Source organism: Sarcophilus harrisii, chromosome 4 (assembly GCF_902635505.1).
Source record: "Sarcophilus harrisii chromosome 4, mSarHar1.11, whole genome shotgun sequence".
NCBI lineage: Eukaryota > Metazoa > Chordata > Mammalia > Dasyuromorphia > Dasyuridae > Sarcophilus > Sarcophilus harrisii.
The window spans coordinates 271,671,100-271,959,457 of NC_045429.1; the positions used below are offsets into that span (position 1 = coordinate 271,671,100).

Consider the following 288,358-nt stretch of genomic DNA (forward strand, 5'->3'; position numbering starts at 1 on the left):
ATTAAGGCCTCTGGGAAAGTCATTGAATCAGGGCTTACTTTCTCCCAACCACTGTAGTAGTTCCTAGAGTATTTTCTGGAGTTAAATCATCTATCCCTTGCTCAAAAAGTTCTAGTGGTTTCCCACTGCCTCCATATACTTTAGTCTACCTTTCCAGACTCATTATATATTACTCTTCTTCAGGTGCTCTGCTGTGTGACCAACTTGAATAGTTTTTCGTGCCTCCTCCACAACATTTTATCTCCTGTCTGTATGCCTTTTACAGGTTCTTCCTCTTGCCTAGAATGCTCTCCATCTTTGAGTTTGCCTCTTAGAATCCTCAGTTTCATTTAAAATTAAACACAAGTAACATCTCCCACAAGAGCCATATTCCATATTCCAATTCTCTCAAGTTGCTACTGCCCCCCCAATTATTTTGTTGTATGTATTCTTGTATTTTGTATTACATATGTATACATATTATTTCACTTTATTAAGTGAATATAAATTCCTTGAGAATAAGGATTTTTTTTTTGTTTAATCTTTATAAGTTCCTAGCGAAATATATTGTTCACAGTAGAAGCTTAATAAATGTTTAATGACTGAATAATTGAAACTTGGACATTTTTACTTAGACTAACATTGATTAGCCTGTAGCTGGACCAGTAGCATAAGCTTTTCTCTTCCCTTCTCTTCTTCTCCTCTCCCAGTGATATAGATCTCATTACTATTCCTCATCATTCTCCCCCCATATACCCTTTTTTGGCCATCTCAAAGCCTTTTATATGATTTCAGTTCAGCCTTGTGAAGGGAGCCTCTCTTTGACCCTGCTTCTCCCTACAATCTTTCCTTTATTTTTTCTCCCAATTAGGTAGGAAAAGGGAATGGAGGACAGGAGCAAGACATAGCCATTTAAGCTGTGCAATAATTGGTCATGGATTGGAAATCTTCCTCCTTGGAGATGAGAAACTTTTCCAACTGTGGAAGAGCATACCCACCCCTTTCACCCATTTTAAGGGGTAAGAGGAATGGGAAAGAGAAAAAATTGAGAAGAAAAAATGTGCCATGATTGGAGAGGGCCATTTTTGTTTTGATACCAGTGTAATCATCTTCCCAGCAATAGACTAGAAACTTTAAAAATTATTACTGTCTTGGGCATCTTTTTCATCTCTTATATCCAAGAAATCCAATTTTATTAAAGCTTCCTTTGAAATTCCCTATAGATCCATCCTTTCTTCTCTGTGACCTTTCTAGTTCATTTGGCATGTTGATTGATGCCAGATTGATCTTCCTTAAATACCCCAATGCCTCATTGATGTCTATTTTTCATACGACCATGTCTTTCCTCCTAGTCTTGTGTTTAAGAACTTTTATACTGGACTAGTAATTAGGAAATGGCCCAGTGATTTTCCCATGAGTCTTTAGAAACATATGAATGGAAACCCTTTTTCATATTTTCCCATGTCAAATTTTGTTTCTCCTATCATTCACAGAATAGACATAGGGACAAAAGAAAGGAGATCAAACAAACAAACAAACGAACAAAAAAGAACTTTAGTTTCAAATTTTCTAGCTTTTTTTCCCCTACCCACCCTGGGTGTGATAGTGGGGTTTGGGGTAATGCTTCTTTTCCATACCTCCATCCATACTCCTATCATCAGGTTACTAGGTGATGAGGTAGAATGCTGAATTTGGAAACAGGAAGACAGGAATACAAATCCTGCTTCATACACTTACCAGTTGTGTTACTCAGGATAAGCCACTTAACCTCTTTCTGCCTTAGTTTCCTTGTCTATAAAATAAGAATAATAAAAGTACTACCTCCCAGGGTTGTTGTAAGGAAAAGATGAGGTAAACCTTAAAATGTTATGTAAATATTACCTATTATTATTATCATTCATTATTATCCTGAACTAAAAATAGAGTTTGAGTTTAATCAGAGTAAAAACAAAAATCTGAACTTGAGAAATATAAAGTTTAGGAGTTTGTGTGTGTGTGTGTGTGTGTGTGTGTGTGTGTGTGTGTATTGATGGTTAGGAGTAAAATTTTCTTTTTTCTTTGCAGAATCTAGGGCTTTACCATAGAATGTCAGAGCTGGGAAGAACTTCTGAGCTCTCTTAGCTCAACTCCCTTCTTTTAATTTCTTGTGTCTTTTATCTTTTTTTTTTTTTTTTTTTTAAATAATGGAAGCACTGTTATTCACTTTAAAACTCTCCTTTAACCAAATTTAGAAAATAGAATCAACTTCTGGAGAAGAAAAAAAAATCTATTTTTGGACATCCTTCAAGAATGAAACCAAGATGTCCCTCCTCTCTCCTTCCTCAACCCTGAACTGATGATAATTTCTGATAAAAACCTACACAGAAAAGTAACATGGATTACACTCTAAAGTTTCAGTGTATTCAGCAGATTTAACTGTGCTGTAACTCATTTTAAAGTTGACTTTCAAAAAATAACCCCCTAGCTCATCAAAATATACATTTCCCATTTGCTTTTTACATTTAAATCATGTATTTAAACTTTGAGGAATTCATAAGTAACAATTTGACTAATGTCTGGATCATTTATAGAATACCATATTTTAAAAGTTCAAGATGGCAATATGCAGACTATATTAACCTTCATAATTCAGCTCTTTTCTTTCAAACAGGGCAAGACACTAATAATTCCATGTCCTACAGAAAACACAGTTTCTCTTGAGAACTTTGCAGGACAATAAAAACAAATGCTCTCTGTTTTCTAAAATCATTATCTGGTTCCTTTTTCTGTCCAGGTGTTTTGTAGTATACTTTGATGACACTATCCCTTGCATTTCTGCCTCCTCTGATCTTTGATCTTCAGTTGTGTGTCCTTCAAATGTACTTAAGCATGTCATCTTAATTTATAATGTTATTCTGCTTCCCTTTTTAGTTATCCTATGCCTTTTGAATAGAGAATACCCTTTCAGAGCCATATCCTGTATAAGTGCCATCCCAACATGTCCATGATTCTGCCTTAGCCAATGAAAGAATGGGTGAATGAAAAGCACTTACTAAGTTCTTACTATGGGTAGAGCACAGAGCTAAACACTGATAATACAAATGAAAAAGTGGAATAGTCCCTGAGACCAAAAATATACATATAAAGGAGACTTCAATTACAAGTTAGATAGAAAGGCCTAGTAATCTATAAGGTATAGAGTCAAGGCATCTTCTTTAATGTTGTCTTATTAAATAGAACATCTGTTTATGATCTTGAACCATCTGACAATACTAAGGGTGATCAATAGTGGTAAGAATTTTCTTCAACATAGGTCTTCATATAGTTTTCCTATCCCAGAGATGGCAGGTGGTTGGCTCTTGATTTTGCTGGTGACATGCATGGTGGCTATTTCTCCAAGAGTATTGCTCCTTTCCACATGGAAACTGGGCTGGTAATTTTTGTTTTTGTAAATTTTTTTGGTGGTGGTGGGGTTTGCTGCTCTTGGCTCTTGGCTTTATTTGCCCTTCAGCATTGTTAATCAATAATTGGTATTGGTGGTGGTGGGACTGCATACAAACAATGATTGGCAGTCATTTCAGGGTTCTAGTTGTGACACAACACAACACTTTTATGCTTTCTCCTACTTTGTAAAGTAGATTGTAGATTTTTTTTCCAGTTTGAATTGCATCTCTGGAACTTATTTCATTACTCTGGGAACGTCTCTGAGCCTCAGTTTCTTCATCTGTAAAAGAGGGCTAGTAATAACACCTCCACAATGTGGTTGTAAGGATAAAAGAAGAAATGTTGTTTTGCAAACCCTAAGTCAATCAATAATTTTTATGTAAATGGCAACTATCTTTTTAAGTATTTGTTTCCTTTCATACCATTGTTCTAACTCCAACACTAATCCTTAGGGGTAAATTCTAAGTCAAAAATTTATTGCCATTTTTGGAAGTGTAGGTGGCTGAATAACTCTGATCTGCCCAAGTATGAAATGTCCCCTGTCATTCCCTGCTCTTCAAAAATAGAACATAACTCTCAATGAGTGGTTCTAAAGCAAAATGTTATGGATTTAAAATGAGAGAACCTGGTTTCAAATCTTGGCTCTGCTGCTTTCTTGTTACCTGTAGTCTCTTAGATAATTCTCGTCCCCACTCTGGATTTAAACTTCATCTGCCAAATAAGGGGTTTGAGCTAGATGATCTCTAAGATCTTTCACTGCTCTGAAATGCTATGATCTCCTATTCAGACGCTGTAGCCCTGCCTCTGGGCAATTCTTTCCTTAAGGCATCCTTAAATACTATCTCTTCTTTAAAATCTCTAGAAAGGGAGACACCAAAATCTTCCTTGGCAAAACATTCTCTCCACATTTTCCATGATGAAAATCTGATCAGAGGATCATAAAACTCATGCTGGAAGGGGCCTCAGCAGCTATATAATTCCAAGCCTTTTATTTTCTACATGAAGAAACGGCCTCAGAGATATTAAGCAGTTTGCCCTAGATAACACAATGGTAGAGTTAGATTAAAAACCCAGGTTTTTCTTCTCTAAACATAGCTTTCTTTTGATTGTATTGTTCTGCCTTCCTTTTCTTTTAGCATCTTCCAGTCAGGGTGTTATTTCTTATATGTAACTCAAATCCCTATTGCTTTAAATTTATCCCGTGCCTTCTATTCTGTTTCTAACAGGACTATTATAAGGATCAATATGGATGCTCTCCAGCTTATCGGTATCTTTCCTAAACTATGGCCCTGCAGAGTTATAAACAAAATTCTGGATGTAGTCTCAAAAGAGCAGAGTACAAAGGGAACATCACCTTATTCATGGAAGGATGGCCCTCAGTGCAGTTTAAAATTGCTTTAGCTTTTTTTAATGGCTGGTTCACATTTCTGGCACATGTTGAGTTTGCAGTCCACTAAAACCCCTTGATATTTTTTCAGTCAAACTTATCTGACTTCACCTCCCCATCCAATATATGTTGATTTTTTAAATTCAAGTGGAATATTTTATTATTGTTCCTTTTATAGTTTTTTCTTATTAGACTCAGTCTGATGTTTTAGATATCAAGATTTTTTTTTTTTTTTTTTTGGCATCCTTTATTTCAGTTTGCTAATTATTTCTCCCTATTTGGGGCCATCTGCAAATCTGATCATCATGGCATTTATACATTTATCTCAGTTATTGTTAAACTTTTAAAATTTTTTCCTCCAAATAATAAGCATTTATTTTCTTACTCTCCTATATGTTCCTCCCATTAAAAAAAAGAAAGAAAGAAAACCAGAATCCCTAAAACAAATATGCATTGTCAAGCAAAACAGATTCCCAGGTTAAACATACATTGATAAAAATGTTAACAGCATGAGGTCAGTCACTGATCCCTGGGGCACTTTTTTGGAGTTGACATTGAACCATTAACAATTACCCTTTGAATTGGACCATGCAATCACTTTGGAATCAGTTTGTGTATTATTCTGCCAGCAGCTCAGACTCATATCTAAACCTACAAAGATGTGAAACTTCAATTGTCTATACCCTTCCCTCTTCCTCACCTCTAACATCTCACCTTGTCCCATCACATACCCTATCAGTTCTTTTTCACAATATCTATATCTCTCTCCTCCTGTCCACTTGGATTTACCATCATCTTTCACCTGAACTGTTGCAATAGTTTAGTTTCCCACTAAACCTAGCTGACTTTTAATCTGTTATAGGCGCCAGCCAAACTGAACGACTCAGTGTTGCCCATCTTGCCCTGAGCTCCATTGCTTCTTTGCCTTTGGTCTCATTCTTGCTCCAAATTCCTAAACACCTGAAATCCCTATCCCTCAAGGCCTAGGGATCCAGCTAGGAATCCCTAGATCCTCCATGAAGCCCTTCCCACTTCCATCTTCCCCCATCCCTTAACTAGAAATAATCTTCCTCTTTCTCACTCGTTTATCATAGGACTTTACTTGGACCTCTTCTATGCACTGATTATATTCTGATTAGTGTAACAATCATTTATAGATGTATCTTATTCAAATTATTATTAAACTCTAAATTCTGTGAGGGGAGGGACTGTCACTCTGGTATCTCAGAGACCTATGTCAGATTTCTCTGTCACTTAAGACTATGTCTCACATGTAGTAGGTCCTAATAAATGGCTGAGATCTTTATATTCTTTCTCTATATTCTTTTCCTTATCTTATCTTTTTTTATACACTGCTATACAGATGACTTCCAAGCAGATCAATAGATAGATATATAGAGATATGGATATGAATATAGAAAAAAATAGACATAGATCTCTAGTTCTAATGTCTTTCCTGAATTCCAGTCTTATCTCTCAGGTTGCCTGCTGAATATCCATCCACATGTGGCTGGCCTATCAATACCTTATGTTTAGGAGGTCCCATTTGCTATCCAATTCTTAATTCAAATGGATTTGATTTAAGTTTGAATTCTTTCACAGACATTTACTAGTTATGTGAACTTGGGTATCCTTACTTAATCTCTACCAATTTCATGTTCTTCATTTGTAAAATAGGGATATTTCCCAGATTATCATGAGGATTTAAAAAAAAATGTGTAAGGGGCTTAAAATATTTGAAGCATTATACAGATGCAAAAGAGTAATTAGGTATTATATTAGTTATTCATTACTATTATGTGTACCTTATTTTTCTCAAAATCCTAACCAACCCAGTTAGAAATTTCTCTTTTTTAAATATATCTTTTATTTTAATATCAACTTTATTTCCAAATATCTTGATTTTTTCCTACCTAGAGAACCAACTCCTATTATATGTAATTAAAAGGAAAAAGAAAAAAATCAGTATACAACTGGGAATTCCTAAAGTCATCTAACCTAATTTTGTACCAGGCTAGCAGAACAGACAAGGAACACAGTTTTAAAATAAGACATTTAATATAAGCTGAAACAAGCAGTAACTTTAGCACTTCAATGGACCTGCAATTTCACTGATACAAATAATAGCTCCAGGAGTGTAGGTTACAGTTTCTCATGTTATATGAATCTTGTCTATCTATCATCTCCTTTAAATCCATCAAAGAGGTTTTCACTTACCATGATAGGAGTCTTCCTCTACATCTCACAACATTAAGCAGCTAGATATCAGTGGAACACATGGATTCCTCACTCTAGCTATATGACCAGTCCACCTCCTTTTCTGATCATGAAACCCTCTGATGTTATCTTTTTTATTGCTTTTACTGTATAGTTCTTTGTTAGTGATGTGCTATTCATACTGACCATGAACTTCTTTATTGCTCTTTGAGTAAACCACAATTATAATTCTTTAGAAATCATAATATTTTAAGACTCAGAACCATCCAGCTTTTAGCCATTACTAAAAGAATATTGATGTTTAAAAAATATAGTTTTTTTGTCTCAGTAAGAAGCTTATAATTATTAATAGCACTGTGCAATTTTTCAAATGCAGTTCAGTCTATTTTCCTCTTACTGTTCAATTTAAGGCCCAATTCATTGCCCATATGCAGTCTGCCCAGGATGTAAATACTGGTAGACCATGTCAGTGGGCTGGCTATGACCCTAGCTTTTTAAACCCCATATGACATATCGTAACTGAACGTGGGAGCTGCAAAATTATGATTTATTATCAATAAGTGTTTGATTTGTATACCTATTTTATATATCTATATATCTGGCTTTGAGTAAAAATTTCTCAGATGAGAAGAGGTCACAAGGGGAAAAAGTTCAAGAAGCCCTAGTCTAGACAGTAGACCTTCTTCATCCACTTGTTTTTTCCTGTGTGATTTGTTAGACTGGACACTTCTGAGTGATTATTGATCTCTTTTATAAAACTCTGCTTTGTTTCAGAGATTATCAGCATAATAACATTACAGAACAGGAAAAAAACAGCTAATAAAGGGAAAAACTAATAATGAATTATTTCTCATCTTGTGCTTTTTAGAAATTAGGTTTTATGACTGAGAGAATGAGAAAAACAACCCTTCTGAGAATTATGCTCTTTTATAGGGTAAATATGGAAAGTATCTCTTGCCTAAGTAACCAAAGTTTGTGAAATTCTGTTCATAGAGCATTTTGGCTTCTGCTCAGACTGTTGATCATTCTCCACCATCTTAGTCAAAGCAGAAATCTTCTCTCTCAGCTCTTCTCAGGTTGCTCAGGCAGCTAGCACTGAGGGACTTTGTGACAGCCCCCTCTGTCCAGCTAATTCTCCATCTCTCCAATCTCCCTCACCCTCTTGATGTAGCCAGTTTCCCAAAGTTACACATGATCACAGCAATCAAAGTCTAGCCATTTCAATAAGGCCCATCCCTAAAATCCAGAACCTTTGTGAGATACATCCCCTTCTCTCTCATGTTTCTGTTTTCCATCTCCATGTTCAACAACTAAATTCATCATCATTTCCCCTAAACCCTCTGTAAACTTCCATATTTCTGTGAAGGATGCTGTTTTATTCCCCAAATATGAAGTTTTAAGCTCTGGTCATCTCTATTTCCTCCCCTCCTTCACTCTCCATCTAACCTCTTGTCAAGTGCTGTCAGTTTTATCAGTCACATTTTGTGTATTTGTCTTTGCTTCTCACCACTCATTTACACTAATACCCTTTGCAGGAACTACTGTAATATCTTCCTTACTATTGTTGCTGCCTCCAGCTACTCTCTCCCCTCTCCAGTCATTCCTTCCACATTCAATCATTCAATCCATAACTACCAGAAAAATCTTCCTAAAGCACAATCTGATCATTTTACTACTTTGCCTAAAATCCTTTAGTAGCTTATTATTATCTCCAGGATAAAATATATAGTTCTTAATATTTTTGCTACTTAATATCAGCCTTAGAGTATCCTAACCTGACATTTAAGGTCCTTCCAAATCTATCTCCCATCTTATTTCACATTACTCTCCATACATTCAGAATGGCATAAGGCATAGAGAGCTAGCCTCAAATCCTAGAAGAACTAGGGTCAAATTCAGCCTCTGACATAGACTGACCTGAATAAGTCATTCAGTGCCCAGACAGCCCTATGGGTGCATACTTGCATTGGACCTGAAATAGGCTGGAGGAATAATAAACTAAGCCTCTATCAATGAATTACAGGTCACTTGCCTTCTTTCACTCCCTCTATGTTCCAGACAAATTCAAGTGACCAATTCAAATACCATCTCCTGTCCCCAGTATTCAGCCAAGTTGTCCCTCATGCTTAGAACAAGCTCCCACCTCATCTCTGCATTTCAAGATTCCTTTTAAGTCAAGATTTTTTAAAATCTTTTTTTGTGTTAAGGACTCCTTTGACAGTCTGAGGAAGCTCTTTGACCTCTTTTCAGAAAAATATTTTCAAATGCATAAAGTAAAATTACAAAGGAAACTCATTTTTATTGAAATATATTCATCAAGATGTTATTTAAAAAAAGTTCACAGACCCCACATTAAGAACTTGTGTTTATATTTAATTCAGATGGAACTTCTTCCATTAAAGCTCTCCAAACCCTTTCCAGTTCTGAATACTATCTCTTCTCCCATATTCTTAGAATACTTTGTCTAACCTTTTGACCTTGCCACGCCTTACAATTCATTATATTATCTGTCCAGATCATATACCTCCAATAGAATTTGTATTATAGAATAGAATCTCTGAGTCCAGGAAACATGATTTTAGTCTTTTTAAGTCTAACAGTTCAGTACCTTGCATTTAAAATGTACTTAATAATTTTGGATAGAAAATACCATCTGCATCCAGAAAGAGAACCATAAAGATTGAATATAAATCAGCACATGCTATGTTCACTTTTTCTCTTTTTTTGTTTTTTTTTGGTCTCATTTTTCCCTTTTGTTATGATTTTTCTTTCCAACATGATTCATAAAGAAATGTGTATTTTAAAAAATTAATATACATGTATAATTAGACAAAAAATTTTAAAAGAATTTTGCATATTTTTTTTTTATTAAAGCTTTTTATTTTCAAAACATATGCATGGATAATTTTTCAACATTGATGCTTGCAAAATCTTGTGTTCCAAATTTCACCTCCCCTTGTCCCTACTCTCTCCCCTAAGATGGCAAGTAATCCAATATATGTTAAACATATTAAAAATATATGTTACATCCAATATATGTATACATATTTATACGATTGTCATGCTGTAAAAGAAAAATCAGATCAAAAAGGAAAAACAATGAGAAAGAAAACAAAATATAAGCAAATAACAACAAAAGAGTGCACTCAGTTCCCATAGTCCTCTCTCTGGGTGCAGATGGCTCTAATACAAGCCCATTGGAAATGGCTTCCTCATCTCATAAGGCCTCAATCATCTCATAAACAATTTTTAAAATAAAATAAAATGTACTTAATATTTATTGCTTGAGTTAAATTGTACTGCAATGTCAGACTTTCCTTTGAGTAATAGTATTCTGATAAAGAATTAGCTTGAGATCCACTGCCACTACAGAATATTTCTTTTTTGCTGTGCTTCTTTAATATTTACTTTTTTTTCCCGTTTAACAAACAAGATGAACAGCAAGTTTGGAGCTAGTTATTTCCCATACTTAAGGAATGTCTTAGTGGTAGAGGCTGGCACTTATCTGTAAAATTAGGGTATTCGACAGGGTGGTCTCTGGGATCTCTTCCAGTTCTAGCAATATGATCCTATCATCTACAAGGCTAAACTAAGTCCTCTGACCTCACTATGGAAAAGTCTCTCTACCTAACTGGGGAATAAGGGAAGAATCTGATGATGGATTAAGAGGAGATTTTAACAGCCCCATAATAAGGGTGTGGCTATTTTCTCTTTCTGAAATAAAATTTTTTTGATATCTTTTTTACATCATTAAAATTTTTCCTAGAATCACTCTCCCAGCCCTTTCCTAGAGAACCACCCAATACTGCAAATAATATTTTTGAAGGAAAAAAAATGAGAAAAAAAAATTCATCAAAACTGATCAATAATCAAAAAAGTCTGAAAATGTGTGCAACATAGGGTGTGGATATTTTCTTCTTTTTTAAATGGACTATTTGCATAAGGAACTTCTGAGCTGCCCCTAAAATCAGCTAAAAATAACTACAGTGCTGGGGGCTTTCCAGCTCTTATGCCAACTCCTTCAACATCAACTCAGAAGGAAAAGCTGAGTAGGCTGAGCTATGCAGCCAAAATTAGGAGGTGCTCTTGGGGAAAATTTCAGTCATTTGCTCCTTAGGGAACCAAATATTGGAGAGAAATCAAATGTTTTGATACCCCTCTTCATTTCCCACTTAGGTATGGAAAAAATACAGTTCTCTAGAATTTTAGAATCCAAGTGGAAAGAAAATTTCAAGATCATAGGATTATAATCCTCAGAGGCCTTCTAACCCAACATCTTTATCTTAAAGGTGAAGAAATTGAGACCCAGAAGTTATTAAGTGATTTGCCTAGCTAGCAAATGTCAGAAAATGGGACTTGAAGCTAAAATTTCCCAAGTTTAGCTTGCTTTTTACTATATTATGCTGATATGAGGAATGAATAAAATGATATCAGTTCTCCTAAAATGCCAATATTTGCAATTACTATAAATGCTGATAGCAATTACTATTGTAACATTTATGCTCTCTCAAAGCCAGGCCAACTTTATCTCCCTTCAGGGTTCCAATGTATCCTGAAGGTTTGGAATGTCTTTTTTTTACTGTGTCCAGTTACATTCCCTCACTTTAAGAACCTGTGACTAGTATTTGAGCTCCATTTAACTTAACATCTATTTTTACAAACATCTTCTTATTATAATAATAGAGTAAGGACAAATGTATAAACATTACCTGGGGGCCGTATTCTTCCTTACATCATTTTAGTCCCAAGGGGCTCAAAACAGCTCAGTTCCTACATAGCTCTGGTGCAAACAAATTCATGTTTGGATGTAGTATCCCTGGCAGGTGAGATCTGATGGGCTTGAGGTCCTGGAGGCTACCTTCTAAGATCTGTCCTTGCTCCTTTGAGCACTGACATTATGCCGACCCACTGTGGGTTCTGAGTCCCAGATTCTCAGTTTCCAGACAAAGGTCAGAGATTCCATCCCCTTCTCCTAGAACAGAAAAGAATAAAGAAAGAGGCCAAGGACTGGGGCCCTTTTTCTGAGGGACATTTGGCTCTTTCCTTTACTACAATAATCTATCACCAGAAATCATGAATAAAAGAATTACAGAGTTCTACCGGACTCCAGAGATGAAAGTTCTTTCCAAGACTGTTACCCATCCACACTGTTCTTTGAGAAGCAATCTCCTTAGTGTCCTCCATGTGGAAAGGCTATGGAGACCTAAGCTAGTTGATGGGGTCCACACATGCTATTATTATCGCTGTTATTGTGATTCTTGTTGTTCAGTTGTTCAGATGAGTCCAATTCTTCATGACCCAGTGGATCACAGCAAAACAGTTCCTTCTCTCCTTCATTATTTCTCAGACTGTCCAAGTTCATGTTCATTGATTCCATGACATTATTTCTCCATCCCATTCTCTGCTGTCCCCTTTTCCTTTTGCCTTTATTGTTCCCAACATCAGGGTCTTTTCCAATGAGTCCTGGCTTTTCATTATTTAACCAAAATATTTAATTTCATTATTTGACCTTCTAGTGAATGATTTGAATGAATTTCTTCCTTTAATTTTAAAAATATTTTTATTTAATAGTGTTTTATTTTTCCAATTACTTGTAAAGATAGTTTTCAACATTCATTATTGTAAGATTTTGAGTCTCAAATTTTTTTTCTCTCTCCTCTTCCCTCCCCCCTCTCCAAGACAGCAAGCACACTGATACAGATTATACACATACAGTCATTTAAAATATTTTTTTCATATTAGTCAAGTTGTGAAAGAAAAATCAGAACAAAAGGGAAAAACCGCAAACAAAAGGTAAAACTACATGTTTCGATCTGCATTTAATCTCTTTCTAGTTTTTTATCCCAAGTTTATTGGAATTGTTTTGGATCACTGTATTGATGAGAAGGGGTAAATCCATCATAATTAATCATCAAACAATCTTGCTGTTACTGTGCATAATATTCTCCTGATTCTGCTCCATTTCCTCAGTATCAGTTCATGTAAATCTTTTCAGACTTTTCTGAAATTTCTTATAGAACAATTATACTTCATTACACTGAATTAACTCTTTTAAGTACTGACTGATTTGATATCTTTGCTGTTCAAGGGATACTCAAGTCTTCTCCAGCATCACATTGAAAATGTTGATTCTGTGGCACTCAGCTTTCCTGATAGTCTAACTCTCACAACCATACATTGCTACTAGGAAAACCATAGCTTTGACCATACAGACTTTTGTTGGTAAGGAAATATCTCTGCTTTTTAACATGCTGTCCCATTTTCCAGAGCTTTCATTCCAAGGAGCAAGCATCTTTTGATTTCATGGCTGTAGTTGCTTTCTGAAGTTTTATTTAAGCCCAAGAATATAAAATCAGACATATTTCCATTTCTATTTGCCAGGAAGTGATGGGACCAGTTATCAAGATCTTGGGTTTTTTTTTTTTTTTTTTTTAATATATATTAAGCTTCAAGCCAGCTTTTACTATCTCCTTTTTTATCTTCATCAAGAAGCTTCTTAATTTTTTTTTAACCATTGGAATCATATCCTCTACATCTGAGATTGTTGAGATTTCTCCCAGCAACCTTAATTCCAGCTTTAGGTTCATTCAGCCTAGCATTTCACTTGATATACTCTACATAAAAGTTAAATTTACTAAGGTAACAATATGCCTCCTTGCTGTATTCCTTTTCCAATCTTAAAACCAATCAAAACCAATCATCTCCCCTCATCCCCATTAACCTTCAGGGAATTGAAGGGAAGGAAAAACAGTCATATGCCAGACAGAAAATTATGTTTCCTTGTTGGGTGACTCCGGCTTCACCTCAGCTTTGCCTCTCTTACTTCTCCCCACTAAGATCTTCATTTATCCTGACTGTGCAAAGAGATTTGCACTGTCAAATGGAAGTGATTAGTTAATAGAGATGACCAAGAAGCAGTTTTATGCTAATGTGGGGTTTGTGGGAAATGTTAATGCTTCTTCTACAACCTTCTAGAAATGACCTGGTATAAAATTCATTGATTCTACCTTAAGGGATAATAGAGATAGAGACTGGACTCATGATTTCATTGTCACAGGAACCACGAGGCAACTCTACCAGTTCTCAGTATCATATTTTTTTATGGTCTGAGAGGGTCACAATTGTAATCCTGGCTCCTAGCTGGTGGATTGATTGGGATGGACACTTCTGAGCTTCAATAGAGATAAAACCTATAAAATGTCTAAACAGATAAGGCTCGCCAGGAGAGAAAGGACCATCAAACTTTGAACTGGCCTGTGCTGGAAAAAGCTTCTCTGATAATCAGTGTTGGAATTGGGCTGTGAATGGTGATGTACTTTCTGGGAGAGCAAAACAGGGATTCACAGTTATAAATAAATGAATGAATGAATAAATGAATAAATAAACAAGTAGATGAATGAATAGATAAATAAATAAAGTAATAAATGAGTAAATAGGCAAATGAATAGATAAATAAGGATACAAGCAAGAATGAATGAATGGATAAATAAATAAACAAATGAATGAATAAGTACTTTCCTGATTCTGAGGCATATCTATAATTCTTCAGGCTACACTGCCTTTGATCATGGAGATGGAAACTGCTAGATCCCCTTAGGGTTCCCACAGTAAGAACCTGGGCTAAATTGAATGAGACTTTGGGGCCAGGAACTGAGTGACACAAGAATGATAATGGTGAGAGGGAGGAGTTCTGGTTGGGACAGCCAAGAAATATCTTGACTCAGTTGAGATAAACTGCTGCCTGGGGCAGATTGTCAGGGCTCAGGTAAGGGCCAAAGCTTTTGCATTGGGTAGAGAGCTGCCCAGCAGTGATTACAAAGCGTCCCCAAGGAGATAGTGAGTCTATCTTCTCATATTGAACACCAGAGATCCCCACCCCAGATGCCTAGTTGCCCTGCCCCAGTGCCGACTTGCTATCCCTACCATCCAGAGATTGTCTCAGCCAGAATTCACTGCTCCACCCCTCTCACACCAAAGAAACTGCCCTATCTGACATCTCATCCTTTTTAAAACCAGACTCTATTACTTCCATTGTGCTAACTGGTTAATGCAATAAAATAATTGCAGCTAATAGGTCATTAGTGCTGGAGCTGATGCTGGGTTAGGAGAAAGAACAAAGGAACATGGGACTTGGATCTCAGCCCTGTCACTAAGTAATGCTGAAGACCTATGAACAAGTTGCTTCCCTCCCAAGGGATGCAGCCTAATACAGTGGGACACAAACCAGTTTCATAGTCAAAGTATTTGGTTTCAAATCCCTGGGCCTCAATTTTCTTATCTGTAAAATGAGGTAATTGCTGAGATTCTACCTCACACCTATCAGATTGGCAAAGATGAAAAAAGAAAATGACAGTTAGGAGGCAGACATTCTTCCTAAGCGACTGGGGAGATGTTAGTACAGCAATTTGGAATAATGCCCAAAAAGTCACTAACGTATACATATTTTTTGACCCACTACTAGGCCTATAACCCAAAGATATCAGAGAAAGGAAGAAAAGGACCCAAGTGTACAAGAATATTTACAATAATAATAGATAGCATTTATAGAATACTTTAAGATTTGAAAAGCCTTTTCATAAATATTATCTCATTTTATCCTCACAACTCTGAGAGAGAGATCTATTATTATCCAAATTTTACAGTTGAAGACACTATAACATGTAACAGTTAAATGACTTGCCCAAAGTGTCTGAAAGAAGTTTTGAATTCAGATCTCTCTGACTGACTCTAGGTCTAGCATTCTGTCCACTGAGCCACCTAGCTCTTTTTGTTGTAGCAAAAAAACTGAAAATAAAGTTGATGTCCATCAACTGGGGAAAGAATGAACAAATTATGACATGTAACTATAATGCATCATTATTCAACTGTATGAAATAACAAAAGAAATCGTTTCAGAGAAACTTTGGAATTAATGCAGAATAAAATGAATAGAATTAGAATAATTGCTACAATTATATAACCAAGATATTGATAAACTTTCACTGGCTCCTAAACTCTAGTCAGTACATTGATTAAGTGTGCTTATAGAGGACAGATGATCAAGCATGCTCTCCATGTTCCCTACCTCCCTAACAGAGGTAACATGAATTCAAGGGGCAAAACAAGACATACTTTTTTTTTTGACCCGACTTGTAAAATTATTTTTGCATGACTATGCTTTTTTGTTGTGTTGTGTTTTCCTTTTTATGTTGGGGCACAATTCAGAGGCCGGGGAGAATTAATTCCCCCTCCCCCCTAAAAAAAAAGAAGAAAAGAAAAAATTCTTTGAAATGCATTAAAATCTACAGAAGAGAACTAAAAAAAGTTCAGAAAGAAGCAAAGACAAATGTTGAATTTATATCATATACTTTTAAAGATTTTTAAATTTTTTATATTATATACAGCAAGTTGTATGCAATATATCTTTACATATGATCCTTATTTTGTGATCTGCTTTTTATATAGAAATATATCTGGGAAAGTGTTTATTAACTTCAGAATTTAAAAAAATGTTTTAATAAACTGAGGAAGTTGAATTCAGTAATCCTCTAAGGGTTCTTCCAGTTATCAGTCTATGATCCTATTCTATTCATTTCAATAAGTATATATTAAGTGCTTACTATACACCAAACACCTAGATTCAAAGACTAAATAGTCCTTGTCCTCAAGTTTACACTTAGAGAACTCAACAGGCACTTAAATTAAACAGACAAGAAACAGTTTTTTTGGGGGGGTGGAAGAGCAAAAATAATTGAGGAGATAGAAAAGGGCATCATATAGAAGCTGAATTCAAGGTAGCTGAGGATTCTAATGGAGATAAGGCTAGCATCTATTATTACATTTTACTTGTAGATCAATGACTAGTAAGCCCAGGAGCCAGGTTTTAAATCCATGTTTCCTGATTCTAGGTCAGCCCCTATCTCCATTACACCTTCTTGCCTTTTGTAGGATTGCAGAGTTGGAAGGGATCTCCATTAGCCATCTACTCTGAAAAAGAAACTCTTTTTACAACATGATCAACAGATGTAGTTTCCTTCTGACTATGAGAATAGTTAAGACTTGCACAAGAGAGCTAGGATATGAGCTATAAAGTTCTTTGTAAGGAAGCAAGATCATCATACTCATGTATGATGAGACTTAATTAATGTTGAGTTGAATCAAATTGAATTCAAACTCACCTTTTAAGAAGAAGACTGATCTGACAAACTGGGAACCAGGATGTGAAGGGCCATGTTATTTTAAGAAAGTAGGGATTTTGGAAAAGAGATGTCTCAAAGAGAGGATGGAATAAAAGCTATGCTTCAGGATTTGATGGACCATTGCATGAAAGAGGGATTTGGCTTGTTCTGTTTGGCAGAATGAGGAGCAAATGGGCAGAATCTGTTACCTCTTTAAGCAAAGGCCGGTATGTTGTAATTAGGATTCTTTTTTTTTTTTTTTTTTCCAGTTTTTAACATAGTAGATGTTAGTAAATATTTATTGATAGATCAAATTTTTAACTAATGAAAATCCAACCTCTCCTTTCCACTTATCCCTCCCATTGAAAAGGATGGAAAAACAAAATCCTTGTGACAAATATGTATAATCAAGCAAAATAAAAGACCACATTGGCCATGTCCAAAAAATGCATATACATATAGGATGTCCCAAAAGTCAAAGTGCAGTTTTAGGCCTTAATAAGATTATACTTCTAAGAAGTTTGAAATATCTACATGTATGTGTGAATATATATAAATATATATGTACATATATATATGTATGAATATATGAACATGTCTGTTCATATATTTACATATACATGTGTATTTGTCTAAATGAAGGTGTTTATATAAATATATTAACATTAACATATTATTTATATAATAAATATATTACTCTTTACTCAAAGTCAGTGAAGCAATTTATTAAGTGCCTATTTGTGCAGGTCTCATATTAAGGGCTGGGTGTACAAAAATAGACAAATAGTCTTTTCCTTCAAGAAGCTTACAGTCTAAAGGGTGATAAAACTTGCAAACATACACACAACAAAATAAACAGGATAAATAGGAAATCATTAACAGAGGAAAGACACTGGATTTAAGAGGGGGTAGAAAAAGCTTCTTCAAGAGATAGTTAACGTATTTCCTCAAGTGTCCTCTGGAATCCTAGTTGATCATTGCTTAGGAATTCTATCTCAGCTCTAAGTTGTTCTAGATCTTCCTGAAGTAGCTTGAAACCCTAAAATTCTCTGGTTCTGGAAACTGAATCAAATTGGATCTAATGTAATATTATTTAAAGTTAATAAGTGCTTGATAGCACTTTCTCTTAACACAAGTCAATGGATAGACATAAGTCAATATTTCACCCTGCTTTAGTAGATTATATGCTTCTGAAGCAGTAGATAGCACAAGTTATTGATGTTGAAAAAACAAAACCAAAAAACATATGCTGGTAGCCATTCTTCTGGTGAGGACTCTCTCTCTTACTGTCCAGTCTTAGCTAGGCTGGTTTTTGGGGGGTGGAAGAGCAAAAATAATTGAGGAGATAGAAAAGGGCATCATATAGAAGCTGTTTTCCAGCCTGTTTTTGAAGCCTTTCCAGCTTGGTCAAATATGATAAGTCTTTTATTCCAGCCTTTGTGATCCCAGGGTATCCTCCATGCAGTAATGATGGCAATAACTTTAATCATGGAAGTTTTTGACTTAGCGGGAGATGGGGAAGTAATCTAGAATGCCAACAAGAGGGAAATTTGAAAATAAGGGGCATCTCTAAAAATACATTAGGGGTAGATGTTAACCTATGCAGAGCTAGGGCTAACTATAGACAATATATACAGCCTTTCTCCTAGGTATTTGGGGAATTCTTATATGGGGGGAATATATAAAGAAAATAAATAGAATTCTAGAATGTTAAACCTGGAGGAGGACTGAGCTAAAAGATGAAAGGGTAGTAGTAGCGCATAGGAAGCATTTCATAAATGCTTTTTCTTTCATTCATTCATTCAGTAAGTAGAATGAGGAAGAACCTGACACTAGCTGACCATTAAACCACCTCTGGGATTCATATTCAAGGGCAGGGTCTTGGGTTTCTAGTATTCACCTTCTTGTTCTTAGGATTCTTTTATTGGAACTGAGAATGAACCATTTTGGAGAAAAGGGGAGTAGGAAAGAGCAGTCTCCTGGGGTTAGGATATTTAATCAATTCTCTTATTAACTAGATGGGTATAAGTGCCTTTTTCTCTTCTTTTTGGGTGCCTTGAATTAGTCTGGTTTAATTTAAAAGTGAAGAAAAACATGTTAGAGTTATAAGGGACCTTAGAAAACCATCTAACAATGAAGGGTTCCCAAAGGAAGCTAATGAGATAGTGAATAAACTCATGAAATATAAAGATAAGTTGAAGCAAACCAAATAGGCATGTTTAACCTTGGCAAAAGAAGGCTTAGAAAGAAGACATTTAATTGTGTTCAATTGTGTGTGTGAAGGGCTGTCATGTAGAGGAAGGATGTAGACTTTCTCTGTTTGCTCCAGAGGGGAAAATAAGGAACTATTGGGGAGTGGGGGGAAAGCAGAAAAGAGGCTATTTTAAGCTTGATGTCAGGAAAAGATTTTCCTAACAATTACAGCAGTATAAAATAGAATAAATGTTTTGCTTCAATTGGTGGGTGTCCTTCCCTGGAGATTTTCAAGCAGACATAAGAAAACTACTTGTTCATTATGGGAATATTCCTTTATTTATTATGTGTTAGACGTTGAGGTCCAACTCAAAGATTTTATGGTTTTGTGAAAAACAATAAAATACAAAATAAAATAAACAACAAAAAAGAAAATCATCTAATAGAACTTAAAAAAAACTCAAACACCTTTTTTCCCCTTTGGACAACTTTCAGTATAGTTTTTTTATAGATCAAATAAAAAACACCTGACTTTGAAGCTAACCCATATCTTTCCAGTTTTCTTAGACCTAACCTCTTTCTCTGCTTCCTCTCCCTTTTTCCTGGTCTCTCTCCTCTCCTTTTCTCCCCTATTCCCCCACTGTATTCTGGGATGAAATAACTGGTGTCCTTAGTGTTTCTTACATAAGACTCAGACTCTAAGCATTTTCACTGTCTGTCTTGGTGTTGGAAATGCTGTCCCTTCTCATCTCTGATGGCTTCCTTCAACTCCCAACAAAAATCTCTTCTTCTACAGGAAGACTTTCCCAATCCTCCTAAATCATAGTACTTTTTCTTTACTGGGGCAGATAGGGTGCTGGACCTGGAATCAGGAAGACCTGAGTTTAAATCCAGTCTCAGACATTTATTTACTAGCTGTCTGGCTCTGCACAAGTCACTTAACCCTGTTTGCCTCAGTTTCCTCATCTGTGAAATGATCTGAAAAAGGAAATGGCAAACCTCTCGAGTATCTTTGCCAAGAAAATCCCAAATGGGATCATGAAGAATCAAATATAACTTAATAAAAACAACAATTCCTCTATTGATCATTTATCCCATATATAGCTTGTTTGTGGATGATTGTTTTCATGTTGTCTCTTCCATTCAATGTGAACTTCTTGAGAACAGAGACTGTTTAGATTTGCTTTTCTTTGTATTCTCCAGCACTTAGTCTAGTGCCTGGCACATAGAAGGCACTTAATTTTGTGGACTAAGTGACTAATTGATCCTAAGCATTTTATTTTATTCATTTAAAAACATTCTGAGGAGTCTGGAGCTTCACCAGAATTCCTAACTGAGGAGAAATGACACCAAAAAAAATCTCATTTAGACACTTTAAAATATTTTTAGGTACCAGTGAAGCAAATTGAGTTGTCTACCCATTATCCTGTGAATAACCTTTTTGGATTATATATTTCCTAAGTGACGCTGCTTGTGCCATTTCTTGAACATGAAGTCTCATGGAATGTGGTTGCTATTATTATCATTATAAAGTACAATCCTCACTGGGGTGCTCCTCATACCCTGAATGAACAGTATTCACATATGCTTGAACTTCTGAGAACTATCATAGGGAAATACAAAAGGGAAGAAATAAGCATTTATATAGTGCCTGCTCTGTTTAAGAGCTTTACAATTTTTATCTCATTTGATTCTCACAACAACCTTGATCGGTAGGTGCTTATGTGATCTCCACTTTATAGATGAGGAAACTGAGGCAGAAAGAGATTGTGATTTGCCCAGGATTATACAGGATCAATGGCCAGATTAAACTCTTTGATCCAGACCCAGCACTCTACACACTGAACCACCTAGCTGCCCCTGCCATCTCCCAGAGCACCACGTGTATAAAAGGGGATTTAAGTTAGCTCTTTTTCCCAAGAGGGTTTTTTGGGAACCCTACTGGGACTGGGGAAGTGAGAACTGGGATCTTTGCTGTGGCTTAATGAATTAACATGAGGCAGAGGTGCCTAACAATAGCTAATATTTGTGAAGTACTTTTCATATTCTCTCATTGGAACTTCATAACAACCCTGTGGGGGAGGTGCTATTACATGCCCATTTTACAGATGAGGAAAAATTGAAGTTTAGAGTCTAAACAACGTGCCCAAAGTTACACAGCCAGTTAAGTGTCAGGGACAGGATTTGAATCCAGGTACTTTAGAGTCTAAATACTGAACTTTTTCCACTTTACCAAAGCTGTGATGGTGACTAATTACAGACCACTTGGCTAAGGCGCTTATTAAGTCAGAAAGGTTATTGCAATAATAACTCACATTTACATAGTACTTGACAGGTGGTTACAAAGCACTTTACATATACCTATAGAAAGGGTTTCTTAACCTGGAGTCCTGTAAACTTTAAAAAAATATTTTGATAACTATAATTATTGTAATAGCTATTTTTATATAATATTGTAAGGTTTTCAAAGCACTTTAAATATGTTAGCTTAGTTGATCCATACAAAAAATAAGTATTCTTATTATTTTGCAGCTTTTTCAAACTAAGGCACACTTGCCCAGGGTCACATAGCTTGATGTCCAAGGCAGGATTTTAACTCAAATTTATTAGTAGAAATCTAGTGTTCTATGCACTTTATAATTTTGTGTATTTTCTTTTACATGTTAAAAAAAATTGCTGAGACTTTGCCAGATTGCTAAAATAATCCTTGGCACATAAAAGGTTAAGAACCTCTGATCTAGAGTCTGTGATAATAGACTTCTCACTGGCCTTCCAGCTTCCATGCTCTCCCCTTTTCAATCCTTTCTTCACTGGCTACTCTAATCTCTTGATCCTGATATTCAAGGCCCCTCCACAATTTGGCTCCCACCCATTTTTCTAGGCTTATCTCACACTTTCCCCTTTCACATTCTCCACATTCCAGCAAAACTGGACTATTCACCATTCCCAGTTCTTGCCCTGCCCTTACTCATCTCTGCCTTCGTTTAAGCCATCCCCACCCCCAGTTTCTGCAATGGACTTCTGCCCAACCCATTTGAACCTGTTGAAATTTCTTATATGTCCTAACTCAAATGTCTCCTCCTCCTCCTAGAAGTCTTCTGGGCAGCAACTCCCTCAATCTGAAAGTCAACCCTTCCTAAAGCACTTCTTTCCCTTCCTCCTTTGCAGAGGGATAGGATGGGCAACACTGCATCTGTTGTCACACTTAGTTGATGGTTTTGGTCAATTTCACAGAGCTACTTTTAATTCTTTCTCTCCTTTAAAATTATTTTTGTTACAGGGAATAGATTTCTGGGGAGGTGACAGGGAAGGATACATTTGGAGATTTTTTTTTTTAAAGATAATTTTAAAAAAACAGGTCAAAAAAGAAAAAGCAATCTCTCCTCCCTCAAATTTCTCATAGCACTTTTGACCATACCTCTCCTTCTTACTTAATATCACTATTATTTTAATCCCCTCTTTCTCTGTCCCATCTTTATCTCCTGTACCTGGGGTAGATCCTTGTATATAATGAGCACTTAGTAGAGGCCTGTAGAATTGAACTGAATTAGCTCTTTTTTACATCTGAGACAAAGAGCATAAATATTATCACTCCCCATTTTACAGATGAAAGAACGTTTCAGATAGGTTTGCCTGATTTGCTCTAGGTTACACTGTTATTAAGTGTTAAAGCTGGGACTGATATACAAATTTAACCAGCTTTACCTGGTAACACCTAACAATAGGTCATGGGTATTTAAAACCATTTCTTTAGCTTTCCCATGGCCACTAACTGCATCTCCTAATCTCAGCCAGTCGTGCTCCCTAGGTCCTTTTAAGAATATAGCAGGGTTTGTAGTGTGAAGACTACGTCTGGATCAGCGCACATTCATCCTCACTGATTGGGAAAACAATTCAAAATATATCACCCACGGCTCATGGGGCCTGCTGAATACAGAACTGCTGTGTCTATGGCCCTGAGACCCACGGTAGTTTCAAAGGCTTCTATTGGAAGGGCCGCACTCTTATCAAACAAGGTCAAATGAGGGAAAGACTCTGAAAAGCATCAAGCTGCAGGCAGATGATTGTTATGGGGACGAGGGTGGGGGGGCTAGCCACCGACAGTTCTGGGGAGAGTGATGAGATCAGCTAGCCCCCTGAACCATTTTTTGAGAGTCAGGTCAGACCAAGGCCAGAAGAGAGGAAGAACAGAACTGATGTGATCAGTCAGAACAGGCAGGAACTGAGCTGTGTCGATATTTCAACCCCCAACTGCATTTGACGTCGGGCGGCTGTTTGGGGGGGGAGGAAGAGAGAAAGGTGGGGCTAAATGGAGCTGTTGTCAATTGGTAACACAGGGCATCCACGGCCCAGGGTGGCCTTGAGTCTGGGGCCCCTGACAGGGCGTCGGGAGAGTTTCCACGGGCCGAGCAAACAAGCCAGAGCACAGACGCGCTGGGAACCGAGAGCTCTCTGACTGTTGTTTTTCCACCTGATTGAAGTCCTACCCGGCAACCCCTGCACTGCCCCCCTCCTCTCCCCTGTGAGGAAGGGAAGGTGACTGGTGCCCAGGGAGCGGCCTCTTGTTCCATGACACCCCCTATCAACGAACCTCTCTGAATTAATGTGTGCTTGAGGGGGTTTCACAGCTGGAAATAGCTGCCGCGGGCTGGGAGTTTTCTTTCAAGCAGAATCTCGCGTTTTGGTAGCGCCTTTGAGCAGACTCATTTTTAGAAGCCTCTGGGGGAAGGTTGTCATCTGGGGCATATGGGTCACATTTCCACACCCATCTCCACACCTCCGTCACCCACTACCCCCATACCCACACGTATGCACACTGACTGATGTTCTACTCTGGGGAACTGGAAGCTTTGGCTCATCGCTGTGCAGGTGTATACCTTCTGGGAGGGGCAGCATCATTGTGGGGCAGAAAGCTCTTCTTATCTCGAAGTTTAGGAAGCTATGGCCTTCAGGAGGGGTACATGGAGTTGAAAGCAGGCAGCCCCAGGAAGATAAGCTTTGGTCCCCAAACCATCTCAGCTTGTCATTAACTCAGACCCCAATAAACTGAGAGCTGTCCTTGAAGAGGGACAGGTGGAGTTCCTATTATTGAGAAAACCAGGAAGATTGAAACTGTGATATTGAAAACATTCAAGGAGAGCATGATTGATGATCATCAAATTTGCTTTATATTGGATTTATTTTTTTCCATTTATTTATTTATTTTTATAGCTTTTTATTTTCAAAACATGCATGGATAATTTTTCAACAATGACCCTTGTAAAACCTTATGTTAACGATTTTTCCTTTCCCTTTATCCCCTCCCCTAGATGGCAAGTAATCCAATATATTTAACATATATTTTTAACATGTTTAATATATGTTGGATTATTGGAGAAGGTGAGGGAAAATTGGAACATGAGGTTTTATAAGGGTTAATGTTGAAACATTATCCATGAATATATTTTGAAAATAACAAGCTTTAATAAAAAATATATGTTAAGTCCAATATATGTATACATATTTATACAATTATCTTGCTGCACAAAAAAAAAAATCAGATCAAAAAGGAAAAAAAATGATAAAGAAAATAACAAAAAGTGAAAATGCTGTGTTATGATCCATATTTAGTTCCCACAGAACTCCTTGTAAATGGCTCTCTTCATTACAAGATCATTGGAACTGGCCTCAATCATCTCATTGTTGAAGAGATTCATGTAGGTTGGATTTATTCTCAACATTTTTTTAATTGATTTTTTTTTCTTACATTGTCTAAATTTCCTCTTTTCTCTCCCAGACAGCCATCCCATATAATAAAGAATATTTTTACAAATGAAGAAAAAGAAGAGAAAAAAACAGTCAGCAAAACTGCTCAATGCATTGAAAAAAATTATAGATGAGACTTATATTGTGTTAGACCAGATGGCTGCTAAGGTTAACTCTTGAGTTATTTGCTTTTTTCTAAAGATGAAGTAATGGAACTTGTCACTATTTCATCCTGGTGACTAGTTATGAGATCATAGTTCTAGAAGAAGGAACCTCTCTCAAAAGCCATTTATCTGGTCCAGTACAGTCATTTAATAGATGAGTAAACTGAGGCCCAGGGAGAATAAATGATTTAGTCATGTAGTATCAGAGATCGATTTGAACCAGATCTCTGACTCCAGAACCAGTGCTTGTTTTAGTTAGTAAATATTTATTTCTGGTGCCCTAGATCATGCTGCCTGCCTAAGTAAAATTCAGTTTAATTCAACAAGCATTTATTAAATATCTACCAAGCACTGTGCTAGGTACTAAAGATACCTTGTCATCAAACAGTCTTTGCCATCAAAAGGCTGATATTCTACTGAGAACAACTATATCAATATGGATGAATAATAACAAAAATATTTTTAAAATTTTAAAGTAATTTTCTAGCCATCTCTCCATATCAAGCCATTGACAATCAGACTATCATTTGCATCTCCATTCCAATGGAAATCATCTCTATACCATGCTGTTGTACACATTCCCTTCCCCTTCTTATTATTATTACTATTATGTTTTTTATTTTCTTTTTTATCCATTACATGTAAACAAAATTTTAAAAATTCATTTTTAAAAGGTTGAGTTCCTATTTTCTTCCTCCCTCCTTCCCCTCCCCTCTCCTTAAGAAGGCAAGCAATTTGATATAGATTATATATGTGCAATCATGTAAAACATTCCCATATTATCTATGTTGTGAAAGAAAACTCAAACCAAAAAAAAAAAATCACAAATTAATAAAAAAAGTTTTAAAACTGTACTTCAATCTGCATTCAGATTCTGTAAATTCTTTCTCTGGAGATAGATAGCATTTTTCATCTTGAGTCCTTTGTAATTTCTTGAATCATTGTATTACTGAGAATAGCTAAGTCATTTACAGCGGACCATCATAAAATATTGCTATTTTATGACCAATGTTCTCCTGGTTTTGCTTATTTCACTTTGTAAGTCTTCCCAGGTTTTTCTGAAAGCAAATTGTTTGTCATTTCCCTTCTCCTTCTTCTAACTCACTTGTGTGTTGTTTCTCCCACACTTGTTTTCCCACTGCTTAGCACAGTTCCTGGCACATGGTAAATTTAAAAAATGGTGTACTTATCTCTCTAAATTTGGGATGGTAGTAACTCACTACTGAGAAAATCAGAAAAGGCCTTGTGTAAGAGATGGCACTTGAATCAGGAAGTTCTAGACGTTCCAAGAGTATAAAATGAAGAGAAAGAGCATTCCAGGTATGGGGGACAAACAGCACACACATAGACAGATACAGAGGTGGGAGAAGGGATATCATGGGAACAGCAAGTAAGTCAATTTTAGTGGAACATTATGTGCTAGAAAGAGGATAATGTGTAATCATCCTGGAAGTAGATTGTGAAGGGTTTTAAAATGTTTAACAGAAGAAATTGAATTTTATTATAGAAATGCTATATAAATATGTATATGTGTGTGTGTGTATTTTATATATATATAAAGTTAAAATCATTTTAGTAGAAAGTGCCACACCAAATACTGTAATGTAATGTAATGTAATGAAAATCTTTTAAAATGTAAAGACCTAGCTAATGAAATAGAAAACATGTAGAAACAGGATGGGGAATAGATCATCCTCATTATCTAATCTGTTGCTAGAATTGTTCCCCATAATGTTTTCAGAAAATCTATCAAAGATAAGCTTTTATCCAAATATTTTTGTTCATTTACAAAAAACAGTTATCTTATATACATGTGTATTATTAGATCGATGAACTTTAAGTGTGAAAGAATAATAACTTCATAGTAACTGTAAAAAAGATGAAAACAAAAGAAGAATGATAAAAACAAGGGATGACTTTAGATAATGTTTTAAAGTTTATAAAATTCCTTACATATTTATCTCATTTGATGTTCACAATAACTTTGTGAGGTAGGCTATAATTCTTATCTCCATTTTACAGATGAGAAAAGCGAGGTCTCCAAATATTAAGGACCCTGATAAGAAATGTGTGAAGAATTGTAGAGGAGAGAGGCTATAGATGTGGAGAAGAGAATTAGAAGGCTATTGCAATAGTACAGTGAAGAGATAATGAGGTTTTGAACTAAGATGGTAGCAGTATGAATGGTGATAAGGCAACTAGAAATTAAGTGGCAATGTTTCCCAATATTTTTCAATCATTGATGTATCTGTGAAATTACCAAGGCTCATTAAAAATTCTTGAGGACTTCCTCCTTTCCCCAAGAACTTTTGTTTATATGTGTTTATGTTTTATCTATTTATCTATGCTGAATTAGTCATTAAAACATCTCAGTATTATTATGACAACAGTTTTGACTTTGCAGATTTCCTTAAAGGGCCTCTGTCCCTGACCACACTCTGAGAACCTCTATTGTACATATTTTTCTGTACCTTTGGAATTGCTTTGGGCACTCAGTCCCCAAGAGAGAGGGACAAAGTCAACTCTACCTGAACAAGTTTGCAAATACATGCTCAATAAATACTGATGATTTCATCTCTTATTAAGCACTTTGCCCCAAGTAACATTATCTATCCTTTGGCTCGAGTCTATAGGTTTTGCACCTAGAGGAGATTGGCAAACTGAGCCTGTCTTTCCTTACAAATTATGGCATCACAGGTCCTGGTCTAAAAGAAACATGTAGTCTAACCCTTCATTTTACAAATGAGAAATTTTAAGTTTCAGATTGTGAATTGATTTGGCCTAGTTCACATTATTAATTAGTGGCCAAACCAGAACTGGACCCTGGTTCTCCCAAGCAAGAGGGCTTTCCCTAAACTCAGAGCTGCCTGTTTACATTTGTGAAGAACTACATAGATTCTGGTCCCATCAATCATTTCAGCTTTGATTTTATACCAAGTTGTCAGTCTTCTTAACCTTCTTCTTGGCCAAGAGTACACCATCATCATCAGAATGGAACAATCTAATTTTGAGAGGCCTTTTAAGTGTAAACTGTTAGAATAATATTCTGATTTGTCTTGTCTCCAGTCACTTGCTTCCTGATTTCATCCATCCAAGATTCTGCCAGGTCACACTTTTTGAAACATATCTTTGTCCACATTATTCTGAAAAGACTTCATATTTGCTTCAAAACTTTTAATGGCTCTCCATTGCCTACAGGATCAAGTCCAAACTCTTTAGCCTGGCACTAGGATCTGTTCTCAGCCTACTTCCCCAACCTTTTCTTCCACTCTTCCTCCATGCAAATGTTCTCCTCAAGCCAAACTGGTCTAGTCAATCTTCCCTAAATACATTATGTGCATTATTTTGTTCTGCACTTTTACTCATGTGTGGAATGCTTTCCCCTACTCTGCTCTGCTTTGTCCAAATCCTACCCTTTGTTGAAAGTCAAGCTTAATATCAGCAGGGTATGGTAGAAAAAGTACCAAATCGTGAATATCAGGAGGGAGGAGATCAAGAAAGTACTGGCTCTGTCATTATACTTGATTTATGAACTAGAGTATTTCATATTTAGATTCAGTCTTCATTAGGTCTTTACCTACGTACCAGGATGGATGATTCTCCTCCAAACCTCCCTGACCTTTAACTCCCTATACCCGTGATTCATCCCATAGCATGTGCCATTTTATGTTTATATATATATATATATATATATATATATATATATATATATGTATATATATATATGTATATATATAATATTTAATTTAAAGCTTTTTAAATTAAAGCTTTTCATTTACAAATCATACACATGGGTAATTTATTCAACATTGATCCTTGCAAAACCTTTTGTTCCAAATTTTCCCCTCCTTCCCCCCTACCCCTTTTCCTAGCTAGCAGGTAGTCCAATACATGTTAAATCCAATATACGTATACAAATTTATACAGTTATTTTGCTGCACAAGTAAAATCAGATCAAGAAGGAAGAAAAAGAAAAACTGAGAAAAAAAACAAAATGCAAGCAAATAACAACAGAGAGAGTGAGAATGCTATGTTGTGTTCCACATGTTCCTATGGTTCTTTCTCTGGGTGTAGATGGCTCTCTTCATTACTGAAAAAGTGGAACTGGTTTGAATCCTCTCATTGTTGAAGAAAGCCACATCCATCAGAATTATCATCATGTAATCTTGTTGTTGTGTATAATGATCTCCTGGTTCTGTTCATTTCACTCAGCATCAGTTCATGTAAGTCTCTCCAGGCTTCTCTATCGATTTATGCCTACTTTCTGCCATACTAGTTTCCAATTTTCCTAGAAGTTTTTGGGAAATAGTAAATTCTTATCCCAAAACTGGGGCCTTTAGGTTTCTCAGATACTAGATTGCTTTAGTCATTGACTCTTTTGTTCTGTGAACCTAACCTATTCTACTGATCAACTTCTCTATTTCTTAGCCAGTACCAAATAGTTTTGACGACTGCTGCTTTATAATATAGTTTAAGATCTGTTACAGCTAGGCCACCTTCATTTGCTTTTCTCTTCATTAATTCCTTTTAAATTCTTGATGTTTTGTTCTTCCAGATGAATTTTGTTGCTATTTGTTCTTGGGAATTTTATTGGTATAGTGATAAATAAATAGATTAGTTTAGGTAGTATTGTCATCTTTATTATATTCACTCAACCTATCCAAGAGCACTTGATATTTTTCCAATTGCTTAGATCTGACTTTGTTTGTATAGAAAGTATTTTGTAGTTTTGCTCATATAGTTCCTCACCCTCCCTTGGCAGATAGATTCCCAAATATTTTATCCTTTCGACAGTTATTTTAAATGGAATTTCTCTTTGTATCGCTTGCTGTTGGATTTTGTTAGTGATGTATAAGAATACTGATGATTTATGTGGATTTATTTTGATCTTGCACCTTTGCTAAAGTTGGATTACTTCTAATAGTTTTTTAGTTCATTCTCTGGAGTTCTCTAAGTATACCATCATATCATCTGCAAAGAGTGATAATTTGATTTTCTCATTACCTACTCTTAATTCCTTTAATCTCTTTTTCTTCTCTTATTGTCAAGGCTAGCATTTCTTTCTTTCTTTCTTTCTTTCTTTTTTTTTTTTTTTACCTAAAAAGTATATATATTTTTTCTTTTCTTTTTTAATTATAAATTTTTATTGACAGAACATATGCCTGGGTAATTTTTTTACAACATTATTCCTTGCACTCACTTCTGTTTTGACTTTTCCCTTCCCTCCCTCCACCCCCTCCCCTAGATGGCAAGCAATCTTATACATGTTAAATATCTTATAGTATATCCTAGATACAATATATGTGTGCAAAACTGAACAGTTCTCTTGTTGCAAAGGGAGAATTGGATTCAGAAGGTAAAAATAACCTGGGAAGAAAAACAAAAATGCAAACAGTTTACACTCATTTCCCAGAGTTCCTTCTCTGGGTGTAGCTGCTTCTGTCCATCATTGATCAATTGGAACTGAGTTAGATCTTCTCTTTGTCAAAGAAATCCACTTCCATCAGAATACATCCTCATACAGTATTGTTGTTGAAGTATATGATGATCTCCTGGTTCTGCTCATTTCACTTAGCATCAGTTCATGTAAGTCTCTCCAAGCCTTGCTGTATTCATCCTCCTGGTCTTTTCTTACAGAACAATAATATCCCATAACATTCATATACCACAATTTACCCAACCATTTTCCAATTGATGGGCATCCATTTATTTTCCAATTTCCTGCTAGTACAAAAAGGGCTGCCACAAACATTTTGGCATATACAGGTCCCTTTTCCTTCTTTAGTATTTCTTTGGGCTATAAACCCAGTAGTAGCACTGCTGGATCAAAGGGTATGCACAGTTTGATAACTTTTTGGGCATAGTTCCAAATTGCTCTCTAGAATGATTGGATTCATTCACAACTCCACCAACAATGCATCAATGTCCCAGTTTTCCCACATCCCCTCCAATATTCATCATTATTTTTTCCTGTCATCTTAGCTAATCTGACAGGTGTGTAGTGGTATCTCAGAGTTGTCTTGATTTGCATTTCTCTGATCAATAGTGATTTGGAACACTCTTTCATGTGAGTGGAAATAGTTTTAATTTCGTCATCTGAGAAATGTCTGTTTGTATCCTTTGGCCATTTATCAAGTGGAGAATGGCTTGATTTCTTATAAATTAGAGTCAGTTCTCTATATATTTTGGAAATGAGGCCTTTATCAGAACCTTTGAGTGTAAAAATGTTTTCCCAGTTTGTTGTTTCCCTTCTAATCTTATTTGCATTAGTTTTGTTTGTACAAATTTGATGTAATCAAAATTTTCTATTTTGTGATCAATAATGATCTCTAGTTCTTATTTGGTAACAAATTCCTTCCTCCTCCACAAGTCTGAGAGGTAAACTATCTTATGTTCCTCCAATTTATTTATGATCTCGTTCTTTATGTCTAAATCATGGACCCATTTTAATCTTATCTTGGTATATGTGTTAAGTATGGGTCCATGCAAGGCTAGCATTTCTAATACAACATTGAATAGCAATGATGATAGTAGGCAACTTTGTTTCACCCCTGATCTTATTGGGAATGGTTCCAATTTATCCCCATTACATATGATGCTTGCTGATGGTTTTAAATAGATGCTACTAGTAGACTGTTTTAAGGAAAAGTCCATTTATTCCTATACTCTCTAGTGTTTTTAATAGGAATGGGTGTTAGATTTTATCAAATGCTTTTTTTGCATCTATTGAGATAATCATATGGTTTTTGTTAATTTGGTTATTGATATAGTCAATTATGCTAATGATTTTCCTAATATTGAACAAGCCCCTACATTCCTGATATAAATCCTACTTGGTTTCCCAATTAAATTGTAATCTTGAGATAATCTCCGGAGACTATATCTTTCCTCTCTTTATCCCCATCATGACTATGGTGTTCTACACATAAAAGGCACTCAACATGTATTTTTCATGACTAATTCATTTGTTCAACAAGCATTCATTAAGTAACTACTATATGCAGAATATTGTGTTATTCTGAGAAAGATGGATAAATTTAGGTAACACAGAGACCCTACTTTCATAGAATACACAATCTAATAATAATAAATAATAGCTGACATTTATGTAGCACTTTAGGGTTTATGAGGCTCTTTACATAAATGATCTTCACAACAGCTCTCTGATGAAAATACAATAAATGCTATTATCCCCAGTTTATAAGTGGAGAAACTGAGGTACAGGGGGATTAAAGGATTTGCCCATGGTCATACAGCTGTTATGTATTCTAGTCTAGAATTCTTCTGGCTCCAAATTTCGAGGGAAGGAAGGGAGGAAGGATGGAAGGAAAGAGGAAAGGGAAGAAAGGAGGGAAGGAGGAAAGAAGGAAAGGAATGAGGGAGGGAGGAAGAAAGGGAAGAAGGAAGGAAGGAAGGAAAGGAGGGAGGAGGAAGGGAGAAAGGGAAGGAAGGAAGGAAAGGAGGGAGGGAGAAAGGAAGAAAGAAGGAAGGAAGGAAAGGAGGGAGGGAGGGAGAAAGGGAAGAAAGAAAGAAGGAAAGAAGGGAGGGAGGGAGGAAAAAAAGGAGGGAGGGAAGGAAGAAAGAAAAGAAGGAGGAAGGGAGAAAGAAGGGTTTCCATAGAAGACTGTACTGTGTTTGGAGCATTTACACAAACAGTTGTAGTTGGAAGACCTGACTTCTTGGTGAGGTGAGGTGAGGTGAGGTGAGGCTGACACTTCAACATATATACCAAGTCACTTAGATTCTTATCCTTGGTTATTAATAATAACTGACATTTATTTGGTACTTTCCCCACATTTTCTCATCTGATCTCACAAGTAAGTCCATGAGGTAAAGATCACAGTAAAATCAATCCATTTAAATATAAGAAAAATGAGTGTCATAGATGTTAATTGATATGCTCCTAGTCATCCCAGCTAATATATATTTGAAGCTGGATTTGAGTTCAGGTCTTTCCTGATTCTGTCAAATGTATTCCTGTTGCCTCCCCCACACTTGCACTACCTGCCTCACAGGGTTGTGGTGAAGGACTGAATGAAATAATGTATGTGAATTGTCCATTTAAAATGCTATTTATTTTCTGATGATGCCTGAGGCAGGGTAGAGATAGTAAATAGACTTAGTTCCTCCTTCGTCATAGCTATTTGATGGGAAGCCCTGGGAATTCTCAGAACACCAAACCCCAGCTGCCATTCTAACATTTAAGTGCTGCAGCTAGCCTGCTTGCCAAAGCCAAGAAATAATGATTTTTGAACTATTTTGATTTTGATTTTGAACCACTTTTCTGGATTTTCTTTTCTTTTTTTTTTTTAAATAGTTTTTTGGATTTTCTAAGCTTTTGTTTCCTTCAGGAGCTAAGGCTGACTTTCCCTACAATTTTAAACCCCCACTCCTAACAGTCTCATTACCTGAGGCAGATAATAATAATAATCCCATAGCCCATAATAGTCCTCCTTTTCTCCCTGGATTGAAGCAAATGAGATCTTCAAACCCACTTTAGGTTTTCTTCTTCTTTTCTTCTTCCTTTTCATTCTGTCCTTATGTCGAAGCCATCAGCAACCATGGGCACTAGAAAGCCTGGGAGATAGATGAGGGGGGGAGGGGAAGAAAAGAGAAAGAGGGAGAATGTGTGGAAGAGGATGGCAAAAGGGAAAGAAGGTTAAGTTAAGGAGATTAGTGTAGTATTGGGCAATTGCCAGAGTATTTCTTAATAGCATCTGATTCAGTATTTATTGCTCATTGTACAGAAAGAAAGGAGTTCGTTTCACTTTCCCATGTGTCTGAATCATTGGAACAAGATCCTGCGGTCTGCTGAGAGTGGTTCATCCTGCTTGGAGGCAGGGGGAGCTTGGGATAACTTCTTTCTAGACCCCAAGGGAGTCAGAGTGAATCGACAAGCTCAGATGCCTTCTTAGGGACACTCTCTGTAATTATAGACTCTGTTATTCTTTTTCTCTGCAATCCCAGGGACTGACCCATGGTCTCTCTGTGCCTCAGGTTCTAAAGCAGGTAATGAAAAGTAAATGGAGGAGGAATCTTTTCTTCAGTCTGTGACCTGGTTGCTTTTGACTCTGGGTAGATTTGAGCCACAAAGAATGGGATGTTATAGCAGTTGGGATTATTTGGCCCTAAGAAGGAAGGGAGAAGGCTGGCGTATTAGTTTAAAAGGAGATACATTGTATATGGAGGGATATAGTATAGGAAGAACAACTACATGGTGAATTGGATAAAGGGCCGGGCCTGGCAGGAAGATTTGTCTTCATGAGTTCAAATCCTGCCTCACACATTTACTAGTTGGGTGACCCTGGGCATGTCACTACTTGCCTCAGTTTCCTCATGTGTAAGATAAGCTAAAAAAGGAAATCGCAAACCACTCTAGTATTTCTGTATACTGCCTAGACTACTACTCTATCCCCTGTGCTACCAAGCTGCCTCTCTCAGGGTCAGGGTTGGGGTGGGGTTAAGAATAAGGAAGAAGATATTGGGGCTGAAGGTGATATAAAAATAAAAGATATCAGTAAAAAGAAAAGGGAAAGACTGATTGAAATACAGAGTATCCTATCAATAAAAATTCTCCTCTTCTATCATACAAGCTGTTCCCCACTATCAGATTATAAAACTTCCTGAAGACAGGGTTGGTGTAATTTTTCATGTTTGTATCATCAGCACATAGTAGATCTTAATAAATATTGGTTATCATTATTAGCCCTCTTTGTGATAGGATTTGGACTGGAGGAATTTCATAGGAACTAACTAGCCTTGGAATACTATAATTCTTGGCATTCAGAAGAAACATTGAATGTGAAGGAGCTGTTAGGTGAATTGTGATTTGCGTCATCCTTTTCCAACCTTACTCAAAATTATTTTCCCCATGACTCAGCTAAGTAACTTTATGGGTCTGGACTCTGAGATGAGACCAAAAACAAACCCTCAAAAATGTTTTCTTTTCCTGGAGGAATTTTCTTTAAATGTCACTTATTTCTCTGCCAGGAAATCCAGGAAACCATCCGCCTATGTCTCCAGTGACCCACAGTCTGATTTCCCTGAAGCTTACCTACTTCCTCTCTTCATATACTTTATTATACATTCTAAGTGGATAAATCCAGGTACACTTCCTAGAGGAATATTGCCAGCTTCCATAGGTGCTCTCCTCTTAGGCTCATCTGTGCCAAGTTTGTACTACCTCCTTTGGCCACTATAAAGTTCTAAGATGAACTTTGGATTACTGTTTCTTCCAGGAAGCTTTCTCTGACTAACCCCAATGAGCTCCATCTTCTCTACTACCATCTCAGGACTTGTATGCTGTATAACTATAGTATTTCAGGCCTGGTATTTCCAAATATTTGTGGTAGGTGTTAGAATTGGAAGTGACCTTAGAGATCATCTGATCTAACTTCCTTTTTCTTTAGAAGAAACTGAGGACCCGAGAAAGGAAGACCACACAGAGAGCCAAGAATTATCTGTGGATCCTCTGATTCCAAACCCCACAACATTTGAGGATAATCCAAAACTCAGTTGAATTTGACTTTTGATTGGATTATGTCCTGGTTCTGTTTTTCTGAGAGTAGAATCGTTTTATTTCACTTTAGATCAGCTTCAGTTGAATTTAACAAATATGAATTCAATGTCTACTATGGTCAAATCATTGTGTTAGGTAGCGGGGAGAGGGTGCTGAACCTATATTACTGCTGAAAGCACTGGATGGAGGTAGCAGATGCGTTAGAGCCAGACCAGCTTACTTAGCCTTCTGTGGCTAGCTAAGAATTAAATCTGCTTCCTCTTGGATTCACCTCTTTCCTGTTTTTTGTGTTTTATACTTTTTCTAAACATTTGTTCACTATATCTCTCCCTTCAGATTGAAGGGCTAGGGAGAGAGAAGATGAAGATCAACAAACTCTTAGGACATATTTGTAAACTTTTTCTTCTTCATGACTTTCTTGTAAGCTCCTTGAAGTTAAAGGGGCATTTTCTGTTTTGTGTCCCCAATACCTAGTATAATGCCTGATATCTTGAAGTACTTAATTAATGCTTGTGGATATGACTAATTGATTGAAGCTGGAGACCATGTCTTTCAGAGTTGCAACTGGAAGCTTACTGAGGGAAGGGACTGTGTCCTCAGGGATTAGTTCTATCCTGTTTGCCCATCCAAAGACAAAAGTAGGAACAATTTCATTCCCAACATAGGTTGTCTCTCCTTTCTTGAATGTAATTCCTAATTGTGTACATGTGGTATCAATCTGTATTAGATAATAATCTCTCTGAGGACAGGAACAATAATTTTTCTTACATCTTTTTGTCCTCAGGAAGGACCTAGAAAAATACTCTGTGCAAAGTGGATAATTAATAAAAGTTTTTGATTTTAATTTAATTGAACAGTGGAATGAGCTGATTTAGTAAGGCAGTGAAAACAGTTAAATTTCAGATACTCAAGCACACAGCCTGGTTGACTTGTTGGGGATACCAACGGAGACATCACTCTAGGGTTAGAAGTTTGAGATGTTTTCAAATTGCATTATTTTCTAGGGATGTAGCAAACAAAGAAAAAAAAGACATAAAATTATGTACAAGATAGCATATACTGTCTTGTCTCTACAGCCAGATTTTGAGTTCATTGAAAAAAGGGATATTTCATTTCTATGTCTTTTATCCCAGTACACTACATGTGTTAGGTGTCCATTTGACAAATGAATGATTCAATCAACAAATATTTGCAAATTATCATTTATGTGCCAGATACTATGCTAGGTACTTGAAATACAAAAATCAAACTAAAACAAATCACTGCCCTCAAGAAGCTTATATTCCAGTGGGAGAAACAATATGCATGTATATAGGAATATACATTAGACAAAACAGATACAAGGTAAAATTGAAGAGGAAGATACTTTCAACTGGAAGAACTAGAAAGGGCTTCATGGAAAAGGTAATATTTGAGCTGAGTTTTGAAGGAACTCCAAGATGCTAAAAGGTGAAAGTTAGGACAAAATGGAGGACAGCAAATGCATCGGCATAGAGATATGCAATAGAGTGTTTTGTGCAGGCAATACAAAATAATTGAATATGGCTGAATAATAGTGTCTAGGAGGAGAAGTGTGTATGAAAGCTGGAAAATAAGATTGTGAAAAGCTTTAAATGTAAGATATTTGATCTTAGATATAATGGTGATCCACTAGTATTTATTTAGTGGGAAGCATGATGACATGGTTAGACTTACACTTTAGGAAAATCACTTGGCTATCATTTGAAGAATGGATTGTGGTGGGAAGGAACTAAAATCAGGGAGACCAACTGTGGGAGTGGGAGAAATCATTCCCCCTTTCCCAGATATTGTAAGTCCAGTAAAGAGGTATGAACTAGAACAGTGGCCATGTGAATAGAGAGAAGGGGATGTATAAGAGAGATGTTATAGGGATAAACATGATAGAGTTGTTTTTGCTTTTTGCTGAGGCAGTTGGGATTAAGTGACTTGTCTAGAGTCACACAGCTAGGAAATGTTAAGTATCTGAGATCAAATTTGAACTCAGGTCCTCAGGACTGGTGCTCTATCTACTGCACTACCTAGCTCCCCCGAAACATGATAGTTTCAAAGCTGAATGGAAGTGTGGGATGACTGCTACTAGGAAATAAAAGATGACTTTAAAGTTGCAAATCTAGAAAAATGGAAAGATGTTGGTGCCTTCAACAGTGAACTAGAAAAGAAATAGAATTGGAAAGAAAGATGATGAATTTTGAGTTTTGTTTTGCTTTGGCTTTTAATGTTGAGTTTGACATATCTATGAGATATCCAGTTTGAAATTACAGTAGTTATTGTATAGTTATAACACTAGAACTAAATATGTAGATCTAGGAGGCATCTGCATAGAGATAGTAGAAATGATAATTAAACCTATGTGAGCTGATAAAATTGTGAAGAAAGAGGGTAGAGAAAGAAGAGAAGAGGATCCAGGACAGTGGTTTGGTCTACACCTACAGGGATACCATATAGTTGATATCCAGTAAAGAAGACTAAAAGGAAACAGACAAATAAGAGGAAAACCAAGAGGGAGCAGTATCATGAAAACAGAGAGGAAAGAGTATCCAGAAGGAGAGGTCAACAGTGTCAAATGCTGCAAAGAAGTCAGGAATGATGAGGATTGAGAAAAGGCATTTAAGGTATTTAAAAACACTTGGTTAGTAAGAGGTCATTGGTAACTGGAGAGAACAGTTTCAATTGAGTGATGAAGTTAGAAGCCAGTCTGCAAAAGGTTGAGAAGTGATTGAGAGGAAAAGTGGAGATAATGAGAGTGTCAACATCTTTTTCAAAGAGTTTGGCTTTGGGAGAAGAGATATAGTACTATAGTTATCAGGGATAGTAGGCTTTAGTGAGGGTTTTTTTTTTTTTTAAAGTATAGGAGAAACTTGAATATGCTTGTAGGCTTAAGAAAAGGAAGAAAGAGAAAGATTGAAGAATAGAGACATAGAGAAGGAATGATAGTGATGGAGAAGACAAAAGAAGGTAGAATCAAGGGCATATGTGGAGAATATAATCTTAGCAAAGAGGACTATGTCTTTATTAGATATTAGAATAAAGGAAGAGATTAGAGAATGATATAAAGCAGCTATAGAGAAAGTAAAAAAGAGAGTTTATAGCAAATGGCCTCAATTTTCTTGATAAAGTATGAAGTAAGATCCTCAACTGAGAGGATAGTGGAGGGGGGAGAAGGAAGGGCAAGGTTGCTAGGGAAAACCTGAGGAGAAAAAAAGGATATGTAGAATTGCCAAAAGGAAGAATGGGATAGAGGATGAATTAGGGAAGAGTAAAGGATTGCCTTGCTATAGGGAGGACCCACTTGAGATTAAGCAACACACAAATGTAGAGGCTCCAGTCATTACAGTTCTGTGACCCCCTCCATCTCTGTCAGTAGATGTCTAGTAGAAGCAAAAGAATTGGATGTCTGAGTAATATATAATGAGGGTTTGATAGCTAATAAATGGCGATATGACAAAGAAGCAGAATATTCAATAGTAGAGGCTAGTGTACAGTTGGACTAATTCATTGAAGAGTCCAAGATTGGGAAAACAAAAGAAAGTCAAAGCTAAAGTGATGAATGAATGAATAAATGGTTAATACTGAGCAATGAAGGGAGTGGGGAGGAGAGAAGTTTTCTAAGTAAGAGAAATGACATGAACCATTCTTATTGTGTGCTACTCTGGGTCCAGCACTGTATTAGATACGAAGTCAAGTATCACCTTGTAATCTACATTTTCTTTTTTTTCTCCTCAGGTTTTCCATGGCAACCTTACCCTTTCTTCTCTCCCTCTCTCCCCTACACCATCCTCTCAGCTGAGGAGCTTACTTCATACTTCACTAAGAAAATTGAGGCCATTTGCTATGAACTGCCTCTTTCCATAGGAATCATGTTAAGAAAAAAAGAAACCAAAGGGAAAAACCATGAGGAAAAAAAAAATGAACAGTGTTGATTTACATTCGAGCTGCATAGTTGTCTCTCTGGATGTAGATAGCATTTTCCATCCAAAATATAGGGGTTGGACCAAATGATTTTTAGTTCAGAAGATCTCCAGGTCAATTTGGTCAGAGTATTCAAGGAAGTTGAGCTTTGAAGAACTGATAGAATTAGGATAAGCAACAAGGAATGAACAGAACATATATGGAGGAGTATAAAGAGATAAATTGACCAGATTGGTGGAGGAGTTTATTCAGAAACAAATTGAACAAAACAATATTATTACATGTTTAGTTAACTCCTATTTAATTCTAAGCAAGATGGGGGAGTGGCAAGAGCACTATACCCAACTTCTACAGCCAGTTCTGGCAACAAGTAGCTGTATAACCCTGTTGATAGAGATAGCATTTCTAGTGACATAATGGATATCCTTGCCTTACCCCTATCTTTTTTGGAAAGGCTTCTAGTTTATCTTCAGTAAATATAATGCTGGGTCTTAATTTAAGATAAGAGGTTCTTAATCTAGTGGCCATGAATTTATGTTTAATTTTTTTTGATAACTGTTTCAATATAAATAGTTTCCTTTGCCAGCCTATATATTTTTTATTATACCTTTTGAAAATTTATTCTAAGAAGTGGTTGACAGACTTCATTATATAGCCAGATGGGGTTTATGAGACACAAAAGGTCTCTTTATTTTAAAAGAACCCTTATTTTAGGTATTGATTCCTCATTATCTCTCACCATCACCCTCACCCCTCTCATATCCAAGCTGTTGCCAAGGCTTGGATTTTATCTTTGCAACATCTCTCCAGCGTGCCCCTTTCTGTCCTCTGACCACCCTGCTCTAGTGTGGGCCCTCATTGCCTCACACCTGGATTATTGCAATAGCCTATTGATGGATCTGTCTCCCTGAAGTCTCTCCCTAATCTTATTCATTCTCCAGTCAGTCACTAAAGTGATTTTTCCTAAAAGAAATGTCTGATCATGTCACATACTCTGTCTCCATCCCTCACCCCAACTCAATAAATTCCAGTGGCTATCACCTCCAGAAGCAAATACTCAATGATCTGTTTGTTGTTCAGAACTCTTGATAACCTGGATTCCTTTTTACCTTTCCAATGTTCTTATACCTTGTTCCTCAGCATTACTATTCCATCCAGAGACACTGATCTTCTGGTTTTTCTGTATACAAGCTATTCCATCTCTTGGCTCCAGGGATAGTTTCTGACTGTTCCATATTCCTGGAATCCTCTCCCTCCTCCACTCCAATCACTGACCTCTTTGGCTTTCTTAGAGTCTCAGCTAAAATCTCACCTTTAAGATGGGTTCCCCAGCCTGTATGAATTCTAGTATCTTCCCTCTTTTAATTGTTTCCCATTTATTCTGTAGATAATATACTTTGTGTTTTCACTTGCAAGTTGTCTCCTTCATTATATTGTAGGGCCCCTTCAGGGCAAGGACTGTCTTTTACCTTTTGTACTCCCAGTGCATATAGCACAGTATCTTGTACATGGTAGGTGCTTAATAAATGATCATTGATGACAGGAAAAAATAATGATGATTGTTGGAGGGGATGCGGGAAAACTGGGACATTGATGCATTGTTGGTGGAGTTGTGAACGAATCCAACCATTTTGGAGAGTAGTTTGGAACTATGCTCAAAAAGTTATCAAACTGTGCATACCCTTTGATCCAGCAGTGTTACTACTGGGATTATATCCCAAAGAGATTATAAAGAAGGGAAAGGGACCTGTATGTGCACGAATGTTTGTGGCAGCCCTCTTTGTAGTGGCTAAAAACTGGAAACTGAATGGATGTCCATCAGTTGGAGAATGGTTGAATAAATTGTGGTATATGAAAATTATGGAATATTACTGTTCTGTAAGAAATGACCAACAGGATAATTTCAGAAAGGCCTGGAGGGACTTACATGAACTGATGCTGAGTGAAATGAGCAGGACCAGGAGATCATTATATACTTCAACAACAATACTAGATGATGACCAGTTCTGATGGATCAGGCCATCCTCAGCAACGAGATCAAGCAAATCATTTCTAATGGAGCAGTAATGAACTGAACTAGCTATACCCAGAAAAAGAACTCTGGGAGATGACTAAAAACCATTACATTGAATTCCCAATCCCTATATTTATGCACACCTGCATTTTTGATTTCCTTCACAAGCTAATTGTACAATATTTCAGAGTCTGATTCTTTTTGTACAGCAAAATAACGTTTTGGTCATGTATACTTATTGTGTATCTAATTTATATTTTAATATATTTAACATCTACTGGTCATCCTGCCATCTAGGGGAGGGGGGGGGGGGGTAAGAGGTGAAAAATTGGAACAAGAGGTTTGGCAATTGTTAATGCTGTAAAATTACCCATGTATATATCATGTAAATAAAAGGCTATTAAATAAAAATAAAAAAAAATAAATAAAATTTTATTTATCTTCTTAAAAAAAATAAATGATCATTGATTAATTGATTTTCTCTCTTTGGACTTCACTTTCCTTGTCTATGAAATGTAGGGGTTGGACCAAATGATATTTAGCTCAGAAGCTCTCCAGGTAATTTTGCATTAGAGCATTCAGGAGAGTTAGGCTTTGAAGGATCGATAGAATTGAGATAAGCAACAAGGAATGAACAGGACATATGTGGAGGACTAGGAGAAGATAAATTGGTGAAGAAATTGTAAGAGAGATAGAATTGTATAGTCAGTTTGGAGCCTCTTGATGGAGGACCTTGAATACCAAGCTTTGAGGAGTTAGATCTGATCTTGAATAGGGAGATATTGTAGTTTCCGGGACAGAGAAGACTGGGGTGATTAAAAAAAAAAAAAGTTCCTAAGGAAGATGAACTAATCCAATATTTGCTAACCATATAGGGAGATATTTTGAATATTGAATAATCTTAGTAAGATTCTGTTGCAAGAATAATGTAGGGGTCATAGACTCATAGGTTTTAACATTAGAAGAGACATTAGAAGACATTGATTACAATCTCCTATAATAATAGCAGAATTAGTGAGCTGGCTGTAGAAATGGAGAAGGAGGTTTAGGTACAAGAGGCATTCCAGAGGAAGAATCTGCTGGACCATAGCAGATGAAGTATGCTGAAGCAAAAAGAACACTGAACTGTGAATCTCAGGATCTGAGTTCAAATTCTGACTGTTTCTTACTATCTATTTGACCTTAAGTGGTAAGTCACTTGGTTTATCTGGAGATTTCTGTTTCTTCATCAAAAAAATGAAGGGAATGACCTTTAGAATTCATCTCAACTCCTATCTATGATTCTATAGTAGGATTCTATGGTTACATAGAGGATGAAGAAGAAGGAAATGTTAAAGGTGACTCTGGGCTTCTGATACTGAGGGGCCTGGAGAAATTTCTGTATACAATGTCTTTTATTATGAGGCCATAAGAATACTATCCATTTTAGTTGAATTCCATTTTAGACCCTCAGAACAATAGATTCGGATGATCTCAGAGAATCATTGTTTGAGTTCATAGGATTATCTATAATCACCCTCCCTACCCCTGCCCTCCTCTTTACAGATGAAGAAAATTAGACTTATAGAGATGGAAGGATTTGCTCAGTGGTTTAACATTTAGAAAATCATAGGATCATGGCTTCTCCCCATTTCACTACCTTGTTTGTATCACAAGGACTTGCATAGCTCAATGAAACTATGAATTATTCCTTCCAAGGAATCCAAGGTTATCCAAGACAGAGAGGTCAAAGTGGAGAGTAGAAAAAAGGTGATCCACTGGAGAAGGATATAACAAATCATTTCTGTATCTTTGCCAAGAAAACCCCTTGGACAGTACTAAAATGATAAAAGAGATGGCATGCTATGGTCCACAGGGCCTGAAAGTTGGATATGACTGAAAAAATCTAAAATAAGGAACATAGTTTTAGAACTACAAGAGATCTTTGGGGCCATGTAGTCCGATATTCCCCTCACTTTTGAGGTGAGGAAATTGAAGCTCAGAGAGATTAACTTTACTGAAATCTCAGGTAAGTAAGACATACAGCAATCATCATCAAAGATTTGGAACTCAGCAGGGTCCTTAAGAGCTCATATAATCCACCCCTTTCATTTTCCATATAAGGAAACTGAACCCCAGAGGAATTAATTGATTTGTCCATGCTGCTTGCGCTCCATAAAGTGAGGAAAGAAGCATAGATGGGAGAGTTCACTCCTCCTCTTAGTTTTTTATCGGTCCTTAAAGACAAGACCTTTGTCCGGCCTGCCATTACTATCTCTCCAGACTGATTGCTGTTTGTACTTTGGTGATCCCACCTCCTCCTTTACAGAATGACTGGAAATGAGGTGACCAACTTTTGACTCTCACTCCCTCCTACTTACTACTCATATTTTCCATCAAACATATACACAAAAAATACCCTGAATGATATCTGGTAGTCTCTGTAAATTCTGTTTGATATCTAGACAGGTCAAGGTGGAACTGTGTCCCTAGTAAAGAGCCATGAGCTAGAAGCTGCTAAGAGGCTCAGTGGAAAGAGCACTGGGTCTAGAGTCAGGAAGATCTGAGTGCAAACATAGCCTCAGAACTTCAGAAAGCTGTGTGACCACTGGCTGGCCCCAGCTTCTATCTTCTCAGTTTTCTCTCCATAAAATGATAATAATAATTGCATCTAAATACTAGAATTGTTGTGAAGAACAAATGAATTCATAGCTGTAAAGCGCTTTGCACAATGCCTAGCATATAGTAGACACTTTGTAAATGTTTGTTTCTTTTCTTCCTATCTTTCCATGATGAAGCATTAAAAAATTTTAATAGTATTTTTCTCAAATATATGCAAAGATAGTTTTCAACATTCATCTTTGTTAAACCTTATGTTCCAAATTTTTCTTTCTCTCTCCTCCTTTTACCCCTCTCCAAGACAGCAAGCAATCCGATATACGTTAGACATGTGCAATTCTCTTAAATATATTTCCATATTCATCACGCTGTACAAAAAAAAAAAAAAAAAAAAAAAAGATCAAAAGGGGGAAGAAACACAAGAAAGAAAAAAAAAAAACAAGCAAACAAACAAAAACAATCCCCCCCCTAAAAAAAGATGAAAATACCATGCTTTAATCCACATTCAACTCCATTGTTTTCTCCCTGGATACAGATGATACTTTCCATCACAAATCTATTGAAATTATCTTGAATCACCTCTTTATTGAAAAGAGCCAATTCCACGTGAAAAACATTTAATAGACTTGCTTCATCAATGAATGTTGATCCACATTATTATATTCTAAGTAGACTAGAAGATCTTAAAAGGCACATCTCTATTACTTGCTCAGTACTTTACTTAGCACAGCCTTATACACAAACATGGTTTTTATTTTATCTGATAGTATTCTTATGGGCTCATAATATTCCTAATTTGTATTACATTCATCTGCAAATGTATTCATCTCTTATTTTAGATTTCAAGTTCCTTGAGGGCAGGAACCTGACTTAGTTGTTTTTGTAGCTCTTTTTCTTCATCCTAAACCCATACCCCTTGCCTAGCACAATTCTTTGTATATCATGAGTACTAAGCACTTGTTTGTTTAGTGAATAAATAACTTTTAGTGCCACTAATTTGTTGGGTGAGAGAAAATCTGTGCAATAGGAAGAAAATTGGCTTCATTGTTGAAATTACTTGGGTCTGTCTCTTCTGAGATATACTGGCTATGTAACCCTGCCCTTTAATACTATACATTTCAAAGCAGGTGCTTTCATTCAAAAAAATAAAGACTTCTATATTCAAAGCTATGGACTAAGTACCCAGGGTTCTAATAGAAAAGTAAGACAGTCCTTTATTCTCAAGTCACTCACATTCTAATGGGAGGCAGACATGGAAAGTTTCAGAAGCAAATCAGATGGAAATCTCCCATGTTCCTTAGGATGCAGTGACAAAACAGATAGTAATGCCAATTCTTTCTGTTGTTTTCATTGATAAAAATCCTATTAATTTCTGGTGTTGAAACATTCGATGGTTCCTTGGATTTTGATGGATCTTCACTCTGCTCATCCAAGATCCTCTCTGAAATCACGGGTCTGACTCAAAAAAAAAAAAAAAAAATTGCTTTGTAAGCAATTGTAAACAATTGTAAACGAGTCATTTCCTTTTTCTAAATCTTTATTTTCTTGTAATGTAACATGAAGAGGTTAGACTAGGTTCTAAGATTCCTTCCAACTCTGACATTCTAGGTTCTTTTACATCTTAACTTTCCCCATCTCTTCTGATGACTACATCAGCTACCGAGGATTCAACTGTCATTTCTATACAGATTGCCTGTATCACTCAATCAACCAACAAATACTTAAGAAGCACCTGCTATGTACCAGGTACTAGAGATACACGTATAAAGAATGAAACAATTTACATATTTCTTAGGTGAAATCTGCTTAGCCCTTTACATGGTTGCTTTCCAGCCTTGGTATCCACCTGATATACTTAACTCACCTGTGACTCCACAGTGGCTCCACATCCTGATAGACAGGCCAAACCAGGGTAACCGATTAGTCTCAAACCCTGTGGTGAATGAGGGGGCTATTTACCCCAAGCATGTGAAGGCTTCCCCTGGTAGACTGGGTGGATGAGGACAATTTGTTCCAACAGCCATGAAAGCAGCTGAAGTGAGCACAGTGGAAGACTTAGATCTTGATTAGACACCAAAGATACCAAGGTTATTCACTGAATCTTGAGTCACCACCAATCATCTTGATTCTGTCCTGCCACTGGACACCAATGACTCTGGAAGAAAGAGCGAGGTTGATCACTCTTCTTGCATCCAATATATGCATGATATCCAACAATCAAATGGATATCCAACAATCTTCTGAGTTCTAAAGCCCCCCATAAATTAGTTATTTCTAATTGGTATCCTGTGACTATCTCAAACACAAAAATCAGAACTCATATTTTTCCCACTATCACTTTTAACCCTTTTCTCTTCTTAACTTTCCTGTTTGTGTAAGAATACCACCTAGGTTCATAATTCTTTTTTAAAAACAATCGTTTAAACTTTTTAAATTTAAAATTATTTATTTTTTTAAACAAATGTTCTTTTTATTTTTTAATTGAAGTGTTTTATTTTCAAAACATATGCAAGAATAATTTTTCAACATTGACCCTTGAAAAACCTTGTGTTCCCATTTCCCTCCCTTCTACCCACTCCCTTCCCTAGATGGCATATAATTCAGTATATGTTAAACATGGCAAAAATATTTGTTAAATCCAATATAGACATACATATTTGTACAATTATTTTGCTGCACAAGAAAAATCAGATCAAAAAGTAAAATAAAAATGAGAAAAAAATAAAATTCAAGCAAACCACAACAAAGAGTGAAAATGCTATGTTATGATCCACTCTCAGTTCCCACAGTCCTCTGTATGTGTGTAGATGGCTCTCTCCATCACAAGTCCTTTGGAACTGGCTTAAATCATCTCATTGTTGAAAAGAGGCACATTGGAATTAGGTTCATAATTCTGATATCATCCTCATCACTTCACTTTCACTTACCCTACATATCCAACCAGTTGCCAGATTTTATAATTTTTATCTGTCTTATCATCACTTACATACATGAAGATTCAGGTCAAATCTCACATTATGTCTTTCCCTGTCTATCCCCATCTCCCCTCCCAAATGCTCCTACCTTCCTCTCTGAGGTTGTTGTTGTTTAGTTATGTCATGGACCAGAACACACTAATATCGTCCGTGGGGTTTTCGTGGCAAAGAGTGGTTTGCCATTTCCTTCTCCAGTGGATTAAGGCAAATGGAACTTAAATGACTTGACCAAGTAGGAAGTGTCTGAGGGAGTATTTGAACTCAATTCTTCCTGACACCAGGCCTAGTGCTGTGGCCATTTAGCCACTTAGCTGCCTCCTGAGATTATCTTCCATCTTTTCTATACATACTTTGTATGTACCTGGTTATTTCTATATTCTGTCCCCCATTAGAATCTCTGCTCCTTGAGCACAGAAGCTGTTTCTGCTTTTCTTTGTATCCCCAGAACTTTTTGCAGTGCCTGAAGAGTAAATAAACATTTAATAAATACTTATTGACTGACTATTTGACTGATATCACTTTGACATTCATATAGCCAACCACTACAGTTCAGACTCTTGGTACCTCTTTACTTGGGCTATTATAATAACCTTATGTCCATCCTCCACAAAGCTTCCTATTTGATATTACTAAAGCATTGGTGTAGAAATATCACTTCCCTTCTCAAGAAGCTCCAGTAGCTCCCTCTTGCCCTTAGGATAAAGCATTCCATTTGGAATTCCTGTTCTAAGGCAAAAGATGAAGTAAGATTATGCCCACACTTAATAAAGTGAAATTCTTCATCTCCAAATCATAATCTTAGATTAAGTAGTACCTTCTTTACTAGGTCTATCCTGGCCTCTTCCCTCCCTTTCTCTGAGCTTTTTTCCCCTCTCCCCTAGAACAATGTGCAGAAATTATTTTTCATTTACTTGTCTTTGTCCATATGTTTTCTCTCTGATAGGATGTAAGCTACCTGAGGGCAGGACCTATTTCATTTTTGTCTCTGTATACCCAGGGTTCAATCATGTCTTAATAAACATTGCAAGAAGCCAGCTAGCATCTCAAAAACTTATGTTTTCTTATTAGATTTTTTTTTTTTTTTTTTGCTGTAGCATTATCTTTAAATCCACATCTGAACCCAGGTTCTCACTTTACCCTGTGCCTTAGAATAGTAACCCCATATAGCAGACAATAGTAATAATGAAAGTAATAATGAAACAAATTTAAATGAATCCTCATATATTAATTGTCTGTTATGAATGTGGGGAGGTTTTAAATGCTAGGGATACAAAAATAATGAAAAAATATAGTCAGTGCTCTCAAGGAGTTTACAGTAAAAGAAGAAATATACATAACTATTATGGAAAGCAGAATATTGTGGGAGCAAAGGAAAGCCAGATAAAATGATATAAGAAATCTGAGGACAGAAAGAGTAGTTTCACTTAGTTCCATTTAACTAGAATCTGGATAACCAAAAAATTAAGAATGCTCAAAACATTAAAATAACAAAATACTCTTTGCTCTGTTTCTGTGATTAAAATCAGTCAACAAGCCTTAGAATTCATTTATTCAATCAGTAAAAATTGAGGCCCCTTTCTTATACCTTTCAATGTGACTTTATCTTTTTCCTCTCTCTGGGTCTTGGTTTCCTCATCTGTAAAGCAAGAGTGGCCTTTTTAGGGGTTCTTAATCTTTTTTTTGTATGTGTAAGGCAAGTGGGATTAAGTGACTTGCCCATGTCTGACTCCATATTTGAATTGTTTGAAGTGAGATTTGAATGGTTCTTAGTCTTTTTGTGTCATAGATCTCCTTTGACAGTCTTGTAAAATCTATAGATTCTTTCTCAGAATATGTTCTTAAATACATAAAATATACATAATAGTTAAAATCAACATAAATATTATTGTAAAATAAAATTAAAATAAAAACATACAAAATAATATGTAGTAAATGATCACAAAGGAAACTATATTGAAAGAGTTAACATTTTAAAACAAAAAACAAGTTACAGGATCCCAAGAATTAAAATGACTAGTACTAGCTAGTCTCTAGCTAGTCTCACTAGTTTTAATATTCAGGTTCTAACATTCTCTGTTCTAATGTTCATTCCAGTTTAACTTTCTAAGTTCTATGTTCTAACATTTTAGGTGCTTATGTCCAGCTATAGTATTCTGTGGTTCTATTAGCCAAAAGGGTAATTAAGATTCATAATGAGGACCTTATCAATCCCTTGTAAGATTCTGAAATACCTTCTGAATCATCAAACTGAGATTACAGTTATGTTCAGTAAAATTTTGCTTTGTGACTTTTATGGGAGTTTTTTTAATTCTTGGAAAATTTGACTATATTAGCATATTCATACATGTTCACATAGATATTCTACCCATTTGAATTTTATATATATGTGACATATAACCCAAAAGAAAATTTGATAACTATGCCTTATACATGCTATAATATTTAATAACTCTTAAATGAATATTCAACAAATTAGAACATTACATTCCTTTCCCTTCTCTGAATGGAGATTTTGATTGTAATAATTACTTTTTAACTTCCATAATACTTGAACTTTTAAAGTATTTTCACAGGTATTTTTATTACTAGGTACTCTGTTAGGCATCATCCTAGTTGTAGAAAATGATTTCTCTTTTCATTTTACAGATGGAAAGATGTAGGACCAGAAAGCTACAATGAGCTCAAAATGATGAAGCAAATTCATAATAGAATCAGAACTAGAATTCATATGCATAAAAATGGAAAACACGTACATTTTGTGAACCTCATATCAAAATGTTATATAATGTATGTTGTAAATTTTTAAAGGTATTTAGACAACAGGTTTCAGAATCAGATGAAATGGATTTGAATTCCACTTTCAGTTTGTTTATAGCAGCCTTCTGATCTGTATCTGGCCACTGGACCCAAATGGCACTGAAGGAGGCCAGTGACTTTGCACAGTCTACCTTCCTTTCTGCCCAGTTCACTTGCAAATCATGACTTCACCTCACTGATATTATGGTCCTCTTGGAGGATGAAGGACAAATAGCAGCAGCAGCAACATGTCACACCACTTTAATTGCCCCTGCACTAATGTGCTCCCACATGGCTTCATTGTGGGCTAAGAACTTTTTGAACTGAAAGGAACCTCAGACTGTTCCTAGTCCAGCTTCATTTTACTGAGGAGGTCTCTGAGGTACATAGGCACATAGGATTTGGTAAACTTTAACTCCTGTTTAAATAAGTTAATGTTGGAAACTGTGAAGTGTTGGTTTTAATATTGTTCTTTGTCGATCTGGTTCATATTGTAAACTTCTTTTTTCTTTTTTTTTCTTTTTATGCTGAGGCAATTGAGGTTAAGTGACTTGCCCAGGGTCACACAGCTAGGACATGTTAAGTGTCTGAGATCAGATTTGAACTCAGGTCCTCCTGACTTTAGGGCTAGTGCTGAGCCACCTAGCTGCCCCTATATTATAAACTTCTTGAGATCAGGGGACAGACTTTTTTTTTTTTTTTTTTTTTTTGCATCAAAGCAACTAGTCCCAAAAAGCTGGGCAATGAGTCAGTGATGGTGACAGAATAAAGTTTAGAATGCAAAATCTAGGAGGAGATTGAATCCTTCCCTAGTCTCTCCTCTATTGTTCAAAGTATAAAACTAAAATGATGACATTTTGCGAATGATAAAGAGTGTTCCTCAGAACCCCCAGGAGAAACAGATTGTCCCAATAGGTTCATTCTCATTTGAGAGATGAAGAGCTTTAGACTCATCAAAACTAAGTGATTAGCCTGAGGTCACCTAGCAAGGTCATTGGCAAAGCCAGGATCTAAGTCTTCTGATTCAGAGTAGTGATCTTTACAAGAGTGTCTTTCTCAAATAATAATGATGATGAGTCTTTCCTTAAAACTTGTCATCCAGGCCTTAACATTTTATTTCCTTTCTTTTTTCTCAGGAATTTTGCAAATAGTAGAGAAAATCTCAGCTATTTTGCCTCTTGTTTTTTTTGCTTTTTATCTTTTTCTGTTGGGAAATATGTGAAGAGAAATATTTTTATTGGATTTGGGGTAAATCATGGAAACCCCCCATTGACATAATCAGGAAATGCCTTTCTGCTTTCTTTGCTCTGGCTAACTTTCCAAAAGGTCAGTTGTTGGCTTCTTTCGTGGAGTTTTTGTCCACCAGGAAGAACCTCTGATTCCAGGAAAGTCAAAGCAAATTTGAAGTTTGACAGAACAAGTGTCTCCCTAAAAAAGTTGTACTCACTAGGACTTCTCCTTTTAGCCCTCATCCTTAGCATGGTTCCAGGAGATTCAGAGATAGTGATTCATACTCATAGAGCAGTGTTTGGCTAACAAAGTGTAACCTATTGGAAAAATGAGTGGAATAACTTATATCCCCATTTTGCAGGTAAAGAAATTGAGATTCAGAAGAGCAAAGTGACTTGTTAAGGATGACATGACTAGTAAATGGTGGAGCCAGGACTTGAATCCGGATCAGAACCACAGGCTTCTAGCACTGACCAATTCCATTATAAACCATCCTATTTCTGGGTGGGGGGAAGAGTGGAAGTTCCTTTCTCCTTTAAATTAAATTAAATTAACCCTGTGCTGGGGATAGGGATGGAAAGATGAAAAAAATTATATAGTTTATATATATTATATGTGTGATATATGATATATATTTATATAATATATTATATATATTTATTGTATATAATTTTAAATTATATATATATATATATTCTTGATCTCAGGAACTTTATGATTTCATAGGAGGATAAGATGTACAAAAATAATAGCCATACAAGTTTGTTAAATTGAATAGATTGTACTAAGTGCTTTGAGAATATTTAAAAAAAAAAAATAGATTTGGAAAGGGGTTTAGTTATCAAGGAAGCTTTCATGGAAGAAGCAGTACCAGATTTGACCTTTGATGGAAAAAAAAAAAAAAAAGGATTTCACTGAGGGGAATGTAAAGGGGGTCCATTCCAGGAATAGGGTGTGTGTGTGGGAGCTATTCAAATGAACAGAAGCAGGATGAGACAGAAGTAGATTGAGGAATGGAAAGTAATTCATTTTGGCTGGAATGTCAAATGTGGGATGAGGAGTACTATTACCTGGGGTACAGATCTATCAATGGGATCTCTGAGTCAAGGGGTATAAACAATTTAAAAATTTTATTAACATAATTTCAAATTGCTTTCCAGAATGGTTAGAAAGATTTATAGTTCCATTGACTGAGTATTAATATACCTGTCTCTCTATAAGCCTTCCAAACATTGATCATTATGCTTTCTTGTCATCTTTGGCAGTAAACTTCAGAGCTTTTTACATTTCCATTTATCATTTGTAGTTTGCATTCTTCTTTTGAAAACTAATCATATTCATTGAATATGCTTTGAGGAAGCAAGGGAGCCTATGTGGCAGAGGTAAGGAAGAAATAAGTGCATAGAATATAAGGTCTTGAAAGCAAGGACTATTTGTGTTTTTTCCTTGTATACCCAGGACTACTTGCATGTAATGAATATTTAATAAATGCTTGTTTATTAACTGAGTCCATATATAGGGGACCAGTTGTGCAATTGTACAGGATGAAGTGATAGCATGTTGGTTACACGTAATAACTAATAGGAAGGGAGAATTCATGAAGGGGATAATATGACCTTAGACTGTACAGGAAGCCTCTGTCTCAATTAGGTAGGACTTTAAATACCAGGCTGAATATGTTATAATTTATCTTAAAGGTATAAGGCATTAGGGAAACAATGAAGATTTATGAACTTGTGCTTTTAAAAAAAAATGTCAATATGGCAGTAATGTGGAAAAGTAATTCACAAGAAGAGAGATTGGAAATGGAAAGACCAATTAGAAATCCACTGAAATAGTCTGGATTAGAGGTGAAGGGAGTCTAAATTAGGGGAGAATCTAGATCAGTAACCAAAAGAGGATGAATTTTAGAGGCAGAATTTTTTGGACGTAGAAAAGACAATACTTTGCAACTGATTTGTTTGAGGATGTTGAGGATTGTTGGAGATGGCCCTAAGGTGTGAGTCTAGGTGACTGGAAAGATAGTAGTATCCTTAATAGGAAGAGGGAAATTTGGAAAAGGATGGGTTTGAGGATAGACATGAGTGCCACTTTTAGATATATTGAATTGGAGGTGCGTATGAAGCATGTAGTTAGGAATGCCCATCAGAGAAATTGGTAATGTAGGATTAGCATTCAGAAAAAAGAATTAGGGCTGGATATACAAATTTGGGAGTCTGCAGATGATAAGTGAACACATAGGAGTTGATGAAATCAATGAGATAGAAAATCTAGTTAGAGAAGAGGGAAAGAAGCTGGGTAATGTGCACTCTTTTTTTATTATAGCTTTTTATTGACAAAATATATTCATGGGTAATTTTTCAACATTGACCCTTGCAAAAACTTCTGTTCCAATTTTTCTCCTCCTTCCCTCCCCCTCTCCTCTAGATGGTAGGTAGTCCCATACATGTTAAATATGTTAAAGTATATGTTAATTGTCAATGCTGTAAAGTCACCCATGCATATAACTTGTAAATGAAAAGCTATTAAAAATTTTAAAAATAAAGTATATGTTAAATACTATATATAGATACACACACACACACACATATTTATAGTTATCTTGCTGCACAAGTAAAATCGGATTTAGAAAGGTAAAAATAACCCGGAAAGAAAAACAAAAATGCAAGTAAACAATAATAGAAAGAGTACAAATACTATGTTCTGGTCCACACTCATTTCCCAGTGTTCTTTTGCTGGGTATAGCTGGTTCTGTTCATTACTGATCAATTGGGACTGATTTGGATCCTTTCATTGTTGAAGAGGGCCTCTCCATCAGAATTGATCCTCATATAGTATTGTTGTTGCCATGTATAATGATCTCCTGGTTCTGCTCATTTCACTTAGCATCAGTTCACATAAGTCTCTCCAAGCCTCTCTGTATTCACCTTGTTTCTTACAAAGCAATAGCATTCCATAACATTCATATACCATAATTTATTCAGTCATTCCCCAATTGATGGGCATCCATTCAATTTCCAGTTTCTGGCCACTATGAAAAGGGCTGCCACAAACATTTTTGCATATGTGGGTCTCTTTCCCTTTAAGCTTTTTGGGATCGAAACACTGCTGGGTCAAAGGGTATGCAGTTTGGTAACTTTTTGGGCATAGTTCCAAATTGCTCTCCAGAATGATTGGATCTGTTCACAACTGCACCAACAATGTATCAGTGTCCCAGTTTTCCCACATCCCCTCCAATGTAATGTTCACTCTTAATGAGTGAGATGATGAAGCAGTCAAAGAAACTGAGAAGGAATAGTCAAGTAGGAGGAGGACCAAGAGAAAGAGTAGCATAATCATTGTTATAGAGATAAATAAAAATTATTTTAGATTGATTGAATTAAGCCTCTGGTGTGAGGGGACTGCTAAAAAGGCTAGGTGGTTTCATTTTGTTTTTAAGTGGGAGAGAGTGGGTATTTTTTGTAGGCAGCTAGGAAAGAGCTCATGGATTAGGGCAAACCATCATTCAGTGGGGTGGGGGTGGGGGGAGACAGTGGGATGGGAAAGAGAGAGACAGAGGAAAGACAGACACACAGAGAGAATGATGATATAAGCAAACTCAGATGAAGGAAGAGATTTCAGGAAGTCAGATGGAAGAGTTGGCTTTGGCCAGGAAAAGTGTTAACCTTTCTCAGAGATGAGGAGAGTAAAGGATGAAAAAGGATAGAGTAGAAAGGAAGGTTTGAGGACTCTGGAATTATTTAGACACCTTGGGTTTGAAGACCTAGGAAAGTTTTGGAATAGCTGTTGTGGAGCATGTGATAAAGGGTCAATCAGGGAATAAAAATAGAATTGTCTTGTAGCCAAGAGGGGTCTTCTTAGGGCTAGAGTACTAAATAATATAAATAATAGCATACTAAATTAAAAAGTGAAAGTCCCTTTGAAATTTCAAATACTTAGATATGCAAAGGCTTAATGATGCTCATTCCTGCAAAAGTCTCTTTTATTCAGAAAGGATGTGGAATGGAGAATTCTGATTTAAAATAAAGTCCTATTTGAATTTCTATTTTTCTCAGAATTAGAATACTTTCCAGTAAAAATCAAAAAGCCTTCAAAAAAACTCACAGTGTTGGAGAAGACAAAATATTTGGAGAAATTAAAGCAATGCCCGGGGTTGTACACACAATTAGCTGTAGAAAGGGAGAGATCCTGGTAGGCTCCGCTAAGGAGGTGAGGCTTCATTTGGGCCTTAAACTGTGGGTAGACCAAGAAGATAAGCAAAGAAGAGGGGGAAAGGCTGTTTCAGGTGGAAGGGAATAGCCTGAGGCCAGAAGTGTGATGTATTGGGGGAGAGGGCAATAAGAAAATCGACGAAATTCTTCTATGCTTAAATGTTTGCAGGAAAAATATTATATGTAGCCTTTCTCCCTTGACACTTTCTGTTGTCTGTTAGCATTCTTCCTTACGTACAACTTGGCTCCGGTCCATTCCTTTTTGGAAAAGAAGGGCAGCTGATTTGCTTCAATAAATCACCCTTCAGCGACTTCACACTACCTTACAAAGATTGGATACTTCTGCACAACTGGAGAAAAGATAGGAACCGAGTTAGAAACTATGGCATTTCTAGGAAATTCTAGAGACAAGTGCTTCTGGAATGCTGGAGCAAGCCCTTCCCCTCCCCCCTCTCCTTGGCTGTCTTCCCAACTGATGAAAAGATAAAAGTATCTTCTGCGGCGGTTCTTAACCTGGGGTCCCTGGACTCTTTTTTGCTTGATTGCTTTACTATTTAAACTTCATCTGTTTCCCGTATTGCACGCTACACATTCAAAAACATTTTCCTGAGAAGGGGTCACCGCAGACATTACCCGGGCCGGCTAGCGGTCCGGGACACCCAAAAAGTCAGAATCCCCACGGCTAGTTCGGCCTCCTTTGAAAGGCCATTGCGCTGACGGCCCTTTCCCGCCAACGACTCCGGGTTTGAGGACCGGGGGCAAAGTGGGCCCCCCCCCCCCCACTGGGAGCGATGCAATCTAGAAATCACTTCCCACAAACGTGGAGCCCCGAGCGGACCTCAGCTGAGCCCGCTAAGGGGCACTCCGGGGCCAAGCGACGCCCGCCTTGACAAGGCGGGGGAACAACGACAGGCCCTGAGAGGTGCGTTGCGGGCTCGTCGCTCCGGACTCGTGGCCCCACCGTGCGCCGCGTGTGAGCGGGTCCCTAACGCACACTTGCTGAATGCGCGATTTCCCCCGTGAGCGGCGGTCTGGGGAAGGTCCTTGGGAAGAAGCCGGGACTTCCCCAAGACCAGGGTGGGAACCGCGCGTGACGGAAGCGAGGCCCACTATTGGCATTCCCCCTCCAGCCTCTGTACGTGCTCCCCGGCTTGCTGCGCCCGCCGCGCCGCCGGCTCCGTGACAGCGCGGGCGGCCCGGTGTGCTCGCGTGCTCCCCCTTCCCACCCGGTTCCCGGGCGCCCCTTCTGTGGACTCCGCCCCCTTGGAACGTTGCAACGTCGGAGCGTTCCACCGGTTGCTACATCGTAGCGAGGGGCGGGGCGCCTGTCAGGGAAGCCGGGCGGGCGGGCTGGGGCTTCGGCTCTGCCGTGCCAGCGCCAGACCCGCCGCCCCGCGCTTCCCCAGCTCCGCGCCACACTCTCCTCGGCCCCCGCCTGCTCCCGGCCCCGGGCCCCGGCCCCCCGCCGTGCCCCTCCGGCACGCAGTAATGGAATTGCTGTGCTCTGAGGGGGCTCGGCGGACGCCCCGGGCCGGGCCGGACCCTCGGCTACTTGGGGACCATCGCGTCCTGCAGAGCTTGCTCCGCCTAGAGGAGCGCTACGTGCCCCGCGCCTCCTACTTTCAGTGCGTGCAGCGGGAGCTCAAGCCTCACATGCGGAAGATGCTGGCATACTGGATGCTGGAGGTACCGCCCGACCAGGACCCCTTTGATCCCCCTGCCCCCTTTGCCCTCTCCCCCGTCCCTGCTCCGGAGACCTGGGCGGGCCGAGTGCTTTGGACCACCGGGACTGCAGCCGACCAGAGTGCTCAGATAGCAAAGCCCCTCGACCCCCGTATCCTGGCCCTTTGACCCTGGCATCGTGCTTACCCAGTCATGTATTGCCCTCTTCCACCATCCCCAGCCCCCTTCAGCTTCCCAGTTATTTAGTTCCATGGCCCTGCTTATCCCCTGGGAACCCGGAGAGCTGCGCCCCAGGAGCGATTGGGGTGCAGGGAATATAGTCTTCCACTTCGCCCCGTGTCTCCCTTCCCCCGCCCCGAAACCATTCCCTTGGCTGTGCCGCCTCGGGCTCCTCTCCGCCCTCCCCCCAATCCCAGGGCCGGTTCCTGTCTCTGGTTGCGGGGTGGGGGTGGGGGGGGCGGTTCCGGCAGACAGGGAAATGAAAAGTGCGGGAGGAGGGGGTAGGAGTGTCTCCTCCCTTCCCCCGGTGGGTGTGTGGAGGGGGGGGGGCGGGTCCCCATTCTCCCGCCATCGCGGGTGCCTCTTCCGCCGCGCGCTCTCCTCTCCCCCCCTCTCCGTGAGGGGGCCCGGGACGGGGGGGGAAGGAAAAAGGCTCAATGCGGAGTCACACCGGAGTGCTCCTGCTGCTCTCCCAGGGGGCAAGGTCCAGATTCAGATAGACTAAAGGAGGGGCCCTCCAGACCTGCACCCACAGGGAAAAGAAAAAGTAGGCAACACCGAGGAAGTGAGGGACCCCTGGTGGAATGGAGAAGAAGGGGCCCCGATTTGGGAGAGGGTGCTGCCTCCTTCATCGGTTCTTTTGGTCACCCCCCCCCCTTTTTTTTTTTTTTTTGACTTTCTTTGGCTATTCCTTTCCGGTTCTCCAGCCCTTTTCCTTAGCTCCCGAGCCCCTAAACCCCCGCCCCTTTCCTTTCAGCCCCAACAGTCACTGTCCCCTCTCCCCAAGGTGTGTGAGGAGCAGCGATGTGAGGAGGAGGTCTTCCCCCTGGCGATGAACTACCTGGACCGCTACCTGTCTTGTGTCCCTACCCGCAAGTGCCACCTGCAGCTTTTGGGTGCAGTGTGCATGCTGTTGGCCTCCAAACTCCGGGAGACCACACCATTGACCATGGAGAAGCTATGTATCTACACTGACCACTCCATCACACCCCACCAGCTCCGGGTAACATGCCTAGGCACCTCCTCTCCCACCCCCACATCTAGATAGCCTATACTTATTTTGTTCATCTTTCTCCTGATTCCCTCCTCACACACGGGCAGTTCAGAGGGCAAAGTTGTAGAGCCTGTGACTGACCAAACTCTTTGCTGTTACTTGTTCTGGGAAGAAACATGGTTGTGATCATGTTCTTTTCAGGCCGGGAAGATCTGGGTTGAGGAAAACTTCAGGGTTAGTAGACAGCAGACAGGATAACTCCAGCAGCAGCTTCAGCCTGCCCAAGTGAATGCTTCTTTCTGTAGAATTATTCCAATAAGTTGTTGCTTCTTGAGTCTTTTTCAATGCCAGAAATATATTTCAGGTCTTGTCTTCCCTTGGCCAGTAATCATTCCTCTTCTGAATCTCTCCTTGTCTGTTTAGGTGGAGTTCTTTGCCAGAGTAGTAGCAGGGATTCAAATTAGGAGACCAGAGATCTAGTTTAACACTAGTTTAGCTATGAGTCTATGGGTAGATCAATCATTTAACCACTCTGAGCCTCCTTTTCCTCATTTATAAAATATAGAAATGGAGTATCTATGTTTAACAACCTCACAGGATAGTAGGAAGGCTGTTTGTTTTGTTTTTTTGGGGGTAAAACTTAAAGTCATAAAGAAATGTGGCTATTCTTATTCATGCTTCCTCCCTCTTTCAAACCCTCTTCTTCCTCCCTGTTCTTTAGTGAGACCAGTTCAATCCAGTAGGGATAGTGATGGTGACTTAAAGTTCCCAAGATAGGATTTAGTATTGTAATTTAGATTTGACCTTGTTAGAGAAAAGAAAATCTTCCGAGATTAAAGTAAGAATCTGGAAGTAGGTACAGCATTAATTAAGGCCTAGGAAGCTTCATTTCACCCTTTCTAAGCCAGGAAGGACAAGTCCAGCCCAGGTCTTCATTCCCCACTTCCTCTCCACACACCTTAGGGACTCTGTCCTCTGCAGAGCTGGTCTAGTGCTAGAGTAAAAAAACAAAAAACAAAAAAACCCGGGGAGGCCCATTGCCTAAGGTAAGAACAGGGTAGCCCGGGAGTATGGGAGTAGAGCTGCAGCTGCTTCCGATGTGATAGTGATGCTCCCATTCTGGCGGCCCCTCCCTTTCTGACCACTGATCTTTCATAATTTTGCGGGGAGAATTCTGCCATCTCTGTATTTTGGGATGAGGTACCCTGACCTCTTGCTGGAAACTCTGTGGGTCTGTTCTGATTCCCTCTTCTCTTGACTTGGGGGAGGGGAAGAACTGAAATATTGGGGGAAGAAAGGAGAATCTTATTTTTCTCTAAAGCCTCAGGAAAGATGAGAATGGTGTATGCTTAGCCTCTTTGGATCTAGATGGAGTCATTCAACTCTTGTGGTTGTGCAGAATAGGGCATATTGGGGGAGGGGAGGGTTAGTTCATGACCCCTCCAGAGTTGATCTGCCTTTTTTAAGGCCTTTTATCCTGACCCTGGCCCAAGTTCCCAGGGTCAGAGTTTGTATGGAGGAGTCCATTTAAATGCCTACTATTGCACTAATGCTTCAAATTGTTGAACTGACTTGCCAAGTCAGCTTGTGGTAATGGAAAGCAAATTCATTTGGCTCTAGTGAATGGTAGGGGAGAGCAGACTTTCTCTTCTTGGGTCAGGAGACCAAAATCAACAAAATAGAAAGAGGAAATTAGAGTGGAATCAAAGGAGAGAGAGAGCAAAATGGCCTTTTGGGGTGGGCGTGATGGCTCTTGGTGAGTCTTTACTTTTTAGGGAGCCAGTTCCATCCTGGAACAGATTGGTTTTAGAGATGTTGCAAGGGTAGAAGAGCTGCTTATTCTGTTGAGGTCTTTGGAGATTGTCAGCTTGCAGATAGAGATAACAAGCCACATTTATATAAAGCTTTAATGTTGACAAAGCAGGTAATGTGAATAGTTTCCTCATTTGATAGATGAATAGACTCAGCCAAAGGATGTGACCCAGGTTCACATAGCTAGTTTCAGAACTAAGGTTTGAACTAGTCTCCTCTGACTTCGTGATGTCCACTACTTTTTCTGCTTTACCGTTCTGAGTGGTAATTAGAATGATAACTAATATTTATATAGTTCCTGAAGGTTCACAAAGCACAAAATGTACACACGTATATACATGTGCATTAATATATATTTGTACACATATAATTTTATTTGGGTAGGGTAAGCAGGATACAGGAAATTGGGATGAGATCATAAATTTGTCAGAAGAGACAAAAATATTCCCGACTCATACCCCTTTTCCTGAGTAGGGGAGAGGAGTCATGCTAAAATTATCTCTGAAGGCCTAGCCTTTTAAACTCAGAGAATGTCAGAGCTGGAAAGGTTATGTGAATCAGTCTTTTTCCTTACTAGATGAGGATATTTGAGAGCTAGGGAGGTGAAGGACTTGCGGAAAGTTCACCAGGTAAGGGCACAAAGGTTGGCCAGAGCAGTGCTCTCCCCCTTATACAGTATTGCCTTAAGTGAAGTTCTTTTTAGGAGCTCAGCTGCTTTGGGAGTGATTAGGGATTCCAGTTGTAAGCCTTTCCTGAATCAAGAGCATTAGATAGCTGCCCTTTCCAGTCCTCCGAAATATTTCTAGTTCTCTAGACTTCCATGTGAGAGGAGAGTCTTCAGGCCAGCTCTTCTTTGTGGGGGCCAGAGAGCAACTTTTGGCTTGATTCATTATAAGCCAGGAAGGTCTTGGTTTGGTGTTATGGTGGGGTGGGGATAGAGTGAGGCAGCTTCTAGGCCGAGTTAGGGAATCGGTGAGCTGTGGCTGGCTGCCAGGAGGAAGAGGCCTGGAGAGGGGTGGGGGCTGAGGGTGGGGGTGTTGCCATTTCTGTTTCAGTAAGGGGTCAAACCCATAAGTTCTTCCTGAGATAAAAATGGTGAAGAAATCCTTGTGTGCAATTCGGAAATGGGGCCAGAGCTGGGAACACAAGACAAGAGGATTAGGGAGGGGAGGGCAGATGGGAGTGTCTTAACCAAGGGTGTCTTGGTCTGGTCAAAGGGGCCGTCTTTGAGAGGAATTTCCAATGTAAATTCCCCACAGTCCTCTCAAATACTCAAGGACTGTATCCCGGGCAGCAAGCTGGCACGCTTGGTACACAGGAAAGCCTTCTGTTTCCTCACCTGGTGTCATGCCTGTCTAGAGCTGCTCTGCCCTCTGGCTGTGATGGATGGGTGGTGCCCACCTTTTCTGAGCATGCTGTTGTTAGGTTTACTGTTTCTGAAAGCACTGGGGTCTGTTTCCCCTGGGCTCCCCACGGTTGCAATGGTGGTCTTTGTCATCCTTCTGCCCCTCCCTAACCCCTGCCCCTCAAACCCCACTATGGGGATGTGGGTTGGGTTGGGCAATTGCTCCTTTGAGGAACCTCAGGGGGCAGCTGGGTTGCTGTGTCATGGGAGGGGTGGCTTTGGGACTGTCTTGAGCTGACCTGAGCAATGTCTCATTTCTTCAGAATGCCTGTGGAGCTGGGGGAAGGGATTCAGTGTTCTGCTTCTTTCTGCCTTGCCCGGACCACCATCCTTAACCCCTTTCTCTCTTGGAGCTGTGAAATCTGGGCTCTGAGAAAGCATTGTTCTCCCATAAAGCCTGTCCTGGTACCTCATCCGAGACATATGCTCTGCTCTATTCCAAAAGTTGCTGCACTTAATAGTGGTGATGAGGCAGTATTTTCCATAAATTGGAGAAGTGCCTCAAAGCTCAGAAAAGCAGCAGGGCATACTTGAATCATTCCTACCCTGAGTGAGAACACCAGCATTCCATTATGCAAATGGAATCTGCCAGTCTGCCTGCCCACATTCCCTAGTTAGAATGCCTAGATCTCTCTTCCTATTCACAGATTAGAATCCCAGTCACTAATTCTTATATGCCCTCTTCCCTGACTGCTGCTAGGACTGGGAAGTGATTGTCCTGGGGAGGCTTAAGTGGGACCTTGCAGCTGTGATTGCTCACGACTTCCTGGCACTGATTCTGCACCGGCTTCCAGTGCCCCAGGACCGACGGGCATTGGTCAAGAAGCATGCCCAGACCTTTCTGGCCCTCTGTGCTACAGGTAAGGCCTCTTTCATTTCTCCTATACCAATGGCCTTCCCTATACCAGTTGGGATTGAAGTAGTTGTGGTTCAGAAGACACCATGGGTTCTTTCAGAATTTGTTTAGGACTAGATACTAAACACACTTTGTATCATCCTATCTAAACCCTTGTCATCAGAGAGGACTGTTTTTCTCTCACAAAAAAAGCACATTGTCTGATAAGTGCCTGTCTGAGTCTCTAGAGAAGGAGCCCACAGTTTTCCTCTTTTAAAGTGTTTTACATTGCCAAAAGTTCCCATCAGCCACTCTCAAGTTTCTTGTTTTAATTTCACCCATTCTCCTATTTCTATGAGGCAGGAGAGTGTTTGCTTGCTAGGAGTAGCTGGTGCCTTGGTTCCTGTGACCTCCTAGATCCTTCACTCCCCACAAAGAACCCTCACCCCCATTCTCTTCCTAGATTACACTTTTGCCATGTATCCACCCTCCATGATCGCAACTGGCAGCATTGGAGCTGCCGTGCAGGGCTTGGCTGCCTGCCCCTTATCTTCGGATGAGTTGACAGAGCTGCTGGCAGGCATCACAGGCACTGACGTGGTGAGTGCCAGGAAACAGAGGTGGGGGCTGTAGCTCAGCGATTCCCCCCATCAGACCATGCCAGAGGTGATGGTGAGTGGTGTTCTTAGAGCAGCCAGTAGGGGGAGATGCCCTTCAGACAGCCAGGGTCTCCTACTTTGCTATGTCCCAATAGATAACTTCATCTCCTTTCCCCAGAATTTGAGGCTTCAGATCTCCTGCCCTGTCTTGGGGAAAAACCCCAAGTGGCCCAGTTTTCAGGGTGAAAGGCCTTCGCTCTGTTATTGTCCCTCCTTGCCAGGAACTGTGAGGAAGGGAGGAGAGTACTACACTACTCTTGCTTGCCACATCCTCTTGTCAGTTTCTGAGAATTGGTGGCAGATTCCTGGGGATAGGCCGAGGCTTAAGTCGGCCCTGTTTCCCCTCCTCCCACCCACTGTTTTCAAATGTGGTAATAATAACAATAATAGCAAGAGGAATTTATATAGCATGCTTTATACACATTTTTCCTTTGAGTCTCAAAACAACTCTTCAGGGTAAATGTTTTTATTCCCATTTTGGAGATTAACTGAGGCTGAGAAGTTAGGTGACTTGGAAATGGTCACACAACTAATAAGAGTCTGAGCCGGATTACAAATCCAGGTCTGGACTTGCAGTCAGGATTACTGATTGAAATTTACTAGCTGTGACCAAAGACAAGTCAATTAGCCATTTTAAGCCTCAGTCTACTCATCTGTAAAATGGGGATATACCTCAGGACCAAACTTAAAAGAGTTGTTGTGTGGCTCACTTTTGCAAAACACTGAAAAATATTTTGCAAATGTTATAAAGTGCTACATGTCAGTTACTATTGCTCACTACACATAATTCTCATTTCACTCCCCCCATCGGACATAGCCAATGGGAATACATAGGAGAAAGCTTTCCCCTTGAGAACTCTATTGCACCCTTCCCAGTCAGCTTCTTATCTGTTCTCTGTCTTCATCCTAACCCCAGGACTGCCTGCGAGCATGCCAGGAGCAGATTGAAGCCGCTCTAAGGGAAAGCCTGCGGGAGGCTGCCCAGGACACAGCAGTCACAGTCCCCAAGGCTCCAGAATATTCTGGAAACCAGGAGCCTAATCAGACCAGCACCCCAACAGAAGTCACAGCCGTTCACTTGTAACTCCTCCCCTATTCTTCCCCATCCCTTCTCGTGGGCCACAAGAATGGAAGGAACAGCAAAGATGGTCAACCCAGCCCAATCCCAACCCCAGCCCAGCCTCTGCTCTGAGAATCAACTTTACCATCAGCTGGATGTCTGGGCCCAGGGTGCCATGGCTCTTGCTGAGCCAAAGAGTTTGAGAGGGGGCTGATTTTGCCCCATGTGTGGGCCTGCCCAGTTGTTGAGATAGGGAGTTAGCCAAGCTCTTCCCTCTCAATTTGTTTTTGCCAGTTCCTCTGCCAGTAGTTTGAGCAGAACAAGCCAAAATTGTTTAGTTGGCTCTTTCCTCCCCTGAAAGGTATTATCTTCCTACCTTCTACCCCTCCGGGGGTACTAGCATTTACACTTGAAGACTTAATTCCAACCCCCCCGCCCCTTGTCCTTGAAGAAAGAAACCGGGATGGGGGTGGAAATCTTCCCTAGATTTTTTTCGGTGCAGCATAAAGCTAGCCCTGAGGAAGAGAAAGGCTCAGGCCTCATTCTTGGAGAGATTCGAACCTGCAGCTACATTTTTCTTGAATTGCTTCCTGCTCAGCTTGCCAGATGTGCACGTCAGGTCAGGGATGGGGGTGGAGGGAAGGCTCCATGGATTAATTTATTATGACAAGGCGCAACAAAGTGCTCAGAGTACAACTTAGGAGGGAAGAGGGGAGCCTTCTTCTGTCCTCTAGAAAGTGACATTTTTGGTTGATGTGCCTCTTCCCACCTTCCTCCCATTCCATCCACCCCCCTAATTTGGCTGGAAAGACTAAGTGCCAAAGATGCTGCTACAGCCTTGGGGGGGGGGGGGGGGGGGGGGGATGGGAGGGAGAGGAGAGGGGCTGCAAATCCCAGGGCTAAAGGAAAAGATGGATGAATGCTACAAGTAACTAAGCCTCTTCCAGGAGAGGGAGGCAGACCCTGTTCTCTGCACAGGTGTCCTTGAGGCCACAACTTCGGTCTAGTAGGGGCACCCCAGGGTCTTCAGGTTACCTGAATAAAGATTCTGGAATAGATCAAGCATTATGTCTCTTTCATATATTAATTAGCTAGGGGGGAGGGGTTGGGTGTGTGTGAGGTCTACTTTGGATAGGGGTCCGAGGAGTGGTCAGAGAGAAAAGCAGTAAGTTTCATTATTCAGGAAGTGCCATGGATGCTGAAAGAATTTTCTTTCCATACTTGTCTGGCACTTGAATTGTTTATATGGTAGTATATAGTCCACAGGTCCAAAGATCAACTGACCCCCTTTTAACCCCAATCCACCAATCCCAATCCTCTTGGGAAAAGGCTCTATCTACAGAATATGTTCTTAAATGAACTCAGTGCACTTCTACTGAAATCTTCAGATTCTTCAGTTAGGACAGGACAGGCTATTGAAATGTAGGCCATACTTAATAACCTTAGGTCTCTTATCTTTCCAAAATCTTCTCCAAATTTCCAGTTGCCTACAACCTAAAAAAGGGAAGATTCAGAGAAACCTCTCCTAAGCAAACTTGTAAGAGTTGAGGAACAATCCAGCCTTGCCTTGATGGCAAGTTTATTGCTACCTCAATCAAGACAGTAGTTTGAAAAACATCTTGGGGTTTTAGTGGCCTTACAAATTAAATATGGATCAACTAGTATGATGTGATGACCAAGAAAGTTGATATGGTCTTGGCCTGCATGAAAAGCAAAGTTCTTAAGGCTAAGAATGCACCAGTGTCTCCATACTTGGGTTCTGATTAACTTCATCTGCAGTTATGTGTTTAGAGGTGGAAAGCATCTGGGGGGTCTCCAGGATTCTGAAGGGCCTTAGACTTCATGTGATACACAGCTGGTTGAAGCAACTGGGGATGTTTAAAGTGGAGAAAACTGAGACTTGGGAAGATATTCAAACATGCAATTCTCTGCAACTTCTACTAGTTCTTGGGGTTAAACAGAACAAGTCCAATACTGCCCTTTAAAATAATGTAAATTATAAGGAATGTTTATCCTGAAAAAGAAGGGAAGGGTATATTTAGAAGGAAGGTGGCAAGAGTTATCTTCAAAGTACTTAAAAGGGCTGTTATGTGGAAGGAAGATTAGACTTACTTCTTGGCTCCACAGTGCAAGCAGGAGAATTGGTTGGAAGCTACAAAGGTACAAATTTAAGGTATGTGTCTTGAGATGGAAGAGGCTGACCAGAAAGCTGGTTTGAAAAGTCAATGGCCACTTATCATTTACAGAAACCAGATGGCCATTGAGGTCCATTCCAATGCTAAAATTCTGTGACTAAGAGTGAAAAAGTGTTCTAGTCTTAGTATTATCCTCACTTCATGGACACCTTGTTGTTAGTTAAAGCTTGTTAAGGGGAGAAAAGTAGGAAGAATCTAGCACAAAGACAATGTGACAAATGAAATAAATACACAGCTTTTTTTGGTGTTCACATCTAGCACACACTTGCTTCAGCTAACTATTCTTCCATGACAAACCTAGTCAGGGTGTAACAGTACTTGCCAGGTTCTAGAACAGAATAGAACCTGAAGAAGTTCTGTCAGGCACTTAGGCCACCATAATTCAAGTCTAATCAGGAAGATCAACGCATTTCAGTTTTGTCCTGTAGATGCCCCCAAGTCGCACAGTCCTAGGAGCCATGAAAAAAGATCATAAAACAGTTCTTGTGTCATCATCTCTTTCTCTACCAAACCGGGGAAACAAATCCTCAAGAACCTCAATCCATATTCATAGAAGGTCCTTCTACATCACGGGCAGTAGCACTGAGCAGCTCTCTCCGGATTTCAGGGGACAGCTGTGGGTGGGGTTGTAGGCGAAGAAGCTCTAGCAGGGCCTCTTTCTGTTCTGTGGTCAGATCAGCTTTGTAGCGCTGAGCCAGGGTCAGCAGGCTCTGGTGCCAAAGAACAGGCAACTTTCGCTGCTCTGTCCGGAAGGCCAAGAAGTGGAAGACCAAGGCATCCAGTACTCTGAAGGGCAATGCGTACTTCTTGTCCAGCAGCAGCCGTAGGAAGATGCTATTGGCCCCACTGTATTCCATCTCTGCAATTTTCAGCATAGTTGCACTGAAGGGAGGAGAAGCGGGAACAACAGATGACTATCTGTGCCACTGATCCTTTAAAGGGTTTTCAGTTAGGAAACAGCCCAAGATAAAGTCATCAGACTAAGTGATGACAGACTTTGAAGCTTACAAGATGACCAAACTAGAGACAATACTTTGGTTGGGATGGAGAAGGGCATTATTGCCTGGAAATTCTTAGGGGGCAAGAAGCACAACTGCCTTGCAATGGGTAATTAAAGAAATAATACAAACAGATTGGTACAAGAGAATCAATTCCTGGGTAATACCACTGCTGTCACTTAAGTATCTGTGCGATTCTGGCCAAGTCTCTTGGGCCTCAATTTCTTTATCTGTAAAATGATGAGATTGGGCTAGATGGTCTCTAAGGGCCCTTCCAAATCTAAATCTATGATTTTATGATCCCGGGTCTTACAATCTAAATTCTAAATATTCTCAGATCCTAAAATCATGGGATATGACTGAAAGGGAATTTTAACACTAAGAGAACTAGAATTTAAGAATACTTTGAAGGCCCAAGCTGCATCAATTGAAGCAGTACATTTTTAAATAATTTGTTAAGATAAAGGAAATGAATGATAGGACATTTTAATTTCACAGTAAAATTACATTATTTTTTAACCAATTGACACACCTGGTCCTTCTAGTGTTAAAGACTATATAATCCAAACCTCCTATTTTAAAGATAAATTGAGGGTGGGGGCAGGTAGGTGATGCAGTGGATAGAGCACCAGCCCTTAAATCAGGAGGCCCCGAGTTCAAATCTTGCCTTAAACACTTAACACTCCCTAGTTGTGTGACCCTATGCAAGTCACTTTACCCCAATTGCCTCAGGAAAAAAAAAAAGATAAATTGACTCATAGAAGATAAGTGATTATCCCCAATAATAAGCTGAGATTTCAATTTGAGCCTTCTTTAAATCCAAAGCGCATTTCCACTGTAATAATACAGCACTTTGTAAATTACAATGCACTTACATATAGCATCTCATTTAATCCTTGTGTCCTTATCCTTCCTCCAGCCTTTTTCAAACCACCCAGAGGCCAGGGTAGAGCATAATCCCCAGACTCTGCAGCCACATCTTTACCAAGCCACCTTACACTAACTAGCTTACCATCTTTTCAAGAACTTTCTTCAAATCACCATCACCACCACCACTTCTGGAAAGAACTATTAATAGAATGTCCTATTTATCCCATCAAACCTCTATGAATACCAAGCCACAGCATGGTTCCTTGACCTCCACTCCCTTGATATGTGGCGTCTCCTCCATTAAAAATGAAAAAGTCCTCTAGGGTAGGGACTGTCTTAATTTTACATGGATCTTCAGCACTTAGCACAGTGCTCTAAGCACAGTAAAGATAGAAGGGGGAAAAGCATTTATTAAGCATCTCCTATATGCCAGGTATTGTGCTAACTACTTTTAAAAATATCTCATTTGGTCTTCATACCAAACTCATGCTATTATTATCTCCATTTTCCAGTTGAGGAATGAAGCCAAATGAAGTTAAGTGACTTGTCCAAGGTCATATAGTGTCTGAGGCTAGATTAGAACTCAGGTCCTCTTGGCTCTATCCCCTTATTTTGTAGATGAGGAAATGGAGGCAGAGCAGAACCAGACGGCCTATAACCCAGCTCTTTTACTTACTGCCTCTGTGATCTTAAATAAGTCATTTCACTTGTGGTCTCAGTTTTCTCATGGATAAATGAGAAAATTGGATTAGATGACTTTGGAGGTCCCTTCCTGATCTGTTCTTTGACATGCCCAATGTCAGCCATATATTCATTGAGTCAATAATCCTGGACTTAAATAGAAATTCTCTGATTCTTTCCACTGAATAGTGCTGCTAACTCTCAAAATAAAGCTCAGCCAGTGGACTAAAGAGTAGATCAAGAAAGAGTCTGGAAGTGGTGACATCTGACTCACATTCCAGCCCAGTATTGTATCAGTTTCCCTGTCTGAATCATGGGGGGAACCCTATCCCTGAACTATCCAGGATGTTGGGCATTCATTCTGATGGACACAAACAGAAAGGACAGTTCTAAGCAGAGTTGACAACAGCCCCAGTACCTTGAGTGCAGAACAGGGATGGAACACTTGGTGATGATGCTGCCCACAATGATAGCCTCACGAAGGGTACAGGTACCAGATTCACAGAGAGGTATGAGGATCCCTGGGGAGATCAGAGAAAGAATTGTCAGGGAGGACTGGGAGCTGAGGGGAAGGGAATACATCGGGAGAGAGGTGGGAACAATCAATCCAGTGTTTAAAGAGAACTCTGCCCTTAGCTCCAGGAACCAATGTACCCACCTGAGAAAGGCCCAATTTGAACTTACCTTTGAACCATGCCCCAGTCTTGAACAATGCTTTCTTGAGTGCCATGTAGAGGTGAAAGTTAAGGCGTTTGTATTCAGCAATGTCATCCCTCACACGAGGAAGAAGCACCAAGTTGTAGAAGCGCTGGGCCATCCTATCCTTCAGATTGGATGAGAATATCCTGGGTGTGGAAGTTTCTAGATTAGTCACAGATAAGTTTTTTTTTCCTTTATAGTTATCTTCTCAATTACATGTAAATAGTTTTTTTTTAAACATTCTGTTTTTTAAGTTTTGAATTCCAAGTTCTATTCCCCCCTTCCCTCTATCCTTTTGTATGTTTGTTTTTTTTGCAATTGGGGTTAAGTGACTTGCCCAGGGTCACACAGCTAGGAAGCGTTGTGTCTGAGGCCAGATTTGAACTCGGGTCCTCCTGACTTCAGGGCTGGTGCTCTATCCACTTTGCCACCTAGCTGCCCTCCTTCCTCCTATCCTTAAAAAGGCATATAATCTGATACAGATTATATGTGCAAAGTCAGAAAAGAAGTTAATAAGGAAATAGGGAAGGGATGGAGGGAAGAAGGAAATGGGGAAAGAGGGAAAGGGAAAAGGAAGAGAAAAATACTATGCTTTTTGATCTATTTTCTCATGCCATCAGTTCTTTCTCTGAAAGTGGATAGCAGTTTTCATCACTAACCTTGTTTTTGGATTGTCTTGGATTATTGTTTTGCTGAGAATAGCTAAACCATTCTCAGTTGATTATTGTACAATATTGCTGTTCAGGTGTACAATGTTCTCCTGCTTTTGCTAACTTCACTCTGTATCAGTTCACATAATCTTTGCCAGGTTTTTCTGAAATCATCCTGCTTGTTATTTCTAATAGCACAATAGTATTCCATCACAATCATGTATCAGAATGATTGTGTAACTTCACAACTCTACCAACATGCACTGGTGTCCCAGTTTTGCCATGTCTCCTCTAACAATTATCATTTTCCTTTTCCGTCATATAGGGAGGTATTTTGGAGTTGTTTTATTTTGTATGTCTCTAATCAATAGCAACTTAAGCATGTTTTTTCCTGTGATGATTGATAACTTTGATTTCTTTGTCTGAAAACTCACAGATAGGATTTTAAAGCAAGAACTCTATAAGCTGCTAAGCACTAGATGAATGGGGAATGCTAATATCATTATTGATGTTTTTGTTAAAAAGAGCCTGATCCTTTACAAACCACTCTGGATACTATGGACAAAACACTGGCTTAAAATTAAAGAGTTTATCTTTACTGCAGTTCTGTAGGAAAAATCCCAGGTACTCCACATCAGAGCTGCCATGAATACTGTAGAAAGAACTTGGGAGGTAGCATCAGGGGACCTTATTTGATCCTTACTCTGCCATTTGTTATGTAGCCTTAGGCAAATCACTTCACCTTACTGGACCTCCATTCCTCATCTGTCAAAAGAGGTCTGACCAGATGGCTTCTAAAGTCTTCTTCTAAATAAATCAATGACCCTCTGGACCCCCACCTACTTCTGCCTCCCAGAGAACTTTTCTTCCATAGTCAGTCCACCTAGATCATTGCCAAGGGAGCAGGGAAAATAGCTAGGAATGCACATAACCAGCTTGGAAGACCAGTAAGCCTAAGTGGACAGCAGCTTTCCAGTCGTGATCTTCTTCAATCCAGCTATCACCTACTGCCAAAGTAATTTCCTTTAGATATAGATATAACTATAAGATTTTTTTTAAGACTCCTTGTGGGCTGTAGAATAAAAATGCAAAATTCTTGGCTTTTTAGTCTTCTACAATTTGGTTTTCAATGACCTTTCTATCCTTATTTCAATCTGGTCTTCTCCATTCACTGTATAATTGAGGCAGAATATCCATGAGCTAGTCTCTGATCTTGTCCAACATTTAGCTCCTATCAATGCCTCTGGGCAAATTTGCCAGCTAATCCTTACATCACCCATCATTTCTGCTTTCCTCCTCCTGCTCCGATTCTCTTCAAGGTCCAGCTCATAGAACATTTTGTCTGAATCTCCCAAACAATCCTCAATTAAATGCTCTTTGAAGGCACAGGCTGTGTCTCATCTTGGGTATTAGACAGCTGGTAAGTGGTAAGAGTGCTGGTCCTCTTGAAGAGTTGTGAGAATCAAATAATATCTGTAAAGTCTGAGCCTAGTGCCTGGTACAAAGTAGGTGCTATATAAAAATGCTTATTCCTTTCCCCTTTCTGTCTTTGTTTCCTAAAAGCCCACCAATGAAAAACACATAATAGGTACTTAAATAATTCTGGTTGAATGGAAATGAAATGGAACAGAAGGGCCAAAAGGTGACAAACCATGTGATTAAGAGACTATATAGAATGAGAAGAGTTAGGACAAGTCAGGGTTAGCATGGCAACTGAAGGAAGGGCCTACTTTCTATATTGACCCTATCTCTTGTTTTGGGTCCCCTTTACCTGGTGGCTTGGTACATGGCAGCTGCAGTCCAGCTCTCTGGTTCTGTGATATAGAGGATCTGCTCCCAATTGGAGAGAGAGGGAATAATTTTAAATGCTTTTGGAAGTTTGCCACTCCGGTACTTGGATAACACCTGGGGGGAAGGGGAAGTCAGAGAGGGAAATCATGAATTATAAATGAGAATCGATATTTTTAAAACACACATCTGATCAAGTCATTCAAGAAGCTTCTGGGGACTAACTCTCTATTGCTTGCAAGGTAAAATACAAATTCTTTTGTCTGTCTTTTAAAACTCATCACATACTGGCTCCAGTCCCTCTTTCTAGTATTACCTGTCTTTCTCCTTTTCCCACTTAAAAGTACAATCACCCAGCACATTCTCATCTCACATCCATATACACCTAGAAAGCCCCCTCTTCTCACTTGCATGTCTGTTTCTTCTCAGCCCAAATGTTACCTCTTATATAAAGCTGAACTTAATCCACCAGTTTCTAACTCTACTCCTACATTACCGTGTTCTACTGCCTGTAGAGAATTTAAGATCCTTGAAGGCAAGGATTCAATTTTGAATTTTGAATTCCTAATAGTTAGTATTGTTCCTGGCACACAAAGAGGTATCTGGTAAAACCCTTCATAACCCATCCCCTCCTACCTTTCCAGTCTTCTTCCACTTCCCAACATATATTCTTTGTTCCAGTGGCAGAGGCCTCCCAGTTGTTTTGTGCTTGACACACTCCATTTTTCAATTTCTGCAATGCTCTCCTTCCTTTGCTCACAACCACTGACCTCCCTGGCAACTTTTAAATCCCAACTAAAATCCCACTTTCTTCTGGAAGTCTTCTCCAACTTTTTTTAATTCTAATGCCTTCCCTCTGCTAATTACTTCTTTCTCCTGTATTTTGTATACACAAAGTTGTATTTGGCTGCCAGTTTTCTTTCCCATTAGACTAAGTTTTTTTAGGGCAGGAATGGCATTTTGCTTCTTTTTGTATTCTCTGGTCTTAGCACTGCACTTGGCACACAGTAGGCACTTCATAACATTTTTTACTTATTAATCCTTGTTGAATAAGTGAAGGAAACTTCTGTTTTTGTTTTATGGGGGTTTTGTTTGTTTTTGTCTTTTAGCAACAAACATGATTTAAGCACCTATTATATGTTAGATCCGAAAATTAAAAGATTTTCATCATTGCCCCTCCACTTAATGTCAGAACTCTTACCTCTCTGACACCCTTGTACACTTCAAGAACCCGAGGGTCCAGCTGGGGCATAGGGCAGCCTGATACCTCAGACATAACAGTTTCCACTTCTGTTTGCTTCTCTGTCAATTTCTCCATGATGATGTCTGCCAGTGTTCGCCTAAGGGTGGAAGGAACAGGGCAATGGTGGTAATAGGTCAGATGGAATTAACCTTCACATAGATCACCGGATTCCACATTCTTCAACTTTTACTTGGATAATGAGATACTTGGGGTGGCAGATCAGAAGGTAACTGCCACATTCCTGATAAAAAGACCAGAGCTGAATAGAAAACTTAACTTTCAAACACAAAACTCAAGAGAAGCATAAAAAGGTATACATGAAAGAGAACTCGTAAGAGACTAAATAAAGTTAAACCACTTACATTCCTACATGGGAAGTTAATAAATATAATTCCTAAGAACTTTACCATTATTAGAGCGATTAGAAGCAGTATACATAGGCTAAGCATGAGTGTGAGTCAATTATGCTGGAATGATCTTCAGCTGAAGTAAAAAAAAAATACAGGATAGTAATCAGCAAAAGTAAAACTATATTTAATTAAAAGAGATAATCAGAGAAAGTGCATCTTGATGAAATGTCCTATAGACAATGAAATAATATCAATAAAAATTGTATAGCAAATTGCTCTGATAAAAGCCCCTTCCTCAAATATATATGGAATGGAATCAAATTTATAAAAATAAGAACCATTTCCCAACTGATAAATTGTCAAAGAATGTGAAAAGACAGTTTTCACTAGGAAAAATTCAAAGCCATCCAGTCATATGAAAAAAATGTTGTAAACTGTTATTGAATATGGAAATACTAATTAAAACTACTCTGAGATACCATCTCACACTTATCGGAAATGACAACTGCTGGAAGGGATGAGGGAAAATAGGTACAAAGTAGTACAAAAATTCTGGAGAACAATTTGGAACTGGCTTCCTAACTCACAGTTCTATCAAGTCCAAAAAATTGTGGGTTACAGGCCCAGCAGCAGATTAGAGATCTATCAATAGAGGGCTAGTCTTGAAGGATTAAGAGAGGCTGATCACTAGAAACTTAGTTATTAGGAGAGACCTTCCTTAGCTGTAACTCCTTTGAAAACTGCCTGTTCATAATTTTTAACTATTTATCTATAAGAACCTGGCTCTTAGCCTTATACATTTAAATCAGTTTCTAATATATCTTGGATATGTTTTTTATTGGAAAAATCTGTTGCAAAGATTTCTTTCCCAGGGAAACTATGAGTGCACTGGCTTTATTCACAGCAACTTACAAAGACTATCAGGAAGAATGGAAACAGTGACAAATTTAGAGTCACAAGAGTTTGGGTGGAATTCCAATCTGGGTACCTGCTCTCTTGTCTGACTTCAGTTCCCTCATTTGTAACAAAGGGGTTGGAATAAAGTCTCTGGGAGTCTCTTTTAGCTCTACATATGGGATCCTGAGATGGTGTAAAGAGACGTTATCTGGACTGATAGCTAGAGCATTCTCATAGATTCCTGAAGATCTGAAACAGTGAAAACCAACAATTTCAAGCATTTTACCTCGTTTATTCTTTACTGATTTTGGATGGAAATTTTTCTAAAATATGTAGCCTCTCCTTGATGATCAAGGCCATCATTATGGAAACCAACTATTGCACTGTGCAGTAATTCATTGAGGCCCACATTGGATTTTAAACCTCCTTGCATTTATACTAAACAAGTCCAGGTGGTCTTGATCTTTGCATCCTAATGACTGCTTTTGATAGTTTTTCTATCTTTTCACTTATCAAGAATCAGTCACTTAGAATCAAAGAATTTTCAAATAGGAAGAACTCTTAAGAGATATTCCAGGTCTAATCTTTTACTCAATATGTTAAACTTTTCTACAACATTCCTGAGGAGAAGCACTCCAGTCTCTGCTTGAATATTTCCTGGGGTGGGAAGTCTACTATTCTAAAAAGACAACATGTTCCATTCTTGGGACAAATCTTCTTCTTCTTCTTCTTTTTTTTTTTTTTTTTTTTTAAATAATAATAGCTTTTTTCCCCAAAATACATGCAAAATTAGTTTTGTGGTTTTTTTTTAAACATTTATCCTTGTAAAATCTTTTGTTCCAAAATTTTCTCCCTCCCTTCCCACTTCCTCCATATAGATGTAATTCTTCTAAACATATTTCCACATTTATCATGCTACACAAGAAAAATCAGATCAAAGAGGAAAAAGGAAAAAACAAGCAAACAAACAACGACAACAACAAAGGTGAAAATATTATATTGTGGTCTACATTCACTCCTCATAATCCTCTCTCTGGATACAGATGACTCTCTCCATCACAAAACTATTGGAACACTAATTAAGTTTAAAACAAACAAAAATTCCAATAAAGATTTAAGATACAACAGAGGGTGGAAAAGCTGTACTTTTAGAGCTGAAGTATCTTTTTTTGTTGTTTTGGGTTTTTTTTTTTAAAATTATAGCTTTTTATTTACAAGATATATGCATGGGCAATTTTTCAGCATTGAGCCTTGAAAAACCTTCTGTTCCAACCTTTTCCCTCCTTCCCCCCACCCCCTTTCTCAGATGGCAGATAGATCAATACATGTTAAATATGTTAAATACAATATATGTATAATTTCTATACGGTTATTTTGCTACACAAGAAGAACTGGACTTAGAAAATAAGGTAAAATTAACCTGAGAAGGAAATCAAAAATGCAAACAGACAAAAACAGAGGGATTGGAAATGCTATGTAGTGGTTCACACTCATTTCCCAGAGTTCTTTCACTGGGTGTAACTGGTTCTCTTCATTATTGAACAAATGGAACTGATTTGGTTCATGTCATTGTTGAAGAGAGCCATGTCAGACAGATCTAATGGTTAGAACACTGTTCCATATGTTGAGCCTGAACTTGCCTCTTTATAATGTCCCTCCATTGATCCTGGCTCTATTTTCTAAAACTATTTAGAATAACCCTAATTTCTTTAAACATGATAGTGCTTCAAAAGCAACCTTAACATCTACCTAGTCTAACCATACCCAAAAAAGGACTTCTACTAAAATATGCCCATCAAATGGTCACGCTCTGCAATGGCTCAAACAGTTAGGAAGTCTTCCTGACATCATCAGGCCTCAATTTGCCTCTTTCCAACTTGTGCCCATAGCTCTTGATTCTACCTCCGGGCTAAAGAGAACTTCTCTTATGTGACAACCCTTCAAGTAAATGGACATGGCAACTGTGTCCTTTGCTCCATGTGCCTACCTCAACCCAATCTTTTCCAGATTAAACATCACTAATGTCTTCCTTTCTCAGACTTAAAACATTCCCAACTCTTTCAACTATGTCTCAGATCATATGACCATGAATCACTCTCTTTTGGACTTGGGAGTAATTTATCAACATAGACCTTAACATGTAATTCCCAGCATCAGAAAACTACTGTACATTCTGGCTACCAGCGAGCTAGGAATTCAGACTAAAGCTTTTCTGATTTCTATCTCACACTGCTGACACATGTTCAGTTTAAAGTACATTAAAATCCATTTTACATGAACAAGTTATTCATGTTAATAGGGGAAGTTTTCTCTCATTTTATACTTTTGCACTGAAGTAGATTTTCCTGAGCCTTACTACTTACAAGCTTTTCATTTTATCTCTATTAAATTAATAACTGGCATTTATAGGTCATTTTAAAGTTTGCAAAATACTCTAAGAAATCTGTCTCTATCTTAGATAGACAAGTCTTAGAGACTATCACCTCATTTGGCACATAAAAATCTGCATGGGAATCTTTTCAGTACTATTATTCCTGTTTTACTGAAGAGTAAACTGTGATTTATAAGAGCAGTAGACTTGAGCAAGTCTCAGTATTTATTTTTTTCTGAATCCAAGACTAAGATCCTACCCAATATACCACAATGCCTCTTATTAAATAACAACTCAACTTTTTTCAGCATGTCAAAATTTTTATGGATCCTGATTTTTTCATTGATGATGTAAACTCTTTCATTATGCTTTGTATTAGTTAAAATTAGATATTTCCCTTTACCCGAGTAACAGATTAAAAAAGTTGAAAGGAAAGACATAGAGCCTTGTAGCATGCCAGTGGGGACAACCTACTCTAGACATCATGATACTTATGAATGAATCAATACTCTTTGAGCAGTTAACTGTATCATCCAGTTTACATCATGTCATAGTATTCATAAGATGAAAGACTTTTTTCCAGATGTCTTACTGAAATCTATTTCCTTTTTCTCTTTACATCTTGGGGATTTCTATCTCCCTGGACAAAAACTGGCAAAGAAAAGTAAGGAAACTCAGGATTGTCATAAAATATTGAGGGTATTTCTATAATGTTCCAAAGTATTCAGATTAAGTGATTGAGAATCAATACTCAAAGCCATCATACGGAACTCTCAAAGGGGCTGAAGAAATAGCTTAAAGATGCATATGATTGTAAAAGAAGGCAAGAATTGAAGGAAGAAAAGAAGGAAGGAAGAAGGAAATACTAAATGGCTATGGATTGAAAAGTTAGTCAATTCATAAATATTCATTAAGAATTTAGCATGTGTAAAGTTACCCATGCATATATCCTGTAAATAAAAGGCTATTAAATAAAAAAAATAAATAAATAAATAAATAAAGAATTTAGCATGCACCAGACACTATGTTGAGCACTGGTGATAAAAATAAAAGCAAAAGGCAATGTCTGCCCAAAGAAAACTCATGATCTCAAGGAAAAAAAGCAAAGGACTATGTATAAACAAGAGATATAAAAGATAAATTAGCATTAAGAGGAACTGGGAAAAGCTTCTTGTAAAAAATGGAATTTTAGCTAAGACTTGAAAGAAATCAGGAAAGCCAGGAAGTAGAGATGAGTATGTAATAGAGGAAGGGTTACCAGGGTGCAAGGAGTGAGTTTCAGGTATAAGACTGTAAAAGTTGGGGCAGAAGAGGCAGAGAATGACAGATGATTTTATAATTGATCCTGGAAGTGATAAGGAGCCACTGAAGTATATTGAAAAGAGACATGTATTTTAGGAAGACCAATTTGATAGGTAGGTGGCAGATTAACTCCAATGAGGAGAGACTTGAAGCAGGCAGACTCACCAGCAGAATACTACAATAATCCAGGAGGAAGGTGATTGAGGGCCTGTATCAGGATGGTGGTGGTGTCAGAGGAGAGATGCAAAAGACTGTTGACTCATAACAATAAAGTTTTCAGAAAGAAAGAGCTTGCTTAAGAGGAAGGTGTGGAGACAACACAAGAGTACAGAAATACTGAGCACACAACTGCTAAATTCTTTGGGGGCCAACTGGAAAAGTATATGAAGAAACCTCTGTCATGTTGTAAATAAAAGGAAAATTCTGAATCCAATTCTCCCTGAGCAACAAGAGAACTGTTCGGTTCTGCACACATATATTGTATCTAAGATATACTGTAACCTCTTTAACATGTATAGGACAGCCTGCCATCTGGGGGAGGGGCTGGAGGGAGGGAGGGGAAAAATCAGAATAGAAGTGAGTGCAAGGGATAATGTTGTAAAAAATTACCCTGGCATGGGTTCTGGCAATAAAAAGTTATTTAAAAAAATAATAATAATAATAAATAAAAGGAAAAAAGTTCTAGTATCCTACTGAGAGAAAAAGAACTAAGAACAAGATAAAGAGCACCTGGAACAAGAGGTTTGGCAATTGTTAATGCTGTAAAGTTACCCATGCATATAACCTGTAAATAAAAGGCTATTAAATTAAAAAAAAAAAAAAAAGATAAAGAGCACCTGGGAGAAGAGGACTGATGAAGCATTCAATTGCTTAAAAGGACATCACATGAAAGAGCCAAAAGGGTAAAACATACTATAGAAAAAAGGGAAGCAAGGCTCAGACACATTAAAAAAAAAAAATCCCTCAACTTGGAGCCAGATGACTTGAGTTCAAATCTTAGCTCTGGGGTTTATTTGCTATGTGATGTTGTGTAAGTCATGTAACTTCTATGGGACTAATTTTTCTCAGCCACAAAAGAAGAGGATTGGTTGGATTAGATGAGCTCTAAGGATCATACCTAAACTACCTTGGTATCTAAAGCCACTCACAATCTGGCCCCTTCATTTGTACTTTTTTCAATCTTTTTATACTTCATTCTCTTCCACTTATTCTACCTAAAACTCAAAGACACTGGCCCTCTTGCTCTTCTTCCCACTCTTGATTTCCCATTGCCTGTCTCTTCCCCCACACTGCCTTACTGAAATGCTCTCCATCCTCCATTTTATCTTCTGGCTTCCTTCACGACTCAGCTCAAATCTCATCTTCTGCAAAAGGCCCTTACAGCTAGTGCTTTCTCTCTGAGATTACTCTTAATTTACTCTGGACATACCTTACATATACTGTTATTTGATTGTTTTCTTCCCCATTAGAGTATAAGTTCCTTTAAAAGAAGGAACTATGTTTTCAGCCTACTTTATATCCCCAACATTTAGCACATAGTTTATCTAGTAAATACTTAAAATAAATGCTTGATGACCAATTAAAGTTCCTTTCAATACTCCTTTTTGCTATTTCCAGTTTCAACCTTATCTTGAAACATATAAAGAATATAAATTTAATCATTTCTAAAATCAGCAAACCAATTTGCTTTTTAATCTATCACCTAGAGATAGGGGAGAAGAGATGCAGAGAGAGTCAGATGATGAGAAAGGAATGAACAACATGACAAGTGGAAAAACAACAAAATTTAGGATTGAAATGCAAATACTAAGCCTGTGAATCTAGTATTCTTTTTATTAGGCAGTATATGCAGATTACAGATGGGGCTTTTGATAGAATAAGTAACTTGTTGCACTCTTTCTTACAGATAACACAGCATCTATTAATTCATCTGGTACAGCTTTCCTTGGGAACACTACAAAATCCCATAATTTTTAAAGTTCATATGGCCTTGGTCTAGGTGAATATAGGCAAGGAATCAAATCAAGTCTCAAATAATCCCTAGGTAGGATGGTCTGTATACTTATGTTAACTATAGTTATGCCAAAGTCTGCACCCAAATGTATGTAGAGGCTTTTCATAGTATCCTGAAGTCATTCTGGTCTTTAGTAGTCCATCTTAACCTATGTTCTTCCATCTGATATTGATCTGATTCCTTTCAAAAGATCTGAAGTGTCTTCATTAGGGAGGATGAAAAATATATCCTTGTAATCAACTAACAATCAGAATTTCCCATTGGGATGCAGTTATCCCACTGTTTCGATTTAAGCCTACCTGAGTGGAGGATTCTTGTTCATGAACATCTCAATGGCACGCTCATCTTCAGGATTGACAGCTACCTCCGAGTCAAAGCCTGATCCCACCATTTCTGCTGCCTTCTCCAAGGTTGGCCACTCTTCATCCTCATCCTCACCGTCTGATTCACCAACTTGGGCTCCTGGGCCTATGGGAGGAGAGCAGTGAATATAGTGAAGGGTCATGAGGGAAGACAACTTAAAATCAAGTTCCACAAGTATTTGCAAGTGGTTTCTCTTTGCTGTACTATACAACCTGATGTGGAGGAAACAGATGAAGTTTTAGTCAAACTGCCTTGTAGAGTTTATAAACAAGCTAAACACAAATGAAACAGTAACAATTATTAGGACACGATTAAGTGTGCATAATTGTGGCAGCTCTTTTTTAAAGTAGCAAAGAACTGGAAATTAAAGGGGAGTCCACAAATTGGGGAAATGACTAAACATGGATGGAACATGGATATAGTGGAATATCAGTGTGCCCTAGGAATTGAGGAAAGAGATGGTTTCAGGGAAACCTGAAAAGATGCAGGATGAAATGAGCAGACAGCAATGCTCACTACAATGTAAAGACAAATACTTTAAAAAAACTTAACTCCTCCAGTCAATGACATGACCAACCATGATTCCAGGATAGTGGTGAGAAGACATTACATATCTTGACACTAAGGTGAAAGGACTTAGGATACAGAATGAAATACAGAATTTTTTTTTTTTTTAGATATGGCCAATATAAGAATTTGTTCTGCTCAACTAAGTTTGTTAGAAGAACAAAATGGAAGAAGTAAAAAAGAACAATTTGCTGAGGCAGAATGTGTGCCAGGTAGTTGGGAAAGAAGTTTGTATATGATAGAAGTTGAGTAGGGAAGCAAGGCTCAGACACATTTAAAAAAAAAAAAAAAAAAAAAAAAAAAGAGTAGGCAGTATTAGATACATTCAAAACCTGGGTAAAGATTATAAATATTATAGGAATTCTAAGAAGTGAGGTAGCATTTCAACTAAATGCTAAGTATGGATGACAGTGAATGTTAGTGTACTAGAAAGAGCATCAGATTTTATACCAAAGAATCAGAGCTGGAAGAAGCCTTAGAGTATATCTATTTCAACCCTCTCATTTTACAGATATGGAAATATTGTGACCAATAAAGTCACAAAGGCTGGTGACACAGATATGGTTTGAACCTGAACCCTTTAATTTGAAGCCTGGACTCTTTCAGCTATATAGTATTATAATAATCACTTTGCCTCATCTATCAAATGGAAGGATTAGACTACAGGTTTTGGGAGAAAGAGGTGAATCTGACACTGAACTAACTTTGACATCACAAGAAATGACTCAACCTTATTTAACCTCATTTTTCTCCTCTCATAATATTGGTACCTATCTTATAGTTATTTGTGAGGTTCCACTAAAGTAACTAATTAGATACCATTTACCACCTACTATGGACCCACAGTACTAGGCACTGGAGAAACAAATACAAAAATCAAATGATCTCTGCCTCAAAGGTCTTACATACTATCAAAGGAGTCAACAAGTGTATATGTAAAATAAATACAATAATTGTTTTTTTCCCCCTAGAGAAGGACATTGGCAGTTAGGGAGAGACCAGAAAAGGCTTCATGGAGAAAGTAGTACTTGAGTTAAGTTTTGAAAGAAAGAAAGGTGAAATCGTGGAGGGAAGAATAGTGTGAAACTACAGACTGGAAGTAGAGTGGGAAAACAACAAGAATGGTATTTCCTGGAAGGACCACCAAGTAGATTAAAAACTTTATATACCAGAGGAGTTTACCAAGTACAAAAAGCTCATATTTTGTTACTATTATTTTTAAAGCTTTTTATTTACAAAACATATGTATGGGTCATTTTTCACATATGTATGGGTCATTTTTCAACACTGACCCTTGCAAAACTTTCTGTTCCAAATTTTTCCCTCCTTCCCTTCACTTCCTCCCCTAGATAGCAGGTAGTCCAATACATGTTAAATATATTAAAATATATGTCAAATCCAATATATGTATACATATTTATATAGTTATCTTGTTGCACAAGAAACATCAGATCTAGAAAGAAAAAAAAAAAAAAAACAAACAAACCTAAGAAGGAAAACAAAATGCAAGAAAACATCAACAGAAAATGTGAAAATGCTACATTGTGGTCCATATTCAGTTCCCACAGGCCTTTCTCTGAGTGAATATGGCTTCCTTCATCACTGAACAATTGGAACTAGTTTGAATCATCTCATTGTTGAAGAGAGCCACATCCATCAGAATTGATCATCATTATTGTCTTGTTGTTGCCATGTATAATGATCTCCTGGTTCTGCTCATTTCACTCAGCATCAGGCCTCTCTAAAATCATCCTGCTAGTCATTTCTTACAGAACAATAATATTCCATAACATTCATATACCACAATTTATTCAGCCATTCTCCAACTGATAGGCATCCACTCAGTTTCCAGTTTCTTGCCACTACAAAAAGGGCTGCCACAAACATTTTTGCACATACAAGTCCCTTTCACTCCTTTTAAGAGAAGAGCGGACATATAGAACTTTTCTACAAAGGTAGCAACCACAAGATTTGCCAATCGACAGGAAATAGTGGGATGATAAAGAATGAAGAGTGTCTGTCAATAAAAAGTTACTATTAAAAAAAAAGCTAGAAAAAGCTAGAAAAATAAAGTTTAAGAAATGGTTTGGGGGGAAAAAAAAGAATGAAGAGTGGAAGATGACCCTTGAGTTGTCCAGGTTCTTGACAATAATAGCAACATTAGAATTTTAGAGGAAAGGACGAATTCAGGTTTGGAGATAATGACTTTGAAGAATCTACGGGATATACCAATTGAGATGTCTGATAATCAGTTGGAGATGGGAGACTGGAGATTAAGGCTGGGGGAAAAAAAATCTAAGAATCACTTACCTAGAGACTCTCATTGAATCTATTAAAGCTAAAAATGAAAAACATAAAGAGGAATAAGGGAACACAGTTCAGAGTTTGGGGATAAAGGTCCAGCAAAGAAGACAGCAAAAAAGTTGTCAGACGGACAAAGAACTAAGATGTATTCAAGACAAAATAGTATCACGAAAATCTAGGGAACATAATAATATTAAGAAAAGGGGGAGGTAATCCCAGCGCCAAAAGCTGTAGTTAAGCGTTAAGTTCGTCTCCGATTCTCAGCGGAGATTGGGTTCGAGCCCCTCACTAACCCAGCTTCGTGGTGAATTTTCTCGGAGCTGTCCTGTCACCGGACCCATGTTCAGCCTCCAGCTCCTCTTGCTGCTCTCGCGCCTGCTGCAGGATCCGCCGGGTCAGCCGGGGCTCCACGTACTCCTCTTCCTCCGTCCCGCGGCCTCGGCTCCTCCGTTTCTCCCGGGCTCCGGGTTGGACGGAGTCCCCTGCCAAGATCTGGTCCGCCAACGGGGCATGCTTTGCCTGTCTTCCGGCCTTGCGAGACTCCTTGATCTTGGGCATGGTGTTCGCTACCCCTGTCCATTAAACACACGTGGGGAACTGGTAGCAATCAGGAGTGCGCCGTCGCCAAACACGGCGTAATGCCCCTCCCAGACTCACAAGACATGCGCCATTTTTATAAGGCAGCGCCTCCTAGCGGCCGGAGGCCGGAAACAGTTTCGGCGCTACCCTTGGCCCCGCCTTTTGAAGTTAGAAATCGCTTTTATCTAAATTGGTCTCCTGATTGTTCACTGAAGCTTGGATTTATTCTGTCTCGCCGAGATCAGCATTCAGATCGCGAGTCAATTCCTAAAAACCTTCTCCTGCCGTGCCCTAGGGGAGAGTGGGTGGAGCTCCGGCTGCTTCCACTCTCCGGGGGGGGGGAAACGGGACGCTTTGTTTTATACGTCACTTCCGGGCCCCGATTTAATGCATCACTTCCTGATTCCTTTCTTTCCTCCTTTACCCCACCCCCTTCTCTCTCCCCAACTCTTCCGTTCTTCCCCTCTAGGCCTGGAAGTGGGTCTTCCTGCGGGGAAAGCGGAGGGAGAGGCGAGGCGGCGGCGTCGGATTTCTCGAACACACCCTCCCGTGTGGCCCGACAGCATGGGGGTGACCTGGTAGGGACGCGAGTGGTCCACGTGGAGGGGGAGGGTTCTTTTGGGCCGGGAGAAGTCGCAAGTTCTTTTGGACCACCGAGGAGGACTGAGAAGGCGTAGCGTCCTCGCCTAGGCCCTTCCCATTTCCCCCAGGCCTTGGTGGGGTGGGTCGGGGTGAGATGCCCGGGTTTGGGAGAGTGGAGGGCACTTCCCTCCATCAGCTCTCAGCCCCTCCCCCCGGGGGGGGGTTGGGTTGGCACCTGGTGAGGGCTGCGTTTACGAGGGGGTTTTGTAGATTTTTTTTTTTAACGTTATAGATTTTAGAGCTTCTGGGAGACGTTAAATCTAATTCCTTTTTAATGGGAAGGTGGCTTTGGGCCTCGCTAAGCGGTCGGCTTTCCGCCGTTCTTCTTCCCTGCCCTGGCCTTCTGCCAGTTACACGGCGGTGGAGCTGCGTGTACTAGGACGGGCACTGAATTTAGCTCTCGATGACCGGCTTCCTCGGAGTGCAGGAAGGAGCATTATCTATCTCCGACACTGATAGGGACGGGAGGGAGGGTGCTTCTGAAGGAGGCCCTAGAAGACTCACCGTAGGAGGAGAAAAGGCGGACGGTGCCTGGCTTTCCACAGCTGGAGCTGAAGGGTCTTTGCCAACCCTACGTTTCCTTTTGTCTCCAGTGATTAGCGCAGTGACCCACACGTAACATTTAGTAAATTCTTCTTGACCGAGGAAAAGCGTCAGATAAGTTCTCCGCTATTTTGGCTCCGTACCTGAGAGCTTTCTAGAGTTACTGTTGGTACTTTTCAAGTCGGTACTTGCTATCTAGTAGACGCCACAGTTCAAGCAGCAATCTTCTAGGAGCTGGCATGGTGAGGGGAAGTGTATGAGAGCTAAGGGAACTAGGTGAAAAGCGGGAAACAAAAGATACCTGCTGCGGTGGGATAATTCGGGATTTGCCCCTGATCCTCTCAGTCTGACCCCTCAATCTCTTTATCTTCTTTTCTACCCGCTGAAGAGTTTTCATTTGGGCCCAAAGTCACACACCAACTGTTGATCTCCTGGTAGGGATGGGAGTCTGGCTGGGTTGGGACCTGGGACTTGCAGCTTCCTTTGTTGAATGAGAAGCTTGGGGACCCTGTTCACGTTTATGTGGACCCTGAAGGCTCATCACTACCCTTCTAGTGTGTCTCAGATGCCTGTGGCTGAGGGTAAGAGTGTCCAGCAGACCGTGGAGCTCCTGACCAGGAAGTTGGAACTGCTAGGGGCGGAGAAGCAGGGGACTTTCTGCGTGGACTGTGAGACCTATCACACAGCAGCCTCTACCATGGGCAGCCAAGGTCAGTGTGTGGTAAGTAAGACAGCTGGAACCTTGCTTAGATGTTCCTTAATAGATGAACCTTAATAGATGCTCCAGATCCTGGTGTTCTTAAGACATCTTTCTGGCTCAGATAATTTTCAGCTCAAGGCTATTCATTAGTATTTCTGAACTCCTGACACTCAGGTTGTTTTTTTCCCCCCCACTTGTGGTGTTCTTTTTCCAAAACACAGCCAGGTGAAAAAAGTTCAGATCTTTTATTAGATCTTTTATTGTGACCTTCAATATAGCCTGGTTAGCTCAGAGGCCTATCTCTCCGCTTGGTTCTAAGAGCTCCACCTGAATGTCTCCAAACCCAAAGGTTTGTCCTTCCAACTCCAGCCAGCACCAAGGTAGAAGATACAATGAATCTCTTGCCTCGAAGATAGGGCTTGTGGGCTTCCTCGCAGAGTGTTCCTCTCCGACCCCTGGGAATGTTCCCAAATAACTCTTTCCAGCTCTAAAAGCTTCTTGTGTATATATGATCTCCCAAAGGTTAACTACTCCTTCTGGAGAGAGAGGAATTCTGGGTTATCTCCCAGAGTGCTCTCTGGCCCTAAGAACTTCTAGGGAGGTGTGAATTCGGACATCTCATACTAAGCCCTGAAATCTCCCAAACGTGTGAACTCCATTGAGTACTTGGATACTTATGAGTTCTCTAAAGGTGTGAACACAAGCATCGATTCTATCAGTTGTACTTAGTACCTTGTTTCAAGTTATGGCCCAAAATATCTCTTTCTAAGATCAAATCAATCTGATATTGAACCATGCCAAATTAGATAATTATTATCTCTATCAACTCCAACGGCTTAACAGTTTGTAAAGATTCCAACACCTGCCTCGGCCCGCAAGGCAGAGTGTGTGGACCCTGGAAGAAAAGAGATAAGGGCAAGAGAGAGGGGACTCGCAAAATGGAGGCAAGTCAAATCATTCTGATCAAGCCTCCTTTTAATGGGTGCAATAGTACAGATATATATAGCAGTAGAAAAGAAGGCAGGGTTTGTTCAAACACAGTACAGGGTGGGGGTCCTAGACAAAGGGTTGGTATCCCACCCAAGGATGAGCTGCTCAGATGTTTCTGGTGGCAGGAAGCTCTATGATGCGATTAGGGGATGCCTAGATATCTGCCTATTCAAAGTTAGGATGTGATTAGGAGATTCCTATTCAGGAAGTCTTTGGTATGATGTGATTTGGAGATTTCAACCTATTCAAGGTTGGCCTTATGTGGCTGTAGATTAGTGCCAGCTCCCCACAAACACCCACTGAAGAGATTGAAAAGTAAGAAGAAATCTTTCATATGTGTGTGTGTATGTATGTATGTATGTATGTGTGTGTATTGTTTTCCTCAAAGAATGTCCTGTATTGGACCTCCCTATACTACCACTTTAACCACTTCTGAAGCCTAATACTTTGTTGTTTTTGTCTCCATACACGTGGGAGGGAAACTCTATACTAATGCTTTGGATTAAAATATAAAAGAAGTCGAAATGATAAAAAATAAATAAATAAATAAATCACAGACTGGTAGGGAGGAGTTGGAGGGCCTCAGATTGTAGTCCTTTCTCTATTAACTTGTTTTGTGAACTTTTGACAAATCTCTGTTTTGTCAGCTACTGTTTAAAGGGTTATTTTGGAGATCAAATGATATTATAGATGTGAAAGGTCTTTGAGGAAAAGTGTTATATTACATATGTAAAAGAGTATTTTTAAAAGATGTTTATAATCTAACTGGTGAGGCAAAAACCTAGACATTTAAAATATTTTTAAAGCTTATTTGTTTTTGTCTCATTTAATACTACTTTAATTTTTAATTATAACCTTACCAACTCTCCTAGCTTAGCAAGCCATTCCTTGTAAAAGAAAAATTTTTTTAAAGAAACAGTTCAGCAAAAGTAATCAGCATTCTCACCAATCATTTTATGTGAAATAGTGCATGCCCACAGTCTCCTAGTTATACAAAGAGGGGAGGAAGCTATGTTTAAGGGCCAAGCTTACTCAGTATAATTTATATAGTATTTAGTTTCACGGGGTTTTTTGTTTGTTTTTTTCTGAGGCAGTTGGGGTTAAGTGACTACCTAGGGTCATACTACTAGGAAGGATTAAGTGTCTGAGACCAAATTTGAACTTGTGTCCTCCTGACTTCAGGGCTGGTGCTCTATTGTGCCACCTAGCTGCCTCTAGTTTCATGTATTTTGTTTGTTTTTCTGTTTTCGTTGTTAATCTTGTTTATATTTTATAATATAACATATATTATAATATATATATATATATTATTTGGGGCTGAGCGAAAAGTGAAAATGAATTTCTAGTTGTCTTTATCAGTTCTGACAAGTTTTCCCATGCTTCTCTCAATTCTTGGTATTTTTCATTTCTTATTGTATAATATTCTGATATTATGTACCATAGTTTGTCTATTGGTATCTATTTTGTTTCTCATTCTTTGCTATTACAAAAAATACTGCTGTGACTATTTTAGAGTATGTGAAACTTTGTTTTTAAGCTCTTTTTAAAGCTTAGCTGCACATTTTTAGTGCCAACAACTTTTTTGCTTAACTTTAAATTATTTTCCAGAAATTGTTTGAGTAACTTACAATTCTACCAATATTGTTATTATGCAGGTCTTCTGAAGCTCCTGTACCATTTGATTCTTTTCTTTTTTTGTCATCTTGACCTGTTTGTTGGGTGTGAGGCTAAACTTCTTAAATGACTATTTAGATAGGCAGTCCCAATTATCTTGTGGAGTGTCACAGGGATCAGTGTTTGACCCCTTGCTAATTAATTTTTTTTTTTTTTTTATTAATGACTTGTGTAAAGGAATAAATGGTACGGTAATCAGATTTTTCAGGTAAAAGAAATCTGAGAGGGATAGCTAACTCAATGGATTACAGAGTAAAAGGATCTAAAAGAATCTTCATAGGTAGACCATTAGGAAGAAGTTAAATTCAAAAAGGTAAATGGCAAGTCTTAAAATTGAGTTTAAAATAAGTCAGTTCCAAAAATATAAGACAGGGAGGTTTTTTCTTGTCATTGGAATTGTTCCCCTTTGTGTCTTTACAATTTCATTCTTGAACCTGTACCATTCCTCTTGAGCTGACTTCCACTGGAGCATTTTTGTCCATGGGATCTTACATATTTTTGCTGAATCCTTTGAAATCTCCAGGTCCCTAGAGTGTATGCCAGACTGTGTGAAGACTTCCTCTCCATCTCTATCACAAACTCTGGGATGAGGGTATCACTTCCTCCCCAGGATACATCCTTTCTGTTTTAGCAATCAGTTCTTCTCTTTTGTTAAGAACCAAATCCATAATAGGATTTTCCTTTGTTGTTATGGGCCAGTACTCTGTACTTAAAACAAGGATTCTTACAAGGTTGTAACTCAGTGGAATTGATAAAGACAATAGTTATCTAGTTTAGCATGGTGAATTATAGTTCTATAGTTCAGAACATGTACTTAGTACTTAATAGTTCCACAAGATTGACACCTATTCTGCAAGATTCACACCTATGATAATGTAATTAGAATAGAGCATATAAGCTGGGACAAACTCAGCCAGGGTCAGAGCCAGAGAAGACAAGGAGGCCAGAGCTCAAGCTCTTTGAGCCAAGGAAACAGATTCATTCATTTCATCTCACACCACCATGGTGGCAGGCCTCCTGCACTTCCCCCACTGAGATCAAGGCTGGTCTGAGGGCTCTCAAGAAGCTACCTGAGCCCCAGGCAAAGAGACAATAAAGAATTTGGACTTTGGACTTTAACACCTGGCTATTCTGGTGATTACTGAAAGGAAGGTTGATCCCAAGACCTCCAGAAAACCAACTGAGAACATTACATTGTATCAGTCTTATTTTCTTTGTAGTAATGGGGGATAGAAGATTGTATTTATTACTAATCTCAGTTACTGTTGTTGGCTGTTATATACTCTATTATAATTACTTTATCATACTATATTAAGTATTAAGTACATGTACTGAACTAGAGAACTATTAATTACCATGCTAAACTAGATAACCATTGTGTCATCAATTCCACTGACTTAACACCTTGTAAGAGAGTACAGAGTTCTGGCCCATAACACTTTGTTATGTCCTTCACATTTTTGAAGGATAAAATTATGACTAAAAGCAAGTTAAGAAGTTATTAGCCACTTGGTATTTTCATTAAAGAGAAAGAATTCTAGCAGATATCTTGGATAATTTTAAGTCCATATAACTATTATATCATGCCTCTGTATCAAGCTTGTGATCTTTCCCAAGATCTTCATTTATTTCCTCTTTCTGTCCCAGTGGTTTTTGTTTACTCCAGTGTTAAAAAAATCACTATTATTTCTTCCTCTTTTGACCTTCACCCACACTCTTGGATGAATCTGTTCAGACTTTTCCTCTCTGAATTTGGACTTTATCATATGAGTATGCCTTCTTAATATAATATGCATTTCCTTTTCTTCATTTTCTTTTACCCTTTTGTTGTTTCTTTTGAATAAGTTTTACCCATCCCAACTTAGAGCCAAGAGTTTCATTTCAGCAAGTCTCACTGATACCTTTGAGGTCAAATTTGCCTCCATGCTTTACAATCACTAAACCTACTTCATCTCTAAACTTTGGGCCATTGTGTTTAAACAAAATTTTTTTTGTGTGTATGGGATGCTGTGAGCTTTACTATTTGCTGCTTTCTTGGATTTTGTCTCTTGTGAAATTGAATGTTTTAACTGCTAATTCTTTGTAGCTTTTTATGCTGATTTAATAGTCTTCTCCCTCTTCCTTCCTTTTTTAATTTTAAAGCCTCTTTGATTAGATTTGCAAGAAATTTGGCAAACATTCTTTCTTCTCTATGTAATAGTATTTTATTTTTTCCAATTACCTGTAATTTTTACATGTGATTTAAAATCACATTAACTTTTTTCTATAATTTTTATTTACTTAAATTTTTTAAAATTAAAGCTTTTCATTTTCAAATTATATACATGGATGATTTTCAACATTCACCCCTATAAAATCCTGTGTTCTAATCTCCTCCCCTTTCCCCTTCCCTCCCCCCCCCAACAGCAAGTGATCCAGTATAAGTTGAACATGTGCAGTTCCTCTATACATATTTCCACAAATACCATGATGCTCCAGAAAACTCAAATCAAAAAGGAAAAAAAAATGAGAAAGAAAACAAAATACAAGCAAACAACAACAAAAAGAGTGAAAATACTGTATTGTGGTCCACATTCAGTTCCCACTGTCGTCTCTCTGGGTACAGATGGGTTTCTTCTTCATTACAAGACCATTGGAACTAGTCTGAATCACTTCATTATTGACAAGAGCCATGTCCATCAGTATTGATCATTGTATAATCTTGCTGTTGCCGATTCACATTCATGTTTGTAAAATTTTGAGTTCCAAATTTTTCTCCCTCCCTTCCCTGTTCCCCAATACAGTAAGAATTCTGAATAGGTTACATGTACAATCGTGTTTAGTATATTTCTATATTAGTCATGTGAAAGAAAAATCAGAACATCAGGGGAAAACCATGAGGAAGAAAAAAACAAAGTGAAAATAGTATGCTTGAGTCTATATTCAGATTCCATAGTTCTTTCGCTGGAGATGGATAGCTTTTTCCATCATGAGTCTTTTGGAATTGTCTTGGATCATTGTATTACTGAGAATAGTTAAGCCTATCATAATTGGTCATCATACAATATTGCTGTTCCTGTGTACAGTGTTCTATTCCACTCTGCCTCAGTTCACATAAATCTTTTTAAGGTTTTTCTGAAATCTGCTTACTCCTCATAGCTTAAAGCACAATAGTATTCCATTACATTTATGTTCTGAAATTTGTTAAGCCTTTCTCCAATTGAGGGGCATCTCCTCAATTTTTAATTTTTTGTCACCACAAAAAGAACTGCCATAAATATTTTTGTACATGTGGATCCTTTTCCCTTTTTTATGATCTCTCTGAATATAGACATAGTAGTGGTGTTGCTTGATCAAAGGGTACCACATCAAAGCTGTCAAATTGGCTAAGATGACAGAAAGGAAAATGAAAAATGTTGGAGAAGATGTGCAAAAATTGGAACACTAATGTATTGTCGGTGGACATGTGAACTGATCCAACTATTCACAAGTGCTATATGGAACCCAAAGGACTATAAAACTGCAGACCCTTTGTCTGCTTGGTAGTGTTTTATATGATTATAGCTAGTTTTAATTTCTTCATCTGAAATCTGCCTATTTATATCCTTTGACCACTTATCAATTGAGGAATGACTTGTGTCCTTATAAATTTGACTGAGTTCCCTATATATTTCTGAAATGAAGTCTTTATCAAACTGACTGCAAAAACTGTTTCCCAATTTTCTGTTTACCTTCTAATCTTGGTTGCATTGGTTTTGGCACACATACTGTTAATTACCATTTGTTAGGTAAAATCCATCTCTGGCCAGGCATCTTTCATTACTCTTTGTGATTTGATCTTTTCTCTCTTTTTTCTCTTTTTACTCTCTACATATATAGATCATCACAGTGAAAGAATTAATTTCCTGGGGCCTCATTTGGGGTAGCAATGGGAGGCTTGAGCCTCTCTGCACCAAATCAACTAGTCTGTTCCTTGGACCCTATTTTGAACTTGTTGGAGCTTTGTCTCTGCTATTATTGACATATGCTGAAAATTAACTAAGACTTACATTATAATCTGCATTTAAGTTTTATGCACATCAAAGGAAGTAATAAGAGAGTAGAAAGAACATCAACTTTGGAGTCTTGACTTCACATCCCAATTTGATGCTTAAACCTGTGTGCTCTTGAACTTATAATCTCCCTAGCCTCAGTTTTCTTCTCTGTTAAATGAGAGAATTAAACTAAATGATCTCTGAGGTCCTTTCTAATTCTACAGCTATGATCATGGTTGTTTTTTTTTTTTTTTTTTTTTTTTTATCCTTTTGGTCCTAAGATTTTGGGAAGAGATATGACTTATATTTATACTGATATGGTACTGGTTTGAGGTCCAGTTATGGAGAGCCATTTGGGGTGGATTTCATTTAATTTTGCCATTCCTTTTATTATACCCCACTGTACCCTTCTGTGTAGATGAAGGGGGGTCAGACTGGTTAGGATGATGTGACTAAACTGGTTTGGGAACTCAGAAGTGTTGTCTTATATCTTAGCATCTAAACTTTTTGCTTCTCACTTGTGAAGACAACTTTCCATGAAAGATGATGACAGATCCCATTGGAACATATATGTTGGTCTAGGTTCTTTACAAAAAGCTGGCTTGGCATTTCTGGGCAGTATTTAGGGCTAAAATTGTTATTGCTTCTTTATCTTTCCATCCTTTCATCCCTTTCCTTGCAAATACTATAGGTTTGACGTGCTGCTGCTGGGTAAATGCCTAGACTATCCTTTTCCCAACAGCACTCAACTTTTCCCTTGGAAAGGACCCCAAGGTCTTTTCTAGTGCAACTTTCTCACCTTATGCCCCTGAATTCTACATTGTTTTGGATTTGGTAATGAATTGGGCCTTTACTCCTTTGTAGGCCAGGCTGGGAAGCTGATGTATGTGATGCACAACTCAGAATACCCTCTAAGCTGCTTTGCCCTCTTTGAGAATGGCCCCTGCCTCATTGCCGACGCAAACTTTGACGTTCTCATGGTGAAGCTCAAGGGCTTTTTCCAAAATGCCAAAGCCAACAAGATTGAGACCCGTGGCACTCGATACCAGTACTGTGACTTCCTGGTGAAAGTGGGCACTGTCACCATGGGACCCAGCGCTAGAGGCATCTCTGTGGAGGTGAGTCTTTGGGAAAATGGGGTTAGGGAAAACCTGGAGGGGATACCCCACAAAAAATTTGGAAAACTACTAAATCTTGCAAGTGAGAATAAATGGTAAGCTTAGAATGTTTGAGCTGCAAAGAATTTTAGACAATATTTAGTTCAAACTCCTCTTTTTATAGATGAGGAAAATCAAGCCCCTAAAAGGAAAATAACTGCTGAGATCATACATACAGTGTGTAAGTAGTAGAAGGAACATTGGAACTCTTTGTGTTCTTAATTACATCCACCTTTCTACTTGTGTGTGCCAGATTCCTGCCCCATTATTTTCCTAGCTACCTGTTTTTATTTGCTTAAGAGGCAGTAATTCTTAGGAATGCTGGATATCCTAGGGAAAGGAATTATGTGGAAGAGAGGGAGATAGAATATAGAACCATGCCTTGAAATCAAGAAAGACCTGATTCAAATCCTACCATCTGACAAATGTTAGTTACGAGACCTAGGGATTGCTCATCAGACAAATTATGTCTATATTATCCCCAGTTTTATATTTTCACATTCATAGTTTTCTCTCTCTCTATGAAACCATAGTTCGAGGACATGCCTTTTCCTCTCTATTACCCATAAATGTGGAAAATGAAGCTGTATTTCTCCAACTGTTAACCTTGTTCTCATTAGGTCTGAGAAAAATTAGTTAGCCAAGGAATGGAAGGAGATAGCAGATTTGGGAAGGTAATAAGGATTTGTATTAGCCAATGATGATGGTAATTAATGATTTATATAATACTACATATAATATTTAATTTGATCCTCATAGCTTTGTGAGGTAGGTGCTATTATTCTTTACATTTTGTACATGAAGAAAAATACTGCAAGGGTTTAGAATATGTTATTCCTCTGTACAAACTGGTAGTTAACAATTGTTGTGTAGAAAGTGTATTTATTAGTGCTGAGGGGTGCTGGTGGGAGTGGTAGAAACTTTTGTTAACTTTACCTTCCTGTTGGCATCCAAAAAATACTGGATTTTTTTTAAACAGTTGAGGAAAACTAACTGATAAAGCAATAACTTCTCAAGTAGAATATAGCATTCTTAACCTGTTCTTTCCTACCTTTCCTCTGAGAGGAAGAGAGAAATCTGTTTAGGCAAGATACCATGAAACAAAATTGATAATTGCATTTAATCTAGATTGTGATGTCTTTCAAATGTTTTAACAAATATTAAGAAGTATTTTGTGTAAGAAGCTAAGTCAGATACACATTTTAGATAAAAATTGCCACCATTCCCATGGAGCACACAATCCAGAAAGGGGAGAAGACAGCAATATAGACAGCTTTAGTAAATACATTATAAATATGTTAGGTGAAAAAATAGTGCTATTTTTGATTGACATAATCTGCATTTCTAGCCCCTTTTTCTTTTACCTTCACTTAACAACTTCACCTTTTCCTTTAAAACTTTCTAATCTCTTAAGATCCTTGTTGTTGCTATAGCCTGAACTCTATATCACTCTTGCTAAGTTCAAGACCTCATTTGTAGTCTTCCCCACCTTTTGTTCTTCAAATATGTTCTCTTTAAGGGTCTCAGACGCCTTAATTACCTCAACTTCTCTTCAGTCTATGTCATTTAAGCATAGTGATCAACTTTAGGCTGCTACTACTACTACTACTACTGAATATTTTCTACTTGAGAAAGAGTATATTAGGGTCCACACGTAGGTGGAATTTTGATGTAATTTGGGAGTGGTGTTATTGCCTGAGAAAAGGAGATTCACAACTACTACTTGTGCATGCTGTGGCTTTTATGTTAACTCCATAGCTTCTTATGCGTTTGTCATTGTTCTAAGTATCACAGGAATTTTCATTCTTTGCATTAGCAGTTAATCTACTTCTTAGATCATGCAGCAGGAAATTCAGCCTTGTCTTTTGGTCCTCAGGGTAAGTCTGGAGGACTGATTATCCAGAAAAAAGTCCTGTTGTAGAATTAGCAGAGAAGCAGGAAGGAGGTTTGTATGGTTTAGAAGATGCCTAAACTATAATTGTCAGTCTTTCCAAAAATATTTGCTGAATGCCTAATGTTTATTTAATATTGCGTTTGATGCTTTGGGAAGATGCCAGGAGACGTATGGGCTTTTCCTTGAGTAACCTTCCTATAATGAGCATAAATATCTCTTTTCAAAAACTTTGAATGATCACTCTTTGCTGCTCCATAAAATATCAGCTCCTAATTCTAGTATGTAGAACTGTCTAAAGTGTGGCTTCAGCCTACCTTTCAAAGTCTCAAGCTTTCTGTTGAGTTCTCCTTTCTCATAAATCTAATTTAGGTACTACTTCCTCCATGAAGTCTTTCCATTGATTCAGCTTATTCTCTTCCTTGTCTTATTTCTCATAGCACTTTGCCTGATTTTCTTTTTCTTTTTATTCATTCATCCAACCAGTCCTTAAACAAATATTTGTTAAGTACCTACATTGTACAAGGCAGTGCCTTACTTATTGGAATACAAATACAAAAAACGAAATAATTCCTGCTCTCAAGGAACATATACAATAAAAATTAACTTGAGGCACAGTGTATAGAATCCTGAATCCTGAACTTGTTAGTCAGGAAATCTCAAGAGTTCAGATTCTTCGTCAGGCACAAGTTGTATGATCCTGGGCAAGTCTCTTAACTTTTCTCAACTTCAGTTTCTTCATTTGTAAAATGAGGATAATAGCACCTACCCTCCCAGGTTATTATGAGCATAAAAAGAATAATTAATATTTGCATAGCACTTTACCAGTTTTCAAATACTATATAAATGCTAGCTTTGTTACAACAATTATTATTGACTACAAGATATATACAAAGTAATTTCTGGAGGGCTTTAGCAACAAAGGATCAAGCTAGGCTTCCTGCTGGAAGTGGAACTTAAACTGAACTTAGAAGAAAACTGGAAATTACTTAAAGTAGAGGAAGGAAGAAGCACATGTCAGGCATGGAACAGCCTTTGCAAACTGAGTATGGATAGAAGATGGAATGTTGTGTATAGGGAACAACAAATAGCTAGTTTAGTTGGGATGTAAAGTACTTGAAGGAAAATAATGTTTAGCACTCTTCAGAAAGTTAGGCCAGTGTTGGATGAATTTATATTTTGTCCTAGTGGCAAAGCAAGGCTACTGGAATATTCTTGAGCAGGACAAGGAGATGCTGAGATCTCTGCTTTAAAAGGGAGAACAGAAGGGAATTTATGTAGTACCTCCTGTGTACCAGGCACTGTGCCAAGTGCTTTAATGAATGGCCATTCTGATGGTATGGAGAGGGGAGAGACAAAGCTAGAATCCAAAGTAGGAATAGGAATAGAAACACAAAATAGGTAGGAATTGCCTTTAATAATTCAGACAATACGTGACAGCCTGAAGTGAGATGGTTGCTGTGAGTAGTGTAAGACTATCAGTATCATATCTTGCTTGTATCCCTAGCATAGAGAGGGAACTGATGAATGTAGTCAGTTCAGACATAGAACATGGATTCAGATCTCATCTCTATAATTGTGGGCAAGTCCATTCAACTCTGAGTGTGTCTTTCCTTCTCGTTACTTGGAGAGTTGGGTTAGATGATATTAAAGGTCCTTTTTAGCTCTAATCCCATGATCTTAGGGCTTGTGTGTATTAGGTACTTGATTGAATCAAATTATTCTCAATCACATGTCCTTTTGGCCCCTAGGTGGAGTATGGCCCTTGTGTGGTGGCTAGTGACTGCTGGAATCTGCTCTTGGAGTTCCTGCAGAGTTTCCTGGGCAGCCACAATCCAGGGGCACCAGCAGTGTTTGGGAATAGACACGACGGTGTATACGGTCCTGCTGACACCATGGCCCAATATATGGAACTCTTCAACAAGATTCGAAAACAGCAGCAGGTGCCTGTGGCTGGGATCCGTTAGTGTTTGGGGAGCTGCAGAGTGATTGGTGTTGCCAGGTTACTCCACAGGAGATGAAGGTGGTTCATCCCAGCTCCTGACCCCTGGAACTCAGAACAGAAAGGCCAGGCTTCTTGTCTTCCTCTGAACTTACAACTGTGGCTTCTATGGGGCTTTGCACTCCCTTCACCAGCACACACACGCTTGAGAGCATGTGTGCACGTGCGCAGACACACACACACATCCTCTTCCCCCACACCCATGTAAAAGTGGTCTTAAGATGAGCCTTGTTGCTCTTGACCTATTTTGGGGGTAAAAGATGGAGAAATTGGAGCTTTTCCCTCATCTTTCAGGAAGACAGGCCAAGGGGTAGTAACCTTGCTTTGCAGCTGCCATCAGCTTCCTGATTACTGTGGCCTTGGCCCATTTGGATGGGCTGTTTTTATGTTCTGATCATTCTATAATAAAAGCATGTTCCTTTAGTCTAAGGATATGGCTGGGTTTCTGTCATGGAGATGGGTATGGGAGTCTTAGTATCCTCACAGTATTCTTGTTTGTGTTCTTGTGAGTTTTGCTGAAGTGATTGATGAATTGGCTAGCCTGGGGTGTTTGCTGATTTGCCTTTACTCTCTTCCCCTTGGGGCTTGGAAGTTGTCCCCAGCAGTGTTTGTTCTTGGCAGCTGTTTTGCAGGTTTCCTTTGCAGACTTTGTGTGCCTATGAGATGATAGGCAGGGGCACCTGAGCTATTTCATAAATCACTTCCTTTATAGCTTCATTCTAATGACTGGGAAATGAATCTGGCCTCCTTTATGCTAACATCAAAACTAAGTATCTTCTTAATTTATCTTGGCTTAAAATTTATGTGGATAAATAAAGGGATTTTCCTCATCTTTCCCCCACCTTTTCACCTTCAGATGGTCTGAGTACAGCCTATATTTTTATTCCTTTCTCTTCTTTCATCTTCTCATCTGTAACTAGTCCATGGGAAACTTGCAAACTACCAGGGTCCCCACTAATTCCCAGGCCAGAGTTGGATACATTAGAGAGTACTGCAGACAGCTTAGCTTGGAGAAGACAAGATTTAGGGGGAATGTGATAATTGTCTTCAGGATTTGAAAGGCTAAAATGTAGAAGACACATGGATTATACTTGTTTTGCTTGATTTCAGAAAATAAAATTAGAAACGAGAGATAGAAGGAATGTCAAGAAGACCGATTTCAGTTTAAGGAAAAAAGTTTATGATAATTAGAGACTATCTAAAAATAAAAAAGACTGCAAGAGGAGGCTTGTTCTCTCTCTTGAGGAGGAAAGACTTAAGCAGAAATTCCAGGACCTTTTGTCAGGTATGCTGTGAAGGCTATTCTTGCTTATGTTTGGGCTGGACCAACACCTCCCCCCCCCCCCCCCCCCCCCCCCCCCCCCCCCCCCCCCCCCCCCCCCCCCCCCCCCCCCCAAGCTCATGAGATACTGTGATTCTTTGTAAAATACAGAAGAGACCTTAGAAATGATTCCGTTCAACTCCCATTTTTATAGAAGAGGAAAACAGCCCATGTTATCAAATGAGTGGGGGGAGTTTTCTGTCTAATGAGCTTTCTACTGTATTCTTTTTAGTTCCTTGTGGCAGTCCTTGCTTGACTAGTTTTTCCTTAGCTTTTATTTTTTGTTGTTGGTATAGACCTATCTAATGGCAAACCTGCAGAAATGGCAAGCTAAGCATCAGATGCTTATTTTAGATTTTTATTTCTTACCTGTTAGTCCACTACTTATAAATATCGCATCAACAATCCCACCATTATATAGTTTGTAGAAATTATGTGTCTTTTGGGTCCATCAGATCCCATGCAACCTTCCAGAATCACTGAATGTCAAAACAGGAGGGGAGCCTAGAAATCATCTAGTTCTGTCCACATTTTTTTGTTATATGGATAAGGACCAAGGACCCTGACACACTAGGATTAAAATCACACTGAGAACTAAATACTTACATGTGATGGATGATGGAATTTTCTGATGTTAAAAATATGGATAGGTGAACTTATTTTAAAAAAAAAATCAAGTGTTCCTCTGATTTCTGGGAGCTTCCTAGAGTCAGTTCTGGATTTGGAGTTGGGACCTAATTTTGAATCCTTATTATTGCCTCTCACTAATTTTGGAAAATTGCTTAATCCTTCTTTGATTTAGTTTCCCTATCTGTATGAGGAGGAGGGTCTCTAAGGAACCTTTCAACTCTGAATCCTGGGATTCATAGCCTTTCCTCTCTTGCCCTGTGAGTTTCTTAGACTTGAGGATATTTGTTTATTCCCATGTGGGAAATTTCTCCTGTGACTGGGGAGGTTGATAAAGGTCTAGCTCCCAAAGAAGATCCTTTCTCCATCATGTTCCTGTCTATCTACTTTTCCAATTACAAGATCATCACACACAAGAAGAAATCTGTTCATTTCCACCTTGAATATGAAACTTGAGGTTGCTTGAACATGCTAACTGGGGGAATAGTTTGTTTTGCTTTGAAGGTTAGAGTGTGAAAAGGAGAAGAGTCAATGAAAGAAAAAGCCGAAGTGGCAGATTTGTTGAATGAATGAAGAAGGAAGGAATGAAGCAAGCAGCACTGTGCTAAGCTTTTGGGATACAATTGTCTTATTTATCTAGGGCCTGCTATATGCAAGGAGATACAAAGTTTCTTTCCCCCCCTCCCCCCACCCAAAAAAAAAAAAAGGAAACGAAGTATTTAGATAGTAACTATCATGGGTTTTTAGAAATGTAAATTAATCCAACTGTCTTCAGAAATACAAATCTGATTTCAGAACATAGCCAAAACATAAGAGATAGATTAACTAAATTAACTAAATAAATTAGCTAAATGAAAATTCCTCTCGACCTTTGTGAGCTTCAGTTTCCTTATCTGTATAATGGAGTAATACTACTCAAGCTTATTGTGGGAAAAATACTTTGTAAAATTCATATGTTTTATACATGCCAGTTATTATTTAATGACAAGACAAGTATTGTCATAATATAAAAATCTCACTCTTAAATCTCCTACATTTGATAAACAAAACAAGTTACAAGTTATAGTAAAGTTACTAAATTATAATTATTACTAAATTATACTAAGTTATAGTAAAGTTACTAAATGAATAGAAGTGTTTGGAAGCGATTTGGAGAAGGATTACTAACTACTTTGGGAATGTATTATCCATTTTATTTCCCACCCCCATGGTGTTGACTTTTTTAAAAGATTAAAAGGAATTGAATCTTTTTTATCTTTTTAAAACAATTCCCTTGGAAATTGATTCATGAGAGTGTAAGTTTCTTGTCATTTGCCTCTAAAGAGAGATCCCTAGCGCTTAGCAAAGTGCATGACAACACAGTAGACACAATAAATGTTGACTGATTAGTTGTTAGAAGTACTTTTGATCATTGGAGACTGTTAAATATCATTTAAGATCATGACAGACAGCTGTGGTCCATCACAAAGCTAGGATTGGAAGAAAATATACCTAGGAGGAAATGGAGATTCAAACATTTATCAAGTGTCTGCCATGCACAAGACCAAGCTAGGCATTGGCAAAGTAAATGAAAAAACAGTTCTGCTTTTAAGAAGCATACATTCTTCTTAGATGTTATAGAATCATGAGATTCAAAACTGGAAGGGATTTTATAGATCTAGTTAAATCCCTTCATTTTACATGAAGATAATGAAAGATGATTTCCCCCAATATCACACATGTTATAAATAGTAGAGATGAGATTTAAATCCAGGTCCTACCTCAAGATCCTCTTTCTAGTATCTTAAGTCACCATTGTAGAGATATTTAAATGATAGAGTTACCTTTGTTACTAACTTGGTGGCTAGAAAATGCTTAAGAGAATAAAATCCATACAAATGAGTATGTTGGTTGCTGCAGCAAAGTTGTCTTGTGATTAGGAATCTGTTGGAAGATGATAGTTGTGGTTGTGTCTTGGTTGATATGATTTGGTTGTTGAGAAGTAGAAGAAAAGCCTCTGGAAGCAAAGGCTTGATCACAGGTATACTAAAAATCTACTTCCCATCCCTCCCCATCCACTTCAAACAAAATAATTATTCCTTTTGTTATGCTTTGTAAAAAAATCTAATGGCTGGGTGGGAGAAGTTTTTGTTGACTAATTCACTCTAATCTTATAGCACTCATTCTTGCCCTGGGTTTTCTGCTGGAAAATGTAGGTGGTGTTTCTACTTGATATGTCTTTATTTTGACCCTTGCTGTACTAGGAGATTTTACCTATCCTCTAAGAGATGTCAGTGACTATAACTTAATAATTGAGCTCATGACAAAAATATTGCTTCCCTGACATGTATCATAAAGTTCAGTATTTCTTCACTAGTCTAAGCCCCCAGATTCATCTTCCCTATCACTTACTGATTATCTTGGAACTTAAAACCTGTCAATTCTTCCATCAGATCCCCCCTTCAGCCTCTGTTTTCTTAGATTTTTTGGACCATTTAATTACCTTATGTTTGAATGATTTCAAGTAATCTCTTGGTTATTCTCCCTGCCTTTTCCCTTACCTTGTACTTAATCAGAATGTTTATTATATGCCACTTGCTTCTTAGAATCCTTTATTGACTTCTAGTCATTTCCCCCCCTTCTAGTCACTTCATAAATCAAATGAAAGCATCTGAATAAAGCTGGCAGCTGTGGTATGGTGGGAAAAAAAACTAGTTTTAGGAATCAGAAGAAACTGCTTTTGAGTCTCTGTTCTGGAACTTGGCTAGCTTTGTGACCCTAGGACAAATGACATCAACTTTTCCAAATTCCATTTTCTCATCCGTAAAATGGGGATAATAATGCTCAGAGTTAATTTAAGAAAAAAACTTTGTAAACATTTCATATTAAAATTTTAAAAAATTTATTTAATTAAATATTTCTCAATTATATTAAAAATGCTTAACTTTTTTTTTGAATCCCAAATTATTGCTGTTCCTCTCATTCCTTCCTTATCCCTTGAGAAGTCAAGTAATAATACTGATTATGTATGTGAAGTCAAGCAAAATATATTTCCATTTTAGCCATGTTGTAAAAGAGAAAAAAAAGTAAAGAAAAAAATGTATGCTTCACGCTGTACTTAGAAGTTCTTTCTCTAGAGATGGATAAGATTTTTCATCATGTGTCCTTTGGAATTGCCTTGGATCATTGTGTTGCTCAAGAGTAACTAAGTCTTTCACACTTGATCATCCTTATAATATTGCTATTATTGTGTGCAATATTCTTCTGTTTTTGCTCACTTTACATGAATTAACATAATACTTGCTAGGTTTTTCTTAAACCATCCTCCTTATCATTTCTTCCATAGTATTCCAACACCTTCATGTATTGCAACTTGTTCAGCTTTTCCTTAATTGATGGGCATCCCCTCAGTTTCCAATTCTTTGTTGCCACAAAAAAAGCTGCTATAAATATTTTTGTACATATAGGTCCTTTATCTTTGATTTCTCTGGTTTACAAACCTAGTTAGTATTATTGCTAGTCAGAGGTTATGAACAGTTTTATAAACCTTTGGCCATAGTTCCAAATTATTTTGTAGAATTGTTGAATCTGTTGGTAACTACATCAAAAGTGTATTAGTACCCCTATTTTTTCACATCTCTTCTAGCATTTATCATTTTCCTTTTCTGTCACAGTAGCTAGTCTGATAGGTGTGAAATGGTATCTGAGTTGTTTTAATTTGTATTGTTCTAATTAGTCGTGATTGAGATTATTTTTCCCATGTGACTATTGAGAGCCTTGATCTCTTCTGAAAATTGTTCTTTTAATATCCTTGACCATTTATCAATTGGGGAGTGGCCCACATTTTTATAAATTTGGCTCTGTTCTCTATATAATTTTCAGATAAGGCCTTTTTCAGACATGTTTGCTGTAAAGAATTCACTGTTCTATTATTATTGAGCATTACTATTCTCTCAATGATTCCAGCCTCTCGATTTTGGTGTCAATTTGACTCTTCTTATTCTCCCCATATATTAGTTTTCTTGGCAAATTTTGTCATTTTGACTTTTACAACATGTATCCTATACATTGCTTTCTATTCACTTAATTAGCCATTAATCTAGCAAAGGCCCTTAGAACCTTTTTCAAATCTGCAATATTGTCATAGTCAATCAGCCTCCATTGAGCTTCAGAAATTACTTTTTTACAGTGCAAGTCTGAACATATTACCTTTATACTCAGTAAACCTAGTGGCTCCTTATTAACCTTTAGGAGCAAATATAAAGTTCTCTAGTTCTTAAAGCTCTTTATAACCTGGACCTTTCCTACATTTACACTCTTATTATACTTGACTCTGCTCTGTACACTGATCTAGCAATACTGATCTCCTCCTCACTGTTCTCAGACATGCCTTTGCACTGACTAGAATTTTGTTCTTCCTCATACCTATCTCCAAGCTTGTCCAACTTGAATTCCACCTTCTTTAGGAGGTCTTACCCCCAGTTTCTACCTCTACTACCTTGCCTTTGAGATTACCTCACGTTTACTCTGTTTCTTGCATATGCATATAGTTTTTCCACGTTCTCTTCCTCATTATAATATTAGCTCATTGGAGCAAGAATTTTTCTTTGTATCTACAGTGCATTTGGCATGTAGTAAATTCTTAGCAAATGCTTGTTAACTGACTATAGAAATATTTTGTGGTGTGTGGGAAATGGTCAAAAGATACTGATTGTTATTTCTGCCTCATAACATCTATCCTATTCCTCTTTTCTTTAGTCACACAGTCACTCAGTGTCACTCTAATACACTCTAATACAGTTGATTCCTAACTGATCTCCCAGCTTCAAGTATCTCCCTAGTAGGTTTGAATTCCAACACTGTTATTCATTAGTTGTGTAACCTGGTCAAATGGGTTCAACTTTCTAGGGCTGTTTGTTTCCTTATCTCTAAAATGAAGGGATTAGACTAGAGACAATCTCAGATCTCTTCTAGCTGTTATGCAAGACCCTTCCCCAACTAACTGCCCTCTACTAAGTCATGTCTCTTCTCTAAAATTTTAAAAAGTTCACCTCCTTCAGGCAGCTTTCCCAGATTTCTTGCTCTGACTGGAAGACATCTACCTCTTTGCATGAATATGACATACATAAGGACAAGTGAAAGAATCAACACATGTGCACAACAAATTCTAATTATATAGAGTCAAAAATATATTAAAGTGGAAAGTTGAACATACAGGAGCCAATGTATATGCATTATGTTGTATTTCTCCCATTTGGTTGCAATTAAGAGGGAAAGGATCTTTTCAATCTTTTTGATGTTAATCCCCTGGGGTCTAGAGTCTTGTGAAACAGGGAGATGCTAAGAATTAATGCTTTGAATCTATTGGGTTGTACTCAGTATCTTCCATGTAGTCTTTTGGCACTTGCCATGGATGATTGTTTGGAACCAGGAACTTCCTATATGACTTTTCCAGAACCCACTTTTTGACCCTTTTAAAAACTTAACCTCTATTGCTTGAAGAGAAACAAAACAACTTGGAGCATGTCTGTGGCATAACCAGTAGTAATGGATCTTTTCCGCTTTTTAGCAGAGTGGTAGAGTAGCCTTGGTTTTTAGGACCTGAATGGCTTACATTAATTTTTAGCTTTTATATAGGGCCTTAAGATTTGCAAAATGTACTTGTTACTTGTATCACCTCACTTGATCTTCACAATTAGCCCATTTTATAGATGAAAAACCTGAGGTTCAGAGATGACAATTTAGCAAGATAATATAACTATTGTCTTTGGCAGGAGCCAAACCCAGCCCTCTTCCTGATCCCAATTCCAGAGCTCTGATTACTTTGCCACATGGCTTAATGGACAGAGCTTGTGATTTGACTCTGGACAAGTCACTTCACCCAGTGTTATAGGCAACTAATTATCTAAGACTGTAGGCTGAGGTTTTCTCACCGGGTTCCTTTTTACACTAAAGAAAGAAAAAGATAGTCTGGAGACTTTGGAGACCCTCTGGTTCAAGCACACATTTCTCATGTCCTTACCCTTGTGAAAGCTGACGTTCAGGGATTATGTGACTTGCTCAAGGTCACACAGTTCAGAGGTTGCAGCGTCCAGATTCAAACCCATGGCTTTTGACTCCTAATTTAAGGTTATTGACCTCAGATAGGGCAGGTGAGTCGAAGAGGAGGAAAATGAGTCTGTCTTTTGGAGACGGCAGAAAATTAAGGAGCTCCAGGTTTCATCTGTCTCCAGTTTTCAGAGGAAGAGTGTAGGGTGGGGAAAGAAAGAAGGGCGCTGGCCCTTTAAGGAGGCGGGACATGCAGTGGGACTCTGTACCTTTAAGAGTCTCTTTGTCTGGAAACCCTCATATTTACCCTCTTGTGACTCAACCAAACTTCTCCCCGCGATTCACAAAAGCCCCGCTACGTCGCCGTCCTTTACGACAGCCTCGAGTCTGCCGCCGAGCGTAGGCGGTTGACCCTCTGCGCTGCGCGGTTGGCGGCGCGAGATTCCGTAGAAGAATACACTTGGTGCTGGGCGGGGGCCGGGGATGGGGGTGTGGGGGCCGGGGTCTGAGCGCTGCGCTGTTGGCGCACTGCAGGACCGGGTGGGGCGGGGCTTGGACGGGCTGGGCCAATGGGCGGGGAGGGGGCGGGGCCCGGTCGTTCGGTTGTCTCGCGCTCCGGTGACAGCTCGCGCGTGCTGATGATGGCGGTAAATAGAGGGGGGTGGGAAAAGGGGGGGACGGGGAGGTGGAAGGAGCGGTAAATGAGGGCAGCACCAGGGGGCAGCGGTGGCAGGGGGGGGTGGACACACCGAGACGAAGATAGGGGAAGCCCAGGCTGGGATTCAGGGGGCGGGGACAGGAGTCCTTACCCCACCGGCGTCCCCCCCAAAACACACACACACACACAAAATGCACACACCGGGTGAGGGGGCGACAAAGGCGGCGCGCGCCTCAGAGCGAGGGAACAACGTGGGGTGGGGGAGGGGAGCGGCTGGGGGGGCGGGGCGGGTGGAGGAAAAAACGGGGGGTCTTAAAATGGGGGGATAGGTGGGGGAAAGATCTTGAATGGGGGAGGGCTGCAGCCGGGAAAAGGGGATGCAGATGGAGTTTGGAATAGAGGGGATGAAGAAGTGGAATGGTGTTGTCCAGGGAGGGGATGAAAGAGCCCACAAACGAGAGTGACTGTAGGAAACCAGGGTGATGGAGGAAGGAAGGTTTGGACAGATGTGAGGGGAAGGACAGAAATAAGGCAGAGGGGATAACGGAGACCAGTTTTCAGTGAAGGCTTGGTGGGGAGCTAGTAATGAGAGCAGAGATGGGATTGTGTAGACAGGGGATCCATGTGGGGAATGAAATGGAAGGGCCACAATGAATTGGGATTTAGAAGAAAACGGAATCGCAATGAGGGAGAGAGATGGGATTGGGAGGTGGGCTAAGGGCTCCTGGATGGTAGGTGAACGATGGGATTTAGAGGAGGCTGGGGAGCAAGATAAAGAGTAGAATCAAGGAAACCATCTTTTAGGTTGAAAGCTTGGAGGGGAGATCCCAATGAGGGAGGAATGAATTTAGAAGAGAAAGGGGGTCAAAGAAGGAAGTAGATAGGGTTTGGGAAGAGACAAGAGGATAAAAGTCCAGAGAGGAAGAGATGGATTTTAACGAATGAGGGAGGATGGTATCAACGATAGTTTTTCAAAGCTGTTTCTAATCAAGGGAGGGAAGTCAGGATTTTTAGTGAAGTGGAGATGACAGAGAAGTGAGTTTATGTGGAGCAATGGCTGACACTGAGGACAGAAAACTAAACTAAAGAGATGGGGTTATGGAAGCCCAGTAAGAACTAAGTATAAAGGATAGTGCAGGTAAATAGATTGGTTGAGATAGCTTTTTGCTGCCTTGGGTTTTAAGGCTATCATTGAGAAAAGCTAAGAACTGGATAGAGGTTTTTTGTAGGGACTATAGGAAACTTGAGAGATGAGAAGGATGAAGAACTAAATTAAAAGAACCATGTAGATGAGTAGATTAGTTAAGGATTAGAACTGAGTAAGTTTAATTCCTGAGGAGGAGGTAACAGTTATAGGGGTTTAGTAGAAAAAATAAGTAGATACGCTTAGGAGAGGAAAGGTGAATTGAGACAGCAGAACAAGGCGGGGAGGTGAGGTGAAAAATGAGGAAAATGGATTGAAGGAGGCAAATAGAACCTGGACAGGGACAGATCTGAGAGAAAAGGCACAGGGGTTGAGATCATGTCCTATGTGGAGGATGATCTAGAATCTCTGGAGGGATCAGAGTACAGAAACTTCATTGGTAATTGAGGGGAATTGCACTGGGATAGGAAGCTGCTGCTGGTGCAGAAGAGGAACCGTGGTAAGTGAAGAGGGGAAAAAAAGAATTTGGAAGTAAGGGTGAGAACTAAAGACAGGAGGTGGGGGCAGGGAATAGAATTACAGAATTCTTGGGTAAGAGGGAAGCAAGAGAGGAGGATGAAACTGTTGATTCCCTTTGTCCCCAGAAAGGCTATAATGCCTCCACACACCCCTTTTTTTTTCTCCCCCAAGGAATCTTTAATCCTCTCCCACCATTCAGCTCCTTTAATCCTTGTGGTTTTATGAGCACTATTGAAAACTTGCTGCCAACTTTGATTTAATTTCTTACACAGTATGATTGATACAGTGCCCCAAGAATATTGATGAAAAGCTATGCATTTAACTTCTTTGGTAGTAATGGGAAAACATAGTACTTAATAAATTATGTTTTTATCTATTATATGAATGTGACTTTTATGTGATAGTGTTAATGTCATATTTGCTGTATTGTCCATTTGGATTTGGGAGTACTTTGAGCAAAATTGTCACATTTTTGTCTTCAATTGGGGGTAGGGAATGATGAGAAATTGTTGCAGTTAATTGATGGAGTTGCTATTTGGATATTTAGGTAGCTGAAGAGTATTGAGAAATCAAATCAGTTAGAAAAAATTTGATCAGCCGAGGGAATTAACTCGTATAAAGAGATTTTGAGTAGACTCTCATATCCTGACTTATCTCAAAATGTTTTAAAAATGGAATAGAGAATAAGGAAAAAAAAATTAGACTTTGGTTTTATGTTAACTAAGGATGTCCTGAGAAATTCTATCACTTTTGAAAATCTCTGTAACATAATTGCAAGTTGTAGAAATTGGCTGGCCCTGAGCATTCCCATTGCTTTCCCCTTTTCACTTTCCTTTGTGAACAAATGAGAGGATATCTAGCTCAATTTATACAAGTCTTTGATTTCCCTTAAAAGATCCTTTTAGAAATTAAAGGAAAATTTAAGTTTCAAGGCACAAATTTGGAGTTTTTCTTTTATTGTTGACTTTCAAGCTTTCAGAGTTATTCCTCGAGAAATATAAAAAACAATTTATTTTTATGTTGGTCACTTATTTTTAATACAAAGGATAGCACATCTTTTACTTTGCAAAAACCAAAATTCCTCTCTGTAAAATTTGTTTTGGCTTGATGAAAGTGTTTTAGTTAGCATGTTTTCAAAGTAACTTAGAAACTTTTTCTTTTTAATTTTGCTCATTTCCAATGAATTACTCTTGCTATACAAAGTGTTAAGAGTTATAAAGATTAGCTTTTATTTTGTGGATTCCAGATATTTGGATTTAAGAAGTGTTTTGTCTTTTTATGAAAGTTCTGTATAATATTTTATTTTACATTAACTCCTTCAGAAATATATTTTAAACACACCAATATGGTGTAAACATTGTATTTAATTCAAATTTTGTTTCCTGGTTTTTATTAAGCACATGTTCAAAGTAACTAGATTTATTTACTACTTGAACAAAGGTTTGTTTCATGTTAACTTTTAAAAGGGCTCTCCTCAGCTCAACAAATGTTTATTGAGTGCCTACTGTGTACAAGACCAGTCAGTGTGCTAGGTGCTTTTAGATACTATTTTCAAAGAAAAATCTAACTAAAGCATCTGTTTGTTTGAGAGCTTTTAATTTAGTGCCTTTAGCTATAATGTTTATGTGTAGTAGTTGTTTTTGATGGAAATTGTAGCAAGTGTTAGTCTGTTGTAGTCTTTGTGTACTATTACCATTACGCATTCATTCTTATATTATTGACTTATGTGTTAAAGCTTTTTAAATGAATCTTGACTACAGAAAATGTGAATGTTTTGGAAAAAAAGTAAATATTTCCATTCATTGTGTTGTATTACAAATTACTGGTGTAGATAGTTATTTTTAAATCTGCATTTCTACAATGACATGTTTAAAAGTTGATTATTTTTAGTCCAAATAGTAATACTAAATGACTTGATAATATTTAAGCATTTTCTCTTTAGTTCATACTATAACCTTTTACCAAAATTATACTTTTGTCTATAGTGTCATTCATCTCATGTTTATGTGCAAAGAACCATTAAAATCAGTTTATAAAATTCAAATGACTAGATGTATATAATTATGGCTCCTTGATTAATCATAATATTTTAGGATTTTAAAGAGTCCATCTTTCCCACTTTAAGCAGGATCACAAAGACCATTCATGATCAGTGAAAATCTATTTGAATTTAAAAAAAAAAAAGCATCTAAAGAAAGAAGTTTTACAGTCTACACAGGTGGCTCATTTTAATGTATAATTATTTTCACTATTAAGAGATTCACCCTTAGCCCATAAGTAATGTTATTCATTTATTGTTACTTGGTCTATTCTCTTTGGAAACTGGAAATAACCATATTATTCATAATTGTACAAGAACTCTCCTTCATATGTTTTGGAAATCCTTATTAAATCAACCTATATACTTTGCTTCCTAGCTAATTTAACTTTTCATGAATACTTTTATTTTTAAAGTCTTACAAAATTTTTGTTTTTCTTCTTAGTCTTTCCAAGTTCTTCAGATAGCAGGCACTCTGATGTAGAACACAGGAACAGATATAGTAGGGGAGGGGTTGCCTAGAGCTGGATAAGGTGAAAAGATTATCTTGTGAAAATTTCTCATACTGTAACAGTTTTTTCAATTTTCCAAAAAAAAAATTTTTTTTTTAACTACAGTGTTACATTGCTGGTAAGCTTGCTGTATACTATGAAGGTTATATATGTATTTTTTTAAAACTATTTTTGGATGGACCTAAAACATTTACATTTGTTCAGTTTTACCAATTAAGTTTATTTTTTTCTATTAAAGTATATTATATTTTATTTGTTTCTGAGATTTCTGATTTAGGAAAGATCTTTGAATTCTGAGCCTATCTTCCAAGATTCTAATGATAACTTGTATTCATTACCAAGAAGTAACTTAGAGTAGCATTATTGGTGTCCAATAAATATTTTTAATAGCCACCTCTCTCCTGATTTCCTACTTCCAGACAGACTTAGAGTTAGGAGTCTATATTTTAAATCCCTGATTTAGAAGAATTAAATAGCCCTGGATTTTAACCTTAACCTTTTAAACTGAGAGGTTGATATTAAATCATTGGTAATAGTAGTGTAGCCTTGTAATAGCTAGTTTTTTTTTGTTTTTTTTTTTCATACTTAAAAGTTCCAAAATTTTTGTTTCATTTCTTCTGTATTTGCCCATAGTGAGATACTGGTACCTAGAGAAGGGCTCTAAAGATTGTAGTTCTTTCTTCTTTCTCAAGTCATGATATCAGGTAGGTGATGTGATGACTTGCATATGAATTGGATTTGAGGAAAGGAGAGTTGTCACCTGCTTCACTTTCCCCTTCAGAGCCATCTGGGTCCAGGGGCAGGATAGGATATAGATCACAATTAGAGATGGCCTGGTTGAAATGGGAGACCTCGGACCACCCCTTCCCTCTTTTTTTTTTTTTTTCCCTGAGGCAATTGAGTTCAGTGACTTGCCCAGGGTCACAAAGCCATGAAGTGTTAAGTGTCTAAGATCATATTTGAACTGGCGTCCTCCTGACTTCAGGGTTGGTGCTCTATCTGATGATAAGAGCTGCCCCTGACTTTGACCTTTTTAAACTAAGGTCTTCTACAGATCTTAGTTTGACTGAGCCCACACCTATTTAGTGATTAAGGCTAGGTAGCAATTGAGGCAAAGAATCTCCTCTTTCACTTAGTCAAAAAACAACAACAAAAACACAACTAAATAAATAAATTCTGAATCTGGGAGTGGAAGACCCTCAGGATTTCTGGCCAAAGCAGAAATGGTTGCTATTTCCATTCACTCTTAGTTAATCAGGACCCAAACAATGACCAAATGGAGCTTGGCCTAGAAACTGTTGGAGGCCAATGAGAATCAGATTGGTTTTGGTTTAAGGTATGGTTCTTGAGAAAGAAATCTAGCCAGTAAAACCCAAGATATTTTGGGATGAAATAGACATAGCTCACACTTGTCTGTCATAATCACTCACTGTCTTTCAAGGAAGTTCTAGAAATGTCTCATGAAACAATTTGGAATCCATTTATCCAGATCATATTGCTTATTGTATTTTTTACAGGACAGGATCAAAAACCTTGTTAACATAAATTTCACTTATTGCTTCATCTTGCTTTACCTGGCCTACCATGCAGTAGTATATGAAATTAGTCCAACAAGATTTGGCCTTTATCAAATCAGACTTGTTATTACAGAGTACCCACTTTTCTTCAAGGTATTTGTAATTTTTGTGGCTATTTTTCAGGCATATAAATTGTTTGCATGTATATGATTACTATTACTCTTCCATTTTTACCATAGGTACTTGTGATACTTTTTCTTTTCCTGTCTCAGGATACCTCCTTAAACCTCAGGTATGTTAGCTGGTGGTCTTGCCATTTTAGTATCCAGGAATTCTAACCATTATAATGATCTTTCAGATTATTTTTTCTAAATAATTCAGTAAGATAAGGCATGTGCACTGGATAGAGCTCTTGTAATCTTGGATTCAGAAGATCCAACCAAGTTCAGCTTCTCATGCCATATTTCTTAATAACTGTGTGGCTTCAGACAAAATAGTTAATTTCTCAGTGCCTTAAATTGTTTATCTATAAAATGGTGAAAATAATATTTGCCATACTTCATAGGATAATTGTTAGGAAAGTACTTTGTAAACCTTTAAAATCCTATATAAAAGTGAATTATCATCAGTTTTGCCTTCCTTGTTCCAAAATGCTCATTTTAAAGTTTCAGATTGAGCATCTAGATAGTCCTGATTGAATATTATGAAGTTTTTGGAATCCACAATGATAATAACTCTGAAATGAATTCATAAGCAATGAAATGTTTTAATCAAATACTATGTTTATTATTAATTTATTGGTGTCATTTTCTGATTCTGACTTAAAAAGATAAATAGGACTTCCGGAATTAAGTTAGCCCAAGATGTTGATATTTGAAACAAACTGGACAGTTTTATTGGTAGTATTGTTTATAAATTCCAATAAAGAGTGAGACTTAAAAGCAGTATTTTAATTTTTCCCCTTCAAGTTAGATAAAGGAAAGTCAATAATTAGATTCTGTGTTCTGGAGAAGTTGACTTTTTTAGAACAATTCCTGGGTATTAAAAAAGACCATGATTCCTTAGAATTTGATAAAAGGTTAAAAAAGAAAGGTCCATTTCATGGCAACAGTTTAATTTCTTTTACAATTTTCAATATTTTTCTGGAAAGACCAGGATTTATAAAGTCAGTCACCAGCTCATCATGGAATGCCACCAATTTGATTTCATCATTGAAACAAATGTTGTGCTTAAACTCTAAGCAGCTGATCAGTGCCACCCCATTACCAGCTGTTTTAAGAATGTTATCTTTGTACTTGAATGCAGTATTCACCAGTGTCTCATGGGCATCTCCAAAAGGTTGAAGGTTTGGAACCAGAATGCATTTGGGAGGGATTTAAAGAGGGAAAGAACCATTTATCAAGGGTCTCTTCTGCAAAAATAACTTTTGGCACTATGGATGAATTTGTCAATAATTCAAATACCAAACATTTATTATTCTAAAATGAATGTTAAAAATTAGTTCATAATACTATATCAAGCATATATGCACATTCAGTTCATCAAATTTATCTTTTGTTGCCTATTAATGTGAAATCTACTGTGCTAAGCACTAGATCTACAAATCAAAAGCAATCACTGTTGTCAAGGAGCTTACTTTTTGATGGTGAAGTCACCTTAGATTCAGATAATCTGATAAGATAATGTGAGGATGGAGAGAGGTTTAACAAGTGGGAGATTAGGAAACGTTTTGAGGAGAAGCTGGTATGCAAGCTAAGTCTCCAAAGAATGGGGAGAAGAGAGGCACTGGCAAGGGAGAACATTCATGTCTGGAATCCAAGCTGCAGAGACATTGAGGCTTCTAGGAGATCTGATACCAAGCTCTGGGGAGAACAGATAGTCCAGGTTAGCCAGAGCATAGAACATAGAAAGGAAAGTAAGGGGAAAATACTTTGGAGGAGAGGTTGGAACCTGACTGTATGGGACCTTCTCTGTCAGACTATAGAGTTGGTATTTTATCCTTTGAGGCCAGAGGGAGTTATCAGGGTAACAAACTAACTTAGAAACATAAAGTTTCGGTGGCCTGGGAGTAGACTCATTATTTCTCAGAGCTGAGAAGTGATGTTTCTCCAATGTTGTGGGATCATCAATCCTTAATATTTTTTAAAGGAAAGTAGTCTTATGTCTTTGTTTAGACTTGCTGATGATATGAAGCTAAAAGCAATAGCTAATATATTGAATAATGGAATCATGGTCCAAAAAATTTAAAATAACAAGCTCTGCTTGTCCCCACTGTTTCCATAAGTTTGGGCAAATCATTTAACCTCTTTGGTTTTCAGTTTACTACTCTAAAATGAGGGGCTTGGATTAGCTGCCCTCTAAGATGTCCTAAAGATACCTTTAAATGTGACCTAATATGGGGTAAAGCCATTAAAACTATAAATTCGTTGGTATAAATACAAAAGTCTTACACCTGAGTTAAACTGCACAAGTACAGGGTGGAGGACATGGAGGTTGACAACAGTTTATGTGACCAAGATCTGGGTTTTAGTGGAGTACTTAATTTAAGTCATCAATGGGATATAACAGCCCAAAAAAGGCAAATTTGATTTTAGGATGCATGAATGTGAAGCACAGTGTCTGAATGAGGGAGTTGATAGTCCTGTTGTACTCTGTCCTGGTTGGAATACACCTAGAATATTGTATTCAATCTAAGCCCCTATTATTTTCAGGATCAAATATAAAATGTTCTGATTGGCTATTTTTTTTTCCCTGGGGCAATTGGGGTTAAGTGACTTGCCCAGGATCATATAGCTAGGAAGTGGTAAGTGTCTGAGACCAGATTTGAATTTAGGTCCTCTTGACTTCAGGGTTGATGCTCTATCCACGGCGCCACCTAGCTGCCCCCTTAACTCTCCCCCAAGTTGACTTTTAAAGCCTTTTACCACCTGTCCCCCACCTTACCTTTTCAAACTACTTATACTTTACTCTGTTCCAAATACTCTGATTCAGGATACTTGCTAATCCTCATACAGGACACTCCATCTACGAACTTTTCAGTGGCTGCATTTCACATCCATATCTGAAATTCCTTCCCTCCTCACTTCCATCTCCTGGCTGCCCTAATTCCTTGAAGACTGAACTCAGATCTCTTCTTCTGTAAGATGCCTTTCTCAGTTCCCCTTCCCTCAGAGATTATCTCCCATTTACATATTATATATCTTTTAAGTACATGGTTGTTTCATGTTGTCTTTATCATTAGACTGTGAGCTTCTTCGTATTCTTAGCACAGTGCCCAGTAGAAGGAAAATATTTAATTAATGCTTGTTGACTGAACGACTGCATATCACATCTTAGAAAGTTATTGATAAATTATTGTTCATAACAATTGGTTAAAGGAATTGTAGATGTTTTTGTTTTAAGAAGAGAAAATGCAAAGGTGACATTGTGATCCTTAAATTTCTAAAGAGCCATCATGTAGAAAAAAAAGAGGATTTTTTCATTAAAGGTTCATTATTCTCTTCTTTAGAGGAGTGCCTCAGGCTTGGCTATTGTTTGGTTCTATGATATTGAACATTTTTATCAGATAAAAGGGAGAGAGATGTCACCCTCATCAAAGTTTTGGTTACACAGAACTGGGAATGGATGGATGGATGAAAATCAGGATCCATAAAGATTTCGACAGAATAGAGCAAAGGACATATAGTTGTGGGCCACATGTAACCTACAATACTCCTGAGTGTAACTTGAATCAGATTAAAATGTAATTGGGAAATTTTAGAACAACATACATTTTAAAAATACAATAGGTAATACTAGATTTTAAAATTGAATCATTCTGTGGCCCACAGGGATCTTTAGATCCCCCGTTTCTATTTGAGTTTAACACCATTGGATTTTAGAGCATGGGATTGTCTAGTAAGATGAAATTCAGTAAAAATACCTGGCATTTAACAAATCAAATATAAAACTGTAAAATGATGGAGACATGATTAGATTGTAGATGAAAAGGACTTTAGGATTTTCATGGACTGAAAGATCAATATGAACCTGGAGTATGATATGGCAGTCAAAAAAGTATTCAATACTGTCTTGGGCTACAGTGAAGAAGATACAGCTTAGGGAAATAAGGAATCCATGGTTGTATTGCATTCTGCCTCAAATCATACCTAGAGTATCAAGTGTAGTGCTGAGCTCTTGAGTTTAAGAAATATATGCTAGAGGAATATCCAATAAGCAGGATTAGAAAAGGCTTTGAGACCAGTTTGTATGAAGATCAGTTGAAGTAATTTGACATGTTTAACCAAGAAAAGGAAAGACTTCTATCTGTCTTCACAAATTTGATGGGCCATCATGCACAGTTTAGCCTCAGAGAGTAGAACCATGACCAATGGTTTAATTTAATGTCAAGAAAAACTTTAATAAAATTAGAGCTATCAAAAAATAAAATGGGCTGCCTGAGGAAGCAGCAGGTTTGTTCTCCCTCAAAGAGGTTTCGTAGCAGAGATTGAATGTCCACTTGAGGCCTATGTCATAATGGGGATTCCTTTAGAGACTATGATTTTGACTAAATGTCCTGCAAGATCTTCCATTTCTGATATTTTATGAGATTCTTGCTACAGCTGATAACTAAGTACAATGGATAGAAGCTATAGAGGCAGATTTTGTATTAATATAAACGAATGAGGTATCTCAGGAAATGTCTCACTGGACATTTTTAAGCAGGGACTGAATGAATGATCACTTGTCTGGGATTTTTGAGAAACAATTCCTGTTTAGGTCTAGAAATAAAATTATGTGAGCCTTGGAAGTTCCTTCTGAATTTGTGAGTGTTTGTATACTGGTACAGTCCTGCTTTTACATAGGAAAATTAACTAGATGGATTCTTAAAAGTCTTTTTTGTATTTTTTCTGATTTTGTATATCTAATTTCACCTCATTTAAAAAACTAAATTAAACAGTTTCAACACATGGATGTATAGTCAGAAGGGAAAAAATGTTTCAGAATGTTGCTTAAAAGGACTGTTGCTGATTGGATGGAAATAATCAGAATCTTATGGTTGGTCTAACTGACTTAAACAGCTGATCTAACTGATTTGAACAGTTGGTGCCACTTCTTTTCAGGTACAGATGTCACTAAGTCTAGGTTTTTGTTTAAAGAGGTTTTTCAAAAATACGAACATTTAATGTTTACTTGAGCATTTGGTGTCTTTGACTATCAACAGGGCTTGCTAATTCCATTGATGTTTTTGTGGAAATGTTAGGTATATATGATTTAAAAGAGTTTTTTTTTGTGATCTTAGTAAAAGCGAACCAAAAACAAAATTGTGGTAAATCAGTTGGAATAGGCAGAAATTCAATTTAGCTAACATTTATTAAGCATCTACTTAAGTGCAAGACACTAAGTTAGATTCTGGGATTACAAAGAGAAAAATGAAACTGGAATGGTAGATACAAGGTAATTCGAAGAAGGAAAAGCCTGGAGAACCATTAGTGGAAGGAATTGGGGGGACTTCACTGAAGAAGGGTTAGTTAAAACTGTGTTTTGATGAAAGATATGGAATCTGAAACAAAGAAGCAGTGTAAAACAAATTAAGGGGATTTGTGAAAATGCATGGAAGAGAAAGGCCATGTCAAATTCATAGACTAACTAGTAGGCTTGTTTGACTGGAACTATAGAGGTGGGAAAGATAATATGAAATAATTTTGGAAAGGTAAATTGGAGCATTGTAGAGGATGTTAATGGTCAATCTAAAGGTTTATGGTTTTTATCCTTGAGGAAGACAATGAAGGTTACCAAAACTGATGTGGTTAGGTCTGTTCCTCAGATTATTTTGGCAGAGAATAAATTGGAGATTTTGATTTATGCATTATATCATTTATCTTACTCAAAAATCTTAAATGACTCCCTGCTTCCTACCATGTCAAATTGAAATACCTGTGCCTTTCAGGTCTCTTCATAATCTGTCCCCAATTTACCTACCTAGTCATTATTTTCCCATACATACTCTTTTGCTCTAATTAGTCTGTTGGCCTTTACACACATTTCCTCTGCCTTACTTAGTTTTCAAAGCACAACCTAATCCAGGACTCCCTTTTTAACTACTCAGGTCCTTATTTTTTCTCTTCTCTGAACTCTTTTGTACAAAAATCCAGCACTTACATATTGTATTATAATTACTTTAGTGTTGTCTTGCTAGATAAGAAATCTCTGAGGACAGTGTTGATCATGTCATAGCACCTAACATCCTAAGTACATAGTAGATGCTCAATAATAATCAAAACTTAAAAGAATATTTGGTTCCTGATTTCTGTGGATATGCAACTCATTTTAGTAAATTACTATCATTTTATAAAGCTGCTATTCTGTCTTTGCACAAAAGTGAGCTGGTATTATCTGCCAATTATTCAAATATGGCCAGGTGTTAATTTTTGTGCATAGAAGATACAGGAATCATTAAGACAAATTTAAAAACAATGAAGTTAGGGTTGTTGTTTTTTTATTTTTTTAATCTGCTTAGAGCTTCTATGAGCTTTCTTAATAAGAAAGAGATTTTGATTAATAATGAAGGTGAAACATTGCTTTTTGAGTATGAGAAGAAGCATGAAAGGTTGGGATTTGGGTAGGTAATATTCTTTGCCTAGATGGTTCAGTCTCAGAGTATGAAAATGCTTTCCACATTTTAATAGGTTTTTCCTCTCCAACATCCTTTGCTAGCTAGGAATACTTATTAACATAGATAGTAATTGTACTGTCATTCTATTTTATTTGCAAAATAATTGAGAATGGACTTTTTTTTAATGTTATTTTATTTGTGACCTGTTATCATGTAAGTGGCTAATATAATATTGGCTAAATGAATTGATGAGTCCTTTTCACTGTTAGTACAAGACTGCAAATGACTATTTCTGTATTCTCCAGAGCCCAGTGTAACATCTTATCATAGTATAGAATTAATAACTCATTGTTGATAATCAAGATAATATAGGATATTAATGACAAGTCAAAACCACTAGGATTAATATTAAAGCATGATTAGTTTCATATACACACATACTTTATAAAGTTCCTTAGTTTTAGGTTTCTGAAAAGGACAAGTGTCCCTGAATTTTCTGTTGTAGGTGGCTGTTATTGCTCCTATGAATATTATTGGCACTTAACTGAAGTATTGAACTATTAAATAATGAATGTAACAATTAGGATTTCTTCATGGTAGGGGGGTTAAAACTGAAAAATGTATTAACTTTGTGTGTGTGTGTGTGTGTGTGTGTGTGTGTGTATTGATCTAGTTCATGGTTCTGTCCTCTTGAAGTGTGTGTACACATATGTGCATGTCTGTATACATACATTTATATGTTTGTGGGTAGAAATACCGAGATATATATATATTTGGCTTGAAGAAACACACAGATGGGTATTTCAAGAAACACTTGGGACCCAAAACTCTTAGTTGCCAACAGTCAACTCACCCCAGTTATTTAAACTTGACTAATTTAATGAAACCTGAAGTGAGCTGCTTATCTACCTTTATTCTCAGTTTCCTTTGCTTTGAAATATAGTAGTTAGATTAAAAAAAGCTCCATGATAATGACTCTTTAAAAATCTGACAAAAAAAATTGGGAGATTCTTTCAACTGTTCTCTTTGAGGCATGAAAAGAAATTAGTTTTGTCTTCCTAACTACTTAGCCAACATGATTAGTTTAAGTTGATAAAGAGTATGATCTACAAAATTAGATTTCAGGTGTAAGTGAAAGGATTATTATCTATCTATATTAGAACAAATGTACAAGACTTGGGGATTTTGAGGAAGTGAGGATAATAGGTTATCATAACTATGAAATGTTTGTTTCACTTAACTGTATCATGTTCATAGAAGATATATATATATATATAAAATGCATACTTGCATAAAAGTTTATTAGCTTAATAAGGTTCTTATGAGACAGCTAGGTAGCACAGTGGTTAGAGCACCAGCCCTGAAGTCAGAAGGACCTGAGTTCAAATATGGCCTCAGACACTTCACACTTCCTAGATGTGTGACCCTCGGCAAGTAACTTAACCCCAATTGCTTCAGCAATGAAAGAAAGAAAAAGAGAAAATTACTTGGTTCTAAGATATCTGAAGTAACTAAAGACAGATTATGACACTTTGTTTTTTTTTTTTTTAATATAAAATCTGGAAAACAAGATATTCACACTAATTCTTTCTGGATTGCTTTTCATATGTGTCACATTATAAATGTTTTTTGAACAAGGATTTTTTCTATTTTCTCTTGGACTAATTAGTAATTTGAATTTTAGTAGTGTATTTTCCTTCTTCATTGTGTGGAAATGCTTAATAAAGAGATATCTATATGCAGCAATGCCTGGCAGATTATTTGAGGGCAAATGTTAGTGTATCTGAAGGACCAGTGACTAAATTAATTTTATTGTTTTTGTAAATTTTCTTTTTTTCTTTTTTCTTTGGCTGAGGCAATTGGGATTAATGATTTGCCCAGGGTCACACACCTACTAAGTGATGTGTCTGAGGACAGATTTGAACTCAGATCTCCTGACTTCAGGATTTGTACTCTATATACTGCACCAATTAGCTGCCCCTTATTTTTTCTTTCTGCTTAAAAAGACATTTTGTTAATTTTTTTTTTCCTTTTCCTAGGGCAAATAGTGTTTTTTACTTGCAGTGATGTCATTCTCTTATCTTTAATTCTTTTGTCCTAATGCACCATGCCAAGAGAATGAAAGTTAAAGAGGAGGAGTAGAAATGGAATGATTTTTCTGAAATTAACAAATTTTTTTTCTTCCTTCCCTCTGCCATGTCTTCTCTGGTGTTGTGGATCTGAAGAATTTGGATCTTAGCATCTTGTGACCTTTTATTAAACTGATAAATTAATATATGCCAATGCTTTTAGTAAGATGGGACCAAAGTATGTACATTTAAATTTGGGATAGTGCCTTTATATTTGTTTTTCATTTTAATTAGTGGCTCCAGATGTGAAAACTTAGAATTCTATAAGAAGATGACATTGAAAAAATATATTTGACTTTTTCTTCAAAACACACTGGCGGCCACCATTGGCTTGGCTTAGTGATATTTATTTTTTTCAAAATGTATCAGGAGTAGATTGGTTTTGGAATGGAATCCTTTATCTCAAAACTTATATTCTGTGAATGTCTCTCATTTCCATTGGTAAAATGGAGACACGTTTCTTTTTTTAAAAAAAAAATTAATTAAAGCTTTTTATTTATAAAACACATGCATGGGTAATTTTTCCAACATTGACCCTTGTAGAACATTTTGTCCAAATTTTCCCCTCCTACCTCCTTCCCTAGCTGGTGGGTAGTCTCTCAATACATGTTAAATATGTTAAAATACTTGTTAAATCTAATATATGTATACAAATTTATACAGTTATCTTGCTGCACAAGAAAAATCAGATCAAGAAGGAAGAAAAAAACTGAGAAAGAAAACAAAATGCAAGCAAATAACAGAGTGAGAATGCCATGTTGTGTTCCACAACTCTGTTCCCATGGTTCTCTCTCTGAGTGTAGATGGGCAAGTGGAACTAGTTTGAATCCTCTCATTATTGAAGACAGTCATGTCCATCAGAATTGATCATCATATAGTCATGTTGTTGCCGTGTATAATGATCTCCTGGTTCTGCTCATTTCATTTTGCATAAGTTTATGTAGGTCTCTTCAAGCCTCTCTGAAATCATCCTGCTGGTCATTTCTTAACAAAACAATAGTATTCCATAGCATTCATATACCACAATTTATTCAACCATTCTCCAACTGATGGACATCCACTCAGTTTCGAGTTTCTTGCCACTAGAAAGAGGGCTGCCACAAACATTTTTGCACATGTGGGTCCCTTTCCCTTCTTTAAGATCTCTTTGGGATTTAATCCCAATAGAAACACTGCTGGATCAAAGGGTATGCAAAATTTGATAATTTTTTGAGCATAGTCCAAATAGCTTGCCAGAATAGTTCAATCTGTTCACAGGTCCACCAACAATATATCATATGGGGACATGTGTAGAGGGTCACAGTCAATGGGAAAACTTTGGGTCGGGTATAAGACCCTTCAGCCCAGAGAGAACCTGATAATAATGTCTGGTTCGGTTCCCCATCTCCCCTAGGGGCTCTTGGCCTTCCTGAGAAGTCGGGGCACGGTGACAACCTGTGTTGAAATTGAAGCAGAATGATACCACGTGGCAAACTACGTACAATAGCAAGTTATGTGGTCCCATGTGCATAGTATTGTTTTTGTTACATTATATAAAGGGGGGATAGTCCTTGAAATAGATGGACTCCATTTTTCCACCATCCTTGGGAGTCCCACTTTATAGCTTCTTCACTAGGAAGGTATATTTTAATCATCCCAGTGTGGGGGCTCTAGAAAGTATGTTTTGTTCACCCCAGCTTGGGGGCCCTAGAAAGGACACAACAGATACGTTTCTTGTAAAATGTTTTTTCTTCCTCCCCTTTTAAAAACTCTATTCAACACTTTAAAAAACTCCTTTTAATCATGTCCCATATTCTCTTCCTTTGCTACACTCTGAAGAGGTATTCTTTCTTCCCTTCATCTTTCCTTTTGATCCCATTCCTTTCTATTATTCCCTCCTCTTATTGGTAGTCTCTTATCTAAAAGTTCTTTCCCCTTCATCTTACAGACTTTTTATATTTTTAAATTTCACTTGACTCTACCCTCCTTTTTTATCCTTTATCTCTTAATGAACAGATGTTTACCTTTCTCCATTTTCTCTTTTTTCTCCAGTTCATTTTCTCCATTTCTTCATCTCCTACTCATTTCTCATACTACCATAAACTAGCTTTCAAACTTCTGCCTTTCCACTGAAACTTCTCTCTCCAAAGTTTCCAAACCCATTTTACAGTCAATCCAGTTGTTTGGATTTGTCCAGTTGGATTGATTTGTCCTCTAAAATGTTGTTCTTTTAGTCTTTATTCTGCTTTACATCTTTGAAGCTTTTCGTCAAATACCTTTTCCTTCTGGATATTTCCCCCGTCCCTTCTGTCTGTGAAACTGTTGGCTCTTGGTTCTCCTCCAATCTCTCTCTGACCATTCTTTCTAAGATTCTAAGAAATGTAAGAAAATTCTCCTTTTTGCTCAGTAAGAATGGATACTTTTTCCTGGACCCCGTTGTGTTAACATTGCTTAGGAATACAATCTTTGCTTTATCTTTCATTTTTCCTGCTCCCCAGTATTCAATCAATGCCATCTCTTTCATGTTATATTTATTTCTTAGCAATCATGGTGTCTCATTCCTGTAGATTATTTGTTCTTGAGGGCAAGAACTCTTTTCTTTTGTGTGGTTCCAACATATAGCAGTATCTTGAACATTGTACTGTGTTGGTTCTTATGAATCTTTTTTGAATGGGTCATGACTCTAATCTGTGTCTCCTACTGTGGGGTAAGGCAGACTACTGATCTCTTGAGATTAGGAGTTCTGATCAGTAGTAGGGGTCTAGGGGTTTAAAGCTGATCAAGTATTTGTATTGTACTAAGACTAGCATCAGTATGGTGGGGAATGGAGGGAAGGTGTAATGAGGGATTTAGGTTTTCTAAGCACTCTGACCAGGATAATGATTCTGTGCTGATCATCAATAGACTGGTAACCATGAGCTATTTATACTTCCAACCTTTAATGAGATAGGGAGATGTTTTTTAAGAGGAGAAAAAAAAATCTTTGAATTAAATTGAGTTTTTTGATATCTTTAGCTGAAGGAGGGATATTGTAGATAATAAGAACTTTGAAAGTATTTAAATGTGGGAGGAGTTGGTATGAAAAATAAGCAAAAAGAATAAAAGTTTTACCCATAAAAATCAGAGAAGGATTAGAGTTGTCTTAATTTATCAAGCTTTAAGCTAACAACTCTGGAAAATCAGATAATCTGTGTTGTTTATTTTGGCATTTTGTGCTAGTTGTCAGCAATATTTTGAATGATGTGGACCATTTCTCTAATAAGTCCAAGGCACCTGTTAGGTAATTTGTTTCCCATTAAAATAAACTATTGCATAACTGTAGACTGTTGACTTCAATCTTGGCAGCCATTTGATGAAATGTGTAATTAGTCACAAGAGAAATCCAGATAAGACGGTATAAATGACTCAGTATCTATAAGCCATCATTACTTCTGTAAGGGAGACTTGAATTTATAAAAATATAGTCAATTCTGCTATAATGGGACATGTTCCTAAAAATCACTCTACTATTGCATAGTAAAAAACCATAGGGGTCCATGCAGAAAATGGAGTTTGGGATGTAACACTTAAAAATTTCTTCAGGTACACACATTAAAAAAAAAGAAATCTAATAAGAACAATAGTATAGTTTTTTTAAATATATGAAATTGTTAAGAAATACATAAATACCACAACTAATAGTGTCAGCATCTATAATCTTGGGTTTCTGCTCAGCCTCTGCCTTAGTCCCCATAGACCCAGGAATTCTTGGGGGACCTAACAAAATCAACAGCTATGGGTAAGAGGATAGCATTGTTGGATTATAACTTCACTGTTTTAGCCTTAGACATTTGTTTTATTTTTATGACATTGTATCTAATGGTCCTTTATGCCTAATGCTCTGGAGATATCACATATTCTGTCATTTTTTTCAAAATGCTTTTTACTTTCAATCTTCTCTTCAATTCTTAAAGTTTTCTCCTTTTTTTCATGCACTGCTAGGAGTTTTTGAACCAGGATCCTTAGGCATGTTTGGGATGTTGAATATGTGGGAGATTTTGTTTATATACATATAGATAAGCTCACAAATGCAAAAGAATAGCAAAAAACAACCTTTAAAGAGAACATGTGGTAAAATAAAGTAGCTGATAAATGTTGGAGATATGTGTGTTCTCTATATGCCTATGTGGCTCAATTCAGCAAGGTACAATTTTCTACATTCTTGAGTATGAAATTGTACACTAGCAGATTCAAAATGTGCATTATGTTCATTATTCCCTAAATTATTGGTTGCATTGGAACAAATTCATATTTTCAAAATAAGTGTTACAACAGAACCAATATACTACAAGTTTTCCCAAACATAATCCAACTGACTACTCTTCATCTTTTTAAATTCTGGACTCATTTCGGTAGCTATCTATATTGTCTGTATATCTGTTGATGTATTCTATAGGTTTTATCTGTATATTGCCTGATAAGGGACAGTGTGATTTTATAATCTTTGTACATTTCAATCAGTTGTGTTACTCTAAAAATTATTTTCTACTGTGAAATATAATTTTCTCAAGCTTTCCTGTTCTTTTCTCATATCACTAAACAGGAATAGGAATAGGAACAGGAACCACACCTGTGATTTCTTTCTTTTTTTTTTTTTTGGCTGAGGTAATTGGGGTTAAGTGACTTGCCCAGGGTTACACAGCTAGTAAATGATGTGAGTCTGAGACAGATTTGAACTGTCCTCCTGATTTCAGGGCTGGTGCTCAGACTTGTGATTTCATTTGTATATGCTACTACTCAGTGAGGAAATCCTTTTACCAACATAGTTACTTTCTTTGAAATTTAACTCTTAGGGCAGCAAAAGGTTAAATGGCTTTGCCCCAGTATATGTAAGAGAAGGACTTGAATTTGAACTCAGATCCTTCTAGTTCCAAGAGCATTTTTTTTTTTTGTCTACTGCGCCATGCTGCCTTATGTTTTCTCTCATATCATAATTGTCATAAAATTTTTGGAGATGGATTAGGTATTGCTATTGTAGAATGTAATTTTTGCAACTCTTGATTAATATTATCAGTAGTTGGTGGAAATAATGTCCATAATTTTTCCTAAGTGCTTAGCATCCTTCCCCAGATTCCTTTGAGAATTTTTCTCCCCCCCCCAAAAAAAACCCCAAAAAACAAACAAACTTGATTCACTGTGAAATTTATTGAGAATGGATGTAATGTCAGACATATGGATATTAGTTTGGCAGTTTTGTGGAGGATTGAATGGAGAAGAAAGAAACTTGAGACACAGAAATAAATTAGAAGGCAATCTGGAAAAAGTGAGAATTTGCATGGCAATAAGAGAAATTGTTTTTTTCAAAATTTTTGCTATAAAATTTTTTGCTTTCCCTTCCCCTTAGAGGAGAGGGTGAGAGGAAGAAAAAAAAGTTTAATTATAAAATAAAATAAAATTTAAAGCTACTTCAGTCCAGGGCCATTTCTTTCTTTTTTTTTTTTTTTTTTTTTTTTTTTTTTTAATTTAGCCTTTTATTTGGATATATCATGGGTAACTTTACATTAACAATTCCAAACCTCTTTTCCAATTTTCCCTCCCCCCCCTTAGATGAGGATGACCAGTAGATTTAAATATTTAAAATATAAATTAGATACATAATAAGTATAATGAAAAACATTATTTTCTGTACAAAAAGTGACTCAAATTTTACAATTAGCTTTGAAGGAAATCAAAAAATGCAGGTGTGCATAAATATATAGGGATTGGGAATTCAATTATTGTTTTTATTATCTCCCAGAGTTCTTTTCTGGGCATATGGTTCAGTTCATTACTGCTCCATTAGAAATATTTGTTGATCTGTTCTGAGGATGGCCTTCCATCAGAACTGGTCATCATATAGTATTTTGTTGAAGATATAATGATCTCCTGGTCCTGCTCATTTCATAGCATCAGTTCTTAAGTCTCTCAGGCCTTTCTAATCATCCGGGTTTTCAAAGCAATAATATTCCATAATCTATACCACAATTTATTCAGCCATTCTCCAACTGATGGACATCCATTCAGTTTAGTTTTGCCACTACAAAAGGACTGCCACAAACATTGTCACATATAATCCCTTTCCCTTCTTTATAATCTCGGATATAATCTGTAAGTAAACCTTTGGATCAAAGGGTATGCAAGTTTGAAACTTTTTTGACATAGTTCCAAACTACTCTCAAAATGGTTGGATTTTCACAACCCAAACAATCATCAATGCCCAGTTTTCCCATACCTCCAACAATCATCATTATTTTCCTTCATCTTCCAATCGAAGGTGTGGTGTATCTTATTGTCTTAATTTGCATTTTTTGATTAATAAAATTTTGGAATCTTTTCATTGACTGAAAAATTTCAATTTTTCATCTGAGTTTCTGTTCTATCCTTTGACCATTTTTCAATTGAGAATGGCTTGATTTTTATAAATTAGAGTTAATTTTTATATTTTAAATGGGTTTTATCAAGGAACCTTTGACTTAAAAATACCCAGTTTATTTTCCCTAATCTTTCTGATTAGTTTTTGTTTGTACAAAACTTTTTCATTTTATAATAAATTTTCATTTTGTGATCAGTAATTTTTCTAGTTCTTCTTTTATAAAGCCTTCCCTTCCCGGTCTGAATAAACTATCCTGTTTTCCTCTAATTTATTAATAATTTCTTCTTTTCTAGGTCTGAACCCATTTTATTATCTTGGTGTGTTTAAATGGATCAATCCTTTTTTCCATTGTTTCCCTTTTCCCAATTTTTATCAAAAGTAAGTTCTTATCCCAAAAGCTGGGATCTTTGGGTTTTCAAAATAGGTTGCTATATTTTTGAACGATCCCTTGACCTAATCTATTCCATGATCAACTAATCTATTCCTTTACCAATACCAAAAGTTTTGAACTCTCTTATAATATAATTTTAGATCTGTATTAAAAACCATTCATTTGATTTTTTTTTTATTAATTCCTTGAAATTCTTGACCTTTTGTTTTTCCATGAGTTTTGTTGTTATTTTTTCTAGGTCATTATAATAGTTTTTGGGACTCGATTGGTATAGCTAAATAAATAGATTGTTTAGGTAATATTGTCATCTTTATTATTTGCCCTTTATCCAAGAGCATTTAATATTTTCAATTGGTTAGATCAGATTTAATTTGTGTGAAAAGTGGTCTTTTTTGCTCATAAAGTTTTTATTTTCCCTTGCAGATAGATTCCTAAATATTTTATATTATCAGTAGTTCTTTAAATAATTTCTTTTTTAACTCTGACTGTTATTTTGTTAGTGATATATAAGAATCTGATGACTTATTGGGTTTTATTTTATAAGCAAAATTTCTAAAGGGGATTATTTTAATAACTTTTTAGCAAGAATCTCTGGGCCTAATATACCATCATGTCAGGCAAAGAGGTAATTTGGTTTCCCTCATTGCCTATTCTTATTCCTTTAATCTCTTTCTATTTATTGCTAAAGCTAAGCGTTTAATACAATATTAAATAGTACGGTATAGTGGGCAACCTTTTTCCTCAGATCTTTTGGGGAATGGTTGCAGTTTGTTCCATTACATAGATGCTTACTGATGGTTTTAAATAGATGCTTGATTATTTTGCAAAAGTCCATTTTTCCTTACTTTAAGTGTTTTCCTAGGAATGGGAGGGATTTTATCAAATGCTTTTTCTGCATCTATTGAGATGATCATATGGTTTTTGTTAATTTGGTTATTAACATGGCCAATTATATTGATAGTTTCCCTAATATTGAACCAGCCAGTGCAGGGCCATTTCTGTCTCAGATAATCTAAGTGGAAGCAAATGGTTGGTAAATGTGATTAATTGTGATTACTTACTCTCCAAAAAAAGGTGGGGGAATGAGATCCTGTATTAGGGTGATGATTCTTTGTGTGAATGAGAAAGGGGGAGAGATATGAGAAATGTGGGAGTAGAATTGACAGGAGTTGGTAACCAATATAGGGGTAGAAAGGGGGAGGAAGTAGAGGATGACTTCAGGATCTGAGTGACTAGAAGGATAGTGTAGTCCTATTGACAAAAGTAAAGAGGATTAGAAAATTGAGTAGATTTGAGAAGGTACAGATAATGAGTTCTGTTTTGGATATGTTCAGTTTTTCTGGGGGCATCCTATCAGAATTGAGGAATAGACAGTTGGTGAAGGAGAACTAGAGCTCAGGCCAGATCTGGGACTCCTCTTCATGGAAATAAAAGAATATGGAGAATGTGGGTCCAAGAGAGCACCCTGGGGTATATACTCAGTTTCTAGCAAAGAAAGAAACAAACAGATAATTAAAATAACCAGGAGAGAATAGTGTCATGAAAACCCAGAAGATAGTATTATTCATGAGAAGAAGTTGGCTCTTGGAATTAGCAATTAATTGATCACAGGTGACTTTGGAGAGAGCAGTTTCAAGCCAGTTATCCTAGGATTGAGACATTAGAGAGAAGGAGAAATAGAGGTAAAAATATACAATAGCGTTTTTGTTTTGATTTGCTTTTTAGGAATTTGGATGTGAAAGAGAAGGATATGTTATAAGATGATATTTAAGAGATATTTTGGGGACCTCGGTTTCTTTCTAGGCAGCAAGGAAGGAGGTAGTTGAAAGGGAGAGACTGAGAGAAAGATGATTGTGAGGGCAATTTGCTGAAGAAGTGAAGAGGTGATGGGATCAAAAGACATGCTCAGATGAAGGGAGTCTGTCTTGGAGAGGCGAGGGCCATCTCTGCATTAGAGATTGAAATAAAGGAAAAGATAATGTCAAAAAGGTTCTGATTTGTGGATTAAGGCAAAAAAAGCATCTTACAGTACACAACCTCTATTGACTTTATTTGAGGCTCAGTTCTCCTCTAGGGGGAAGTGGAGGTAGAAATAAGTAAGCCTTAATGAGAGACTCATAGAATTTCAGAATTGGAAAAGACTTCAGAGACCATCTATTTTATGACCCATTCTAGAAAAATGATTCTTTCTACAAAGTACCTGATGTAGAGGGCTGCAACCCTTGAGTTGATGTACTGAGGTCGGTTAGAGCACTTAAGGCTAATTACCGATTGGACAATAAATACTCTAGGCATGTGCTTGGGAAATGGCCCTTCCTACTATCCTGTGCTGGCTGTATACAAAGAATTGTAGGAGGGACTTGGGGGTAGAGTAAGATGAGCCAGAGTCACTTTGGTGGTAGACAAGGGAGAAGTGTTCTTTTCTTTAAAATATGATGGCTCTCTCTGGGAGCAGGTTTCTTGGAGAGGTTTTCTGGAGGCAGCCTTAGTTTCAGTTAAAAGTAATAATTATACAAATACAGCCAGGTGCTAAAAGTTCTGATCTTTTATTGTCTCCAATATAGCCCAGTTAGTTTTCTTAGAGGCCTCTTTCTCTCTCCTTGGTTGTAAGAGCTCCCTCCGAATGTCTCTAAATTCCAAGGTTTGTCCTTCAGCCTCCAGCCAGCACAAAGGTGGAAAATGGAATGAATCTCTTGTCTCCTTGCTTGGGGCTGGGCAGCTTTCTGGAGAGCCTTTCAAACCAGCCTTGGTCTCAGTGGGGGAAGGCCAGCCACCACTGTGAAAGTTGGAATGAATGTGATTCCACTTCCGAGAGTGGACTTGTGGGATCCGAGAATGGGATTATGGATTTCCTCCCAGAGTGCTCTGTGTCTGTCCCAGAGTGCTCTCTGGCCCTAAGAACTTCTTGCTTATATGAGCTCTCTAAAGGTTTTCTATCAGTTCTACTTAGTACCTTGTTTCTTCTGGCCCATAACATCTCCTTGTAAGATCAGATCAATCATACTGAACCATGCTGAATTAGATAATTATTGTCTCTATCAACTCTAATGAGTTAACACTTTGTAAGGATTCCAACACATGTGGGTCTTTTTCCCTCTTATATGATTTCCTCACCCCTTGAATTTTAGATGATAATTAGACTTGTTCTCTACCCATATTCTGTTACTTGATGTGAAAGAATAATAGAAAATATTGTTTAAAGGAATACTAAGACTAAAATAATAGTGGCTAACATTTTTTTAATTTTTTAAAAAATTTATTTATTTTTATTTATTATAATAACTTTTGATTGACAGAACCCCATGCCAGGGTAATTTTTTTACAACATTATCCCTTGCACTCACTTCTGTTCCAGTTTTTCCCTTCTCTCCCTCCACCCCCTCCCCTAGATGGCAAGCAGTCAGTCCTATATATGTTGAATATGTAGTAGTATATCCTAGATACAATATATGTGTGCAGAACCAAACAGTTTTCTTGTTGCACAGGGAGATTTGGATTCAGAAGGTAAAAATAACCCTGGAAGAAAAATAAAAATGCAAACAGTTTACATTCATTTCCCAGTGTTCTTTGAGTGTAGCTGCTTCTGTCCATCGTTGATCAAGTGAAAGGTCTCTTTGTCAAAGAAATCCACTTCCATCAGAATACATCTTCATACAGTATCGTTGACCTATATCATGATCTCCTGGTTCTGCTCATTTCACTTAGCGTCAGTTCATGTAAGTCTCTCCAAGCCTCTCTGTATTCATCCTGCTGGTCATTTCTTACAGAACAATAATATTCCATAACATTCATATACCACAATTTACCCAACCATTCTCCAATTGATGGGCATTCCATTCATTTTCCAGTTTCTAGCCACTACAAACAGGGCTGAGTAACTAACATTTATATAGTAATTTAAAGTTTGTAAAATGCTTCACGTGGATGATCTCATCTGATCCTCACAAAAACTCTGGGAGTAAATGAGAAAACCAAGGCTGAGAGGTTACATGATTTGTTTAGGGTCACATATCTAGCATCTAACACATGATTTTTAAATCTTGGGTGTTATTGATTCCAAATCCATTCCACTTGGTTGCCTAGTAAACATGGGGAAGGCAAGGTCGAGGACTTAATTGAAAGGGTACCTCTTATTCAGAAATAGTAAATGAATGAGTAGAAAGAAAAAAGCAGAATAAATGCAACCACTTACTTAGCCTTTTTGTTTTCTACTATTGTTGTTCTTCTACTTTACTTCTAGGAAGTAGATTAGTGGTTTTAACCCCAAAATACTCCTTTGAATCTTTCAACACACAATTTATGTATTTCCCTTCCTGAGAAACCAATAAAAATGTTAAGAATGTTTTTATTTTCAAGTTTTTATTTCTCACTTAGAAAGATAGTGCTGCCAATTTGGTCTTCTGCTTATAGGCACAACTTCTGCTTGTAGGTTTACTGTGTGAAAGATGAAATTTTTAAAAAGAATCATTGGCTCTAGCAAATTGATTTTTTTGTTTGTAGTTATGACCTCTAATTAGGGAAACAAAGGGATCAGCTGATTGAATATTGAGTTGTGATTCAGAAGAAAAATAATTTCCTATGTCAATGTATTCATCTTATGAAATATTTTGAGTTCTACTCTCTCCTTTCCCCTTTTATTCCAAAAGGTAGAAACTTCTTTTTAAAAAAATTTTCCTGGGTTTTTACATATTAATCTACTTTGATAGACAATGTCTTTGACCTTCTGTTCTTGCTTCTTCCTTTTTGTTCCTTAATTCCTTAAATGCCACATTTCTACACAAAAGTTGACATGTTTTTATTTGATGTGTAATGATAAGCAAATTATAAATATCTAGGAACCATCAGAATTAAATAATTTAATTTAGATTCTTAACTCTGTTAATCCTGGAGGCTTTCTAGAAAACAGACTCTGAGAAGTTAATGACTTGTCTAAACCCAGATCGGATTTTTATCTGTTCTTTTAATGCATTATGCTATTTATACATCATACCAGTTACAAAATAAAACAAGAGTCTTTTCTAAACAACTACCAGAAGAAACAAAAAATCTTGCCTTGTTTGCATTTAAAAAAATTTTTTTTTGGGGGGGGGTTGTATGTATACATTCATTTTTAACATATTTTCCACATGAGTTTCCATATCAGTCATATTGGGGAAGAAAAATTGGGGCAAAAGGGAAAAAAATAAGAGGAAAAAAAAAACAAAAGGAAAAAATGGTGAAAACAGTATGCTTCGATCTGCATTCAGTTTCCATAGTTCTCTCTGAACACAGTTGTCATTTTCCATCCAAAGTTTTTTGAAATTGCCTTGGATCACTGAATTGCTGCGAAGAGAGCTAAGTCTGTCACAGTTGATCATCATACAATTTTGCTTGTTGCAGTATACAATGCTTTCCTAGTATTGTATCAGTTCATGTAAGTCTTTCCAGACTTTTCTGAAATCAGCTTGTTTATATCATTTCTTATACAACAACAGTATTCTGTTACAATCATATACCATAACTTATTCAGCCATTTCCCAATTGATGGACATCCATTCAATTTCCAATTTCTTGATACTACAAAAAAGCTACTACAGACATTTTTTGCACATGTGGATCCTTTCCCTTCTTTTATGATGTCTTTGGGATATATATATATCCTGGTTTGGCATTCTTCAAATAAAGTGATACCTTGAAGGTGGACTTTGGATTAGCCATTGTACTTTTTTTTTCTCATGATTTTCTTTCATATATTAGTTTTCAACATGATTTTGTGCAGCAATGTTTTCAATAAATTTTAAAGGTAGGAAAGTTTTTTGAAAGGTAGAAAATTTTAATATTTTGGCATTTGGAAATAAAATTCACATTTGTATAGCATTTAGCATACATTTTATTTGAACCTTAGTTTTGAAGAAAATTTTTACTAGACTATTTTAGGTTTTTTCACTAAAAAACATTGATCCAAAGTTTTTTGTAAGAAGTAAAACAACTTGAATATAATTGTATATTCTTTTTTTTTTTTAATACCCTTTTATTTACAGGTTATATGCATGGGTAACTTTACAGCATTAACAATTGCCAAACCTCTTGTTCCAATTTTTCACCTCTTACTCCCCACCCTCTCCCCCAGATGGCAGGATAACCAGTAGATGTTAAATATATTAAAACATAAATTAGATACACAATAAGTATACATGACCAAACTGTTATTTTGCTGTACAAAAAGAATCAGACTCTGAAATATTGTACAATTAGCTTGTGAAGGAAATCAAAAATGCAGGTGGGCATAAATATAGGGATTGGGAATTCAATGTAATGGTTTTTAGTCCCCAGAACTCCCAGAGTTCTTTCTCTGGGTGTAGCTGGTTCAGTTCATTACTGCTCCATTGGAAATGATTTGGTTGATCTCATTGTTGAGGATGGCCAGGTCCATCAGAACTGGTCATCATATAGTATTGTTGTTGAAGTATATAATGATCTCCTGGTCCTGCTCATTTCACTCAGCATCAGTTCGTGTAAGTCTCTCCAGGCCTTTCTGTAATCATCCTGTTGGTCATTTCTAACAGAACAATAATATTCCATAATATTCATATACCACAATTTATTCAGCCATTCTCCAACTGATGGGCATCCATTCAGTTTCCAGTTTCTAGCCACTACAAAAAGGGCTGCCTGATTGTATATTCTTAATAGTACATACCATTGTAATACATAATATGCTTTAAAGTAACTTTGAACTGAAATTAAATTTACTTTAAAGTAAATTAAAATAAAATGCTTTCTTACAAATTGAAGATAACATGGAAAAAAAGAAGGAACATATCATATGTAATGGAATAGCTTTTCAACTTCCTTTTCTCCCCTCCCCCCCTCCACACACTTAGGTTTTCAGCAATCACTTAATTGCTAAATCTAGTGTGAATTTGGCCCAAAACTTAATCTGTTTGACCTCTGCAGCTTTTGACAGTGTTGACCATCCCACATGCTTGGATGCTTTTCTATTGCTTGTCTTCTGTCATAATTATCTCTTTGGGTTTTCTTACCTGATCATGCCTTCTCTGTCTTCTTTGTTGGATTATCATTCTCTCTTTCCCATAGACTGAATATGTACATTTCCCCAAAGCTCTGTTCTGGGCCTTTCTTTTTCTCTGCAATCTCTTCTTGATAATTTTATCACTCCTATGAATTTTGCAAATGACTTCCAAATCTGTATGTCCAACCGTAATCATTATCCCAAACACCAGACCCACAATGCCAACAACCCTACCCAGATATCTGGTAAACGTCTCACACTTAACCATGTCCAAAAATGGAACTTATAATTATCTTCAAAACCATCCCTCTTCTAAATAGCCCTATTTCTGTGGAAATAATAATTTTTCCTATCACCTGGATTTAAAACCTTGGAGTCACCTTCAACATCCTTTTCCTTACTTCCCCTATTCAGTGAATTGCTGAGTCTTTTCTACATTCTAATTCTACAATATCAATAAATGCTTGTTGGATGAATAAAAGTGTATTTCTTACATATCTCTCTTCTCTTCTCCATTTATATGGCCTCTATACTATTTTAGATTTTTGCAGAAAATTAATACAATAGCCTTCTAATTCATGGGATCATAATAGTAAGGTGGACACAGTACTGGATTTATATAGTTCAAATGATCTGGATTCAAACTTCATCTCTTTAAAACATTGCTCGTGTGATTTTGGATAAACTTGCCTTGGTCTCAGTTTTCTCATTTGTAAGATGAAGGTGTTGGACTAGAAAAGCTCTAAAATTTCTCTGAGTATTTTCTTTCTGCTTTCAGGAGGCTTTCCTCCCACTCAAGACCATGCTCACACAGCTCCCAAATTGACATTTATTTCTAAGATAGATTTGTAATCCTACCTCTTTTACTTCTTTCTCCATCCTTTCCTTCTTCTACCCCTATCCCTTATCAGCCCCAGGCTCTGTTCCTGTAAGTCAACAAATATTTATTAAACCCTTCTAAGTGCCAGGCAGAAAAATTCACCCAAAGGGAATCTGCCTTAGTTGCTGGGGACATATGGGTTTCAGATGAGAGCAAAAGACTAATTAAAAGGTCATTAGATTCAGGTTTAAATCTTGACTTTGCATAATCACTCTGACTAGGGGTAATTTAGTTAACATGCTTGGCATTAATTTCTTCAGTTATGATGATTGGAATAAGCTACATAATTTCTAAGGCCTTTCCAGCTATACCTCAGTTTTAAGTATTTAGTAAATATGTCCTGCATGGATAGATAGATGAATGAAACCCTTGTTAAAATTGATTGTGTTATAATGCTTTTAACAATTTCATTGGATCCAATGTAAGTGTTGTTAGCCAGGCTAGGTTAGACTATGAATATCTGTATTCAAATTAAAGTAACCTAAAATATTTGGTTTGGTTAAAAAAAAAAAAAAGTTTGAGTTTATTTTTTTCTGATTTAGGATTAAACAATATTTAAAATTTTATTTTTCATATGTCTAGATTTCAAAATAGTAAGTAGTTGTCTTGAAAACATGAATGAGAAACATGAAAGCATAATTAGAATATTAATATGTTTAAAATTTTGTAATTTCAAGAGCTGCACTTGTTTTACTAACTGCCATTATCTTTAAAAAACAAAAATAAAGAATCATAGTTCAGTTCTGATGGACATAGTTCTTTTCTACAGTGAGGTGATTTCAGGCCTGTTCTAATAGACTTGTGATGGAGAGAGCCATCTAGACCCAGAAAGAGGTCTGTGGGGACTGAGTATGAATCACAACATAGTATTTTTTTGTTGTTGTTTACATGCTTTTTGTTTTCTTTATCATTTTTTTCCCCTGTATGGCCTGCTTTTTCTTGTATAGCATGAGAATTGTGGAAATATGTATAGAAGAATGCATGTACATATTTAGCATATATTGAATTACTTGACATCTAAGGGAGGGAAAAATAAATTTTGAACACAAAGTTTTGCTGTGATGAATGTTGAAAACTAATTATGCATATATTTTGAAAATAAAAACTTTTAAATAATCATGTATAAGATTATTGTCTGGAAAATCAGTATTTCTATAAAACACTTCAGGAAAGATCATAGTAGTTGCTTTTCAACAGGTTCAAGTTATATTCTATTCTGAATAATTGTAACTTTAATAGTCATCTATGAATCTTCACTTGAGTAAATCCATTATTTAACTGATGTGATAGCTCAGGTCTTAGTAGAAAATAATTCAGCTGCTGTGACCTTAAACAAGGCCACACAGTATTCATCACATGACTGCTAAATTTCTGGTGGTGAGGCTAGCCTCTCTAGCCTTGGTAGATTGATCTTCAGATGAAAGTTCATGGATCTTGAAGTCTCTATCCATTAATTCTAATAGCCTTTTATTTACAGGTTATATGTATGGGTAACTTTACAGCATTGACGATTACCAAACCTCTTGTTCCAATTTTTCACCTCTTACCCCCCACCCCTTCCCCCAGATGTCAGGATGACCAGTAGATGTTAAATGTATTAAAATATAAATTGGATACACAATAAGTATTCATGACCAAACCATTATTTTGCTGTACAAATAGAATCAGACTCTGAAATATTGTACAATTAGCTTGTGAAGGAAATCAAAAATCCAAGTGGGCAAAAATATAGGGATTGGGTGGAAATTCAATGTAATGGTTTTTAATTATCTCCCAGAGTTCTTTCTCTGGCCATAGCTGGTTCAGTTCATTACTGCTCCATTGGAAATGATTTGGTTGATCTCATTGCTGAGGATGGCCAGGTCCATCACAACTGGTCATCATCTAGTATTATTGTTGACGTATATAATGATCTCCTGGCCCTACTCGTTTCACTCAGCATCAGTTCATGTAGGTCTCTCCAGGCCTTTCTGAAATCATCCTGTTGGTCATTTCTAACAGAACAATAATATTCCATAATATTCATATACCACAATTTATTCAGCCATTCTCCAACTGATGAGCATCCATTCAGTTTCCAGTTTCTAGCCACTACAAAAAGGGTTGCCACAAACATTCGTGCACATACAGGTCCCTTTCCCTTCTTTATGATCTCTTTGGGATATAAGCCAAGTAGTAACTCTGCTGGATCAAAGGGTATGCACAGTCTATCCATTAATTCTGAAGTTCTTAACCTGGGATTTGTAATTTTTTTTTTTTTTTTTAAGAAAATAAGGGTATATTTTGATAATTTACTATAATTGGTTTCTTTTGTGATCCTATGTATTTTTACTTTATACATTTAAAAACATTATTTGGGAAAGTCCAAGGACTTCACATGACTTTAAAAGAAGGCCAAAATAATAAAAAAAAAGGTTAAGAATGCTTGTATTAATTGAACAAGTATTTAAGCACTGTATGTATACCCTTGTGCTAGGGAAATGCAAAGCTAAAATTACTTAGGCATTTAAGGTGGGGATTAAGATCAACAGAGATAAATAAAATATACATTATTATGTGTTGCAAATAAAATGCTACTTGAAGTCCAAGGAAGGATTAGTAGTTGATAGAGTGAAACCAAGGCTCCTCACAAGACCTGGCTTTGAATTGGGCTGTTAAAAATATATATATAGCAATTGAAAAGTGGGGGAAACATTCTAGGCATAGAGAATAGTAAAAAAAAAAAAAAAAAAAAAAAAAATAGAAAGAAGAACAACAAATAAAAGTGCACAGACATTTTAACAAGACAGTAAGTAGTACAATTTGGTTGCTATATAGGAGAGCATGGGTGGGAACAAGGAGAAACTGATGCAAAGGTGTCTGGTAGCAGAAGCTGTTCCGGTGAGATTGAAGGTTGCATTCTTCTGATACTGCTTTCACTCAAAAATTTTTTAAAAATATTTTTTTATACTTTTATACCTATTATTTCCCATTATATCTCTTCCTAACCTCCTCTCCCAGAGAGCCACCCTTTAATAGAGTTAAAAAGTTCAGCAAAACTAACATAATGAAACTAATACAATGGAAATGTCTAATGTTCAATATAGTGTTCCATATCCATGATCCTTCTCTTTTGCAAAGAAGCAGGGTACAGGAGTGTGAAGGGAAATTGTTTTCACATGTTTTTCTTTGGAACCTAACTTGGTCATCATAATCTAATGTCTTTTAGTTTCAAATGTTTTATTGTTGATGTTCTTTTTATTTACACTATAGTCGTTGTATAAATTCTTTTCCTAGTTCTACATCAGTCAATAAAAGTAATCTTCCTATGCTTCTCAATTGAACTGCTTACTTTGAATTAATTTTCAAGTGACTTTTTCTCTTATACCATCTTTGGCAATTTGCTGGGTATGAGACAAATCTTAATTATTTTGAATTGAATTTCACTTATTGATTTGTTATAGTTAATATAACTAACTTTAATATAGTTAATATTAAATACTAAATATATTTCTTCTTTTGAGAAGTCTTGATTCCACTATTGCCTGCATTTCATGGGGAGCCATCTGAGAGGAATTTTAGTAGGGGTGTTATAAATCTTGTCATCAGTTTTTGAATCATTTACATTATCTACTTCAGTCACATCTCAGATGAGCTTTAAAACTTTAAAGAAAATTATTGGATGAACTGAATGCATATATTCTAAACCCTAAAGAATGTTGGAATTTATTTTTTAATTTCCTTTTACTAAAAAAAGATAAGTGGTAATACAGAAATATAGTCTTCTTCCCAACATGTAAGAATTTTTATATGGGCTTTCTTTTTTGAGCTGATGAGTTAGTCATTTTTTTTAATATAGTTTTTTTAAAATGATCCATCAGAGGGGGCAGCTAGGTGATGAAGTGAATAGAGCACCAGCCCTGAAGTCAGGAAGACCTGAGTTCAAATCTGACTTCAGACATTTAATACTTCCGATCTGTGTGACCTTGGGCAAGTCATTTAACCCCAGTTTCCTCAGTTATATGAACTATAGTTCCTATAGTTAGTGGAACAGGGTTTAAAAAGCAGAAACTGAGATTCACAGTGTGGTAGAAAGGACTGGTTCAGGCTAGTTTTCTACTGAAATTTATCAAGGAGAAAAAACTTCACATATCCGCTATTTCTTTGTTTTTGTCAGCTAATCATTGATACTGGATTAATGAATTTTTTGTCCATTTAAATTAATTTTCTGTTTAGAATTACTATTTGTTCTTCAAGAAAACAAACATGACTAATTTTAACTATATCTTTTTAGCTCTGGGTTTCTGAATTGTTAACGATAAAAAAAATTTTTTTTTAGATGATTTGAATGCTTTCTAAAGGACAACTCAAATTATATAAATATTTGTAATATGATGAGTATAAAAATTAGACTCATATTTTAGCAGTGTAGTGGAATAGGAATTCAAAATAGCAGATTTTGCTGTTGACATTGTTCCTATGTAAGCTAAAGTGTTTCCATAAACATTTGTTTGCACTTACTCATTGTGAAAGATTTTGAGTGTTCTTTTAACCACTGCTTAACTAATTTTATATTTCAGTTATAGGGAATTCCCTTTACTTTCAAGCTCTTGTGTCTTCAAGGCAGTATTAACCTGTCATTTATGACTAGGATATTAGGCAAGTAAAATAAAATCCCAAGAGGTTGGCTTTTTAAGATGGATGGTTAGTGACAGTTATGCTTTGCCAGAGAGATCTGGCAGGCATGCATTGCAAATGTGGTTACTTTCTTTGTTTCTCTTAACTGTCAAAAATCCATTGCAAGACACTCAAAGCCCTAGAACTTTTGACCAAATAGCTTTTCTAAGTGATTAAATAGTAATTTTCCTCCCTTTCAGCAAAATATTAATCATGGCATTTTTCTAGAAGAATGATAAGAAAACTCTCAGAAATTTCTTCACAACAAATTTGGTCATCCATGAACAAGAGCTCTTTTAATCCTCCTGTCTCTGTTGTGCATTTTGAAGAAAGCAATTTGTGTCTTTAGTTGCTTGAGAATATAGTAATTAGATTAGGGAACACACTGTGCTCCAATTGCTTTAAATAGATCTGGATGTCATTTTATTGATTCCAGTCAGATATGTTTGAGGAAACTTTTTTTTTTTTTTTTTTTTTTTTTTTTTTTGTCTGAGGCAATTGGAGTTTGCCAGGGTCACACAGCTAGGAAGTGTTAGGTGTCTGATGTCAAATTTGAACTCAGGTCCTCCTGACTTCGAGGCTGGTGCTCTATTCACTATGCCACCTAGCTATCCCTATTTGAGGAAACCTAATCCTCTTAATATGCTTATCATATAATATTGTATATTATAGTTATCTGTGTTTATATGTTACCCTTTTGCTCCGTGAGGGCAAGGACTTTTGTCTTACAAAAATACTTTCTTTAGAACAGTGGCTTGAGTATAGTAGGCCCTTAATACATACTAGCTAAATGAAGCTAAGAGTATCAATGTGAAATTATATTTTCTGCTATGACAAAATATAGATGAGAGGAAGGAAGGCAAAGTGAAATGGCAGAAGGGAACTGAGGAGAAGAAGATTAAGAATGAAATATCAGCATGAATGCAGTGGTGAGATGCCAAAAGAAGAATATGATATTAGATAACTAAAATTAAAAAGTAAAAGGAGTATATTTACCAAGGATTCAAAATTTGGAAAAACCTGAAATATTTTTTTTTTTTTAAGGGGGGATGGAGTGTGGGGAAATAAAAGGGGGAAAAATGTGTGGATTAAATTTTATATTCCAATGTTGAACATGCTTTTCACTTGTCAATTACAGGAAGAAACCAATTTACTTGTCAGTTAGACAGAATATCACCTCTATTATTGTACATTGTAAATCCAGTGTAAATGCTACCCAAGCAGCTCTTGCATTTCAAAAAAGTTCCGAAAAATGATTTGTTTTTTGGTTTTTGGTTCTGTATAAATACAGAATATATATCTGTATTACTCTTCTAAGCCCATTCATATAAAAGACAAAGTTCATGTTAAACAAGGCCAAAGAAAAGTGGTTAATATTGGTTATAAAGTGATCAGAATTTTAGCAACTTTTATATATTTGTGAAAATATTTCGCATTGATATTTCTATTTCTTGATATTTCTATTTCTTTTTACCTAGTACCTTTTCCCGTTCCTTTTCACTAATAGCATTTAGAATGAGAACTTTGTACAAAAGTATAAATAAGTGTGAAAAAGGAACAGTTATTCTAGTAATCCAAAAATGACTAGAGGAAAGGAAGAATAGTATTCATATTGTTAAAAATCTAGAATTGTGGTTAAATCTTATCTTGCATAGAGAGCTAGATGGTGCAATAAATAAGAGTGCCTAGAATGAGGAAGACTCATCTTCCTGAGTTCAAATCTGAATTCAAAACTAGCTGTGACCTAGGTAAGTTATTTAATCTGTTTGCCTCAGTTTCCTCATCTACAAAATGAGCTAGAGAAGGAAACAGCAAACCACTTCAGTATTTTTGCCAAGAAAACCCTAAATGGGGTCATGAAGAGTTGGACACATCTGAAAAAAATGACTAAGCAGATGTAAATAATGTTATTAATAAATGCTAGTTAACTAAGACTGACTATACTAGCACAAGCTTCCTTGGGGCACAAAGTATAACCATAGTTGCTTAATTTTGGAAGATAAAATTTGCTAGATCTTTTAACTTGGTATCTGATAAATTATGAAAATTTGGTGAACTCTTATTTTACTATGACCTTATATTCCCAGAAAAATGAAATAAATGTAAGAGTACATTGGGAAGAATCAGAAAACAGATTTACTAAATTTTTATGAATGCAAGACAATTCTCCTTGTGATCATAGCATATTTGTTTGATTCAATTTTCTACCTTTTTTTTTAAATTATCTAAGAGTTCATCATTGTTTACATTTTTTGGGTGGGGCTTATATTTCATTAGTATAACATACTCCCAAGTGAACAAATATTTTCTATCAATGAGAACCTTCAACTTTTAAGCAATTTACATAGTATTATAAAGTTACCTGGGATAGACATTTGTGATTTGTTCAGTGGTCATGCAATTAGAATGTTTCCTTCTGAGGCTGTTAGGAAAAATACATGTTTTGAATATATGTCTTACTGATTCTGATTAGAGCTAGCTAGCACTCTAGCCACCATAGAATATTATTTCTCTATTAGTTGGAAAGCAGATGTTTTAAAAATAGGAAATGACTTTATGAAGCCCATTACCTTCCTTCCGCTAACACTAGCATAATATCCCCCTACATTAACATTATTTTCAAAAGAGAATGATTTTTAATAACAAAGAATTAAAAGAGATCTTTGGGAAAATTAAACTTTTATACCCCAATGAGATTAAGAAAGAAGTAACAAACCCACATATGTACAAAAATATTTGTAGCAGTTCTTAATGGTGGCAAAGAATTAGAGACTGTATCAGTTTGGGAATGATTGAAACAAAATATGGCATATGAATGTGATGATATGCTATTATGTTATAAGAAGTGGTGAAGGGGGTTGGTTTCAGAAAAACCTGAGGATTGACTCAATGAACTAATATAAAGTGAATTGAGCATAATCAGAACAGTCTATACTCATTACTCATAGTAGATAATAAACTTTGAAACACTTAGTAACTGATCAACATAACACTTAAGTTCCAAAGGATTTGTGATGAAAAATGCTAGTCATGTACACGGAATTGATGGACTCTGAATGTAAGTTAAAAGCATATTTATTCCCTCTTTTCCTTTGTTTTTGGTCAGGAAAGGGTGAAACATGGCTAACGTGGAAATTTGTTTTGTATGACTATACGGATTTGAAATAGGTTTTGATTTTCACAACTTACTGAGTGGGGGAGAGAAAATTTTGAACAAAAAAAAAATTTTTAAGTCTTAAATGCTTTTAAAAAGAAAAAAGGAAGAACCAAAGTATTTTTTTTTTTTTTGCAACCATCTTCTGATACTATGAAAGTCGGCACAAAGGGAAGAATATTTTATCATGTTCTCTTAGATTTTGCTCCCCCCCCAAAAAAAAATAAATCAATGCTTGGCTCATTCTTTACTCTTTTTAAGAATTAATTGCAGGGACAACTAGTTGGCTCAGTAGATAGAGCACCAGCCCTGAAGTCAGGAGGACCCGAGTTCAAATCTGGTCTCAGAGACACTTAACACTTCCTAGCTGTGTAACCCTGGACAAGTCACTTAACCCCAGTTGCCTCAGGGGGGAAAAATGCAATTGAAACCTAAATTTTTACAAATATGAAATTTATTTTAAATAATTTTTAGTTTCCTTTTTTGAGATGTTAAAACTGTAATGAAATGAACCCTGTTCCAAGTATATTTAAAGTGACTACCTTAACCTGCTTTTGACTATGATGGCATTTTAAAATTATTCTGAATTAAATGTTCTAAAAAGGAACTCTTTAAATTTTTTTCACCTTTGACACAGCATTGTCAGTGGGTGCTCCTAGAAAATCTCAGGCACAGATAAATAGGGAAAAAAAAGTAGAAGAAAAGAAATGGATAAAAGAGAGAGGAAATGGTGAATGAAATAATATGGAGTTATAAACCTCCTCAAGTATTCCCATAGTATTATCAATTGCCTATCACTGCTATTTGGAACCTTGATAATCTATATTTTCATTGTAATACACTTACCTTTACTTTTTTCTGGTTTCAGGAAATTTTCCTATGCTAAAATTCCTTCTACTTTTGTTAGCTTCTCAGTACTATGTAAAATCATGGGGTGTTAAGAGCTGAAAGGAATCTTATAAATTTATTCAATCAATAAGCATTTATTGATGATATTTATATGTGAGATTGTATATCTAAAGGTTTCTGTTTTACAGAGAACAAATTTAGGACCTAAGAGTTCAAGTGCCTAGTGCAAGGTCATTTAGCACATATCTCTTTGCCAGAATTGGAATCTGACGTTCTCTCAGCTAGCAACATTGTGGCCCTTAGGTGGATAACCAAATAACTAAGAACTGAATTTTTGAGAATGGATGGTTAGCTTTAGAATTTATTTTTGAGGTTTTTTATTCTCCCTTGGCTTTGTAAGATTCCAGGCCTTCAGCTGTGCTGATAGTTTGATTTGGTTTACTGATTCCCATTTAATTTTTTTCATTCATTGTAACATGACTTAAATATAATGCTTATATGATTCTTGCCCATCCAATGCATCCAGACCTTATTATCTACAAGCCTCTGGTTCAAAAGCTGTGAATCAGGTCCTCCTAACTTCAGGGCTGGTGCTCTATCCACTGTACTACCTAGCTTCCCTAAAAGTTGTGAATCTAGTGGGATGGAGGATAGGGTTTCTATTCTATAGTAGTACAAGAGGGAACATGTACAGCTTCTCTGGAGAGTTCTGACTACTCATTTGTTGTTCAAGTTGTTTAGTAATATCTGACTCTTCATGACAACACAGACCATAGCATGCCTCTACTGTCCATGAATTTTTCTTGACAAAGATACTGGAGTGCCATTTTCTTCCCATTGAAACAGGTTAAATGACAGGTTCTCACAGTCACATAACTGGCAAGTGTCTGACTGAATTTGAACTCAGGTCTTCCTATTTCCAAGCCCAGAACTCTATCCATCAAGCCACCTACCTGCCTCCTAAAAATTTGTTGTTCAGTTATGTCTGACTTGCTGTGTTCCCATGGATTTTATCCATGGTGTTGTCTTGGCAAAGACACTAGAATGGTTTGCCATTTCCTTCTCCAATGAATTTTACAGTTGAACTGAGGCAAATAGGAATTAAGTAACTTGTTCAGGGTGCCACAGTAGCAAGTGTCTTAAGACCAGATTCAAACTGAGATCCTCCTGATTCCAGGCCTTGTGCTCAATATTTTGCACCATCTAGCTATTCCAATAGATTATATATAGATATCGACATAATGTATTTATGTATATATGTGTGTGCATATATGCTTATAAACTGATCCTAATCTCACTTTATTATAAATTCTTCTGAATGAGATCAGGTCAAAATAAATGCATGGTTCAAAAGATGTTTCAGGTTTCTGTTAAGTATTACTAACTATTAAATCTTGTGATTATTACATCTTTGACTCTTCACTCTGATTTATCCCACATATTCAGTCATTTGCCAGTTCTTATTTCTAGCTCTATCCTTCAACTACTATCCTAATTCAGGCCTTAATCACTTCATGCTTTTATTTTTGCATTAGCCTTTTCAATTGTTCTCTCTCTGCCAAGGTGATTTTCCCTAAGGCATTGGGGGCCCCTCTCCTCAAATTTCAGTGGATCCCTGTTATGTGTAGAATCAAATATAGATTGGCACTTTGAAAGCTCTTTTCAACCTGAATCAATTTATATATTACTTCCATGTTCTCTGTAATCCCGCTACCCTGAATTATTTAATGTTCTTCACATGATGGAATGCTCTGTCTCCCTTCTCTGTACTTTTCATTGATTGTCTTCCTTGCCTGGTATGCTCCTAGAATCCTGGAATATTTCTACCTCCTGGAATCCCAGATTTTTTTCAAGACTTAGCTCAAGAACCATGATGTGGAAGATCCCTCATTTTCTCCTCTATAACACTAAGCAATTAAGTATTAATTACATGCAAATATTTGCAATTTCTCTTTCAAGGTTATCTTGTATTTGATTTGTATATGTATTGTATGTATTTATATTGTATTCATGTTGTTTCCCTTATTGTTCCTTGTGGGAATATTTGAATTCCAAGTATTTAGCATATAATATCTGACATACAAGTATTTGCATGTAATTAATACTTAATTGCTTAGTGTTGTAGGATATGAAAGGCAGAGAAAGATAGATTTGAAAGCTTTTCAAGTCTCAAAATTCTTTACTCTAAACTCACCCTTATTTGAAAATATACTACATGGTTGAGGCAGAACCATTCTGCCTAAGGAGGCATAATATCAAAATCATAGGACTTTAGAACTAGAAGGGAATTTGGAATCTTCTAATCTAACCTAATTTTATAAGAGATAACTGTGATGACCGCGTATTTTAAAATCAGCTGGAGTCAGGAATTCAGGTTAAGGGAAAATCTTTAATCTTTATTCTCAGTAGAGGTGAAGAAGGATCGGAGGTGAAGGGGGGGGGATCACGATCGCAATGTGTGCAGCTGCAACAGGAAGCCAGCCAGCAGTCTCTCCCCATCTCTCTTCCTCCCCTCTGCCTCCACCCACCAAAATCGTCATTTCCTATACAACACATCAGGACTTGCACAAAGAGTGGGTGAGGGCCATTCTTTCTCCAAGCATATATATTAATAGAGTATGGTCTAATTAATATTTAGCCTCACGTGCTTGGGACCTCAGTGCATCAACTCGAGCTTCAGCCCATTACATCTCCCACTTTCTTTTGTTTTAGAACACTCTGGTGGTCATGCCATCCCTGACTCCTCGGGGAGGTCAGAGATAACAACATTAAGACTGCCATTGTAAAAAATATAGCATAAGAAGTTGTATGTCGAAAAACTTGCAATTCATTGTAATAATATCTTTGAGTTAGTGAGCTAAATATGAATTGTTAAAGTATTATGTAACTGTGAGCTATCATTATTATAAAATATCTCCTTTACAAATGAGGACACTCAGACTTAGAGGGGTTAAGTTATGAAGTTAGTAAGTAAATGTAAAGTCTTCTAATCCAAATATCTAGTGCCCTTTTCAATCATCATACAGTCTTTCTAACTTTCTAATATTTTCCTGGTTGGCATATATCCAGAATTTTTTGAAAAATACATACCATTAACTTAACTTCCTTACATGCCCACAATGAATTTATAATCATTTTTTTATATTATCTTGAAGAGTTTGATACAACCTGCATTGTATGAAATGTAGATCCATACTGTCAGTTATGTTAGACTCAGTTTTCCTTATTTGATTAGATTAATATTGGAGGAATTTCTGAAGAAGGAAAATTTCATTCTGTGCCTTTGGCCATACACAGACTGTGAGTACAACTTTCATTGTTTGGTCATAATGAATATAAGTTGTATAAATATTTCCTGAGTGAATTTTTTAACCTGTTCATACCTTGAAAATGACTACATGCAGTGAACAGATGACAAGCTTGATAGTTGAGGTAACCAGAAAGAAAGTTTCACTTGGGAGTAAACATATATTCTGTGACTAGCTGCTAGTGAATTTATTATCAGTGAAAAGTGATGGAATGACAATTGGCAAGTTGTGTATTTATAAAACAATGGAATCTCTCTCCTATATGTGTTTCTCGTTTGTTTACAAGGAAAAATCATGCTTAGGTCAAGATTGTAGTTGTCTCTCTTCCCCATTCATTTCTTAATCTGCATAAATTTCTCCTTTTCCTAGTATCTTTAAATTATCAGTATCTGTTTAAGTAGTTTAAATACCATTATAAGTGGGAACTGTATTAAGAATATTTTTTAATATTATAAATTTGTCTTTAAATAGAGATGTTGCAAATCAGGAGAAAAATACATTTTAACCTGACATAGTAATAACTTGTTAGCTTTTTCGGGGACCTTAGAAATATCATCTAATCTCTTAAGTTTACTTATATATAATGTGAAAGCACATTATATATAAGTAAACTGAAGTCTACAGAAATAAATTGTCTTGCCCAGAATCACATAGCAAGTTAGTGGGCCAGCTAGAAGCCAGTATCCTGGTACTGGGACATTCCTTCATTTTATATCTTAAGAGTCCATTTACTATTGAAGGGGTATTTCTATATGAACTTGGTACTTCTAATTTGAATTTGTGGTAATTTAGTTGAATTAAGCAGTACAATTGTAGTTATATCTTTCATCCCCAATTTTTGCTTAGTCTTGACTTGGAAAGTGTCAAAAGCTTGAAATACTACTGCTTGCCAATTTATATATGCATTAGAATATTTTTGATCAATCTACATGTACATTTCCATCTAATGTGCTTTTTATCTAGAATTGACATTTCAAGTCCCTCTTGGTCATAGCTGGACAGCATTGATTTTAAAAAATGGTCAAAAGAGCCCAAAAGGTAGGAGTTATATTATTGCCTTTTGCTTGAACATATTTAATTTTGCCAAAGCTGTTTTAGCCAGAAATGTGATAATGTTTTTGAGAAGCTTTTTTTTTTTTTCCTGACTGCCACAGATTTCAAGAAATGAAATAGTGAACTACTTTTGAGATGTTGTACAACAAATGTGGAGGTGCTTTTTATTCATGGAAATGTGAGCATTTGATACAATAAAAAAAGAATTTGGGGTTAGCTCTGCCACATAGCTATGTCTTTTGACTTGAGCAAATAGCTAAACTTTTAGGACTTCATTTTTTTTTTCATTTGTAGAATGAGTTGGATTACATAATCTTGAAGATTCCATCAACTATCTAAATCCATGATCCTATAAATAAATCTTTAATCCTTAAAGGTTGCTCTGTCTTCAGAGAGGAATTCCAAAGATATTTTGACTTAAATTCCATAAAAGCCCTTGATTTATGTGAAATCCATTGTTTATCTCAGAGTACTACTTCCATTTTGATGATGGGTGGAGGGATTAATTCAACTTTATATTGTGAGATTGAAATTATTTTTTTAATCTGGAAAATAAAAACATATAGAATTAATCTTTTTTGTTGAAATATATCAGTTCAAACTTATAGGTTATGTTTCTCTCTAGGTTGTGGATTAAAAGAAATCTACTGAATCTATAATAATATGGAAGAAAATGAAGATGGGTAAGAAATTTGCCCCTACTTGTTATTTTTATTTTTTTTTTTTAAAGAAATCAGAAAAATTGTCCCCAGTTAAGAATATGTATATGTAAAAGAGATGGTTTGGGATTGGCATAAAAAAAGGATTAGGTATTGGACACCATTTTCTTTTCCCCAATCTTCTTATACTTTCCTACCCCAATTTTTTAAAATTTTCCCTTCCCATTTTCCCATTTCCCCTAAGGATTTAGTAAGAAAAGATATATATATTCATCTATTGATATATACATATACACACATACATAGCCTCCCTTTTACATACACACACATATCTTTTTTCTCCCTTCTTTCCTTACCTCCCCTCTCTCCAAAGCAGTAATAATCTGATATAGATTAAATATGTTCAATACTTTTAAATATATTTCCATATTTGTTGTGTTGTGCAAGAAAAATTAGACCCAAAGGGCAAAAATGAGAAATGAAAAAAGTAAACAAACTATGCTTTAATCCATATTCAGTCTCCATGTTTCTTTCTCTGAATGCAGATGGCATTTTTAGAATTGCCTTGAATTACTACATTATTGAGAAGTACTAAGTTTCATCACAGTTGATCATCATATAATTTTATGTGGATTGTATGCAGCTGCATGGATTTTAAAAAATACTATGTATAATGTTCTCTTGGTTCTGCTTACCTCACTTAACATCAATTCATCTAAATCTTTCCAAGCTTTTCTAAAATCATCTTCCTCATCATTTCTTATAGAATAATAATATTCCCTTACATTCATGTATAACTTATTCAGTCATTTCCCAACTGACAGGCATTCACTCAATTTGTAGTTCCTTAACCATCATAAAAAAGGCTCTGCTACAAACATTTTTGCATATGTGGGTCCTTTTTCTATTATCTCTTTGGGAGATCGAGTAATGACACTGTTGGATCAAAGGGTATGCATAGTTTTATAGCTCTTTTGGGCATAGTTCCAAAATGTTCTTCACAGTGGTTGGATTAATTTACAGCTCCACCAACAATGCATCAGTGTCCTAGTTTTCTCACATCTCTTTCAACTCTTTCCTGTCACCTTAGCCAATCTAAAAGGTATGAAGTGGTATCACAGAGTTGTCTTAATTTACATTTCTCTAAATTAGTGATGATTTAGAACATTTTTTTCAAATGACTAGAAGAAATGGCTTTAATTTCTTCATCTGAAAATTGTTCATATCCTTTGACCATTTATTAATTGGAGAAGGACTTGCATTCTTAAAAATTTGAGTCAGTTCTCTATATATTTTAGAAAAGAGATATTTATCAGAAACACTAACTGTAAAAAAAATTTTAGGGATCTAGGTGGTATAGTGAATAGAGCACCAGCCCTGAAGTCAGGAGGACCTGATTTCAAAACTGGCCTCAGACATTTAACACTTCCTAGCTGTGTGACCTTGGGCAAATCACTTAACCCCAATTGCCTCGGGCGGGATTACCAGCTTTTTGCTTTCTTTGTAATTTTGGCTGCATTGGTTTTTTTCCTACCCCAATTTTTAAATGATACAGATTAAATTAGGCCAAGAAGGAGATTTATGTCCACTTAGCAAGCACTTAATAAATATCTGGTCTTTGTTGTATAGCTTGCCTGATAAGTTCTAAAGATGTTTTGCCAAAGACAAAAATCAGTCTCTGCTTTCAGGAAACTCACAGTCTTAATAGGAGAGACAACATGACACTTATCTATGTACAATCATGATATATATATATAGATTAAAGATTATTTTTCAGAGAAGATACTAAGATTAAAAAAAAAAGACAAAAAAACTTTGGGAATGGCTTCTTGAAGAAGGTTGGATATTAGCTGATATTTGCAGGGAGCCAGGCAAGCTAGGAGGTGGAGATGAGAAAACAAAAAAGTTCCAGATAAAGGGCATAACCATTGAAAATTCCAGGAATCGGGAGATGGGGTTTCTTAGAACACCAAGTAGGCCAGTTTCCCTGAATTACAGAGAATGTGGAAGGGATTAAGATGTAAGAAGGCTGAAAGGGTAAGAAAGAAGGGATCAGGTTATACAGCCACATGGAGAACTTTGATTCTATGGTGAGAGCCACTGAAGTTTAATGAATAGGGATATGATTTGGTCAGACTTGCACTTTAGGAAAATCAATTTAAGTACTGAGCAGTTCCCCCCTGGAGTGGGGAAAGACTTGAGGTAGGAGCACCAACTATCAGGTTATATAGCAAGAATCTTAAGATTAAAGTGATGAGGGCCTGCACCAGGATAGTGGCATTGTCAGAAAAGAAAAAGGGGGTCACCATGAAAGTTGTGATGAAGGTAGGATCAATCAACAGAATTTACCAAGTTATTTGGATATGTTGAGAGTGAGTGAGGAGGATTTGAGGATCATCAACTGAAATAGGATAGAGAGAAAAGACAAAACATCCTTAGAATGTACCCACAATAGTTTGTGTAATGTGGATGAAGATCCAATAGAAATCATGAGCAGAAGCAATCAGACAGATGGGAAGAGAACCAATAAAGACCAGTGACACAGAAACATAGAGAAAACAAAGTGTCAGAAGCTGTAGAAAGATTAAGGATAGGGGCAGCTAGATGGCACAGTGGATTAGAATACCAGCCCTGAAGTCAGGAAGACCTGAATTCAGATCTGGCCTCAAGATACTTAACACTCCCTAGCTCTGTGACCCTGGGCAAGTCACTTAACTCCAATTGTCATAGCAAAAAAAAAAAAAAAAAAAAAAAAAAAATCAAGAAGGATAAAGACTGGGAAAGAACCATTAGATTTGGTAATTAAGAGATCATTGGTAACTGGAGTGAGTTATTTGTTGATAGGATGGGAAGCCACACTTTAAAGAATTAGGGAAAAAAAAGTGGAGGCACCTTTCTAAAGGTGTAGATCACCTTTTTAAAGAGTTTAACTATGATAGGAGGAGATCTATAACATAATAAGGATCTACAGACAGATCAAGAGACAGCTTTTGAGGATGATGGAGACATGACATGAGTATGTTTATAGGCAGTAAATATGCAGTCTTCAATGCAGTGTTGAAGATTAATGAAAAAGTAAGAATGATAGAATGGGCAATCTTTTGGTAAGACAATGTGGAACAGGATCCCTTATGCATATAGAATAGTTTGTCTTGGCAAGGAGAAGGGCCATGTCTTTGTGTGAGATAGGGATGAAGTAAAGAGATTAGATTAGAAGTCATCTGAATTATGTGAGATGAGTGATAAGAAAGATTCTCAGCAAATGGTTTGTTTTTTCAGTGAAATATGAGGCAAGATTCTCAGTTGAGAGGATAGTGGAAGGGGGAAGCTTATATATAGGCAGATTGAGAAAGGGTGAAAAGGCTTGTTAGAGCTACTGTGAAAAAAGTGGTATATTGAATCACTAAGTATAAAAAGTACTGCATTGCCACAGTGAAAGGCCAAATTGGTATTATTATGTAACACATTTGTAGCAGACCTAGTTAGCATAATTTTGTGGCTTTGCCAGTTTCATTCAGTACTATTTGAGTAGGAGAAAAAGAAGTAGATGTATGGATAATCCAAGGCTGAAGTTTGGCAAGGAAGATTTGTTGTAATTGGATATGGGGATATGGAACTAAGGAGGAGAGAAGGAGGGAAATAATTCATCCAGGAGTCAAGAATAGGAGCCTAGCTAATTCGGGGTTGATGGCCAAAGGGTTAGGTTAGAGTATGCAAAGCAGAAGAGGAAGTAGGAATGACTAAAGAGATGATTAGATAAAGGAATTTTGAATTCATTTGGAATTATGAAGGAATTTCTAGGGTTAGGGAACAAAGACTGAGCCAGGCACTGAATTCATTACAGAAGAGAAAGTAGAGTATCTGTGAAATCAGTACACAACAGCTACCAGAATCTTGATTGAGTGATAAATATTAGTTGAATGAAACTCAAAGGAGTAGAGTTTATTTAAGTGTGGTAGTAGAGGAGAATTGGAAGTCTTTGGAAAGACATAGGAGCAGTCAGTGGTAGGCAGAGAATGGTGGCATCTGGATGGTTCTGATTCCCTGGGATGAGGATTATATTATGACAAGGTGGAGATGTTAATTATTGAGAAATGAGTTCAGGTAAATTACGAATATCTAGGTTGGAGTTGTCCAAAATTATCAAGATATGGGAGGAAGGGAAGCCCAACCAAGAGGTAAAACAACTACTGTGGACCTATATGAAATGGAGAGGGTTTTTAGTGTGAAAGAATTGGCACACCCAAAGCAGCTGTTATGGAGTTGTGGCTGGTTAGAGAGGGTTAAGCTCAATTTGTGGAGAAAACTGAACCTAGGTAATATGGTAGATGTGTAGAGAATTGATGAAAAGAAATGGGTCTTTAAAAAGTTAATGGTGCGGTTTTCCACCCAACTCCCATATAGAAAGTATCCCTATATATGAACTTGGTAACTGAGCAAATATAGAATAGATCAGAAAGTAAGCAAAAATTCCATACAAGTCCAATGAAGAGTTTCAAACAAGGCTTACTTAGGACTTAGAGAAAGTAGAGTCTGGCACCTAGAGGAGGAATCCTTAGAGGACCATATCTAATCCAGTCTCCTCATTTTACAGATTGAATTCAGTTCATCAGTAGTGACTAAATAACAAACTGCAAAGACACTATAGTAGACAGTGGAGATACAGCAACAAAAGAAAAACTTCTCAAAGAGTTTACACTTCACTGGAAAGATACAGTATGGGGACAGCTAGGTGGCACAATGAATAGAGCACCAGTCCTGAAGTCAGGAGGGCCTGAGTTCAAATCTGGCCTCACTTAACACTTCTTAGCTGTATGACCCTGGGCAAGTCACTTAACCCCAATTGCCTCAGCAAAAAAGAAAAGAAAAGAAAAAGAGAAAGAAAGAAAGAAATACCGTATGTATACATTTAAATAAGGTGAAGAGAAAATTGAAAACTTAACAGATCAAATTCCATCAGAGATTCCTTCAAAGATTGTGACTTGCTGGGGGGGGGGGGGGGGGTCATATAGGTGGTAAGTGCAAATTGTGGTTTGTTTGTTTTTTTACTTAGTATTATCAAGAATCACTCCAAGCATTAAAGGTTACCTTTACCTTTTCCTATTATCTTGAATGAAGTTTCTCTTCCATAAGCTCCTTGAAGACAAGGGAGTATTTTAAAAGCCCATTTTTTACAATCCCAGCACTTAATCTAGTGCCATGCACAATAGTTAAGTACTAAATAAATAAATGATTGTTGGGTGAGTGATTAAATTTGTTTGTTTATTACAGCATTTTTATACCTCCTGCATTTCTCAACAGCCTTCTTTCACCCCTTCCCAAAAAGCCACCTGAAATGCCCATAGTTTCCTACTTCTGGCTTCATATAGGGCTTCATATATAGCATTTCTTTGGGGCTAGACTTAGTCATTATCATTTCACTACATTTAATTTCATTTGTTTTCTTGTCATTCTATCCATTTACATTATTATAGTACTTGTGCATATTATTTTCCTGGTTCTCTTTATCCACTTTACATCAGAGCCATGCAAACGTTCTAGAGTTTTTCTATATTCATTATTCACCTTTTTTATAGAACAGTAAAATTCCATTCCATCTATATATACCAAAGCTTTTTTAGCCATTCCCCAATTGAATATTTACTTGTTTCCTATTCTTGCTACTATAAAAAAAAATGGTCCTATAAACATTTTTTTGTGCATGGGCCATTGGGCCATTCCCCTATTTGGGATATATATACCAAATAGTAGAATCTTTTAGTTAATCTTACTAGTATAATTTTGTATATATTTTCAGAACAGTTTTATCTGTAGCTCCACCAATAATGCATTGATATGTCTTTTTTTTTTTTTTTTCACAGATCCTTTAATATTTTCTTATCTTTTGTCATTTTGGGTAATTTTCTGAGTTTGAAGTGAATTTTCAGGTTTCTTTTGCATTTATCTTATTAGTGATTTTGAATATTCTTTGTTGTAAATTCTAATAGTTTGTCATTCTTTTGAAGTCTCTTTTTAATATTCTTTGACCAACTTGTCTTTTGGAGGTTAATTTATGGTGTTAAATACTTCAGTTAATGAATGAAGTTGCTTTTATAATTCTGAATTTTTTCAGATATTTGATATAAAATGTTTTTACATTAGAAAAGTGTTCTTTTGATTCCCAAGCTACAGTCTCTACTTGTTTTTAGATTGTGTATGAAAATAAATTTAGAGAACATGATGAAATTTTTGAAACTAAATTGCTATCTATTTTCTAGAAAGTCTTTTCTGTGGTTTACATATATTCCTTATACAGGGATAGCAGTCAGTTTCTTAACTGTGATTAGAGCAGGTAAGGCAATGCCAATCTGTTTTTTGTGTTCTCTTTTTCAACCCTGGATCACTTGGGGTGATCTTGTGATTTCTATTTAGATAATTAACTTAGTTTGTTTTATCTGTTGTATTAACTGGGATTTTTTTAGTAGGAAAGTCTTAAGTCTTTATCAGAAAAGAATCTAAATTTAAACCAGAAAGGAAAACTAGCATTTGTATAAGAAATAACATGGTAATTTGGGTTTTTAAAATTCTATTTATGGGAAGAAAAGTTTGAGGACATGTGACTGCTTAAGGACATTGAAAAAGCACCAAGATAATTTTTTTTTGTTTTTAATTAATAGAATACGTATGATAAGACATTTGTAATAGAAATCACCAATATATCTATGAAAGAGATTCATATACAGAATATATACAGAATTGAAGATAAACATTGCATTGCTATACATAGAAAAAGCAACTACAAAGACACAACCCTATAAACATTTACAATTGATTATTAATTGGAGATTTATTTATTTGTTTGTTTATATTCTGTTGAATAACATTTGAATGACTATTAGCCAAAGATTTTTTTTCAGAACTAAAAGGTAAGGAGAAAGGCAACTACCCAGTCTTAAAATTAGGACATCACTGCTAAGTTATAGTCTTAAAATTTAAATGTACATTTATAATTGAAATTTATTTAAGAACTGGAAGGTTACAATGCCATGGGTTTTGTTCTATTCTCTTATCTTCAAGTCAGAAAGAAACATTGCTTTCTCTTATCTTCAAATGATAATTCATTTCCTGTTGAAATATAGTAAACCACAAAGTATAAGCAGTCTTCAAAACAAAAACAGGTGCATCTAATAAAATGTCATGTTTTCCTCTTTGTTTTTATCAGAACTAGAGTATGGCTGTACATGAATAATGACAACTTCTTTCACATCTAAATAAATCTTGTTGGTTAATTTGAGAAAATAATGGCAATTTTTTTGTTGTTGTTTGCTGAGGCAATTGGAGTTAAATGACTTGCCCAGGGTTACACAGAACAATCCCAATTTTATTAAAAAATGGAAATCAATAATTCTTAATACTAAGTTAGGAAGTGAAAATCAAGTCAAAATGATCAAGATGTATTTTATTAAGAAATGAAAAATTGTGGATTTTAGTCAGGAGTTCTACAATGTTCTCTTATAAGTAATGTTTTGAGATATTTGATGTGTGAGGTTCATATATCTGAAACTTTTAAAAGTTTTATCTTTTTAAAAAAGTTGTTCCTCTTTTCAGCTTGACAAATAGCTAGCTATTTATTCATAGTAAAGAAGTTATTTATGTGGAAGAAGCAGACATAAATTTAGGTTTAGTTTAATTTTACTTCTCCTGTAGACTGATTAAAAGCATTTTGTGAACTGGTAAGTTTTGGGGGGGTTTTAAGCTTTAATTGTAGGCATAAAGAAATTTGAATATAGCAAACATTACAAATATTTGTTATGGGAATTATATTAATAAAGACATTCTAGTCTAAATAAGGTAGTCTAGCCTATATAATAGTGTCTAAAATAGTCTATATAATCTACTGATTATATTAAGGGACACCTACTGGATATGCAGTAGGAAGCAAAATAGTTTGTATATCATAACAATTTTGTGCCTTCCAGCAGATTTCAAACAAGGTGCTCCCAGTTCATGCCAAAATGTCATGATGTTCTCTTTGATGATATATTGAGTAAACTAGTTTCATATCACAAAAACTCAATTCTTAGTAGCCCTATAGAATAACACTGTATTCTCCTGAGATGACGGAAATTATCATTTTAGGATATGGCTAGACCTGAATAACCTAAAATTTCCCCAGAAAGTACAATTCAGATTAAGCCAGTTGTGGATACATAAGATCCATTTGTCATTTAGTACTCAGGAAGATTCTATTGCATTTCAGCAATAGGATGCCGTTAGTCCAGAGCAGAATCCCCTGTGATCCTTCTTGACACTGTCCTACTGGAAAATCTCAAATTAACCAATCCGTCTTTGAAGAAGGGAGTAAGGGAGTACATTTCATGCATTGATGATAGCCAGTGCAAAGGACACAAAGGTAAGAAATGGAGGAGAGGGTCATGTGTGAAGAATGATAAAACTACCGGTCTCCTGGAGGAATATAGATGAGTAGGGGAGTAATGTATAAAGATCAAAAACATAGTTTGGAACCAAGTTGTGAAGTATTTAAAAGCTAAAACAAAAAACAAAAAACTTCATATTTTATCCTATACGCAAACTACTGAAGTTTATTGAATTCGGGTGGTGACTTGATGGTGAGCTATGTTCTTTATGAAAATTAGTTTAATAGTTACATAGAAGCTGGACTGGAATAGGAAGAGAATACAGCAAGAGAAACCAATTGGGAAGCTGTTGCAGTGGTTCAGATGAGAAGTGACGAAGGCCTTAATTAGTATGTAGTGGCTATGTAAGTGGAAGATTTGGAGACAGGGGAGAAATGACTGGTGAGAAAACAAGCAAAGAGCAGAAGAGGTATAACATAGTCATGGAGGGAAAGTGTTATAGAAGCAGGAGACTAGAGAAAACGAGTAGGGCCCAGGGCACATGTTTAGAAGGACAGTGTTCAGATTCAGGACTGAGTAAAAGAAGGGAATAGGGAGATCAGGTAGGGGTGAGGTAAATAATATGGTAGAATTTCAGACTACAGAATACAGAATGAGAGCAGGAAATAGAACGAAATACTCAAATGAAGAAAGAACAGCTGAATTAGTTCAACGAAATAGCTCATGTTTGTGTAGCATTTTCAATTTAAAACTCTCCTATGAGGTAGGTAATAACAAATATCTCATTTTACAGATAAGAAAACAAACTCAGTTCTTAAATATCCAGGTAGCCACTTTTTACAATATAATAAATACTGTAAATAAAAAAAAATACAGTATAATAAAAAAAATATTATTACCTCCCAGGGTACTATTACTCCCAGGGTCTTCAAGACTTTAGAAAATATAAAATATAAAAATCTTAGGACTCATTCGATGATGAAATTTTAGGTAATATGACAGAGTTAGGGGAAAAAAATTTAGATGTGTTCTTTCCTCTTCAGATTATACTAGGTCGGCGATACCATTTTCCCCTATTCTGCTTAACTTATAAAACTCATCATGTAATCTAGCCCTCTTTATTTTATTAGATATTTTTCTTAATGTTTTTGTGGTTTATTAAATTTTAATTTTATTTTGTTTTTAAGTAATGCCACTTTTGTCAAATGGAACCTTTGCTTTTAAAAACAATAATGGAAGCTGATTTTTAATTTATTGATATTGGCCTTTTTTTAAAGGAAAAAAAGCTATGTGTGGTATTTTCATTACCTTATAACTTAATTTCAAATTGTCCTGTAATTTGTTTAATAGACTTTTATGCAGAGAGAGATTACTTAGCTCATTAGTTTGAGTAGAAAGATAATGACTTTGAAGGTTAATGAATGTGATGATAGTCATATTAGATTCTTGCTCAGGAGCAAGAATTCTCTCATTTATTATCTTCAGTTTTATTCAAGTGAAGATGGTTTTAGAATACCATTTAGAAGATATTGGAAATAAGCAAACACAACACACTCAGAATTAATATCTAAAGTCTCGTTCTAAAGTTGATATTTTAGGGAGATAGATTTTAATAGAACTTTATTAATAGATGAATGATTGTCTTTCCTTTCACAAAAAGAAAGCTCTTATCACTATGTCTGATTTTTCTGGCCAAGAAATAATTATTTTTAATCTTGAATATAATGAATAACCCTGCTACATGGAATCTGTGAAACAAACTAAAAGCTTCTCATTAGTGAACTAGACCTGAGAGATAGTAAAGGCAACTCCCTGATATTATTATAGTCTTCATAGGACAAGCAACAACAGCAATAAGACAAGTCCTTTCATTTCTATAGGTCTCAGTCTCATTTGTGAGTGTCCTTTATAGGGTCCCTCCCAGCTCTAAATCTATGATCTTGTAAACCAGTAAAGAGTAAAAACAGAATCGGGAGAAAATTTGCATGGTAAGCATAATAATACAAAGGAAAATAACTTTGCAAGATTTCAAAGCTCTGAATAATGGTAGTGTTCAGTTGTAATTCCTGAAGATTGATGATTAACCATGCCTTTTACCTCTTTGCAGATAAATCAGTAATAGACTGTATTTTTGAAATGGGGTGTGGATTTTCAGATATGACCATTGGATTTATTTGTTTTGCTTAGTGTTCTATTTTTTTATACAGAAATGTGTGGGCGAGTAGCTATTGAGAAATAATAGTGAGGCTGAAGAAAAAAGAAATTATCAATAGTTTATTTTTAAAAATTACAGTTAATGTTGTAAGGAATGATAAAGACATTTAGAGAAACTTGGGAAGGTTTGTTTTGTATGGACTAATGCAGAGCAAAATAAAAGGCAGACTTGAAAGAACAATAACAATGTAACAAATAAAAGGATCGCTAACAAGAAGCAGAACATCCTAGAAAACAAATGGCAAGCTGTGTCCTTCTCCATAAAACAAAATATTGTATGCTATGTAAATTAAAAAAAAATTTTTTTGTTAAAAGATGTTACACTTAGAAGCATATATATCCAGAGATGATGCTGATAAAAGCAAAAGTAATTTTTAGCCACTCTTTTTTTTATTATAACTTTTTATTTACAAGATACATGCATGGGTAATTTTTCAGCATTGACAATTGCAAAACCTTCCCTCCACATCTTCCCCCAGATGGCAGGTTGACCCGATACATGTTAAATATGTTAAAGTATATGTTAAATACAATATATGTGTACATGTCTATTCAGTTATTTTGCTGTACAAAAAGAATTGGACTTTGAAATAGTGTACAAGTAATCTGTGAAGGAAATCAAAAATACAGACGGACAAAAATAGAGGAATTAGGAATTCTTTGTAGTAGTTCATATTCATTTCCCAGAGTAAAAGATAGTAATTTTTAAAAACATGTATTAATGTGCTAGCCTTTCTATAACTGCTATTAATACCTATTAGTCTAATTTTCTAGACTTAGTTTATATTGTTTTCCTTCATTCCAGCCAAACAGGTCTATTTAAACTTAGCATTCCATCTCCCACTTTGTCTTTGGCAACTGCCATGCCTGAAATGTAATGTCTTCTCCCCCGTCTTAGAATCCCTAACTTTGTTCGAGGTTCAATTGAGATGTATCCATTCTATGCCGAGTCTTTCCTGATATCCCCAGTTATTCATGCTCTTATTCAAATTATCTTGCATTTACTTGTGTCTTTATATGTCCTAACTTCCTTGTAGGCAGGCATGGTAAAGTGAGAGAATGGCAATAAGATGTAGTATTGATATTTGTTTATTTAATATAAACAATGTGTGAGCACTGTAACAAATAGTTTTTACAAATCCATTTTGAAAAATATGTGCTGGCTGTTTATTTTAGTTTCATACTTTCAATTATTTCATCAGTTTTTTTTTAAATCTGGACTCATAAGAGTCCTGAAGTTTACCTTCAGCCCACTTACACCTATTTTGTTTAGACAACACAGCTTGCCTTCATCATCCATTAAGACTGTTAAGGTTCCTGTTGCCAGTTGTTCCTCCTCTACAGTAGGGTCAACTGTGTGAGTCGTGTCAGCAAATATAGCAAATGATGTGATGATCGGATGTATTCTATTATTCAAGTGACTTTTCTTTTAAATATTAACTTCTGCTAAGCCAGTTCCTTCATTTATAGTAACTACTGGCAATTGGACTTTTTTTTCCCCTGAGGCAATTGGGATTAGGTGACTTGCCTAGGGTCACACAGCTAGAAAGTGTTAAGTGTCTGAGGTCAAATTTGAACTCAGATCCTCCTGACTTTGACTGGTGCTCTATCCACTGTGCCACTTAGCTGCCCCTGGACATTTTTAAAAACTGCTAACAAAGCAAATGTGCAGGCCTCTAAGATGTTTCTATCATAATCAAGGCAAATGAAATCATGCAATCTTTCCATGAGAAATACACAAATCTTTCTGTATTGTCTGTGAATTTTCAGTCGCATATGCAGTGAATTGAGTGGCTACTTAGGCCTCTTCCCCAGGGGTTCCAGAACAAAATATTGATGAACACAGAAATGAAAGATTCATATTTGGAACACTTGTTGGGGATTCCATAGAAGGAATTCTTGATCAGTAAAAAGCTCAATCACAAAGATTGATTACTTTTGTGATCCTTTCCAACTCAGTGATTATGAACAGGGCAGTAACCTTTATTGAGTGAATCTACTGGAGGTGTTGCAGACCACTTTAACTCCACAAATTACTGTTGTATTTCTCAACTTCCCCAAATAGCAGAACCATCTGCAATGTCAATTGAATCTATATTGATAATAGTAGTCTTGATGAATTTCCCCAAGCTCTCTTCCATCTGGACAGCCTTTCTCTTTCAAAAAATCTATGATATTCCAGTGGGTCCACTCTTTTGAACCCAGCTACTATGTTTGATGTGTCCCACATGCTTTACCAAGAATGGCAATAAGATGATAACTGACAAAGTCTTAACTAATCAAAAAGTCCTCAATTTTACATGTTCAGTAAACTGAATTTACTAATTCACCTAGACAATGTGGGATTGATTACATTAACCAAATTCCCAAATGGATTTGTAAACTAAAATGCCTGTTTATTCATACCAAGAAATAAAATTTCTAGGCAAACAAGATTTGGGAAAATAGGAAATCATGGAACCTAATACCAAGGTAGAGGGAGAAACTTTTTGGGGGATCATTTATGAAGGCTATGATAGCATCCTGAAGATTGGTGGTCCCTATTCCAGTATTGAAAGTAAATCTTGCTGACTAGGATTACTCTTTTTAATAGGTAGTATCTCATTCCCTTGGTCCTAGACTCTACTGGATTAACACAAATTATTTCTTAATTATTTCTTTTTCAGTATTTGAACAAAGCTGAGCACATTAATCAGGCATAAACAACTGGTATGGTGTCAAAATCTGTTTTGATGGCACTAAAAAGGGTTTTGAAAAAGCCGATTTCAAAAGCAATAGTCTTTTAATTTGGAATATTTAAGGTAATCTCCTAAGAGAAGATCCTCATGCTTTAATTAGCGGGGAACAACCATAATATAATAATAGGATATCCTACCAGGCCCCTCATCCTTAGGTCAGAGCCAACACTCCCCAACTAATATGGCAGGGCTACTTACTTTCCTCATGGTAAGGCTAGAACTAACACCTCCAAAGCAGGAGTGGAAATCAGCAAGGATATTGCCACAAGTCCCTCAAACAAAACCAAATGATGGTTTTCAGATCATGGCTGGAAGAATGGAGTCCTAGATGGTTTTGGACATTTTAGTCCATCCTTTATGTTAGCTTCTGAATAAATTACTCAGGTTTATTATCAGGAAGAGAACAGATTCTGTTTAGATGAAATTAATTAGTTCCCACCCCTGAGGCCACAGGAAAGAAGATACCAGTCAACTAACAGATAGGAACTTTCAAATCTAGAATATTAAAAATATAAAAGTTTCCTAATTTGGGGTTTTCAGAATAGAATCAAGGCAAAAAGAAGAGGAGGTGTGGAACCAGGTAGGAGGAAGAGGCTGAGTAGGAATAGACATTTTTCCTGTTGGGCAGAGTTATGGTTTTTTGGTTTTACATTTTTTTTTCTTTGTTAAACTACAATATTTGTTTCTTTGAATCATAAATTTGAGTTAAAGAGGACCCAAAAGTCATTATCTACTTAATTTTACAGGTGAGAAAACTTGAGAAACAGATTTTCCCAAGATAATAGTATAACTAATAAATTGCAGAGTAGAGATTAATAATTCCTTAACTCCAAATGCAGTAGTCTTTCTTGCCCATCCCTCCCTCATAATGGCAGAAAGTTAATAGTTGCCAGAATTGATACTTTAAATACATTTTATCTTGCTACCTTTATAAGAATTTAGGAGACAGTTGTTGAAAATATAGGAAACATACTAGCCTTATCACAATAAACTTACAATTATCCTTTTGGATTCGGAATTACATGAGGTCAAAGATTTTTCTTATCTCAGTGTTAAACTTTGCATTTCCTTAATTGTCATGGTATCTGCATACGGTAAATGTTTTTTGAGTTTTTAATGTGGACATTTTAAATGACTAGGGAAAAGGATCCACATCTACAAAAATGTTTGTAGTAGCCCTTTTTGTAATGGCAAAGAATTGGAAATGGAATGGATGCCCAGCAGTGGGGGAATGACTGAATAGGTTATGGTATATACATATAATGGAATATTATTGTTCCATAAGAAATGATCAGCAAGATGATTTCAGAAAAGTCTGGAAAGACTTATATGAACTAATGATAAGTGAAATGAGTAGAACCAAGAGAATATTGTATATAGCAAAAACAAGATTACGTCATGATCCAGTGTGATAGACTTGGTTCTTTTCAATAAAGAAGTGATTCAAGGCATTTAGAGCTATTTGCATCCAGAAAGATGACTGTGGGGACTGAATATGGATTACAACATAGTATTTTCACCTTTGTTATTGTTGGTTGTTTGCTTTTTTCCTCCCTTTCACATTTTGATAAGAGTTTTCTTGTGCAGCATGACAGATAAGTAAATATGTTTAGAAGAATCATACATGTTTAACCTATATTGGATTGCTGTCTGTGGAAAGAAGTGGAAAGGAGAGAAAAGAAAGAAGAAAAATTTGGAACACAAGGTTTTGCAGTGTTGAATGTTGAAAAGTATCTCTGCATGTATTTGAAAAAATGAAAAGCTATAAAAATTTTGAAAAGAGCTGCAGTAAGATATTTTTTATACATTTAGGTCTTTTTCCTTTTTGCTTCTGATCTCTTTGGACATAGATCTTAGTAGTAGTATGGAATCTAGGTCAAAGGGTAGACAGTGTTATAAAGCCCTTTAGACATAGTTCTAAATTGCTTTACAAAATGGTTGAATTAGTTCATAATTCTATTGATAATGCATTATTATCTCAATTTTCCCACATCCCTTCCAACATTGATCATTTTCCTTTTTTGTCATATTAGCCAATCTGCTAGGTATGAGGTGTGGTACCTCAGAGTTGTTGTAATGTATGTTTCTTTGATAGTGATTTAGTACATTTTTTCATATGATTATAGCTTTGATTACTTCATCTGAAAACTGTCCCTATCTGATACGTTTCTGATATAATAGTGAATAGTAATGGTGATAATGGGCAACCCTTGTTTCACCTATTGATCTTATTGGGAATGGTTCTAGTTTATCCCCATTACATATGATGTTTGTTGATGGTTTTGAATAGGTGTTATTGATAATTTTAAGGAAAACTCCATTTATTCTTATGCTCTCTAGTGTTTTTAATAGGAATGGGTGTTGGATTTTGTCAGATGCTTTTTCTGCATCTATTGAGATGATCGTATGATTTTTGTTAATTTGGTTATTGATATATAGTCAATTTATGCTAATAGTTTTCCTAATATTGAACCATTCCTGCCTTCCTACTTGGTCATGGTATATTATCCTGGAGATAACTTGCTGTAATCTCTGTTAATATTTTGTTTAAGATTTTTGCATCAATATTCATTAAGGAAATTGGTCTATTATTTTCTTTTTCTGTGTTGACCCTACCTGGTTGAGGTATCAAGCACCATATTTGTGTCATAAAAGAAGTTTGATAGGACTCCTTCTTTCTCCATTTTGCCAAATAGTTTGCATAGTATTGGGATTAATTACTCTTTAAATGTTTTGTAAGAATTCATCCATTTCTCTGAACAGACAATTTTTGGATGAAGAAATTGAAACTATTTTTATTCATATGAAAAAGTGTTCCAAATCATTATTGATCAGAGAAATTCAAATTAAGACAACTTTGAGGTACCATTACACACTTGTCAGATTGGCTGACAGGAAAAGATAATGACAGCTGTTGGAAGGGATGTGGGAAAACTGAAATACTGATGCATTGTTGTTGGAGTTGTGAACGGATCCAACCATTCTGGAGAGCAATTTGGAACTATACTTAAAAAGTTATCAAACTGTTCATACCCTTTGACCCAGCAGTGTTACTACTGGGCTTATTATCCCAAAGAGATATTAAAGAAGGAAAAGGGACAAAAATGTTTGTGGCAGCCCTTTTTGTAGTGGCTAGAAACTGGAAATTGAATGGAAGCCCATCAATTGGAGAATGGCTGAGTAAATTATGGTATATGAATGTTATGGAATATTATTGTTCTATAAGAAATGAGCAGCAGGATGAATACAGAGAGGCTTGGAGAGACTTACGTGAACTGATGCTAAATGAAATGAGCAGAGTCAGAAGATCATTATACACTTCAACAACAATACTATATATGATGATCAATTCTGATGGAAGTGGCTATCTTGAACAATGAGAGGATCCAAATCAGTTCCAATTGATCAGTGATGAACAGAACAGCTACACCCAGTGAAGGAACACTAGAAAATGAATGTGGACCACAACATAGCATTTGCACTCTTTCTGGTTTGTTTGCTTGCATTTTTGTTTTTCTTCCCGGTTTATTTTTCCTTCTTTCTAAATCTGATTGTGCAACAAGATAACTGTATAAATATGTATACATATATTGTATTTAACATATACTTTAACATATTTAACATATATGGGACTGCCTGCCATCTTGGGGAAGGGGTGTGGAGGGAAGGAGGGGAAAAGTTGGAACAGAAGTGTTCAAGTGCAAGGATCAATGTTGAAAAACTACCCATGCATATGTTTTGTCAATAAAAAGCTATAATAATAATAATAAAGAATTCATCCATTTCACTTAGATTATCACATTCATTGGAATATAGTTGGGTAAAATGGCTCCTAATTATTGCTTTAATTTCTTTTTCATTTGTGGAAAGTTTACCCTTTTCATTTTTGTTACTAGCAATTGGATTTTCTTCTTTACTTTTTCTAATCAAATTTAGTAAAGGTTAACATAATTTATTGGTTTTTTCATAAGATTAACTCTTAGTTTTGTTGTTCAATAATTTTCTTACTCAATTTTATTTATAATCTCTTATTTTCAGAATTTCAAATTTGGTATTTAATTAGGGGAGGGGGGGATCATCTTTTTCTCTATTTTATGCAAGTAAACATCTAGAAATATAAAACTTTCCTTCATAACTGCTTTGACTGTATCCCATAAATTTTGAGTTGTTGCCTCATTATTGTCATTCTCATGGATGAAATTATTCCTTTTGTCTATGATTTGTTGTTTCACCCACTCATTCTTTAGGATTAATTAGATTATTTAATTTCTAATTCATTTTTGGTCTATTTTTCCCTGGCCTTTTATTGCATGTAATTTTTATTGCCTCATGATCTGAAAAAGATACATTTATTATTTCTGCCTTTCTGCATTTGATTTTGAGGTTTTATGGCCTAATATATGGTCAGTTTTTATATAGGTTCCATGAACTGCCAAGAAAAAAGGGTATTCCTTTCTGTCTCCATTCAATTTTCTCCAAAGTTTTATCATACCTAACTTTTCTAAAATTCTCTTTACCTCTTTAACTTCTTATTTATTTTGTGGTTTGATTTATCTAGTTCTGACAGAGCAAGATTGAAATCCCCCACTATTATAGTTTTTCTAATTCTTTTTTTTAAATTAAAGCTTTTTATTTTCAAAATATATACATGAATGATTTTCGACATTCACTCCTACAAAACCCTGTGTTCTAATTTTTTCCTCCCATCCATCAGCAAGTAATCCAGTATATGTTGAACATAGCATTTCCTCTATACATATTTCCACAAATATCATGCTGCTCCAGAAAAATCAGATCAAAAAGAAAAAACAAAATAAAACGAAATACAAGCAAAGAACAAAAAAAAGAGTGAAAATAATATGTTGTGGTCCACATTCAGTTCCCACTGTCCTCTCTCTGAGTGCAGATAGCTTTCTTCATCACAAGACCCTTGGAACTGGTCTGAATCACCTCATTGTTGATGAGAGCTATGTCCATCAGAATTAATCATCATATAATCTTGCTGTATATAATGATTTCCTAGTTCTGCTCATGCTTATTATCAATTTATGTAATACTCTCCATGTAAGGCCTCTCTGAAATAATCTTGCTGATCATTTCTTATAGAACAATAACATTCCATAACATTCATATGCTATAACTTTTTCAACCATTCTCCAAATGATGGGCATCCATTCAATTTCCAGTTTCTTGCCACTACAAAAAGGGCTGCCACAAACATTTTTGCACATGTGTGTCCCTTTCCCTCCTTTATGATCTCTTTAAGATTCAAGCCCAGTATAGGTACTGCGGGATCAAAGGGTATGCATAGTTTGATATCCCTTTAGGCATAGGTCCAAATTGTCCTCCAAAATGGTTGAATCAGTTCACTACTCTACCGACAATGTCCCAGTTTTCCCACATCCCCTCCAATATTCATCATTATCTTTTCCTGTCATTTTTTGCTAATTCTTTTTGCAGCTCTCTTGACTTCTCTAGGAGTTTGAATGCTGTACTATTTTGGTGTGTGTATGTTTAGTATTGGTATTATTTCATTATCTCTGATAGCCTTTACTAAAATATAGTTTATTTCCTTAGCTTTTAATTAGATGTATTTTTCTTTTGCTCTGAGATCAGGATCGGTAACCTGCTTTTTGACTTTAGCTCAATTCTGCTTGAGTCTTTTACCTTATACCTTTACTCTGTATGTATCATTTTGCTTTAAATGTTTCTTGTAAAAAAACATATTGTAGGATTCTAGCTTTTAATCCAGTCTGGTATCTAATTCCGTTTTATGGGAGAGTTCATCCCATTCATGTTTAGTTAAAATTAATAATTCTTTATTTCTCACCATGTTATTTTTCTCTTGGGGAACTTTTGATAAATGAGATTAATAAATTTGAGTGCCTTGACTCAATTTATGAAACTATATATTCATTTACAATCTAGTTTTGATTATCTTTTACTCTTGTGTATTATTTGATTATTGCCTTAGTGAATACTCTCTTTTTCCAGCTTATTGACATTAAGAAAAAAGCTGTTTTTGTACATGTCAGTCTTTTTCAACTTCTTACTCTTTGTGGGGGGGGGGGAGGGGCTAATTAATAAGCCTACTGTATCATGATGGGTCAAGGACAATTTTTTGGACATAGTTCCAAAATGCTTTCCAGAATGGATGCTCTTTGTCCTTTTATCATTTTCATGTTCATTTCTTCAAATAACCTTTCTTTTTTCTCCAAACTGATCCCCTTCTCATATAATAAAGGAAAACAATGAATTAAAATCATCCAATAAAGTGCTCTTGTGGCAGCATGAGATGAACATTCTGACTCTTATTAGTTTAATATTGTTAATTTTAAAATACTAGATATTTTAAAGGAAGAAAGTATAAATAAGATATTTTAAAAGACATAATACATAAATTATTTAGTTCAAATATGTAAGGAAATATGTTTTTTTTTAAAAATGTGAGTTTTCTCCCTCCCCTTCCATGTTCTTCCTACTCATTAACTCTTTCTTTTGAGGGGGAAAATGAAGCCTAGTAACAAATATTAATTTCCAGTCTTGGGTCTGCCACTCATTTTCTCTGAACCTGAAGCTCCTTCCTCTGTAAGTTAGGAATAATAACAGTGTCACAGTATTTAACATGGGACAGGACCCTAAGTAGAGGGATATCCAGTCTAACCCCTTCACTTAAAAAAAAGAATTTTTTTTAACAGATGAGAAAACTGAGATCCAGCAAGCTCAACTGACTTTCCCAAAGTTACCAAGGTAGTAAGTAATAAAGCTGGGATATGAACCTGAGTCTTTCTATACTTCATTCACTTCTTTTTTCCCCTTCCATTCCATGATAACTGCCTTCTGTTTTGCTATGTTGTAAGGAAAACATTTGGTAAACTGAGGAGTGAGTACTATGTAAAAGAAAGCTGTGGCTATATATTATTGAGGAGGATTTTGAAATGAAAGTTGTGGTTTGCTCCTTAACACAGAAGACTCCATGTTAGAACTGTTTTACAGATCTTGGTATGCTGACTATATATTCTTTGATTCAGGTGAGAATATCATCCAACTTTTTTAGGTTATCACCTAAGACTTTATTTTAGGAAATTGTAGCAATAGGTTTGTAATTATTTCCTACTGTCTATATGCTTAATTTCCACAGCAACCAGTGACCCTAAAGAATTGTGAATTCACATAGGGAATATAGCAGCAGGTGGAATTTAGCCTTTGATAGCTTATCATCATGCAGATCTCCCTTATAATACTGATACTAATTTTTAAAATCAGAGAAAAAGATATAGAAACAATTAGTTCTTATGAAAAACAAAAGTATAGAATGGGTTTTCCTAAGTCTTTGGTTGATTGTTAATTAGGGCTTATATCACTCTTAAGCAGCTGAGTAATAGGATGATTTTGGCAGATCTATATCTATAAAGAAGGCTATATTGAAATGGATTAGGCATTTAAGATTAAAGCATTCTGGTTTCCTGGCCTTTAAGTTATCAGTTAAATTTCTGCTTCATACTAACTCTGACCAGTGGCATAACAACTGCTCCACCTAGGAAGGGGAAGATATTTGAACCATGCAATGGACAATTATGGTTTCAAACATGAATTATTCTTCTTTAGAAGTGATCTTCTTGCTTAGGGAAACTTTTCATTTTTAAAAAACACATTGGACCAAAAAAAAAGAGAGAGAGAGAGAGAAGGCATGTTTGAGATAATCACTGGAAGATTCTTTTCGTTTTTTGTAATTTTATCTGCCAGATTACTAATATAAAATGGCCAGAAGGGGACAAGACCTGCAAAAGTATTCTCATTTTACTTTTAGAACAAATCAAGGTCATTCTTTGAGTGAGTGCTTCAATTGGTTGGGAAAAAATATTCATAAAAACATTTTTTTTCCTCTGTAATTTTTAAGAACTTTCTGAATTTTCATATTACTCAAACATAGCAGTGTATCAACAGTCATACCTTATTACAACCAGTTACATGAGGAACACTTTCCTGAAGGCAATGGTGAGATTTTTGGAGGGGCTAGTAGTCTTATACTTTTTAAAAATTCTTTTGGGAAAAAAATTGTTTGATATTTTTGAAAGTGTGTTTAATATCTTCTTATACACTACCACAAAACTTAAAACTGCCACTGACTTGAAAAAAAATAATAGCTAAAATCAGTTTAATAGAGTTAACAAAACAAAGGCCAGTAAAAATTTACCACTGTTACATCATGTGTACACTATTTTCATATGTTTGCTGCCATTGATAAGTAATTTGTTGATTTGTTCATTTTGTTATTGTTGATTGGTTGCTTCCGGAAACTAACAAGGTTTCTGGGAACAGTGGTTTTCATCAGTGTCTAAAATTCAACTTAGGTTTTATAATATAGCGCAGATACAATTTAGAAGACCTAGATTGTTTCTTCTGTTGACCAGGTAGGATAAATATGTGCAGCCTAAAAGTCAGTAGTCCTATTTAGGTTTGCTTCTTTCTCCACATCATGATCCCAACATTAGTAAAATTCTAAAGGTGGCATGATGTTTGAAAGTGAAATGAACAATTTGATCTGTCTAAAAGAATAATAATATACCATAGTAATCTTATGTACTTTTTTAGTGAATCAAATATATCCTCATTTCTTTTTGGTTATATCAAGTCTTAAGCAAATAACACTTTCACTTGTTTTTTTTGTTTGTTTGTTTTTTGTTTTTTGGTTTTTTTTTGGTAAGGCAATTGGGATTAAGTGATTTGCCCCAGGGTCACACAGCCAGTATTTTCATTTTTTTTATAACCTTTCCTCATCCTTGTTCTTGTCTTTTTTATTTAATCCCTAGATGCTATGAGAAAGACCAACAAGATCATTAAATTCCTGTATCTAAAGTATATGTCTTCCCATTATTCTATAAAGAACCAGCTGTGATAGAAGGTAGCCTGTTAGGTAACCTACTTTTTTTATTTTCTCAATTTACTCTGTCATAACCACTGCCTATTCATTTGATTTCTGATTTGGGTTATTGAATCCCAAGGTCTTCCTTATACAGCATTTTGTTACTATAGTAAAAACATAACAGTTTTAATGTTTGAAAAACAATATTTTAAAACTTCTTTTATTAAGGTTAAAGTAAAAAGGGCTGGTTAGATGTTCTGCTGGACATATGTTGTGGTGGCGTTTTTTAATTTTTTCTTTTCTTTCTATTTTTTCTCTTTATTTTGTAATTTAGTTTTAAGTAAGAGAGTGTAGTGTGTGTGTGTGTGTGTGTGTGTGTGTGTGGTGTGTGTGTTTTACAGGCTAGGGGAGAAATCAAGTATAGATATCAATACTCAATTCACTGAATTGTTTCTATGGCCAGAGTCAATTGGTCTTTTACTGTTGCATCTCAGCAGCATGCCTGTGATCATGGTTTTCTTTACTTAAAGTTGAATACAATTCTCAAGAATGTTTTTTTTTAACATACTTTTCCTGGGTTATGTTGATTTAACTTCAGTACTTCCTTCTTCAGTAACTTCCTTCAGTAGTTTGGGAATGCAGACAAAGTAATAAGTAGCTGAAAGTGTTGCTGCTTAGTAATACTTTGTGTGTTTAAAACCAGTAAAGGGATTTTTTTAGTTGTGCAAGAAGTGTGGTCTGGGCTTCTCTGACCAATTACAGAAAAAACCAATTACATGAAAAAAAAAATGTACTTATACATACAACATTGAAATCACTAAATTATGACAGAGAGCAATTTGTTATGATAGTTTTGACGACTGTGCTGTCCATCACATAGACGTCACAAAATGTCAGAACCACATGGCATCTTTCTTAGTCTGATCCTGTCACTTGTTTCACAGTGGGAAAAAATGAGTCCCAAAGGCTGAGGAGGGAAATAAAGTATAAAATTTAATGCTTTATATTTTAGACTTGTGTGAGATCATATCTTCTCATACAGATGACCTGTAAATGTGAATTCAGTAGGCCTATAGTGACTTACCCTCAAACATTTACTAATTAATAGTAAATTAAGAGTCCAGAGCCTTGCTTTTCATGCTCTTTTTACTATATATATTAGCTCTGCATCTTGTCCACCATCAGTAATCTATGACTGATGAATATTTGAGTAGTATGATAGAACTAAGGCAGAAATCATTCTAATTTTGTGTTTGTCAACTATAAAATTACTTATTATTGCATTTTACTTATTATGCCTTTAGTTTTTATATCACAACTTTTGGGAACATATGAAAAGAGAAAGAGAAAGGAAAAATGATAGAGAGAGAGAGAGAAAGAAATGCATGTATGCCATTAGCTCCACCTTGAAATGAAGTTAAGCAAAACTTTCTGATATGGTGGCAGTATTTGATGGTATATGTAACACCTCTCACCAGTAGTCCCTCACTTACCAAAGTGATGTAATATACCATATGGATGGAATGTACATAATAATAATAATAATTAGCACTCATGTAGTATGTTTGGATCAGGTTGGAAGTCTTATCTCTGGCTTTCTCCTACTTCTCTCCCAATTCAGCAGTTACCAAAAAATGATAATTATTATGAAGTATAATTATGATTATCTAGGAATGTGGATTTTAGCTTATTTAATTTTAATTCATTTTTTTTTCTCTTGACTTTTTAAAGCTATTATTAAATCTTTGGCTTTTTTTCATTCTTGAAGTTTTAAAATATTTGTCTTGCCTTGAATGGACAAAGTCTTTTCTTGACTGTTATTTACATTTCTTCTGTTTTCTTAGTTTGGAGTGTTTCCTAAAAATGTTTTGTTCACCTCTAGTCTTGGAGCAATAAATTCATGTGCCTCATTTCTGCAGTGGAGATTAAGTTCACCTTTGCAAGACATATAACTTTGAGCTATCATCCCAATCTCTTTGGCTTTTAGGATAAATTATTCTAATCTCTTCTCATATTTCTTACAAAGACCACAATGGTTTGGCTTATTTGAAATGACTAAAGACTTTTCTCTTGGCTGCCTACAAAAGTTGTTTTTTGACATTGAAATTCTGAAACGGAAATAATATACTTTCTTTTTTTTTCTTTTCTTTTTTATTTTATTTATTTATTTGTTTTGTTTCTTTTTTTTTTTTTTTTTTTGCTGAGGCAGTATGGGCTATAACTTGCCCAGGGTCACACAGACAGGAAGTGTTGAGTGACTGAGGTCATATTTGAACTCGGGTCCTCCTGACTTCAGGGCTGGTGCTCTATCCATTACACCAACTAGCTGGCCCAAAATAATAATACACTTTTCAACCAGGAGCTTTTCTGTGTTGATATTCTGTGTGAATTAATTTAATATTTTGCAGTCTATTTTTAAATTTTCTGTGTAGTTTTTTAAATAATTATTCCTTCTGTTTGGTGGCATTTTTGCTTTTCAATTGTTTTTTTCTGGGAAACTTTTTAAAGATAACTCCTTTTTTTAAAAGTGACTTTTAAAGATAGTCACTTGAGCTTGTATAGAATTCTCATCTTGTATGTTCTTTTAAAGTTGTTGTCTTTTGTTCTTCTTTTGCCAAGTTTTTTTTTTTTTTTTTATCTTAGAGCTTTTTTGTTTACTTTTCTTAAAACATTTTTTTTCATTGTGTTTGACTTTTTCTGTACAGCTCATTTTTTCCCATTATTTTTGAGTCTTATTATTGGATTATTTATTTGGGGAGTTGGACTTTTTCTTGAATTTTTAAAAGTCTTTCAGTCTTTTTCTTATATTGTTTCAGTACATATTTTCACCAGAACCATTTGGGTATCTATTCTATAAATCTTGCCAGAGGAATACATGTATTTAGTTTTATAAGTCCCTTCCTCTCTCTTACCAGCCTTGCTACAGAAAGTCTTCCTTATCCCTTTGCAGTTGTACTTTATTCATGTGGAATGGCTGGATAAGATCAATGCTTTACACTGGTTCTTGAGTCTAGAAGCTTCAGATTGAATCACCACCTTCGTGATTTCATGTCCTTCTATTAGTAGTTATCTTTTGAGCATCTCTTATTTCTTCAAAGAATACCATCTGATCACCTAAATTTGCCACTCTGGAGTCAATGATCCCTTATCCTACCCCCTCAAACCCATTTAGTTTCCAAATCCTGTCTATTCTCCTTTTTAACATCTCTTGTTCTGTCCTTTTCTTTTTCCTCACACAGCCCCCACTCTAGTGTAATTCAGGTTTATATATCTCAGCTAGACTACTGCAGTACCCTTCTATTTAGTCACCTTTCTTCCAGTTTTCCCTTTTTTATCCATTCACACTCAATTCAGCTACCACGTTGATAATACAAATCTGACAGTGTCAGTTCCTTCCTTTTAAAACCTCAGTGGCTCCCTCTTGTGTCTGGAGTAAAATACAAATTCTTTTGGTTAATTAACATTTAAAGTTTTTCATGATTTAGCCCTAAGCTATCTGTCCAGATATATTTGACAGTCTAAATTCCAGTCAAATTTGTCTACTTGCTATTAACTGATACACAGCATTAGATTTCCCATGTAAGTAAAACCTTTTAAAATGATTGTTACTTTTTAAAGAAAGACTTACTACTTTATTGAACAAAAACAAAGGGAAGGAACTTGTCGCTCTTTATAGTTTTGAATACTGATATCTTTTCCCAACTAGTGGAAACATTAAATGGTTTCATTTTACCATTTTTTCCTCACCAAGCCTTTGAAACTTTTTGCCTTTACCAGTTATTTTTTCTTTTGACTTTGTTCTGTTATAAAAACTGTTGTTTTATACCCCATCTCAACATTTTCATTTGTAAGCATCCTGCAAAAACTGAATTATGGTGAAAAGATGGTGTTTGTGATTATATTTTAGAATTTACTAATGGAGTATTTAATAGGCTCAGATCTTAAGACTAGCTAAGATTTTCATTTATATTGATAGAATGAAAAGAGATGTAGGTATTGTTGGGAATTCTTAGATTGCTCATCTGCCAAGAAAGTTGCTAATATCTTACTATATTTGGCTAAGTTTCCTTTCAGTTTATGGCATTATTAGCAATTTGTTGCCTGGAGAATAGAACTCAGAACAATAGTTTTCAAAAGGAATTGTTTTTTTTAAATTCTTTTTAGTATGACCTAAACAGTCTTCAACAAACATAAACATTTCTATGTGCATGTGACATAGTAAATGTAGTTTTTAAAAAATATTTTCTCCTAATTATATGTAAAAACAAAATTTAACATTTGTTTAGTTTTTTTAAAGTTAGAATTCCAAATCCTATCCCTCGCTTCCCTAAAATGGTAAGTCATCTATATAGGTTATACATGTGCAATCATGTAAAACATTTCCATAATAGTTTTATTGTAGAAGAAAATGTGAAAAAAGAAAGAGAGAAAGAAAGCAAAAAAATAGTCTGTATTCAGACACCATCAGTTCTTTCTATAGAGGTGGATAATCATTTTTCATCATAAGTTCTTTGGAATATTGGATTATTGTATTGATGAGAATAGATAAGACATTCACAGTTCATTGTACAATATTGCTGTTATTGTGTGCAACGTTCTCCTGGTTCTGCTTACTTCATTCTGTATCAAGTGAACATATATTTAAAAGAAAATGGTATTTTAAAATATTGTTACTTTTCTTTTTCTTTCTATCTTTTTTACTTTGCATATCTATCATAATCTAATAACTCCTTCCTCTAAAAAAAAAAAAAAAAAGCAGATTCTCCCTCTTAACTTGTTTTGTGCTTAATTATGTTTTATTTGTTTAACACCTGAAAATGCATATGCCAGTATGCCAAGTATTCTACTTCTGCCAAGAAGTGTGCTTTTGTAACTAGTCTTCTGAAGTCATGATTGGTCATTGCAGTCACTCAGGAATTCTGTGGTCTTTCAAAGTTGTTTTCTTTTATGTTATTATTGTCATCATTTACATTTTGATTCTGTTTCTTCTTATTTCAGTCTAAATGAATTTATGTAAAGCTTCCCAGGTTTTTCTGTATTCCTCTCCATCATTTCTTACAGGACTAGGCTTGTATTTCATTGGTATAGGAAATTCTCAGGAAAGAAAAATCCATGTACCAGTGCAAATCTGTAGTTTCTCTGCAACTTAGAGTCTTAGAGACTTACTTAGAGTCACAGATACAATATGTATCAGGGGCAATATTTGAACCCAGGTCTTCTGCTTTAAGGCCAGCTCTTAATCTACTATGCCACTTGTGTCATGTCTTATGATAGGGTCATATTCCAATACATTCATATATCATAATTTGTTTAATTGATGGATACTCACATTGTTTTTAAATCTTTCCTATGAAAGAAAGTGTTTCCTTCTGTATCTCTGACATTTTAGAGATATTCACCCTAGGTAGGGGTATTATGGTCAAAGAATATGTACAACTTAGTAACTTGGGTGGATATAGTTCAAATCTGCTTTCTGATATGTCTAAACTATTAGATAGCTCAATTAACTAACTGTGCATTACCTTGCTTTCCTGTTGTTGCTGTTCATTGTGTCCAATTCTGCGTGATCCCATTTGGGTGACATCGCCTTCTCCAGCCCATTTTTTTTTTTCAGATAAGTAAGTGAGGCAAATGAGGTAAAGTGACTTGTGCAAGTTCAAACAGCTGATAAGTATTTTGAGGCCAGATTTCAATTCAAGATGGATTTTCCTGACTTCAGGATCGGCATTTCTATCTACTCTCCACCTACTTGCCCTCTCCTTCTATGTGGCCCTCCTAATTTCAATCTTTTATCATGTTGGCCTCTCTAGTAGATATGAGATGAAGTTTCAGAGTTGTTTTAATTTGAATATTTCTTACTATTAGTGGAACATTTTTTCAAATGGTGGTTGATAGCTTTATAGTTTCAAGTAGGTACTGCCAAGACACATTGAAGATGGCACAGGGAGTTTCCTTTCCTGAGAAACTCCCTGTACCAATGCAAGTCTGCAGTTTCTCTACAACTTAAGAGTTTTACTCTGAGATACTCTGAGGTGTGACACTATACACCTGTCAGATTGGCTAAGATGACAGGAAAAGATAATGATGAATGTTAGAGGGGATGTGGGGAAAACTGGGACACTGATGCATTGTTGGTGGAGTTGTGAACAGATCGAACCATTCTGGAGAACAATTTGGAACTATGCCAGAAAGGTTATCAAACTGTGCATACTCTTTGATCCAGCAGTTTCTTTTCTGTTGCTACTGTTCCCAAAGAGATCTTAAAGAAGGGAAAGGGACCTGTATGTGCAAAAATGATTGTGGCAGCTCTTTTTATAGTGGCAAGAAACTGGAAACTGAATGGATGCCCATCAACTGGAGAATGGCTGAATAAATTGTGGTATATAAATGTTATGGAATATTATTGTTCTGTAAGAAATGACCAGCAGGATGATTTCAGAGAGCCCTAGAGAGACTTACATGAACTAATGCTGAATTAAATGAGCAGGACCAGGAGATCATTATATACTTCAATAACAATACTATATGAGGATCAATTCTGATTGAAGTGACTATCTTGAACATTGAGAGGATCCAGATCAGTTCTAATTGATCGGTAATGAACAGAATCAGCTATACCCAGCAAAAGAACACTAGGAAATGAGTGCGGACCACAACATAGCATTTCCACTCTTTCTGTTATTGTTTGTGCTTGCATTTTTGTTTTTCTTCCCAGGTTATTCTTGCCTTCTTTCTAAATCCAATTTTTCTTGTGCAACAAGATAACAGGAAGGAGGGGGATAGTTGGAATAAAAGTTTTTGCAAGGCTCAATATTAAAAAATTACCCATGCATGTGTTTTGTCAATAAAAAGCTATAATAATAAAAACAAAACAAATTTAAAGAGTTTTAGAGACTTGCCCAAGATCACAGAAACAATTTGTATCAGGGACAAGATTTGAACCCAGGTTCTGGTTTTGAGGCCAGCTCTTAATCTACTAAACCATCCTTGTCCTTTGTTACAGAAGAGTCATATATGCATAATTTGTTTAATTGATGAGCCATTCACATTATTTCTAAATCTTTGCTATAAAAGAAAGTGCTTTTTTATGGGTCCTTTCCCTATATTTTTCCAGACTGACTACATTTTGACTATGGAGATATTAAATATAATCTGGAGCAAGCCTTTTTGGTGTACTGACGTTTGCCATTTATTGATCCCTTGCTCTTGTGCAGCAATAATCAAACCAATTGTTCCTTATTATGACTCAGATCTTCACCCAGGAGTATGTAGCAATAACAAAAATTTCTTTACCAATTTCTTCATTCCAATGGAAAATAGCAAGCCTGTATTTATTTTTTCAAGTAAAAAAATTTTATACTTTCTCTTGTAATAAATTACAATCTCTTTTTTTATTATAACTTTTTATTGACAGTACTTATGGATGGGTAATTTTTTACATTATCTCTTGCACACTCACTTCTGTTCCGACTTTTCCCTTCTCTCCCTCCATTCCCCTCCCCTAGATGGCAGGCAGTCTTATACATGTTAAATATGTTATAGTATATCTTAGATACAATATATGTGTGCAGAACCAAACAGTTCTTTTGTTGCACAGAAAGAATTTGATTCAGAAGGTAAAAATAACCTGGGAAGAAAAACAAAAATACAAACAGTTCACACTCATTTCCCAGTGTTCCTTTTCTGGGTGTAGCTGATTCTGTCCCTCATCGATCAATTGGAACTGAATTAGATCTTATCCACTTCCATCAAAATACATCCTCATACAATATTGTTGAAGTGTATAATGGTCTCCTGGTTCTGCTCATTTCACTCAGCATCAGTTCATGTAAGTCTTTCCAAGCCTCTGTATTTATCTTGCTGGTCATTTCTTACAGAATTTAAATTACAATCTTAATCCTTATTATTATGCATATGTTTTGAAAATAAAAAAAAGTATATCGCAAAAAATCTGTGTTAAACCAGGTGTGTGTTCATAAAGTAGTAAGTTCATGCCTTTAATTTTTCTTGGCGATATATTGATTCTTTGGGACTTGAGTTCCAGGCTTGCTTTGGGGCTAGATGATTGGAGTTTCCAGATTTCTAGGGATTGGATTTATTGAAGGTTTTATAGAAATCATAATATAACCAAGCACTGATCCCAAATTTATCTTTCATTATTTCCCTAAATTAAAGTGGTTGTTACAGCCTTACCTGTTGTATCACATATTTGATTTTTTAAAAATATTCTAAATGTTAACACTCCCAGAAGAGCATTTTCAGATAAACATTAGAACACAAAAAGAAGATTCTATATGAAACCATGAGTCTACATTTCACAACTTTTAAAAAATATGTATACTAAGTCCCATACATTGCTTTCAAAGTTTTCTCATCTGTGCTTCCTTCTGAATTTCCTTCTATTATATTCTATGGATTTTAAAAATGTTTCACTGGACCTCTTTTGGTGCATGTGCAAGATGCATCTTTAATGCTAACCTACCTCCTCTCCTCCCAACTAAAATTTTAAGAGAGAAAAAATTGGACAAACAAGCCAATAGTGAAGCAAAACCAATCAATATGGCATTCCTGTCCAAAAACCCTTTTGCTTCTGCTCTTCATGTTCATTCCCTCTCTATCAGGACACGGCTAACTACTTCTTCATAGGTACTCTGGAGACAGGATAGATATTGTATTGATTAAAGTTCTTAAGTCTTTCAAAAGAACTAGAAAAGATCTTCATCATGAGCAGATCTTTTATAGGGGGAAAAAATAGTCTTGGGAGCTTCTCAGGGAGACCAAAGAAGTCAGGGTGGGAACTCAGAGGGGAAGTCAGCAGCTACATCTGACTGATCCCTACTTAAATAAATGCTAAATCAATATCTCTAAAGGTTGTTTGAAGATTCCCAGAGGTAGGGGGATGAACAGTGGGGGTTGCTAAAGAGTTCCTTCCTGACAGAGGAAGAGAGTAAGTCACATCAGTTTTCAGATAGCCGAGATTCTTAAATTCTCTTTTGATCTCTTCTAGATTTTTTGTTTTTGGATATCAAGATACCTTAAATTTCTTCATTTTTAAAAAAGTCTTTTGACTCTGTTTTAACATTTAATGTTATCTTCTAGATTTACTGGTTTTATTTGTCTGTTCTAATTTTCAGGGAATCTGTTGCTTAGGTAGGATTTTGTACCTCTTGTGTCAAGTGGTTAATCTCATTACAATTCTTCTGTAACTCAATTCTTTTCTAGCACTTTATTTCTTTTCCATTTGTTTCTTCTAATGCTCTTATTTAACAAAAACAACTAGCATTTATGTCATGCTTTAAAGTTTGCAAAGTGATTTACAAATAATACTTATTTTATTCTCTTTTATTCTCACTATAGATTTAGGAAATGGAAAATGTGGAATCAAAGGTTTAAGTAATTTGCCTTGGGTTCTACAGCTAAATGCAGAGGCTAGATTTCTAGTTAGATCTTTCTGACTCTAGGGGAATTCTTTACTTGGATAAATTCACCACCTCTAAAATATTTTTCCATTTCTTCTAGAGATTTGTTTCCTTCCTTCCTTGCTTCTTTCTTCCTGTTTAGTAGTATTCAATTTCTTTGAGGTATTCAGCGTAATCCTTATGGAAAATTTTTAAAATCACTGCTTGTAAGTTGTTTTAGAGTTAAAACTGTCCTATTTAAGAAATCCCTAGATTTGCAGTTTACATTCCTTTGGACAAAGTACCTGCAGGTAAAGGTGTTAGGGTTCCAGACTGGTGTGAGGTGTCTTAAAAGAATTTTCAGTTTCTGACCCATCTCCAAGTCAAGGAGCAAAGTTTATTATAATTGTAATGCCAATTAAAGTGGACTAAGTTCCAAAAGAAATTAGCAAGAATCAGGGGCAAGAAGATAAATTTTTAGGAAAAAGTTTGAGAGACTAGGTACTTCATGTCATTAAGATATGTTAATTTTATGGTTTTTAGTAGTAGAGTTGGTAGAGTGGTTTGGTATGCATCCATTATGCATCTCATTATTATCTCAAAAACTTTATCCCTGACCAATAGATTGTTTCTGACAACCAGCAATGTTAGTACAACTGCAGCAGTCCCAAGGACTAGTTAGTTACCTTAGGGTTATAGCTACATCTTCCCTAGGAGCTATACATGACATTAAGGATATGATAGCCTATGTAGAAAGAAAAGAAATAAAAGAAAGCTGTATTGCCCAAATGACCAATTCATTTGAGTCCCCAGTGGGGCAACTCTCCACTCACAGAGGTTGTTTGTGTTTGTTTTTGAAGAGGACCATGACATTAGAGAGCAGATGTCATGACGTACAAGTGAGTTGGATTTTAGTGAGATGGGGTGTGCAAAAGTCACTTGCCTCACTTTCTTCTCTAGAATTATCTGGGTCCAATGGCAATATTAAATATCAGCAGAATTATTTTAAGTGTAAATGTGAATGGGATGAACTCTCCCATAAAACAGAAGCAGATAGCAGACTGGATTAAAAGCCAGAATCTTATATGTTGTTTACAAGAAATACATTTAAAGCAGAGTGATACATACAGAGTGAAGGTAAAGAGCTGGAACAGAAGCTACTATACTTCAGGTGAAGTAAAAAATTAAAAGCAAGGGATGTGGGAAAACTGGGACACTAATACATTGTTGGTGGAGTTGTGAATGGATCCACCCATTCTGGAGAGCAATTTGGAACTATTTTCAAAAAATTATCAAACTGTGCATACTCTTTGATCCAGCAGTATTTTCATTGGGCTTATATCCCAAAGATATCTTAGTGTAGTGCCACAGTTCTCTTTTATTATCCCAACTCAGTTTCCCAAAATTGTTATGCCTCGGTTTCCCTGAATTGTTCTGCCTCTGTTTCCCTGGTTGCAATCCCCCCTTTCTGGTCATTAAAACTGAGATCATTAGAACAATAGAGATCTAATACTCCAGAAGATAAAGACTCCAGATGGTCCTATCTCAGATACCTAATTGGCATTGTTTATATCTCTAAATTTCAGTCTTTCTGGTTCTAGTTGGATATCTCCTTAACTCCCAGTTTGTAAGAATTTGTGGTCCTACCCCCCCACCCTGGCAGCACTGGATTGATGGTCCCTGCCTGGAGATTCCCACTACCAAAGTTTGAACTCCACCCCACCTTCCCACCCCCCACCCCCACCTTTGTTTAGCTACTTAAGCTAAGAGCTATAAATATGTCATTGAGAACTCACATTTGATGCTGAATGCAATGGACATCAGCCCTGGGGGCAGCATGTCCCCAGCACAATCTCTCCCTCTCAGAAATCCAAATAAAATATTAAAAACTCTCTAATCTCTACCTTGCTTCAGTTTCTCCGGCATTAAAAAAAGGATGGAAAAGGGACCACATGTGAAAAACTGTGGCAGCCCTTTTTGTAGTGGCAAGAAACTAGAAACTGAATGGATGTCCATCAGTTGGAAAAGGACTGAATAAGTTACAGAATATAAATGCTATGGAACATTATTATTGTTCTATAAAAAATGATCAGGAGGATGAGAGAGGCCTGGAGAGACTTACATGAACTGATACTAAGTGAAGTGAGCAGAACCAGGAGATCATTGTACATAGCAACATCAATATTATATAATGATCCATTCTGATGAATGTGACTCTTTTCAACAATGAGATGATTGAGGTCAGTTCCAATGGTCTTGTGATAAAGAGAGCCATCCACACCCAGAGAGAAGACTGTAGGAACTGAATGTACATCACAACATAACATTCTCATTCTTTGTTGTCCACTTACATTTTGTTTTCTTAGTCATTTATTTTTTAAATGGATTCTTCTCGGCCCTCCAGAAAATCTCTCCCTCTCAGAAATTAAAATAAAATATTAAAAACTTTTTTAAAAAATGTTATTTCTCTTGTGCAGCAAGAGAATTGTATAAATATGTTTATACTTATTGCATTTAACATATATTTTAACATGTTTAACATATATTGAATTGCTTGCCATCTAGGGGAGGGGATGGAAGAAGGAGGAGAAAATCTGAAACACAAGGCTATGCAAGGAAGGGTCAATGTTATCAAATTATCTGTGCTTATATGTTTTGAAAATAAAAAGCTTTATTTTTAAAAAAAGTTATGTATCAGGGTGACTTTTTTGATTGCTGAAATTCTAAGTTATCTTGGGGTTTACAGGCTAGATTTCTTTAGGTAAGGATCATGCCTTAAAGCCCAAATCACCCTGGCTCTCATTGATTGGCCAAGAATAAGTCCCAGGCTAAGTTCCAGTTAGTCATTGTTTGGGCATTGATTGAATGCAAATAACAATTTTTCCTGTTTTGGCTAGAAACCCTGAGGGTCTCCCTTGTTGGTGTGTGTGTGTGTGTGTGTGTGTGTGTGTGTGTGTGTGTGTATGTGTGTATATGTGTGTGTGTTGTGTTGTTTCTTTTTTTGATTAAGTAAAAGAAGTCATTTTCTGCCTCATTTCTTACCTAGCCTTAATCAATGAATGGACATTGTCTCAGTCAAACTGAGACCTGTTAAAGACCTTACCTTAAAAAGACTTAACGTTTCCCACTGCCTCTAAGGCCATCCTGATTCATCCTGATCTAAATCTTGCTATTGGATCCAAATAACTCTGGAGAAGAAAGTGAAGCTGGTGATTTTGCACAGAACCATCCTTACTTAAATTCTACTCACATGTGATGGCTTCACCTCTTTGATGTCATGGTCCTCTTGAGAACAAAGGACAAACAACAAGATTTGCAATAATTTTTTTCAATGGGTCAGGGTTTTCTTTCATTTATTAATTTCTTCAGCTTTAGTTCCTGGATTGGGACTTTGTGCCAGTGATAGTTGTATGCTTTTGTGCTGATACACTTTTGGGTAGAAGATGCTTGGCCTTCTTTGATTTCACTTTGGATTCTTTTAAATTGTGGCTATTGCTCAGGATTTCCATATTATATCTCAGAGCTTTTTCAGGGGACCTTCCATTTCTGTTGCTTATAAATACAGAGCCTATAGTGTGTCTGATTATCCACTGGCCAATTGTAGAGACCACTAGCTTGTTTACCTGTCCTTGTGCTGATGGTAGGGCCCATGGGTAATTTCCTATTGACTTCTGGTTGATTTTTTGGGCACTTTTGGGGTGAAAGAAATCATTTACTATAGTTTCTCATTGTATCTTTTGATCATCATTTGATCTAGTCTGAATTTATCTGTATAGTATTTGCTCTTTGCAATAAGCAACAAACTGTTGTACTTCAGTTTCCCTATTTGTCCTGCCTCAGTTTCCCCAATTGTTCGACCTCAGTTTCCCTGAATTGTTCTGTCTCAATCCCCCTTGTTGCACCCCCCCCCCCTCCTGACTATTAGGACTGATATAACTTAGGGCTGGCAATTCTAGGATCATAAACTATAAATCACAGATAAGGGGAATATCTTCTATTTCAGACATCCTGGCTCCTAAGTCTTCTTAAGTTATTAAGAAATTATGGGCCTACCTCCAACCTGTCAGAACCAAATTGATGGTCCTTAATTACCACCCTCACTAGTGTTCAGACTCCACCCCTTGCCTTTGTATCCCCTGATCACTAGAGCCATATAAAAATCATTGGAATCTCACATTTGATGCTGAATTCTTTGAGACAAAAGTCCAATTCAGCCCTGGGAAGACAAATGGATTCTTCTCGGCCCTCCAGAAAATCTCTCCCTCTCAGAAATTAAAATAAAATATTAAAAACTTTCTAATCTCCATCTTGCCTCAGTTTCTCTGGCATTATGAGACAAGAAACAAGTATTTGTTAAGTGTTTAGTATGTGCCAGGCATGAGATAGGCAAGATAGATAATTGTAGCACTATGCTAGATAGTCACCTGTGTGAATCCTCCTGTCCAGGAACTTAGTTTAGTTGGAGATATAAGATGTAGACCTAAAGAATTAAATTATTTTGGTACTGTCCAGGAACTTAGTTTAGTTGGAGATATAAGATGTAGACCTAAAGAATTAAATTATTTTGGTATTTGTAGGTTTGTGATTTCTCATATATAAGTATTTCTTCCAAACCATATACTGCATAAGTAAATATCTCATTCTTTGTGGTTTTTGTCTATGTCCCATCAGTCTTTTTTTGGCTGGGATAGGGTGGAGAGGGGAGAAGGGAGAGAGGGAATGGAAATCAAACCAGTGATTAGTATAAAGAGTTCTCTATCAAGGCAAATCAGCACCATCTTCTTGGCATTTTACAGACTTAGAAAATTATTGGAATCAATGAAAGGTGAAGTGACTTGACCAATGTATAAGAGGGACTTAAACTCAAGCCTTCCTGGCTCCAAAGCTAGTACTTTAGCCACAGCACCACATTCCTTCTCTCTTTTAAGTCTTCTTTTAAGATAGAGGACCTATCTAATATACTAATTGATTTCCTTTAAATATTCTAAGATTTCTTGGATAGCATTGCAGCATTCTAGTTGTCTATCTGTTACTCCTCAATCTCCTTAACATGATTTGCCTTTTTTGATCCAAATGATTATATAATTTATGCCATTTCTTGTACACAAGTTGTTGTTAATATTAGTCACTCTTCTTAAACTGACCATGCTTCTTTCATTATATATTGAATTCTTTAAAACTGTCCATTTGTCATGTCTATCCAAGATATATATGTGTTGTTACATATTCTAGTCAGCCAGTAGGTATTCATCCACTAGTTTTTGCCTGTATGGTTAGGCTAAGCCCTTTTGATAATTATAGATCTTTTTTAAGAGACTTTATATGATTTTGTGTCTTGAAGTAGTTAGCATAATGTCATCTCCCCAAAAAAACATCTGGAGACAATCAACATTTACTTCCATTTGGACGATATACTTATTAGTCTCATGACAGTGGCAAAGTAGGTGATTTTTTGTGCTGATCTAAAACCAGTTGGTTTTAGATAATACAGGTTAAAACCAAAGAAAGGTATGCTCCTCACCCTTCATTATATAGATAAATTAATCATCAATTTATGGAAAGGGGCAATCACACCCAGTTCTTTTAATTTCTTTCTGAAAAAGACCACAATGTCAGTGGAAGACTGGGCTGTAGTCACACTAATAATCACAAAGAGTGTGGGGGCAAAAATTACAAAGGGACAAGAGGGTGAAAGGTGTGCAGAGGCAGACAGCATGGCGATGCAGGCAGCATAAGGAAGATGATAAGGGAAGAGGCAGAGAGTATCATTCATGTAACCATGAATCAAAGTTGGGAATACTAGGCAGCATGGATCCCATGGAGATGGAAAAGTTGGAAGGAGGAAGGGTTGTTCGCAGGAGTTTGAGGTCTCCTTTTTCTAGGGTTTTGGGAGGAACCAATCTAATCTGTGCCACCTTGGGGTTGTTTCATTAACATATCTAGTCATTTCAAAGTTGTCAAATTAACAGGCCCAAATTATCTCACACATCATCATTACTATTTGGTGATTTGCAAGTCTTTACTGTGGAGGTCTGGAATTTGTTTAGGATTTACATATCATAGGACCAAAAGACCCTGACAGAAAAGCCTAAATAGATTTCCCTGGTTCAGCACACATTGCCAGTATATGCTTTTAGCTTAATATATGATACAGTTTGTACATTATGATCTTTAGAAGAGTCTGTACTTGATGTCTAGTTTCACTTTTGCAATCTTAGTTCCTACTATTGCCCTTTTATAGTGGTTACTTTACTATACTGACTAAAAATATAGGGTGGAAGTCAGAGACAACAGAAAAATATAATTTTAACACAATAGGTATTAAGGGTTGGATCTAGATACTACTTTTCTCATATCAGGTTTTCTGTCTCCTTGTTTAATACCCTTGATTTCACCCTTGTTAGAGTTGCTTTCTTTGTGCATGTAATGAAGGGGGAACCCAGGAGCCTCCCAGACAGCAATGGCCTCTAATTTACTTTGGCCTGAGGACAAAAAAACAAACAAAAAAGCCAAAACGGATCCAACACTGCGTTCTTTGAAATCTTTTTAATACAAATTATAAAAAAAAAAAAAAAGCCCACATCAGTGAAATGTCTTTATCAGAAAACTATGTTGAGGAATATATACATCTTTATCTCTCAATTTATAATTTATCTCTACCTATTTTACAGTATCACTACTGTCTGTCTTGCTAATGTTTTCTCAGCCACCAAGATTTACCCTTCTCAGAACAGGGCCACAATGACTGTGCTTTGCAACCTTGTCTAACCTCTGCTGCTTAAGCAAGATTGTTGGATACTTAAGATCTCAGAGAGGAAGATTTATTAGCCTTTCTCAGAAAAGTATCTTAATTCTCACAGTTATTCCTATTCCTATTCCCTGATGAAACTAATGCCTGGTCTTTTCTTTGTAATCATAATGGAATATAACCAAATTTTGGCTTCAGAAGACTGGTTCTATATTTTGACTGGAGAGTGACTTTTTTTTTTTTTTTAAACATGTTACATCGTTTTAGAATTGTGACTTTCTGTCACCACTAAAATAATGCTCTGTTTATAACTTTCACCACCTAGTTCTGACCTACCATTCCAGTATCTCTGTATGTTCACATTATATTCCACAAGATATAGCAGAGATAAGGCACTCCATGCTTTATTCTTGTGCCTTTGCATTGACTGTCCCCCAAGGCTTGTATACTTGCTCCTCATTTCTGCCTCATAGAATTCTCTCTCATTTTCAAAACACACCTTAGTGTACCTAAATGCTTTTTTTCTGCTAGTGCCTTCTTCCCCTTTAGGATTCTCTCTAATTCAACACCTTCTCTCCTCACTCTTACTTCAAGGCACAGTTAGATTTATATAATGCCTATAATATATACCAAGCATTGTACTAAAAATTATTTCATTTGATCATAATCTTGAGAGGTAGACCCCCATTTTGAGGAAACAGAAGGTTATTATTTGCACAAAGTCACAGCTAGTAATTGCAGCTGAATTTTAATTCAAGTGTTCTGACCTTAGATCTACCTTGCTGCTGCTAGGGTTCTTAGAGCTTGGTGCTTTAAAAGTTTCTGGGAACAATCCTCAAACAAGCAACATTCCTATCCTGGGAAAGATTATGAAGGAAATGTATGTGGAGACACAGCTTTAGGAAAAGGCTGCTATGAATGCATTTCAGAGGGGAAAGAAGCAGAAAAGACAGATATTGAAAAGATAGACTAAAGAGGTATAACGTTAGTGGGACCACACATTTCATTTTGGCAGCTAGTATCTTTGTGTCCACCAAGGCAAATAGGACACTTACAATCAGATCATGTGGCATGTTTGATCCATAATGAACTTTCCCCATCTCTGTATACATAGGGATAAGTTTTCTTCTTGCTATCTAATGAATAAAGCAAATTTACTCTAAAGTTATGATCAGTCATAATTTTTGATTTGTGTGTTTCATTACTTGGGAACATAAAAATGGTCAAAAGATAGTGAAATAACAAATTTTAGAGAGATAGAAGCCCAAAATATCCTATTTAAAACATTAGGATCCTAGCTGTGCAAGCCTTTGAGCAAAGTATGGATTTTAAAAATTTGTATGCATATTAAAAGAAAGGAAAGCTGAATCTGGTATTTCTGCCTTTAGACTGATGTAAATTAGTAACCATTGTTATTTAAGAGGAGGCTGAGATACCTGGTCATGTGTAATTGAGAAAAAAATAAAAATAATGTTAAACTTTTTTTTAAGAAAATTATTCTTAGTGATGACCTAACTTTTTACCGAATTGTATTTTAACCACTTAAAATATCATGCTGTCATATATGTCATCCTCAGCATTAGAATCTGAAGACTCACTATATCTGCCTGTATTGCTGGTATTTCTTTTTTTTTTTTTTTTTTTTTAATTTAATAGCCTTTTATTTACAGGATATATACATGGGTAACTTTACAGCATTAACAATTGCCAATCCTCTTGTTCCAATTTTTCACCTCTTACCCCCCCCCCACCCCCTCCCCTAAATGGCAGGATGACCAGTAGATGTTAAATATATTAAAATATAACTTAGATACACAATAAGTATACATGACCAAAACATTATTTTGCTGTACAAAAAGAATCAGACTCTGAATTATTGTACAATTAGCTTGTGAAGGAAATCAAAAATGCAGATGTGCATAAATATAGGGATTGGGAATTCAATGTAATGGTTTTTAGTCATCTCCCAGAGTTCTTTTTCTGGGTATAGCTAGTTCAGTTCATTACTGCTCCATTAGAAATGATTTGGTTGATCTCGTTGCTGAGGATGGCCTGATCCATCAGAACTGGTCATCATCTAGTATTGTTGTTGAAGTATATAATGATCTCCTGGTCCTGCTCATTTCACTCAGCATCAGTTCGTGTAAGTCTCTCCAGGCCTTTCTGAAATCATCCTGTTGGTCATTTCTTACAGAACAGTAATATTCCATAATTTTCATATACCACAATTTATTCAATTGCTGGTATTTCTAAACAGTTGCAGGAGATAAGAGATACATTATTCTCATGATGCGTAGTGTTAAGTTCATTTAAAATAAGTGACAAATCCATAACATTTTAACATAAATACATTTTCAATGAAAAATGACTTTTCAAAAAAGAAGATAGTATTGTGCATATTTCTGCAAATCTTATGTCTGACTTAACAGATTAATGGCTGGATTCTCTTAGTTATTTCTACATTTATTCTGTTAAAATTTGATTATTTGGTTGAAGAACATGAAGAAAATCCAGCCCCACACAGATATGTATTTGGAAACAGAAGAAATATTTTAATTGACAAATAATAATAGTTATGAAAATAGTTTTGACTTACTGAACCACGATTTAAGTATGACTTCTCTAAAGCTACAATCCTATAGTGTGTGTCTCAGTTTCCTTATCTCTGTAAAATGAGGACAATAATACATGGGCAATTTTTAGGCTCTCATATGATATATGTAAAACATTACAAATTTTAAAATCACATTGACAATGACTTATTGAATACCTCCTGTGTACCAGACACTGTTCTAAATGTTGGGGATACAAAGAAAGAGCAAAAAAAAAAAAAAAAGTCTCTTGTTTTCAAGGAGCTCACAGTCTAATAGAGAAGACAACATACAGGATATATTGGAGACAGTTTTAGAAAAAAGACACTAAGATGGAGAATTGAAAAAGACTTCTTTTAGAAAGTGGAACTTCAGCTGAAAATTGAAGAAATCCAGAAGAGCCAGGATTTAGAGATGGGAAGGGGGGCAGGGAAGAGTTCCATGAGCAACAGGCGTGAAAATGCTGAAGTCCAATGGAGAAGTGTGCAAGAAACATCAGAAGAGGAAAGTGTCCCTAGATTATATAGTACATGAAGGATAGGGATCAGAGGATGTATGGTATAAAGAGTCTAGAAAGGTTGGAAGGAAAATAACTGTATGGACATGTATACATATATTGTATTTAACTTAAATACTTTAACATATTTAACATGTATTGGTCAACCTGCCATCTGGGGGAAGGGGTGGAGGAAAGGAGGGGAAAAGTTGGAACAAAAGGTTTTGCAATTGTTAATGCTGAAAAATTACCCATGCATATATCTTGTAAATAAAAAGCTATAATAAAAATAAATAAAATTGACCAGCATTAAAAAAAAAAAGAAAGAAAGAAAAAGGTTGGAAGGGGGCAGGTTATTGAGGGCTTTAGAAACCAAACAGAGAATTTTTTATTTAATCTTGGAGGGAATGAGAAGCCATTGTAGTTGACTGCCTGTGATTGAAGGTTTGGGTTTTTTTTTTTTTTTTTTTTTTTTTTTTTTTTTTGCAAGGATGAATGTTGAGAATTATCTGTGCATATGTTTTGAAAATAAACAACTTTAATTTAAAAAAAAAAACAGTTTAAAAATTAGAAAAAGAAAAGTTTTTTTGTTTTTGTTTTTGATTTGTTTTTTTAAGTTAAATAAAGATTTATTCTTTAAAAGCCAATGGAATGGAGGAAGGACTGAAGCTTTAGGAAGGAAAATCAACCAACAGGCTTTTGTAATAGAGGTAGGGTTCTTAATAAGAATAGTTGGCAGTAAAGGAAGAGAAAGATGCCTCTGTGAAAGATAGGATGAAGATAGAATCAATCAACAGAACTTGACAACTAATGAATAATGAGAGGTAAGAGAAGGAAATTGAGGATGAAATACCAAGATCGCGAAACTGGATGATTTTTAAAAGTTGATGGTACTCAATATTATAAGGTGGTACCCTAGTGGGAAAGTTATAAAGTAGGGAGGATTTATGGGGGAAATGATTTAGATTTTGAAGACGTTGAGTTTGATGTCTACAGGACATCTAATTTAAAATATTCATTAGGGTAGGTAGTTGGAAATATAAAATTGGATAGACAGATCTGAGAATCACATGCTTAGATGTGATACTTTGAAACCATAGGAACTCAAAAGAATCATTAACTGAAATAGTATAGGAGAAGAGGAGACAGTTCAGGAAAAAGCCTTGGGGGACACATGATTAACAGTCACTTGGCAGGAGAAAGAACTACAGTTCCCAGGAAGAGGAAACAAGGCAGGGTTTCACTTCGGGAGAAATAACCATACCAAGTGAAAGACTTCCAGTATAAAAAGATCGATCAATCAATAGGCATTAAATATCAACTATGTTCTAGGCACTGATCTAGATGCTGAAGATACAAATAAAAAAAGAAAACAAAAAAGTCATAATTTATATGAAATCCAACAAAGGAGACTGAATAGTCAGACATATAGGAGGAAAATCATGACAAAGCAATGTAATAAAAACCTAGACAGAAGAGGTGAAAGATTACAGAGAGATCAAGGAGAATGAGGACTGAGAAACATCCATTAGGTTTGGCAATTGAAATCATTGATAACTCTGGAAAGAATAGTTTTAATTGAATGGTGAGTTCCGAAGCCATTCTTCAGCAAATTAATAAAAAAAAAAAATGAGAAGGAAATTGTCAATGATCACCTTCTCAAGGTATTTTACCCACTAAAAAAGGGATATAGTAGTTAAGAAGGATAGACCAAGTAAAAGTAGGACCAAGTAAACAGTAGGGAAGTAACGAGTAAATCATGAGAGTTGGGATAATAAAGGGATCAATCTGCTGGAGAAGGTGGAATTAGATAACTTGTACATGTAGAGCAATTTGTTCTAAACAAGTAAAAGGGCTACTTATTCATGTCAGGGATAAAGAAGATGAAAGTAAGCAGAAGGTATCTAAATGATGTGAAATGAGAATGGGAATAAAACTTCAGTTAATGGTCTCAATTTTTTCAGTGATATATGAGGCAAGATTCTCAGCTGAAAGAGAGGTAAAGGAAGGGGAGCTGTGGGAGGTTTGAAGAAGGATAAAAAGATTTGGAAAAGCAGCCATGGTGAGTTAGTGAATCTCTTGGGGAGCATAAAGAAATTGCATTGCCATAGTGAGGGCATATTTGAGATTATGTAACGAATTTATAGTGGATCCAGTCCACCCAGTTTTGTGATTTTCTCCAGCTTTGTTCGTTAGTGTGTTATTAGGAGAGAAAATAGTGGATGGTTGAGCCATATAAATATCAAGTAGTATTATAAATTTTGTGCCTTATTCAGTAATTTTACTTTTGTTAAATGTGTGTCTCTGCAATTTGATATATTTGGTGCTTTGTGTAAGATAGTCAAGCTTTTTGCACAAGTGCAAATTTTTGTGCAAGCTTTTTCTGAAAAAGCAAGGAAGCAATGTAGTTTCATAAGATCATATATCTAAATCTAGATCTAAAAAGGAACCGTAGTGGCCATCTAGTCCAAATCCTTCATTTCACAGGTAATAAAATTGAGTCCAAAGAGATTAAATATGTTGTTAATTTGTTTTCTTCTTACTTTCATGACCTTCCAGTTATTTTCTATGTTGGTGCTGACAATACCATCCCAAATGTTCCCTGCCATCTTTGCTTCTGGTGCTTTTCTTTCACCACCCAGAACTTAGCTATCCTGAATTTTGTTCTTTCAAGTAGCTCTCTAGTACCTTACTGAGTCTAGTTAATCTATAGATGTTGGTGTACTTAACAGAACACTAGAATGAGAGTTGAGACTTAGGTTCTAGTCTCATGACTGACATTTTAATTATCCTTATGGCATTGAGCAAGTCACTTTCTGATCCTTGGTTTCCTTATAATTAAAAACAGTTGAGTGATGAGATATCTAAAGTATTAGTTCCTAATTTCTGTAATTTTCTGATATTAACTCATGGTAAAGAGTTAACAGTTAATTAGCTTATACTAGTTAGTTACCCTTTCCAGATAGTCATTTTAACAAGGGCTTTCAGTCTCTTTAATTCAAAGAAAAATATGGTAGACATTTCAGTTGTCCTCACTATCCTGTGATGGAGATAATGAATCTATAGATTTTTTTTCCTACAGAACTAGCTGTGAAGGAAGTACTTTAATAGAAATATTTTGGTTATGACTAGTTCTTGGGAGATGAGCAATAAGCTCATTACAATAGTGTAAACTTATGGTGAGCATATAGGGGATGCAGTTTAAGTCTTGCATAAATTTTAGGTCCTTGTTATTATAGGTGGATATTTTCTATATACATCCTACCAATAGAGTAGCTGCTTGGAATATTCTTAAGATGGGAGGCAAAGTATGGAAAGACAACATCTTCAGAACTCTTTCTATCCTTGATTTAATGGATCCCTATTTTTCTTTCTTCTTTAAACCTTCTCCTACCACTAGGATAGTGCTTTACTAAGCTGATAAAACCATCATAAACTCAGAAGCTGATTCAAGTATTTCCCTTATATCTATGCTGTTTTGTGCTATTATAGATTTATTTTTAATATTTTAATTATACCTTATTGTACTTACATTGTAGAGATTTTAGAGCACTTTTGGTAATTGTTGTTTGGATTTAGAAATATATTTTTCTAAAAAATAATTTCCTGTCCATCTCTAAATCTTAATTCCATAGATGGATTATTCATATAAGATAAGCCTCAATTTCCTATCCAAATTATTCTAGTATTGTTAATGCAATTTCATTAGTTAAATCCTCAAAATACTTGGAGGGGAAAAGTGGATCACCACTAATCCAGCCTCCCTGTAGATTTTATTGTAGGTAGAAGTGAGATGATCCAAGAACTTCTATACTCAAGTTAATAAACCAGGTAGAGGGAATAGTTGACCAAGATAATAGTAGGCATCAGTGGGGACAGTAATTCATATTTATATAGTATATTTTTAGCTTTGCAAAGTACCTTTCTTGCAATAACTCTTTGAGGCAGGGTAATTCAAGTAATATTTTCCTTGTTTTTATAAATAACAACACTGAGTTTAGAAATTTAATCTCTTGCCTTTGGTCACCGAAAAATTAAGTATCAGAATTAAGATTTGATATCAGGTCTTCTGAAGCCAAATGCTTTTTTACCTTTGTACCTATACCATAATATCCTGATGATTCTCTTCATTTCTCTCCTCCCTGATTCCTTAAAATACATAAATCATATATTCAGAACCATTATCAAATATTGAATAAAATATTCTGCCAAAGTGGAAGAGAAAATATTTTAAAATTAGCCCTTTTGTCTTCACAGCCAGGCTAGACCAGGAGCTAAGGAGGAATTTCAGGAAATTCCTTAACACTAAATTGAGCTGACTAAATTGAGCTGGCTAGCCATAAATTTGTTGAGTAGTACAATTTAAACTTTCCAATAACTTAATAATATTATTCAGTAAAGAAAAAGAGGACATAATCCTACCCGAAAGAGTAAAGTTAAATGTTCACCTGCCTGTCTTCATGGATAATTCTAAAAAAGGCATTAAAAATCAAATGAGAGATAAAAAAATATATAGAACAATCCAAGAAAAACAAGATTATGAAAAGAGAGTCAATCAACTAGAAGAGGAGATTCAGAACTTTAAGAAAGAAAATGACTCCTTGAAAATTAGAATTGGGCAAGGGAAAGCCAAGAGAGTTATAAAAGGCCAAGAAATAATAAAACAAAGAACAGCAGATCTGAAGAACAGATCAGAAAAAGAAAACATAATAATTGAACTCCCTGAAAGCGATGATCAAAAAAAAAAGAATCTATACAAGAATATAAGAAATAATTAAAGAAAATTGTAATGTTAGAATAAGAGAGGAAGCTAGAAATAGAAAAATCCACCAATGACCACCTGAAAGAAGATCCTACAAGGAACATCATAGCCAAATTTCAAAATCCTTGGATCAAGAAGAAAATATTACAAGCAACAAGAAAAAAAAAATTCAGAAACTATGGAGCCACAATTAGAATCACACAAGATCTGGCAATAGCTACATGAAAAGGTTATAGGTCTTGGAATACTATATGTGGAAAAGCAAAAGAAATAGGGTTGCAGCCAAAAATATTATACCAGCAAAATTAAGCATAATCCTGAATGAAAAAGTGGATATTCAATAAATTTCCAGACTTTGAGGATTTTGTTGCAGAAAGACTTAATAGAAAATCTGATATAACATCCAAGAGAAATATAAGGTAAACATCAAAGACAAGTTTCAAGGGACTCAATAAGGACAAACTGCTTTATATATGGAAATGTAAGCCATATGTCTAAAATTGTCATTATAGTAATTGGGCATTTTGAAACAAAGATTGGGGTAGAACTGAGTATATGATTTTAAAGAAGAAAATCGTGTAGGAAAAGTGGTAGTATTTATCCTTCATTCCTGAAGAGAGCCATGACATCAGGGAGGTGATGATGCCATGACATGCAATTGAGTTGGATTTAAATGAGGGAGACTATGCAAAGTTGCCAGCTTCACTTTCCCCTCCAGAGCCATCTGGGTCCAGTAGTAACATATAGATCAAGATGACTAATGATGGCCCTGGATGCAATGAGAGACCTTGGCCTTTTTAAACTAAGGTCTTCAACAGGTCTCTGTTTGACTGAGATATCACACTCATTCAGTGATTAAGGCTAGGTATCATTTGAGGCAAAGAATTTCCTCTTTCACCTAGTAAAAATAAATGAATGAATGAATAAATAAATATGGGAAAGAAAGACCCTCTAAGTTTCTGGTGAAAGCAGAAGTTATTGCTATTTACATTCAATCTGAATGAATCAGGACTCAAATAATGACTAAATGAGACTTGGCCTGGGGACCTGACCTGTAGGTGACTAATCATTGAGAAGCAGAAGGGTTTTCAGTCAATCTGAGACCTGCTATAGGAAAAGATAAAAATAGTAAATATGTTATAGGTGAGCACAAGAATTAATACAGAGAAATTAGATAAAAGGAGGTAGGGAATGGGTTAAAGAAGGAATAATACATATATGTAGATATATATGTATCTATATTGATTATAGACATAAATGTGTGTACATATATTTATCTAGAAAGGTATAAAAGTCTTCTAAAATTATAAAGAGGCAAGAGAATAATACAAGGAGGATAGTGTAGATTAAGGAAATAAGATAAGGTATGTAAATTCATGGGAATGGGAAAAAGATGGTGGGTAAAGGATAAAGAAGAAATCCTTGGAGGACAGGATAAGATAAGGGGATAGAAGTAAAATAGAGGTATCAGCAGAGATAGGAAATAAGAAATATATACATAATTATAGTAATAGTAATGAATTTATTAGGAAAAAAAGGCAGGGGTAGTAGACATTGTTCTCAAAGTTAAAGCTAAAATATTTAATCAAAAGAGAAAAATTGGGAAACTACAGTATATGTCAACCGTATTAATCAATGTTGTTTTAGACCATTTAAAATAACTAGATAGTATAGTATAAGGTTGGAATATTGCTGTGGTGTAGGTGTTATGCCACAGTTCTCTTTAACTGTTCTGACTTGGTTTCCCCTGAACTAGTTTCCTTTGTCTGTTTCCTTAGCTGTTCTGTTAATTCCCCTTAGTTGTAAAAACCCACTTTAGTCCATTAAGGTTGGGAATCGTTTACTCTAAGGCTTATATATTGCTAGCAAGATAAACAAGAGAGCAGAACTCCTGACCCTCCCCTGTCCTCAAGAATTTACAATATCCCTCTAAAATATTCCAAGATACCTCACTGATATCTTTTATCTCTGGGTATTCAGACATCCTGTCTCTGGGCTTTTAGGAGTTATGGTCTCCCCCCAACCTGACAGAAGCCTTCCCGCTTTTTGGAGGGGGAGGTCTTTGTCTCTAGGGTTATTTAAAGGAAGAGGCCGCTCTTATTGGGGGCTGCTTCATTCTTTGAGATGACAGCCCTGGGACCAACATGGATTCCTTGGTCCCAGTATATCTTTATCTCTATCTGACTGGATAATCTGAGACAAGAGTCCTGTCCAGCCAATTATACTCTCCAATTAATAAACTATTGAAAACTCTCTAATCTCTCTCCTGCCTCAGTTTCCCCGGCATTACATAGGAAGTGATGAATTGGTGAATTTAGGAAAATATGGAAAGATCTTAGATTTTTGAAGGATGGTGTTATCCATTTTCAGAGAAACAGGACAAACAAAAGCCTAGTATGGTCTCACATATAAATATAATTATACATGTGTGTGTGTGTGTATATAGAACTATATCTGCACTTAATTATAGCTTTTGGGGGGGGAGATATGGGGAAGAAAGGGGGAGAATATGAAATAAAAAGTTCATAACAGAATAAAAGAAAAACCTACAAAAAAGTCAAGATGGACAACTCTGATCATGGTGTACAATATTATTTAGGCTTTCTTGAAATGGATATTATATTTTTGAATTCTCTTCTATTTTGCTGTAACATGGCAATTTTTCTATTTTGTATTTAAGTTTTAAATATTTTTAAAGTAAAAGATGAGCTTGTTCTTATAGAACAATAATGTTTCATAACATTCATATATCATAACTTTTTCAGCCATTCTCCAACTGATGAACATCTTCCACAAGTCTTCAACATCATTGATGAACATGGTTTGTAGCAGTGGAAATATTAAAGAAGATGTATTACCATCTGATGCTGTACTGTAGGACCTTTCCACCCAACTTGCAGCTAAAAACCTCCTATATATGTATATCTATCAATTTATAATGTGAACTATTAGAAAGCAGAAACTGTCTGTCTTTAGTTTTTGTATTCCCAGCACTTGAGTAATTATGTAAATTGAGTGCTTAGTAAAGCTTTTTAATTCATTTAATTTCCAGGTTTCTCTGAATTCTTCATATTCATGAGAGCATACTGGTGTATTAGTTGGGGCTCTGGCCTAGAAATCTAGAAGACCAGAAGACCTGGGTCTTTGGATTTGAAAGGGATGAATGCCTTTTTCCCCCCCATAGAAATATGTGATGATTAAATTCTAAATTTGGCATAGCTTTATACTTAAGGTACATTATGATTTTAACAGGCTTTTGTGAGACATCCTGTTTCCATGGGGAAAGGCATTCTTAATTCCAAACAACTGACTTAGAAACAAACTTTTTGAATAGAATTGATTCATAAGGTAAGGACTGTCTGGGCTCGATATATATTTTTGGAATTTGTATAGCAAAACCTCAATCCTACTTCAAAGTAGATTAGAAGTAATCCCAATCTAATTTGAGGGAGGTAATCAAAATGTAATTGGATTTTAGAAACACTGGAGTTATTCATTAGAGAAATACAAATTAAAACAGCTCTGAGGTATCAACTCAAATCTATCAAATTGGCTAATAAGACAAAAAAAGGAAACTGATAAATGTTGGAGAGGGTATGGGAAAATTAGAACACTAATGCATATCACCAACCTACATATTCTGAAGAGTGTTTTGGAACTATACTCAGAGGACTATAAAACTGTGCCTACCCTTTGATCAAGCAATACCACTACTAGGTCAAAGAGATCATAAAAAATGGGAAAAGAATCCACATTTTCTAGCAGTTATGTTTATGGTGGCAAAGAATTGAAAATTGAAGAAGATGCCTATCAATTGTGGAATGGCTGAACAAACTGTGGTATATGAATGTAATGGAATACTACTATAGGAAATGGCAAGCAGACAGATTTCAGAAAAACCTTGAAAGATTTAAATGAACTGATGCTGAGTGAAGTGAATAGAACCAGGAGAACATTGTACAAAATAACAGCAAGATTATGTATAATGGTCAACTTTGATAGGCTTAGTTCTTTTTAGCAATACAAATGACCTAGGACAATTCCAAGAGACTCATGATAGAAAATGCTATCCACATCCCGAGAAATAATAAATATGAACGTAGACCCAAGGATATTATTTTCAGGATTTTTTTTTTTGGGGGGGGGGTTGTTCTCATGGTTTTTCCTTTCTGTTCTGATCCTTCTTTCACAATATAACTAATGTGGAAATATATTTAATATGATTGTATATATATAACCTATATCAAATTGCCATTTTGGAGGGGGAAGGGAGAGAAGGAAATAAAAATCTTTGCATGTAATTGGGAAAAAAAAATGGGGAGGGGATTTAGAGACATTAGCATTTATGGTGATATTAATCTGAAAATTCAGTATAGCCTGTAAATTTTAGATGATTTTAATTCCACCAGTGAAGGCTGATAATGATTCAAAGGGAAAGATGGCATATTTGTGATGGAACATGGAAGTTTTAGTAACAATGTATATAGAGTGGGTGGGGCAGTTTTAAAGAGCCAAGATTACTTCTTAATTTGTGGGTAAGGGAAAGAAGGGGAAAAATTGGAACAAAAGGTTGGCAATTGTCAATGCTGTAAAATTACCCATGCATATAACTTGTAAATAAAAAGCTATTAAAAATTAAAAAAAAAAATTTGTGGGTAAGGTATACTTCTTGAAAAAGGGAGAAAATAGTTTAGGGAGATCTGGGGGGGCAAAATTAATTGTAGAGTTTAGATAACTATCAGGAAAGTGGTTTATACCTAGTATTGAGGGATGGACCTAAAAACTTGATATAAAAATTTTTGTTCCCTTCATGATCAGAGTTGTTAAAAAATATGTGTTTGGCCTTGTACTAGTGAGAAAAGAGGAAGGAGGAAAGTGCAAATGGAAATAAAATTTAAAAAGTCAAATCTGTGAGTGAACTTTACATCTTTGCTAAATTTTAAAATGAATCTGTGTGCCAATACTTTATTTTGTGCATTATTTGTACCTAAAAAGTTCTGATGATGTAATAAAAAATGGATACTTTAAATTGTTGACAGTATTATGTTGAAAAAATGGCATAACAAGAAAAGTGTATGCTCCATGAAGGAAAAACACCATTTCAGGGAATCAGTTTTGGTTTAATTGCTGAAAATTACCCAGAGTACCAAAACTGACTATAGAGCCTTCTCTTTGGAAGATTGGCTTCCCTGTGCTCTTTTATCACTTTTTTGAGGGAAATTAGTTGTTTACAAAGAGTTGGTAAAAAGTAGTTTTTTGGCAAGTCTCACAGGGAAGTGTATCTTACAACATACTTAGAGAGAAATCCATATTTGTCAACAGATTTATGATGTCCAAGAGTTTACTTAGACCTCCTTCCTGCAACAATTTCTACTCAACTGAACTATTAGTAAAGGACAAAACCTAAATAGTAACAGAATAAAAATGTTTTAAAATTTGAGAATTCTTCTATAAACTTGTAAGAGAAAGCAAGCAATTTTTCTTTTTTCATTTTTTAAATAAATTTTGTTTCCACACATTATCCAATTCTCCATAATATAGAACCCATGAAATTAGTACACAAAGAAAGCCAGTCATGAGCTACTTTTCCCGTTTTACACATCAACATCCTCTGCATCATCCCCCATTCTTTCATTCTTTGCTTCAGCTTCTGATGAAGATATAACCGTTTTCCTTGCCAAAGCTCACTCCTCTCTTCAGCCCTTGTTCCTAGCTCCTCCCATCTCCTCACCTATCTTCCTATCTAAATCTCACTCCTGAGGTCTACTCTTACATCCTCAGCAGTCGTCTGAACATCTAGATGACATTTGGATGTCTTGCAAACAAGTGAAACTCAATGTCCCAAATACAACACCATCTTTATACCCCTAAACCTTACTTTCCCTCGTCTACTATTTTTGTTGAAGGCATGTCAGTACTTTCACAAACTCTTAAACTCTTCTTACCCCTCTATATCTAATCAGTTGTCGGGTGTTGTGAATTCCTTCTTCCATAGACTCTCTCCTTTTTTCCTCTTATTAGTCTTTTCCATTTGAAAAGACATCACCCTAATTTCAGATTAAAATCTGGGCCTGAGGTCAGACAACCTAGCTGGTAGTTTTGAATCTGCCTCTTAATCATTTAACCTTCAGAGACTCTATTTTCTTATAAAGAACAGTGTTGAATTCTTCAAAGTGTTTTCTAGCTCTCTAGTCTAATATGATTTGAAAATACATTGATCTGTGAGTAAAATTTTCAAAATTCTTTTTTCACAAAAGACTCTTATACATTTTCTTTATCTGCTTTGAATCTTCTGCCATCATGCCATTAAAGGCTTTATGGCTTTCCTCCTGGCCTAAAATAGAAAGTCAAAGCAATTGTTTCATGATATTAATAATACAATTAATAGTACAATTAGGACTTAAAGGTCCTAAAATAAACATTATAGTACATATAATATAATTTCACTTCACACAATTATAAAAAATTTCATAAGTTCCTTATTTTAATTCTACTTTTTTAGAATGTGATAACATTTTGGTATTAAAACTATTTTCCTCCCCTATATTGGAAAAAAGTATTATTAATAGATTGCCAGATTCATTATCATAGTATCATTTTACTTATTAAAATCCATTTTTTCCCATGCCTAAATTAATTTTTCCTTTAGAGTTTTCTGTGGTAGGGGTAATTCTAGACATGCATTGTAGAATTAAGAGTTAATAGATCCAACATTGGTACATATGGCCATGAGCAGAATCGCAGATGTTGATGATACCATATAATTAGTATTCTTTTATGTAAATGAAGGCTGTCAGCATGTTACCAGAGTGTCTAATCTTTTTCAGGCCAGAATTTATGCCACTTGGTCTTACACACAGAATTATTTCACATTCCTTAGTTTAAGAACTTGAAGGAAATTGATAGGGGGGTGAGGGGGTTTTGAAGGGGAAGGAATGGAAGATTCCCTTAAGGAGAACTCTTCCATTTAATTTTTCTTTTTTATAATTTCATGTTTAAGGGTAGATTTAGACAATTAAGACTGTTAGGAAATTTGATATGGAAAATAATTAGAATTAGCCAAGTAAAAGACAAATCAATTTCAAATTAGAATTTTTTAAAGGATGATTATGGTTGGTCAATTACCTCATGGAAACTTAGTCTGTAAGTTGAAAGCATCAAAACAAAAGACAAATTTAAAAGTTTGGCTATATCTTTTTAAAGCATTAACCATTTGCTAGTGTCATCTATACCAGGTTAATCATAATATGATTTTTTTTCTTTCCAAATGCAAGATATTTAAGAAGCAAAAGCTAGTTTTCTTGTGTCAAAGGTCTGTTCTTCCTTCCTCCTCCCCACTCTCCACCTTAGATCTATCTAGAGCGTATATGGCACATATCAATTTTTAGTTAATCTGCTTAACATATTAGAACTGTTGAAAGGCATCTTATCCTCCCCTAATTACATTGTAACTATGCTTCTTATAAGCTGACATTTGTGTTTGGGTTTCCTTTGGGTCATACTTCTGAATGCTGTTTTAAGCTGGAGTGAGAGGGGCTCATGGCAACTTTGGGGAATCTAAATGAAAAGATGTACATTTTACATGTGTAAAATTGGACTTGTCAGTGAGTGTTATACCATGTTTTGAAATACTGAGAGTATATGTAAGAGATGAGTAAATGCATTACTGGTTTTCAACAAAAGGCCATTCATCCCCTTTTTCCCTTTCATTTCTTGTTAAAGTTAATTGAAATGGTGGATTAAAGATTGTTTCTCATCATTTTTGAAAAATTTCCATTCTGTGATAAAATAGCAAAATACAAAGCTTAGTTACTACATCAAATCCACCTTCCATCCCTCCCTCTTTTCTTTCTGCCTGACTCAAAGCTAAGTAGTGCAATATACAACATCCCTGAGTTTTCCTGTGTGGATTTTATGCCATATGGCAGGTTAGTCAGTTACCACAACAGACTTATAATAGGGGAAAAGCATGTGTAGGAAAATGTGAGTGTGATCCAACGATTTTTATATTAGAAAATAAAATTAGGAAAAAAAATTCCATTGTGCCCTTTCCACTTGACAGATGTTCATGGAAAATGTGAGATGGTTTTGTATTTTTATTAATCTAGTTCTATTTTTCTTCAAGAAAAAATAAAAATAATAGCTGTTTCTCACAGTTATGTTCAAGGTATTACATTTATGGATAACTTACTCACCAAACTATTCTTTTCTCTATAGATTTTTGAAGCTGTGCTGTGTTTCATGTGATAAAAATCTCAGGACCAATTAAATTCCTGAAGACCTGCCAGATCCTATTGGCTAAAATGGGGATTTGCCAGGCCCCAGGTTCTGAATTACAAAGAAGAGGCAATACAAATATGACTCAGTGAGTACTGAATCATCAGAACAAAAAGAGAGGCAAAAGATCCTGAATAAAAAATAATTCATCCTAAGATGTTTGTGGGAAAGAATTTTGAGTAAAATTCCTTATTTGATTTCTATGAAAGCTTGTGTTCCTGAAAAAGGAATTAGATTGTTTACAAATCATAAATGTGAAAAGCATGAAGATTAAGATCGTTCTTTTGATTTTTTAAACTTTTTTCCCTTTGTTTAGTGAATGATCATTTTGATTGTTATACATAGCCAGCCTCTGAACTTGTACTGTTAGTGATAAGCAGCACAAAGTAAATATTTTCTAACAACTTTAGCCTTTCAAGTCATACTGTTCTGTTTGTTTGAGTAAGTCTAAGCTTGGATGTTTCATTACCTATGTGGTATATACATGCAATAAGTTTGAATATTTCTGAGACAAGATAGCTTTGATTTTAAACTTCAGTCTTGGCAGGCACTGAATACTTAAGACAAAGTAAAATGCTAAGGGTTGTGGGAAAATGTAAAAAAAAAAAAAAAAAAAAAAAAAGGAAAAAAATAGGAGCCAGTTTTCCAGCCTTAAGTTTATAATTTTAGTCTAGTTGAAACATAATATAAATGACTTAAAAAAATTAGCAAAATTTTAGTGAAAATTAATATATTAAAAATCTGTGAATACATGTGTTTTATGGGAATTAAAAGGGAAACTGTTGAGTTTTTAATTTTTTAAATATATGCATTCCCTCTGAACAATCTGAGATGGGACAATAAGAGAAGTAGGGTGTCTAAATTGTGGCAACGGTATGGGAACCCCATTTAGAAAAGATTGCAGTGGGGAGTAAGTAGGCCATCTGTTAACTATGGGATCTGTCAGCAGGGTTGAGCTAAAATGATGGGACAACAGAGAAGGTAGCCAGAGGTATCAACCAGAGAGAGTACAGAAGTAGTCATAGCCTTTTCCTTTTGACCTGAGTTCCCTGCCAGCAATGGGAAGAAAAGAGAGCTTTCCTGGAAAATGGAGGGGAGAAAGGAAGAAAGTTCCCTAGAACATGAATAGAAATCACTCTTTTAATATTTAATATGAAAGTTTCTTTTCTAATATATCACATGATGGGTTTTGTCCTTTTTGTAGTTCTTAAAAGTAGTTTTGAATTTCTACCCAGGATGTTTTATTAAAGTAGTTCTATGACAAGCAAAACTGATATGACTATGATAAAAAGTGAAATATTTCAGGCTTCCAAAATAATACCTACCTCCTTGCATTTGTTTACAAATCCCTTTTTAATTTTTATGTACATTAGCTGGAAGACTTGTATTGTCCCTTTGTTGTTCTTCCAATAATTAAAAAATAGATAACTTTTGTTTGAACAGTTAGACTCATCTAGTTCTCCTCTATTTTAACTATCTTTTCAGCCAAGATAGTGAAATTCCCCATTCTCTTTTACAGAGTATATAAGTATTCTTTTACAATAAGACATGCACATTTTACCTTGACTGGTTGACAGCCTGCCACTTTTGTCACTTTTAAGAACACGATTCTTAGAATTCTGGAAATAGGATTTTTTATTTTCAGATTAATTAGGATGAACCATCAAATTTTCTTCTGTTAAGAGATTTTTCTCTAAAAGATTCCTTTCTCTCATTTCTATTTTCTTGACTTCTGGAAAATACTTTGGAAACAATACCTAATTTTTTTTAAGGATCTTCCTCACAGAAGATTGTATTTGGAATACCTCTTGATTTTCCTGGTTCCCCTTTTTTTACATTTCTGGTACTTTTCACCATTGGAGATCAGTAATTGGAGAAAAGAAAACTTTTCATCATTGGAGATATAGAGGCTTTCACCAGTTCAGTGATCATTCAGATTTCTAATGCTTCTTCATGTGAATCACAGGTATATATCATATGATGGTGATCTCCATTTCCACCTCTTTTCTAAAGAACACAGTATACCTGATAAACCATTCACCTAGGTATTCACTCGAATTTCAGAAATTAAAATAAGCAATCGAATTATAATTTTAAAATTGAGCCAAAGGAATAGTTTCCCTGTTGTATCTTAATTACCTTTTTTAGGGATCTTAATCTCTTCACCATCATTCTGATACTATATAATTGGTTTACTGGTTTTTCAGGAGTCTTATTTTTGTGATGACCAAGAATGACAGAGCAGTGGATATTTTAATAAAAAGATCACACTCACACATCCCCCCAAAAAGAAAAAAGGAAATACTCTCCAAAATTTGTAACACTGAGGTGTAGTTATCTCCTTTCTCTCACTTTTTGTTTTTTTTTTTTTGGCCTTGCTTTGCCAGGTTAAAGGAGTGGAGACTTCTGTAAGACATGGATAGATGCAAACATGTAGGGCGGTTACGACTCGCCCAGGACCATTCTATCCTGAATCCTCAGAAGTGGCACTGCATGCAATGTAACACCACAGAGTCTGTCTGGGCATGTCTGAAGTGCTCTCATGTGGCCTGTGGACGATACATTGAGGAACATGCATTTAAACATTTTGAAGAAACCAGACATCCATTGGCTATGGAAGTCAATGATCTCTATGTGTTCTGTTACCTTTGTGAAGACTATGTTTTGAATGATAACCCTGAAGGGGATCTGAAACTGCTCAGAAGTACTCTCTCAGCAATTAGGAGCCAGAAGCAGGATCTGTCTGCGAGAAGTGGTAGGATGCTTCGGTCAATGGCTTCAGGAGAGGACGTGTTCCAACCTCAGCAGGTTCCTCAGGGACAGCCCCAGATGTTGACAGCTCTGTGGCACCGGCGTCAGTGTCTGCTGGCTAAAGCGCTGAGGATCTGGTTTGGAAAAAGCACGAGAGGCCAACAGAAATTGGAGCAAAGAAAGCAAATAGAGGAGTTGGAGAAGAAGAAGGAAGCTGCGAGGCAGCGGAGGCAGGAGATGAAGCGCCGCCTCCTTGAGGAGCTGGCCAACACCCCTCCCAGGAAGAGTGCAAGACTGCTTTCTCATGTTCACCAAGCAAATTTGATTCCCAGGAAATTCAGAGAGATAGCAACAAGTTCCCCTACCTCAAGAAGAGTGCAGAGTAGCAAATTTAAGCCGTTTTATTCCATCCGCCGAAAGCCAATGGTGACACCCGGTGTAACAGGTCTGCGAAACCTGGGTAACACCTGTTACATGAACTCTATCCTTCAAGTGCTCAGTCACCTCCAGAAATTCAGAGAATGTTTTTTGACCCTTGACCTCTGTGAAACGGAAGAACTGCTTGCCAAAACAGCCAATGGGAAGTCTCAGATGTCAAGTAAATTGGCAAATGGATCTCCTACTGATGAGTCAACAAGAAATGACAGAATTGAACCATGCAGTAGGCAGGGCTTACCTACTGGCTTGAATGGTGGGTCTTCCATAAACAGGAGCTTAGAACTAATACAGCCTAAGGAGCCAAGTTCAAAGCACATTTCTCTCTGTCATGAATTACATACCCTCTTCCGTGTTATGTGGTCTGGGAAGTGGGCCCTGGTATCTCCATTTGCCATGCTCCATTCTGTTTGGAGCTTGATCCCTGCCTTTCGGGGCTATGACCAGCAAGATGCTCAGGAGTTTCTCTGTGAGCTACTGGATAAAGTCCAGCAGGAGCTGGAATCAGAGGGAACCAAGCGTCGGATCCTCATCCCCTTTTCCCAGAGAAAACTCACCAAGCAGGTTCTGAAGGTGGTGAATACAATATTTCATGGGCAGCTGCTCAGTCAGGTAGGTTTCTTCATTCCCCCAACCCTGATACTGGTCAGTACCAGCACAGATATGAAATGGTTCTTGTGGGAACCTTGGGCAAGTTAACAGAATGAGGAAAGATCTGAGATTCATTATAATTGTGTTATTTTTAAGTGTGACATGGTGAATCAATGTATACTGTCTTGATGAAAACTACTACTCTTTCTACCACATTTTTATGTCATTTGCAATGTCACTAAATTTCAAATAGATGCCAGTGATGTTAATATTATTATTACATTAGCACTTCAGTAGAAATGTCATTTTCTCTTCTGCTGCGGATTGTACTCCATCCATACCATATAATGTTCTTGTCCATCTTTTCCTGTATACCCCTCAAGTAACCCACCCCACACATTAGATTCATGGCCTGATTTTGTGTGTGTGTTTATATTTTATACAACACTCAGGTTTCCAATCTCTGATTCTTATTACACAATCTATCATATTTTATTTATAAACCACAGATGGTTTGTCCACCTTTAGCCAGTTTTAGGAAATGATGAAGACTTCTTTAGAAGCCCTGGTTCCAAAATGGCTGGGAGAAAAGAAGTCTTTCCTACTTTGCTGGTCTGAAATTTTTCATAATAGCTACAACATAATCACAGACTGATAAAGAAATATGATATAATATTAACCATTCCAATTAAGGGCTGGGAAGACCTCAGGGAAATGAGCAAACAAATAATGTTTCTTACATATATGTTGGTCTCAAAATAAATGGATTGAATTAAAACAAAATTTTTAATGATATTTAGAAGGTGGGAATAAAAGCAACAACAGTATACCTAAAGAAAGTTAAATAATAGTTTACATATAAACTTTTTTTTTTATTATTATAGCTTTTTCTTTACAAGATATATGCATGGGTAATTTTTCAGCATTGACAGTTGCAAAATCTTTTGTTCCAAATTTTCCCCTCCTTCTCCCCACCTCCTCCCCCAGATGGCAAGTAGACCAATACATGTTAAATATGTTAAAGTATGTTAAATACAATATATGTATCATGTCCATACAGTTATTTTGCTGCACAAGAAGAATCGGACTTTGAAATAGTATACCATTAACCTGTGAAGGAAATAAAATGCAGGTGGACAAAAATAGAAGGATTGGGAATTCTATGTAATGGTTCACACTCATTTCCCTGAGTTCTTTTCTGGGTGTAGCTGGTTCAATTCATTACTATTCAATTGGAACTGATTTGGTTCATCTCATTGTTGAAGAGGGCCACGTCCATCAGAATTGATCATCATATAGTATTGTTGAAATATATAATGATCTTCTGGTCCTGCTCATTTCACTCAACATCAGTTCATGTAAGTCTCTCCAGGCCTCTCTGAAATCATCCTGCTGGTCATTTCTTACAGAACAATAATATTCCATAACATTCATATACCACAATTTATTCAGCCATTCTCCAGTTGATGGGCATCCACTCAATTTCCAGTTTTTGGCCACTACAAAGATGGCTGCCACAAACATTCTTGCACATACAGGTTCCTTTTCCCTTCTTTAAGATCACTTTGGGATAAGCCTAGTAGTAATACTGCTGGATCAAAGGGTTACATGTAAACTTAAATGCATCAAAGTATCTATGAAAAAAAGTTACATTATATTTTAGTATTTTCCCAAGGGAAGTTTAAAAAAAAATGCATGTGCCAAACACTGAGTGAGGTTCTATAGAGGAGATCCTAATATAAATAAGAAGTGAGTTTCTTGTCATGAAAAAGTGTATCATTGGGAGTGAAATAACAAGATCCCTTAATAGTTTACTCAAATTTACCTAAAATTGGGAGTTTTTAAGCGCTATTAAAGTCTTTGATGTGCAGAGGAAGAAGACTATGGATGTATGGAACACAATATCAGATTTGACTAATTATATTTTAGGAAAAGTATCTTTTTTATTTGTTTCAAAGAAATGCTCACTGGGTATGGGACGAATGAATAAAGTTTATAAAAAAAAAATGTTATCATGTTTTCTGTGTCATAAAATCATGTATGTGGTTATACATGTGAATAATTCCTTAGTCATTTGTACTTTTGCAACATAGGAAGAACAGTATTGTTCAGTGTGTGTCATGTGGTCTATAAAAATTAATAACCAGAAAGGCCTATCAGAGAAATAATGTGCTCTCTAGATTTTTAATTACTTTTTTTAAAATTTTGATGTCACACCTCTCCCCCCCACCCAAAAAAAAAATCCACATGATTTGATGGCATGGTAATTTAGATGACTTTTTTGTATGAGCAAAATTTATGTCAGATGTAAGAGAGTGATATAATCTGCATATAAACCTTTCACTTCCTAGGTCACATGCATCACATGCAATTACAAATCTAATACTATTGAGCCCTTCTGGGATCTGTCCCTGGAATTCCCTGAGCGTTATCATTGCATAGAAAAAGGGCTTGTGCCTTTTAATCAGACTGAGTGCATGCTTACGGAGATGTTGGCCAAATTCACAGAGACGGAGGCCCTGGAAGGGAGGATCTACGCATGTGACCAGTGTAACAGTAAGTGATATGTTCTGAGTGACAAGAAGTAACACAGGTTAAAAAGCCAATAAGAAGTGATCAGAATACCCTCTTTTAGCTAAAAGTAAAACTTTTGATATTAACTTAGTACAAAACTTCATCATATTTGGAATTTTTCTTCAACTTTGGTTCTTTATTAAAAGCAAATTTATGAAAGTTCTCTAAACTTTTTAAAACAATATAAGAGTGTTATGTCTTGTAATGTTCCCCCATAGGCTTCATTAGATTCAAATATTCCTAATATTATAAGATGCAACTTGTATAATAGATTTGCACAATGCTTTACATATATATCTGAACTCTGTGTGGTGTGGTAGGTGCTATTATTGTTATTCCCATCTTACAGATAAACTGAATCAGACAAAGGTTAAGTTATTTACCCAGGTCATACAGTTAAAATGTATGAAATTTTAAACTCAACTTTTCCTGAATTCAAGGCCAGCACATTCTACTTACCTAGGTTTTGTTAAAATAGTTATTTTTTCCTTTTTATTTCAGAAGATGGCTCCTCAAGGAGGATGGAGTGGGGAGAAGAGGGAGGGAAACAGTGTCTTTGGAAATTAAAATACTTTTTAAAATGAAAGAAAAATGTAAATACATAACAGGGCCTAGGACTTCACTGAAATTCTAAGACATATGGTAGAATGATATTGTTTATTAGTTTAAGTTGAGATTTCTGATATAATCATTAGAGATGCTTCAAAAAGGATTTATGAGTGCTGTAGCCTAGCTGAAGAAAGAGAAAGGAAGAATCTTTCATTTAAAAAAAGTGGGGGTTTGGGGAAAATTGAGGTAATTAAATGAAGAAATTGACCTGAAATTGAAATGGTTTTTGAAAACAAATTGGCTTGTTTTCTGAGGTTTTGTTCTGAATGTTTCTGAATAGTTGATGGTTTTCATAGGTATTATAAGAAGTTTATTTTCCCCATTTTGTAATTTGGATTTTTAACCATATGATTGTAAAGACTCACTTACTGTACCAATTGAGACAGTTCTCCTGATCGAACAGCATGGCAAGTTCAGGTTTAGTCTTTCATCAATTTAAAAAGAATAATTAAAAAAATAACATTATGGGAAAATCTGAAAACAGATTTGTTAAGGCAACTCTATACTACTAGGTGAAGAAAATTCTATATTAATGCTAAATATATTTTTGTATAATTTTTAAATCAGAGGGGTAATTTATGGACTTTAAAGAATTAGGGGAAAAGTCATATAACAGTATCATTTCACTGGTTAAAAATCATTAGCCATAAAACACACCCATGCTTATTCATACTGAGTTTTGGAGGCAGATTTTAAAATGTCCAGGATGGGAGCAGCAATATTCTGGCTGCTTTCTTTAAAAAAAAATGAATCACAATATAGCACAAAATTTCTTAATGGTTTGGTTCTGTCTGATTGACATACGTTGGACATAATATTTAGGAAAAGATTTTTATAAAAGCTCACATTTAAAATTATGATTTCCATTACCCAAACCTGTTATACAAATTTTCATTTATTTTGTTTAAAAGTGTGGGGGGGCGGGGAGGTAGGAAAGAAAACCCATAATGATGGGAAAGATGTGTTGATCTTTTAACTTGGGATTGTCCATAAATATCAATATTCTATCTTTCTCTAACACTGTAGCATAACAAAAGGAATCCAGAACTGATACATTTTGATTGAACCTGAATTCTCTCTCTTCCTTGTGATTGAATTAAATCTTATTTCAGGTGATCAAAAATCAGTTCTTGATTATTAATCATAAGGTGAATGTATTGGTCCTTGCCAGAGTTCCTAGGCAGAGCAGCAATTTAATCTTTCAGAAATTTCAGATTGAAATTTTCTGGATAATAAGATTGCAAAACAAGGTCATGTTGGTTAATTTTCAGAACATTTATTCCTCCATTTCTTATTCCTTATATATCACTGTTGCCCATCATTGCAAGGGCATTTCTTGTAATTCATTCATTCTGCTGCAGTCTGCAATGAGATCAACAGCAACTCTGTAACAAATAGTTATTGTAATAACTAGCTTATGATAAGTTATCTGGTTACGATTTGCCACACTTGGTGGTGTGAAACAGATGATATGGCATGACAGCAGAAATGTTCGTCTTTGCAGATGTGGAAGCCATGTTATCAGTAACTCAGATAATTAGGAGGCACTATGGGGAAACCACTCAACTAATTTCACATTCCCTCTCCATACACATATTTAATTAAAATAACAGAAGCCATCAGCAAATGGTTACAAAGATGACTTCTGATGGAAATTAAGATGCCCTTAGTTGTATGACTTATCTCCTGAAATATTGCAGTGCATGTCACTACATGATCCAACAACTTTACATGCCTTGTGTGACATTTGAATATCAGTTCTGCTTTGGACCTAGATGGTCATCTTCAGCCAGTCTGCCAAACTGACCCTATATTTCCAGAAGGATTTTTTAATCTGGGGATAGAAAATGATGAAAGTAGTGATTATCAGATCAAATACAGCATCAAAATACAGAGCCCTATATAGACAAATTAAGTTGAAGAAAGATCTTGTTTAAATGCTTTTGTTAATTAAGAATTCTTATTTTCCCTCTTTGCTATTAACTCCAAACTGAATTTTTTTCTCCATCATATTTCACTTATGCACAAGAGCCTCAGTTGAAATCCTTTCTCAGTGGACATTTTGTGGACCCACTATAATGCCCACCACCTGAAAGTGTCATTTTACTTTTAGCTTGAATTCAAGGAATACACTTCCACTTATATCTGATTGTATAGTACATAATATCATTAACCAATTTCATGAAAATATTCTTTCAGGTAAAACTATCTTATGGGGTAGTTTTTACAGTAACATTGTTAGATTTTTTTTTCCATGGGTTCCAGACTTATGATCTCATTCTGAACACAAAGTAATTCCATCTACCAATACTGATTGGAAGTTTTTCGAAATTTTTGCCTAGAGCACTGACAGGTTAAGTGATTTTTGCTCAGCAGTATTGTTATGTCAAGGGGAGAATTTTAATTCAAGATTTCCTGTCTCTGAGGCTAGGTTTCTATTTACTACTGCACATTACACTATACTACTGTGTGACCAAAATTTAGATTAAAAATTCAAAACTGATCTTTATTGGTATCTGAGCCCATAGGAAGATTCTAGGGACTAGCTCCCCTACATAAATGACACCTTCAGAAAGCATTTACAGTGATGAGAGAGCTAAAGAATCTAGACATATCCTAGAAGTAGGAAGGGAAAGTGGTTAATTTTCCTCCACAAGTATCCTCTAATACAGAGCTTGAACAAAGTTCTCTGAGATTTCAACATCACTTTTCCCCACTCCTTCTAACTATCTTCCCTCCCTCTCCCTCACAATAAATTCCTCATTAGGAGTATTCTACCAACATTTATTAAAACTCTTCCAGACTGTAGTAGATTGTTTCTTAAGTTGCAGAAGCTAAAGTAATGATTATTTTGTGGTCAAGTCTTTGGTAGTGAGCCTGAATTCAGTGTGGTCTCTGTATAATAGTTTGTCATTAAGTTTTGTGTTTAAAACCTTTCCAGCTTGGTGCAAAATCTCCCTAAGTTTATGCTCTGCTGGCATAACATTTGATAATCTTTTTATAAATCCATGGTAACAAGAGAATATTATTTTTTTGTAGTTACAGATGTGCTCATGCTAGAAGATTTAAAAGTTGGGAGTGGGGGAATTGATCCCTTTCCCAACAAAAGGATAATTCAGTAAATAATTTATTTTATGTCTACTCCAACCATGCAGGCAGACGGCGTAAATCCTCTCCCAAGCCCCTGATTCTGAGTGAAGCTAGAAAGCAGTTAATGATCTACAGACTACCTCAGGTCCTCCGACTGCATCTAAAGCGATTCAGGTGAGCATCTTTTAGGAGAAGACATAGGTGCTGGTAAGCAGTGGGAATCTGTGCTGTGAGAAGCTTTAGTTAAGCCACCATCCTTTTAGGACTGGCAGAAGATGGCCCCTTTGAGATTCTTGGACTCCCTGTGGAGTTCATGGGAAATTTAACATCTCATCCAGTTATTCTGTGTTAATACACAGCAGGGGACTTAAAATATCTGCTCCCTTGGCTCTGTTTAATTGAACTTCCTGCTTTTGGTTTGATGGCTCAGAGGTTCTCTGGAATTGCTTAGGTTTTAGATGGAATTATTTCTAGGATAGTATGAGACAGGAATTTTATAATAGATGAAAAGACTGGGGAAAGGAATGAGGTACAAAAAAATCAATAACTAAATTGGTTAGGGATTTCTATCTTCAAAGCATATTTTGAATATTGATTAATCTTTTCTCAAAATGTGTGTTTGAGAATAATTTTTACAAAGATACACGTAGAAGAAAAGCTACATGTCCTACAAATACATCTTTGTCTAGGGTTGTAACCCATTTCTATTAGTGAAAAGAATTTTGTAGAATACTAATTATATAGTAGCAATGAAAACACTCAACATCACTGCCATCACCATACCTCTCCCCCCACATCACTTTTTGTAAATATGTATTTGCTTTGCTTCTGATGAAGCCTTACATACACATCCCTATTCTAGGTGGTCTGGACGTAATCACCGTGAGAAGATTGGGGTCCATGTCGTCTTTGACCAGGTATTAACCATGGAACCTTACTGCTGCAGGGACACTCTCTCCTCTCTTGACAAAGAAACCTTTGCCTATGACCTCTCCGCAGTGGTGATGCATCACGGGAAAGGGTTTGGCTCAGGACACTACACAGCATATTGCTACAACACAGAGGGAGGTGCGTGTAACTTTTTCCAGGATGTGGACACCATAAATTGTCAGTGTGTTCATAATGTGTGTACTTTCTTTGCCATTCAGGTCCTATTAAGTATCCCTAATAGGGCAAATCTCTTAACTCTCTGTAAGAGGAAGATCAAATCCATTAAATGGATAAAGTCAAAAGAATTTAGTTTCAGCTCTAGTTCTATCTACTGCTGACCTTTCAGTCTTCCCTTTAGAAATAGGGAAATGAAAAGTGTCCTAGGATAGCAGACTCAGTATCAGAACTAAAAGAGATTTAAGAGATATTCTGGTCCTACACCCTCATTTTGTAGAATAGGCGCCTGAGTTGTAAAAAGATTAAGTGACTAGCCCCACCAAACTCACATAGGTAGTAAAGTGCAGAGTTCAGAATTTGATTACTGACCTCCTTAAACCCAAGCCTGGGGAATCTCTTCCACTCTGTGGAACTCTTCCACATTATGCTCTGACTTCCCTCTTCGGGGTATGAACTTGTGCTTCTAAAGGTATTGCTAAGAATAGGCTGATTAAATTTTTTAGCTAGATATACGAAAAAAAAAAAAGGACTATGTGGTTTTTCTGACTCTTGGCTTTTTATAAAAAGTGTCTGCTCTCCTCAGGTCTATAAGAATTACAAAACAATCAAAAGTTTAAAAAAATATAAATGTTATTTTTCACATCAAACAATTTTAAGTCACCAAATCTGTCAGCTATTTGTTTGGGAACCTTTTGAATACTAAGAATACTCAAAAAACTACATCTCAGCAAATTCTAGTTTTCAGTATTCAATTTTTGGTGATCCCTAGTAATTTACCTAGCCTATGAATTATCCAAGCCCCTTTGCAACAGCTTTTTTTTTTTCCTTCTTTAAACCCATCCTCCTATCCTTGACTTATTAATACCTTCTCCAAAGCAGGGGGAGCATACCTCCCCAAAGAGGGAGGATGGAAATCTTGGTATTTTGTTAACAGCACTGCTGTTATTAACTTTGGTGGGGACGAAAGTTGATATTAATATTTAAAACTAAATTTTCAAGGTATCTATTGGTTTCACTTATCTGTTCTCAGTAGAAAGATTTTAAGAGTTGGCTCTCTTTAGAATTTTTCTGCTCCTTTTATCTTGTTGATCTCAGCTGCTGCTCTAAAAGCAGAAAGGTTGGATAGTAATTTTCTTTCTTTTCCTTGATTTCCTAGGTTTTTGGGTCCACTGTAACGACTCCAAGCTGAATGTATGTAGTGTCGAGGAAGTGTGCAAAACCCAGGCCTACATCCTTTTTTACACTCAAAGAACAGTGCAGGGCAACGCAGGAATCTCTGAAACCCAACTCCAAGCTCAGGTGCGATCCAACAACAGTGATGAGGACAGAAGATTGACATTTCCCTGAAGGGATCATGGGTCACCCAATGACCTCTGGCTTGTTTTTGAAACTGTCGGTGTTCATACATCCTTCCTCTTTGTAGGAATTAAGGCTGACTGAAGGAACAGATTTGCCACACTCTGGGGTCAAGAGTAGGAGTTGTCAGGCTATTTAGTCCTGTCATGAAAATTTGTAGTCAGTTTCTTTTTAATGTATTTGGATATTCCCCACTTTCCATAAAACAGAACAAAAGGAACAACCTCTTTAGTCATCATCCTTTTTATCACCACCTCTCCATTACAAAAGGGGGATCTTGGCATTAGGGAGATAAATGTAAAATGATGGTGTTTAACAAGATAAGAAGCCTTGTTATAATCTCTCCATTATGCCTTCCCCCTCCTCCTAATCAGTGCAAACCAGCACTCTGAGCAGGTATAGCCCCAGCTATTAGTTATTCCCAAGTGAGGAGTCCTAGACTTAAGCCAACTGCCTTATCAGGTTGGTTAACCCCAGCTTTAGGCTAGATAACACATGTCCCAGGTCTGGGTGGTAGTTGGATTGTTTGCAATTAAAGAATTTGGCTCTGACAACAGGAAATTTGGATAGATGTGTGCTAGGCATTTGTCAATCCAGGATAACACTTGGCTGGGGAATCATTGCAATTATGCACTAAAAGGGGGGGAAAAAAGCAAACCACATGAAAAGTGCCCATGGAACATTTTTTTGTCTTAAAAAAAATGTCATTACCAACTCTAGGAAGACAAATTCTGAAGTTTTCTTAAGCTTTTTTGGATGAGCAGAGTGTAAACCAAGATCCCTACATGAAGCAAAATCAGTAGTCACTTTAAAAATGCAACCAGGCTTTTGAAGTGTCTTATGCATTCATTGCTCATTTATGTATCATCTCTGGGTAGCCTATTGCTCCACTTAACAATAGCTCTCATAGGAAAGCAACATCAGCAAAGTCCATCCATTTCACTCCACTGCTTACCTCACTGCTGGAGTAAGTCTTAGAGCTGTAGGTCTGAATCATGGGCCTGAGATGTATGTCTGTCCTTGGGTCAGTCATCTATTCCTAGGCTTCTCCAAAAAATCAAGTTATTGGGAATAGAGAAGCCCTTTAGTCTGGTATTTAATATATCTTGAATGTTCACCATGTTCCACAGCCCAACTCACTGACATTATAAACATCATAAAGAGCATGGGCCTCAGTCATATACTGAAGATTTGTATTATCCTGAGGAATGGCAGTTGCTCAGAAACGTGTTCCCACTGTAGCTGCAGCTTGTTGCAGGTAACTGCTTCTGGGCCTGGTCAGATTCCTCCCAGATTTCTTGGGAATTCAGGATCACTTAGAACTATACTACCTGTTAGAGAATTAAAAGGTGATGTGATCCAGGTGCTGGTGAAATGTACCTTACTCTTTAAATTGGATCCATAGCAAAAACTAATGAAATTTCACAAGTTGACCTTAAATACGAATGTACCAGCCACCACTGATCTTACCTTGTGAGCCCTTTGGCTTTGGCAACTCAATTGAAAGTCATTTGCAAACCATAACAGCATTGTAGCTGTTGCTACAGTGAATGAAGCCTCAGCTTATCAATATGAATGCTCATCTTTTGACTGAGTATATCACATTAATATTTGAATTCAGGTAGAGGTACAGCTGTCAAATGAATGGAATAAGAGTTGAAAGGGGTTTTGGGAGGGAGGAAAGATGGGGTTGGAGAGAAAGGAAGAAGCTGAAGAAAGAGGGTAGGTTTAGCCATGCTGATGAATGGGATCTGTAGCATTTGCTGTTGACCTCTTTTGAGATGGTCCCTCCCACAAATGACCTACCAAACAGCACTGAGACATGGAGACATTACAAAGAAAGATAGCTTACCCTTGTAGGGAGGAGAGTAACTATACTTTGAATTAAACTTGCTTTTTCCAACACTGTGAGGTTTCTGTAATATTTAGCTTTTATTTGGAAGCGATAGCGTATAGCATTTTTTATGCTGTTTGGTTTATATTGTCTCCTGCAGGCTTCTTTATATAAGCTTTGCCCAGGGCTCACTCTGCAGTACACTGTTTTAAAGTGTCGAAACGCCAGGGCCACCAGAGGAGGTTCTTATGTGGAGTTAAGCTCTCGAGGCCCAAATTGTTAATCTGCACAATTGGGAACAATGTTTTTCGTGGTGACGGCAAAACCCATTTACCCCAAGAGCTAAGGATAGTAAACCTGTTAAAAGGAAAATAAGAATCGTGCCTCATCTTTCACTAAATTCTATATTTATTATTCTAGAATTATAGAAATTAAAAGATAGAAAGGACTAATAGAGTACCTACTCCATTCCTCTTGCCAGTCCAGGGGGAAACTGTTTTTAAAAGATAAAAAGCAACACAATGCGATAGGTTAATACAAATATTCAAATTTAATTAAAAAAAAATTAGTTTTATACCAAATGATTATAAGGATTATTAAGCTGATAAAAGAATGTGTAAAGTAAATGCTTAACTTGGCCAAACACCAATAGATCAAAATAATTTTTAAATACCTTTTTTTTTTTTTTTTTTTAAATTATAGAAACATGAGAACTACTATTCTAAAATACTAAACTCCTGAACCAGGGGTTTTAGTGAGTACAGAGGTTTTAAGAGGCCAAATCAGCCCTGGAAGCTAAATGAGAGTAAAATCTGAGCTGAAATTTTGGAAACAAGGGCTTACTTTCCACTTGCTGAATCAGCACACATTTCAAAACTCAAATGAAAGATTGAAAAGTAAAACGCCCTTTTTTAATTTGTGTAAATCTTGGATATAGACAAGTCTTAGTTGCTTCTTGCTTTCTTCTAACATGAGAAAAAGTTAAGAACCAAGTAAGACTTGTAGGGAAAGGCTACCAAATCCAATCCAAGTTTCTAATAACAGAAACCTCAAGGACCCATTTTGTTCCAAAGAGCAATTAAATGATTCATTAAAATCTCTTTCCTGGAACACTTATCATTTGGCCAGCATATTTACTTTCTACTATGATCTGCTTTCTCTGATGAAGGCATCCTGGCCCCAAAAGGTATTTTTACCTCAGACTAGTCTGACCTTGATATTTTCATTCACCCTGAGTCAAGCATGTGTGCTAATATAGTGTTAATCAACAATTAACCCTCAGGTAGCCAAGAACTGAAGCTCTTAAAAGAACAGGCCAGCTTAGATTTAGCCCCCCCTTCAAGGATAGGAGGCAGTGCCACACAGTAAATTTACAGATGTCTCTCCAAATGTCAAAAACAAAATTGGAAACTGTAGAATTGTTAATGTGTCCTATGGACTCGATAGCAGAGTTTATTTTTGTTTTGAATAGCAAGGCTTCTTGATTCAATGATTGTAAAAAGTTCCTTACTCTGCCTATGCTTGGGCCCAGACAAATGCAAGAAAATACCATGAGATCTGACTGGACAAGGGTGTTTTTTTACCCCAACTGGGCTCCCATGTAAACTCAAGCAGAGGTTTGACAATAGTCACTTAATGAGAACTTTTTGGGTGGGTGGGTGGGAGTGGGAGGGAGGAAGGCCAGAGCAGAGGGTTGGGGGGAGGGGAGCTTTACTTTATTGATAAAGCTTTGTGAACTAATTTTATACAATTCATAAAATTTGGTGCCTTGTATCCAGTTTGGTTTGCATGGGACACGAGATTTAAGGGAAGGATCTCCTTATCAGGCAAGAGACAAAGGAGTTTGCGTGGTTTTTCAAGGATTTTTAGTATCGCTTTTTTTTTTTTTTTTTTTTTTTAATTTTAACATTTTATACCCGTATGAATGTAAGTTCTTACCAGCAGTTGTTCTCAGTGTGGTATATTTTATTATATGTGTCTCAAATCTTTATATCTGTGATTATTCAAAGACAGATTCTTCCCCTCTCCCTTCTTCCAACTTGTCCGTTATATATATGGTAATTCAAGCCTTTCCTAATCAGAGTGGGAGGGCTATCTCCCCAAACTCATCCAGTCTTTTTTTAGGAAACATGTTCAAAGAAGAAGGTGCAAAGCACAAATTTTTAGAAAAGACCTTTTAAATTTTTAACAAGGACAGAAATGGTGTTAGAAGTTGAGTTAAAAGCAACACAAAATTGTTTCCTCCTGTAATGGAGCAAGTATGGACTGAAGTTCTTTGCCCAGAATTGGATGCAGTAGCAAAACATGCAACAATCCCCCACATGTGAATATTAAGTTATCATGTAGGCTCAGCTGTAATAGGCTCAACTTTCCTACCCCTAATCTCCTTCCATCCCATTGTAAATCCCTTGAAGAAGAAAACCACAAGCAGACATGGTGTGCTCAGTAGAACCAGATGTGGGAGTAAAGTGAAAGAGGCTAGTAATCTTCCATTAGTCTCTGGCTTATTAATTTTATCCTTACCAATAGTGTTAATATTCTATATATGAGAAAAGGATTCCATGAGATGATTTTCAATTACCTCACCATCTAAAAACCACTTGACAATTTGTATCAGTTTTTGAGAGTGGTGTCTTTGACAAAGCTTCCATAGCAGTTCTCCTGCAAAGGAGGCTATCCATATATACCTACATAGTGGGTGAATTTCAAGGTCATGTTTTTTTTTAAGTTTCTAAATGTTTTTATTTTAAATGCAGTATTTGCTCTTTAGCACAGATCTTTGACTTCAACCAGTTTATCTATAGGAATCTCACAGAAAGCTTTTACATGTTTTTAACATACTTTTACATTAGCTACAAAACTTTAAAACAAAGGGTGATTTTTTTTTTTTTCTGCTTATTCTGCTTCCCGTATCTTGGATCTAAGAAAACATTTTCCAATATCCAAGGGGCCACTTTAAGACAGCATTTTTTTTAAAGCAATGAGTCACAACCTCTATAAGACTGAAGGGATATCATACAAATTTGGCTTGGAGAAAATGAGGTATTGACAATTGGATAGGAAATAGAAAACAGTTATTTCCCACAACTGATGGGTGATTACAGGAAACTGACTTGGTTTCTTTTTGGAATTTGCTGCATCATCAATTGTACTGGCACCAAATTATTACTCTCACAGGATCTGTTTTATACAGAACCTTCCCACCCACCTGCATTGTTGGAAAAAAGCCTAAATTCTCCCCCAAAAGTTTTCTTAAATGTTAATATTAAGGTGCTGTTAAGATTAAATTTTAACTGATCTTTTTTGCAATGTCCTAAGAACTTTTACTGAATTTTGATTAAATAAATTATTGCAAACAAATTAATCACAGCTTATCAATAGATCTGATATTTTAAATAAGCTTTAATTTTTGTAGAGTACAAATATTTTTTTAAGATCATGTGTTGGTTGGTATTAAGACTGGGCCATGCTATTGCCTACAATGTCTACCAGGACTGTTATTTGCCTGCACTTTGGTGCAGTAGCATGATCTTTGTCTCATCTACTCATTTTAACAGTGCTTTTTAGATCTGCAGTAAGAGTATCACCATCTCCCCAAAACTAACCCAGAGAGAGCCTGATTAATCAGATTTTCTGCTGCAAAGCAGATCATAGTCTGACACATTCATTTTATAAGTGAGGAAAATGAGACCCAGAAAGAAGTTTACTCTACCTCCTAGATAGTAATAGCATTCTCTTATTCACAGAAAAATACTATCCTTTTGTATATTCCTATTGGGATTTGCTGTACTAGGATCTAAGAAGAAAATTGTCTTATCTGTTGAGACAAATGGCAGGATTAGAATTCTGACAATGAATGAAGGAAAAACTATATATTCTATCATCGAGGTAAAAATAAGTTCCATGAGGGTGCACTTTGGATTGTATTTCAAATCATAAAACAGATGCTTCATAAAAGTCTGTTGAACCAAAAGCATCTGCCCCAGGCATCTGGCGCTTCAGGAGATTCCATTCCAATTACTATGTTCAAAGCACTGTGTTAAAAAGGAAAAAGCTGAGTATAAATTCCAGAGCTAAGGATCCAAACATATCGGACCTTCCAAACCTGATCTATGATGAAAGCTATTTACAAATTAAAGCCTTAATGGACTTAGGCCTATAATTGGCTATACCCAGCCTCTTTACCTAACTTTTTTTTTTCTTTTACAAAAGTCTCTGTAAGACTTGTATTCCTCTCTAGTAACAATTTAGTCTTTAATGATCCCATTTGCCCCAGAAACACATTTCTGAAGACAGCAGCTGAGATGGCATCTATACTTTCTATTTTTAATCAATAGAAAATTTTCCTTCATTACCAGGTCGGTCTCTTTGCATATTAAGTTTATAAAGAACCTTGAGCTCTACATTCTATATACTTATTAGTTTCAGCAGTGTTTTTTTCAAGTGGAGTCCTTTTCATGCTAAGATAGAATGGCCTTTCTTCCTCAATGGCCTCATGTATAAAACACATTCATGCACTTCTCTGCCCTGTCTCCAGACTTGAACCTGTATTCCAACAAGTTCTGGTGGCAACTCTTAAAACCTGCCTAAAGCCCTAAAATGCTATGCAACACCAAACTGGTATCCTCCCTATCCCCCCACCCTCCAAGCCCTGCTCACAATTTATGTTCCTCTTCAGTGAGTTTCATCCCACAATTAACAATTTCTGGTGGTTGCAGTTTGCCTGGTTAGGATTTTAAGTTTTGTTTTCCTGTTAAATAAGCAGCTAACAAGTCCCCTCTTAAAACCCACGATGGGGGCCTGTTCCATTCTCTTTTGGATGTGAAATATGAATCATGTTTTTATGATTTTTGTAAATCTTTACTCTTTTTACACATTGTTTTTTGTAAGCTGAAGTTTCTTATTAAAAGAATAAAATCCCAGGGTCTTTGTTGACTGTCTTTATTTCAAACATTTTAGGAGGAAAAAATTATTTTTAATAACCGAAGAGAACAGCAAATGCCATTTGTAACACACAGTGGCATCTGCTCAACCTTCAAGGATTTGTAAGATATGTACAATATATGGAGCAAAGGCAACATACACCCCACACCATGCCTAAGTAGAGACTGAAGCTATGGCTGATCATAGACTGACCCAGAAAAAAAGATAACCGAAGGGGATGTTGCAAGTCTGAATCAGATTTGTGGTAGCCAGTCAAAGCAGATCTTCTGATGGTCATGTTATGATCATAGCTGCAGGTTGGATAGAGCTTCCAAGAAACTGCGCATTCAGATCACGGAAGGCAGTATTAGAAATGAAGTATCACTAGTTAACATCTGTGGAAAAAATACATTGGACTTGAATTTAACGTCCCTGCTTTTCACCGCCATTCACTCAAGGGACAGTGAGCATGCATTAAGATGTATGCACATGATAACTGGAGGACTTAACACATGCTAAGCATGATCCTAATAGTTCGAGTACTTACCAGCTGAGCTACAGGCCTGGCTGGGGTGCCATCAAGTCAATGTCACTCAGGTTCCGAGCCAGCCAGACACCGGCAGCAAAAAGTCCCAAATTAACAATCAAATTCCTGGAGAGCAGAGAAGCCTTTTAGTCCTAGCCCTGGTGATAATTATTTATAAAGACATTTAGGAAAAATGACCTCTAATTCCCTTAAAACATCCAATGATAAGAACTGCTCAACTCTGATGAAAAACTGCCTGCAAGTGGAGAAACCCGACACCAAAAAATAGGAGAGAATTTCAGGCTTGGGAGTCGGGAAACTCCCAAATCCTGTTGGCGACTTTTCTGAACCTCCTTTTCTCACACCTGCAAGGTGAAAAAAGCTTTTACCTACCTAACAGGCTTCCCACAAGTACCGCGGGAAAAACCTCAAGTAAAAGTTAAAGCATTAAAGTGTGGGCTATTTATACGGGCAGTTCACATTTCTGGGAAAATGAGCCAGGAGACGAGCGAAAGAAGGCACAAATTCTGCTCGCCTGCCTGATTTTGGAAGAATGGAATGACAAACCCAAAAAGGACTTCAGATTTCATCTGGTCCAACTCCCTGATTGTTACGGACGAGAAAACACAGAGAAAGTCATAAAAATGGTTCCTCCCCCAGGGAAGGTGACTATCGCAAGGTGACGCGGCGTGGCAGAGGCAGAGCCGAGGCCCGGGCCCCCGCCCATGCCGAAGCAGCACCGTGGCTTTGGGGAGCTTTCCCACAGCCACAGGGGAGGGAAGCAAGGGGGAGCCACCCCGTCTCCGGCCAAAGAGAACGCAAAGGCGGCCTTCTCCCGAGCAGAGACCCGGTTACCTCCGGAAGTCGTTCCTGTCGGTGACAAAGCGGTAGGCGCTCCGCAGCCATTCCCCGACCGTCTCGGGGGTTCCAGTACCTCCGCCAGCGGCCCCAGTACACGGCACCGCCGGAGACGGCACGGACGACCCGGTCGCAGCCATAGCAGGTAGCCCCAAGGGCTCAGCTCCACATGGGCGCGACTCACCAGCACGGCTGCTCGGCGCCCCTAATGTGCGTCACTTCCGGCCATACCCAGTTTTTTTTTCTTTCCTCCTCCTCCACCATTAATAGTCAAGCAACTCAAAGGCCGACAGGGGGCGAGCGTGCTCTATGGGCGGGACACGTGGCTGAGTGAACCGGGTTCTTCGAGGCTCAAAGCCTGCAGGATGGGTCACCTGCCCAGCTGGCCACTCACACACTACGGTCACTGGGCGGTCATTTTATTAAGTCCGACAGGCAGACTCGTAAAAGAACAGGGCTCTGAGATAGGAATTTTCTAGTCCAACCCAAATCTGAGGAAAATAACAGAGTGGGAAACGAATCTGTTCCAGGTCATCCGGGCAGTTTTATTCGCACCGCTGTGTCAGCGCACCAGTCAGCGAGCACTACATGCCCGCTTCGCGCCTGGCACAGGCCCTCCTCCAAGATACGCCTACTGACTGACCCCGGGTTCCAGAGCCAAACCCTGACCCAAAATGCCATCGGCCTAAGGGCGGCTGTCAACGAAAAGCTAACGCTGTACTTGGGGCAAAGAGCTGGGAGTGGTCCCCAGGCTTTAAAGACCCAGAAAAGTATCTGCGCGTCGGGAGGATGAGCGCCTTCACCCAGAATCCTCCGCGCTCACTCCCACCCCGGGAACCGGGCCTGGAACTGGTGAAACGGCAGCATTTTTATCCATCGCAGTCGCCTTCGCCCAGGACTCCAGGCTCCATTTCCTGTGGGGGAGGGGACGGGGTGAGGAGGAAGGAAGGATGAGGAGGGCCGAATTCTAGCAGACTCTACACTGTCTCCCTGCCGCTCTGCCCCCAGCGCGCAAGGGAAGACTGCCAGGAGCAGCAAGGCGCCCAGCTCCTGGCTGGGGTAGAGGTTGTCCAAGGAAAAAGCCATCAGGTTCAGAATCTGAAGAGGAAGAACAAGTGGGGCAGGGTCCTTCTTCTCCTGGAAGCGGGGTCCTCAAAGAGCGACTCAGTCTGCTCCCTGCGTGGCCCTTCTCAAGGATCCCAGCGCTGCTTAAGAAGCTCTGAGGAGTTTCATCTTTCTCAAGGCCGTCTCTAGGCTGCTCCATCCCGTTTTCATGACAGGAAGTGGAGGAGACAACAGTAGGATCATTGTTCTGGGAGGCTGTGAGAGAGCAAGCCACAGAGGTCAATCTATCAGTCAGCAAACATCATTCTCCATTCTCAATCTTTTTGCTGGATCATTGTCCCATTGCTTTAAATGGGAGCATATAAGATTCCCTCCTTTTCAATTTCCTTTTTTTTTTTTTAATAGTAACTTTTTATTGACAGAACCCATGCCAGGGTAATTTTTTACAACATTATCCCTTGCCCTCACTTCTCTTCCGATTTTTCCCTCCCACCCGCCACTCCCTCCCCTAGATGGCAAGCAGTCCTATATATGTTGAATATGTCCTAGTATATCCTAGATACAATGTATGTGTGCAGATCCAAACAGTTTTCTTGTTGCACAGGGAGAATTGGAGTCAGAAGGTAAAAATAACCCGGGAAGAAAAATCAATTTCCTTTTGAAAGTTGTCTTTACTCATTAGAATGTAAGCTCCTTGAGAGCATGGATTGTCTGTATTTGTATTCCTAATGCTTACCATTCTGGACTTGAATTACCTTTAACCTCTATTGGGCATTTAAAGTTCTTCAAAAACCTATGTTTCCATTCATATACATCCTCCTTAACACAATCTGTGGGACAGCCAAACTAGGCTTGCTCTTTCTCATCAAGAATACTTCATATCCTTAGTTGGAACCTTTACATGTGCACCACCAAGTTTGGAATGCATTCCTCCTCTGGATCCTATCAATAGGTAAGCACCTATTATGTGCCAGGCCCTGTGCTAAATACTAAGAACGCAAAGAACAGCAAAAAGGTTCTTTACAGACTCAAGTCAAATGCCACCTCTTATAAAAGCCCTTTCCTGCTCTCCCTCCTTTTGCCTTCTTGCAAAATTATTTTGTATTTTGTATGTGCTTCTCTTTGTAAATATGAACTGAGATACAATGTAAGCTCCTTGAGATAAGAGAATGTTTTATGTTTTGGTTATTGTATCCCTCATATCTACCAATTTTTAAAATGCTGGAGGACAGTTCGTTTGATACTTTTGTGTCAGGAGCTGAAGATGCAAAGACATAGGCTGGTACAAATTTTATGTATAGCTGGAAGTGTCTTTAAAGGTCTAGTCCAACTAGTGGCAAGAGCTGAGCTCAAATTCCATCAACTCTCTCGTCTTACAACAAAGAAAATTGAGGCCATGAGAAGTTAAGTGACTTGTCTAAGATCATTTAAGGAGTAAGTAGATTCTACAAGAAAGGGCCGTTTTTGAGTTTCCCTTTTGAGGACCAATCCCTAACTCATCAAACTTTGAGTCTTGTTTAAGCATCAAGTTATTTCTGTGTTCCTGGCATCCAGCTTCAAGAGAGGGTGAGAGAGGACAATTCCACTTCAGAATGCTGAAGGAAAAGACTCTGGGAAGAACTAACAGTCTCCATTATGTCTCTATATCCAGCATACTACTCTAAAGACTTCAAGGAGTTTCCCCTTAGCTGAGATCTAGGACTTCTAGGACCTCTGTCTTGATGGAGCTGAGTTAACTTGCTTCCAATGGGAGAGTGTCTTCACTCTCTATTGTCTGCTTTACATACTCCTATGTAGACTTTCTCTGACTTCTGTTATACTGTGATTTATATAAATAGGTTTCTTTGCTATTTGCTATGTATTCACTGGGAAAGTGGGAAAGAGTCAAGCCTTGAATATACACCTCCCCGCCAATGACAAAGCAATCAAAAGTTAGATGGAATCTAATCCTAGAATATAGGATATTCCTATATTCATAGATTATAATCCAGAGAATAGATAGATATGCTTCTAACTTGATACTCCCCCTCTCAATGAGGAGAACAAAGTGGTGACCTAGAGCCCCAACTTCCAGCTTTCTTTCTTGGTAGGAATAAAATCTTCCTTGGAGAAGGGTAGAGGAAAAGCTAGACATCTTTCTTCTGCCTCCTTTTGAGCCACAAAAAGATAGCCCTTGCCATTTGAAGAGCCTCACTACACATGTGGAACTCTTTGCCACCTGTGGGAGTTTTGTCTATAGGAATATACTTTTGGGTCACTTATTTTTACAAAATATTGTTGGGTTTGGGGGGGTAGGGTTTGGGTTTGTGGTTGTTTTTCCTAGAAGTTGGCCATTTAGCCCCATTTGTCTAAGTTTCCTCATCTATAAAATAAGTTGAAGAAGAAAATGGCAAACCATTCCAGTATCTTTGCAAGAGAACCCCAAATGGGGTCAAAAAGACTCACATAAACTGAAAATTACAACAAAACTTTTAAATTGTCATGATAAAAACTCAAGGTTTGAATGACATCACTTCCTTCAGCCTCCTTTCTCTTCTGATTGGAGAGCTAGACAGTGGAGTAACAAATTCCTTTCAATGTCTTCTTTCACAGAGGGCACAAACTGGACTTTTTGTCCCCCTTCACTCAGCATCTGCTGCTCTGATCTCAACTTCATGGAACAAGATGCAAGATACCCTATGCCAGATAGTCCCTGTGTCCCTCTCTTCTCCCCCATTACCACTTCCTTTTCCTGCAATTTTTTATATGTCCTCTCCTCCCATTTTATTGTAAGCTCCTTGAAGGCCTGGAGTTTTTTTTTTATTGTATCCCCAGCATTTAGTATAGCACCTGGCATAAAGCAGGTGCTTAATAAATGTTTATTAGATTATATTGGATTGGATTGGAATCAGATCCCAGCCTAGAGCCCCTCTAGTTGTGTGTCCTTTAAGTTGGTTCTCTTTTCTTACCAAAGGCCTCTTCTCCTCCAGACTGGCTGGGGTCCAAATCAGAGTGAAGACGAATTTCAAAGCATCTGGAGCAACAGGGACCACTACCAGGCAGAGCATACTGCCCCGAAGTAAGGGGTCTTGTACAGTCTAAGCAGCAGAAATGATTTTCATGCCAGCGTCTCCCTGCAGCCTCTGTGCACCGGCCAGAAAAGATGAGCTACACAGGAAGGGAAAAAACAGAAAGAGAGATGTGAAGGAGCCTACTTGACATCGGGGAGGGTAAGAAGCCTGCAGATTACAGAATGTGAAGGCTGGTTGGGGGTACCTGGATCAAATACTAGACTGGAAGCTAGGAGACCTGTGTCTTCAGAAATTTTCTGCCACCAACCTGACCAAAACCCTGTAACTCAATTTTCTAATTCATAAATTGAGAGTACTGAGCTGCAATGGTTTTAAAGCTTGGCCCTCAGGAGGTCTCCAGCTCTTCCCCTGCCCTAATCACCTTCCTTCTGTTCTTCCTTCCCTCCCCTCCCAAGGGAACCATACCTACTTGGTCACAGGCAGGGCAGCGAGGTCGGAGCAGCTCTGCATGGTGCCTGCCACAGTACAGGTGTCCCTTGTGGTAGAAATAGATCAGGTCTAGTAGGGCCTGGCTACAGGCCTGACAGGTAAAACAGCCAGGATGCCAGCAACTCTTCTCCCCTGCCCTAGCTGCAAACACCCCAGGCTCACCTGGTTTCAGATTTGTACCACACTGTGGGATAAGGAACAATGTTAGGAAAGAGCCAGGAGAAATTTCTATCCCTTCACTTTCCAACCTCCTGCATGCAGCTTCTAGAACATTTATATCTTTTACTTTAGCTTCTAATTTTATCTCCAAGCCATCTATTCCTTCCTCCACCCCTTAAACTCTGCCATTCTCCTCCAAAGCATGGTTACCTTCACATATATACAGGCACACACACACACACACACACATCCTACTCTCGATCATATTCTTTCCTCAAAGCCAAATTCTTTTGTAACCTTCCTCCACTTTTCTATTCCTCCATGAAGTTTTCCCCTGATTCTATTTCTATAATATTCTGTCCACCCTCCTTCTTATAGTTTTTTTTTTTCAAATTGAACTTAAATGCATAAGGACAAAAATTAACATAAAAAGACAATTCATATAAAACTATGAATTTCTATTTCACACTATTTTTTTCTTTTTTAACTATGTAATAAGTATTATACTTTTCTTCTTTTTTTTAAGGATCTGATATTTATTTCATCAATGTAAGGGATCCTAGATGAGGAACTTCCAGTTCCAAACCAGATCAGCAATTTACAATTTTAAAACATTGCCTAGGAGCACTGAGAGGTAGTGACTTGCCCAAGGGTCATTCAGATATGGGACCTGATTCCTGGTTTTCTTGACTCTGTGGTTAGCTCTCTATCCTCTGTACCATACTGACTCTATGCCCCCCTCAATACTTCTATAATGCAAAACCAGCCCTTCCATATGATCCTGGAGTTGAAACAGAGATCTACAATGTTAGAAGGGGAGATGAGACAATAGTGACTCATTCCGGCCTAATGATGCGAAGAGGTAAGGATCTGGAGTAGCTCACCTTCTCACACATGTGTCCTTCAAACCCAGGGGGCACCATTTGGATGACCCCCTGACCCAGGGCCTGCTGTCTACGATGGGCACTGAACAGCCGAAGTTGGAATCTCTCTTCTTCCCCAAGCATTGAACAGTACCTTTCCTGTCATAATTCACAGTGATTTGTAGTGCATCATTATATGAAGGAATAGTAAATTTAGACCAAAGGAAAGCATTATTGATTGCTAGAAAGGAGATAGAGAGATTATAGAGACTTCTTGCTTGAAAAGGAAAACTGTGAAGAGGAAGCTGGTAAGTAGCCCAATAAGAGAGAGAAAAAGAAAGCAGAGCGTAAGCCTATCTGAATCTCACCTCTTCCAGAAATTTTCCTTACTCGATAGCACTCGATAGCAGTGATCTCATAGCACCATAGAATGAGAAATGACTTGAGGTGTCATTTTGTCCAAACCACTTTTATTTATAAGAATTTTTATTATTCTTCTCTCCTCCCTCTGCCCCCATTTCATCCATCCCAATTAGCAATGTGAAATTTTCAAGTCAGCTCAAAGAATACAGAATGAATTGAAATGATCTGCTCTGGGAAAGAAGATAACTAAAAAAGAAAGCAAGGAGAACAGGAGCTAAACAGAAGAGGGTGGTATTTGAGGCTCACATCACTGTCTTGTGGAGGTAGCTGCTGCAGGAGGGTCCGGATCCGAAGCCAATTGGGAGAGTTATCAGATTCCACATGGAAGGACTCCAGGTCATGGTGTGCAGGCACCTGAAGAAACAAACCAGAGACCTGGAACAACTGCTGGGAGTTTGAAAGTATTTGGGACTCTTTCTTCTCTTCTTCCACTCCACGGTAACATTTCACTTTTCTCCCCTACAGATTCTTTCTGCATTCAGGGAACTCTGTTCCTGACTCCCCTTCAAAACTTGTGTTCATAATGATGAAGCCATTTGAGGGATTTAGGAATAGTCTCCATTCCTAAAATATCTGTTCCACTGGGACCTGAAACTTCACCATTAGAGATCCATTCCTTTGGCCAAGTCCTTTTCACATAGTTCTCCTTTAAAATGTGAATATTTAGGATGCATGAAATCCTTATCACTATTGTGAATACTCTAGTGGGTCTGGTTTTCATTTAGAGAGAAGACCTGGGGGCTGTATATCTGAAGGTGGAGAGAGTTATATGAGACAGTGTTGACTAAACTTTACTCAACTGGAAAAACAAATTTCCCAATAGCAGATAGAAGATTCTGCTTATTCAAGAGGAAGAATAGAAAAGAGCCCTTATTACCTGAGAAGGTAGGGGATAAGTTCCTTCTTCCTCCAGGGTGCAGTAGGATTCACTGTCTAACAAGCAGACTGATGTCTCTTGATCCCTGGATGTAGATTTATCCTCTTGGTGGTCTTGGGAGCAGACTTCAGTAAACTCAACAAGCATGAAGGGATCTACTCAGTAAAAGGGTCTATAATAATATCATCATCATAATGATAACTAGCCTTTATATAGTACTTTAAAGCTTGTCTTAATCACTGACTGGATGTTGCCTCACCAAACTGAAACTTTTTAAAGATCTTAGCTTAAAAAGGCCAGCTTTTTCCCACAACAACCAAGGCCATCTCTAGTCCTCCTGATTTATATTTTGCCACTGAACTCAAATGGCTGAGGAGGAGAAAATGAGGCCCTTCCTCACTTAAATTCAATTCATTTGCGTGTCATAACATCACCTTCCTGATATCATGATCCTCTTCCAGAACAAAGGATAAATGACAATAACAAAGTTTGTCAAAGCACTTTCCAAATTTTATAGGAGTCTATCCTCACAAAAGCCATGGGAAATAGATGCTGTCATTTATCCCCATCTTACAAATGAGAAAATCAAGGCAGTCAAATGTGAAGTGATTCATTCAGAATTATACAGCTAGTTAAGTGTCTCAGACCAGATTTCCTGACTTCAGGTCTAGCACTCTATCCACTGCAGTGTCACCTACCTGCCTGTACAAGGAACAAAGAGCCATGAACTGGGAATCAAGAGTCGAGGAATTGAGGAATGGCCGAATAAGTTATGGCATATGAAAATAATGGAATATTATTGTGCTATAAAAATGATGATCAGGCTGATTTTAGAAAAGCCTGGAGAGATTTACACGAACTGATGCTGAACAAAACAAGCAGAACCAAGAAAACATTGTACATAGCAATAGCAAAATAGTGGGATTATCAATTATAATTCTTCTTCTTACTACTTCAGAGAGCCAAAGCAATTTCAACAAACTTTGGATGGAAAATGCCATCCTCATCCAGAGAGAGAATTATGGAAATTGAATATAAATCAACATGTTATGCTCACTTTTGTTTTTTCTTCTGTATTTTTTTAAAATTGTGGTTTTCCCCTTTTCTACTGATTTTTCTCTCCCAATATGATTGATATGGAAATATGTTAAAAAATGAATGTACATGTATAACCAAAATTAATGTTGTTTTACACATGTAACTGGGGAAAATAATTTTTTTTTTAAAATGACAGTTAAAAAAAAAAAAACTCACCCCTCTATGCTTCATCTTCTTTATATGTAAAATGAAGCGTACAAAATCCATGATTTCTGAGGTCTCTTTAACACTCTGTGACCCTGAGTCCTACTCTTCATTAAGCAGATGGTCAGAACCCCTAACTATTTTCAAAATGTGCCATGCTATAACATTTGTCAAAAGATTTGGGTTTGAATCTCATCTCTGCCACTGTCTAGTTGTATTACCTTAGAAATATTATTTCACCTCAGTATTCTCCCAGATGTTTATCCAAATCCCACTCACCTTTCTACACTTAGAGTTCAGGTAATCTTCCCTGACCACAGGAGTCACCACTGTCCTTTTCCTCTTCTGAACTCCCATTGCACTGATGGTCTCTTGTACTATGGCATATAATTTTCTTATCATTGTTTTCCTTTTTTTTTTTTTTCTTCTTAACTAGATTGTAATATCATTGAGTGAGGAGAAACTAGGCGGTGAAGTGGATAAATCTGCCCTTTGACACTTATTAGCTATGTGACCCTGAGCAAGTCATTTAACCCATTTTACCTCAGTTTTCTCATCTGTAAAATGAGCTGGAGAGAAAAATGGCAAGCCACTCCAGTATCTTTGCCAAGGAAACCCCAAAGAATTGAACATAACTGAAAATGTGTGTCTGGGATGGAACCTCTCTCCACTTCTTTCAACCTAGTCATTGAAATAAATCAATAGATATGTTGATGAAAAATTGGCTTTTTAGTCTCAGCTCCCTCTAAAATGAAAATAATAAAATGAAAATAATTCTTGCACCACCTCACAAAGCTGCTATAAGGAATTAACGTTTATAAACCACAAATCCTTATGTGAAAGGGAGTTATTCTTATTAAAGATCCTGGAAGTGGGGTTGGCAGGCAGAGTTTAGACTATTAAAGCAGTAAGTCGTCCTCCAACAACCCCTCCACATCAGCCACCAGATTTTTTTATGGGTGACCCTTTCCAGCTCTATACTACCTCTCCCACACCCCATTTCCTTCCTCCTAACTTCCCTAGGGGTCTTTGCTAGGTTTCCTGTAGGGAGGAGATCAGATTACCTTCATATTATGCTCCCTATTCAATCAGTGATTTTCTTGCAAGATGCTGAGCTCCTGAGAAAGAGAATCTTTGAATCACAGCAGCTCAGAATTGGAAGGAAACTCAGAAGAATTCAGATTCAAACTATAGCTGAACAATATCCCTGGCAAGTGGTCATCTAGCACAGGGCTTCATAAACTTTTTTCTACTCGACCCCTTTTGCCCCAAGAAATTTTTAGCTGACCGTGGGCATATAGATATATAAAATATACCAATCAAACATTTACTGCTAATAATTATAAATTATTTCAAAACAATTATCTGATACATTTATATATATATATATATATATATATAATGTTATTATTTATCAAAGACAAAGCAACCATGCTAACAAGATGGATGTTCTTGTTTATTTTTACAAAAAGAATTAACTCTTGGCAGAATATTTGATACTTTTTTACTGTTGCCAAATTTTTGGTGACCCCCCCCCCACCCTCCCACAATCAGTTATGAAACCCCATATGTGATTCCCCACTCACAGTTTAAGAAACTTTGATCTAGCCTTTGCTGGAAGATTTTCTATAAGGGGAAAATCACTACCTCCTCCATAGCAATCCTGGTGCACTTTAGGAAATCTCTGTAAAAAGTTTTGCCTTCCCTTGTAATTTCCACCAGATATTGCTGCTAGTTCAGCCCTCTCCACCAAGCAGAACAAGACTATAACAAAATTCAAAGAATTTAGTACTGCCTAGCTGGTACAGGAAAAGTATTTAGTCTGGTGGCAAAGGATCTGGATTCCAATTCTAGCCTTTGGGGTCCCCTCCAGTTCTAAATCTAGAACCCTGTAAAATTATTATTCATTTGAAAACTGTGTCCCCCTGAGTGTTATTATCTCCCATAGGCTTTGGGTTTTTATCCTAAGACATATAAACAGACTTGTCAGAAAAAAAGTAGCTACTTGAATGTTTTCTAGTAGCAAACACAAATGCTTTTATTTCCTGTGCTCTCCACTTTTGACTATCCTCCTTAAGTAACTGCCTGCTTTGTTTACCCTCAGTTTCAGCCCTGATCTAATGGCCTTTTCAGAAAAACAGTTCCTTTGTTATATGAAGATGGCAATCCTGTGCCCTTAGATGCCAGCGGGAGGGAGGTCGAGTATGGTTGGAGCTGGGTTACAAAAGAAAGTTCCCTAAATGATGATGACCAGGACGTAGGGTGTTCCTATTCCTTTAAAATCACACTGTACAGTAAATCGCTTCCACCCGCAATGTCTCCCAAGTTCCCTCGGTCCTAGGCCTTCCCCATTCACTTGCCTGTAGCTTTTTCTCCTCCCGACCCCAGGGTTCGCTTAAGAAGTCCTCGAGGGGGCAGGTGCCGCGGAATTCCTAAGAAGTGGAGAGTGGGAAAGACCCGATCTGTTCGGTCCCGCGTTAGGGATACTCAGCACGGAGCTGAGCGTGAATTCTCCAACTCTCACCAGTTCAAAGATTAACCAGCCGTCCTCCCCGCCGGGGGCAGTGCCCTCTGGGGCCCCAGAGCAGCCCGGATGGGTGGGGAGGAGAGAAGAGAAGGAAAGGGAAAGAGGCAGGATTCCGGCATGGGATCCGCCTCCGGAGAATCATCCTAAGTAGCCAAACCGGTGGGGAGAGAAACAGGGCACGTGGGGAGCAGGAAGGAAGCAGATCTACCGTTCCGTTCAAGACACCTTTTTCTTCTCCCTCCCCTCCAGTCCCCCAAACTGTGTCAGGTTAGAAACTTCACGGTATCACCTCTCTCCCGGCCAGGGCATCTGCCCCTGGGCCGCCTTCCATTCCATTACTCTCTCCATCCCCGCCCGTCCCCTTCCAATTTCGTTCTCGATTAAGACTGCAGCTGGAAGACAAAAATCTGAAACACCCGTCCAGGAAAATGGGGAGAGAGGGCAGGGAGGAAGGGTGTCCCGGTACGGAGTAGTGACACGGAGCGTCACCCTCCAGGACTACAATAAATACAATCAATAAACATAAATAAATGAATTTATGTGTTAAGAAATATATTATTTAATATATAATAAAATATAAATAAACATAAATTTAATAAATAATAAATATAAATAAAAACCAATAAAACTTGAAAAGGTTTGCATATATTTATGTACCATTCATTTAATGTAAACTGAAGACGCAACTTTCTCTGTCCCTCTCCCAAAAGTGTACCGAGTCCTTGCCCCTCCCCTTAAGGTTGTCCAATCTTCTCAGGCGTTGGTCTTTTTCTAATTCCTCCCTACCAGTGTCTCTCAGCTCCTCTTTCTCCTTACCCGCAGTTCGAAGCCTCTCCGAAGCAGGGAGGCACCGGAGGAAGGGACCGCAGGAGGCTTACTCAAGCAGCACCACCAGTACTTTAGGTCACCAACATATCTCTACTCTGATGAAGACATTTCAGTACCTTGAACCCAAAAGCCTTGGGAATGGCGGTGCTCCTTACACCCCCAGGTCTGCTCAAAATCCCCCTCGGACATCACTGAGGGGAACAGTCGATCAATATAGAGAAGAGACTCATCTTCCTTGCCAGGACGGATACCAACTGCTAACTAACTGTTAACAGATGGCAGGTGAGGGATGGTAGTTTTCACCAGCCCATCCTGAAGCCATTATCTAGGGAGAAATCAACGTCTCTGGATATGTCACTTCTTTCAAGAGTCATGCAGCTACAGCTACTGAAGACCCAGAAAATAAAGTTCTGGACACAGTCATACATTCAACATCAAAAATCAATGTTATTTTATCAGTAGAAATAAGATGTATGAAGATGTTTTAGCATCTGCTTTGCTGCTGCACCCTTTAATGATCATTGGACTTTAAAAAATCTATTTTGATTTGCAACTGAAATCTACTAGATGTGTGGTCTCTCTTGTCAAGCTATTAGGAGACATTCTATTTTCTAGAGCCAAGGCCCAGCAAACAAGCTGCGCCCTGAACTTGGCATAATAATAATCCTTTTGTGTCTCAGGCAAAATCATAGTTTTTGCACTGTTTTGACCAGCACCAGGTGTTCTTTGAGGTCAGTCAGGTGGTCATGTTTTGCTTATAAAGTCCTGCTACAAAGTAAACTTGCATCAGTATTACCTTTACCTCTCATTGTCAATCTCCCCACACTGCCTAGTTCTCTCTTTTCTCCCTTTTCCTCCCTCCTCCCACAGTGGGGCTCTGGCACAAATAAGTTTGCTTGCAAGCCATTTCCCTCACTTTGAAATCAAACTTCTGTTTGATTCCTTGTAATGCCAGAGAAACTGAGGCAAGACAGAGATTGATTTTTAATCATTTTAATGTGGAGAGGATACTGGGTAGGGGACAAGTTATAATTCCAGGTAAGTATCATAATTTAGTCCTGATAGGATGAGGTCAAGATAAGAAGATCAGAGGGAAGGAGACATCGAGGTGAGGGGCAATACTCAAAGGAGGGGGAATTATCCCAGCAGGCATTTGAGATAAGTCACCTGGAGTTTAATGACTCACTGGTATTTCAGTATTCTCTATTCCTAAAGAACAAAGGAGTGGGGCTATAATAATTTTATTCAGGGCATAATAATACAGGGAAACTGAGGCATAACATCCTGTCTCTTGTTTCTATCCTGCTCTGTTCCCCTTCTACCACCCACAGGTTGAAGGTCAGTTCCCTGGGTTGACACCCTTATTAAAATGTGAACTCCTTGAGAGCAGGAGCTGTTTACTTTTTTATTGCTAGAATTTAGCGTGGGTTTTACACATAGTGCTTAATTAATACTTTTTTCATTCATTCATTTATTCATTCTCTAGCCTGCTTTCTTCTCTCCATTGTCCCTCAGTTTCCTTTCCTTTCTCCAGGTCTCCTTCCCTTTCTTGCAGTGACCCTTCACCCTCTCTTCTCTGGAATTTTTTAGCCTCTTTCTTCTCCTTTAGCTTCCTTCTCTCAACTGTAGTATCCTCCCATTCAATTCAATTAACCAAGCATTTATTAGGAATTTATCAAGATGTGTAGCCAATCATCTAAGAACTTTTACTCCAGTTGGAATAGCAATAATTATTGGGACAGATGGTGGACATAGAAATAAGTAATCCTTTCTCCCCTAAATCCCCAATCTGAATAAGAAATGGCCTCAGTCCTCAGTGAGCTTACATTATAATACAGGAATACAATATGTACCCTATAAATCAATAGGAAATATATACATGATAAACAAAAGGTGTCTTTTTAGGGGGAGCAATTCTTAGTGTAGGAAAAGTTTCTTATGCGAACTAACACAAACTGAAACTTGAAGAACTATGTGTTTTGAGAGACATAAGTGAGAGGGAGGGATAACATTCATTCATTCTTGCTTTAGGACCCAGGGACAGAAAAATAGAATGTTAATATAAGAAGGGAAAGAAACAAGCCTTTATTAAGCATCCACTGTGCTCCAGGAACAGCATTAAGTGCTTTATAAATACAATCTTATTCGATCTTCATGCTAATCTTAGGAAGCAGATGTTATTATTCCCATTTTGTAGTTGAGAAAATTAAGGCAGATAAAAGTGAAATGATGATAAAAATGTTTGAGGCTGGATTTGTACTGAAGTCTTCTTGACTCTAGGCCTAGCATTCTTCTACTGCACTTTTTATCTGCCTTGGAGATATGTCTTTGTATAAGGATATAAGATATTTATAGAAGAAGATATATAGGCCAACTTGAGTGGAATATAGAGTGCCTGAAAGGGAATAAACTGCTACATAGCAACACGATAATGTGATGATTAACTATGATAGACTTGGCATCTTCTTGGCAATTCAGTGATACAAGGCAATCCCAATAAACTTTGGGTATATCCACAAGCAGAGAAAAACCTATGGAGATTGAATATGGATAAATGCACACTATTTTCACCTTTCTGTTTTTTGCTTTCTTTTTCCTCATAGATTTTCCCTTTTGTTTTGATTTTTCTTTCCCAACTTGACTCACTTGGAAACATGTAAAAAAAAAAAATTTAATATATATGTATAACTCCCCCCTCTCCCTTTTCCAGGAAATTGAGGTTAAGTGACTTGCCCAGGATCACAAAGCTAGGAAGTATTGTCTGGGATCAGATTTGAACTCAAGTACTCCTGACTTCAGGGCTGGTGCTCTATCCACTACACCACCTAGCTGCCCCAATATAACCTTTTTAAAAAAAAAGATAGATTTGGGCCAGATAGAAAAGGATTTTAAAAAGGCCTTTAAAAGGTAATAAACCCTGGTGGGATATTTTTTTCTTAATCTTAGAGACAATAGAAGGCCACAGAAACTTCTTAGGCAGACATAGTCTACACTTTAGGTTAGGGGTTTTCTCACAACACTAGTCAGGCGATCTCTAACACAACTATCCCAACTACTTCAATATTTTCCCCCACTTCTCATTTCATTTTATGTTGTTATCAAAAAATATATAAGATTCTCTTTTTTAGGCTTTGATAGTATTTTATTTTTCTAAATATATGCAAATATAGTTTTCAACATTCTTTTGCATTCTTTGCAAAACCTTGTGTTCCCAAATTTTCTCCCTTTTTTCTTTCCTCCTCCTTCCCCAAAAAGCAAGCAATCTGATATAGGTTAAACATGTGCAATTCTTCTAAACATATTTCTACATTTGTCATGCTGCAAACACACACACAAAATCAGATCAAAAGAAAAAAAAAAAACATGAGAAGGGAAAAAAAAAAGCAAAAAACAACAGAAAAGGTGGAAAATACTATGCTTTGGTAGGTAGTGCAATGGATAGAGCATCAGCTCTGAAGTCAGGAGGACCTGAGTTCAAAATACTGAAGACACTTTATACTTCCCGATTGTGTGACCCTTGGCAAGTCACTTAACCCCAATTGCCTCAGAAAAAAAAAAAAAGAGCCAAGTCCATATCAATTGTAGATAAGATTCTTAAAAATTAAGGTCCCTCCATGGAATTTTTGTTTATGTGGACTTTATCTCTCAACAGTTGCCATATTATTAAAACTTCTTAGTATTCCTGCCTGATTTTCAAATTCCTCTGGGAAGAAAAATAGTACCTTCCACTCAGAGATGCACATTCCCACACCTGGTCATACCCAACACATCCAAATGATTCTGAACCTTTGTAGGTCATCATCTAAACCCCCTTTCATCATCCCCCACCACCTTATTCATTATTTTCATTCCTCTTATCCTCCCATTCCAAAGTCCCAAGCAGACAGCACGTCCACTGTGCCTTCTGAAATGCCTATTCCATAGGTAGAGAATTTGCCTTTATTCTAAATATTTTCCTTTCCCATTCCTTCCACTTTATAGCAGTCATAGAAATCTGGCTCTTGCCTGATGACACAACATCCAGTGCTGGCTACACAAATTGATTTACTGGTTGAGGCAGGGGAAATTAAGAATGCTCCTTGTTCTCCATTGCTACTTCCAGGTTCTCCCCTTACCTTCATGACTCAGTAACTTCTCCTTGGAGGGTCATACAATTAATTTCTACCATTCAATCCAAATCCTTGTAGCTATTGTCTACAGACCTCCTGGTCACTTGTCTTCCTCAAGTTCTGTATCTGTTTTACAAATTTTCTCTCCTCCCCACCTTTGCCCTCATCCTAGGGAACTTCAACATACATATTGACTCTCCTTTAAACACTTTAATCACTCATTTCCTAAGCCTACTCATTTCTCATTACCTACTCCTCTATTCTACTTCAATTATACACAAAGATGATCTGCCATCGTCCAGAAATGCACCAACTACGTGTTCAAGAATTCTGAAATCCTTTAATCTGATCATAATCCACTTTTAACTTGTCCTCTTCCTTTCCTTAGTAAATCCTACTTTTTAATGGTCATGCCATGACCTTCAAATCACTTGACCCTTTACTCTTCTTCTAAGCCATCACTTCTGCTTTAACTGTTACTCTTCCTTTCCTAATTTTGATCCCGGTTGAACTAGTTAAACTCTATACTGTCCTCTTCTCTTGAGTCCCTTCCACCTTATCATTTATATATATTTTAATTTTTTTGTGTGTGCTGAGGCATTTGGGGTTAAGTGACTTGCCCAAGGTCACACAGCTAGGAAGTGTTAAGTATATGAGTCACATTTGAACTCAGGTCTTCCTGACTTCCGGGCTTGTGCTCTATCCACTGTGCCATCTAGCTGCTACCTTATCATTTATATTGCTGATTTTCCCTACCAAGTCTGTCCTTGGATTTCTCCCACCAGCAGCCTCCTTTACTCCTACACATGGACTACTGAGTAAAGATGGAAAAAATCGTGTAACTGTTCCGACTTCATCCACTGCAATATTTTCTTATATAATTTTATCTGGGCTCTCTTTGCTTTTCTAAGCAATTCTTCTGAATCCTTATCAACTTATTATCTTATTCTCCACAGTGATTCTTTCAAACCTTTTCATCCCTCCTCAAACTTCCCATGGCTCTCCCTCCATCTAACCTCTCAGAAGAGAAATTTGCTTTAAATTTTTTCAGAAAAAAATGAAATCATTCACTGTGATATCTCTCTCCTTCCCTCTTTCTCATCTCATATTATTCAGATGTTTTTTTTTTCTATTATTTGTACCTTCATTCTTGTCTCACAGGAATAGGCAGCCTTACTCCTTACCAAGGCTAACTCTTCTACCTGTGCAAGCGATCCTATTCCATCTCATTTTCTCCAACAGATTGTTCCTCTCTATCACCTCCATTTTTTCACTTATCCTTAATCTCTCCCTGTCTATTGACACTTTTCTTACCATTTGCAAACATGTCCATATCACCCACATCTTCAAAAAACCCTCATTTGATCTTTCCATCCCTGCTATTATCCTACATTTCTCCTGCCCTTTTGTGCTAAACTCCTTGAGAAGGCCTTCTTTAATAGATGCTTCTATTTTCTCTTCCCTCACTTGCTTAATCCCTTACAAGCTTCTGTCCTCATTATTCCACTGAATCTGCTTCTTTCAACTAGTCTCTTAATTGCCAACTCCAAAAACTTTCCCCTCAATCTTCATTCTTCTTGATTTCTTGCAGTATTTGACATTATTGATCATGTTCTTCTACACTCTCTCTCTCTCTCTCTCTAAGCTTCCCACTAACTGACAATCTCACATCTCCAATTGCCTTCCAGACATCTGGTAGTGCTGTAAACATTTTTATTATTGTTATTAAAGATTTTTATTTTCAAAACATATTCATGGATAATTTTTCACCATTGACCCTTGCAAAACCTTGTGTTCCAATTTCTCCTCCCTAGCCCCACACCCTCCCTTGGATGGCAAGTAATCCTATATATGTTCAGCATGATAAAAAATATATGTTAAATGCAATATATGTATACATATTTATACAATTATCTTGCTGCAAGAGAAAAATCAGATCAAAAAGAAAAAAATTAGAAAAAATAAAACGCAAGTAAACAACAGCAAAAAGAATAAAAAAATGCTATGTTGTGATCTACATTCGGTTCTTATAGTCCTTTCTCTGGGTGTAGATGTTTCTCTTCAGCACAAGAACATTGGAAATGGCCTGAGTCATCTCATTCTTGAAAAGAGTCACATCCATCAGAATTGATCTTTGTATTATAATCTTACTACCATGTACAATGATCTGGTTCTGTTCATTTTACTTAGCATCAGTTCATGTAAATCTCCAGGCCTCTCTGAAATCATCCTGCTGATCATTTCTTATAGAACAATAATATTCCATAACAGTCATATACCATAACTTAATTAGCCATTCTCCAATTGATGGGCATCCATTCAGTTTCCACTTTCTTGCCAATACAAAAAGGGCTTCCACAAACATTTTTGCACATGTGGGTCCCTTTCCCTCCTTTAAGATCTCTTTGGAAGTGTAGTAAACATCTTAAACTCAACCATTTTCCAAATCCCTCAAGCATGAAACTTAGATGTTATTCTTGACTTCTCACTTAACTTACCTCTGTCTCCCTAATATGCTATTTGGCACCAAGGCCTATTGATTTTACTTTGTAACTTCTCTTCAGTATTTTCTTTGTCTTCTCTGATACAGTCATTACCCTGATATACACCCTCATCACACATTTGTACTATTGCAAGAGCTTGCTAGTGAGTCTACCTGTCTCAAGTCTTACCAATAGATTCAGCTGCCATTCAGCTGCCAAAGTGATTTAGTATTTACATGAATAAAATATTCTCTCTCTCAAATCTGGGCATGATCTCTGGCTATGTCCCTTGCTTGGAAAGATCTCCCTCCTCATCTGTCCCTGATGGGTTTGGGGTTCATTTCAAATGATGGGGTTCAGCATCAAATGGTGAGCTTTCATAGCAATTCACATGTGAAAAATTCAGAATGACTTTCTCTTTGCCAAAAGGTATTTTTATTTATGAGAAGAAATTATGGACAAAATAAAGAAGTAAGATAGGCAGCAGGAGTGGGAAATATGAAATAGATTTGGGAGATCATATAGTTAGTAAAGAAAGAGGTTTTAACACTAACGATGGAAAAGATAAGTTCCCCAGTGGAACTCAAAATTAACCAGGAGAAAGGCAATTTGTTATGAGGTGGGGGTATGCCATTAAGATGAATGAGGAGAAAGACATCACAGGCAGAAATGCTATGGTGGACTAACCCAAATGGGATTCAGCAAAGATGGGGTAGGCCGTGGACAGATTTATTGGGGAAATTTAATCTTAGGGATTTGACCTGATAACTTGGCTTTCTAATTGGATACAGTAAAGTGGGATTACCCAAGACCTCCACAGGCAGTGAGAGTGTAAAACTGAGCTGATCCCCATCAATGCCCTTCCCTGTTTGCCTCAAGGAGTAATCTTATCAGTGCTTCAGACTTTTTCTTCCAACCTCACCTAGTCACCAAGGATTTCATTACCCCTACTATGCATATTTCCTAATGAAAATGGTACTTACTACTTGCTTGGGCAGCTAGGTGTCCTAGTAGATAGAATGCTAGTCCTGGAGTCAGGAAGATTCATCTTCTTGAGTTCAAATCTGTCCTCAGATACTGTTAGCTACTTACTAACTGTATGATTTGGGGCGAATCTCTCAGTCCTGCTTCCCTCCGTTTCCTTATCTGTAAAATAGCAAACCACCTCAGTATCTTTGCCAAGAAAATTCCCAAATGGAGTTAGAAGGAGTTGTTCATGTCTGAAATGACTGAACAGTAACTACAACAACAATAAATGCTTACTGACTGACTACAATTACAAAAAAACATTTGACCCTTTGAAAAAGGGGAGGGGGTGGGGGAAGAGGGAGGGAAATTGGAACACAAGGTTTTATGTTGTGCCACAGTTCTCTTTTAATGTCCTGACCCAGTTTCCCTAATTGTCCTCAGTTACTCTGCCCCAAAAGCCCAGGCTATAATCATTCCCTCTTAATCTTTGATAGGATATATCTTCAGGCTATAATCATTCCTTCTTAATGTTTGATGGAATAAAGGTCTATCCATTTTAGACATGATTAGAATATCAGGAGCCTCTCCATACCTCCCTCCATTACATCATCCTAGGTGCCTCCCCCATTAGGTCATCTTCATTAGCTCACCCCCCCCCCCCCCAGGTATCTCCCCTATTATGTCGTCGTTGTTCTTGTAACCCTACAAAAAATCTTGTATCCAACATTCCTTGCTGAATTCTTGGAGACAATAGTCTCATTCAGCCCTGAGACCAAACCATGGATCCATTTGGTCCCAGTAAATCTCTCCCTTTCAAATAAACTATTAAATTGTTCTCTAATCTCTATCCTGCCTCAATTTCTCTGGCATTACATTTACAAGGGTCAATGGTGAAAAATAATCCTTGCATATGTTTTGAAAATAAAAAGCTTCAACAAGAAAAAAAAAAGAGAGAGAATCAGTTGATATAGAGGACAAGCAAAAACAAAACAAAACAAACAACCAAAAAGACAACAAACAATTCCCACCAAGAATTTTCCTTTCTGTTTGGACAAGATTCATCACTGACAGTGAAGAGGTACTGGGTAGCTAGATGGGAGTTGGCAGAGAAAACTTGAAGGAATTATAATACCTCCTGAGGCAAGCTGGGAAGAGGATTGATAAGATCATCTCAGCCTTAAGTGGACCCTTTGTTCTTAAGTGGGCCTTTTGTTCAAGTGGACTTTTGATTATAGTCCCACTTCAAATGAAGGTCTCAGAAAAGTCTACATTTACTATAACCAGTCTGAAAGCCAAGCTATGATGTCAATCCCTTGAGGTTATATCTCCCCTATAAAAGATCTGCTCAGACTGTAGTTCCTCCCTAACTTCTCTGTGAATTCAGCCCATCAGTCAATGGTGTCATCCTTATTATAACTAAACTCCTCTTTAGGGTTAGTCTGACTGTAATGCCAGAGAACCTGAGGCAAGCTACAGATTAGAGTTTTTAATATTTTATTTATGGAGAGCTTAATTGAGTGGATCGGACTCGCATCTCAAAGTATCCAGTATTGAATGTGAGGATTTTTATAGGACTTCAGTGAGAAGAGAAACAAAGGCAAAAGGCAGAAGGCAGAGAGTGGGAATTTTCAGGGACTGACCATAAATTCAGTTCTGACAGGTTGGGGGTGAGAATTATGAATTCTTACAAATTGGGAGTGAAGGAGGTATTCAACTAGGGTTTTATCTGGAGTTTTATCTTTTTGGAATACCAAGTGACCAGATTTCCACAGCCTTAATTATCTCAGTCCTAATGAACAGGAAAGGGGGAAGGGGGAAACATAGCATACTAACTCAGGGAAATAAAGATGTTATAATTCAGGAAAACTAATGCAGGGAAGCTGAGGTAGAACAATTCACGAAGACTGTGGCATAACATGCTAAGGTATATTCCTCCCTTAATGGCATTTCCTCCTGTTTGCTGCTAGGGAACTTGTCTTCCCCTTTGTTGATTTTTAAATCTTTATCCTTGTTAAAAATTCTTATGGATTTGGTAAATTCTTAGTAATATAATAAAGATTTCATTTTGGATGTGGAGTATGTCTAAGCCTATAAATTCTTTTGAGATAATTTATTGAAGGGGGTGGGAAACTGTTCCCTTTACTGAACCTGTGTTCCCTTTTGGAATCTTAGGCCCTCCTAAGGATAGTATATCTCCCCAGATAAGTTATCTTTTGGGGATGCCAGAGCCTTTGATTCAACTAGAAAGTCTGGTCAAAAAGCACTCCCTTGAAGTGTTAATTCCAATAAGAGATCTGGGCTACTGATAAGCATCTAGGCTGGGAACCTTGGCTTTCAAATGTAATGCTGGAGAAACTGAGCAAGACAGAGATTAGAGAACAATTTAATAGTTTATTAAATGGAAAAATATACTGGGACCAAATGGATCCATGGTTGGTCCCAGGGCTAGATGGGACTATCATCTCAAAGAATCCAGCAGTGAATATCAGATAACGAGGTTCTTTTATAGGGTAACAAGAACAATGATGATTTTTCATTCTAGAAAAAGTCTGTTCACAGACATAAGTGCTGCCAAAGATGGTTGCCATTTTGAATGTATGGTTCCTGAGATGAGGATATGTTTCAGAGGGGAGAGATGCATAGAAATTATGAAGGCTGCTTGACTTGAATGTGTCTTTCAGAGAGTCACAATTCTGCAGTTCAGCCAGTTCCATTTGGTAAATTGTATCCACATTTTTCAATGTCAATAGAAAATAGGTTACGGAAAAGCTGTATGTCCTGTTCATGGAGATGAAGCTCTTTAAATCTAAATTGGAACTCCTTTTGCAATTTTTCCAGTGAATCCACACATGTTTTGTTTGGGAATGCAATCAGCAGTTTTTCCACTAACAGATTTTGAGTTGTAGGAAGATGGCAGAAGTTTTCCTCCTTCACTTGTTTGATGAGGAGGCCTAATTTTACTTCAAATGCTTTGACATGTGATTGCATATCATAGATGAGCTTCCCCTTTCCTTGAAGCTGCATACTGAAATTGTTGAGGAGCTCTGTTATATCTGTCAGAAAGGCAAAGTGCCATTTCCATTCTGCATCATTGAACTCTGGTACTTCTTTGTTTTTTGAAAGCAGAAAAGTTGTAATCTGTGGAAGTAAGTTGTAGAAACATTTCAAAACTCTCCCTTGACTCAGCCAATGGACTTCTGTGTGATATAGGACATCTTCATACTCAACCTTTAGCTCAGACAGAAATTCCTGAAATTGTGTGTGATTTAGTGCATTAGCTCTAATGAAGTTAACACAAGATACCATGATTTTCATAACAGAGTCCCACTTCAGTGATTTACTACACAGTGCTTGTTGGTGGATGAGGCAGTGTATGGCTATTGGATGAGAATGGTTATGTTTGTCCATCTCTTCAAGCAATTACTCCTTTCTTAGACCCCACCATGCTAGGAGCACCATCAGTTGTCACGCTGGCTAGTTTAGCCCACTCCAGCTCCAAACAATTCATAGTTTGGCAAACGTTTTCATAGATATCCTCTCCTGTAGTTGTTCCTTTGATACTTTGCAGTGTAGCAAGCTCTTCTATGACTTCAAAATAATCATTCGTCCCACAAATAAAAATTAGAAGTTGTGCAGAATCACAAACATCATTGCTTTTGTCGAGTGCCAAGGAAAAATATGAAATTTTTTTAATGGAGTTTTGCAAATGCTGATGCAGATTGTCTCCCATTTCTTCAATCCTCCATGTAATTGTAGGTCCTGAAAGACTCACTGTATTAAATAAATCGGCCTTCTCTGGACACATCTCTTTGGCAACAGAAAGAAGGCATTCTTTAACAAATTCTCCCTCCACAAATGGTCTGCCAGTGCATGCTATTAGCTTGGCAACTTGAAAACTTGCTTGCAGTTATGAAATATTTAGTTGCTTCTGCTTCACAAAAGTATTTTGCTGAGTTGTCAATATATTTTTCAGTTTTAATATTTTATCTTTTCTCACTTCTCCAACCAAACAATCATATTTATCTTTGTGTTGAGTTTCATAGTGTTGATGCAAATTATATTCTTTGAACACAGAATATAGTGTTTGGCATATCAGATATACAGCTCTTTCCTTGTACTGCATGAAAAAGTAATCATAAGTCCACTGTTCTTTGAATATCCTACATTCCAAGTCAATTTTTCTTTTTCTTGACATCATTATTTCCTAAGGATTCCAAATTGCTATTAGTAAAATACCAATATATATATACAACGCTACAAAAACAATATACCAACAATTCTTCCAAGCTGCCTCTGTGCTGTGATGCCTCTGTTTCCCACACTCTTTCTCTCGCTCTTCATGCTCCTGCTTCCGATCTTCACTGCTGCAGTGAATTTTCCCTGCAGCGGCCGTGACATGCGCAGCATGCACTGTACATCCCTATTGCCTGTCTGTTGTGGTGGCTGCCGTTACTGTACAAGGCCACAGGGCCGTCAGTTCTCCGTCTTCTGCATCTCTCTCCCTTCCCCACACCACACACCACGGCCTGGGAACTCACCTCACCTCGGTTTCGCCTCACACTCTTCTCCGCTGCCTCAGTCCAGTGTTGGAAGTGTGCGTTGCTAACGCGAGTTTAGGTCAAATGTCACTTCCAATCTGATTTTACCATAACCCGGTGGTTGCACAAATGTCCTCAGCGGGCCGCATCTGACCCGTGGGCCATAGTTTGAGGACCCCTGGTTTAAGGTCTCCCACAGCATCCAGGGCCTTCTCCAGTCATCCTGATCTGTAATTGGCAACTAGACCCAGATGTTTCTGGGGGAGACAGTGAGGCAGGTGATCTTGCCCAGCCCTCCCTCACAATTCCAATTCACTTGTATGTCATGGCATCAGCTCCCTAATGTCATGGTCCTCTTCAAGAAGGGCAACAACAATCTGATCGTCTGTGAGTTGGCAATCATTTATTTAATCTCAAGATAAATCTTTTAGGTGTGCTTTTTATTGATCCCTGTAGTCCTTTTCCTTAGAGCCAAATTAACAAATATCCCAGGTTTCCTTCCTTGGGAAGCTGTTTTCCTTCATTTCTGAAGATTTTTGGCTCTGACTCTGTCTTTCTGTCTCTTTCAGTATTTGCAGGACTCTGATCTTTGGTGCTTTCTTTTGAATAGCTCCATACCTAACTTTGCCAAGGGCCCCAAGCCTACAATGCCTGGAAAGCCTCTAAATCCCTCCAGTTAACACGGCTAAGGTTTTCCCTTAAATTCCATGTCCCCTAACCTGCAGATCTGAAACCTGCAGACAATATCATATTAAAAACATGTAGTAAACAACATATGTATGCTTGGGATCTGAATCTATTTTTTTCTTTTCCTTCCCTGTTCCTTTTGCCTAACTGGCGTTTTTGCTTGCAGGAATGGATGCTGATGGCTCAGAATCAGAGACAAAGAGTTCCAAACTACCTTAGTTATATACTCCAGCTTCTATCTGAATCACAAGTTCTTCTACATCTCAACCATCTAGTCTCTGCCTGAGGACCTCCAAGGAGGGGGGAGTTATTACTTCCAGAGGCATATCATTACACTTTTAGACAGAATCCTTAGATGAAATCAGCATCTTTGCAATATACATTCAGTTCCCAGATGTGCCCTCTTAGAATATCTCATTTATTTTCCAAACAATTCTTCAAATACTTAAAAATGACCATCCTATTCATTCAGAATTTTTTCTTCTTCTAGGTAAAAATCCTCAGTTCCTTCATCCAGTCTCCTCATCATTCTTGTCCTTGTCTCCAGGACACATTCTAGTTTGTTCGGGCTTTTCTAAGATGTGGTGCCACAATTATAGTCCAGCTATGGCCTGACCAAGACAGGGTCTTGGAGAACTATAGGTTATGGGAATTTGGAAGGAAAGGAGAACATAAATGGTTCTGAGAGGGGAGACTGTTGGGAGTTGTGGAAGTAAAGGTCTGAGGAGCCTTCTTAAATTTTCACAGGGGAAGTGTCACTCAAACAATGGAGGAAAAAATGGAAGAACTTTTCTACGTTTCCCCTAGAAAACTCGTGTGTCAGACATTAATGCTATGGAGAATTAAAGCACAAGTAAAATAACAAGGGGATGTTAGGGGAAATTTTTTATTCACCATTGGGATCAAAAGAAGAAATAATTGGATGGAATGATCGAATAGAAGAAAATGTTAACAAAAATGGAATTACCCAAGTCTTCCATTGTCTGTCCAGGTACTATTGATTTCAACATGATTTGAAGGGGTAAGGTGTCCTTCATCACAGGAGCCTTCATTTCATCACTTTCTCCCAGGGGTCCTCAAACTTTTTAAATAGGGGGCCAGTTCACTGTCCCTCAGACTGTTGGAGGGCCGGACTATAGTAAAAACAAAAACTTTGTTTTGTGGGCCTTTAAATAAAGAAATTTCATAGCCCTGGGTGAAGGGGATAAACGTCCTCAGCTGCCACATCTGGCCTGCAGGCCGTAGTTTGAGGACTCCTGCGAGAGCAAGGGGATAGAAAGAGGATTGAATCAGGAATGACAAGATGTAAGTTCATATCTCAAACTTGCTACTTCCTATCTCTGTAATCTTGTGAGAAAATCGGTTAACTTTGTTGGTCTTCCATTTTCTAATGTGTTAAAGAAAACTGATTCTTTCTCAGGTTAATTTTATGCTCTCTACAAAATATGCAATTCAGTGGCTTCCGTGCCCACAGTCTTTATTTCTGACAAAGTTTACTAGGAATACCTTCATATTTTAGACAGTTCATTTATCTTATGCTGAAATTGTATTCTTCCCTTTTTAATAATTCCCCATTTTAATAATTAAGCTATTCCCTTTTGTTTTTGTGTCTGGCTCTTTGTGACCCCATTTGGGGATTTTTTTTTTTATCAGAGAAATTAGAGTAGTTTACAACTTCCTTCTCCAACTCATTTTACACATGACCAAAATGAAGCAAACAGAGTTAAATGACTTGTTCAGAGCCACACAGCTGGTAACTCTCTGAGGTCTGGATTAGAATTCAAGTCTTAATAGCTCTGCTGTGAGAGATACCGATCCTTTCTACGGTGAGACAAAGTCTTCTATCCCGTACCAAATTCCATTTCCTGGACTTTGACTTCTGTATTCCTGGATCTCTTGCTTGCTTATCTACAATGTCTGGGATGTGACAAGAGTTGCCTGCTGGGCAAGGCAAGAGTCACAGCTGGGAAGGATGTCATTAAAATGACAACACAGCTCTCCACAAATCTGTCCTCAGGTTCCTTCAACGCTCAGATGCCCTCGGTTTTGGGGGGAGGGGAGGAGAACCTTCCTAATTCCCAAGGGAAGGAAAGGGACCGGCTGAGGAGAGCTGGAGGCTGGAAGGTCAGCGGAGAAGGGCTGCAGCCGGGAGAAGGGCAAGTCTGATTTTTCTCTGTTCAGGCTGAGAGCACAAGAGCTGTGTGTTCCCAAAGGGAGGATGGGAGGCAGGGAGGCTGTTACAGGAATAACACAGAAAGAGCAGAGGGCCAGAAAGCTGGGGCTTTTTGGTCTCCCAACTTGTTTATGTTTATTCTGCCCCCCCCCCTCCCATCCCCCGATGACGTTTGCTTCTTCCATTTCCTATTGGGTGGCAGAACCTCAGTGAAGCCAATCAGAAGTTAAGGGTTCCTCCCTCTATAACACGAAGTTATTAAACTGCTGTCAGGGATCTTATTTTCTGCCTGCCCACCATGGGCTCTTATGCCTGCTCTCTCTTTTTGTTGGGGGCCCTTGCCCTGAAAGAGACCTGGGAGGGTAAGTAGAGAGCAGTATTCACCGGCCGCCTGGAGACTGGACAGTGTCCCTGGGGAGATTGGGGGGGAGAGGGGGAAGGTTTGCTACAGAAAGCTGCACCAAGACCCGCCCCAGTGGCTTTCCCAGGAGAAAGCTGAAGTCAAGGTGGTGCTGAAAGGAAGAAGCAATGAATAAGAGAGTGTGACCTGGGGCCCAGTAACCCACCATCCCTTAGCTGGGGTTTGGCAGGCAGGGGAGAGGGGGCGGCCTGGTTTTTAGGGGTCTCAGTAGGCTGGGGGTTATTAGTAGGTGGGTGTGAGGACATAGGGCACTAAGAAAGAGGTGCCAGGGGAAAGAGTGCGACAGTCCTGAGGGCATTAAGGAGCAGAGCTGCCTGGGAGCCCCGGCATGGAAGGGCGAGAATGGAGAGCCAGATTTTTTTTTTAAGGACTTAACAGGATTTTGGGGCAAGAAGGAAGGGCCAGGAGAAGACACAAAGTGGGGGGCTGAGCGTCAGAATATGAGGAATCCAAGACCTAAACCAAGGGAGAGAGCTTCGGTGGGTGGGGGGCAACCCCCAATCTGAGGGCCACTAGTACCTACTGGGTTGTTGTCAGTAAAGATGTGCTGATCTTAAAGCGCTAAAGTTATGAGAATTACTATTTTCCAGAGGAGTGCACAGCAGTGTCGGGAGCAGATGGGCTGGGATTAAGGGGTTAAGGAGGCATTTCAAGATTTGTTGTTCTAAGTCCAAGGTCACACTATGGGTGGGCCGGGGTCAGGGGTCCCACCGATGGCTTTACCGCAGACACCGGGCAGATGGAGTCGGGCCCATGGGGTCTCTTCCTTGACCCCGGCCCATGTCCCCACGTCTCAGGCTCTCACTCCTTGAGGTATTTCGGCACCACCGTGTCCCGGCCCGGACTCGGGGAGCCGCGATTCTTCTCCGTGGGCTACGTGGACGATCAGCAGTTCGTGGGCTTCGACAGCGACAGTGCGAGTCAGAGGGTGGAGCCGCGGGCACCATGGATAGAGAAGATGGAGAATGTGGACCGGGACTACTGGGAGCGGAACACGCAGAACAGTAAGAGGAATGCACAAATTTCCCGAGAGGACCTGCAGACCCTACACGGCTACTACAACCAGAGCGAGAGCGGTGAGTGACGTGGGCCCGGGGTCACTAATCACGAACACGGACCAGAGTGAGGAGGACAGGCCTGGTCGGGACCCATCCTACAGTCACCTGCCGGGACCCATTGAGGGTGTATCCCCTCTCAGGCAGCAGAATTACTTCTGGGCCCTCCCGGGTGGGCGGGTCACAGGGTCAGCTCTGTTGGGCAGAAGCTGGAGGTGCTGATCCTGTAGGGGGCTGGGGGCGGGGCAGGGGTCCACACCTTCCAGCGCCTGGTCGGCTGCGAGATTTCCCCGGACCTCTCCTTCAAGCGCGGGTTTGATCAGTATGCCTACGATGGGCAGGACTACCTCGCCCTGGACACAGAGACCCTCACGTGGACGGCTGCAGTGAATGAGGCAGTGAACTCAAAGCACAAGTTGGAGGCTGAGAGGAGCAATGCGGAGAGAGATAAAGCCTATCTGGAGGAAACGTGCGTGCTGTGGCTGAAGATGTACCTGGAGATGGGGAAGGAGAGTCTGCAGAGAGCAGGTACCTCCCAGTCAGCCCCAATGTGCTCGGCATTCAAGGGCCCAGCCTCCCTATTCCATCTCCCCTGCACCATTATTCCCGAGCTCCCCATTCCCAGGCACCCTAAGGACCTCAGGGCCCGGATTGTGCAGTGTACCCCTTTTCCCTGTCTAACCTTATGACTCTGAAGGACAAGGAGTAAAGAGTAAGCCTGGAAATGCCTGTGATTTTTGCCCCCAGATCCCCCTTCTGTCCAAGTGACCCGTCACAGCACCTCCAATGGGGAGGTGACCCTTCAGTGCCGGGCCCAGGACTTTTACCCCGCGGAGATCTCTCTGACCTGGCTGAGGGATGGGGAGGAACAACACCAGGACACAGAATTCATCGAGACCAGGCCTGCTGGAGATGGGACCTTCCAGAAGTGGGCGGCTGTGGGGGTGACCTCGGGCCAGGAAGGGAAATATACCTGCCGAGTTCAGCACGAGGGCCTGCCTGAGCCCCTCATCCTGAAATGGGGTAAGGACCATGAGGAGGGACTGGGGGATGGCCATTCCCACCTCCCAGAAGGAGCAGGGGGAGGGGGAGCTGCAAGGGAAATTAGGGAAGGATTCAGTGAATCTCAGACCAGAGAGGGATCCCAGCCTTTCAGCTCCCTTTTCCATTTTAGAGCCAGAGTCCTCATCTCCCTGGATCATTGTGGGGATCCTTGCTGTTGCTGTCTTTCTCCTCACTGTGGTCATTGCTGGAGCTGTGGTCTGGAGGAAGAAGACTTCAGGTGGGCAGGACTGGAAGGGGGTCATTGGGCACAGGCACTATGGAGATCCCGGCTTCCCCTGACCGCTCATCTTGTCTGTCTCTCCCCAAGTTCTCTACTTGCCCACTAAGGGACTGTTAGCTGGGCCCTAAGTCCTAAGTTTTAGATGAATAAACCTGGAAGTGGAAGACACTTTCTGGAGGATGCCTTGTAGTGGTATAACAGGCTGGCTGAGTGGGGAAACTGCTTCAGACTCAGATCAGAAATGAACAGAAATGAAGGATTTCTGCTAAACTGACTGGGAGTTCTGTCCCTGGGCCAGACCAGAATAGGAACCCACTGAGGCAGGCCTGGGGTGGGAAAGTGCCCTTCCCTGGTGCCTCTTTTCCCTTTTCCTCTGAGATCTAGATATTGAACTGGAATGGGGGGTTGGAGGGGGAGTATCAATTGTCATTTATTGTGTCTGCAAGGCAACTCAGTGAGCTTCTGGGATCTTAGTGCGGTCTCCTCTCCTGGACTGTGAAATTTGCTTTTCTTTTGCAGGTGGAAAAGGAGGGGACTATGTTCTGGCTGCAGGTAAGTGAAAAATTGAAGTGGAAGGGAGGAAGAAGGGTCCAGTCCATGGTATCTTTGGGACTTGGGAAATGAGAAGTCAGAGAAGAGACTTACTGAAAATCCATACCTTGAGGTCCCTTTGGCTTCACATCCCCTGGTTCTGGACTATGTGTCCCTGACTGGGTTGTTTCCCTCTTTTGTCTCTAGGCAGTGATAGTGCACAGGGGTCAGATGTCTCTCTGTCAGCCAAAGGTGAGACTCTGGGGCTGGTGTGAAGGGGACAAGAGGGGTGGTGAGAATGAAGAGAGGCTTGAGGTGAATTTGAGGATGCTCCTTAATCTGCCTTTCTTCAGCTTGAGAGAATTGCCATGAGTGAACCCGATAAAGAAAACAAGGATATCCACATCCTAATTCTTGTCTTGTTCCTGTTGACCTTTGCCTTCCCTTTCCAGATTGGCCTCTATGATCATCCCTGTACTCTACAGAGCAAATTCAAAGAAGCATCTCTAATGCCTTCAATCTATTATCTAAGGCTTCCCAAACCTTCCTTCCCTTTTTCTACCCTTTTCCCTTTTTAGGCAATAAAACTAGCACTAAAGCAAAAGACTTTGGAAATGATCTTTCCTTAACATTTAAAAAAAACATCTATTTTTAATATACATTGCTTTATGAATCATGTTGGGAGAGAAAAATCAGAAAAACAGAGGAAAAAAATAAAGGAAAAAAAGTATAGTATGTGTTGATTTACATTCAGTCTCCATAGTTCTTTTTCTGGATGCAGATGGAATTTTCTGTCCAAAGTCTAATGGGATTGCCCTGGATCTCCTTAAAATCTGATGTTTCACTAAATTGATATTTTTCTTCCTGGAAAAATTTGCACTGTGAACGATTTTTCTTGAATTTTCAACTTTTCTCCACAATTTCAGTTGACCTTTCAATTGACCTTTTATGTTTTGGTAGGGGTTTCAGGAAATTGGAATGGCAATGTGGAGATATTCTGGCCATTTGAAGGAGAAAATAAATTAAAGCTTTAAGACTTAAGGATTCTTTTATTTCCTCTGCTGTGTCTGTGATTGCAGACGGACCTGGGACAAATAGACAAAATAGTCCTGAGGAGAGGCGGTATGTGAGGCATTGTGAGGGTACAGACATTTGCCTGATTTATGCTGATCAGGTGCACATGTTGATATAGTATATTGTGACTTGTTCCAGGGCTTCAAATAGAGTCCAGGCTACATAATCTTCCTGAAAACAGGAAGGGCCAAAACGGAGAAAGAAAATTATAGAGCAACTTCCCTAAGGAGTATTGATGCAAAAATCATAAATAAACTATTAAGAGATTACAGCCACTTATTATAGGATAATACCCTAAGACCTAATAGGATTTCTACTAGGAATCCAGGGCTGGTTCAGTATCAGAAAAACTAACATTATTGATCATATCAATAACCAAATTAACAGAAATCATATGACTATCTCAATAGATGCAGAAAAAGTGTTTGACAAAATCCAACACCCATTCCTATTAAAATCACAAGGGAGAATAGGAATAAATGGAGTTTTCCTTAAAATGATCAATAGCATCTATTTAAAACTATCAGCAAGCATCATATGTAATGGGGACAAACTAGACCATTCCCAATAAGATCAAGGGTCAAACAAGGTTTCCCAATATCACCATTACTATTCAATATTATATTAGGAATGTTAGCTTTAGCAACAAGAGAAGAAAAAGGAAAATAAAAGATGATAAAGATGGTATACTTAGAGAATCCTAGAGAAGCAACTAAAAAACTACTAGCAAAAATTCACAAATTTAGCAAAATTGCAGGATACAAAATAAATCCACATAAATCACCCGCATTTCTATGTTACCAACAAAGTTCAGCAGCAAGTGATACAAAGAGAAATTCCATTTAGAATAATTGTAGATAATATGAAATATTTGGGAGTCTACTTTGCCAAGAGAAAGTCAGGAACTGTTTGAAGATAATTGCAAAAGACTTTCCCCACAAATAAAGTCAGATCTACTACATTGGAAAAATATCAAGTGCTCATGGGTAGCACTTGATTATAATAATAAAAATGACAATACTGCCTAAATTAATCTACTTATTCAAACTCCCAAGAAATTATTTTGCAGAGCTAGAAAAAATAAGAAAGTTTATCTGGAAGAACAAAAGATCAAGAATTTCAAGGTAATTAATAAAAAAGTGCAAATGAAGCTGGCCTAGTTGTACTAGACCTAAAACTTTATTATAAAGCAACAATCATCAAAACCATTTGGTACTGGCTAAGAAGTAGAGTAGTTGCTCAATGAAATACATTTGCAACATAATAGTAAACTAGTCATCTAGTGTTTGATAAACCCAAGGCCTCCAGCTTCTGGAACAAGAACTTACTATTTGACAACAATTGGAAATTAGTATGGGTGATACTAGTCATTGACCTACACCTAACACAGGATAAGGTCAAAATGGGTTCATGATTTAGATATAAAGAGTGTAACTATATGCAAATTAGAAGAACAAAGGGTAGTTTACCTCTGAGATCTGTGGAGAAGGAAGCAATTTGTGGGCCAAGAAGACCTTGAGTACATTATTGAATGCAAAATAGATAATTTTGATTATATTAAAGGAAAAAGGTTTTGTACAAACAAAACCAAGGGGTAGATGAAATTAGAAGGAAAACACTACACTGGGTAGACATTTTTACATTTAAGGGTTCTGATAAAGGCCTCATTTTTAAAATACATAGAGGATTGAATCAAATTCATAAGAATTCAAGTCATTCTGCAGTTGATAAATGGTCAAAGGATATGAACAGGCAATTTTCAGATGAAGAAATTAAAACTATTTCTAGTCATATGAAAAGGACCCACAATGCAAAAATATTTGTAGCAGCCCTTTTTGTAGTGGTGAGTATGTGTGTGTAGTAGAGATAAGATGAAGAACTTCCAGCAGCTGCGTGTAGTAGAGATAAAGTGAAGAACTTCCAAGAATGTTTAAATTCCTCTTCTATATTTTAGTTTCTCTAGGGCTCTGTGACCTGCATAAGTATGTTGAGTAGTAGCCAATATGTATTTAGATTTTAGATATATGTATTTAACCTAGAATGATGACATTTATCGCTGTTCAAATTATCAATGTTTAGACAATTAGTTGCCTGATGTATGGTTCCTCCCAGAACTAGGGAATCTGCTGTTTTTGGTATGAATAACATCCAGTTAAGGGGTGGGGAGGGCACCTATCTCTTAATGTTCTCCAACTCATGCTGTAATCCTTTGTAACTAAAACCTACAAAAACTGTATATCTTATCCCCTTCTTTAGCCCTTCTACCGTGAGCTCTCTCTCTTTCCCTTCTCGTGGTGGAATTGTTCATTCTCATGAGAATCAATTAAATAAACAACTTTTCTGCTTTTTACTTCGAGAGGTCTCTGAGTAGTCATTTTTGGATAGGATTTTCTATCCCTCACAGTGGCAAAGAACTGGAAAGTGATGGATGCCCATTAGTTGGGGAGTAGTTGAGTAAGGTAGGATATATGAATATAATGGAATATTATTGTTCTACTAGAAAGGATCAGCAGGATGTTTTCAAAAAGACAAGGAGAGACTTAACATGAACTGATACTAATTGAAGGAGTAGAATCAAATGAATTTTGTACAACAGCACCACAAGATTATGGGATGATCAACTGTGATGGACTTAACTCTTTTCAACAATGAGTAATTCAAGGCAATTCCAATAGACATCTGCACCCAGAGAAAGAATTATGGAGACTGAAAGTAGATCAAATCAAAGTGTTTTCACCTTTTTTATTATTGGTATTGTTTATTTTAATGAATTTTTTTTCTTTCTAAGGTTTTTTTCCCCTTTTGATCCGATTTTTCTTGCATACCATGACAAATGTGGAAATAGGTTTAGAAGACTTGTAATAACCTATATTGAATTGCATGCTGTCTAGGCAAGGAGGAAGGGGGGAAAAGAAGGAGAAAAATTTGGAATTTTTGCAAGGGTTATGTTAAAAAATTATCTTTGCATGTATTTTTGAAAAATAAAAAACTATTATAAAACAATTTTAAATAATGCTAATTTTCTGACTCACTGACCATGAAAACAATTTCTAAGCTCCAAATCCATTGTATTCCAATTTTTTTTCTTGTGTCCTTCCCTTCACTCCCCCTCATCCCCCCAGACAACAAGTAATCCAATCACATTGACAAGGGGGAAGAGTTTCTTCATTAGTAATCCAATTTGTGTTAAAGATGTGCAATTCTTCTATATATATTTCCACAATTATCATGCTGTACTAGAAAAGTCAGATCAAAAAGGAAAAGAAGAGAAAAAATTAAATGGAAGGAAACAACAACAACAACAAAATAACAATATTATGTTGTGATCCACACAGTCTCCACAGGCCTCTTTTTGGGTGGAGATGGCTGTCTTCATTATAAGACCATTGGTATTGACCTGAATCATTTCATTGTTGAAAAGAGCCACATCCATGCTTGCTCAAAGGGTATGCACAGTTTGATTACCTTTTTATAGTTACCCAGGACCTCATCAACTGAAGTAGTAAAAGACTTCATTTTTCTCTTAACTAATCATTTAACCACTCCCTAGATGACTGATCAGAAGAGAGGGACCTAGGGATAGGTTAGAAATTATTAGACCTTTGATAAGAATGAATGGAAAAAATTTCTGTGCCAGATATTTTTGTTTTAAATTGATAGGAAAATATTAATAAGCATTATATATTTCATGGGAACCTCACATTAGCTACTGGATTCTTTGAGATGAAAGTCTGATTCAGCCCTGAGACCAAAAAATGGATCCTTTTGGTCACAGAAAATCTCTCCCTCTGAGAAATCCAGATAAAATATTAAAAACTCTCTAATTTCTATTTTGCCTCAGTTTCTGCATGTATCTGCATGATTAACATTCTCTGGCATGTTTCTCTGGCATTACACTACAATGCTTCAGCTGCCTTCATGGCCATTGGAAAAAATCACTCATCCTCCTATTCGTCTTGGGAAGTCTTGGCAAAATTGGAGTAGATGACCTCCTTATTCTACCCTCAATCTGAGTATTGTCTTTTCAGAAGATTTTACTGGGGTGTGATCACTGTGCATGGTACAGTTTCTTGGAACCACAGGTGAGAGTTGTATGACAGGTAAACACCAAAAGTGGATGAGCAGCATTAAAAACTTGGCAAGCCCTCACATCAAAAGTGCTAGTCCTCCCTTAACACTTCATCCCTATCATTATATATTATTATAAGTAATACTAGTGTACTTTATGCTCTTCTCCCACTATACTCTATCCCTATATCTTGTCATTAATTGCCTTCATCTCTAGGTTGTCACCTCTACCCCACCTCTCACCCCCACTGCACACTTCCCCTTTGCCTCCTGGTTTCCTTTAAGATTCAGATTAACAACGGTGATGGATTTGGCTCTTTCTAACAAGGTGATTCAGGCCAATTCCAATAGATCTGTGATGGAAAGAGTCATCTGCATCCAGAGAGAAGACTATCTTGAATGAGGATCACAGCAAAGTATTTTCACTTTTTTTGCTGTTGTTTACTTGCTTGTTTTTTTTTCTCTCTCATTTTTTTCCTTTTTGATCTGATTCTTCTTGTGAAACATGATAAATACAGAAATATGTTTAGAAGAATTACACATGTTTAACCTACATTGCAGGGAGAGGGAGAAAAATATGGAACACAAAGTTTTACAAGGGTGAATGTTGAAAATTATCTTTGCATGGATTTTGAAAGATAAAAAGCTATTATTAAAAAGAAAAAAGACTCTCCTCAAATCCCAACAGGAGGTCTTTCTCAGCTATTCCGTTCCCCACCCCCCACCGTTCCACCCAGTGCCTCCCCAATGTGTGATGCTGGGTAATACATTTTCCTCCTTGTAAAATAGAGATAATAATAGCACCTCTATCCTGGGTTTGGGATACAGAAAGTGCTATTCCTTTCTTTCTTTCTTTCTTTCTTTCTTTTTTTTTTTTTTTTAAATTTAATAGCCTTTTATTTACAGGTTATATGTATGGATAACTTTACAGCATTGACAATCGCCAAACCTCTTGTTCCAATTTTCCCCCTCTTTCCCCCACCCCCTCCCCCAGATGGCAAGATGACCAGTAGATGTTAAATATATTAAAATACAAATTAGATACACAATAAGTATACATGACCAAACCGTTATTTTGCTGTACAAAAAGAATCAGACTCTGAAATATTGTACAATTAGCTTGAGAAGGAAATCAAAAATGCATGTGGGCATAAATATAGGGATTGGGAATTCAATGTAATGGTTTTTAGTTATCTCCCAAAGCTCTTTCTCTGGGCATAGTTGGTTCAGTTCATTACTGCTCCATTGGAAATGATTTGGTTGATCTCGTTGCTGAGGATGGCCAGGTCCATCAGAACTGGTCATCATCTAGTATTGTTGTTGAAGTATATAATGATCTCCTGGTCCTGCTCGTTTCACTCAGCATCAGTTCGTGTAAGTCTCTCCAGGCCTTTCTGAAATCATCTTGTTGGTCATTTCTTACAGAATAATAATATTCCATAATATTCATATACCCCAATTTATTCAGCCATTCTCCAATTGATGGGCATCCACTCAGTTTCCAGTTTCTGGCCACTACAAAGAGGGCTGCCACAAACATTCTTGCACATACAGGTCCCTTTCCCTTCTTTATGATCTCTTTGGGATATAAGCCAGTAGAAACACTGCTGGATCAAAGGGTATGCACAATTTGATAACTTTTTGAGCATAGTTTCAAATTGCTCTCCAGAATGGTTGGATTCCTTCACAACTCCACCAACAATGTATCAGAGAAAGTGCTATTTCTAAAGCTTTTTGCCAACCTTAGGGCACCATAGAAATGCTATTATGCCTTTTTTTTTCCCCCAGGTATATTTCAGTATTTATTATTACATATTTAAAAATTATATTAAAATAAATCAAATGCATTATTGTGATGATACATTTATGACTACCCATTAATGATAATTTGTATTTACATAGTACTTTAGCATATGCAATGCATGTTATATACATTTTCTCATTAAAATGAACACAAAACCATGAGATAAGTATAGTTGGGCAATTTCTTTTTTTTTTTTTTTTTTTTTTTAATTTAATAGCCTTTTATTTACAGGTTATATGTATGGGTAACTTTACAGCATTTACAATTGCCAAACCTCTTGTTCCAATTTTTCCCCTCTTTCCCCCACCCCCTCCCCCAGATGGCAAGATGACCAGTAGATGTTAAATATATTAAAATATAAATTAGATACACAATAAGTATACATGACCAAACCGTTATTTTGCCGTACAAAAAGAATCAGACTCTGAAATATTGTACAATTAGCTTGTGAAGGAAATCAAAAATGCAGGTGGGCATAAATATAGGGATTGGGAATTCAATGTAATGGTTTTTAGTCATCTCCCAAAGCTCTTTCTCTGGGTGTAGCTGGTTCAGTTCATTACTGCTCCATTGGAAATGATTTGGTTGATCTCATTGCTGAGGATGGCCAGGTCCATCAGAACTGGTCATCATCTAGTATTGTTGTTGAAGTATATAATGATCTCCTGGTCCTGCTCATTTCACTCAGCATCAGTTCGTATAAGTCTCTCCAGGCCTTTCTGAAATCATCCTGTTGGTCATTTCTTACAGAACAATAATATTCCATAATATTCATATACCACAATTTATTCAACCATTCTCCAACTGGTGGGCATCCACTCAGTTTCCAGTTTCTAGCCACTACAAAGAGGGCTGCCACAAACATTCGTGCACATACAGGTCCCTTTCCCTTCTTTATGATCTTTTTGGGATATAAGCCCAGTAGTAACACTGCTGGATCAAAGGGTATGCACAGTTTGATAACTTTTTGAGCATAGTTCCAAACTACTCTCCAGAATGGTTGGATTCGTTCACAACTCCACCAACAATGCATCAATGTCCCAGTTTTCCCGCATACCCTCCAACAATCATCATTATTTTTTCCTGTCATCTTAGCCAATCTGACAGGTGTGTAGTGGTATCTTAGAGTTGTCTTAATTTGCATTTCTCTGATTAATAATGACTTGGAGCATCTTTTCATATGAGTAGAAATAGTTTCAATTTCTTCATCTGAGAATTGTCTGTTCATATCCTTTGACCATTTTTCAATTGGAGAATGGCTTGATTTTTTATAAATCAGAGTTAATTCTCTCTATATTTTGGAAATGAGGCCTTTATCAGAACCTTTGACTGTAAAAATATTTTCCCAGTTTATTGCTTCCCTTCTAATCTTGTCTGCATTAGTTTTGTTTGTACAAAAACTTTTCAGTTTGGTATAGTGGAAATTTTCTATTTTGTGATCAGTAATGATCTCTAGTTCTTTGGTCATAAATTCCTTCCCCTTCCACAGGTCTGAGAGGTAAACTATCCTGTGTTCCTCTAATTTATTAATAATTTCATTCTTTATGCCTAGGTCATGAATCCATTTGACCTTATCTTGACCGTACACCTTGGTGTACGGTGTTAAGTGTGGATCAATGTCTAGTTTCTGCCATATTAGTTTCCAATTTTCCCAGCAATTTTTGTCAAACAGTAAGTTCTTATCCCAAAAGCTGGGGTCTTTGGGTTTGTCAAAGACTAGGTTGCTATAGTTGTTGACTGTTTTGTCCCTTGAACCTAACCTATTCCACTGATCAACTAATCTATTCCTTAAGCAATACCAAATGGTTTTGGTAACTGCTGCTCTATAATATAATTTTAGATCTGGTACAGCTAAGCCACCTTCATTTGATTTTCTTTTCATTAATTCCCTTGAAATTCTTGACCTTTTGCCCCTCCATATGAATTTTGTTATTTTTTCTAGGTCATTAAAATAGTTTTTTGGGAGTCTGATTGGTATAGCGCTAAATAAATAGATTAGTTTAGGTAATATTGTCATCTTTATTATATTTGCTCGCCCTATCCAAGAGCATTTAATATTTTTCCAATTGGTTAGATCAGACTTAATTTGTGTGAAAAGTGGTCTATAATTTTTCTCATAAAGTTTCTGATTTTCCCTTGGCAGATAGATTCCTATATATTTTATATTATCAGTAGTTACTTTAAATGGAATTTCTCTTTGTAACTCTGACTGTTGGATTTTGTTAGTGATATATAAGAATGCTGATGACTTATGTGGGTTTATTTTATAACCAGCAACTTTGCTAAAGTTGTGGATTATTTCTAATAACTTTTTAGTAGAATCTCTGGGGTTCTCTAAGTATACCATCATGTCATCGGCAAAGAGTGATAATTTGGTTTCCTCATTGCCTATTCTTATTCCTTTAATCTCTTTCTCAGCTCTTATTGCCAAAGCTAGCGTTTCTAATACAATATTAAATAGTAACGGTGATAGTGGGCAACCTTGTTTCACTCCAGATCTTATTGGGAATGGTTGCAGTTTGTCTCCATTACGTATGATGCTTACTGATGGTTTTAAATAGATGCTGCTGATTATTTTAAGGAAAAGTCCATTTATTCCTATACTCTCAAGTGTTTTTAATAGGAATGGATGTTGGATTTTGTCAAATGCTTTTTCTGCATCTATTGAGATGATCATATGGTTTTTGTTAATTTGGTTATTAACATGGCCAATTATATTGATAGTTTTCCTAATATTGAACCAGCCCTGCATTCCTGGTATAAATCCTACTTGATCATAGTGTTATTATCCTGGGGATGATTTTCTGTAGTCTTTTTGCTAATATCTTATTTAAGATTTTAGCATCAATATTCATTAGGAAGATTGGTCTATAATTTTCTTTCTCTGTTTTCAACCTACCTGGTTTAGGTATCAGTACCATGTCTGTGTCATAGAAGGAATTTGGTAAGACTCCTTCATTCCCTATTTTATGAAATAATTTATATAGCATTGGGGCCAATTGTTCTTTAAATGTTTGGTAGAATTCACATGTAAATCCATCTGGTCCTGGGGATTTTTTCTTAGGGAGTTGTTTAATTGCCTGTTCTATTTCTTTTTCTGAAATGGGACTATTCAAGCAGTTTACTTCCTCCTCTGTTAGTCTGGGAAGACTATATTTTTGGAGGTAGTCATCCATTTCACTTAGGTAACCAAATTTATTGGCATAAAGTTGAGCAAAATAACTCTTTATTATTTCTCTAATTTCCTCTTCATTGGTGGAAAGTTGTCCCTTTTCATTTTTAAGACTACTAATTTCATTTTCCTCCCTCCTTTTTCTAATCAGATTTACCAAAGGCTTATCTATTTTATTGGCTTTTTCATAGAACCAACTCTTTTTATTAATTGGTTCAATAGTTTTTTTTACTTTCAATATTTTTAATTTCTCCTTTTAATTTTACAATTTCAAATTTAGTATTTGATTGGGGGTTTTTAATTTGGTCTTTTTTTTAGTTGCAAGCCCAATTCATTAATCTTTTCTTTCTCTGTTTTATTTAAGTAAGCCTCTAAGGATATAAAATTCCCTCTTTTTACTGCTTTGTCTGCATTCCACAAATTTTGGTATGATGTCTCATCGTTGTCATTATCTTGAGTGAAATTATTAATTGTATATATAACTTGCTGCTTCACCCAATCATTCTTTAAGATGAGATTGTTTAGTTTCCAATTACTTTTGGTCTATTTACCCCTAACTTTTTGTTAAATGTAGTTTTTATTGCATCATGACCTGAAAAGAAAGCATTTACTATTTCTGCTTTCTTGCATTTAATTTTGAGGTCTTTATGTCCTAATATGTGGTCAATTTTTGAATAGGTTCCTTGAACTGCTGAGAAGAAAGTATATTCCTTTCTATCTCCATTCAATTTTCTCCAAAGATCTAACATATCTAATTTTTCTAATATTCTATTTACTTCTTTAATTTCTTTCTTATTTGTTTTGTGGTTTGATTTGTCTAATTCTGAGAGTGCAAGGTTGAGATCTCCCACTATTACAGTTTTGTTGTCTATTTCTTCTTGTAACTCTCTTAACTTCTCATTTAGGAAGTTGGATGCCATACCACTTGGTGCATATATGTTTAATATTGATATTGCTTCATTGTTTATGCTACCCTTTAGCAGGATGTAGTTTCCTTCCTTATCTCTTTTAATTAGATCAATTTTTGCTTTTGCTTGATCTGAGATAAGGATGGTTACTCCTGCTTTTTTGACTTCACCTGAAGCATAATAGATTTTGCTCCAGCCTTTTACCTTTACTCCATATGTATCTCCCTGCTTTAAATGTGTTTCTTGTAAACAACATATTGTAGGGTTCTGACTTTTGATCCAGTCTGCTATCTGCCTCCTCTTTATGGGGGCGTTCATCCCATTCACATTTACGGTTAGAATTACTAAATCTGTATTTCCTGCCATCCTAATAACCCCAGATTATGCTTTACTTTTTCTTGCCTCCCCCAACCCTCTTTCCCCTTTTTGAACTTATGTACCCCACTTGTATCACGATGCTTACCCTCTTTAGAATCCCTTCCTCCCTCCCTTTGAATCTTTTCCCCTTCCTTCCCTTATTACTCTTTTTCTTTTCCCTTTTCCTCTCCTCCTTTTTTAATGAGGCGAGAGAGAATTTTCTCTAAAACAAATGTCAATTATTTTCTCTTTGAGCCAACTCTGATGAGAGTAAGATTCACACAATGTTCCTCCCCCTCTCTAAATTCCCTCAGATATGATAAGTTTCCTTTGCCTCTTCATGGGATGTGGTTTCCCTCTTTTTATCCCTCCTTTCCACCTTATTCTGCCATCATCCCTTTTCCATATCTACTTCCATATCTACTGATGTTATATCAGTAAAATCAAATTATACACGTATTCTTTTTGTATATCCACAACAGGAATACAATTCTCAAGAGTTCTTTGTACCTTTTCTGCATCTCTTGAGTCTTATGGTTGGAGATCAAATTTTTTGTTTAGTTCTGGTTTTTTCTTTAGAAACAAATGGAATTCATTTGTTTCATTAAATGTCCATCTTCTTCCCTGGAAGAAAATGCTCAGCTTAGCTGGGTAGTTTATTCTTGGCTGCATTCCAAGTTATTTTGCCTTTTGGAATATCAGATTCCAGGCCCTTCGATCCTTTAATGTGGAGGCAGCAAGATCTTGGGTGATCCTTATTGTGGCACCTCGGTATTTAAATTTTTTTTTTTTTTTGACTGCTTGTAAAATTTTTTCCTTAATCTGATAGTTCTGAAATTTGGCCACAATATTCCTTGGGGTTTTTATTTTAGGGTCTCTTTCAGAAGGTGTTCGATGAATTCTTTCATTGCCTATTTTACCTTCTGATTCTATTACATCTGGGCAGTTCTCTTTGATGATTTCTTGTAAAATAGTATCTAGGCTCTTTTTTTCATCATAATTTTCGGAAAGTCCAATAATCCTCATATTATCTCTCCTAGATCTATTTTCCAAGTCTGTTGTTTTTGCAAGTAGATAATTCATGGTTTTTTCCAGTTTGTCATTTTTTTTGGTTTTGCTTGACTGATTCTTGCTTTGTCAATGAATCATTAGTTTCTATTTGTTCAGTTCTAATTTTTAAAGAATTATTTTCTTCATTAGCTTTTTTTATTTCTTTCTGTATATGTCCAATTGAGTTTTTAAATGAATTGTTTTGATCTATGTAATTTTTTTCCATTTCACTAATTTTTTTTTTAGTGAATTATTTTCTTTTTCCAATTCACAGATTCTACTTTCTTGCGAGTTCTTTGTCTTTTCCAATTCACAAATCCTACTTTCTAGTGAATTCTTTATTTTTTCCAATTCACAATTCTTACTTTCCTGAGATTTTTTTACTTTTTCCAATTTGTATTTCAGGAAGTTGTTGCTCTCTTGTAAGGCTTCTCTTTCCTTTCCCCATTTTTCTTCTAACTCTCTTTTGAGACTTTTAATGGTCTCTTCTATGAGAGCATCATGTAAAGGAGGACATTCTGATGCATTTTTGCTGTTTGAGGTCTCTTCAGGTTTGCTGACCTGCTCTTTTTCTGCATAGAAGCTGTTGATCGTTCTTTTCATCTTTTTATTCATGTTTTAAAGCCTTTAGGGTAGGTCTCCTAGGCAAGGGGATTACCAGCTTCCTCTGCAGAGCAGGGAGAGATGTAAACCGATTTCCGGCTCCGAGGTATGGGAGTGCTCTGAGTGAGAGTTTTCCCTTCCCCCAACAGGAAGTGGATTCAGCACTGGCTGAGCTATGGAAGTGCCCAGTTGGGCTGTGTGGGTTAGCGACTGCCCTCGGCTAGAGACTAAGGGGTGAAAGTGTCACTGCCCCAGGCCGGAGCCTCCTGTGGGTCTGTGAGTATTAGCAGCTGACCGCAGACCGCAGACCGCAGACCACAGACCGCAGACCACAGACCGCAGACCCCGCAAACTCTGCCCTGCGTCTCTGCCTGATGCAAATCGGCCCTGGAAAAGCTCTATGGCCCCAAGCCGAGCCCCACACTGCGCAGATTGGAGGCTAACCCGGGCTGCGTCCTCCTGCCGTGCAGGATCACAACTGCCCCAAGGAGAAGCCCCGTACTGCGGGTTGGGGCTGCACGCTTGTGCTGAGATCTGTGCCTTCACCTTCGGTTTGAGACTCTCCTCGGAACCTAATTTCTCTCCCCGTCTGCGCCGATCTCCCCCCTGGCCCCGGAACCAACCTTTTTTGGCGAGACTGCAGATTTTCTTCGGCCGGTGAGTTGTTCTACTTCTTATCTTTACGAATTGTAGCAGTCAAGACTATTTTTGAGGCTCGATATAATATTGATAAAGAAGGTAAGAGAAGGCTTAGAAAGTCGTGTGTGCCTTCTCCGCCATCTTGGCTCCGCCCCCCTATTATGCCTTTTGTGGATGAAAGCTGGTTGGTTGAGCCTCCAGCGCCCTCTGGCGACCTCCTGAGCTCCCGACTCTTTGCAACAGCAGACACGTCCTCTAGAGGGAGACCTTCCAGGCTGCGCGCTGCTCTGCGAGCCCTGGGCCGGTTGCTCACGTCTCGTTGGTAGGTCGGGGTGGCCTCTGACCCCCGGCTGCGGCTGCGACACTGGCGGCGGCGGTTTGCAGCGGCAGCGGCGGCAGCTGCGGAGAGAGGGGCGGGGCGGCGAGGCCTCGCTCTAGGGCCGGAGCTGGAACCGGACCCGGCCCGGGAGCCGGGAGCGGGGCCCCTGGCTCCGCCTGGACTGCGGGGCGATGTGAGTTCGGGGCGCGCTGGGCCCGGCCGCTCCCTCCTCCTGCTGCTTGTGCTCCTCTCCGCCCTCTGCGCGCTGCCCGTGGCCTTGGGCTGTGGAGCAGCCGGCCCGGCCTCTGGGACCGCGGAGGAAGGACCCGCCCCCGCCCTGCCCTTGCGGGCGTCCCTGAGGGCCCCGACGCGCGGAGACCCCTTCCCCGCCGCGGGCCACGGTCTCGCCTCCGGGCCTGGCGGGGGCGGGGGCGGGGGGGGGGGGGGGGGGGCCGCCGCAGCGGCCTCCCGCCCTCCTCAGCTCTGGGCGCCGAGTCTGCAGCCTGGGCGCTGAGAGCGGGCGCTGCAGGGGCCCCGCGCCGCAGGCTGAGAAACTTAGGGCTGGGGGGCCTGAGCACCTGCATGTTAGAACAGACATGCATGAATGGCCTGTTAGAGCGGAACTGAAAGGAACCCGAGAACCCAGAACGTTAGAGCAACAGAACGGCAGGACGGGAAGGGGCTGCGAGCCCAGAACGTTAGAGCATCAGACCATAGAATAGCAGGACTGCACTATATTTTAGACTGGTATTGTCAAACTCAATAGAAAGGGAGCCCTGAACCATTCACAAGGATCTCTGTGGTCTGCATATTGACTTAGTTTTAAAATGTAATATTTGTATGTTATTATATTTTTATAAATGTTTCCTAAATTGCACTTTAATTGGTTCTGGTCGTCGGCATAATTGACAGAATCAGGCAGATAATGCAGGAGTGCAGAACGTAAGGCTCCGTGGTACGGAGAATATTAGAATACAGAGTTTGGAATGTGAGAGATGGAAAGATAGGGCTGAAACCGAGCCAAGAACGTGGAGCGCCAGAAAATAGAACGTGAAGTCAGAGGGGCTAGAAGGAACTTCGGACATAAAATGTTAGAATATGAAACACAGAATGTTAAACCTAGAAGGGATTTCAGTTTGTCCAATAAAGGAAGAAATAGGCCTGGAGTTACTTGCCCAAGACCTATGTGGCTAGTCAGGGCAAGGGCTCAAACTCCGTGCTCCTGTTTCCCTAGGCCTGTACTTTTTCTGTTATGTTGTTATCTAAAGGGATCTTGGAACATCTTGCTTGGCAAGTTTTAGTAGGTAACAGTCTGATCTCTTTGCAGGGCAGAGGAGTGCATGGAGGTGTCAGGTGGGTTGCCCAGAAATTTTGGGAAACAGTTGGGCATAGCAAGGTCTGATTCAGGATAGAAATAGTCTAAAAGCATATTTGTTACTATTAGGAACTGGATTGATTTAGAAAACAAAATATTTCTTGTGATTTATGCTGTTGAGTGTAATGGAAAGAGCACTTAAGAGTAGAGAATCTGAAGTCAAATTCCAGCTCTGTTACTACCACTTTGTTACTATTACTCTGTTACTGAAGGGAGTTATTTGCTCATTTGGAACAATATTACAAGTCTCAATTTTCCCGTTTGTTACAAATTACATTTAGCTTGAACTAGATGATATAATGTATCTTAAAGCTCTATTTAAGAGTCTATCAGTCTATTAAGAGACTGATAAAACAAAAGGGTTCAGTTTGAGGGCTATTCAGAGGGCTCCTTCTTGGAATCAGGAAGACTTGAGTTTAGATCATGATAAAAACTAGCTATGTGACCTTGCACAAGTAATTTAGCCTGTTTCTTCAATGATAAAATAGGGATAGTAACGGGAATTACTTTTCAATATTGTTGTGAAGACCAGGTGAGATAATGGTTTTAAAAAGCATAGTTCCTGGCACATAAAGAAAGCTCTATATAATTATTTCCTTTCTCCTTTACAGATATCTAAGTTTTGTGTGTTCTGAGATTTAGCTATATTATTGGTCCTATAGCCAGAGAATTCAGGCATTATAAGACTTCAAATAAAGGAGCACCTTTAGAGGGTTCCAGAAAATGGAATTGGAAGGGAAACTTGCCTTAATAATTCCTGCCTTATTTGTCTTGTAAGTTCTTTGAAAAACTGAATGTATTACGTAGACAAAGGATGATTTTCATGGCAATAAGATTCGAAGCAAGGTGGTTTCCTTGACAATCATAACCTCTAGGCCATGGATGAAAGATCTCTGGCTAAACCTGCTGTCCCATTGTCTTCTTTGCCAGGTGAACTTTGGGCCTATCCCAGATGGAGCCTGGGTAACTTCTTTTCAAGATAACTGCCACGATGCCCCACTGAAGATTGTGGGGATAAAGTAGGAGTTCTCTCCTGTCCCCTTCCCATGGTCAGCTCCCCAATGGCCTGGGTGAGGTAAGATCTATACTGGAGGATATGGGGGATGAGGGAGAAAACACTTCATTAAGGACTTGATGTTCAAAGTTTTTCAGTTAAAATAGAACTTTGGAGTGGAACCAAAGAATGTTAATCATGCAGATAGCAGTGACCTATCAGTTTTAAGTTCAAATCCCTCACTTGTCTGTTCTCTTGGTTCACTCTATTCTAGCTTAGTTTCAGGTTTGGGTTTACATCATAGTTCGTTCGATTCATTAAAGATTTATTGGAGAGAGAGAGAGAGAGAGTGTATGTGTGTGTGTGTGTGTGTGTGTGAGAGAGAGAGAGTGAGTGTTTAGGGCACTATGCTAAGCTTTGGAAATCTGACTATCTTTCAGACACAAAAGAGTTTATGTGGATTTTCCTGTGTAATGGAAGGGGAAGGGGAACATATGCAAATGTTTGGGATACAAGGGAATAGGTTTTTAGGACAGAGAAGGGGTCCAGGCAAATTTGAGGGCTGATCTGATTTTTAGCTGAACATTTCAGGGAAGACTTTGTGGAAGAAGTGATCCTGGCATTTGTGATCTTCTTCCACCTTGCCTCCCTTTCATCCCTTTGCCTTGTTCACAAACTATTATATTTGCTACATTTAACCTGGATCCTCCCATCCTAGAAATTGAGGAAAAAATAAGAAGTTGGATCTACTATGAGAGAGTTTCTACTAGTCCATAATGGGGTATTATAGTGCAGGATGGCCCAGAGAAACAGCAGAATGCTAGCACCTATGTTTCATAGGGAAGAAAAAGTTAAAACAAAACAGGTATGTATAAACAAATAAAAACTAGATAAACAGAAGATAAATAAGAAGTCTAGATTCTTCTAGACTTCCTCCACTTGGTGGGGTTCTCTTCATTGGCTAGAGAACCAATCCTGGATGCAAGGAATCCTGAGTTCAAGCCTCACCTCTGACACATCCTGGCTGTAACTCTTGATAAATCTCTTAACCTCTCAGAATCCTTTGTGAAACTTGCAGCAAAGATAATGATGTATATTGGTAGATGCTGTTTCCTCAGTGAGAATTCCTTATGCTGATAAAAATCATAAGCCTGTTTTATAAAGCAAACATAATATGTAAAGTCAGGAATTATTTCTTATTTTGCTTTTATAACATCTAGCACAATCCTTGACGGAATAGATGCTTGTGAATTGGACTGGGGAGGCAGAGGTGCAGGGGGTAGAAAACCCCCTACAAGGCTTTGTACGAGGCTCCATACCTAGGAGCAGAGTATATTCTGGGACTCTGCCTCATGAGCTTACTGCTTCTGTCCTGCATTTTCATCTCAGAGCTGACCAGCTGTTTTGACATCATGGGAAGCTGCCTTGGCTGCCTCTACAGAGACAGTATACCAAATAACCATCCTACTAAATTCAAGGTACTTACCCTCCTCCCCTTATCTCCACTTACTTCTTCCCATTCCTGGGGAACCTTTTGGGCCAGCATCTAAGGTGCTCCAGAATCAAGGGATGATTCATAAGGAGTCAGTCAGTTCAGCCCCACAAAAACAAATGACAGTTGACTTTTTTTGTAAACCAAAGAACTCTCTTCTACCTGTAGGAGGAGTCCCTTTTTCATCCCTATGGCCCATTGAAGCTAGGATTTATTTTACTAACCCATCTGAAGAGGGAGCCCTTGTCTCAAAGGAGTGCAGCTCTTGGCCAGAGAAGGAAGGAGAGTCAGTGCCTTTTTGCTGTTGTCTTCACCTTCTTCTTGAGCCTTCCCCCCTTCAAAAAAAAAAGACTCCGAATTGCCACCTTCCACTCTGGTAATGCCCAGAGTGGGCATGTGAGGAAGATTGAGATTCAAGATCTTAGAATCACAAAATGTTATCATTGAAAGAGACTTTAGAAATAATCTCATCCAGCCTCTTACTGTTACAGAGGAGGAAGCGGAGGCCTAGAAAAGTTGGTTGAGTTCCACAGATAATTGATAAAAGAGTTAAGACTTGAACCCAGTTCTGTAGTTTCAAATCTACTGTTCTTTCTTTTTATGGAATTGTGCCATGATTCCATATTGAAACCATAGATGGTCAGAGCTGGATAAGACCTAAAAGATAATTAGTCCAAGACTTTTAATTTTAAGTGAAAACTGAGGTTGAAGAAAAGATGTGATTGTCCCAGAGCCACATAATGAGTCAGTCTTAGCTGGAACTTGAACTCAGTTCTCTTGACAAGCAGTAGTCTAGTAGGATGAGCACAAGATCGAGAGTTAGAAAACATGTTTTATTCTTGGCTCTCCTTTTTGTTAGCTGTGTGATTGTGGGTAAGTCACTTCATATCTCTGAATCTTCAACCTCACTTTCTTCATCTGTGAAATGAAAGTTGGACTTGATGGCCTCTGGTATCCCTCCAGCTCTAAATTTCTGTTCCTGTGATGTTTAAGCTCCTATCCCATTCTGACACTTTATGGTGTTGTGATATTCTAAGCTCCCTTTCAGTTCTAAATCCCAAGATTGGTCCTTAGAATTTCTCCACTACTCTGTGATTGCTTCCTTCTTTGCTCCAATGTCTCTTTCCATGCTTTCCCAACTTGATCTTTCCCCCTGATACCTAGGTAATAAACGTGGATGATGAGGGAATGGAGCTGGGCTCTGGGGTGATGGAGCTGACCCAGAGGGAGCTGGTGCTGCACCTCCACAGGCGTGATGCTGTGCGGTGGCCCTACCTCTGCCTGCGGCGATACGGCTTCGACTCCAACCTCTTCTCCTTTGAGAGTGGCCGGCGCTGCCAGACAGGACAGGGTGAGCACCAGCCTCTCTTCTCATGGCTGCATGGGCACATTTCTATTCTCGGCCTGCTTCTTCTGGACCTGGGACCTAGGGACCCTAGCTGAGGTAGGCTACAGTCTCCAAGGGTGTGGGGGATGCAGAGCTGTCCTTGGGCCACTTCCACATGGTTTAGTGAAAATCCCTAGCTTATGTTAGCATTTTAGAGACAGAAAGAACTATTAGAGTCTAAGAGTGTGGTATAGTAGGAAAAGCACCAGCTTTGAAGACAGAGCCTGGGTTCAAATCTTTGCTCTGAGTTAAAAGGGAATTGTGGGCTCAGGGAGGGAGTCAGAGCTGCTGGTGAGTGGTCATGAATGACCAGCCAGAGCCATGGCTACTCTATAACCTCTTGGCAGAGAGCAGCAGTAGTGAGGAGCTAGAGTTGTGAGAGAGACAGAGAAAGAGAAACAGACTGACATACAATCACAAACCCTTTTGGTGAGCTGGTGCAGTCTAGAAAGCAACTCTTCTTAGAATGTTTTTAAATGCTTAAAATATAATGCATAGGATTACAAAGGAAACATTGAAATATGGTTATCAAAATATTTTTAAAATTAGTTTTGTTTTATTATTTCCCAGTTACATGTAAAAAAAACTTTCATCAGTCATTTTTTCAAACTTTGAAGTTCCAAATTCTTTCCCTCCCTACTGTCCTTCCATTTTCTTTGAGAAGACAAGCATTTTGATTTTGATTATACGTGTAAAGTCATGCAAAACATTACCATATTAGCCATGCTGCAAAAGAAAACACAAACAAAATAAGATAATAAAAATAGTTTTTTCAAAACTTCTGCATTCAGAGTTCATCAATTCTCTCTTGAGGTGGGTGTTCTCATGGATCCATTGAAATGATCTTGGATCATTGTCTTGATGAGAGTGAGTTTCTCTGTTGATCATTGTTAAAATTTTATTGTTCTTGTGTATAATGTTCTCCTGGTTCTGATCATTTCACTTGGCATCAGTTCATGTAAGTGTTCTTAGAATTTTCTGTCACTTTTTTTTAAAAGGAGTGCCTGGCCTGATTTTTAAAATATATAGAGATTGATTCAAATTTCTAAGAATATAAGCCATTCTTTAATTGAAAAATGGTCAAATGATATGAACAGACAATCTTAAGATGAAATTAAAACCATTTTTTAGTCATAAGAAAAAATGCTCTAAATTACTGTTGATCAGAGAAATGCAAGTTAAGAGAACTCTGAGGTACTATTTGTTACACACCTCTCAAATTAGCCAAGATGACACAAAAAGGTAATGATAAATGTTGGAAGAGATGTGGGAAAACTGGGACAACTAATACATTGTTGGTGGAATTGGGAATGGATCCAACCATTCTGGAGAGCAATTTGGAACTGTGCTCAAAGATCTACCAAACTGCATATTCTTTGATCCAGCAGTGTTTCTAATGGGCCTGTATCCCAAAGAGATCATTAAAAAAGGGAGAAGGATTTACATGTACAAAAATGTTTGTAGCAGCCCTTTTTGTAGTGGCAAGGAATTGGAGAATGTTGGAGAATGGCTGAACAAGTTATGGTATATGAATGTTATGGAATATTATTCTATAAGAAATGATCAGCAGGATGATTTTAGAGACTTGGAGAGACTTGCATGAACTGATGCTAAGTAAAGTGAGTAGAACCAAGAGGACATTGTACATAGCATCAAGATTATGTGATGATCATCTCTGATGGTTGTGACTCTTTTCAACAATGAGGTGATTTAAGCCAATTCCAATGGTCTTGTGATGGAGGGAGCCATCTGCACTCAGAGAGAGGAATGTGGGGACTAAGTATGGATCACAACATGTTATTTTCACTTTTTTGTTGTTGTTTGCTTGCTTTTTGCTTTCTTTTTTTTTTTTTTTGATCTGATTTTTCTTGTGCACATGTTTAACATACAAAAGACCAAAAAATCCCAAAACAAACAAACAAACAAAGAGTGCCTGGGCTTCTGCTAAATGAATCAAAGCAGGCTTTTTTTTCTTCTCCTGGCAGATCAGCTTTTAGCTTTCTCATGCCCATCTCCCCTTTGCAAGGTGCTGATCTAGTTAGGGTACTAGGTCTGGTGTTTGGAAATATGTTCATTATGAAGCAGAGTGGTGGAATGGAAAGAGAACCAACTCTGGATTCCAAAGACCTAAGTTTGAATTCTGCCTTTCTGCATTACTTCCTGTGGGTGACACTGGACCATTCTTTTAATTTTTCTAGATCTCCGTTCCCCAATTTACAGTGAGGAGGGAGGGTTGAATTAGGTAAATTCCAAGTTCTTTTCTAGCTCCAAGTCTGTGGTTCTAATGCTGCTTCTATGGCCACTTTACAATTTGATGGCATGTGATGATTCAAGCTCGCTCAATGTAAACTGTGGGAAGATCTCTCAAGTTGAAAGGATCTCTATCATAACTCTGATATCTACTGATTGCAACACTAGACAAACCACTGAATCTGTCTGTGCCCCAGGTACCTCTCTGAGACTCTTAACTTGCACAGCCATTGCTGATCTTCATTGGAAAAGGGAACTTCCTCACTGAACTCCTTTCACTGATGAAAATGCTTTCCACACTACCTGTCCTTGGACCTCTCTTTACCATGGTTACCATCACTGTCTCCTTTATAGACACAGCAAAAGGAAACTCAATTTATTTCCTTTGTGTTATTTCACAGCCACTTTTGCAATGCATTGGTGCTGTGGAGTTCATGGAGAATGATGAACTATCTTATTTGTATTCTTGGCTTTTTCCATGGTTTTGCTTGGCTCCCTCCCTGAAGTGCTTTGACTAGTCCCAGGCTGTGATTACATAGGCATTCCATAGTCCCCCTTGAGAAAAATAGCCATATTCCAAGCTGCCATATATATGCCATATATATGTGGAATATAGCCATATTCCACACTTCAGGAGAAGTAAGGATACTGCATCTGTAAGTGACAGAGCTCTAAGCTCCTTTACCATGTGCTTTAGAAATTAGATTAAGACAAGGTGGGGAGATCACTTTAAGCTAGAGAACTTTTCCCAGAGAAGAGAATGGGGTGATTTTGGGATCCTATCTTTTGTTCTCTGTTTCTTCATTTGTAAAATAAGTATCTCTAAGTGACTCCCCTTCCTCCCCACTCCTAAAGGAAAGTCTGTATAGAAAGAAGAAGTAGGGCCTGTTTGGAGTCCTCATAGCCATCTTATGGGAAAAAAGCCAAAGTGACCCCAGCCCAAAGGCTCGGGGGCAGCCAGTGGCAGGGGAAGCAAAACCAGGAGTGGAATAGGGAGGAAGAACATTTTCCCACCCTCGATAAAGTGGTCACTTAGGGATGTACCAACTGCTGAGTTTAGCCCACCCAAGGTCACAGGGTATTTTCCATTCTACTCCCTCTTCCAATTTGTCCTTTAGCCATGGAGGAGCTCCTTAGAGCTGGGTAGATAGTTGGTATAATTAAGAGAGAGTATTGTGGGGGTACTAATGCTTTTTGATTGATTAGGTCCATTGGGTAAGGACAGTCAGGGTCACTGAAAATGTTTAGATATCATCTAGTACACTTTCCTGTTTGATTTTATTTCTTTCCTTCCCACTCTTTACCCCAGTGAAAATGGTACAGCATTCAGAACAAATAAATATCCACTATTGGGTTTTTCAGCATCCTTTTTCCTTAGAAGGTCTGGGATGGTCATTGTTGCTATCATTTGAAGGTGAGACCTTTTGGGCAGCTGATTGTATCGAAGAGTCCTGGTCACTACATCTTCAGAACTGTGTGATACTTTCTAGATGTGGTCCCTCTAGAACACTGGTGTCTGAGGCTGTAACTTGGGATTGGTGGGGTTATTTGGAGGGAGAGCAGTATTCAGATGCCATCTTTCTATGATGTGAGAAATTTGTATTACTACTATCTATATCAGAAGTTCTTTGCCTTTTTTGGTGTCATGAAACCTTTAGTTACTCCAGTGAAATCTGTGAACTTTTTCTCAGAATAATGTTTTTGAATGAATAAAAATGAATGAAAAAAATAAAAAATTTTGAGTGGATTAAAAAAATGAACAAAGGAAAGTAAATGTTACTGAAGATAAAGATGTATTTTCCTTCTCTCCTAATCCAAGTACATATGTCTTGGGAAATCTTAGATTAAGAACCCCTGATTTATATGGAAAATATATTGAACTCCATACTTAGCATGTGTTGTGGTAGCTCTTTTGACCTTCCTAGATGTTGTCTGGAAAACAGCTGAAGTTCAGAGAATCCTCATTGATAGCCCACATTTAGAGAATACTTTTACAATTTTCGAGAAGCCAGTGTGTGGTGAGAATGGGTGTTGACCTTGTCAGGAAGACCTAAATTTGAACCCCATCTCATTGATTCTTCTGAGTTTCAGGCACCTCTAAGATTTTAAGTTAGACCTGAGTTGCTTCTTGCATCAGTGGAGAGAGTTCCTATCCCAGCAGAATCCCAGAGGGTTGACATTGACATTAACATATGAGGGTATGATAAGAACACTTCCTTTACAAGAACACTTTGAGGCAGAACCTATGTTGTTTCTTTTGTGCAAATTAAGAAACCGAAGTGCAGAGAAATGAAATGGCATGTCCAGAATCAGGCAACCCCAACTAACATACTATCTTTCTCTCCTTGAACAGGCATCTTTGCGTTCAAGTGCTCTCGGGCTGAGGAGCTCTTCAACCTCCTACAGGATCTGATGCAGTGCAATAGCATTAGTGTGATGGAAGAGCCAGTCATTGTCACTCGGAGCAGCCACTCAGCCGAGGTTGGCCTGCCCCAGACCCCCCATGCTGCTAATGGTGAGTTCCTTCTCTTTTTTTATTTTTTTTATTTATTTATTTTTTTTTATAGCCTTTTATTTACAGGATATATACATAGGTAACTTTACAGCATTAACAATTGCCAAACCTCTTGTTCCAATTTTTCACCTCTTACCCCCCCACCCCCTCCCCTAAATGTCAGGATGACCAGTAGATGTTAAAATATATTAAAATATAACTTAGATACACAATAAGTATACATGACCAAAACATTATTTTGCTGTACAAAAAGAATCAGACTCTGAATTATTGTACAATTAGCTTGTGAAGGAAATCAAAAATGCAGGTGTGCATAACTATAGGGATTGGGAATTCAATGTAATGGTTTTTAGTCATCTCCCAGAGTTCTTTTTCTGGGTATAGCTAGTTCAGTTCATTACTGCTCCATTAGAAATGATTTGGTTGATCTCGTTGCTGAGGATGGCCTGATCCATCAGAACTGGTCATCATCTAGTATTGTTGTAGAAGTATATAATGATCTCCTGGTCCTGCTCATTTCACTCAGCATCAGTTCGTGTAAGTCTCTCCAGGCCTTTCTGAAATCATCCTGTTGGTCATTTCTTACAGAACAGTAATATTCCATAATATTCATATACCACAATTTATTCAGCCATTCTCCAACTGATGGACATCCATTCAGTTTCCAGTTTCTAGCCACTACAAAAAGGGCTGCCACAAACATTCGTGCACATACAGGTCCCTTTCCCTTCTTTATAATCTCTTTGGGATATAATCCCAGTAGTAACACTGCTGGATCAAAGGGTATGCACAGTTTGATAACTTTTTGAGCATAGATCCAAACTACTCTCCAAAATGGTTGGATTCGTTCACAACTCCACCAACAATGAATCAATGTCCCAGTTTTCCCACATCCCCTCCAACAATCATCATTATTTTTTCCTGTCATCTTAGCCAATCTGACAGGTGTGTAGTGGTATCTTAGAGTTGTCTTAATTTGCATTTCTCTGATTAATAATGACTTGGAGCATCTTTTCATATGACTAGAAATAGTTTCAATTTCTTCATCTGAGAATTGTCTGTTCATATCCTTTGACCATTTTTCAACTGGAGAATGGCTTGATTTTTTATAAATTAGAGTTAATTCTCTATATATTTTGGAAATGAGGCCTTTATCAGAACCTTTGACTGTAAAAATATTTTCCCAGTTTATTGCTTCCCTTCTAATCTTGTCTGCATTAGTTTTGTTTGTACAAAAACTTTTCAGTTTGGTATAATCGAAATTTTCTATTTTGTGATCAGTAATGATCTCTAGTTCTGCTTTGGTCATAAAGACCTTCCCCTTCCACAGGTCTGAGAGGTAAACTATCCTATGTTCCTCTAATTTATTAATAATTTCATTCTTTATGCCTAGGTCATGAACCCATTTTGACCTTATCTTGGTGTACGGTGTTAAGTATGGATCAATGCCTAGTTTCTGCCATATTAGTTTCCAATTTTCCCAGCAATTTTTATCAAACAGTAAGTTCTTATCCCAAAAGCTGGGATCTTTGGGTTTGTCAAAGACTAGGTTGCTATATTTGTTGACTGTTTTATCCCTTGAACCTAATCTATTCCACTGATCAACTAATCTATTCCTTAGCCAATACCAAATAGTTTTGGTAACTGCTGCTCTATAATATAATTTTAGATCTGGTACAGCTAAGCCACCATCATTTGATTTTTTTTTCATTAATTCCCTTGAAATTCTTGACCTTTTGTTTTTCCATATGAACTTTGTTGTTATTTTTTCTAGGTCATTAAAATAGTTTTTTGGGAGTGGTGAGTTCCTTCTCAATCCCCTTATACTCCCTTGCCTGGGATCAAACAGAAAAGATGAACCTAAACTTGAATGGGGCACAAGACCCGGCTCACCAGAGTGCTGGGAATTATTGTGTCCTAACTGATGGTTGGGGACTCAGGAAAGAGATGGTGGGTTTTTGTGGTAATGGCACCCTGAACTTCTCTTCCTCCTTTTGTCTTTGTCTGAAACTGGGTCCCAGATAGCTCCATCTTTCTTAATTGCCAGCTCTCCGAGGTATGGGTTTCTGGAGAGGCAGGATACCTGATTTTTGTTCATCCCTCATTCAGTAAGCACCTGCTTGAGGCTTATGAAAAGAGCACTTGGAGCCAAGAGGCCTGGGTTCAAATTTTACCTGTTAACATTTCCAGTGTGACCTTGGCAAGTCATTTAACCTTTATGAATCTTGGTTTTGCATCTGTAAAGTGTGAATAATAAATCTTCTGTTTGCATTTTGGAAGATGTATAAAATCAAAAGGTTACCAAAACCTAAAGTACATCATAAACCACAAAGCACCATATTGATGTGGACTATTGTTATGACTTATTGTTGTTCGTTATTGTGGACTGGGGAAGCCAAATGAAATGCAAAATGTGCCTCCCCTCAATTGATTGATCAGTTAACATTTATTAAGTACCTACTATGTGCCAGACACTATTAAGTGCTTATAAAAATCTCACTAAGAGACAGGATATAAATACATCAGCTACAGTGAGAAGTGCCTTGGAAATGTCTGTGTGGCTGTTCAGTTTGTCCATTAATAAGTATTTCTTAAGTGAGATGGCTTGACAGACTGGATGGAAGGCTATCCTTGGAGTCAGCAGTACCTGAGTCCCACCTTGGTGGGGGGAGGAGGAAAGGGAGAGAAATCTTTGGGCTGTGGGACTCTTAGCAAATCATTCAACCTCTCAGTGCAATTCTTCTCTAACTAGAAGTAGCAGAACCATAATAGATTAATACTGGTATAGGGAATTTCCTTCCTGAAATTTCTGTGTTAATAGAGAATAGATCCCATCCCAACTCAGAGTGCCCAGATTATGCAGAACTAATGAGTGTTGTTTTGGGAGTGAAGAAGAGAGAAATCACTTTGACCTGGGTAGGTTGGGGAAGCCTTTGTGTTGGAGGTAGTGTTGAGGTCAGGAACCAAATGGTGAGGTGTAGACCACATGTTGAGGTCTACATTTGGGGTACCTAAATGAAATTAGGGTTTAGTTAAGGTCTAGTGGCAGGTTTGGGGTACAGGGAGTCAAACAGAGAGTTCCCCTGCAACCCCCTTGGATTCGGCGCAAGGATACGACGGTATATGAGGTCTAGTAGCGGCGCGGAATTGCCAATAAAAGCATTTATTGGCCCAGAGAGCTAGATTAATAAAAGAGGTTTATTACTGAGTTTAGAAGTAGGAGATAGGTGAAGGTAGAGATAACGAGGGCACTGGACAGAGGGTCCTCACATGGCAACCATGTTTGGAATCTCTGCAAAGAGGGGTTCCCAGTGTGGTCCTTTTAAGTCGGAGACTTAGCTCGAGGGGCTTTGGGGTGTAGCCCCAAAGTTGGCTCAGATCCGGGTGGGGCTGGGACAGGTCCAGATCTTCTATTGGAATTCAAAGGGACCAGGATTTGTGAGTCAAAGGGTAATTTACATTAGCTAGGGGGGTTGGGAATCAAAGATTGGAATCTTTCCCGCATCATTAGGATTGGAGTGACTTTTTAAAAATAGAGGGGAGGGGCAGCTAGATGCCTCAGTGAGTAGAACACTAGCTCTAGAATCAGAAGAACCTGAGTTCAAAACTGCCCCCAGATACCTAACACTTCCTAGTTTTGTGATCCTGAACAAGTCACTTAACCCCAATTGCCTTACCAAAAACCCGGTAGAAATTTGGGTAGTAAGACCTTGTAAGTAAGTCATTATTAATCAGAGAAATGCAAATTAAGACAACTCTAAGATACCACTACACACCTGTCAGATTGGCTAAGATGACAGGAAAAAATAATGATGATTATTGGAGGGGATGTGGGAAAACTGGGACATTGATGCATTGTTGGTGGAGTTGTGAACGAATCCAACCATTTTGGAGAGTAGTTTGGAACTATGCTCAAAAAGTTATCAAACTGTGCATACCCCTTGATCCAGCAGTGTTACTACTGGGCTTATATCCCAAAGAGATTATAAAGAAGGGAAAGGGACCTGTATGTGCACGAATGTTTGTGGCAGCCCTTTTTGTAGTGGCTAGAAACTGGAAACTGAATGGATGTCCATCAGTTGGAGAATGGCTGAATAAATTGTGGTATATGAATATTATGGAATATTACTGTTCTGTAAGAAATGACCAACAGGATGATTTCAGAAAGGCCTGGAGAGACTTATACGAACTGATGCTGAGTGAAATGAGCAGGACCAGGAGATCATTATATACTTCAACAACAATACTAGATGATGACCAGTTCTGATGGACCTGGCCATCCTCAGCAACGAGATCAACCAAATCATTTCCAATGGAGCAGTAATGAACTGAACCAACTATGCCCAGAGAAAGAGCTTTGGGAGATAACTAAAAACCATTACATTGAATTCCCAATCCCTATATTTATGCCCACATGCATTTTTGATTTCCTTCTCAAGCTAATTGTACAATATTTCAGAGTCTGATTCTTTTTATACAGCAAAATAATGTTTTGGTCATGTATACTTATTGTGTATCTAATTTATATTTTAATGTATTTAACATCTACTGGTCATCCTGCCATCTAGGGGAGGGAGTGGGGGGTAAGAGGTGAAAAATTGGAACAAGAGGTTTGGCAATTGTTAACGCTGTAAAGTTATCCATGCATATAACCTGTAAATAAAAGGCTATTAAATAAAAAAAAAAAAAAAAAAAAAAAAAAAGACCTTGTAAGTAGAAGAAGAAGAATGAGCAAAGGTATGGAAGTGGGAAAGTTCAGAGTATATTCTGGGATTTGATTGGACCATAGATTTTGGAAAGAAGATGAGATTGTTTTCTGGGCTTCAAATATCAAGTAGGCAAGTTTGAACATTACTTGGTAGATAATAGAGAGATACTGAAAATTTTTAAGCCACTGATGAGAATTCTGCATGAAGAAGATTAAAGTCTGGCAAGATTCCTTCTGGAGAGATACTCCAGCTACTTAGTATCTGAAGAGACACTAAATGCAGCATGGTTGCCCTTAATTCTGATCTTGTTATGACTTCTTCCTTCTTCTAGCTCTGGGCTACACTGTGTCTGGCTTTTCTAATGGCTTCCCCAACTTCCCTGGAGATGGCCCACCATATTCCACTCCTCGTCCTGCTTCTATGAGCAGCTTGCGACATTCTTCCCTTGGAGAGGAGTCCACCCATGCCCTTATAGCCCCTGAGGAGCAGGTGAGTGATGATTGTTTGCTAACCTCTGGCTTTGGGATTATTGGCAGGAGCAGGATTAAAAGAAACACCAAGGAAGCTTCGCTGTTCCCTCCATTGGGAGTCTTGTAAGAGAAGTAGAGAGGGGAGAGGTGGTAAGGTCTCTTCTTTTTTTAAGTTTGTTAATTTTATTTTTAAATTAATATATATATATATATATATATATATATATATATATATATTTCCTCAGTTATATGTAAAAGCAATGTTTTCTTCTTTTGGTTATACATGTACATATTTTTACATATTTTCTTATGAATCATGTTGGGAGAGAAAAATCGGAACAAAAGGGAAAAACCATGAGGAAAAAATAAAAGAATCTAACATATTGATTTACATTCTATCTCTATAGCTCTCTTTCTGGATTTGGATGGATTTTGGATTTTCCATCCAAACTTTATTGGTATTGCCTTAGATCACTGAACTGCTGAGAAGAACCAAATCTCTCATAGTTGGTTATTATGCAATCTTGCTGTTGTTCTGTACATTGTTTTTCAGGTTCTGCTTGTTTCACTCAGCATTAGTTTTATGTAAAACTTTCCAGAGCTTTCTAAAATCAGCCTGTTCATCATTTTTTATAGAACAATAATATTCCATTACTGTCATATACCACAACTTATGTAGCCATTCCCCAGTTGATGGGTACCTCCTCATTTTCCAGTTCTTTGCCACCACAAAAAGAGCTGCTACAAACATTTTTGCACATGTGGGTCCTTTTCCCTGTTTGGGATACAGACTCAGTAGTAACAGTGCTGCGTCAAAGGGTGTGCACAGTTTTATAACCCTTTGGGCATAGTTGCAGATTGCTCTCCAGAATGGTTGGATCATTTCACAAGTCCACCAACAAAGCATTAGTGTCCCAGCTTTCCCACATCTCCTCCAATGTTTATCATTATCTTTTCCTATTATCTTAGGCAATCTGAGGAGGTGGGACCTCATTATTTAGAGTATTTTTTCATATGACTATAGATGGTTTTAATTTCTTTTTAATTTCTTCATCTGAAAATTATCTATTCATATCCTTTGAGGGGAGGGGGGGTTTCATGTTAGAGTTGGAGGCATCATGATTTAGTAGATAGAGAGTCTGCCTAGAAGCCATCATGACTTGGGTTCAAGTTCCACCTCCAGTACAGATTACTGTCTGAATCTGGTCAAGTCACTTAAACTCTCTGTGTTTTAGGAAACTCTTTAAGAATAAATGTTACAGAGAGGGCAGGTTGCCATCCTGTATTTGTGGAGGGAGCTCCCTCACTTGTGAGTTCCCTTTTCTTATGAAATTATGGCTGTAGTCCTTGTCTCTTTCTCTTTGGGGAAGTTCATTTTCCCTTTTGACTCTCTCAACTCTTCCCTGATTTCATGAATCTGCTTTTATTTCACAGTCCCATACCTATGTCAACACACCTGGAAATGAGGAAGACAGAAGGGGCCGGCGCTGCCTACAGCCTTTGCCTGAGGGTCGGGTAGGGTTCCCTTCGAGGGCTCGAAGCTGTGTCCTAGACAGCCGAGACCCCAAGGTGTTCCTGCAGCCAGGTCAGGTGAAGTTTGTCCTGGATCCAAGCTCCACACTCCGTCATGTGGTGAAGTGTCAGGGTTATTGTGGCAGCCCTGGGCCAGAATGTGGGGGTCCTCTCTGCCCTGGCCAGCAGGGTGGACCAGCCCACAACAACAACAACGAGTGCCCGGCTGAGTGTCTGGCTCAGCCCAAGTGTACGTATGAAAACCTCACTGGTGGGGGGCTGCCCCGTGGTGGGAATTGGAGACTGAGCCAAGAGGAGCTGAGCTGGAATGGCTTTTCACAGCGACGGGCAGCTCTTCTACACTATGAGAACCTGCCTTCACTGCCACCTGTGTGGGAGAGCCAGGCTCACCAGCCAGGAGATGAGGATGATGGGGACTCCAGAGATGGGCTGACCCCTTCCTCCATTGGCTACCCTGATGGTGGTGATGAGGATGAGACGCCACTCCAGAATTACATAAATGCTCGGGCTGCCCCTCGAAGTCACATCAACTTCCCTGTGCCGCTGTCCCGCCGGCGGGGGTCTCCTCGAGTATTCAACTTTGACTTCCGTCGACCAGGTCCAGAACCACCCCGACAGCTGAACTACATTCAAGTGGAACTGAAGGGCTGGGCTGGGGACCACCCCAAGGAGCACCAGAGTCCCCCAGCTCCTCGTCCTCCAGTGCCCTCTGCCTATCCCACCCGCCGGTCAGATTCTTACGCTGTGATTGATCTTAAAAAGACCGCAGCCATGTCCAGCCTACAAAGGGCGCTACCCCGAGATGATGGCACTTCCAGGAAAACCCGCCACAATAGTACTGACCTGCCACTGTAGGGAGAGGCCCACTCATCATGGCCCAGAGTGTGCCTTCCTATAGCCCTCCTCTTCCTCTTCCATCTCCATCCAAGGAGATTTTAGCCATTGGTTCCCAATGTTCCTGGATCCATTTTCCTTAACTCCCCTCTAGAGGGTTTGCTGCTGCTTTGCTGGAGGACACTGGGGCAGGGAGCATCATACCCTGATGCATGCTGGGGTTCACCAAGATACGTACTACTGGGCTTGGGGTCTCCTGGAGTCAGCCTTCTGGGAAGAGGGTACTTGGGAGAGGAGGGAGCAAAGCTGTGAACTGTGAAAAGAGATCATTTGTGATCACATTTGAAGCTACTCAATTAGGTGTCTTGTCTGTCTTTTTTTTTTTCTGTTGCAGTTTGGAAGCATTTTGTACTTTGATTTATTTATCAGTTTATTTTTCTATTTATTGTTTTAAATGTTATTTAACATATTTATTAATTATTATTATTATTATTTTTAAATCCTGGCTCTGTGGCTGATGTTACCGTTGTGTTGGAGTTCCTTTCTGGGGAGGGGATGGAATTTGGGAAAGTCTTCTTGGGTTAGAACTGGAGGACTCTTGAAGGAAGGCTTTTTGAGGAAGCCCAGGCAGCTCTGGGTTATGTCTTAAGGGCTATGACTATTTCTTATTCTCCTCTTAAGGGATCCTGGCCCAGAAGTTGCCTCAACACTGTCTCATTAAAGTCTGGCTAACAGAACAACAGCTGGGACCCTGGGTAGAGAAAGGGAATCTCCTTTCGTGAATGACCTTGTATGTAATTCATTAGAATAAGCATTTAATAAGTGCCTACTGTGTGCCAGGCATTGTGCTCGGTGCTGGGGATACAAAGAGAAAATAGAAACAAATCACTTTAGGGGGGTGTTGGGGAAGGAAGGAACAACATGTATAAAAATAATATAAAATGTACATAAATTTAATACCAAGTGATTTGTGGAGAGCATTAACAATTTGGGTTGGGAACTAAGGCTTGAAAAGGGCTGAGGATAGCACTGGGGGCATGGAAGATGTCCTCTGTTTCCTCTCTGACAGCCCCAGCTCTTCCCCTGACTTCGTATTTCCCTTATGCAGCTTTTCCTGTTTAACCAGGGTTAAAGCAGCAGCAGCAGCAGTAGTAGGAGGTGGGCTTGGATGTGGGACCCAGGTTCATATGCAGACTCTGCTACTGCCTATGTGATTTGAGACCTCAGATGCTATTCTATAAAGTGAGGGAGGTGGGATGAGCCGGGAGATGAACTCTAGGGTCCCATCTAACTCGAGTTTTTGGTCTAAGTACCTGAGGCCTGGGTAGGAGTATCAGGAGGGCACAGCCATCTCCTGTCCTCTTTGTACCTCAGTTTCCTCACCAGGCCTGAACCCTGATAATGACAGAGTTCCTATTTCTAGAAGGCTTTAGGCTTGCCCAAGTATTCTCTATAGCCTTGTGAAGATGGCAGCGCCAACACCACCACTGCCGTTGCTGAGACAATGAAGACCTAGAGAGATGAAGGCCTTCCTCCTGCCGGGATAGGAATTCTGGTCCCCCGACTCCAAGCCCAGTGATGTCTCCACTAAACCACTCTGCCTCTCCAACTGAGCTGAAGAGAAGGCCAAATCATCCTCGGTAATGAAGAGGAAACAGGCCCGAGGAACCCCAGATACACCCACCGGGAATGGAAAGAGGCGCTGTTCAAGCTCAGCCTGGCCTCGCTCCCCTGCCCACATCCACAACGGCTTATCTTCCCCTGTGAAAAAGGGCAGGGGATTCCAAATGGGAAGACTTGGGTTTAAGCACAGGCTCTTTCGAGAGGCATCTTGACATGGAAAGAGCTAGATGGCCTGTATACAAATGTTGCTTGGCATAATGGGAAGAGCAGTGGTTCTGCCATCAAAGAATCTGGATTTAAGTTTCATCTTTGAAATTTATTACCTGAGAGACCCCAATGAAGTCACTAGACCTCAGTTTCCTTATATATAAAATGAGAACAGAATTTGCACTATTACCTCTGTGTGGTGAGGCAAGTGCTTTGTTAACTGTTCAAAGTGCCATAGAAATGCGAGCCATTATCACTTGTGGGATTTGGGGCAAGATAGAGGCAGCCAGATGGCTGAGTGGATAGAACACTGGACTTGGAATCAGGGAGACCCAAGTTCAAATCCTACCTCAGACACTTACTAGTTGGACAATTTAGCCTGGGCAATTCGTTTAACTTCTCTCGCCTCAGTTTCCTTGTCTGTGAAATAAGGGAATTGGACTCAATGGCATTAAATGTCCCTAATTCTGTGGTCCATAATTCTGTAAGTTCCATCACATCTCTGAGCCTCAGTTTCTTTATCTGTAAAATGGAGTTGGACTAAATTTCTAAACTTCGTTTGAGCCTTAAATCCTATAAATTTGTAAGCAGTGTGCCTCTGGATATGTTGTTTTATCTCTGAGCTTCAGTTTCCTGATCTGTAAAATGTGGATAATAATACCTATGCTCTGGAACCCTTGTGGGGTTGCAAGGAAAGGGATTTGCAAGCTTTAAAGGCCTGCAGGAATAGGAGTGGTAATTGTTATAATCATGACCAATTCCCTAGAGCCCCCCTTCACCTGTCTGGGGATCATCCACCCCAACCAGCTTCCTAGTGACCTTGGGCATTGTCTGTGACTATCAGTGACATACTTAATGGGGGATGGACACATAACAGGATGTGTGAGTCCCATTATCTGGAGGCCCAGTATGGTTCCTGGAATCATGTCCATCTTCCTCCTCTTCCCCTCTGGCCTATGGCTTTACTCCAGGGTGACCATTCTGGGTGTGATTTTATTTTTATAGGGTGGGTCATATATGGAAGAATGGATG

The 288,358-nt window shown here is 37.4% G+C and overlaps 8 protein-coding genes across 31 annotated transcripts in view; 5 read left to right on the forward strand and 3 right to left on the reverse strand.

The window, feature by feature from the left end:
* Positions 1 to 56,832: 56,832 nt before the first annotated feature.
* CCND3 (cyclin D3) lies at positions 56,833 to 65,268 on the forward strand. 2 transcript variants are annotated; one of them, XM_031964860.1, is made up of 5 exons: positions 56,833 to 57,224; positions 58,228 to 58,443; positions 62,352 to 62,511; positions 62,950 to 63,086; positions 64,062 to 65,268. In XM_031964860.1, exons 1-5 carry the CDS (start codon positions 57,027 to 57,029, stop codon positions 64,227 to 64,229), a joined length of 879 nt encoding a protein of 292 aa, XP_031820720.1. In that variant the 5' UTR covers positions 56,833 to 57,026; the 3' UTR covers positions 64,230 to 65,268. The 2 variants fall into 2 exon arrangements, with proteins under 2 accessions (XP_031820720.1, XP_031820721.1); XM_031964861.1 differs by lacking the exon at positions 56,833 to 57,224 and adding an exon at positions 57,833 to 57,987 and having other exon boundaries at positions 64,062 to 64,246.
* Positions 65,269 to 66,631: 1,363 nt separating this feature from the next.
* On the reverse strand, positions 66,632 to 84,426 carry BYSL (bystin like). The gene is made up of 7 exons (XM_003769057.4): positions 83,791 to 84,426; positions 80,563 to 80,731; positions 73,288 to 73,426; positions 72,070 to 72,203; positions 69,634 to 69,794; positions 69,368 to 69,470; positions 66,632 to 67,282 (listed from the first exon to the last, which is right to left on the reverse strand). The coding sequence occupies exons 1-7, from the start codon at positions 84,053 to 84,055 to the stop codon at positions 66,937 to 66,939; spliced, it is 1,317 nt and encodes a 438-aa protein (XP_003769105.1). The 5' UTR covers positions 84,056 to 84,426; the 3' UTR covers positions 66,632 to 66,936.
* A 54-nt stretch (positions 84,427 to 84,480) lies between these two features.
* On the forward strand, positions 84,481 to 98,111 carry MED20 (mediator complex subunit 20). Of its 6 annotated transcripts, XM_031964864.1 has the most exons (5): positions 84,481 to 84,654; positions 85,817 to 85,971; positions 93,503 to 93,756; positions 93,920 to 93,976; positions 97,438 to 97,526. In XM_031964864.1, exons 1-4 carry the CDS (start codon positions 84,641 to 84,643, stop codon positions 93,950 to 93,952), a joined length of 456 nt encoding a protein of 151 aa, XP_031820724.1. In that variant the 5' UTR covers positions 84,481 to 84,640; the 3' UTR covers positions 93,953 to 93,976; positions 97,438 to 97,526. The 6 variants fall into 6 exon arrangements, with proteins under 6 accessions (XP_031820724.1, XP_012404503.1, XP_003769104.1 ...); XM_012549049.3 differs by lacking the exon at positions 93,920 to 93,976 and having other exon boundaries at positions 84,482 to 84,654; positions 85,817 to 85,982; positions 97,438 to 98,111; XM_003769056.4 differs by lacking the exon at positions 93,920 to 93,976 and having other exon boundaries at positions 84,482 to 84,654; positions 97,438 to 98,111.
* Positions 98,112 to 106,292: 8,181 nt separating this feature from the next.
* USP49 (ubiquitin specific peptidase 49) lies at positions 106,293 to 223,032 on the forward strand. 15 transcript variants are annotated; one of them, XM_031964882.1, is made up of 14 exons: positions 106,645 to 107,964; positions 147,323 to 147,387; positions 148,359 to 148,433; positions 148,550 to 148,626; positions 149,074 to 149,131; positions 157,347 to 157,499; positions 171,230 to 171,333; positions 198,043 to 198,098; positions 203,495 to 203,642; positions 205,942 to 207,352; positions 209,683 to 209,887; positions 213,670 to 213,778; positions 214,467 to 214,521; positions 215,868 to 223,032. In XM_031964882.1, the coding sequence occupies exons 10-14, from the start codon at positions 205,970 to 205,972 to the stop codon at positions 215,898 to 215,900; spliced, it is 1,785 nt and encodes a 594-aa protein (XP_031820742.1). In that variant the 5' UTR covers positions 106,645 to 107,964; positions 147,323 to 147,387; positions 148,359 to 148,433; positions 148,550 to 148,626; positions 149,074 to 149,131; positions 157,347 to 157,499; positions 171,230 to 171,333; positions 198,043 to 198,098; positions 203,495 to 203,642; positions 205,942 to 205,969; the 3' UTR covers positions 215,901 to 223,032. The 15 variants fall into 15 exon arrangements, with proteins under 15 accessions (XP_031820741.1, XP_031820742.1, XP_031820727.1 ...); XM_031964867.1 differs by having other exon boundaries at positions 106,646 to 107,964; positions 214,467 to 214,672; positions 215,868 to 223,030; XM_031964868.1 differs by lacking the exon at positions 106,645 to 107,964 and adding an exon at positions 114,938 to 117,153 and having other exon boundaries at positions 214,467 to 214,672; positions 215,868 to 223,030.
* TOMM6 (translocase of outer mitochondrial membrane 6) lies at positions 222,827 to 224,389 on the reverse strand. The gene is made up of 3 exons (XM_003769046.4): positions 224,206 to 224,389; positions 223,372 to 223,476; positions 222,827 to 223,219 (listed from the first exon to the last, which is right to left on the reverse strand). The coding sequence occupies exons 1-2, from the start codon at positions 224,346 to 224,348 to the stop codon at positions 223,380 to 223,382; spliced, it is 240 nt and encodes a 79-aa protein (XP_003769094.2). The 5' UTR covers positions 224,349 to 224,389; the 3' UTR covers positions 222,827 to 223,219; positions 223,372 to 223,379.
* Positions 224,390 to 224,522: 133 nt separating this feature from the next.
* Positions 224,523 to 235,167, reverse strand: PRICKLE4 (prickle planar cell polarity protein 4). Of its 2 annotated transcripts, XM_012549044.3 has the most exons (7): positions 234,698 to 235,167; positions 231,096 to 231,250; positions 230,465 to 230,572; positions 229,817 to 229,954; positions 228,754 to 228,957; positions 228,222 to 228,420; positions 224,523 to 225,528 (listed from the first exon to the last, which is right to left on the reverse strand). In XM_012549044.3, exons 2-7 carry the CDS (start codon positions 231,240 to 231,242, stop codon positions 225,176 to 225,178), a joined length of 1,149 nt encoding a protein of 382 aa, XP_012404498.2. In that variant the 5' UTR covers positions 231,243 to 231,250; positions 234,698 to 235,167; the 3' UTR covers positions 224,523 to 225,175. The 2 variants fall into 2 exon arrangements, with proteins under 2 accessions (XP_012404498.2, XP_023358749.2); XM_023502981.2 differs by lacking the exon at positions 234,698 to 235,167 and having other exon boundaries at positions 231,096 to 231,272.
* Positions 235,168 to 250,949: 15,782 nt separating this feature from the next.
* On the forward strand, positions 250,950 to 254,194 carry SAHAI-12 (HLA class I histocompatibility antigen, A-69 alpha chain-like; the record flags this gene model as incomplete). Its single annotated transcript, NM_001280854.1, is given in 7 exon segments — positions 250,950 to 251,013; positions 251,870 to 252,148; positions 252,377 to 252,655; positions 252,875 to 253,150; positions 253,302 to 253,409; positions 253,932 to 253,964; positions 254,151 to 254,194. Coding segments are annotated over 7 exon segments (1,083 nt in total), but the record flags the coding sequence as incomplete, so codon positions are not given.
* A 13,583-nt stretch (positions 254,195 to 267,777) lies between these two features.
* Positions 267,778 to 288,358, forward strand: part of FRS3 (fibroblast growth factor receptor substrate 3) — a 23,674-nt gene continuing 3,093 nt past the window's right edge. The window contains exons 1-7 of one of the 3 annotated variants that reach the window (XM_031964884.1): positions 267,778 to 268,130; positions 270,243 to 270,387; positions 271,527 to 271,784; positions 272,963 to 273,149; positions 277,789 to 277,950; positions 282,991 to 283,148; positions 284,564 to 288,358. The exon at positions 284,564 to 288,358 is cut by the window's right edge and continues 3,093 nt beyond it. In XM_031964884.1, the coding sequence (XP_031820744.1) occupies positions 271,659 to 271,784; positions 272,963 to 273,149; positions 277,789 to 277,950; positions 282,991 to 283,148; positions 284,564 to 285,517 (1,587 nt within the window). In that variant the 5' untranslated portion in view covers positions 267,778 to 268,130; positions 270,243 to 270,387; positions 271,527 to 271,658 and the 3' untranslated portion in view covers positions 285,518 to 288,358. Of the gene's footprint in view, positions 268,131 to 268,245; positions 270,388 to 271,526; positions 271,785 to 272,962; positions 273,150 to 277,788; positions 277,951 to 282,990; positions 283,149 to 284,563 lie in introns of those variants that run through there. The other 2 variants (XM_031964886.1, XM_031964885.1) reach the window with 2 other exon arrangements.

Coding starts and splice junctions, on each gene's coding strand:
- TOMM6 (XM_003769046.4), bottom strand. CDS start 224,348: ATGGCTGCGACCGGGTCGTCCGTGCCGTCTCCGGCGGTGCCGTGTACT. Junction 223,477..224,205: donor GACAGGAACGACTTCCGGAG/GTAACCGGGTCT, acceptor TCTGCTCTCCAG/GAATTTGATTGTTAATTTGG.
- PRICKLE4 (XM_012549044.3), bottom strand. CDS start 231,242: ATGCTTGTTGAGTTTACTGAAGTCTGCTCCCAAGACCACCAAGAGGAT. Junction 230,573..231,095: donor CTTATCCCCTACCTTCTCAG/GTAATAAGGGCT, acceptor TTGTTTCTTCAG/GTGCCTGCACACCATGACCT. Junction 228,958..229,816: donor AAGGACACATGTGTGAGAAG/GTGAGCTACTCC, acceptor CTTATCCCACAG/TGTGGTACAAATCTGAAACC.
- CCND3 (XM_031964860.1), top strand. CDS start 57,027: ATGGAATTGCTGTGCTCTGAGGGGGCTCGGCGGACGCCCCGGGCCGGG. Junction 58,444..62,351: donor TCACACCCCACCAGCTCCGG/GTAACATGCCTA, acceptor GACTGCTGCTAG/GACTGGGAAGTGATTGTCCT. Junction 62,512..62,949: donor TCTGGCCCTCTGTGCTACAG/GTAAGGCCTCTT, acceptor TTCTCTTCCTAG/ATTACACTTTTGCCATGTAT.
- MED20 (XM_031964863.1), top strand. CDS start 85,518: ATGAGAGCTAAGGGAACTAG. Junction 85,538..85,816: donor ATGAGAGCTAAGGGAACTAG/GTGAAAAGCGGG, acceptor CTACCCTTCTAG/TGTGTCTCAGATGCCTGTGG. Junction 93,757..97,437: donor CTAGAGGCATCTCTGTGGAG/GTGAGTCTTTGG, acceptor TTTGGCCCCTAG/GTGGAGTATGGCCCTTGTGT.
- USP49 (XM_031964881.1), top strand. CDS start 205,970: ATGGATAGATGCAAACATGTAGGGCGGTTACGACTCGCCCAGGACCAT. Junction 207,353..209,682: donor ATGGGCAGCTGCTCAGTCAG/GTAGGTTTCTTC, acceptor TTCACTTCCTAG/GTCACATGCATCACATGCAA. Junction 209,888..213,669: donor CGCATGTGACCAGTGTAACA/GTAAGTGATATG, acceptor CCAACCATGCAG/GCAGACGGCGTAAATCCTCT.
- BYSL (XM_003769057.4), bottom strand. CDS start 84,055: ATGCCCAAGATCAAGGAGTCTCGCAAGGCCGGAAGACAGGCAAAGCAT. Junction 80,732..83,790: donor AAAATTCACCACGAAGCTGG/GTTAGTGAGGGG, acceptor CTCCTCCCATAG/GCCCAGGAGCCCAAGTTGGT. Junction 69,795..72,069: donor GCCATGTACCAAGCCACCAG/GTAAAGGGGACC, acceptor TTCCACACCCAG/GATATTCTCATCCAATCTGA.